Source organism: Kogia breviceps, chromosome 14 (assembly GCF_026419965.1).
Source record: "Kogia breviceps isolate mKogBre1 chromosome 14, mKogBre1 haplotype 1, whole genome shotgun sequence".
NCBI classification, from domain to species: Eukaryota; Metazoa; Chordata; class Mammalia; order Artiodactyla; family Physeteridae; genus Kogia; species Kogia breviceps.
The window spans coordinates 21,121,623-21,374,724 of record NC_081323.1 but is presented as its reverse complement, the minus strand read 5'-3'; the positions used below and the strand labels follow the sequence as shown (position 1 = coordinate 21,374,724).

General features: G+C 46.3%; 4 protein-coding genes, 1 non-coding gene and 1 pseudogene across 14 annotated transcripts; 2 read left to right on the top strand and 4 right to left on the bottom strand.

Annotated features, from left to right (window-relative positions):
• The first annotated feature begins 6,633 nt into the window (after positions 1-6,633).
• VSTM2L (V-set and transmembrane domain containing 2 like) lies at positions 6,634-40,284 on the top strand. The gene is made up of 4 exons (XM_059038927.2): positions 6,634-7,025; positions 27,597-27,766; positions 29,370-29,420; positions 38,891-40,284. The coding sequence occupies exons 1-4, from the start codon at positions 6,905-6,907 to the stop codon at positions 39,161-39,163; spliced, it is 615 nt and encodes a 204-aa protein (XP_058894910.1). The 5' UTR covers positions 6,634-6,904; the 3' UTR covers positions 39,164-40,284.
• Positions 40,285-55,318: 15,034 nt separating this feature from the next.
• On the bottom strand, positions 55,319-109,230 carry TTI1 (TELO2 interacting protein 1). Of its 6 annotated transcripts, none has more exons than XM_067013124.1 (9): positions 109,028-109,084; positions 95,635-97,977; positions 91,193-91,402; positions 88,121-88,269; positions 84,962-85,102; positions 82,216-82,420; positions 81,836-81,923; positions 57,950-58,049; positions 55,319-57,160 (listed from the first exon to the last, which is right to left on the bottom strand). In XM_067013124.1, the coding sequence occupies exons 2-9, from the start codon at positions 97,934-97,936 to the stop codon at positions 57,131-57,133; spliced, it is 3,225 nt and encodes a 1,074-aa protein (XP_066869225.1). In that variant the 5' UTR covers positions 97,937-97,977; positions 109,028-109,084; the 3' UTR covers positions 55,319-57,130. The 6 variants fall into 6 exon arrangements, with proteins under 6 accessions (XP_066869225.1, XP_066869226.1, XP_066869223.1 ...); XM_067013125.1 differs by having other exon boundaries at positions 57,052-57,187; XM_067013122.1 differs by lacking the exons at positions 55,319-57,160; positions 57,950-58,049; positions 109,028-109,084 and adding exons at positions 69,067-69,995; positions 109,156-109,230.
• Positions 58,347-59,199, bottom strand: LOC131741756 (small ribosomal subunit protein uS5 pseudogene; annotated as a pseudogene).
• LOC131741894 (small nucleolar RNA SNORA18) lies at positions 104,972-105,102 on the bottom strand. Its single transcript, XR_009331249.1, has one exon. It is a non-coding gene; the product is annotated as a small nucleolar RNA SNORA18 (small nucleolar RNA).
• On the top strand, positions 109,118-202,030 carry RPRD1B (regulation of nuclear pre-mRNA domain containing 1B). Of its 5 annotated transcripts, XM_067013127.1 has the most exons (8): positions 109,189-109,721; positions 115,901-116,030; positions 123,653-123,786; positions 132,943-133,055; positions 134,610-134,736; positions 141,327-141,502; positions 163,514-163,604; positions 164,109-166,755. In XM_067013127.1, the coding sequence occupies exons 1-8, from the start codon at positions 109,571-109,573 to the stop codon at positions 164,114-164,116; spliced, it is 930 nt and encodes a 309-aa protein (XP_066869228.1). In that variant the 5' UTR covers positions 109,189-109,570; the 3' UTR covers positions 164,117-166,755. The 5 variants fall into 5 exon arrangements, with proteins under 5 accessions (XP_058894908.1, XP_058894905.1, XP_066869228.1 ...); XM_059038922.2 differs by lacking the exon at positions 163,514-163,604 and having other exon boundaries at positions 109,144-109,721; XM_067013128.1 differs by lacking the exons at positions 163,514-163,604; positions 164,109-166,755 and adding an exon at positions 201,932-202,030.
• Positions 202,031-203,132: 1,102 nt separating this feature from the next.
• Positions 203,133-235,760, bottom strand: TGM2 (transglutaminase 2). Its single transcript, XM_059038921.2, has 13 exons — positions 235,617-235,760; positions 231,959-232,138; positions 226,926-227,168; positions 223,163-223,281; positions 220,450-220,578; positions 219,230-219,407; positions 216,575-216,710; positions 215,821-215,924; positions 213,762-214,004; positions 211,374-211,646; positions 206,883-207,043; positions 205,756-205,892; positions 203,133-205,015 (listed from the first exon to the last, which is right to left on the bottom strand). The coding sequence occupies exons 1-13, from the start codon at positions 235,624-235,626 to the stop codon at positions 204,865-204,867; spliced, it is 2,064 nt and encodes a 687-aa protein (XP_058894904.1). The 5' UTR covers positions 235,627-235,760; the 3' UTR covers positions 203,133-204,864.
• Between the last annotated feature and the right edge of the window lie 17,342 nt (positions 235,761-253,102).

The window sequence follows — 253,102 nt, the reverse complement described above, 5'->3', positions numbered from 1 at the left end:
AGAGACATGGCCTGACTGTAGAGGGCACTCACAGCTCCTGCCCAGCTTGTGGGAGAATGGATAAAAAAATCAGTCATCAGAGGAGAAGAGCATCCCAGACCTGGGTGGCAGAGGGTCACAGCTCAGCCCCCTGTGCTGCCCTGCACATGAGAGCTGGGGCAGGTGGCCTCCTCGCCCCAAGAGGTTGGCTGGACCCAATTCAAGGACCAGAAGAGGAGGAGCCCCTGTCCCCCCATTCTGTCGGGGTCCTTGCTGTGGCCCACTGGATCCCTGCATGAGGTATACCTGAGAGCTTGGTAAACCGGCAGATTCCCTGATATCTCCCCCAGCCATACTGGAAGAGACGCCCCAGGAGTAGGGCCTGGGAGTCTGCAGACACAACCAGCCTCCCCAGAGAGTCTGAAGTCCACTAACATCTCATAACTCTGTGTTTAGGCCAGCGGTTCTCAACCCCAGCTGTGCGCTGGGATCACCTGGGAAATTTCAAAAAAGCCTGATACCAGGCCTAGCCTCACCCAAATCAGTTGGGTCAGAATCTCTGAGGTGTGGTCTGAACATTATTATTTTTTTAAAGCCCCCTAAGTCATCCCAGTGTGCATTCAAAAGGGTACCCCAGACCCCAATCAACTCTAAAAGCCTCCAGATGAATGTTTGGAGAAAAAGGGAACTCATCGAGCTCAAAGAGGGGAAGTAACTTGCCCAAGGTCACACAGCAAGATGATGGCAAAGCCAGTCCCAGAACCCAGGCCTCTTTTCTGAGCCTGGGCCAATTTTTCTCCTGAGGCTGCATCTCCTTTTACAAACCAGAGCCCAGGCAGGCAATGCCCACAGTATTTCACTTTAATAATATTGGATCCTGGTACAGTCAGGGCCACCACAATGATGGGATGGGAGCCGTGATGGAGATTAGGAGAGCTGTAAGTCTTTTGCTTTATCCAAATTTGGGGCAGTAATTTAGGAAATTTAATTAAAGGGGGAGAAATGGGGACACCTCAAGCTCTTTGCCTCCTGTTATAATGAGTGAAATACACCAGGCTGTAAAAGGAAATGCTGTCTGAGACACAGCTCCGATGTTTTATTGCCAAGTTTTATTCGCTGATGTAAACATAATCGCTGGAAACCAGAGCTCTATTAATGCACATATTTTTACCCATCCAGGGCCCCGGCTGCCCCTTCTTCCCCTCTGGGTTTGCTCACCCCCTCCCAGGGTCAGCCTTAGTCCTTTCGGGACATGTCTCTGCTACGTCTGGATTTCCCCGCAGGTTTCATACCCTCCCATGACAGATAAGAGTTTAATAGAATTCCATTGCTCCTCTGAGCTCAATAATGCATTCTGGAAATTAGGCGGCTACATACTGAAGCCATTGTTCCCCCTTATAAATGGGCTCCCTCCAAGCCAGCGACCGTGGGGTCTCCGATAAGCTCTCATGAAGCCGCACTCCACATGTTATTGGTGTGTTAAAAGGGGCAACTCGGGGCTCAACTGCTCATTTGTAGGAGATGATACATTCAGGTAGTTTCTCCATGAATCAGGTAGCTTGGGTATTTCCCGCCTCTTGGCATTGATAGATGAGCAGAGAAGGGGGCCATTTAGACGGCGCTGTACAGCGCCCTGGCCCACATGGTGAATGATTCCCAATGCCTGGTTTAATTTATTTTTAAATGAAATCTGTTATTGATTCTGGATTAAAAGGACAAATCTTATGGCTGTTGCCACTGACAGAACCATGGTGCTCAAGTGACACCTCTCAAGGAGGAAAGGGAGGCTGGCCTCGCTGAGTCAAGGGGAGGCTGGGGACTCTGCAGGGAGCTTGGGTCAGAGGCAGGGGACAGTGCGAGATCCCCTGCTTGAGGGAAACTTTTAAAAGATCGTCTTTCCTGACTGAAATCTTTAACATGATGTTCACCTTCTGAGCCTCATTTGGGTCATGGAAATAACAGTGATATTTGCCTCTTGGCATCCACGTGACCACTATATGCTTGTTTAATGCCTCCAGGGACGGGAAGCTCACTATCTTCTAGAGCATTCCCAGAGTGAAATGAGTGACAACAGCCACCCGCCCTGGTGAATTCCTAGAGACTATTTCCTGGAAGAGTTTTCATTTACCTTGCGCCTCCACTAAGCTCTTAGCTTCCACAGTGTCTGCTGTTTGCAATTGGATCGCAAAGCAGAAAACGGGCAGAATTACACAGAGGAGAAATATGGACTGAGGATTCGTCCTTTCACATCCAGCTTTTGCCCTGCTTCCCTGTGCCATGTCGAACAGGTTACTTCATCTCTCTGAGCTTCAGTTTCCTTATGTGTAAAAGAAGGAAGGTAATAATAGCAGCCTTGCGCTTCCCTGGTGGCTCAGTGGTTAAGAATCCGCCTGCCAGTGCAGGGGACACGGGTTCGAGCCCTGGTCCGGGAAGATCCCACATGCCATGGAGCAACTAAGCCCGTGCACCACAACTACTGAGCCTGTGCTCTAGAGCCCACGAGCCACAACTACTGAGCCCATGAGGCACCTAGAGCCTGTGCTCCACAACAAGAGAAGCCGTAATGAGATGCCCATGTACCACAACGAAGAGTAGCCCCCGCTCGCTGCAACTAGAGAAAACACGCACACAGCAACGAAGATCCGATGCAGCCAGAAATAAAATAAATAAATAAAAATAATAAATAAAAAAACAATAGCTGCCTCAGGGGTTGTTGCGTGAATTATATGAGAGCATGGATGTAAATGTGATTCATAAACTGTAAAGTACATTTTAGGTTCTGTAAGAAATACAAATGGAACAGTATGGTATTTTGGGAGAGCCCTGAGCTGGGAGACAGAGGTCCTGGATCTAGTTCTGTCATGGTTGGCTCTGTGACTGAGGAATTCACTCATCCTCTCTGGGTCTTAGTTTCCTAAGCTGGGTGGGTCGAACTAGGTGTGCTTAGGTATTATGCCAAGGGCATCGGCCCTGGAGTCAAACATATCACGGCTCTACCACTGTCCTGTGAGACAGTGGGGAAGATACTTAACCTCTCTGAGCATCTGTTTACTTAGCTGTAAATAATAATAATAACAGTAATAATAATAGCCAACATGTATATGGCTATGTATTTACTGTGTATTACTATTTACTATGTGCCAGGCAATGTTCTAAGTGATTTCCATGTAGCAAGTCATTTAATCCTCACAATAATCTTGTGATGGAGGTATTATTATCTTTAGTTTACAGATAAGGAAGCTCAGGTGCAGAAAGGTTAAGTAACTTATCCAAGGTCACACAGCTAGCAGTTGGCAGGATTCAAAATGAGAGCCCATACTTATAACCACACTATTCTACCCTATACGGCTTGGTAGTTCTGAGGATTAAGTGGGATAAGTAAAGTTCTTAGCACAGCGCTGGGTAGACAGTAATGGGCCAACAGAGGTTCAGAGATTGGGAGAAGGCAGCAGGCATTTCTTCCTGTGGGGGATGCAGACTGGACCTTGGCCAATGGAAGACTCAGCTAGACAGAGGGGAAGGCATGCATGTGGAAGGGGAAGCACTGGGAAGGGTAAGGACGTGACAAAGCTAGGGCATGTTCAAGGAGAGAACATGGGGCGAATTTTGTCTGGTATGTGCAGGAAGTGAGGCTGGGATCTTGAATGCAGGCCAGAGACGTCAAGATTTCTGTGATAAACAAGGCCATTGGAGGATTTTGAGCAGAGCCGTTACAGCATGAGCCTTTTCAAACTCATTAAATCCCTGGAGGTCTGTCCTTGAAGGAACCTCAGCGGTTACAGGGTTTAACCCTGTCCCAGACTATGAGAAAAAAGGATTCCTGAAGGTCAGTCAGTGGGTTAGTGGCAGAGCTGCTGTCCCACCCTGACCTCGTTCCTCTGCAGCCCGCAAGCAGAGTCCCTTGTTTTCTCCCGTCTCTTCTAGTCTCCGATCTCTTCCTGTCCCCTTGCCTCTGCCCGCTTCCCTCCAATCTGAGGTTTAAGAGGAGAAAGCCCTGGGTTTGGGACCCATTTCTGCCATTACATTCTCCTGGAGAGACTTCAGCCTGGGATTGAAAGAATCCTGGGTTCCAGTCTTGGTGCTGTTATGTGATCATTTTTTTTTAAAGATTTATTTATTTTTTTAAATTTTTGGCTGTGTTGGGTCTTAGCTGCAGCATGGGGGACCTTTGTTGAGGCATGCGGGATCTTTGGTTGTGGCGTGCAGGCTTCTCTCTTGTTGTGGCATGCGGGCTTTCTCTCTCTAGTTGTCGTACGCAGGCTCCAGGGCGCGTGCGCTCTGTAGCTGTTGTACGTGGGTTCCAGAGCGTGTGGGCTCTGTAGTTTGCGGCGCGGGCTCTAGTTGAGGGAGGAGAGCTCAGTAGTTGTTGCAGGTGGCCTTAGTTGCCCTGCTGCATGTGGGATCTTAGTCCCCTGACCAGGGATCAAACCTGCGTCCCCGGTATTGTAAGGCAGATTCTTTACCACTAGACCACCAGGAAGTCCCTGCTATGTGTTCTTGAAGATTCTCAGTTTCTCCATCTTTATAGTGGGGACAATGAAGCCCATTTCACTGGGAGTGAGAGTCAAGCAAATTAATGATGAGGAAATACTTTTCGTAGGCCCAAGACAGCTGGTCAACCCAGGATAGCCTAAATACCACCTCTGAGTGGGAAGAAAGTGAGAAGTAAGTTAAACAGGCAATAAATAAATAAAAGGCCACTTCCTCCAGATAATATGGGCGGGAATGAGCTAGGACGGGGTTTTGTCCTTCCGCGGTGCTGAAGGCAGCACCGCGCCATCGGTACTGTGAGGGCTGTCAGTTGTGCAGAAACAGTATTTGTAAGTGCGCGACACTTCAGGGTGCTGAGCATAGTTTCAAATAAACTGTATTGTTGCTGGTGACCACAGGCCCCAACTGGTGTGCTGCCCGCCATACTATTGTAAAGGGGTGTGCGGGACAGAGTAAAGACGTGGGTGGAGGGGCGGAGGGAGAAGCTGTCTTTCGGGCTCTAATTTCATTCTCAAAGTTGGGGTTCTGTCCACAATGCTGGATCCACCTGTGTGTAGTCCGGAGACGGATGTGAGCCGTCTCAGGCGCTGACTCCCATTGGGGGAGGGGGGGCGAGGGAGGAAATCAGAAGGTCTGTCTTTGGTGCTGAACCTGCCCATCTAAGAGCCCGCGGAGGTGCGGTCGGTGATGTTGAAAAGATGGGTGTCCGTGGGGCTTCCCTTGTGGCACAGTGGTTGAGAATCCGCCTGCCAATGCAGGGAACATGGGTTCGAGCCCTGGTCCGGGAAGATCCCACATGCCACGGAGCAACTAAGCCCGTGCACCACAACTACTGAGCTTGTGCTGTAGAGCCCGTAAGCCACAACTACTGAAGGCTGCGCGCCTAGAGCCCGTGCTCCACAACGAGAGAAGCCACCGCAATGAGAAACCCGCGCACCGCAACAAAGAGTAGCCCCCTCTCGCCACAACTAGAGAAAGCCTGTGTGCAGCATCGAAGACCCAACACAGCCAAAAACAAATAAATAAATTTATTTAAAAAAAAAAAAGATGGGTGTCGGTGTTAACGCTGTCCTCCTCCGTGGTGCTGAAACAGCGGCAAAGCACAAGGGATGAGATCAGGAGGGACCCTGCCCGGGAATCAGGGACTTAGCCCCAGGCTCGCTGTGGGGCCTCAGAGAAGCTACTTCTCTGATTTAATGTGCTTAATCTTCTTTTAAATGGGGCCACAGTAGGTCCGCCTTGTGTCTGTACTGAAGGTCTGTCCCAGCAGCCCCAGTTAAGCAGTCGGAGAAGGAATCGGAGGATCTCGCTGGATTCCTGCTCTTGGGAATGAAAATGGCTTCATTCACCACCACCTCCTTCCCCCTCACCGCCCGCCCAACATTCCACTATGCCCATCTGTCCGAGGAAGGGAGCCCTACAGTCCAGAAGGGGGCGATCCAGTCCACTGTGCAGGGCCCAGCATCTCCAAGCTAGAAGGAGACCCAGCAACTAGCCTGCCTTACGCCCACTATTACAGACACGAAAACTGAGTCCCAGAGAGGGGAACAACAACAGTAATAACTATTGAGCTCCTGCCACGAGGGCGGCATTATGCTTAGCGCTTTACACACACGATTTTGTAAATCCTCACCAGGATGCCTGAAGGCAGCTATTATTCCCACTTCTCAGTTGAAGACCCTGAAGCTCAGACAGGGGTAGACACCCGGACACGATCACACTGGGAGCCAAAGGCTAAGGCAGACAGGTCTAACCAGGTCTCCTGTGCCTCAGCCCAGGTTCCCATCTTACCTCAACCTCACCTCCACCCCCACCCCCCCTGCCACGTGCCTCCCTGACCCCGGCACCGCCCTGCTAGCAAAGTTGAGGAGTCCCTCCTGAGCGCGCTGGGTCTGGCGGCTGGTCGGCTGGTTTTTCTCCTTTTCCCGATGGAGAGCATTTCTGTTTTTGAAGCCAGCGGTGTTATGCTTTGCAGGAACCGGGTCCCTGGGGTGGCTTCCTCCACCCCATCTCGCCCCGCCTCCTCTCTCCAGCGGGGGAAGTTGCGGGTACCGCTTTAAAAATCCCAGCCTGGGCAAAACTTTGATGATAAATCAAGCGACAGATCCCTCCGCCGCCGCCTCCTCTGGGCGGGCGGGAGGGAGTGGGAGGGAGGGGGTGCGGCGGCAGCGGCACCGAGCGAAGTGGCCTTCCGCGGAAGGGAAGAGTCCCGCAGTCGGAGGCGGCCGGCAGGGTGTGCGCTCGCTACCCGCGGCCGGGGCTGGGCCGGAGCCAGGCGAGGACTGGAGCAGGGGCCAGACCGGGTTCAGCGGGCGAGGGGCAGCAGCCGCAGCGGGGCAACCAGGCCGCATCGGGCAGGGGACGGCGGGCGTGGTGTCTGCGGTCTCCTGAGCCCCGATGTGAGGCGGCGGTGCCCCCGGCCCGAGCGCGCACCATGGGGGCCCCGCTCGGCGTGGCGCTGGGCGCCCTCCACTACCTGGCACTTTTCCTGCAACTCGGCGGCGCCACGCGGCCCGCCGGCCACGCGCCCTGGGACAACCACATCTCCGGCCACGGTGAGTTGGGTCGCCGCCCCCGCGGACTTCCACGCCAAACCCCACCCTGGGCCGCGCGCCTCCAACTTGGCCGTCCCCGGGCTCGAACCGGTGCTGCCGGTGGCGGGAGTCCCGGGGCGCCCCCTGCCGGGTCTATGGACCGGCCCTGGCTCCCTGGCCACCCCTGCGGAGGAAGGGGCACCCCCTATGCCCCTCTCGCGGAGGGCTCTCTCCTCCCACTCCCCCACACCCCCAATCGCTGCTATACACACACCTCCACGACCACACAGATATTGACAGCCACGGACACACAGCCACACTCACTGCTTTCTCACACTCACAACTCCTACCCTCACACATCTCCAGACACCGTCTCAAATACCCTTCTCACTCATATGCTCACTATACACACAGCAGGCTCTAGGGCTGGAGGACTCAGACCCTGCCAGCTGGCACCCAAGTGCACAACTCTTGCCTGCCCGCCTGCCTGCAGACACACTGGCATATACAAACACTTTGTGAACACAGTTTGCTCACCCACCACTCTCCGCCCATCTGCCTTTCCCCTTTGTGGGTTTAACCCCACAGCTGTCCTTGTCCCCTCCCTCTCCACACCTCCCCCACTGGGAAAGGTCCTGGGGGACAGAAGACCCCACCTCTTGAGAACTGGTAGCCTGGGCTGCAGCCACCCCTGTCAGGTGGGTGGCATCTTGGGGACGAAGGCTTGGTGGGAGCCCCTTGAAGACATTGGAATATAGTTGGCATTGTTGCTTCCAGCCAGAGGCATGGAAGGGGAAGAGGGAAGCCAGGAGCTTTTGTCTGCCTCTGGGGAGGGGGGAGACAGGAAGCCCCTGCCATCCTTCTATAGGGTACCCACCCATCCTCGTCTTTGACCCCGGAGGACTGAAAGGTGGGAAATCTCAACTCAGCCACTGTGAGAGCCGGGGAGCAAGAGAACATTCCCAGCACTGGTTGCCTGAGTGTCAGAAGCTCCATCTAGCTCCAGAGGAGCCCAAGTTGGCAGTAGAGTTGGATTGTCTGAAGCTGGCAGCCCTGGGGGCTCCCCCTGCCCCCATGAGCCAGGCTCCTTCTGGTATGGGGACCAGGGCATAGATGAAAATGGAGACCCTTTGTCCCTCCATCTCTTCCCTACAAAGGCTTCCAATCTGGTAGGAGAGGCTGCAGCACCAGTGCTGGGCACTGTATGCCCAGGGCTGGGGAGAGCTTTGCACAAATGGCAGAGAACTGGATAATTTATTCTGATGGAAAAGAGTGAGGGCCATGGTGGTAGGTAATCAGAGAAGGCTGCTGGGGCATGATGCATGAGTGGAATTGCTTCGGAAAGTAGGGGGCGCTTCCAAAGCCCTTCTCAGGGTCTCTGCTTTTGGGGAACCATGACTCCCTGCACCCTTCTTCCTTATCATGTTAAATAGAAACCGCTCTGTGTACCATTTACGCACCCTTCTTATCCTTCATCTAATTTCTACCGACCTGGCTGCAGTGGTGATAAATAGGGGAAGGCTTATTTTGATCCTTAGTTTACAGATGGAAAAATCAAGGCTCAGAGAGGTAAAGGGACTCGCCCAAGGTCACACAGTGAGTGAGTGGTTGAGCTGAGACTGGCCCCAGGGTCTGTTGGGCAAAGACACTGCTTTTTCCAGGACGTTCATCTCCCTGTCAGATTCCCTCCCATTCAAGGGAGACTGGGAATTCCTCCTTCCGCTCCCTTCCTGGCTCCGCTCAGTTCACTCAGTTCCTTGGCACAGTTGGAACTTACACTAGGAGGGTTTTCCAAGGAAGGGCTTTCCTGAGTTTGCAGTCCCGAGACATACAAGGACTGGGGCTCTGAGGTTCACCATCATCCTGTCCCTGGAGCACCAGACCCCTAGGATCTGGGTGCCACTCTGTCATTCCTGAGGCCCCAAGGTGACCCCCCACCATAGGAAAGCAGGGTTTGCCCTTTGTGTGGCAGTCTCCGCCTGCCCCCTGGTGCCAGGCGTGCTTAGGGCACAGCTCTGCCCCACTAGCTGTAACGTCCCTGCTGAACCCTGGGGAGGGCCAGCGAAGGCCCAGAGGAGGGGTTGGATGTCAAGGACACAGCACTGGCTGCGGGGGAACCTGGCTTCTCTTACTGACCCGCCATGCAGTTCTGGGCCAGCGAGTCTGGGCCAGCGAGCCCCCCTCTAGGGCTCGTTCTGTCCCTCAAGAAGCGAGGAGGCCACGCAGGGGCCAGACTGCCATCTCCCAACACTGCCAGGTTCAAAGCCACCAAGTAGTAGATGCCGAGGAGCCCCCAGTGCTGCCCCTCTGCCAGGCCAAACGCCCGAAACCACGGGAAGGGTTTGGAGCCACTCACTTAATCACAAAAAGAAACTGTTATTAATGATAGTGAGACACAGCGGATAAGTGGGTCATGTCTAATAGCCGTTTGTGTTCAGGAGGAGAATACCAATTTAATAAAAGCTATGTGTGCTGAAAAAGCCCAGAAATTGCTGTTTAGCAGATTGGAGCCTGATCATTTCATTATTCCTGGGCTCCGCGTGTCCTCAGCTGATTCAGGAAACGTGGCTGGGTTAGGCAGGTGTCTCTGCGTCTTGGGTAGGGGTAGGAGGCTGGAAGCGGTGGGTCCCGGACAGGAGTCCATTGACCCCAGCCGCCTGGTGGCTGCTCACCTCTCCAGCTCAGTCCCAGCCCAGCCCAGCCCAGCCGCCAGGCTAACGCCTTCCGCCTGCTCGCCCCGGGGCTTGTCACAGGGAAAGCCCGCGGTCAGATGGGTCCGCAAGGACATCTGTCTCGCTTCCCCTCTCCCTGCTACCTCCACTCAGTGCGCTTCGCAGAGGGCTTTTAAAGGCATGAGGAGTGAATGGGGAGTGAGTGGTACCTGCCTCTTAGGGAGACCTCAGGGAAGTGGGAGGCGGGGCTGGTGATGGTCAGTGTCTGTGCCCAGTAGGTATTCAATTAATGGCAGCTGTTTTGATTTTTCCTCATCAGACAGGGTTAGCTCATTGCCATGCGGTGGGAGGAAAGGGAGCTGACATTTATGAACTGCCTACTGTGTTGCAGGTGCTATCAAACCCCTTGCCAGTGTTAACTCACTAAGGCTGACATTACTCGTGCAAGGCTGGTGCTGGACATATGAGGAAACAGGTTAGAGAGGGCCAGTGACTTGCCCAAGGTCACTGAGTCTGTACAGAGAGCTGGGGAGCTGTGCCTGCACTGAAGGTGTGTCTGGCAGTTCTGCTCTGGGCCTGCCTCCTCTGGGACAGCCTTGAGGCAGGCTTGGCCAGTCGTGTGATGGGTCTCCTTCCTCTGCCCGGCTCTGCCCAAGGGACTCCCTTCCACTTCCGCAGAGAACTGGTAAGGCAGTGGGTTCCACCGGGAGGAGCCAGTAGCTCAGAAAGGTGATGGGATCTTGCTGAGGCCGCATGCAAGTTAGAAGCAGGAAGCTGAATTAGCTTCCTTCTCCAGGACTCTTTCTAGATCTTGTCCACGGCAGGCAGGATCTTGTCTTCTTTTTTTTTTGGCCGCATTGCACAGCATGTGGGGTCTTACTTTCCCCAGGCCAGGGATCAAACCCATGCCCCCCTGTGGTGGAAGCTCTGAGTCTTAACCACTGGACTGCCAGGGAAGTCCCCGGAAGGCAGGATCTTTATGAAGATCTCTGTGGACCTCTTGCATTGCAATCACCCAGGGAGTTCGTTAAAATGCAGATCCTGGGGTCCTCCCCAGACCCATTGGCCAAAATGCTTGTTGATGGGACCCTGGAATTTGCATTTTAATAAGCTCCCGAGATAATTACCAAGCAGCCTGGAGTCTGGGAGCCACTGCCTTAAGTATTCACTGCAACCTGATGAGACATGTAGGGATGGGAAATTGTCTGGTGCCAGGGGCTGCTGGATTGGTCTGGTTTTGCAAAGGAGGAAGAAGTCCAGGCTGGAACAGGTATGTGGACCCTCAGAGGAGCCCCAGGAAGCCTTACACTGCAGCAAACATCCATCCTCCCGCCCCTGCCCTGACACACACACAGACACACACACACACACACTCACACACACACACACTCACTCACACACACCCTAGGCCAGCACCTTCAATTATTAATAGACCCCGCTGCAGACAAAGATCCTGGCTTGGCCTGGCGCTTTGTCCATTGAGTGATTCACTGTCCTGAGGTTTTCTCTGTTGCCAGGAGGGAGCAGCAGGGCGCTGGGGGAGGGGGGCGGGGGCCGCTGGGCCATTTGGCAAACAGCCTATGCACTGAAAATGACTCTGGTTTTCTCGAGTTCCTTAACGAACCGTTGGTATCTCCCCATCAGTAAGCTGGCTAGTTTGGTGGCTGGGAGATGGAGAAAACTGAGTGCTGTCTTCTGAAGGTTATGATGTTGAAAATGTGTTCACCGTTGTCTCGGGTGTTGGTGATTATTCTATCAATTACACCTGTAAACACTCCGCCTTGGGCTGAGGGTTTCCCGGCCTCCGGTAGGGAATTGACCCTCGCAAGCGGTTTTCCCCAAGTCCTTCACACCAATTGCTTTTGACACTTTGCCTGTCAGCGGCTCCCTCAGCCTTTTCCCCAAGCAAGGGGAGCCACAGGCGGCCGGCAGGACGGGGGAATTTGGCTCACTGCCACCCTGACAGCAGGGGTGTTGGGGAAAGTCTCCTGTTGACCAACAAGTGGGGAGGGTCGGGGGTGCCAGGAGAGTGGCCCCTTCCCACCTGCCAGCCACCGAGGCAGGAGATAGAGCACTTGGAATGAATCACTAAGGCTCAGGCCAAGCCAGCAGGACCTCTGGGACCCTCTCCTTCTACCCATCTAACAGAGGGGAAGACCAAGGCCACGGGCAAGAGAGCGTGTGCCCAAATTGTCTGGGAGGTTAGTGTTTGGTTTTTGGGATCACCTGACCAAGCTCGATACAAAGAGAGTGAAAGGGCTTCCCTGGTGGCGCAGTAGTTGAGAGTCCGCCTGCCGATGCAGGGGACACGGGTTCGTGCCCCGGTCCGGGAAGATCCCACATGCCGCGGAACGGCTGGGCCGGTGAGCCATGGCCGCTGAGCCTGCGCGCATCCGGAGCCTGTGCTCTGCAACGGGAGAGGCCACAACAGTGAGAGGCCCGCGTACAGCAAAGAGAGTGAAAATTATACGCGAGCAAATGTTTATTGTCATGCCAGGGCCGTAAATGGCATTGTCTCATTGGATCCTCGTTAAGAATCCTAAGGCGAGGGGACTTTCCCTGGCCCGATGTTTTCATGAGGAAACTGAGACGTGGTGAGGTTAAAGGCTTGCCCGAGGTCACGCACCTAGCAACTGTTGGAGCCCAGGGGGGAGCCCAGAATGTGGCTCCAGGGCCCACGCTCACAGTGCCGTTGTGTCCCAGAGAGGCCCAAGGTCACGAGGCTTCCTGTGGTGGAAGGAGTGAGCGTGGTGACCTCCACATTCCATGCCCCAGCTGTGCAGCAGAAGACCTGGCAACCCCCAGACCAGGACCTTGCCTCAGTGACTTTCCAGCTTCTGTTGGAGGTTGAGAAAATCATACGCGTAAGGAGAGGAAGTACGAGGTGTGAACTGTGATGTTGGCACCCACGTGAGGGGGGGGTGTCAGAAAGAGGGGAAAGGGAGCATGAAGCAACCCCACCTCCTGGTGCTTGGCCATGACCTTGGACTTCAGGGACTGAACCAGCTGTTGAGGGGGTTATGGGAAGAGTGTCTCAGCCCCGAAGGGAATTTGGGGCCAGCTGGCTATACAGTGGCCGGCATATCTGGCCACTCCCACCACTCCCATTGTAATGACGGGGGTACGGGTCACATTCCCTTGTGTCCTGGTACCGTCCACAATGCCCAGCCTGGGGAGGTGGCAGGGAATGACTGAATGGGTGGCAAGGAGGATAAGGCAGAGGTCTAAGGTCTGAATTCTTCAACTTTTGCTCATTCCAAGTCAATATTGTTTTAAACATTCACGTAATTTTTAATTTCATTAGAAATCCATGTTATTAGTAGAAAAATCACAAAACTGGAACCCCTCCTCATCCTTACTGACCACAACAAGGACATCTGGGGCGGGTAAGGCTGATTTCACCTTGCAGTGGGTGGACTCAGACCCAGTCTCTTGGGGTGCATATGAGATGCTGCAGCCTTGAGGGTAATGGGGTCCCAGGATGTATCTTCTTCTCCCAGACCCCAGTGAGATTCTTCCAACAGGAAAAGGGGCAGTGGTCTCACTGGGGGAATAAATCCGCTCCTTTCCCAGCTGGTGACCCCGGGATCCCTCTGGTACCTGCCGCTGTGGAGAAGGGAAGTGGGGATGGGGGTGCAGAGGGGCTGCTGCTCCTTCGGGCCCCCCTGCCCACCGCTGTGTCCCCTCCCCTTTCTCGAAGGCAGCAGAGGACTCAGCTCCACAATACCCAGTTGAAACCCTTCTTTAAGAAGCCCTGGAGCCCTCAGCAAGATTGGGTCCTACCCGAGAGATGGTTTTAGGAAGAACGCAGACAAGCCTCTTACATTTTAATAGTTATGCATTTATTTTAATGTGGATTGGAAAAATATAACCAGCACATCAAAACTGTGATTTCACAGATATGATTGCTTAGGATGAGCCTAACGGGGATATTAAAACATAGTGGGTTAGTTTATAGAAAAACACAAACGACATACTAGTACGGGTGGTACCCAGGCCCATCTGTGTGCGGGGATGACTGGACTTGGGGGCTGCTGGCCTGCAGGCCACCCCCTCCCATCTCATACTCCATACTCCTCATACTGGGAGCTGCTGGCCTAACAGGGGCTGCTGCCATTTATTGGAAGCTTGATCATTCCTTCAACAAATATCAGTTGAGAACCTGCCATGGACCAGGCTCTTTTAGCCACTGGGGACATATCAGTGAAGAAGACAGTTAAGGCTCTTGCTCAGACAGCTAAACTTATAAGATACATATAAGTATAAATTGTGATGCGTTAGGAAGCAGGGATGATGTTCAGCCTGGAGAAGGGCACTCCCTCCTGGAGCAGTTAAGGTACCCGGTGGTGAGCTCCCCATCACAGAAGGTATGTAAGCTGGACCAGTTATTAGCTGGGGATGTCACGGGGGGATTCCTGCCTTCTTTCCCAAAGGAGCAAAGCCTGGGGAAGTGGGCAGAGAAGCCAGAACACAGTGGGCGGTTAATAAGGACGTGTCACCCAGCAGTTTAGTGGTGGGGCTGGGACAAGGGTGGACACAGCTCCGGACTCCGGGGATACCTGGTCCCACACAGGGGACGTGGTGGGAGTGGGGCCTTCGCTGCTCCCCATGTTGAGCGGTGGGGATAGTGACTCCTTTGTCATTTCAGCTCCCAGTTAAAGTGCCAGAATTGGGGCAGGGAATGGGACCTGGCTTTTTATCCACCCTCCCACTGCCTCCACCTTCTGGGTGGCTTGGCACGTCCCTGCCCCTCTCAATTTCCCCACCTGAACAGTGCCGAGTTCTCCTAAGCTCTAAGCATCTAGACTACCTCCATCGGTATCCTCCCAAGCGCTGTTCTTTGTCCTCCAACCAACAGGTGAGGACGGAGCCGACGGTGGCGTGGGATTCCGTCCAGCACATGGTGCTTAGCTCTCAGTGGCCTTTCGGGCTATGAACCAAAACGCTCATGGGGGATTTTCTCCGTGCCTGCCACTTCCCCCACTGCCTCTCATCTAATCCTCGCCCGCCCCGTGAGGAGGGCACTCCCACTCCCATTTTACAGATGAGGACACTGAGGCTTGGGGGATGATGCGATTTGCCTGAGGACACACAGATGTTGGATGGCAGAGCCAGGCCTGAGACCAGCCTGTGGCTCTTAACCCACTCACCTCTCCTCTCCCGGCTGCCAAACCGCCTGGGCTTGTGGGCAGGTGCTTTGTTCCGCAGCAGCGCCCTGGAATTCGTCAGATTCTCTCAGGGTCTGTGATGCCAAAATGCTGAGAAGGCCTGGTCTGGCTGAAAGAGCCCGGGGCTGACAGTCTAGGCTCCTGGATCCAAGTCCAGCATTGTCAGTGGGGAGCAGTGAGAGTATGGGCGTGCCTGCCTGAGTGTTCTGCTGGGGGGCTGCTGTTTTTGTCTGAGCCTGAGTCTAGAGTGAGTGTTCGGGTAGGGTATTTGCTCACGTGCAGTCAGAGGAGCTGTGGCAGTGGGGGAAGGGGCCTGGGAGGTCCTTTAGCGGATTGGCTTAAGGGGCCAGGCGGGTGCCCTCTGCCTTTGCATGAGTACCAGCCTCCCCAGCCCCCTCCAAGCTGGTGCCCTTGGGATGCGAGGCGTGGAGGCTCTGGGAACATCTGGAAGGTCAGAGCCGGAGCCGGGAGGGGGGCCCCGCTCAGAGCCATCAATTAGGGGGGCTGGCATTGCCCATCGGTGGCACATGCTCGCCTTCCCCTCTTCCTCCAGATCTCTCTCCGTGGGTTTGTCTCTCTCTCTCTCTCTCTCTTTCGATCTCTATCTCTGTTGTTCAATCTCTCTCCATCTTTCTTTGTCCCTTTCCCTGTGTCTGCTCTATCCCTCTCCCTCCCTCTTCTCATCTCTCCCACCTTGGTCCTCCCTTTCCCTCTGTCTCTCTGTAGACACACACACACACACACACACACACACACACACGTACGCTCCTCTCTTCAGGTGACATCTCAGGATTACACATACACAGATTCTGTGCATGATGATGACACCCACACAGAGCAGGCACCCAAGAAATGTTGGTTGAATGAATGAAGCGAATAAACGAGTGAATGACCGACCATGTAGGGAAGGTGCAAGGGACGCTGGACATTGTCTAGACTAGGGGTTCCTAATTTTTTGGGAGGTCGTGATCCTCTTGAGAGCTGGAATGTTGATGAAAACTGGATTGTTTCCTCAGAAAAATGCCACATGGTTTTGTCCAGCATCAGAGGGTTTGTTGAGGCCCCCAAAGCCCACCTGTGGTCCTCCAGGGAAGCAGCCTTCATTTCACTGGGGAGGTAACTGAGGTCCAGACAGGAGCCAGGGCTGGCCCTAGGACACCGGGCCGGTGTGCAGCAGAGCCGGGCTCTGGAGTCCTTCCCCCCACTCCCCCGCACAGTGCTGTCTTGTGATCTGGAAGAAGCTTCATTCACTTTCCTGGCAAGTCCTTGGTGAGTGTCTTCAGGGGGTGAGTATTGGAAGAGGTAATGGAGGACAGTCAACCAGAGGTGGAAGCCCAGGAAACAGGGCAGGTGAGCCATTGGAGGGAGGTCTCTGGAGGTTTCCAGTGACAGTGGTTGCTGTGTCCTGGTGCAGTCAGGGACGACTTCCTGGGGGAGGTGGACTCCTTTTCTGCCTGTATCCAGGGACCGTCAAGGCTGAGAGGAGACTGGTGGTCAGTAGGGAGCCTTGCCTGACTGCCTGGGTCTGGGAGGGGCTTCACTTGGAGAGTCGTGCGTGCGTATCCCGAAAAGCAGGCTGCAGCTGGAGGCACTGAGAACGGGCTGGGAAGCTTGGTTTTCATCCCCAGGGCAGGGGCAGCCCTGGAGGGTTTCTGAGTGGGGAAGGCCCAGGGAGTGGCTAGCGTTTGGGTGGGGATGGCCCTGTGAGTTGAAATGGGGGCTCAAACAGGACTTGGAGGCTGGAGGGGCTAACGGAGGAGGAGAGGCTGTTTGCGGGGGGCTGGGGGGCTGAGTTTCTGGGCTCATAGGATGATGGGGCTGGTCCAGGTGTCCAGGGAATGACGGGAATGTGGGCTCGAAAGGAGAGGGGAACCCGTGTGTGTGTGTGTGTGTGTGTGTGTGTGTGTGTGTGTGTGTGTGTGTGAAAGTACACTCGCTTCCTTTCTTGAACACCCAAGCTCCTCCCTCCTCAGAACCTTTCCCCCAGCGATTTTCTCCCCTTGGCAGGCTCTCTTCCTGCCTCCCCTGCCTTCTGGTTCTCTGCTTCACGTACGTCCTCAGAGAGGCCCGTGACCTCCTGTCAGAAGCTCGTCATGGTCACCCCAGCAGGCACCCCAGGCACCCATCAACACGCCCATCTTGACCAGGAGGAAACTGGGGCTTAGAGAGGTGTCTGGGGCCCCCCCACCTAGTTCAAAGCAAGGGAGCAGAGCCCAAACTTTGTTTTCTCCCAGCCTGGCATGTTAAGGGTGTCTCTGGGGTTGTGGGGGGGGTCTTAACTGAACCCCCCTTTCTCTGAAACCTCGGGCTTGGTTCCTGGCTGAGGGCAGGGAAGGCGGGAGCAGACAGCAGGGTGTCTGTTTTGCTTTGTGAGGTTTTAAAAAAATCATTTCCGACCTTCAAGGCGGCAGCAATTACGGCTGGCTCGCTGGGGAGCTGTTGGCTGCCTGTCATCGGCCTCAGGAAAGGGTCCCTAATGGAGGCCCGGCGGCCAGAGCACATGGTAGTGGAAATAGTGCTCAAAACAAAGCCACACTAATGGTCTCAGGCAGGCAGAGGAGAGGGAGGGGGAGGGCAGGCTGGCTGACAGCGGGGCCTCGGGGCAGGGGCCCTGAGACTCACCAGCTGGTCTCCTTATGTCCCCCAGAGACCCCCAGCAGTGGTCACTGGACTCCAGCTAGGTGCTGGCTGCCCCAAGCCCCATCCCAGCTCTGCTGCTTTCTGTTAAGTCCCCTTCCAAGCAGAGGGAACAGTAAGTTCAAAGGCCCTGGGGTAGGGCAGAACCCCTTCAACTAGGGCTTGTCTGGTGCTAGAATAGTCTTTGTGTTTAAAAGGCCAGGTCAGGCTAGTCTTCTAGGTGAGGAAAAGGGAGGTGGGAGCCTTGGGGAGGCAGGGGGTGGACCAAGACCCCCTGAGAGAGGCAGTGTGAATAGCAGCCTGATCATTGCCGTCATGATAACGCTCCATGGAGCCCACCATGTGCCAGACATTTACAGGTATGTGTGATCCTGTTGCGTGCCCACAATACCCATTCTACAGATGAGGAAACTGGTGCTCAGAGATTTGCCTACCTCGAGGAAGTGTAGTTGGGGTTCAAACCCAGGTCAGCTTGACTCCAGAGCCCACATGTTTACAGCTGCATTCTTGGATTTCTCAAACACAGTTGGGCAGGAGTAGGAGAGGCTGGGACGGGGGCAGGAACTAGGTCCCAAGTGGGGCCAGGTTTAACCCAGGCCAGGCCCTGGCGGGGAGGGTGTGGAGGAGGGGGCAGTATGGCCACTCTGCTCTCTGCCTCTGCCTGCTGGGCACCCCGAGAAGCTCTGCTCTGGAGCATCCCTGGGGGCTGCCTCGGTTTTACCTCTGTGGTTGGTCTGCACCTGGCTTTCAGATGCCCTTGTCTCTGCCTCTCCCATTCTGCTCTGTTCTGCATGGCCCTGGCCTCCCTGGCTCCACACTTGGTGCCTCCAGACATTGCTCGCTTTTCTCTCCTCTTCTCAGTGGATCTGGGGATTCTCCCTTCTGGGGTTCTGGGGTAACCACTCATACTATGGCTGATGCAATCTCCCTATGCTTCCTCCATTCGCCCCCTGTCTGCCTGTGACAGGCATTAGGGATGGGTATATGCCTGGGCTTCGAGATCAGACACTGTTGGGCTCAACTTCTGGCCCTCACTCAACTCTCAGAGCCTCACTAGCCATCGGTGCAATGGGCTTACCCCACCGGCTTTGCAGGATGTACAGGTGAGGATGAAAAGAAATGGTACCTGCACAGACATCAGGATGCCTATTTGCCTTCTCCCGTCCCTGGATGTCCCCCCCTGTCCCTGCCTCCCTGCACATCCCCACAGTTGCCTTTCTCCCTCCCAAACCCTTTCATCCCCTGTGGCCCAGATATGTGGGAAGAGGAGGCAGGAATTCCACTGGGGAAACCTGCTCAGCTCCCACAATCCTGCAAGTGCCAGAATATTTTCACTCTCCTTAAATCTCCCTAGATTTGTAATTCCACTGCTGTCTCCTTCAATATGCGCTGGTGGCCTTGGGAGGCACTCTGCCCCCGGCCTTAGGTGCCAGCACTGCCCACCTGGCTGTGTTGGGGCTGCCTGGCAGGGGACCTGGGCAAGTCCCCACCTTCTCTGTGCCTCAGTTTCCTCATCTGTAAGAAGACGAGGGTGATAGTGGCTGCTTCCCAGGTTGTGTTGGGGATTCAGTGAGATATTTTATTAAAGAAACACCTCTACAAAATGGAGTGAAATCTGATATACGCTACAATGTGGATGAACCTCGAAAACATTATGTTAAGTGAAAAAAGCCAGTCCCCAAAGATCACATATTCTATTATTCCATGTATGTGAAATATCCAGGATAGGCAAATCTAGAGAAACAGAATGCAGATTGGTGCTTGCCAGAGGCTGGGGGAAGGGGGAGTGACTGCTTAGTGGGTAAAGAGTTTCCTTTTGGGGAGATGAAAATGTCTGGGGACTAGATAGAGGTGGTGGTTGCACAACATTGTGACTGCACTAAATGCCACTGACTTGCACACTTTAAAATGGTTATTTTTATGTTATGTGAATTTACTTCAATTACAACTAAATGAATAAATAAATGAAAAGGAAGCATCTTTATAATCACATACTTGGTGTCAGGCAGTCATTTTATAAATGTTAACGCATTTAATCGTTACAACAGCCTTATGAGGTGGTGGTTATTATTATCCCCATTTTAGAGATGAGGAAGCTGAGGCACAGCGTCTCCAGGCACTTAGCACATAGTCAGTGCTCAAAAGTGTTAGCTATTTTAATTGTTATTGGGCGGGTCATCAGCCAGGGCTGGGCAGGGGCCCCACCTGGGTGAATGTGCTTGTGTGTCCCTAGAACTCAGCAGTGAGTGGGCGTTGAGGCCATATTGTGTCCCGAACACTGAAACACAGGCTCTTCACCTGCGTGAGTTCATTTAATCCTCAAGATAAGCCTTTAAGCAATGACACATGTGGGAACCGAAGCCCAGAGAAGCGCAGCAACTTACGCGAAGCCACACAGCAAGTCAGGGTGGAGCCGCAACTCGCATCTGCATCTGTAAATCCTGGGCTTCACCCTCCCCCAGCCCCTCTCTTTCCTCTTGGTCCCCTGCCCCTTTTGCCGATACATCAACACTCCAGTGTGCAGAGCATGGTCTGAGGAGCCTGAGGCTGCAGAGGTGAAGGCAGCTTCTGATTGGATCGGATGGAGGCCCTTGACGAGGTGTTCTCCCCATGCAGGAGAGTAAACAGCTCCCAACCAAGGACAGTATTTCTTTGATGTCTCCTATTTCATTCAAAATGCATGAATTCTGTATTCTATGCCATAATATATTCATGTTTGTTTTAATACAAAAACAATGCTCTTTCCCCATTTCGGGGAAGAGAAACCAATGCCTCAGCAAGTCAGTTCCCTGGTTTGAGCAGCACAGCACAGAAGGGAGCCCTCCATTCATTTCTTTGGTCATTCGTTCTACTAGCATGCATTCGGGCCTCCTCATTCCTGAAATGGGTGTCAGTCCCCCCCCCCCCACCATGCGCAAGGCACGTGGAAACTTACAGCGAATCAGACAGGATGCTGCCGGGTATAGGTGAGTGGCAGGAAAGGCTTCCAGGTCTATGGGCCAGAGTGAGCAAGGCCTTGGAGGTGCCAGCTAAAGGTGAATCGTGGGACTGGGCCAGCGGCCAAGGAAACCAGAGCTGGTGACAGTGGTGGCGGTGGTTGCCCACTGGTGCCCACTGGCGTCAGCTGGACCTGCATCCCAGGCCCTTCTGATCAAGAAGAAAGTTTCTGCTCAGTGCTGCTCTGAATTTAATGGATAACTCTCGCCAATCTCCCCTGTTAATGAGAGGAATGGGGACTGAGGCTCGAAGCCTTCAGCAGGCAACCTGCCCTGGCTAGAATTTACGAACGCTGTTTGGTTTTCGTAGTGTTTATTTTTACTGTTACCCTCTCTTTATGGCAAGTGATGCTGATTTTCCATTTATGGCAGTAATAAAAGTCTCCTTTTAAGCTGAATTTATTTAGTAAAAGGGGAAAGATGCTTTCGAAAATAAATAGTAAGTAAATGATAGTGCAGGTGGTACCGGGATCCTGCAGAAATGGTAAAGGTGGTCCCCCAAAGGTTGGACTTGGGAAACTCTATTTCTGGTATGCCTTTTCCTGTCCTGAGCACCCCCAGCTGTGCAAACCCCGTCCGTGTTTAAGTCCAATCACGTCCCCACTTCCCAGCAGCCTGAATCTCCAGGCAGACATGAGGCTGCCCTTTCCTCTCTTAGCACGTGCACCTCCATCCAGAGCTTCTGCATGCAGTTGTTCCCTGCACATCTCTGTGCGCTATGATTCATGGCTCTGTGAGTGGTGCACACCCTGAGCAACTGTACATGCCGATCCAGGCTCAGTCCCAGCTGTTGTCCAGACTGTTCTGTGTGTTTGTCACTCCTGCAGAATGTGGGCCCCTTGAGAGTCAGGGCCTGGCCTAAGCATCTTAGGAAGCCCAGCACAGGGCCTAGCTCAGGGTACGAGTCCATGAAATTTGATCTCTTTCATTCCTTCTGCAGGGAGCAGTTGAGCCCCTGCTGCATGCCCAGCTCACCATCTTCCCAATAAGGCATACTGCAGCTCCTCGAGCTTTTGTACAAAATGCATTCCCTGTCACTTCTTGAGAAGAGGAAACTTGTCCACTGCGAGATGAAGCAGCCTTCATTGACTCACACCTCAATCCCTATTGCTGCAGGCCGCCTGCCAGAAGCTGGGGGCTGCCCAGGAGGAAACAAAGAGAACCCTCAGGTGCCTCCCCTGGGTCCATCCCAGGGCGGATGCCCTGCACCCATCCCTTCCAGCCTTCTCATTCCCTGGAGGCTTTTTCACCCCACTTATTTAGGTTTTCCTCTTATGGACATTTTACATCCCCTGATTTCAGGAGCTGTATGAGACTTGCCTGTGAGCTGGGGCTTCCTTGTAAACACTCCCTCTGCAGCCCTTTTCCCTATTCTGCCTCCCAGCTGGGAGTTCTGGGGGCTGCAGGCCTTCCTGACCCTGTGTCACACACCCTTTTGGCCCCGGCACCCTGCTGAGCTGGGTACAGAGCAGCCTTTCTGGAAATGGCCCTCAGAGAGTCACACTTTTTATTTTTTAATTTTTAAATTTAATTTAATTTTTAAAACAGAATGTATTTATTTTATTTTTGGCTGCATCGGGTCTTCGTTGCTGCGTGCGGGCTTTCTCTAGTTGTGGCGAGCAGGGGCTACTCTTCGTTGAAGGCTTCTCATTGCGGTGGCTTCCCTTGTTGTGGAGCACGGGCTCTAGGCGTGTGGGCTCAGTAGTTGTGGCATGCGGGCTCTAGAGTGCAGGCTCAGTAGTTGTGGCGCACGGGCTTAGTTGCTCCGGGGCATGTGGGATCTTCCCGGTCCAGGGCTCAAACACGTGTCCCCTGCATTGGCAGGCGGATTCTTAACCACTGCGCCACCAGGGAAGCCCTATTGATACTATTCTTATGTTCATACTGTCTTCTAAATTGAGTGTGGACCTAACTGCACAGCCATCTCAGTTTGGACTAGCTGTGTTTCAACTCTCCATAGCCACATGTGGCTCAGGACCACCATATTGGACAGCTCAGATTTAGTGGAAAGTTGCCTTGTGGTACAGATCCCTGAAAACATACCGCTGCAAGGCTGGGAAGCCACGGGAGGTGTTTTTTTAAAAATTGTGGTAAAATATGCATAATGTAAATTTCACTATTTTAACTATTTTTCAGCGTACAGTTCAGTGGCATCAAGTATAATCAGGTTGCTGTGCTGCCATCACCACTATTCACATCTGGGAATGTTTCATCATCCCAAAGTGTAACTCTGTACCCATTAAACAATGACTCCCCCATCCTCCCTCTTCCAGCCCCGACATCCTGCTTTCTGTCTCTGTGAGTCTGACTATTTTAGGAACCTCATGGAATCATCCAGTATTTATCCTTTTGTGCCTGGATTATTTCACTTAGCCAAGTGTCCTCAGGGTCCATGCATGTTGGAGCGTGTGTCAGAATCTCCTTGCTTTTTTTTTAAGACTGAATAATATTCCACTGGATGGAGGGACCACATTTTGCTTATCCATTCATCATTGGAGGTTGTGAGTAAGCAGTGACTCAGTATGTCCTGGCAAGAGATGGGGCCTGAGATAGGGATGTCCAAGGGGCCCTTGGGGCCACACTGGTTCTCGCTGCTCTGCCCGCTTTGTCTCTCTCTAGCTCCAGTCCTGCCTTGGTTCCCCTGACTAGAAGATGTCCCTACCACCAGTCCCCAAGGGGAATCCTGCTGTCACTCTGGCAAAGACGTATGGGTGGGCTAGGGTCCAGTCCCTGCAGGCTTCCTGGACCAGAGGGTCTGGGATGGGGAACCTGAGCTCAGAGATGGAGGGAGGTGAGGGCTGAGCTGGGGTCACCTTGGCTGACGAGCCCCCCAGGACCTGTGTGAATCCGCCTGGCTTGGCGGGGGGATGACTGTTGGGAGCAAATGAGGAAGGAGAGGAGGTACAGGACTGATGGATGAGAGGCCTTGTGGTCCAGGTGTGAGTGAAATACAGATGTTGCATCCACCGTATAATCTGATGAGGCTACAGAGAAGCATCTTTAAAAATCTTTCTGGTGATGGAAGAATTTGGAGCTAGAAGGTGAGAGAAGGAAGGGAGTGCTATTTGGTGAGCACCTACTATGTGCTGCTGGGCATGAGGCATATGTTGCCTTGTATAACCCTCTCCCTGTCCTCTCATTCCAAAAATAGAAATAATTTTTTGATATCTTGGGTTAAATAAAATAAATGATTAAAATTAATTTCATCTGTTTTAAAAAATTGTTACTTTTAAAAATACGGCTATAGAACATTTAAAATGCCGTATGTGTCTTGCTGCGTGGCTTGCATTTGGTGTCTATTGGACTGTGCCCTCTAGAGGACAGTTATTGGGATCCGGGTTGGGCGATAAGGGCTGTGTGTTGGGGGTGAGAGGGCCTGAAGCCTGACCTTGCTGACCCCTGGCTGCTGAGCAGCCCCAGGCCAGATACTGCCCGCTCTGAACCTCATTTTCTGCATCAGGAAGAAGAGCTGGTGGGCCAGGGTCAGGGTTTTTCAGTCAGCTGGGGAGCTTGTGGGCAGGGGGAGGCTGAGTGAGGGTGGATGGAGGCTGGCCCTTCCCCGGGTCACCCTCATGGAAACCCCACCCGAGGACATCCCATCTCTGCCCTTCCTTCCACCCATGAGACCCAGATGCACCACTTCCCATCCTCCTGTCGGACAGATGTGCTTCCCCCACTCAGCCATCTCTGGGAGGAGAAGGGCCGTGGCTGTCACGCAGGCCCAGGCTCCAGGGCTGGCTCCGCTCTTCCTAGCTCTGTGATCCTGGGATGAGCAAACCCCCCACCCCCCAGTAGCTCTGGACCCCCTTTCTCCATTTGCAGGAGGGAGAAGTGTGGCTACTTTCTGATTCCCGTGGCTCAGGCAGTGGTGCCTGGGGAGGGTCACAGCTGTGTCCCTCCCACTGTCTCTCGGTCAGCAGGGTCACACCGCTGGTTACCTCGGATCCAACTAGGGGGCCTCACCACTCTCCTCCTTCCCCTGTTTGCAAAGGGTGCTGGGTGGGCAGGGGCCTGGGTCAAAGCCGAATCCAGCTGTCCCAGGATCGGGGGGCCAATGGCTCGCTCTGATCACCTCACAGTCCTCCTGGTGGCTCGGTCCTCGGCGGCCCCCTTCAGTCCTGCTCGAGTTGGCAAGTCAGCATCAGAGCAGGCATGGAGGGCTGGGCCTGGGACTCTGGGACAGGGCCCCTCCTGCCTGTGGATGCTGGCTCCACCACTGACCAGCCAGCTCTGCTCATTTGTTTATCCAAAAAGTATCTATTGAGCACCTACTATGTGCCAAGCTGGGGAAATATCAGTAGACAAGACAGGCACCACCCCTGCCTCCTGGAAGGGAAAGCAGACCATAAACATAAATAAAATAAGTATATTAGCTGTGCTGTCCGATACAGTAGCCGTTACCTACAAGTGGCCATCTACATTTAAGTTTAAATGAATTTAAATGGAATAAAATTTAAAATTCAGTCCCTCATTCACACTGGTCATATTTCAGATGCTCAATAGACACATGTGGCTGGTGGCTACTGTATTAGCTCAGATATAGAACATTTTCCTTGTCACAGAAGGTTCTAGTGGACACAGCACTATTAGTATGTGGGAAGGGAAGAAGGATTTGAAGCACTGGGTCTCAGGGCAAAAGGGATGCAGGGTTTTTTGTTTTTTGTTTTTTAATACAAATTCAATTTTGCAATTTTCTTTTCATTTAAAAAATTTTTATTTATTTGTTTATTTTGGCTGTGCAGCTTGTGGGATCTTATTTCCCTGACCAGGGATCGAACCCAGGCCCTGGCAGTGAATGCACCTGAGTCCTAACCACTGGACTGCCAGGGAATTTCCAGGGATGCAGTTTTAAGTGAGGTGGTCAGGGTAGGCCTTGCTGAGGAGGTGACATCTGAGCAGAGTCCTGAAGCAGGGGAAGGAGGGAGCCATGTGAGAATCTGGGGGAAGAGCCTTCTAGGCGGAGGGAACAGCACGCGCAAAGGCCCTGAGGTAGGATCTCAGCTGGAATGTTGGAGGAGCAGCAAGGAGGCCATCGTGTCAGGAATGGAATGAGCAAGTGGAAAAAGTAGCTTGAGGACAGAAGAGACAGGGATTGATTTGTGTTTTGCCCAATTACCTCTGGCTGCCGTGTTGAAAATAAATTGTCGCGGAGGGGGCAGAGAGGTCAGTGAGGAGGCTCCCCCACTGTTACGGGTGAGAGGTGGTGACGGCTGGCCCAGCGTGGGGCAGTCGGAGTGGGCAGAGGGACCAGATTCAGATGTTCTGGAGGCAGAACCCATGGGATTCCCCAGAGACCGAAAGGGGGTGTAAGAGGAAGAATGAGGGAGGCAAGGGCAACTCTACAGTTTGGGGCCTGGGCACCTGGAAGGCAGAGGCGGGTGGGCGGGTACCTTCCTCCAGGAGCCAGCTGCCCACTGGGAATAAGGACAGGCCCAGCTCTCAGCTGACTGCACACCACACCTGGCTTGTGTTCAGTAACTCCAACAACACCCATTCTTATTAAATGGGCCTTGTTATGCAACAGCGGCCAGTCCCTCCCAAACCTCAGAGGATGTGGGCAGACTGAACCCATGACCGTGGAGGTCAGGGATGTCACAGACTTTCTCTTAGCCCAGAGACTCGTTGCTGGAGTCAGGCTCCACTTGGAAACCCTGTGTGCAGAGCAGAAAAAGCAACTTATCCATCCTGATCCTCCCAAAGCCCTTGGGATTATGGGGAGGGGGTGGAGGGAGGTGGCCCCAGAGCAGGACCCCCGCCCCCAGTCAGACTCTGTCCTCCTCCTGCCCTGAGCTGAGTGGTGCCTTGAGGGACCACCGGGGCTGCAAGGTGGGCTTGTCTGCCCGCTGGGTCGGGGTGTCTGGCGGGCTGCAGCAGCAAGGTGGGCACGGGACGGGGGCACTGATGGATGCAGCATTCCCTGGGTGACCTGCCTGTTGCCACGTGTCTTTCCAGGGTGACAAAATCTCTCCTGAGAAGAGAAAAGGATTCTAATTACCTCTCAGGACAGTATTTGTTTGGAGAGACCAGAGACAGAACATATGGTGGGGAGCGGTGCTGGGCCGCACTGAGCCGGGATTTGTTTTCTCTTACCTGCCAGCGTGGTGGGCATGGCAGTGGGTGGGGCTCCTGCTGGGTCCCAGGAACCGCCTGCTCTGGGATTTGGTGGGAGAGCTGGACCCTGCTGGAGGGATGGGAGGCACATGTGTCTCCCACCGCCTCCTGGGGCTCTTGAGAGGATGGAGGATGTATCACCCGTTCGGGGCACCTGCGGGGTGCCGGGAGATGTGTAGCCACAGGAGAGCTGGCCCCTGTTCTCATGCAGCTTGCACAGGCAGTACAGGCAGTGAACCGATGCAAGACGGTGACCATTCCCCAGGCAGTTGGGAGGTGGGGGGTTGAGGGGAACCTACCCAGGTGGCCAGGGAAGGCCTCTCTGAGGGGGCCAAGTTTCAGCTGAACTTTGAGTGACTTGCTGGACGAAGAGGGACCAGGGGAAGAACATTCCAGGCATTGGGAACAGCGAGGGCAAAAGTGAGGTGAGAAAGTGAGGCATGTTCGCAGGACAGAATGGAGACCAGGGGGAGGTGGGCAGGGCTTGCCCCCCAACCTGGTGCAGAGGGGACCCGAGGAAGCGTTCCGAGGGGGTCGGGGCGGTAGGTCTGATTTGGTTTTGCAAAGACGGTGCCGAACGCTGTGCCCTGGGGCGGGGAACAACCCAGGATGGGGGCAACTGGAGAAATCGGGGAAGAACTGATGAAAATGGCAGCTTCCTCCCTGGCCTCCTCGCTCACACCTTCCATCCGAGCAAGCCCTCCTCGGATCCATCGCTCCCTTCTCGAGAATCTGGTGCCCGCAGGCTCCGGGATCACGGCCCAGCTGTGGGAAGCCTTCGGGGCCCCGGGCCTACGCCTTCATCCCCAGGTCTGGCCAGCTGCCGCCGCACAGGCCTCTGCGCAGCCTCGCGGAGCTTGTCCAGGTGCCCCACCTGCAGCCAGGCCACCCCCGCCCGCAGGCCCGGCCGCTCCCTCTCTCTCCGCTCCAGCCCCCGAACCAGCCCCGGGCCGCCGGCCCCGCTGTTTCCTGAGCCCCGGCCACTCCTCCCCCGGTTTCTCCGCACAGCCCTGTTCACAGAGACGCCCCACGACATGACGGCGCGGACGGGCGAGGACGTGGAGATGGCCTGCTCCTTCCGCGGCAGCGGCTCCCCCTCCTACTCGCTGGAGATCCAGTGGTGGTACTTGCGGAGCCACAGGGACTGGACGGACAAGCAGGGATGGGCCTCGAACCAGGTACCGCCCCTGGGGAGACTTCCGAGTGGGGCTGGGAGAGCCCTGGCCCACCCGCCCCCGGGGAGGAGTGTGTCTCTGCCCCTCATCTCCTCGGAGGGGCGTGGGTCCCAGCTACGTTCGTCCTCTGAAGCCCCCAGCTGTCTCCTTCCCTTGTTCCCAGAAGGAGGCCTGTTTGTGGGGAGGGGCAGGGGGCGGAGCCAGGCTGAGCACTTGGGATGGGCCCGGTAAGAAGGGCCTTCCGAGGAGTAGAGTCCCTCCCTTCGTGTACAGGTGGGGAAGCAGGCCATAGGGACAGAAGCTGTCACACACACGTGTACATGCATGCCTTTCCGCATACGTGCAGGCACACGAGGCAGCCCAGGCACGGCACACACATTCACCTCTGCACTCGTACGCGCTCCCACGCACACACTGTGCCAGCCTGTGGCGGGGAGCGGGGGAGGGGATGGCGGGGTGCAGACGCTATTGGTGTCCCCGCCCACGTGCCCGGTAAGCACCAGCCCCTGCCACCAGCCCCGCTGCCGACCCCTGCAACACTGCCTGAGGGTTTTCTCTGGACAACAGAACCTGCTGGCCAGCAAGGCAGGCTGGAGGAGCGCCCCATCAATGACTGACGGGAGTTGGAGGGTAAATACCCCAGCTCCCTTGCTCCTCAGTTGGGATAACTGAAGAGCATCGTACTCCCTTTCCCCCAGGTGCCCAGTGGGAGTAAGTTCCAGTTGCCCAGGGTGGTAACTGGCTTGATGACATACCCATTATTGACTTCCTTTCCTCTTTTGTCTCACTCACTCATTCCTCTCCTTATGTTTCCTGGGATCACCTACCAAATAAACCACTTGCACCTGAATCTTTGTCTCAGGGTCTGCTTCTGGGGGAAGAAACTAAGACACTCTCATTCTTACGCTTGTGTATATGTAAATATTATGCAAACACATATGTATCTGCTCACCTGTTCACTTACGAACACTTACACGACACACCTTCATATGCACACGTGGGCATGCTCACACGTTCTTGCATGTTTCAAGAAATGGCCTCTGACATATTCACAAATATATAGTAAACTCATCTAGCTCCTGGAGGTGTCAACTCCCCAGCACACAGGCTCGGAGCACTCCAGTGGTCAGAGAAAGCCCTTAGGCAAAGAGTTGCAGCCTTTGTAGTTGGACGCCTCTGGGGGCAGCTTGCAGGGGGATAGTACGTGGGCAGGGCTCCGACAGCGTCTGCTGCAAACACTCCTGAAAACACAACACATTCACGGATAGAGAGATGCAAGTGTACAGACAGACACTCCTACAGACACACCAAGCCCGAATCACATTTTTGCCTGTTCACACGTACCCTCCCTGTATATCTCTAAATACCCTACATATCAGAATGTGTAGCACATGCGCAGTCAGTTTTATAGGCACCTCCTTTATCTTCCTTTGCTCTGACTCACCTCCATCCCCTGAGTGGACATAGAGCTGAAGGACCCCAACCTCTGGACCCGTAGTCCCCAGAGCGTCACTTGCGGTCACGAGAATCTTAGCCATTGCTCGTATCCCCACCCAGTGATCCTAACACATTGTCTCTGTTTTCTCCACCCTCCTGCTCCCAACAGCTAAAAGCATCTCAGCAGGAAGACGCAGGGAAGGACGCCACCAAAATAAGTGTGAGTTTTGGTAATGACTTCTCACAAGGGCTCTAACGGAAGACACAGCTGTAATTTAAAAAAAAAAAAAAAAAAAAATCCAGTTCAGCAGGGAGCTTGGGCAAGAAGATGGAGGAGAAGGAAAAAAGAAGGGGGAAAAATTGGCCTGGCTCTGTTTTTTAAAAGCCAGAAATTTTTCAAGTTCATTGAATGACAGGCACAGACAAATGACAGGGGGAGAGAAGACGCATTCTCTCCTGTCGGGGCCAAGGCTGTGTGCGTCCCTGAGGCTTCATGTCTGTCTCAGCAGCATTTTTTATTTGGGGAACCAACAGGGTATAATGAGACTGAGCCAGCTTTTTTTGGCCCATCACGAATGACTGCTGTGGCATCTCATGGTCACTTGGGTCATCTGGCTCTGGACGTGAGGTGGGACAGGGGAACTACAGCTGAAGGATTTCAAGACTGGCTGGGCCTTCTAATGCATTGACTCATTTTATTGTTGCTCCATCTCTGTGGGGAAAGGCAAGCTTTCACCCATTTTACAGGTGGGGCAGTTGAGGCTTAGAGGGGTCAAAGCCTTGCTGGAGGTTGTGACTTGGCTGAGCTGCCTCCAGCTTTTTGTCTCCAGGCTATGCTGGAGCCCAGTGAGGTGGGGCACTCAGGGATTGACAGTTTTTGTAGAGGAGGGTACCCAAAGCAGGGCCTGGAGGAGGCAGGCAGGATTGAGAAAAGAGACTGTGTAGAGGGGACCGGCCTGGTGACACATGTGGCCATGGGACCAGGTTGGGTTTGTGCACGGGGCATGTGGTCAGCCTGGCAGGAGGTTATTTATTTATTTAATTTATTTATTTTTGGCTGCGTTGGGTCTTAGTTGCTGCACGCGGGCTTTCTCTAGTTGCCGTGAGCGGGTGTGGGCTTCTCATTACGGTGGCTTCTCTTGTTGCGGAGCATGGGCTCTGGGCGTGCGGGCTTCAGTAGTTGTGGCACGCGAACTCAGTAGTCATGGCTCGTGGGCTCTAGAGCGCAGGCTCAGTAGTTGTGGCGCATGGGCTTAGTTGCTCCGTGGCATGTGGGATCTTCCCGGACCAGGGCTTGAACCTGTGTCCCCTGCATTGGCAGGTGGATTCTCAACCACTGCGCCACCAGGGAAGCCCCTGGCAGGAGGTTAGAAGTCCACTGGACACATACTCAGAAGATGCAGGTGCCCGCCGGGGTATGAATGTGCATGTGTGGGAGTGACCTCCAAAATCACTCTTTTCTGTTGCTCCTTCTGAAGTCCTTCAAGGACCTGCGAGGGAGCTCGGGACCCCAAGGCCAGTTAGATGCAGAGGAGCTCCCTGAGCAGAAGTCACAGTGTAAAGAGTGCATTGGGAGGCATGAGGTGCTGTGCCAGGCACTGGAGGTGGCAGAACGGAGGCAGGGAGTCCAGGAGGGAGGCTCCCACAGAAGCTCAAGCAGGAGGTAGGCAGATGACAGACAAGGGCCTTCAAGCATCATTTGTGCAGTCTGCCCCGGGGCCTTTCTGAGCTGCGATCTGGAACTTTGAGCCATTTCCAGCTCAGAGCAGCTGCTGGTCCAACCCTCTCTAAATCCGTAGCCCCACACCCTAACCCTCACCCTCTGCCAAGGGCACACCCATACGTAATACCCTATTTCTTGCCCAAACACCCATCAGTTAAGCCCAGGAAGGTAGAAATCTGTGTGTGTATCAATATACCCCATTCACGGCAACTCTCTCGCCGATGATTTTGTTTGGGGTTTAAGGAGCATCTCAGGCAAAAGAGAGAATCATCTGACTTAGAGGATTAGAATTCAAGGCTGTTGGGCCCCACGTGAGGGGAATGTGAAGGTGCTAACTAGTTAAATAAAATAAATGTGCTCAGCATGATTGTGCAATGCCCCCCACCCCATCCTAGCCCCGGCGGTTCTTGCACCAGCTGGGGCTCTGGGACTCTGGTTAGGAAACCCACAGACAAGCACAGACCCAGTTCCTTGTGCAGACAGCATCTTGCACGTGACCGTTCTTAAATACACAGGTGCGCAGTTAGTGGACACCTGTAAGCGGAGGCACACCCCGGTTTCCTGCAGCTTAGGAGAAGGCTCAGACTTTTCTCTGCAGGCTTCGAGGTTCTGCACAATTTGCTCTGCTCACCCTCTGGGCTCTCTCATCTTGCTTGACCCGCTCACACCGCCCTCTTCCACCCGCTGCCTTCCAGCCTCCCATTCCTTCCACCTCTGGGCCTTTGCACAGGCCAGTCCCTCTGCCCAGCAAACTGTTCCTCTCTCTTCCTTCAGAGCTCAGCTCAGCAAGCCTCCCTGGACCCTGGAACTCAGCCGGCACCCCTCCCTTCTCCCTGCTGGCTGCATTTCTGTCTGCACTTATCCATCCATGCTTGTGAGCATTTGTTTCAGGCCTGTCTTACCCGGAGACAGTGGGGCTGGGACTGCGCTTGCCTGATAGACTGTTACCTTTCCAGAGCCTGACACAGTGCCTGGCAGGTAGTTAGTGCTCAATAAATATTTATCAAGTGACTGTCACACATACCCCCACACCCCCAGGCCAATGGCAGTGTAAAGCCAGACACAGATTTTGATAAACAGACGTGCCAACACGATGTGCCTCATGCCTGTGCATGGATGTGTACAGGGGACGTGCAGCTGTGAAGGCGCTTGTGTGAAACTATGGGACCTGGGGACCGCAGGCCCTGTATCTGTAGGAGCTAGATGAGCCAGGCAGGAATTCCGGCCCCATAGTCTCATGTCACCTAAAAATCCCGAGTTCCATGGAATAATCTCCCAATTTTTAACTGTTGGGACCTAATTTGATTTTTTTTTTTTTTTTTCTAATTTGATTTTTGAAAAACTGTGAAAGCCAAACAGCTCAGTCTCCCCACCGGTAGCATCAGCACCTGAGGGGCCTCGGGTTCAGAGGAGGGAAGTACAGTGAGTTTCTGGGAGTTTGGTGGCGGCAGGGCTCCGTGATGGGCTCTGTAACCCATCGGGGCCGCCATGGTGGCCCTGGGAAGGTTGAGATATGGCAGTGCTGAGTGCGGGGGTGGTACAGTGAGGACACAGTGGAGCCAGCCCTGAAGGTCACAGGACCTGAGTCCTGGTCCAGCTCTGCCAGCTCCCTGGGCCTCTCTTTCCCCCCTTTCACTGCTGTCTAATGAATATATGAAAACACTTTGGCAACTGTACGGTCCTCTGGATTTGGTCGTGTGAATGACCGTAGTTACTAGAGTGGAAACTTAATATGAGTATTCGAATCACGTGACTCCTATTCCTAGCATGTGTGGAGCGGGGAAAGGAGGCCCAGCTTCGCTACAGGAAATGGGAGGGAATGAAAAGAGCTCAGAATCTCATAGGGAGATCATTTATATGAGAGGACAGGCATCTGTGATGATGATGATGATGACCATAATAATAGTAATAATAAAGCAGCTAACATTTATTGAGTGCCCGCCATATGTCAGGAACCATGAGTACTTTACATGAATTATCTCATTTAACTTGGGACCTGGGAAAGGACCCCCTGGCCTTAAAAATATCTCCCTTGGGAGCTTGTATATGCTGAGGGTTCTACCATCAGGGCCTTATTCCTGTGGCTCAGGTAAATTCTGCTATGTCCATTTTCAAGTTCTGGAAACTTTTCTTTTGACCTAACTGAAGTTCTGTCTTTTGGAATTTAGGTTAATTTCCCCTTAACCAGTTTTGCAAGTTGAGATGGCCCCCGACTTCCTAATTGCAAAATAAGGTGAAATTCTCCACACACCTTCTTTCCCAGGGGGCTTACCTGCCTTCATTACTGTTAGTTCCTCCTTTGGTCTAACCAAAGTCATTTGTGCTGTAGATTCAGTTCATGTAACCTGTTTCAGTCCAAAATAGCCGTGGGCAGCCTGGGTCCCCATATACGTGTGGCCTCGTGCTCCAGCCCACTTATCCTAAGCCCCGCCTCCTCTCCAGCTAAGCCCTAAAAGCCAGGTACATCCAAAGTGGCCTCAGGAAGCATACTGCAGCCCCCTGTCCCCAAATCTCCATAAATGGTTAAAAGGCAGCTTCATTGGTCAGATCCACCAAGTGGCCCTATAGGTCAAGCCCCCGTTTACCCCGCTTGGCTGCCCCACAGGTATGATACACATATGGATACCGCATCTTTTCTGGTGTGGGGGATGGGCGCTGTGACCACTGGAGCAGCACATGAGGTCTGTATCCTTCACTAAGGATTAACAGGCCAAGCGGCGGGTCATGGTGTATTATGACTTTGTTTTCTGCAGTAGACGTTTCTATATTTTCTTGAAATTCCTGCCGTGATCCACAATATACAAAGGGCATGGAACTCTGAAGTCTGAAACGGAGGCAAGATTCATGTGGAGTCAAAAATCACTCCATCCGGGCTTCCCTGGCGGGGCAGTGGTTGAGAGTCCGCCTGCCGATGCAGGGGACGCGGGTTCGTGCCCCGGTCCGGGAAGACCCCACATGCCGCGGGGCGGCTGGGCCCGTGAGCCATGGCCGCTGAGCCTGCGCGTCCGGAGCCTGTGCTCCACGGCGGGCCGCAGCAGTGAGAGGCCCGCATACCAAAAAAAAAAAAAAAAATCACTCCATCCATCTTGGAAATCCCTTGAGACATCCATAGAGCAGCCTGCCTTTGGCTGGGACTGAAGAGATTACTCTGTGAAGGCCGTGGTCACACACTCCCAGTCCCTGCTCTCACGGTACTCCCAGGCAGTGTGGGGGATGGATGTTAATCCAATAATCCCTCGTGATAAAAAGTAAAATTACAACTGTGACCATCAAAATGAGAAGGAGCGCAGCCAGTAACAGAGGACCTGACCTAGTCTGGTGGGTCTGGAGGGCTTCCTGGAGGAGGTGGAGTGAGGTGAAGTGAGCACTGAAGTGTAGAGAGGTTGACTAGGAGTAGGGGGAACTTCTCTGGCTGTGTGTGTTGGAGGAACTGCAGGAGGCTGTTGTGGCTGAGGGGAAGGTGGGGATCAGACCCCAAAGGTACCCCCAGCAGCCACTGCTGGGAGCCATCAAAGGAAGCGTTCTAAGTTGGGGGCGTTTTGGGAAGATCTGTCTGGCTGTCATGGGAGGACGGATTGAAAGGAGCCAGAGTGGCTCTGGGGAGACCCTGCAGGAGACCCTGCAATGTCCTGGCCAGTGCCCGGGGATCTGGATTCTGGAGAGAAGGGGAGGGGGCCCAGTGATGTTTCGAGGGAAGATCAGTGGCATTCAGAGATGGATTGTGCCAGAGTGAGAAAGGAGCAGTGTGGATGATGACTTGGGAGGGTCTAGCTGGAATGGGTGAAGGCTTCCGGGGCCCAGATTTGGGGAGACTCTGGGTTGGGTTCTGGACATGCCGAGGGGCTGGTGGCCAGGTGTTGCTGATGGAGGCACGGGAGTAGCAGAGCCTAGGGCAAGCCCTGGCCTGGGGCAGGGACCCACTGACCCCTCTTCTCCACCCAGCACCTTCCCGGGGCCACCATGTCCCTCTTAGGCTGAGGCCTCGTGGAGGAAAGGGCTGGCACCATGGATGCAAATTAGCATCACCCATTCTTCCTGGCTCGGCTCGGGAGAAAGATCCCAGCCTGCCCACCTGATGGTGTGTGGGCTCCTGCCGCGTCCAGAAGGGCCTGGGCCATGGGCAAGCAGGGAGGAGGCTGAGCTTGGTCCTGGTGTGGGCTGGCCTTGCCTCTTTCAGCATAATTAGGTACTTAATTGCACTGCTAATGCCTGTCGATGCCTGTGCCCAGGTGATTATGATTTACAGCCAGGCTGCCGCCTGGGGGGTCTCTTCCCCTCGTAGCCTCTCCGGCTGTGTTGGAGGCCTGGGCTGCGGGATTCTTCTGCCCAGTCTGTGAATGTTGAAATCCCACAGGCTACTCCACCACCCACAAGAAGCCTGGGTAGGATGATGGGCCCCCTCCCGCAGGAGATGCTTCTGAGGAGGGACTGGGCTCCCCCAAGACATGGAGGGCTGGGGGCCTATGGAAATGACGGGGGAGGGGGTAGAAAGACCTGTGGTTTACTGGTTCCGGGAGGCTCCCCAGAGATGTGGTTAAGGCCTGGTCTCTGTCACCAGCTGGGTGGCCTTGGGCGAATCACTTCACCTCTCCGAGCCTCCGTTTTCTGACCAGTACAGTGGGTATCCCAGCAGCGCCTACATCACGGGGTTATTATGAGGTTTAAATAAGGTTGAGACTATTTACTGCATCATTTCACAGGGATCAAGCGCTCCATAAACACTAGCTACCAGCAATACCGTTACTGTTGTTACCGTTTTTTAGCATTTGCCTTCTCCGGATGGTGCTTAAAGACACAGACCCCTGGGGCTGGGAGGGAGCAGCCTCTGATGTGTGGCCTCTCCCTTCGTCCTGTTGGAAACCAGCTCCCTGGGGTGCTCGGTTGCGGGTGTGAGGTCTGGGTTTTCCGTTAGACCTGGAGCCCGCGTGGATGTGGCTGGGGTCTGGCTGATTCATAGCTGTATCCCCAGCGCCCAGCTCGGAGTGGGCGCTCGCTAATCGTCAGCTGGATGGCTGGATGGATCTAGCCCAAGAAAACCGAGGCCAGGGTGCTGGTGACTTGTCAGGGTCAGAGTCAGCCTCCCAGCACCGTCTGCTGTGCTCCCTGTCTCCCTCCTCCTCCCTGAGGGGGGAGGCCACACAGGGGCGACAGGGCAGGAGAGAGCTGGTGCCCAGGCCTTGGCCTCTGGGCCGGGGCTGGGCGGAGGGGTGGGCTGGGCTCGGTGCTCCCTCCCTAGCGCTGCTCCCAGCCTTCACATTATTACTCCATTAGCGCCTTGTAGGGTTGACAAATGAAGGATAATTAATATCCGTGAGGGAAACAGATGTTGAGGTAATTCGCTCCCCGCTGCGCATTTGCAGCAGTGTCTCCTGACTCTCCTGAGAGCTTGGCAGGGCCTCAGGACCTCTCCGTGCCCTTGGCCAGAGGTGATGGAATCAGCAGGGCTGATGGCCTCCAGCTGGGCCCAGCCCCGGTACCCGGAAAGGAGGGGTCCCCTGCCCAGGGGGGCAGCTGGAAGAGTCTCCTGCCGCTTGGGGAAGGTGGGAAGTTCTGCCTCTGTCCCACCTCTTGCCTCCTGCTGTGCTGTAAGCCCACGCTTTCCTGCTTGGTGGGGGAAAGGCAGGAAGGCTCAGAATAAGGGAGGACGGGCCAGGCTCCTTGTGGCTGCCCACTGCTCTCTATCCTTCTGGAGCCTGGGAAACCCCCCTTGGCCCTGCCAGCTCTGCGTGACCCTCTGTGGGCCTCTGTCATGCCTTTGGAGGGTTAGAGTGCATGGACTCAGGCCGCGGGTCGGTTCCCCGCTCCGCCGTTCACTGACTCAGTGCCCATGGGAAAGTCACTTCTTTCAGAGCCGTAGCTTCACCAGCTGTAAAGTGGGTAGGAGCATATATACACGACCTAAAATCAAAACGCGTAATATCTGGGTACCACTTCACTTGGAGAAAGAAGGAGCTAGAGTGAGGCCATTCATTTAACAAATGTTTTTATCATTATTATTGGCAGGGTACCAGGCTCTGCGATGATCACTGAGATGAACAAAATAGGTATCACCCCTGCCCTCGTGGAGTTGATAGTTTAGCCAGAGAGAGAAACAAAAATCAAGTAAACAAAATGGTTCTCAAATTGTGATGGCTGTTAGGAAAGAAACAGACAGGGAGATGTGATCGAAGGCTTTTTGGAGGAGGTGATGTTTGAAAATGAATGGGAGTCAAGGAGACAGCACCCAGGCAGGGAGACCAGAAGGCTGTGAGGCCAGAAGGAGCTTGGCATCTGGGAGGAAGGGGCCAGGGAAGCCAGAGCAGATTAGTGGGGTGATTAGCAGTCATGTGTGTGAGTGCCCGGCTGCACAGTGAATGCACTCCCTCAGAGAGCGTCGTCTTCCTCACCCTGGCCTCCTCACTGCAAGGGTGATCGGCAGGGGTGTCCTCCTCCAGAATTTGGCGTGTGGCAAGAACAGGCAGGCTGGTTGTCTGTCCCCATTGCCCCCCCCGCCAAGGGGAGAGGGACCAGATGGGCTCAGAACTGGGGCCACAGGTCTGAATCCCACTCAGCTCCATCCTGGCCCTGGCGAGCCTGCAGTGCCAACTGGTGGTGAGATCATTGGGCACGGGGGCCGTGGCTGGCGGCTGGGGACTTTTCTCCCCTGTTCTGTGTAGGTGGGGCAGGGGCTACAGGAGGTGGGGCAAGGCTCCTTTTGGTTGTAAGAAATAAGGGGACAAGGAAGGATGGAAGCCCCCTCCCATTACCACCCCCCCACTCTATAGGCCCGACTGCTCTCTTTTTTTCCAGCTTTTTATTTTGAATTGCAGACTCATAGAAAGTTGCAAAAAGAGATCACAGAGTCCCCTGTCTCCTTCACCCAGCTTCCCCAATGATTTATCTTACATGACTGTCCTTTTCTTTCTTAATTGAAAAAAACTCACACTAGCTTTATGTTTATGGCAGATTTATTCGTAAGAGCTGTAATCTGAAAACTACCCAAATGTCCATCAACAGGTGACTGGATAAACAGATTGTGGTATATCCGTATGATAGAATACTGCACTGCAATAAAAAAGAACAAACTGAGCCATGCAACGTGAAGGAATCTGACTGATGTTATGTTGTGTGAAAGAAGCCACACACGGAGGAGTTCAAGAACAGGGAAAACTAATCTATGGTGATAGAAATCAGACTAGTGGGTAACCCCTCGGGGGTGAGTATTGACAAGGAGGGGCCACAAGGGTGCGCTCCAGAGGGTTCTAAGTGTCCCATGCCTTGCTCTGGATGGTGGTCACACCGGTGTACATGCGAGTAAAATTTCATTAAGCTGTGTGTGCCTTACTCTATATAAATTATATTTTAATTTTAAGTAAAAAGTTTAAAACTATATCAAATAGATAAACAAGCAAAAAGCCAAAGTACAAAGACAGATGTCACACTCTTGCTCCCCTCCAACTGAACAGTTGTCAGCATCCTGATATATCTGTGATCAGCATTTATTTATTTGTTTGTTTGTTTGTTTGAGAAACAAAGCTAAGAATTCACTTTGCAGTCTACCCCAGGTCCTCGGCCCTTCCCTGGGCTCCACTCCAGAAACAACCATGGCTGTGAGGCCACTGTGTTCCCTCCCATCTGTTTTCAAACTTGCACACACACAAGTCACCAAAACCGGTGTAGGGTATTTTCCCGTGTTTCTTTCCAGAAATGGCATCACACTGTATATAGGAGTTTTGCAATGAGATCTTGTCACTTCCTGCGTGTCCCTGAGCTCTAACGCGCCTAGTTCTAGCTCATTCTTTTGAACTGCTGTGCAATAGTCCACTGAGTGAACTGACTACTGCCTATTTATCTGATCTGTTGATGGCCATTGAGGTTGCTTCTACTCTTTTGCTGTTAACTCCGCGTGCCCTCGTGGGAGTGTCTCTGGGGCCCCATCCACGGAGTGGGCTCCCGTAGCCAGGTCACCGTCTCTCTGTCGCCCCCAGGTGGTCAAGGTGGTGGGCAGCAACATCTCCCACAAGCTGCGCCTGTCGCGGGTGAAGCCCACGGACGAAGGCATCTACGAGTGCCGTGTCATTGACTTCAGCGACGGCAAGGCCCGGCACCACAAGGTCAAGGCCTACCTGCGGGTGCAGCCGGGAGAGAACTCCGTCCTGCACCTGCCCGAGGCCCCGCCCGCAGCGCCCGCCCCGCCGCCCCCCAAGCCCGGCAAGGAACTGCGGAAGCGCTCGGTGGATGAGGAGGCCTGCAGCCTCTAGACTGATGCCCAGCCCGCCGCCGGCCCGCCCTGCGCCCCTACGGCTGTACCGAGTGCATGAGGAGCCGCTGGACCGCTGGGGATGGGACTGCCCGGGTCCAGCTGCCCTCCCCATCCCGAGACCGCCCGTGGCCCCCACGTCGGCCCTCCTCCCACCACCCCTTGGCTCAGCATGTAAGGCCCGCCCGACCCTTCCCCTTCAGACCCTCCCCGTGACCTGGCTCAGAGACGGTGGCCCGGGGCACCGAGGGGACAGCCGCCCCAGAACGCTGGGGTGGGGCACCAGGCCGGGGCCGAGCTGCCCCCTTCCGTCACCAGCTTCAGTAGATTCCAGTGTTTCGCTTTGCTTGCTTGTCCGCCATCCCGTCCCAAGCCGGGGCCTCCGAGCCTCACTCCCCCGAGCCTCACTCCCCGCCTCCTTCTGACCATCCCCTGCTTGGACCTGGAGGTGTGGACAGTGACCCCTCCCCAAATTTGGACTTGAATCTTCTGAGCAGAACTGGGGCCTCTCCTCTGGCAAAGAACTGGGAGCAGAGACCCCAGGAGAGCTGTGGCCAGTTGGCAGGTGGCTCACAGGGGCCCTGGGAGGAGAGGGAGACCCCACTGTCTCCAAGTGGGTCCTTCATGTTCAGCCTCCTTATACCAAGAAACAGCTCCCTGCCTGCCCCGGGGCAGGAATCTGCCCCTTCACATGGCAAGTCGGAAGGAGGGCCTTTCCTCTCTGACCCCACGGCCTCATGCAGAGTTCTGCACCAGCAGGACCCCTTCGAGGGGCTTCGAGGCTCTCCAGGAGCCCCCCTCTTCCAGCTCCTAATGTCCCAGCCGCCTCCCAGAGCCCATGCCGAACCCACCCAAGGGCCTGGGGCTGTTGGGAGCCGAGGGCCCCCCAATACCAATCCCCTCACAATCCCTGATCAGGGGGCACCCACCCCCTGGTGATTTGTAAATATTTCTATTGGGCCCAACATCCCTTCAGAACTGGCTCAAACCTCTGGCCGCACCTCAGCGATGGAGTCGGGGGACGTGGGAGAGGCTTTGCCTAGGGGTGTGTGGGTTACCCTGTACACATGATCCAGTCCGTGACTACCAGCCAACCTGAATAAAGCGGTTTAAAAAAGCCTCTGGGCAGTGTCTTTCTGGGGCATTTGTATCTGGCAGCAGTGCCACTGGAGAGGGGCAGGTGGGAAGATGCCTCACCCAGCATCTTCTCGCTCCTGCTCTGTGCCCCCCAAGCACAGAAGAAGCACTGGAGGGGTCACACGAAGTCAAAGGAAAACCAGCCTTTGTCCAGCGCCAATCCAATTACCAGGCACTTGAATTATTCTCCGATTTTGAGATAACTACACATACAGAAGAGAGCATAAAATATGTGCACACTGTTCTGTGAATAAATAAATTATAAAGCAAGTAGGGGTGAGCTACAAGCTTATCAAGCAGCACCCCATAACTGAACCCTCTGCCCAGCCCATGTCTTCCAGATCAGCCCCCTCCTCCCTCTTAGAGGTCACCACCACCCTGATTTTTAAGGTCATCCCATTCTCAATGTTCTTTGTACACGTTTACTACCTGTATGTATATCATCTTAATATAGTTGAGTTTTGTCTACATTTTTTGAACTTTATATGCATGGAATCACACCATACCTATTCCTTAACGCACTGCTCTATTTGTGAGGTTCATCCATGTTGTTTCATGTGTCTGTAATTTGTCCATTTTTATTACTGCATGACTGTCTACAACTTATCAACTTATTTATCCATTATACTGTTGACAAAAATTTGTGGTCCCATCTGGGTGCACGATAATTAACAGCACTGCCCCAAGCATTTGAGCACGAGGGTGGACTGGCTAAGTTGGAGGTTTAGGCACTGCACTTTAGGGGTCTCGTTTTCTCCCCAGGTATCACCATCCCCACACTACAGTTGAAGAAATGCGCTCAGAGAGGTTAAGTGGCTCACCCAAGGTCACACAGCTATCGAACCCTGCTCTGCTGCTCCCATCATGCCCTGGGCTCTGGACTTCCCCTGGCTCATCCCAGCCTAGAGTCCCACCTGCCATGGTCCTGCTGAGAATCTGCCTGAGGGCTTGTCAGTCAAGCCTTGGTAGCCACTATGGCTAGCTGGCACCTCCTTTGTGCATCTACAGAAATCACGAGCATCACCCACACTGAGCCTGGGGCATCTGCCTGTCCCTGAGCTCCCCTGCCAGCCAGACTGAGCGAGCCTCCCTCAAGGGCAGGGACCGGGAACTGTTGAAATGATGACTGACATTGGCTGAGCACTAAGTGTGCCCCAGGCACTGTGCTGACCGCCACAGCAGCCCCAAAGGGAGGCATGTATCCTCAGTTTTGAGATGAGGAAACAAGCTCAGAGAAGAGTGGGTTGGAGGCTGGCTGGCTGGCTGGATGAGGACATGGATAAACCAGGCTATGAAGCAGGCAGGGCTCTGGGCCAGTTGCAGTATCCTTGGGCTGGATGGTCTATGACCTGTGGTACTTTCAGGCCAGCAGCCAGTCTTAATTCCATGAACATGGTCCCTTCTAGAAATGCCCAAGTGCAAGGCAGATCCTGAAAAGCCCAGGTCCCTCTGGGAAGGTCTGGTGGGTACAGGCTCATGCTAGAGTGATAATAATACTTACAGGTCTTGAGCACCTCCTATGAACTAGTGAAAGACTTTCCACAGGAAATCCTGAGGATCCACAGGATCTCATTTCACCCTCCCAAGGGCTCGTGTCTCATCTCCAGTCCCCTCCCCCTTTAGAGGGGTCCCCACCTCCTTGGAGGGATTTTTCTTGCCCTATTGGGAATGCAGCTCAGGGAAAAGAACAGCGTCTGGGTTAGAATCCTGCCTCTGCACACCCTTGTTTCAGGACCCCGGGCAAAGCTCTTCACCTCTCTGAGCCTCAGTTTCCTTTTCTGTAAAATGGGAATGCTCCCAGGGAAATGCAAATCAAAATCATAAAGAAATACTATTTTGCACACACTCAGATGGCAAGAATCAAAAAGACAGAGAATAACAAGTGTTGGCAAAGATGTGGAGAAATTGGAACCCTCATACACTGCTGGTAGGATTATAAAGTGATGCAGCTTCTTGGGAAAACAGTCTGGAAGTTTCTCAGAATGTTAAACAGAGTCACCATATGACCCAGCAATTCTGCCCCTAGGTATATACCCAAGAGAACTGAAAACATATGTCCACACAAAAACTTGTACATGAATACTCACTCATAGCAGTGTTATTCATAAATAACAGCCCCAAAGTGGAAACAACCCAAATATCCATCAACTGATGAATGGATGAATAAAATGTGGTGTGTCCAGACAGTGGAATATTATTTGACAATAAAAAAGAATGAAGTACTGATAACATGCTATACCGTGCATTATTCTAAGTGATAATCAAAACATTATTCTAAGTGAAAGAAGCCAGATGCAAAAGGTTATGTATTGTAGGATTCCATTTATATGAAATGTCTAGAGGAGAAAAAAAATCTATAGAAACAGAAAGCATGGGATTTCCCTGGTGGTGCAGTGGTTAAGAATCTGCCTGCCAATGCAGGGGACGTGGGTTCGAGCCCTGGTCCGGGAAGATCCCACATGCCACGGAGCAACTAAGCCTGTGCACCACAACTACTGAGCCCACGTGCCACAACTACTGAAGCCCGCATGCCTAGAGCCTGTGCTCTGCAACAAGAGAAGCCACCGCAATGAGAAGACCGTGCACCACAACGAAGAGTAGCAGCCAAAAATAAATAAAAAATTTTAAAAAGACCCCGCCCCCTTTAAAAAAAAGAAAGCAGACTGGTGGTTGCCAGGGCTGGGGGAAAGGAAAATGGGGATTGACTACTAGCGGGTATGGGGTTCTTTTCGGGGTGATGGAAATGTTCTAAAATGGATCAGGGGTGTTCTAAAATTGATTTACACAACCTATAAATAAACAAAAAAACCAATGTAGTGTTAATATAGTACATTTTACATGGGTGAATTGAATGGCCACAACAGTGAGAGGCCCGCGTACCGCAAAAAATAATAATAATAATAATAATACCTTTTATAAAAGTGGGTGGTTTTTTTTTCACTTAACCACATGCCACATATAGACCTATCTCATTTTTGCTGCTAACTGGAGAGCATTTCAGCAGAGGATGCACCACAATTACCCTCCCCACTTGCCTTCTGATGGACATTTAAGTTATTTCTAATGATTTGCTATTACAGGTAATGATTATCTGAGTATGGTTCTATGAACAGCTTGGCACTCTTGGGGTATTTCAGAGTGTGTGGGAAATCCTTAAACGTGGAATTGCTAGCACCAGATATTCTATCAAATTGCTCTCCTCAAGCAACTTTCACTATCTTAAAAAAATTTTTTTTCGAATAAGTTAATGTTAAAAGTTCAAAAGAGTATTTATAGAGAATTAAATTCTGTTCCCACCCATCCACCATTTCCCAATTCTTCCAGGAGACAATTACCATTAGGAAGTTCTTAACTCTCCTTCCCGTTTGTGTGTGTGTGTGTGTGTGTGTGTGTGTGTGTGTGTGTGTGTGTGTGTGTGTGTTTGTATGTGTTTAAATACCCAGATGATAGGGTGATATACACAGTTCTGCATCTTGCTTTTTCCACCTAACAATCTACCTTGGCGATGGTTCCACATTTTTATTGGCTGTAGAATAGCCCGTTATATGGATGAACCATGATTTATGTAGCCAGTCCCCTAGTGATGAACACTGAGGTTGTTTTCAATCTTGTGCTATCATAAACAATGTTTATTGTGAATTTCCTAGAGTATAAGTCTGCGCATACATGTGCAAATATGTCTGTAGGATAAATATTTAGCAGTTAGAATTGCTGAGTCAAAGAGTTTGTGCATTTTTAATTTGGGTAAATATTGCGAAATTGATCTCCACAGAAGTTGGACCAACTTACACTCCTGCAAGCTGTGTTTGTGAGAGAGCGACCTGTTTCCTGATTCCCCCACTCTCATGTTTTGATCCTGGTCAATCTGTTGGCTAAAATGGGATCTCATGGTGGTTTCAATTTGCACTTTTCTTATGAGTGACACTGAGCATCGTTTTGCTTATTTAAGAACTATGGGGACTTCCCTGGTGGCGCAGTGGTCGAGCATCCGCCTGCCAATGCAGGGGACACGGGTTCGAACCCTGATCCGGAAAGATCCCACATGCCACGGAGCAACTAAGCCCATGCACAACTACTGAGCCTGTGCTCTCTAGAGCCTGTGAGCCACAACGACTGAAACCTGCACACCACAACTACTGAAGCCCATTTGCCTAGAGCCCAAGCTCCACAAGAGAAGCCACCACAGTGAGAAGCCCGTGCACCGCCAAATGAAGAGTAGTCCCCGCTCGCTGCAACTAGAGAAAGCCCACATGCAGCAACAAAGACCAAATGCAGCCTAAATAAATAAACAAACAAAACAAAATAAAACAAGAAAAAGAACTATGTGTACTCCCTTTTCTGTGAACTGACAGCTCATAATCTTTGCCCATTTTTCTATTGGTTTATTGGTTGTCATCTTATTGATTTGTAGGAGCTCTTTGTGAGATGAATTGAAATATTTTTCTCAGTCTTTTGTTTGTCATTTGGCTTTGTTTTTGGTGTTTTTTTTCTCCCAAGTAAATTTTTAAAAATTGTTAAGTATTTTATATCTATTAATCTGTTATTTTATCATTTCTGTATTATGTTTCATTTCTATAAATGTAAATTTTACCCTTCAGGGATTTAAATTGCTTCAAAGTATGAGATAAGGTTCCCATTTTATTTTTTTCTAGATGGCTATTGCTTATCTCAACATTATTTTTCCTCCACTGATTTGAAATGTCATCATTATCATATTGCAAACTTCCACATATATATGGACCACTTCTCAACTTTCTTTTCTACCCCCCCAATTCATGGGTCAGTACTATACTGTTTCAATTGTTATGGCTTTATAACATATTTCAGCATATTCTAAGGCTGTTTTCTACTTCCCTTTCTGTTTAATTTTTGTTTCTAGAACTTGCCTGGATTCTTCTTTGCTTTTCCATGTGAACTTTAGAATCAACTTCTCTAGTTAAAAAGAATTTGATTGTTATTGTAGTTGGGATCAGTAAAACTCATAAATTAACATAGCCAGAACTTACATTTTATGACAATGCCTTCCTATTGTAACTCAACACTCCCCTCTCTGATAATGCCCTCTCATTTTGTCTGAGACTTATTTTGTGTGCTTCTAAAAAGAGTACTTAAAATATAACGGATTTTTGAATGAATAGAAGGATTATATATGGACTGATATGTGTAATACATGTGAAATACAAAAGATGTTAATTGGAGAATCTAGGTGGTGGATATATGGGTGTTCTCCGTATAATTATTTAAACTTTTATATATGTTTTAAAATTTTTATAATAAGATGTTGAGGGAGAAGAGAGAATTTAGATGTTTCCTTCCTATAGACTTTGCATTTTAAAAAATTAATTCCAAAACACTTGTGTTGCTGCTATTGTGATGTAATCTTTTCTTCTGTATGTCTTCTAACTAGATGCAGCTTGCATAAACATGAGTGCTATTAGTTTCTGTATTTTAACTTTTGTATCCAGCCACCTTATTGAATTTTTATTGCTTATAATAGTTTTTCATCTGATTAATGATCTCCCCAAGTAAGATTATCTTTCTCATTTCTTTCCGATCTATATAAGCTTTATTTTTCTTTCTCTTGTCTAACAGCATTGGCCAGTTCCTCCAAGATAATGTTAAATTACGGAACTCATAGAGGACATCTTTGCCTCGCTTTTTAGCTTTAATGTGAATGCTTCTCATGTTTCCAATGCTGCCTTTTGAAAATACATCTGGAGTCTCCTGTGAATGATTTAGGAGACTCAAGTCTTATTGATGAGACACCCAAACACTTCAATGTGAATGCCCATTTCAAGCTGGCACCATTCAAGCCAGGTTCCAGGAATATGCCCACCCCACTCCTTAAAAAAAAAAAGGGAAAAAATGACTGGACCATCAGGTGCAGCTCTGCAAACCAACGGGTATGGCATTTAGAGGGTGGACTTTGGGGTCTGATAGACACGGGTTCAAATCTCAGCTCTGCCACTTCTGAGTTATGTGGTGTGAGGGCCACCTCCCTTCCCTGAACCTCAAGTGTCTTTGGGGAATTGAAGGGGACACTGTGAAATCAGCATCTAGCACACTGAGGCTGTTCTCATTCACCAGCGTGGGGGGGGCCAGGGCCTGGGACTCTGCATTGCTAACACAAGAAAGTTTGTAAGCTGGTAGGATATCACATGTGCATAGCAAGTAGTCTGAAAAGACATCCATTAAGCTGAGAGCTGTGGTCACTTCTACGGAGTGGGATAGAAGGGATATATTCCAGTAGTCTGAATATTTGTAAAGGGCAAGTTTTACATCTGTACCTTGAAATGCATACAAATGTTTAAAGAAAACCAACCAAGAAACAAAAGTAAATAAAACGGGGGTGGGGGCAGTATGTAAGATGCCAAGGTTGGCAGGAATCCTAGTATGTCTGAGTCCCCTTGACAAGGTCTCTTCCTCCAGTGATGAGAAGTGTTCTCCCTCTGAAGGAAGCCCTTGCTGACCCTACAGGGAGCAGACCCTGGAGTCAAGTTCACCCCACTCCTCCTCTACCGTACTCTCCCACCCTCTTCACACTCTTACTTCTTTTTTTGCTTGAGTTAGTCCTGATTTAGCTTAGATATCCACACTCCTTTGAAGCCACTTGTCTCAGTAAAGACCTGCCCACTCCCAGACTCAGTATGTGAATCTCAATTAATCTATGCTAAGACCACCCCTACCAAGGGTCTGTGGATGGAATGCATGGGATTCACAATCTCGCATTGGGAAAAAAGAAAAAAAACAACAACTATGTCTTTCTTTTCATTAAGCGCCAACTGAAATTTATCATTTCCTTCTATTATGAATGTAAGCAACAAACCACAGTATCATTAGCAGTAACTTGTGACTTTGTCACCAATGGAAATCACAAATATTTTCATATCACAAAACAGTTATTACAGGTATCTCAGAACATTGTTTACCTTTATTACTACTTAAAAATTATGGTTGCTATTAGATCTGCCGGTAGATTTTGTTATTTAGTGCACTAATAAAGAAGCAAGTTTATTCCTATATCGCTTAAAAAATATTTTTTTTGATATAGTTGGTTTCTTTTGTAATCCGGTCATTTTATTCTATGCAATTAAATAGAGTATTCTGGGAAGGGGTCCCTAGGTTTCACCAGACTGCCAAAGGGGCCCATGGCACAGAAAAGGTGAATAAACCCTGGTCTAAACCAATGCTGGCAATTCCATTATCCAAGCTGGAGACTACTTAGGAAGTGTCATGTGACCTAGTGTGTCACATTCACAATGAGATGCAACGGGACATCTGTTGGAGGGAGAGTGGAGTCCCTCTTGGGAAAGGTTTCTTAAGAGGAGACACAAGGAAGTCATACTTTCTTCCTCTGCTTCTTAGTGTCTGAGCATGTGAGCTGGGAATTTCTTCCACCATTGGGCAGCCATGTGAAGAGCAGCTGATCCACTTGAGATGCAGAAAAGACTGATGGGAGAAGCCTGGGTTTTTGAGGATGTGGCTGATCTGGTGAATTAGCCAGATAGGAACCTCCCTATGTCTAGACTCCTGTTATCAATCAATAAATTCCTTAAGATTTAGGCCGTTGGGTCAGTTTTCTTTTACTTGCAGACAAGAGCACTTTCTCTAATCCACCATGCTATTTTTGTTCCCCCATGTTTTCCACACTTGGTCCTAACAATCAGTGGGGTGACATGGAAAAGAAGTCAGCTCCTTGTTCCATCTGAGTCTTATGACTGGTCAGCTCTTCTTTCCTCGAGGCTGAACATATTCAGGTCCTTCAACTGGACTCATGTGAAATGGTTTTGAGACCTTTTGCTACCACTAACACATATGTCTATCCAGATCACTGGTTCTCAAGCTTTAGCATGCATCAGAATCATGCTAATGTTTGTTAGCATAGGTGGTTTTTAAAATAAATTTATTTATTTTATTTTTAAATTTATTTTTGGCTGCGTTGGGTCTTTGTTGCTGCACGCGGTCTTTCTCTAGTTGCGGCGAGCGGGGGTTACTCTTCGTTGCGGTGTGTGGGTTTCTCATTGTGGTGACTTCTCTTGTTGAGGAGCACGGGCTCTAGGCACGCGAGCTTCAGTAGTTGTGGCTCGCGGGCTCTAGAGCGCAGGCTCAGTAGTTGTGGCGCACGGGCTTAGTTGCTCCGTGGCATGTGGGATCTTCCCGGACCAGGGCTTGCAGGTGGATTCTTAACCACTGTGCCACCAGGGAAACCCCAGCATTAAGTTGTTAAAACACAAATTTCTAGGTCCCACTCCTGGAGTTTCAGATTTATTGGGGCTGGAGTGGATCCCAATAATTTGCATTTTCTAACAAATTCCCAGATGTTGATGCTGCTGCACTTGGGGACCACAGTTTGAGAACCACTGGTCTAGGTCCGTATAAAAATGTGGTTTTCAAAAATGAAACCACTACTCAAGGCGGGGGTCTGGCTAGTGCTAAGCAGAGCAGAACTATTACCTCCCTCAATACCAATAGCATGCTCTTATTATTGCAGCCCAAATTACATTCTGCTTTTTCATACTGTTGAACTCTATGTCACCAAGACTCTGAAACCTGTATCACACATCTGGCTCCCAAACTCTCTCCTTGTTCTTTGTTGAGTGCCTATTGTGTGCCAAGCGCTTTAAGGAATTATCACATTTAATTCTCACGACAACCCTTGAAAAGGGCAGCTATTTCTCTGGGGGAGGCTGATGCCCAGAGAAATAAAGAAAAACAATTCCCAGGTAAATAAATGAGGGACCCAGGATTTGAGCCTGGGTTATAGAACTCTACAATTAAGAACTCTCCTCCGTCTTCACAGCATCAATTAATCAGCTGCCCTTTGGGGCCCAAGACAAATTTACCTAATTGTGCCTCATCTAGCTCATTTCTCTTTCTTGTCTACAAGGTCATCTAATGTGATTTCTGTCAAATGCCCCAGGTTTCTTGAGTATCTCCTTCACCCACAACTCAGCCCTTACACTGCCCTCACTGCTGCCCTGAAGAGAAGGAGGTTAAGTTTGCTGAGTTGCATTTAGAGCCATATGAGTTTAGCCTCTGAAAGTGTTAACTGTGGGCACATTTTAATAAAGGCTATTTTCTAGGCTACAGCTACATAAATGTTCCAATTTAATGTGCAAATGTACCACAAGTTATTTAGGATGTGCTGGGCCTTTATTGTTCTAGTTGCCGTTATGTTGATTTAGTCCAGAGCTTTATAGTTAATAATTTAGTAGACAACCTTATTTTTTAATCTCCCTTTGTCCTCATGCCTCACCCTTTTTTACATTAAGGGACTTAGGCCTGTATGAAGATTCAGTTTAATGAACGATCAATCCTTGAATAAGTGTAGTGGCAAAAGGACTCCCTTGAAATCTAGGAAAAGCTTTAGGTTCATGAGTTTTCACCTTCTTGATGGGATTCTTGGTTTCATCATAAATATCATGACTCAGTTTATCCCTAGTAGTCCTTTTTGTTTTATATTCTGCTTTGCCCAATATTAACATCGTTAGATGAGTTTTCTTTGGTTAGTATTTGCCTGGTATATCTTTTTCTATTTTTAACATTTCTGTGTCATTGTCTTAGGTATATCTCTTATACACAGCTTATGCTGAATTTTGATTTTTAAAAAATCTTATCTTATAGTCTGTCTTTAATAGGTAGGTTTAACCCACTTACATTTCTTGTGATCATTGATTTTTTTGGACTTATTTTCTACCATCTTATTTTGAGTGTAAGTTTCTGTGTGTTTTCTATTATCATGAGATTTGTTTTTTGGGGGGAGCACATATGGTTATTTTTTTTCTTCTTTTTTAACTTTTGATGGATAGCATTCTTTAGCACCCCATCCTTTTTCCTCCCCACTGATTTAAAAGCTGTGTATCACATTTCTTTTAGTGTTTTCACTTTAATTTGGGACAACACTAAACGCACCAACATTCGAATTATAGGGGTCCCAGAAGAAGAAGAGGAAAAGAAAGGGTCTGAGAAATTATTTGAAGAGATTATAGTTGAAAACGTCCCTAACATGGGAAAGGAAATAGTAACCCAATTCCAGGAAGCACAGAGAGTCCCATAAAGGATAAACCCTAGGAAAAACACACCAAGACACATATTAATCAAACTAACAAAAATTAAATTCAAAGAAAAAATATTAAAAGCAGCAAGGGAAAAACAAAAAGTAACATACAAAGGAATACCTATAAGGTTATCAGCGATTTTTCAGTGGAAACTCTGCAGGCCAGAAGGGAGTGGCAGGATATAATTAAAGTGATGAAAGAGAAAAACCTACAACCAAGATTACCCAGCAAGGATCTCATTCAGATTCGATGGACAAGTCCAAAGCTTTTCAGACAAGCAAAAGCTAAGAGAATTCAGCACCACCAAACCAGCTTTACAACAAATGCTAAAGAAACTTCTCTAAGCGGGAAACACAAGAGAAGAAAAAGACCCACAAAAACAAACCCAAAACAATTAAGAAAATAGTAATAGGAACATACATATCGATAATAACCCTGAATGTAAATGGATTAAATGCCCCAACCAAAAGACACAGATGGGCTGAATGCATACAAAAATAAGACCCATATATATGCTGGCTACAAGAGACTCACTTCAGACCTAGGGACACATACAGACTGAAAGTGAGGGGATGGAAAAAGATATTACATGCAAATGGAAATCAAAAGAAAGCTGGAGTAGCAATAAAATATTCTCAGATAAAATAGACTTTAAAATAAAGTCTGTTACAAGAGAAGGAGGGACACTACATAATGATCAAAGGATCAATCCAAGAAGAAGATATAACAATTCTAAATGTTTATGTACCCAACATAGGAGCACCTCAGTACATAAGGCAAATGCTAACCATGAAAGGAGAAATCGACAGTAACACAAGAATAGTAGGGGACTTTAACACCCCACTTACACCAATGGACAGATCATCCAAACAGAAAATAAATAAGGAAACACAAACTTTAAATGACACAAAGGACCAGATAGATCTAATTGATATTTATAGAACATTCCACCCAAAAAGTGGCAGAATACACTTTCTTCTCAAGTGCGCAAGGAACATTCTCCAGGATAGATCACATCTTGGGTCACAAATCAAGCCTCGGAAAATTTAAGAAAATTGAAATTGTATCAAGCATCTTTTCTGACCACAACACTATGAGACTGGAAATCAATTACAGGAAAAAAACTGTTAAAAACACAAATACATGGAGGCTAAACAGTGAGCTACTAAATAATCAAGAGATCACTGAAGAAATCAAAGAAGAAATAAAAAAATACATAGAAAAAAATGACAATGGGCTTCCCTGGTGGCGCAGTGGTTGAGAGTCCGCCTGCCGATGCAGGAGACACGGGTTCGTGCCCTGGTCCGGGAAGATCCCACATGCCGCGGAGCAACTAGGCCCATGAGCCATGGCCGCTGAGCCTGTGCGTCCGGAGCCTGTGCTCCGCAACGGGAGAGGCCACAACAGTGAGAGGCCCGCATACCGAAAAAAAAAAAAAAAAAAAAAAAAAAAAAAAAAAAAAAAAAAAAAAAAAAGACAATGAAAACATGATGACCCAAAAACTATAGGATGCAGCAAAAGCAGTTCTAAGAGGGAAGTTTACAGCAATACAATCTCACCTCAAGAAACAAGAAAAATCTCAAATAAACAATCTAACCCTACACTTAAAACAACTAGAGAAAGAAGAACAAAGAAAACCCAAAGTCAGTAGAAGAAAAGAAATCATAAAGATCAGAGCAGAAATAAATGAAATAGAAATGAAAACAATAGCAAAGATCAATAAAACTAAAATCTGGTTCTTTGAGAAGGTAAACAAAAATGATAAACCCTTAGCCAGGCTCATCAAGAAAAAAAGGATGCAAATCAATAAAATTAGAAATGAAAAAGGAGAAATCACATCTGACACTGCAGAAATACAAAGGATTATGAGACTACTACAAACAATTATATGCCAATAAAATGGACAGCCATGAGAAATGGACAAATTCTTGGAAAGGTACAATTTTCCAAGACTGAACCAGGAAGAATTAGAAAATATAAACAGACCTATCACAAGTAATGAAATTGAAACCATAATTGAAAATCTTCCAACAAACAAAAGTCCAGGACCAGATGGTTTCACAGGCAAATTCTATCAAACATTTAGAGAAGAGCTAACACCAATCCTTCTCAAACTCTTCCAAAAAATTGCAGAGGGAGAAACACTCCTAAATTCATTCTATGAAGTCACCATCACCCTGATACCAAAACCAGAAAAAGGTATCACAAAAAAGGAAAATTATAGACCAGTATCACTGATGAACATAGATGCAAAAATCCTGAACAAAATACTAGCAAACAGAATCCAACAGCACCTTAAAAGGATCATACACCATGATCAAGTGGGATTTATCTCAGGGATGCAAGGATTCTTCAATATATGCAAATCAATCAATGTGATACACCACAGTAACAAATTAAGGAATAAAAACCATATGATCATCTCAATAGGTGCAGAAAAAGCTTTTGACAAAATTCAACACCAATCTATGATAAAAACTCTCTAGAAAATAGGCATAGAGGGAATCTACCTCAACATAATAATGGCCATATATGACAAACCCACAGCAAGCATCATACTTAATGGTGAAAAACTGAAAGCATTTCCACTAAGATCAGGAACAAGACAAGGATGTCCACTCTCACCACTCTTATTCAACACAGTTTTGGAAGTCCTAGCCACGGCAATCAGAGAACAAAAAGAAATGAAAGGAATAAAAATTGGAAAAGAAGAAGTAAAACTGTCACTGTTTTCTGATGACATGATACTATACATAGAAAATCCTGAAGATGCTACCAGAAAACTACTAGAATTAATGAATTTGGTAAGGTTGCAGGACACAAAATTAATGCACAGAAATCTCTGGCATTCCTACACACCACCAATGAAAAATCAGAAAGAGAAATTAAGGAAACACTCCCATTTACCATTGCAACAAAAAGAATAAAATACCTAGGAATAAACCTGCCTAAGGAGGCAAAAGACTTGTACTCAGAAAACTATAAAACACTGATGAAAGAAATCAAAGATGACATAAACAGATGGAGAAATATACCATGTTCTTGGACTGGAAGAATCAATATTGTGAAAAATGACTATACTGCTCAAAGCAATCTAAAGATTCAATGCAATCCCTATCAAACTACCTATGGCATTCTTCACAGAATTAGAACAAAAAATTTTACAATTCGTATGGAAATGCAAAAGACCCCAAATAGCCAAAGCAATCTTGAGAAAGAAAAATGGAGTTGGAGGAATCAGGCTCCCCAACTTCAAACTATACCACAAAGTTGCAGTAATCAAGACAGTATGGTACTGGCACAAAAACAGAAATATAGATCAATGGTATGAGATAGAATGCCCAGAGATAAACCCATGCACATATGGGCACCTAATTTATGACAAAGGAGGCAAGAATATACGATGGAGAGAAGACAGCCTCTTCAATAATTGGTGCTGGGAAAACTGGACAGCTACATGTAAAAGAATGAAATTAGAACACTACCTAACACCATACACAAAAATAAACTCAAAATGGACTTGAGACCTAAATGTAAGACCAGACACTATAAAACTCTTAGAGGAAAACATATGAAAACCCCCCTTTGACATAAACCACAGCAAGATCTTTTTTGACCCACCTCCTAGAGTAACGGAAATAACAAGAAAAATAAACAAATGGGACTTAATTAAACTTAAAAGCTTTTGCACAGCAAAGGAAACTATAAACAAGACAAAAAGATAACCCTCAGAATGGGAGAAAGTAACTGCCAATAAAACAACAGACAAAGGATTAATCTCCAAAATATACAAACAGCTCATGGAGCTCAATATCAAAAAAACAAAAAATCCAGTTAAAAAATGGGTGGACAACCTAAATAGACATTTCACCAAGGAAGACATACAGATAGCCAAGAGGCACATGAAAAGATGGTCAACATCACTAATTATTAGAGAAATGCAAATCAAAACTACAATGAGGTATCACCTCACACCAGTTAGAATGGGCATCATCAGAAAATCTACAAACAACAAATGCTGGAGAGGATGTGGAGAAAAGGGAACCCTCTTGCACTGTTGGTGGGAATGTAAATTGATACAAGCACTATGGAAAACAGTATAGAGGTTCCTTAAAAAACTAAAAATAGAATTGCCATATGACCCAGCTATCCCACTACTGGGCATATACCCTGAGAAAACCATAATTCAAACCGAGACATGTACCACAATGTTCATTGCAGCACTATTTACAATAGCCAGGACATGGAACCAACCTAAATGTCCAACAACAGATGAATGGGTAAAGAAGATGTGGCACATATATACAATGGAGTATTACTCAGCCATAAAAAGAAACAAAATTGAGTTATTTGTAGTGAGGTGGATGGACTTAGAGTCTGTCATACAGAGTGAAGTAAGTCAGAAAGAAAAAAATAAATACCGTATGCTAACACATATATATGGAATCTAAAAAAAAAAAATGATACCGATGAACTTAGTTGCAGGGCAGGAATAAAGAGATAGACATAAATTTTTAAAAATACTTGAAAAATTATTGAATAAAAATATTTCAAGCTAAAAAAGAAAGAGATAGACAGAAAATGGACTTGAGGATCTGGGGTGGGAGGGCGAAGCTGGGGCGAAGGGAGAGTAGCATCGACATACATACACTACCGAATGTAAAATAGTCGGCTGGTGGGAAGCAGCAGCATAGCAGGGAGATTGGCTCAGTGCTTTGTGATAACCTGGAGGGATAGGGAGGATGGGAGGGAGGCTCAAGAGGGAGGGGATATGGGTACATGTGTATGCATATGGCTGATTTGCTTTCTTGTCCAACAGAAACTAACACAGTACTGTGAAGTAATTATACTCCAATCAAGATGTATTAAAAAATTTTTTTGATGGAAAAAAACAATTTATCTATTGTTGCAGTGTATAAACGGAGGTTATTTTTCCTCACTAGTTCATGGATGGTGTGGTTAAGTTTTCTTACATCATTTTTATGAGGTATATATAATTAATACACAATAAAAGCATCCACTTAAAGTGGATAACTTGATATAGACATACAATCACCATTATGTGATAAACATATGCAGTCATATAATCACATTACAATCAAGAAAAGAACACTTTCATCAACCCCCAAACTTCCTCTGTACCCCTTTGCTATCAATTCCCTTCCCCAAACTCCAGCTCCAGGTAACCAGTGATCCACTTTTATAGATTAGTTTTGCCTTCCTAGAATTTCATATAAATTGAATCAGACAGTGTATACTCTTTTGTGGTTGGTTTCTCTCACCAAGTGTAGTGATTTTGAGATTTATCCATGTTGCGTATACCAGTACTTCATTCATTTGTACTGTTGAGTAGTATTCTGTTGTATGGATATATCACAATTTGTTTATCCATCCTTCTACTGATGGACATTGGGGTCGTTTCTAGTTAGGGCTATTATGTGTAACTCTGCCATGAACATTCATACACAAATCTTTGTGTGGACATGTTTTCATTTCTCTTGGGTAAATATCTAAGAGCAGGATTTCTGGGCAGTATGGTAAATGTATGTTCAACTTTATAAGGAACTTCCAAACTGTTTTTCAAAGTGGCTACACCATTTTGCATTCCCATCTGCATGTATGAGAGTTCTGGTTGAGGAGCAGGTTATTTTTAAAGTATGAGCTCAATGCCATATTCACTGGAGGTGACTGTAAAAACACTTTAGAAGGTACACTGAGCTATAAAATGTCAGGAATGGCAATGAAGGCTCTGTGAGGGCACAAACTTTTAGTGCCCTGTGTACTGCTGAGTCCCCAATGCCTCGCACAGGTCTTGGCTCATGGCATGCACTCAATAACTGAATCAATGAATAAAGATTTGTCCCTGACAGACATTACCAGCTTTTAAAGTTTGGGTCAAAGTTTGGACCTACTGCATCCTATTTGAGCAAAGGAAGTTTTTTGGAGCCCTGTTTTCCCCTTCCCTAAATTTCACAAGACCCTTGTTTTGAACTAGTTGGCATTTCTACCCCATTTCTATGAGATCTACCATCCCTTTAGCCAGGCTTCTCTTCAAAGCCCGAGATGATCACTCTACCCTCCAGCACTGCGTCTGCATTGCAGCCAGGGGGAAGGAGGAAAAGGGAGAGAAGCGCACACACCCTCTCTTTGAGGATACTTGCTTGAAGTTGAAGATCATTTCTGCTTATCTATCATGGGCCAGAACTTAAGCCATATGGCCACGTGGCAAGGGAGATGGGAAAGTGTGACCTTTATTCCGACCAGCTGTGTGCCTAGATAAATAGCGGTTCTTTTACTTAGGAGAAGAGGAGGTTAGGTACTGATGACTTCTAGCAGGGCCTACCCTGAGCCTGCCTTTGTCCTGAATGCTAGGCACTAGTTCAATATACTGTATTAGTCAAAAAATATGTTTATTCCTCAACTCCAGGGAGAACTTTTTGATTCACTACACAAAAGGATGCCACACTGGTGGGTAAGGAGGTGTCTCAGTCAGTGCTTCCAGGCCTCATCCCCTGCCACCAGACCAGCCACTGTGGCTTCTCCATCAAGGTTTTCTGATCCAGCTACAGGGGGTGGGTAGGGAGCAGTTGAAGGAGGGTGCATTCAGAGAAGGGGGAGTTAATAATGGAATCTGTAGACAGGCCCACACTGTTGGCCACCCTGGGACCCAAGTGTCTGCCTTCTGGTGACCTACCTGAGGAAGCTCTGACGGGCCCAATGGCTGAGCTGGATGCAGAGAGCTGGGTCCACTCAGCTGCCCTTACCGTGGTCCATCAGGCTTGGTGTCCAGGAAACTTAGCAGCCTACAGAGGGTAGGGTATATCCCAGAGCTGTGTGTCCAATACAGTAGCCATTAGCCCCATGTATTTATCTCAATCTAAACTAATAAAATAAAATATTCAGTTTCCCAGTTGTACCAGCCACATTTCAAGTGTTTAGTAGACACCGGTGGCTAGTGGCCACCATAATGGATAGCGCAGACATAAAACACTTCCATCCCTGAAGAAAGTTCTATTGGACAGTGCTGCCCCAGAGGAGAGACATCTCAGGTGGAATTATAGAGGCAAAGTACTAAGAAAGAGGCAGGTGATGGGTCTGATCTACACTGTGCCAGGCAGACCCAAGCTGGGCCACCATGGTCCATGGGCCCCACGCTCTGTGAGGGAAGCAAATTAGAGAGAGGAAGGTGTCCAGGCAAGGGTGCAGAGGGGGCTGGAAACGTATCTGTGTCTTGTTTAAAGGATGTTTTAGTATGGGTTCCTCCAGAAGCAGATGCTGGGACAAAGGTTTAATGGCAAGTAATTTTCTGGGGAGGTGATTCCAGAAAGTACCAGAAGGGGTGTGAGGAAATGAGACAGGGAAAGTGTGAGTGGTCAGGCAAGCATCCACTGTGAGCAAGCGGGGCTCCATCCTACCAGGGAGCTCTGGGAGCCAGTGTAGAGCACGTACTTCAAAGTCATCCCAAGGGCTTGGGGAGCTGTGGTTTTTTTATACATTAACTTCTACTAGTCATTGGCTGAAGGCTGCTCCCAGGGTGTTAATTTGCTAAGACTTCTGGTCTGCTAAGTATGGAGACAGAAGGCCTTCCTTACCTGTGGAAAGTCCTCAGGCAAAGAGATGCAAACATGGGACAGCTGGAAGTTGGCTGGAGCAGACTGAGGCAGTAAGACCTGAAGGATATGGGCTGGGCACCTGGAAAAGACCAACATCCTTAACCCCCAGCCTCATCTCTCTCTCTCTCTCTCTCTCTCTCTCTCTCTCTCTCTCTCTCTCTCTCTCTCTCTCACACACACACACACACACACACATACACACACACACACACACTCCTTGTGTATCTCTCATCATGCTGGCCTTTTCCTTTTCCTCAGACTCACCCTGCTCCCTCCCACCACAGGACCTTTGCATATGCCGCTCTGGGAATGTCTGAAGCACTCTTCGACTCTTTCCCATCCCTTTTCATCTAGTCAAGTCCTACTTATTCTTTTTTTTTTTTTTAGCTTCATTCACTTTGTTTTTCTTACAGAAAACTATGTGGTGGCTACAGCTGGAGCCCGGGTCCTCTGCACGGAAACTCTGGTGTGGGTCTTTACAAGATGGTCAGTGAATTCCTGATACGGAGACTTGGTGAACACTGTCTCTTTCCAGAGATCAGGAGTGAGATAACTGTAGGTCTTGGAAATGGCATCAAAAGTGGCCTTGGCGAAGTTGCCCAGCGTGGCAGTGCAGCCCCTGGCAGAGGTGTAGCAGTCATCGATTCCAGCCATCATCAGTAGCTTCTCGGGCACAGGGGCTGAGATGATGCCAGTGCTCCTGGGGGCAGGGATGAGGCGCACCAGCACAGAGCCACAGCGGCCAGTCACCTTGCAAGGGATGGTATGGGGCTTGCCGATCTTGTTCCCCCAGTAGCCTCGTCGCACGGGGACGATGGAGAGCTTGGCCAGAATGATGGCCCCACGGATGGCAGTGGCTACCTCCTTAGAGCACTTCACACCCAAACCAACATGTCTGTTGTAATCCCCGCCTTGAACCTGGTCCGCTGGCCAGCACGGGTCTGCTTTTGCACAGGTCTGATCTTCAAAACCTCGTCCTTGAGAGATGCCCCCAAGAAAAAGTCAATGATCTCAGATTCCTTGATGGGCAAAGAAAAGAGATAGATCTCCTCCAGGGACTTGATCTTCATGTCCTTGACCAAGAGGCCCAGCTTGGTGACGGGGAGCCACTCCTTGTCCTCGGCCTTGCCTCCGCGAGCTCCGTGGCCTCGGCCCCAGCCCCAGCCCCGGCCCCGGACGCCGCTGCCGAAGCCTCCGCGGAAGCCACCACGGCCTCCCATGCCAGGGCCCTCGGGGCCTCCGCAACACCGTCATCATCTGCCATTTGGTGTTTTTACGAAAAAAAAAAAAAAAAAAAGCCTACTTATTCTTCAGATCTTGGCTCAGATGTCCCTTTCTCTAGGTAGCCTTCTCTGAGGGACACCCCACCCCCACCCCAGGACAAGAACAAGTCCTGTTGCACACCATCCCAGCTGCCTGTCCTGTAAGTGCGTCATTATATATTCGCGAGGTTAGTTGATTACCACTGTCTTCCAATCAGACTGTAATGAGGGGATCTTGCTTGTCTTATTCACAGTGACACATAGTAGGTCCTCAAGAATATATGTGGGGTGAACGAATGAAAAATGAGTGAATGAATGACTGAATTCCAGTCCGAATGACTAGAACTCCCAGTATCCAGAGAGAATTTACTAGCTTAAGACCCCAGGAAGAGGAAGAGGCTAATTAGCAATTCATTAGGATCTGTTCTCACTTCTGTAGTCAATGCTAATCACTTGTTTGTTTAAAACAGGAAGTTCTGCACTCATTAAAGCCATTAGTAACTGAAAACGTTTCTCAGGGAAGTCTGGCCTCCCACACTAGAGGGTAAATTCTAGGGCTGCACCCCGTTCCCCCCCACCACCCCCCCGCGCCCCCGCCCCGGACTTTGTATAGACTTCACAGAAGTCAGGAAAGCAGGTGCTGGCGAGCAGTAATTACCCTGGGAGAGGACTTGAGTCCTCCTTCACGGTGGGACCTTAGGAACCTGCTTCTCCAGCCCTCTGAGCTCAGTTTCTGCCCCTGTACAATGGGCACATTGTATCTCATGGCTAATTGTGAAGATTAGAGGGAGCTGTGGCGCCAGGAGCGTCGGCTCACACCTTGGTGTTATCCTCCCTGATGGCCGGTAGAGGGTCTATTTTGAGAACATAGCTACCCGACTGTCCTGAACTCTTTCCTTCTAGTTAACAACCAGGCTCCTCTCGCCTCCTAAGCAGCCCAGCTTAGAGGCTCACAGGCCATGATGTGCTCACCCTGGCCTTGAATGAGCTCATTTAGTTCGCACAGCAAATCCATTATTAGCTGCATTTGCAGATGTGAAAACTGAGGCTTGCAGAGCAGAGGCGCTGGCACGTGGACTTTTCTCCTCCCCATGCCGGGCTGTCTCCTCCAGGAAGACGCCTCTGCCTCAAGGTAGACTGGGCTCCCCCCAGTCTGTTCTTCATCAGGTGTGTCTGCTGGTCCTGGGTCCTACTCATCCTCCTGTTCCCAAGGACCTGATGCTCTGCAGAAATGGAACATCTCCCTGGGTCCGGGCATTAACTACATACGAGCCTCAGTGCTGCTTTTCCTGCATTAAATCACTGAGTCCTCACCAAAATTCTACAGGCTGAGCTACTATTATTACCCCCAATTTACAGATGAGGAAACGGACGTGTCAGAGGTCACAGGGCTGGAAAGTACATAAATGGCCAAGGCAGGCTGCCTTCGGAGCCCGTGCACTTCACCCCACAGAGGACTGTTCTGCCCTCGCAACAGGCCTCAGGAACGGTGGAGAGGAGGGCTTGGGGGTAGCCTGGCAAGGGCGAGCTCAGCCCTCCATTTAGTCAGAGCCCCGCAGAAAAGTCACAGAGAATAACTTCCCTGGTGCAATGCTATCACCCCATTCCTTAGGCGCCTACTGAGTGCCCACTGGTAGTAGAGTTGTGTCTGCCTTTGGGTATCGAACAGATCAGCCTCCCTTCCCGAAGTTTCATCCTTTTGTTCAGCCTTATTGTTTACTGTTCCCACCTCCCATTCACATGGAGTCAAACACCATACGTGCTGTTGCCTCTTTCCCAGAGGGGATCCTTCCCTTTGCGTCCGAGGGGCAAATACTGCAAAGCCAGTTTGGACAGCCTCTCTTCCATGAAGCCTCCCAGTTTCCTTTCAGTTCTACCTCTGGGCCGCCACTCATACCTCTAAGGTATCATCCTCACCATGATGACCAACTCCTACAGAGCACTGCCCAGGGGCTAGGCCCTGAGTCTAGCACTTTATTCTCACCACGCTCTCAGGGAGGTATTATTTTTATTCCCATTTTGTCAAAGCTCGGAGCAATGAGGAGACTTGCCCAAGGCAGCAGGGTCAGAAGTGAAACCCAGGCTGTCTGTGTCCAGAGGCCATGCTCTTAACTGCTGCTCCCAACCTCCTCCCAATCCAAACTTTATTGCTGCCTTCTCATGATGATTGTTTTGTTTAGCTCTCCCCTGAGCCTGGCCCCTAGGAGACAGAATTTATGTCTTTTTGTCACTGGGCCTGGCACATAAAAAGCCTCGGAAAATGCTTGTTGAACTGAAATGAAGTTTCCAACCTGAAGATTCTGAATTCTGTTGCATAAACCTGATGTAACTGATCATGTAACTCATCATTTGATGTTGGCAGCCTCAGGTTTGAATCCTATCTTTGTCCTTTATTTGGTGCCTTTGGGCCCGTCACTGGGCAGCTGAGAGGAAGGCACAAGCCACAGCCTTGTCCAAGGTGCTGAAGATGCAGTCACGGATGCAACCCCTCCACGAGGGAAAAGGCTGCAAGCTGGACAGAGTCTCACTGAGGGCTGGGGCAGAGGGCACTGTGCAATGCCCTGAGAGCAGTGAGTGTGAGCCCTAAATTCTGTCTGGGCAGTCAGGAGAGCCTCTGAGGCTCGACCTGCTTCTCTTGGGGTTCTGAGGGCTCAGATGAGCTGGGGCACGGATGGGAGATGGCTTTTCTGCATGCACAAGGGGCTGTGGGGTGGCTGTCTGTACAGCACACAACCCATCCCCTGAAGGGATCCTCTCTAAGATCACTTTTCTTATTTGGCTTAAGCAATACCTCCTCTCCCCCCAGCCTGTTTCCCCTTGAGAAATGCACAGCACAGGAGAGGGAGCCCAGATGATGTTAGACTCCTATCACCAAAATGGGAGTTTACGATAGAGTTATAGACTCACAAATGTCTTATATTTTAATAATAACTTTTTTGTGAGTGAATAAGTTACACATGTATATGATTTAAAAATGTGAAGAGTAAAGGGAATTCCCTGGTGGTCCAGTGGTTGGGACTCAGCACTTTCACTGCTGAGGGCCTGGGTTTGATCCCTGGTTGGGGAACTAAGATCCCACAAGCCATGTGGCATGGCCCCAAAAAAAAAAAAAAAAAAAAAGTGAAGAGTATAAAGGGTACAATGTGAAAATATTTCTCATCACTAATCCTGCTACCCTTCCTAGAGGCTGTCACTTGAGTGTTCTTTAAGAAAATTCCACACATAAAGTACCCCTGTCCCTCATAAATAGTATCATTGTTCTGCTTGCCTTCTTCTTTAATAATATAGCTTGGAGATATACACAGAGAACCAGCTCTTTCTTTTTAAAGGCTACTTGGCACATTACACGTTAGTAAGACACTTATTTAGCCAAGACTCTCTGGATGGACTTCTAGGTTGTTTCCAAACTTTGATTAATGCAAACACTGCTTCGATGAACTCTTTGCATGTGGACAAGGAAATTCCTAAAAGCGGGACTGCCGAGTCAAAGAGTACGTGCATTTAAAATTCTGATAGCCATTGTTGGTTTATTCATTTTATTATATGGATGGACCATATAGTTTTTTTAACCAGTCCATCCCTCCCTCCCCCCATCCCTCCCCAACCCATTCTCCTGCTTTCTTTTTAATTCCATATTTACTTTTAGGAAATAGATAACATTTCATGACTTTTGATGTACCATTTGTTCAGTATTGTTCACTAGAATTTCTCTTTTGGGGGGGGGAGCAAGTGGGTGTTTCAGTCTCTTTTGGATGGATGTTTAAGTCCTATGATTAGGTTACTTCCTATCTTTTGCTTCCAGTCTCTTGAGATATTCATGTAAAGCATTAGGCATAATGCCTGATACATACGAGGCATTTAGTATTTGTGAGTTTCTGTAAATCAGGAACAACCTCGCGGTGACTTGCCTGTGCATGTACTCCTTTGTGCACGTGTGAGTATTAAATTCTTAGAGGCAGAATTGCTGGTCAAAAGGGGTGTACGTTTAAATTTAGGAGATATGGTCAAACTGACCTCCAGGGAGCTTGTGCCAACTTACATACCCGTTTCCCCCAATACTTTGCCAACACTTTATTATTCAATCGCAGTTTAGGAGGTGGAGCAATTTTGGAGCCCAACAGTTTCAGACCCTAGCAGACAGGGAAACTGAGGCCCTGGGGAGGGGGACGGACTGCCCAAGGTCACCTGTGAACGGTGGCACAGTAAGATTCCCATTTCTGGCCTCTCCATCCTCTTCTAGGGGACTGAGCAGTGTCTAGGGTGGAATGTGTGAGAGCACCAGGTGGGGTCCATGAGGTAAGAAAGGATGTGAAAATGGGGTGGAGGGGAGGTGGGGTGCACCAAGGTCTGGGTCCACTGCACACCTTTGCCTTGGGAAATGTAACATGTTTTATTTCTTGTTATTTTATTATTATTATTTTTTGGCTGCGCCGTGAGGCATGCGGGATCTTAGTTCCCTGACCCCGGATCGAACCCGTGCCCCCTGCGGTGGAAGCGCGGAGTCTTAACCACTGGACCACCAGGGAAGTCCCATGTTTTATTTCTTGAAGAAACTTCTGACTCTTCTCCGTTACTTCTCCCTATCTCCACTCCCACCCTATCCCCCAGCATCTTTTCCCTTGGAAACAGCCTCAGAGATTCTGAAAGCAGTTTTTCCTTACTTCAGAGCCTGCCTGTGTGGGAGGAAGCTGAGGACGTGAGGGTACTGACTGAGAGAGCAGGTTGAGACCCAGGAGCCATTGTGCGAAAAGAATGGAAAATTATATAAGGAGGGAAAACGGAAGGGGGTGGTGGAAGCAGCCATTCATCAGTGCTTTTTAACCCTTTCCTGCTGCAAAAGCGGGCAGCCCCAGATGCAGGGAGATGGCTGCAGCGAGAGACACGCTTTCACAAATGGCTTGTGCCTAAGGCTTTGAAGGGTGGGGGGCACCACTCCCTCCTCGCCCTTTGCAGGCCGGCTTTGTACTCTGGGTAGAAGTGTCAGAAAAGGTAGAACAGCTCCTAATCTAGGAGATGATTCCTCTGGGAAATCAGGCTGCTTTTCAAGTGTAATTTGAAAAGTCGCTGCCTCCAAACTTCATTGTGGTGGGTGGAGGCAGGGGGGGGAGAGGGAAGAATGCCATTTATAAAGCAATCAATGCTTCGACAGAGGCAGCCACCACTCAGAATTATTTTCTGAAATGTGGCCTCTCTTCCTTACTCTGGAGGAAAGGCAACACGGGCACTTTGCTTCCAATCAAGCCCGACACAGAGGCTGGGGTAAGTCACACAAAGGGAGAGGAACCCTGCCCTGTTCATCACAGCTGGAGCTGCAGAAAATCATTTCCAGGGCTTCTCAACTCTTCCGAACGAGCTGAAGGAAGCCTCATCAGAGGTTCCATTCATCTCACTTCTTACTTTTAAACTTTAAAGCACATATTTATGCGCCTCAAGTTGCCCATGAACCATGGTGTGTCAAACAGTTTGGGGTTGATGGAAGAGGTACATTTTCTAGTCCTGGGACTTTCAGAAACACAGTTTCATCACCAGGCTCTCTCCCTTCCAATTTCTCTTGTATGCTGCCACGAGATGCATATTCCGAAAACGCTTTCAGTGCATTACTCACCCATTCAAGAACTGTCCAAGACCTCCCCTCTTGATCTCTTAAGTCTGGGAACCCCAGGTTGACAGTCAAGGCCCTTCGTACATGTGGCCTCAGCGACCACAACCTTCTCACACCCACCATCCCTAGACCACCAAGCCACCCTTGTCACCCGCCACAAATATGGGGTGGTGAGCGCCTGTCATTTTGGCCCCTCTGCACCCTGCAACTCTTCTCCTGGTAACCGAATGCAGGGCTTCCTTTTGGGGGAAAGCACCGCACCCCAGTTCCCTCTCCATATGGTTTGGGTGAGCTGACCTCACCTGCCTCCAGGCCTGCTCATGAGAATGTAGATGCAGGCTTGGCAAACTAAGGTCCCAGAGCCAAAAAAAAAAAAAAAAAAAAAAAAAAAAATGGCCCCCAGTGTCTTTTGAAAGACTCCTGAGCTAATAATTTTTACATTTGTAAAAGGTTGTAAAAAAAATCAAAGATGCCATAGAGAACCTATGCCCACAAAACCTAAAATATTTGCCATCTGGCCCTTTACAGAGAAAGTTTGCCGACACCTGCTTGAATGCACAATGCTTGGTTTGGGGCTGGGTGACGGAGGGGTTGAGCTCAGGAGAGCAAGTCCTAGGACTTGAGCTGGAGCCGTCAGAGGGACGTGCCCACTCTCCTTTGTTCAGCAGAAAGAACGTAAGTCTGGAACTCCTGGTGGCCATCTTCGACACTTTACAGAAAGAGGCTGCTGGAGAAGGAAGGCAACACTGGGGGAAGCAGAATCAAAAGACAGACTGGCTGTGGGACCTGGAGCCAGCTGGGCCGGTTGGTCGTGCGAGCCCAGACATTTCTTTCAACTCGAGCCAGTCTGAGTTGGGTCTCCTGTCAGTTGCAAGGGAAGGAGTTATGATGAGTACAGATACTGGCGGGTATGGCCGATGCATTTGGGCATGTTATTACCTTGTCTGGAATGCCCTTTATCCTCTTTGCCTGCCAGAAAGTCTGCTTGTCTTGCCAGGATCTTTTTTTTTTTTTTAGTTTATTTATTTTATTTTATTTTTGGCTGCCTTGAGTCTTCGTTGCTGCGCGCAGGCTTTTCTCTGGTTGCAGTGAGCGCGGGCTACTCTTCGTTGCGGTGCATGGGCTTCTCATTGTGGTGGGTTCTCTTGTTGTGGAGCACGGGCTCTAGGTGCGTGGGTTTCAGTAGTTGTGGCACGTGGGCTCAGTAGTTGTGGCTCACAGGTTCTAGAGCGCAGGCTCAGTAGCTTTGTTGCTCTGGGGCATGTGGGATCTTCCCGGACCAGGGCTTGAACCCGTGTCCCCTGCATTGGCAGGAGGATTCTTAACCACTGCGCCACCAGGGAAGCCCTCTTGCCAGCATTTTATCCCCCGCCCGGCCCTCCCCTCCACGTCCCCGCCCCCACCCCCCGCGGCTGTGGTCCTCTGTAGTTACTGGGTAGTTGTTCTGAGACATAACCATCTACTTCCTCAGCTATAATTGTCTTGGAAGAGTAGGTATTACATCCCTAACAGAGCCACGAGCAATGGGGTGGTGATGGGGGAAGGAAAGCATGTTGTCGAGCCCCCGGGCACTAGCTAAACACCATAAACACTACAGCACTTATTCCCCCTGAAGCAGCCGTCAAAAGAGGGGGAGGCAGCAGCTCCATTTTAGAGATGGGAAAATGAAGTGAAGTGACTCACCGAGGTCACACAGTTACTAAGAGGAAGAGACAGAAATCAACCCCAGCTCTGATGAACTCTACATCCATGTTCTCTCCACAGTATGGTGCCCCCTGAGGGCCACATCCAGCTCTACACTTCCCTGAATCCTCCAGGAGCCTCCACTGCCTGCAGATCAGACCTCAAACATCTCAACCCGAAATGCAAGGCCTTTCAGTATCTGCTGGTTAATCCCTCCCCGACCCGTCTCCAGCCACACTGATACTGAGTACACAGGGTGCACCCCGAATGAGAGAAAAAACCCTCACTGCACCAGCAAGTTTTAACAGGGGAAACGATCACTTTGCAAAGCCTATATTAACAAAGACTAGATTGAGTCAGCTGGACGGCTTCAATATTAAAGTTGCCTGAATATAATAATAACCAGAGAGGCACTCTAATTAGTTTTCTTTTTTTTTTTTTTTTTAATCAAGTGCAACAATCTGCCTGCAGGAATCTGAGAGCGACTCGACTCGAGATGTCTTAACTCTTTGAGGAAGGGGTGAGTTCTTGGAACATCACGGCAAGTCCTCCCATGCAGATGATCTCCTGGAGGGCTTCCCCAGAGCGAGAGTTTTGTTACAGCACAGGGTGGGTGTGCATTCCCCCCCCCGCCCCCACTTCTCAGCACACCATCACGGCCTGCCACACCCAGGCACCGGGGGAAGGAAGGCAGGCTGCTTTAATCTCCCTGGGAGCTAGGTCACGCTCGACAAGTCACGCCATCTCTCTGACCTGTTTTTTCATTTGTCAGGACCTAGAGATTGAATTAGTCTATCATTTTGTGTCCCCAGTGGAATTAGGAACAATGCTCTGTGAATCCTCCTACAATCCCCTCAACTAGAGGGCATTTCCTCCCTTTCCCAAAGGAAATCATCCCAGACTTTTAAAACTGGAAGAGAGTTGAGTGATTCTCTCTCTCAGGACTTCTTAACTTGGAGCTCCTCTGGGGTCATAGGTGAAGTCTCTGAAATTGTACCCAGAATTTTGGGAGGTCAGCTAAGCAGACCCAGCGGGAGGTGGGGATGGTGCATGACGGTAGGCTTGGAGGATGCAGCGCCCTTCTGGGAGTGACAGGGGAGGAGGAATGTTTCGGGGGAGTGGGTCCTCAGATCTCATCCGATTCCCGGAAGAGTGCAGAATCCTCAAAGCTTAAGAACTCTCTCTCTGGCCCATTCCCTCCACTTTACAGGTGGGAGAACTGAAGGCCAAAGGTGGGTGGTGATGGCTCACTGACAGAGCCAGACCAGAAGCCAGCTGGACATCCCATTGCAGGGAAGGTCCTAAAAGGAAAGGAGTGGGGCCTCTCTGGAACTGGCTGGGGACCCTTGGCTCCAATAAGTCCCCATGCCAACCATCTTGTTTTTTTGTTTGTTTGTTTTTTTTTTTTTTTAGAGCTTGGGGATTATCTGTGTCACTGGAGGAGTTATATAGATAGTGCCTCACCATGCATCTAGGGAGGCAGCATTCATCATTCTCGAATGTGCATCTTTCAGCATGGGTGAGTGTGTGCACGTGGCTGAGTACCTGAATTTACATAATCTGTGGGTTTTAAGTCTCCCAGCTAGAAAAATCAAGTGTTTATCCTGCCTTTTCTACACAAACTCCCTCAAGGTTACCACCCGGTTGATGAAGGCACAAAGGCTCTAGCTACAAGCAAGCCTGCAAGGCGGGGCTGGAACAGCGCTGCTCTGCAATCCCTAATGAACGGGAGGGTCCAGGTGAGGCTCACCAATGGCTGCCAACTTCACAAGAAGAGATCAGACATCATGCACCTCCTGACGGAAGTAAATAATACCACCCATGGAGGAGTGCAGCCAAAAAGCAAAAACAAAAAAATCAAACCCGATCAAGCCTCTTGCTCTGCCTCCTCATTTATAGGTAACACAGGTGACAGGAGCAGCCCATGAAATGACCCCCCACGGGGATGCAATCAGTAAAGCCAGCCTGTGGGAAATGCTGCAGGATAAATGACCTTGTTTCCTCAACAAAAAACTTCCCGGGAAAAGAAAAGAGAGGTGGAGGGAGAATCTAGAAAGTAAAAGAGATTTATTAAGGGACATATCGATAAGGGCAATGTACATACCTTATTTGCATCCTGACTCAAACACACAGGACCACTGTTAAATTTTTTAGGTGTGATAATGCTATTCTGGCTGTACTTTACTTAAAAAAAAAAAAAAAAAAAGAAGTCTGGATATGACAGCTGGAGTTTGCTTAAAAATCATCCAGGGCCCGGGTGTGGTGTGGAGGTAACTGGGAAGGCACAGGATGAAGCAGGGCTGGCCACGTGCTGGTGACTGGGTGCAGCTGGCTTATGGGCACATGGGGCTTCAGAGTACCATTATCCCTGATGGAAAGTTAGAAAATACTTAAAAGGTATCCAAAAAAACTGTCATGAGTGTTTGCCTTTGGAGAGGGAAACTAGATGTCTGGGAAACGAGGATGGGGAGACTGACTTTTCATTATTTTGTACTGCTTGGATTGTATACCATGACTTTGTATTACCCACTCATGAACATAAACTCAGTTTGTTTTTTTTTTTTTTTGGCCTTCCCTTGCGGCACGCGGGATCTTAGTTCCCTGACCAGGGATCAGACCCAGGCTCTCAGCAGTGACAGCGCAGAGTCTTAACCACTGGACCACCAGGGAATTCACCATAAACTCATTTTTAAAAAATCACCCAATTTAAATAACAAACTTCAAAGTGAGTTCTTGATCAGAGTGAGTTCTTGATCGTACTTTTCATCCAAGAAGTGCCTTTTTTTCATTTTCTTCCAAAGAACAGGTTAGGTTCTTATCTCGTTCCTTGAGGAGGGGGAGGTGTGTGAGTCCACGCTGCAGGCCGGTGATCTGAAAACTCTCCAATGTGTCATACTTCCACGTGGTCCTCAGGCGCCGAGGTCACACACGATGGGTAGTACAGGCCTCCGCCCCACGTGTCCTCAAGCTCTTGGGTGTGGGTGGGTGCGTGGGGCGGCCTGTGAGGCAGCTAGGGCCGCAGAGATGGTAAGCTAAGGAGTTAAGCCCTTAGAGCTGCCAGACAATGTCATTTGAAAATACCAGGTATGAAATAGAAGTAACAGTCAGCTGCTTTCCTTCAATCCAATTTCTAAGCAGTGTGATTGATCAACTTATAAATCGACTGGCTGTCTAATCCACCTTGGCAAGAAGTCTTCTCTGAGGCCGATGCCACCGCCCTCGGCCAGGGTGGGGTGGGCCCCACACCCTCGGCAAGCTCCGCGGGGGGGACCTCCTCTGGGGGGAGGGGCGGGGTCACTGCAGCTCCTGGAGCAGGCGGAGCACGTTGGCTGCATATGGGCTCTGCTGCCCAGTGGCCCCCCGCAGCTGCACCGGGTGGAGGCTGGGGTGGGGAGGTGTGAACTCCCGCGGGCAGTAAAGTTCATTCAGGAGGAGCCAGGTGGAGTCCGGGTCTACCTTCATCAGGTGGAGGAAAAGGCTGTGGAGAGAGGGAGAAGGAGAGCGAGGGCGCGAGGGAGGGCTGCCGGGGGGCCCTACCCGAGGCTGCTTAGCGGGCTCTTGGAGAAAAAAATGATAATCGCATCACTCTGCAGCGCAGAACAAAGCCCACTTTCGTGCCTAATACAGGGCCATTAGGATGGTCCCAAAGCCTAACAGAAGGAGAGGCAAAGAGCTTTATATCCGTTGACACAGAGAAAAGGAAAGTAGTCAGTCTGAGCAGAACAATATTGACATCAAACAAGCTCTTGGCAAAGAAACCGGCTAAATTCTGGGCTATAAAACAGTTCTCAGAAGGAAGAAAATGGATAGGGCCCACCCCTTATTACAGAGTCCACTTGGCTCACAGGACCAGCCCCAGTGCAGGGACTCCCTCTCCTGCTTGGGGAGCCTGGGCAAACCCTTAACTCCTGAGTCTCAGGTTCTTATCTCTGACCCTCCAGCACGCCGCTGAACTCAGTAGTTGGCCCATTTCTGGCCCCTGAGAGCCATGGATTCTCGGTGGTCTGGATCCCATAGAGGGATCAGATGCAGTTATTCTCCCATGGCAGGGTCAGCTGAGCCTGGCTCTGGGACCTTTAGCAGAGGCAGAGCACCGGTGCCCTATACACGACACAAACACAGCTGAAGGGCCGGGGCCACGCGGCACCAGACACCCACCACGGGTGAGGTTCTTTATGTTGGTCTGAACCGTGGGGTCACGACCCTTTGCCTCGTATCTGCTCACATCCCATTTCTGAACGATGCCCAGGCCACTGTGCCGGGTAATCCAAGTGTAGACTTCCTATATCTGGCTGACTCAGCGATCTGGAGTCTGGTTTTTCAGTCTCTGGAAGGATGAGGCCCTCCCTTAGCTGGGCGGCTCTCTCTCAGCCACCCTGCCCATCTCAGCTCACGTATCACCCGTGCAGAGAGGGTGGCCTTCCTGACCATGTCGCCTAGGTGGTTGCCCCTTATTTTTCTCTCTCAGGACACCCTCCCCAGCGTTTATCAATTGCCTGTTTATTGACCATCTCCCATCTCCCTTCTTCACAGCACAAGCCCCTGAGGGCAGGGACCATGTCTGTTTGGTTCACTGCTGTATCTCAGGCACTTAGCACGGCACATGGTTAGCACTCAACCAGTACTTTCGAACAGGTTTCATGATTAATAAAGGACTTATTATGCTGCACACTAATGACTTCAGATGGCATCCCTCTTTGAAATAGTTATATTCTGTAAAATGATCTAAAGGAGAGGTCAACTGCTCACTACCAAGGAAGGACCAAGTATGTTACTAACAGGAGTCACGTTACAGATGTCACTAGCTGTATGGCTTGCCTCCGTCTCAGTTTCCTCATTTCTAAAACTGGGGATGTACTTCACCCAGGGTTCTGCTGGGGTTAAATGAGAAAACACAGATCCAGCCCTACACAGGGCCTCCCACATGCGATCCCTGTCTACCAACTAACAGCGGATAGAATCTATTTGATGGATCACATTTTATTTTTGATGGCCATTCCTAGGAGCCTCTCCCGTACTGCTGGGCATCAGATAGGAATGTAAATGCTTGCTAAACAGAGCTAAATTCTGGTTTTTAATTTTGTTAATCTAAAAAGCCTATGCCATCAGGGGATTTGGGTTTTACTTCGGTGAAGCCACTTTTGCTTTCTTCCTTGGGTTTAACAGACATATGCTAAGGAGGCAAGGGAGACAGGTGGAGGGGGCACTTTGACACATTTTCTAGCCTGTTTTGTGCCCGAACAATTTAAGTTTTCTTTACTCAGGATAAGCTTGAGTTTATAACCTCAGCGGTGGTTGCTGGAGAAGTGATTAGAATATTCTAATTCATCGTTTCCACTTCACCGCAGAAAGGAGATGGGGCCTGCGTGGGAGACAATTTTTGTTTAAAAACAAAAATATCTTTGATAATTAGAGTGGCAAGGGAAATTATGAAAAAAATGCACCAAAAACGGGAAGCAGATTTCTATTTACATGTGACACAGTTGACAGTTTTCCCTGGTGCCAAAGACTGTTAGAATGCAAATGGTTTCATTTGATTTTTTTTTTCCCCTTCAAGAACTGGAACAAGCTACAGCATGGGTGCACTCTCAGCTTCAAGGAGTATTTTGATCTGGGCGACACCCAGCAAAGTGGTGCCGTGGCCCAGTTCAGTCACAGCTCTGCTCTGACTTACACGGCATGGAAACGTTGCAGTGTTCATTTTTGGTCTCCTTTTTAACTTACTAAATGCGGGTGCTGTACTCGTTGGCAGGAAAGGAAAAGGAAGGAAGCCGCTCTCTTTGCCCTTCGAGATCCCTAAATAAAATGCCAACAGGGAGGCAAAGGAAAAATCGTGTGCAAAGTTCATCTTCTTTTAGTAACCTAGCGCCATACTCTTGGAAGAATTATTTTGGGTTTCACTTCTGAGCACTTAAAGAGCTAAAAGCTTAAAGAGGTAGAATCCCCAGAATGGCAGGTGGCAACACAAGTTTCTTCCCCACCTCTGTGGCTGGGAGCAAATTATTTTGCCTTTGTGAACCTGTTTCCTCCTTCTCCAAAGGAAAATAATCACACCTGCCCCACCCTCCTCACAGGTTTGTTCTGAGGCTCTAAGGAGATGAGGTGCAGGAAAACACTTTGAAGTGTATAATGAAAACACTGTTCCTTCCAGAAAGAGTGTGTGTGTGTTTAAGGAATAATTATCACTACCAACCCTGGCAGCACAGCCATACCATGGAAAATTCTCAGATGCTCTGAAAAGGGCAGAACATTTGTCTTTTGTTTCAGTCATAATTTCTTTCATACTGACTTGGTAGGGGTCCCGATTCTCAGCCACTGGGGTTGTAATTTTGTCCATTACTTTCAGGAAGAAACGAATGTAATATTCTTTGCCCTCTGCATGCCTGAGGTCAGGAGCAAATGCCGTGCCATGCAACCGGGTGTCTGGCAGGCATAGCTGCGCTCTTGCTTGGCAAAAGGCATGCAACCCGCTGAACTCTAAACACTGACAAATTCTGAACCTGGACCCCTGGTTCACTCTGAGGCCCTGGGAGCTGAGCCTGAGACCCAGGAGGTCTTGTCTGAGTACTCAGCGGCCCAGCTTTTCCCCAAACTCCAGTATTGCTTTGTCCTGGGACCGGTTCCTGTCCTTCCTGAGCTGGGGAGAGGGGCTCCCAGACAATGAAGGGAAGAAGGCTGAAGACCTCTAAAGCATCCTTTTTTTCTTTTTTTTTTAAAACATCTTTATTTGAGTATAACTGTTTTACAATAGTGTGTTAGTTTCTCCTTTACAACAAAGTGAATCAGTTATACATATACATATGTTCCCATATCTCTTCCCTCTTGCGTCACCCTCCCTCCCACCCTCCCTATCCCTAAAGCATCCTTTTGCATAATCAAAAGACAAAAGACAAAGAGGAGACCTCTTGCTTTGAAGTGACAGGAGTAACTGCCTGGAAAATGTTCCTAACGCACCTTGAGACCTGGCCGAGATGGCCGTTGAACACGCCAAGTGGCCGACTCCATCTTTTTTCAAACCCAAAGAGAAACACTTTTAAAAAAATATATGTACACCATTTAACTCCTGAACAAAAATTTCTTTCTCTTTCCCCCAGGCCCAAATCAGTGGCTCCAGGGAGCACAGTTATCAAGAGATTATCTGGTCCCCAGAGTTTCGGGAGGCACTCAGCTGTGCCTCCTGCCTCCGAGTGTCCTGAGGCGAGTGATTATCTCTCAATAACCTGTAGGGCCGTGTAGCTTAAATGATAACTTGACTTTAAAAAATTTAGAACTCGCCGTTAGGCAGTTTCTAAGCAACCTCTGTTTCCATGGCAAAGAAACCTGGTGTTTATACTGATTTTTCACTTAAAATGCGGTTTTATTGAATTTCACTTCATGCAGGCAGCCATTTCCCTGCACTTCAGCCCTATCTACAATTGAAGGGTATCAGTAAGTACCTAATAAACTCCAGACACCAAACCAATAGAAGCGACTCATTCCTTTGTGATCAATATCAGGTGCTCCCAGTGACAAAGCTGGGGGTGAGGTCGCCTGGGGAGCTGGGAAATGTGCCGCTAGAATCTGGTTGGCCCTCTCTGCGTGGTTCACCAAATGTTTACTAGCACCTGGTCCAGCCCAGGCACTGCGTCAGGTGCATGGGACACAAAGACGGATGGACAAAGGCTCTGGCCTCAGGGCTCCCTGTCTGGTGGGGAGGACAGGCTGACCACAGAAGCCCATGATGCAGTGTGAAGAGGGCCAGGCTCAAGTCACGGGTGGGCCGGAGCCAGGGAAGGATTCCTGAGGTGCGGACATGGCAAGTCACTTCTCTGTACGTCAATCAGATCGGTTCTAACCCCCTTCCAGCTCCAACACTCCCAGCAGTTCTCAAGCATAGGGCCTGGATCATGGGCCCTTTCACCCCAAATGCAGCAAAAGGACACCCCTCTGTTGAAGATGCAAATATTACAGAGTATGTCCTCACCATCTTGGGTTAGACAACACCTGCTCAAGGGGAGCTCTAGAAAACCGCTAGCCAATCGAGGCCCAGCAAAGCTAAATAAACTTAACTGAAATTCAGAGCTCCCAGCTCTCCTGGGTGACAGGCTATTCTTTCTCTGTCAATTACTCGCTTGAGGGATCTGCTGTTCCTTGTCTCTTTCTGGATTTATAAAATGCTCTCACGAGCTGTCTGCATAAATGTCGGTGGTAAAGAACTTGCGGCTTTGTGATGTTTATTTATTTATTTATTTGGGGGCATCTGAAGAAGTTGTTCAGGGTGTCTCCTTAGGGACACGACACAGGCTATCTCTACGTGGGCACGACTAAATGCAATCGGAGGGTAAGCTCACTTGTTGGAAAGCAGGCACACCTGCAAAGTTAGTTTGGCTTCCCTGTTATTCCCTTTCTGGCAGAACAGCCTCCACACTCCTTTTTTCTCTGGCTATCTCTTCTGCCGTGACTCCATACATGATGATGCTACAAATGAGGCTGTGTGTTTCCTTTTAAATAAACGGATGCTCAGGGTGTCGACGTGTCCGAGCCAGCAAGCAATGGGGCGATGCTTTCATACTCAGTAATTGACTCTAATGGGTCTCGGTTCATCGGTTAACCAGTATTTCAAGCCTGTCCTTTCTTGCTATTCAATTTAGCTATCTTCCCCTGCACGCGGGCCGTTTTTTTGTTTCTAAATGTTGGAAATGGAGGATTATGACTTGAAGCAACAATTTACTCTCCAAATAAATACTACCAATTACCTCTGCAGCTATACATACTCATTCAACTTAACTCTATTTACCTGTTCACAGTCATTCATCTACCGATCGCCAATCCACACACTCACACAGAGGCCGATATTAAAAATATTTAAATGCAACGGGGACAGGGTTTAAAACCATAAATACCAATGGAAGCTTACGATGATAATCGAGTCCCTAAAGTACCACAAGACAAAGTACCATAGATGCTGTGGGATGACTCCATTGCTTTGTGCATATTTAAAAAGATATGGCACTGAGAGGCCCAATCTGTTACTGACAATTCAAACATAAGCCAGAACCAAGGAGGGTTTAAATCCCACTGGGGCAGAATCTAAAAGCAGCCCTTTCCATCTGGCCAGCTCTCCCCGCTCCAGGCCCCACTGTCGGCCTAGATCGCATGATGACAACACAGCCGGGCGCAGACTTCAGAGTGGCCCCGGCCGTCTGCGCTCTCAGGCTGCATGCCGTGATTCCTGGTCCTCCCCGGAAGACTCACACCCTTGCAGATCAAGACATCTTCGCGGCAGCCTACCTGTTTTGCGCCCCCCTGCCCGCCACCCCCGAACTGTTTTCCTGTAACCCACGCTCTGGCACTAAGCCAGCAGCCTCCACTGATGGAGCCATCAGAAAGAGCTCTAGGAAATGTACTTCTGTATTTACTGCAAGGACATTAGGAATAATCGGTCACAATGGTACCTAGTGTTCTTCTAAGATGACCCACGGGGAAATTTTCTCAGGGTTCAGCACCAGGGGAATTCCAGAGGTGTGCTTCCTTCTAAAAGCTTTCTTTTCTTATTTCCGTAATGACTGGAATTTGTGCAGCAGCTGCGTTTCCCTCTTTGCCTTGTCTGTTAGGAGGCCCAGAGCCAGGCTGCAGGCTCATCTCTAGCAAAGGTGAAGAGTTCAAAGCCTGCATTTTATATATGAACCTCAACCCTGGCTTCACCTTGTTCTCCCTCTTATTATTTTTTCCTTAAAAAATGTCTTCACTTCTTATTTACCTTGCTGCATACACTTAAGTTTATAAGATGCTTTAGGACTTTTTTGGAATAAGGGGGAAGTTTAAATACTGATAACAACTATTATTGATTGACTTTTTAACTCTGGGCTGACATTTTGTGCTAAAGACTAATATACATGACTTTACTGAATCTTTGTGACAATTTTATTAGGTGGAAAAAAATAGATATGCTTATTCTAGTCTTGTAGATGAGGAAACCGAGACTTCGAGAAGGAAATTCATTTGCCCAAGGGTATACCACTACTGAACAGCGACGTAAGGCCAACTCTACCTTGGTCTTCACCTTAGAACTCTCAACACAGTACATGGCTAATAAGAGACTCTAAAGCATCTTTTAAATAAATACACATATAATAAGACAATTGAGGCCATGTCCTTGGCTACTTTACTTGGTACTGAGATCATCAACATTCACTCCTGCCTCCCCTGCAAAGGGATGAAACGACCACCCTGTGGTCGGCCAAGGCTTCCGATATTTGAAATCTACTTTGTGCACGTGGTCCACCTACCAGGCTCGATCTCCCATCAAGAGCATCGTGGTTCCTGACCCAGTATGGCATATACAAGTGCATGTACGCCCCACACTCGGCTTTCCAACTGGGTGGTGAAATGGATGACCCTGGCAGATTATCAATCACATGACAACACCAGGAAGCAGGGGAAGGACTGGCTGCATTTGATTTAAGTAGCACAGAGGTCCCTGCCTTCAGATCTGAAACCCAGCAACCCACTTTGTTTGTAATCTGCATGGCAGATGTCTCATCTTTGACACCAGGAATTCATGCCTATATATGCACAGAGAACAGCTTCAGATCTGAGTGTATTTTTAGAACAATGAGCCTTGAAGAGAAAAGCAGCAATGCCTGTCAAAAGATGGATAATGGGAAAGCTAACTACTTGGGTCTGGATTTGTCAACTATTAATCAAATGTCAAAAGGGAAAACATTAGGCGTGCCCTCATTTCCATAGGAAACAGCTTTGCAGCCCAAGCTCAGACAAACTGCCCACACCATTTAAGGGGATGAGCTACTAATTTCAAGCTCAGCTGAACTACTGGATCACCTCTGTGGCTCCTGATCCATTCAAATATAATAGGCCCATGTGTGAGAGGAGTTGGGGCTCTGACAGGGATGAAATGAAAGAGCCTCTGCCAGTCTGAGTTCCTCCAGGGTTTGAAGGCAGCGGCTGCATTTTTGATGGGCTGGGATCCTACTGCTAGAAAGAAAGCGGGGAAGTCGGTGAGTAAAAGAACCTTCAAACTCCTGGTCCTGGCTTCTCATGCAAAAGGCGGTAGGGGGAGGTAGAACAATTAACATGAAAAAGATCCTTCTGAGATGAAAACCCTAGTTTAGATTTCAGTCAAGATGAAGCAGGCTTCCAACAAGAAATACCATGTGTATATGTGTACCTGTAACATATACACAACACATTATATATTTGGCAAATTTATATATCTCCCATAAGGGTGTGTATACACACATAAATAAAACTCCAGAATGGAAACACCATGAGGGCAGAGGCCTCCTCTCTCCTGCTCCCCTCTATTTTCAGTGCCTAAAACAGTGCCGGGCACACAGCAGCTCCTCAGCCAATCAGCAGAATGAATGAGAGCTGAGCGTACTCTCTTACATATTAATGCTATTCATCTGCATGATGGTTCTGGAGGAAGGTGTTATCACCACACCCAGTTTACAGAGGAAGGAAATGAGGTGCAAGGAAATGAAGTCATTTGCTCAAGGTCACAGAGCCAGCAAGATGTGAACCTAGGTTTGTCCACCTCCAAGACTGGTGCCCTTTGCCCGTACATACAATGGCTAAGCGAGGAAGATGGGAGGGCCCTCTCCCTTCCCCACCACACACATCAAGAACCACAGCATCCAGCATCTGTACAACCAGGAGGTGCAGCAGGCTGGTCACTACTTGCTGGCACCCTGCATCCCCACCTGGGTTCTGGGGTTGACAGGTGGAGGTAGGACTGGGGGGTAGAAACCACGTGGCCTAAGAGCATTGTTGGGCATGGACTTCAACTTTAAAAAAATAGATATTGCCTAGTTTTGTTCCATTTAGCCCCAGGGTGGAAGACTGACTGATTTATGCACAAGAGAGGGAGCCTCAGAGGCTGCTCAGAGAGAGGCCCAAGGAGTGTGGTTTTAATGGAGTTGAGTTGAATCAGGCTGAGAGCATGTACTGGTTGGAAGGAAAAACACAGAAATTTGGGGAATGTGCTCTCATCTCAAATTCCTTTCATATGCAGGAAGGAAGAGCTCCGTGGCCAGGAAGGCACAGAACTGTGGAGGCCCACTGCATGCTGGGAGGTATCTCAGAGGCTTCTAGGGCCACTGGAGAATTTATCAGTTAAGTCGGCCAAGGCTGAGATGCGGGCATGGCTGATATAACCTGTTATTTTGTAATCCAGTGCTTATTCTCAGGGACTCGGCCTTATTTGCAGCTCATGATATGCTGACCCCTCTTCCCATACCCCAAATATGGTTTTCTCATTTGTTATCCAGTGAAGTCATTTAACTAGGTGGACTTTGGGGGAGTTGGTATTTTTTCTTGCATGGCCAGTGCACAGTGACACCTGGTGGTAACAAATGGCAAGGTTATACCCTGCTCTCACCCCCCACCCCCAACCAAATTGCAAGATTTATGTCCCTCCTTACAAGGCACATTTGCTAGATAAAAGCATTAAACTGGAATGGCATCTCTGTTCTTAGCATTTACAGCCTTGGTTATATCAACCACCCTCTGATCAATTTCCATTTCTAGAGTTTACAGCCTGGATGTAAAAGCATGCCACAAAGGCTCTATTTAATACGACAAATTAAAAAAGCAAACACAGGCTTGGTCATTCTTTGGAGCCAGGAGAAGCAAACAGGAGGAAGGAAAAATCCAACTGTAATGCACACAAAGAGGAACTTACACGGCGCTGCCGAGTTCGCCTCCATTCCAACGTGAGGGAGGCTGCCCTGCAGAGGTCCCCACCGCCACCTGCCAGATCTACAGACACAGCTGCTCATCCACATCTCTGAGAATGCAGGAGGCCTCAGAGCAGCCACCTGCCCTCACAGGTTTCCTCACCAGCCCCGCCCGATCCAAAGCCAGCCGGTCAGCTGCCCAGTGTCGGAAAGTCACTACTTCTGAGGGAGCTGGAGCGTCTCTGGGCGTCTCTGGCTTTCACTAGTTCTTTTGAATAAGGAGCTGAAGCTTGAGTTTTTGTGACCCTCTGGCTACAGATCTCCCCCTTGGGCCCTGGCAAAGACCACACAGCCTTCTCTTCTCCCCCGAGTGGGTGGAGGTGTCACTGACAGCTGTGTGGGAAACACTTTGAAGGGCATGTGTGGAAGCGGGGGGCTGGGGTGGAGGCTCCTGCAGGGGATTAGGTAAGAGATGAGGGTGACCTGGCCTCCCCTGGCAGCTTGGAGGTGAAGAGAAGCAATTTGAAGAGAGATTTCACAAGTTAGGTAGACAGGCTTCACTTCTGGAATGGTTGTGGGATGTGATGGAAAGAGAAGAATTCAGGACAAACAACCGGATGGATGTGCGGCCATTTGCTGAGCTGGGAACTCTGTCTCACTCAGGGGACCTCGTTCATTAGTTCCCGGAGGTCTGACTGTTTTCATACTAATCGGCCCACCCATCTCCCTCTCTTTGCTCTGTAATGAGACTTGCAAAGAGACCAGATTTCCTATTGTCTCACACGGCTTCTCCCATTTAGAGAGCTTATTAATTTCTGAATCGAGATGCCAAATCAGCTCCTGATCAAGGACAACACAGGTATTTTTTCCCCTGACTTCAAAATAAGTTTGCAGATGATGTGTACGTAAAGCAGTCACCCTTGCACTTCCTCCCCGCCCGGCCCCGTCAGAGGGAGGTCACCTCACTCAACCTCAAGTGGAACAAAGAGGCACCGCAGTCTGGCCTCTGGCTGCAATCTCCTCCCCAAGGCACCAGGAATTCCAACTTAAGAGTCAGAAAGGTCCAATTCGGGTTTAACTGCTTTCAGTAGCAAATAAAGAAAATTAGAAATGAAAAGATAATGAATTGTGAATATTAGCTTGTTTGATGGGTCTAAACTTGAAGGATGGGTATGGGGCGGGTGTAGGAAGCGTAGAATGGGACAGGGAATGAGAAAACCAGATCTTTGGGACTCTCGGCTGTAACAGGCACCCAGAAGAATTTGTTTCAAGAGGATTCATCATGTTTGTGAGTTGTACTTTAAATCATAGCACAATTAGCTTCAGGAACACTGCCTGGAGGAGGACTATTTTCATCCCAAGTTGGTTCTTTAAGGAATAAGAATGTCTGGGGTCAAGAAGCTCTTTGGGATGCACCCCTGTGCTTGAGAAACCATGACGGATTCTGGGCCTAGGGGATGTGACAGGAAAGGGACAGAAAGAAAAAACGGAACTGGGGAAATCAAGAGCAGAAAACTGCAAAGGATAATAAATCAATTCAAGAGATATTTCCATCGCTCCAAGAGAGTGCAAGGTTTATAAGGAAGCAAGTTGGCTTTCCTCATTTCACAGACAGAGCAGCCTTTCAGCCCTTCAGGGAGTAAGATGACGCCTACCCCTCCAAGGAAGATCAGGGACACGTTTCCAGAAGCTGATGAAGTGGGAAGGACTGTTTCTTTGCCCGGGGAGGTGGAGCTGCAGTGCCCAGAGCGGCAGGTAGTGCCAGGCCAGACAGGCCGGCTTTTGCCCCAGCTGCAGACGTCCAGGGATGGCAGTTCCAGGGCACACCACCACAGGCTGATCCTGGCTAGAAGGAGAGCTGGGGAAAGGGGGTCAGGGTACATTTTGGGTCTCAAGTCTGGGGAATGCTCCTGTGCTCAGAGTTTTAGCTTTTGATAAATAGTCTTTAGGACTCTAGGAACCAGAAATAGCTTCTCCTGTTAGAGGTGGTACAGCTACTCTCTAATAAGCAAAACTCTTAGAAATTAGAATCACATAATTTCAGAGTTGAAAAGGTCCTTTAAATCACTAGTCCAGTGGTTTTGAACGTTTCTTGGTTCACAGACTCCTATTATAATCGGATGAATGATGTGGAATCTGTCTAGAAACAGATACGTACATGTCTGCTTGCACACACACAATTCTGCATACAATTTGTGAGGGTTCACGGCACCTGACACCCATTAAGACGCGCTGTGGAGCCAAGGTTTGCTAGATCAATAACCCAGTGCTTTCACCTTGTGGATGAGGAAGCTGAGAGAGAGGTGCCAGGGTCACCTGGTCACCAGAAGAGTAGGGCCTAGAAGCCGATCACCCTCTGACCAGGAGAGTACTTTGTCCCCTACAAGACACCACCTTTCTGCTTTTTGCCCCTTTGGAATTGTTGCTGATGCTGCAGCAGCGGAAAAGGTTACTTTCAAAGAGAAATGTGTCTAGTAAAAATACCATCTCTAGATGTTGGCACAGTTAAAGAAATCATCTTAACGTGGCAAGAAGAGAGAGAAGAGAAAAGAACAGAGATGCCTCAGCTCTGCTCCCCATTAGCAAATCATCTATAATTTAGGACAAACGTAAAGAGATGCGGGTGATCAAGCAGACGTACCTCCTGGCAGCCTCTTGTAATTTCACGGGCTGTTTGGCACTGAGGTAAATCAAGCAGGCATCAGCTACTTTATTCAGGTCACCCTCACCTGCAGAGAGGAAAAACAAAACAAGCGTCGGCCCTCAGGCTTCAGTGGGGATGAGCAGGTACCAACTGCTATGTGATGAAACTGGAACAGCAAGGCAAGATGCTGGGGGCTCTGTACTCCATCCCTAAGTCAAAAAACACAGCAAGGTAAATGGATAAATGAGGCCAAAGTGAGATGGAAGGATGTGCACAGGACAGGAGATGACAGGGGCACGGCTAAGTGAGGAGGGCAAGGGTGGGGGTGAGACAGAGTGTGCAGTGTGTGTGTCCAGGTGAGACTGGCTGGTACCTACCTAGGTCCAGTCTCTCACAGAGGGGGCCTAGGCCCTGCAAGACGGCCAGCTGCAACTTGAAGGCCAGCGTGTGGAAGTAAACTGGTCCAGCCCTGGCACTGATGGGAGCCTGGCTGACTAAAGAGCCAGCCAGCTTTGGCAGGACATCTTTGCAGAACCGGCTCCTTAGAAAATCGCCACACTTGCCTCCCAGGGTACGCAAAACCTGTGGAAACAGAACCCCAACCCGGTGACTGAACGTTGCCAAGGCAGCGAGAGTGCTAAAAGAATGTTTGCTAATTCAATTTCATCTAGGTCTCTGCTTGAAAAAGAAAAATAGAATTATTGCTGTTAATTCCTTGCCCACGGTTTGTGATTCTGACAGTTATGAATTCGGAGGTCTCTGCTCCCAAGGCATAGCTGCTTCTATCCATAAATACAGATTACATGGAGAATAACTCAAAGGAATCTTGGGTTGGATGAATTGTATGGTTAATACCTGGATTTCCCTCCCTTTTTTGTTAATAATAATAAAAAAAAGAGCTTAAAGCAGTTCACATAGATCATCTCTTGAATTTTCCTAACATCCCTTGAGGAAAGACTTGTGCTTTTAACTCTAGCTAGCTGAACAAACATAAACAGGTCCAGTAGCTGAGGCCCAGCTCCGCTGCTGCCACGGGCAGGCATCAAAAAGGGCAGTGGCTGGCTGAGGTCCTTGGCTGGGTCAGGGCAGGGTCCCCCGTGGGCAGAGCTGAGTCAGAGTTCCTTCTGTTCCACGGCACAATCTCTTATGTGTATCACCCTCATTCCATCTTTCACGACAGGCGGTCTCTTTGCATGTCTTGTTTTAAACCTTCTCAAGCAGAACATATTGAAACGTTTTGGCCCACTGCACAAGACTGAGTATACACGATAATAAGAATTTCTTTAAAAATTGGTAAGCAAGGGACTTCCCTGGTGGCGCAGTAGTTAAGAATCCGCCTGCCAGTGCAGGGGACACAGGTTCGATCCCTGGTCCGGGAAGATCCCACATGCCACGGAGTGACTAAGCCCGTGTTCCACAACTACCGAGCCTGCGCTCTAGAGCCTGTGAGCCACAACTACTGAGCCCGCGAGCCATAACTACTGAAGCCCATGTGTCTAGAGCCTGTGCTTCTCAACAAGAGAAGCCACAGCAATGAGTAGCCTCCGCTCGCTGCAACTAGAGAAAGCCCGCGCACAGCAATGAAGACCCAACACAGCCAAAAATAAATAAGTTAAATAAATAAATTAACAAAAAAAATTGGTAAGCAAGGCACATCCAGGACAGAGAACATTTACCGACTTTGTAGAGAACAAGGCACTTATTTCAGGGCCCTCAGCAGGACTGCACAAGGCCTTACAGACCTCAAGGGTCACTAAGGGGTCTGGGAGTGGAAAAGCAGCCTCAGTTACAGTGCACGTATATTTATATTTTTTCATTTTTCTATACTTGCTGTCATTTCAGATAACCCATTAATTTTCATAAAGTAAAACGGCACATCTGAGTGACTTAGCAAGACCGCCCTCCTCCTCTCCCCAACCTCCCTCCTTCCCTCTCCCCCCACCACCCACATGTGCATGTGCGTGTTTGTGATTTTGCTTTGGAAAAAAATATTAACAATTTTGTATGTTTTAAATGTAAGCCTGCATTTTGGTCCAGTATATGCTGAAGAATCTTACAGAAACAAAATACTTTAGCCAAGTATATTAGTTGCATTCCTGGCTTCATTTTATATCCTATGCATCTTTTTTCTTTGCCTCATCTTGCTCACCCACTTCTAATTTACGTTAGCTTGCAATGGTAAATGTAGCTCTGTAACTTGCCTTAAGTGCTTTTTAGAACAAGGAAGGATATAAATAAGCCAAAATATGTGTGCTAATATAAGCCAAACTAAGTCAGGGAGAATAATACCTTACATACACAGAGGGCTTTTAACTTTTCAAAGCATTTCACCAAATAGTCCCACTTTATCCTTGACAACATCTATGAGAGAGGTGGGACAGGTGGTCATGGGTTTTGTCCAGAGTCGCTCAGCTGGACAGAGGATGCCCATTGCTAGAACCTAATCAGTCTTCATCTTGACTCTTGTGCCGTGCACAGAACATGGGCATAAACTCAGATTCAGGTGCTATCACTTCCTAGCTGTGTGATCTTGAGAAAGTTCCTTAACATTCTGGGCTTGTTTCCTCCTCTGTCAAAAATGCGGATACCAGTATCTTCCTTATACGGTTGTTGTACGGAGATGAACTCATGTGTGAAGTGCCAAGCATGCTGCCCGGCACAGAGGAGGTGCTCAATGAATACTGGTGGCCCTTTTCAGCTTCTAGTTCTCTCTGCTTCAAATTCAAAAGGAAACTGACTTTATTTTCTTCTTTGTGCTTTTCTTTTCTTTTTTTTTTTGGTGGTATGCGGGCCTCTCACTGTTGTGGCCTCTCCCATTGCGGAGCGCAGGCTCCGGACACACAGGCTCAGCGGCCATGGCTCACGAGCCCAGCCGCTCCGCGGCACGTGGGATCTTCCCAGACCGGGGCACGAACCCGTGTCCCCTGCATCGGCAGGCGGATTCTCAACCACTGCGCCACCAGGGAAGCCCTTTTGTGCTTTTCTTATTTGCCTATACTTTCTTCAAGGTGTAGTAGGTCACAATCGGATAAAAAGAGAACTACCCCCAAAAGACACCACTAAGCTCTGTGCTCACTTCCCTCCATCCCCATGACTGATGGCGGTGGGGCATCAGTGAAGTACCTTGAAGGCTCTGAGCACTGCCAGGGGGTCATCATTTGTGAGTCGGTGCACGAGTGAGGGCCATGCCCGATGAGCCAAGGGAAGGAGCTGGTTCTTGTGGGACTGCAGGACAACCACACACAGATCCAGCACATCCAAAACCTGCAAGAAAAGAGGACAGCATTTCAGCAGATAGTAAAGGCTTGAAACCAAATACCTGGGATGAAGTCACCCTTTTAAAAGAGTAAAACTTAGAAACTCATGAGTCAAGGAAATATTTACGAGTCCTGACTACATGCCAAGCACTGGCTAGGTACTGGGTGGGGGGCACACAGGGACAAAATACTTGTGTTTCCTTTCCTTGGCTTATGGTCAACTGGGGAAAGACTTCAGATAACACTGAAATAACGGGATGAATGAGTACCAATTGTGAAAAGTACAAGGACGGAAAGTCAAGGGGGAAATGCAAGACACTAAAGGGAGGGATCTACACCATACAAACTGTTGGGAGGGCTTCTCTGAGGAAGTAACTTCTATAAGGAGGCATAAAGGATGAGGAGGAGCTAGTCACATAAAGAGTGGAAGAGTGTTCCTAGAACTGGAAACAGTAACGAGGAAGACCCAGAGGAGGGAGAGCTTGCAGTGCTCAGAAAACTAAAGCAGGGCAGCGCGAAGCGTGACAGAGGAGGGGTAAGATGGGGCTGGACCTCCAAGACGTCACATTAAGACTTTTAAATTTTGTACTAAATGCGGTGGGGAGCTGTGGAAATGTTCAGGCACGTGCTATGATACAACTCATGTTTTTAAAAGGTCACTCTGGCTGCTGAGTGGAGAAGGGACTTGAAGTGGGGAGTGAGAAGAAGTGAGGAGGCCCTTGAGGGAGCCACAGCGCGTGTCCACGTGGGAGGCGGGGAGTTATGCGGCTACATGGTCGTGGCCGAGGCAGAGAAGTGAAGGGTTTGAGATCTGTTTTGGAGACGAAATGGCTTAAATTGCTGAAGGACTCGCCCTTGGGGAGATGAAGAGAGATATCAAAAAGAGCTGCTTGGGTTCAGGCTTAGCAAATGAATAGACGCAGGTGCAGCTTAATGAGATAGGAACAAAGGAGGAGGAGGAAACCAGAAGGGTGGGTGAGATCAAGTTCTGTTACCTCTAAATGGAGAGGTCAGGTAGACAGCTGGGACACAGGTCAATCTCAGAAGAAAGGCCTGGGGTAGACTAGATGTAAATTGGGGTTTTTACCTTCCCTGAGAATACGTGTCCTGATCTCTATGTCTCAAAGCTCACCGAAGGCAGATGACCCGCTCAGTGTCACAGGCAGTGGTCACCACGATAACCAAGTGCAGGCTTCCCTCCCACACAGATGGGCCAGCCTGCCCAGAGCAGGAGAAGGTACACGTCTGAGTCAGGAAGACAGAGTGAGGTCTGCAGTAAACCCTTATTGGATGACTACTATGTGCTGGTCACATGGAGACTGAACAGAAACAAAGCACAAAACAGGCCCTGCCCTTGAGGGCTGAACAGTTAGGCAGGGGAATAAGAGAAACCTCAGGAGAGCAGAGTAGTACAGTGGAAATGGCTTTGGTATCGCTGACTGGCTTTGGATTTGAGTTCTGTCACTAACTGGGTAAGTTACATCATACTTCAGTGAATCATTCCCCTTCTGCCTGGAATGTTCTTGCCCCTCCGTTTGCCCCTGCTGGGCTGGCTCCTTCTCAGCCTTTAAGTCTGGACTTAAACGTTATCACCCGACAACTGGTCTAAATCAGAACGTAGCTCCCTCTTATTCAACAGGGTTTGGTAGAGTAGGTTCCCAAAGTGTGTTTACTACATGGGTGAATTTTCTATCATAGAACCTTCTTATTACCTTCATAGCATTTCCTCCACATATATGTATTTGTGTATTGCCCCTTTCCCCTCGAGAGATAAGAAGTTCCATGAAGACACGGATCATGTCTGCTTCGTCTCCTTCTATATACCCTCTGCCTGACCCTACAGCAGTCCTCAATAAGCATTTAGTGAATAAGCGAATAAGTGAATGAGTGTATATGCCATGTCTGATGCTAACTGTTTCATATTTATAGTCAAGGACCCAGTGAGGTAGGTACCATCATTTTCATTTTACAGATAAAGAAGGTGATGCTCAAGAAGGTGAACTGACTTACTCCAGGTGGCTTGGCTAGTGAAGGGCAGAGCCCTTCCTCCAGAGCGAGTTCCATAGCCATGGAACTCGGGTATGCAGATCTGACTCCAGTGCTGATGCTCTCAATAGCTACAGTGTATATATGCTGCTACAAAGCCTCCAGAAGAGGGAAGACACTTTACTAATGTATCAACCAGACACTACCAACAAAAGGCTCCTGAAGAGTGCCTCCTGAGTGGAAAAACCGGCAACGCTAAGAAGTAACTCTGGGAAGACTAAACAAATTCCACAAAACCCAGATGCTGAGTGAGGCAATCTGTGGGTCAGGGTTTCCCAGCCCACCACCCATGACCAGGGTAAAGTGCCCTCATCACTATCAGTAATGCACGGAGGCGGCTGTTTCTCACTCCCGTTTGGGGGTAGGGAGGAATGGGTCAGACTGTGCTTTCCTTTGGGTGTAAGATCTGCCCCCAGGTGATTCTGAAAGCTGTGCCCCCCATGCTCACCCCACCCCACTGTCCTGTTATCGGAGTCACTACTGTACAGTTTAAGTCTTTGCTGATGGGGAGGCTGCTTGGGAAACTGCTAGCAAACAAGGATGTAATATTAAGAGAAGTGTTAGTGCCAGCCCTAGGATGAAAATGGAAACAGAAACAGAGACAAGGGCTAGCGTCAGGCTTGGACGAATGACCAACTTCAAAATATTTAAACCTGTGTCCCCACATTAAGTCAGCTCAGAAAGTGATATCCTTTCCAAATCATATGACTTTTTCCCCCTTGGAGATGCAATAACGCTCCAAAACTTTGTGGTTTTTAATTCTACCAAGGGGACTCAGATCCCTTTTGGCCTCTGGGCTGATACGGAAAGACCTAAGACTGGCATCCCACAGATAAATTCCTCCTGATGCCTTCTCTTGGCCACTGCACATGCACTGGGAGATAAGTGGGGGCTCCTTGCTCATCCATGTACTCATTGCCAACAGACCAAACCTCAGTCCCGCAGCTCTGGGAATGCAGGGAAAGGGCCGCACACTGACCTTCAAGCGGATTTTCAGATTTTTGTCTGACATCAAGTGGATGCAGCGCTCCATCACGTCCGTGGCTATCTGGATTTGCACTGGCAGTGGTGGCTGCATACTGGGATCAGTGTCATTCTCATCCACTTCGGGAGGGTCTGACTGCTCCTCTGGAAAAAAAGCATAAGTGGGGGCAGTGTTTTACAAGAGATGCCCCACCCCAACTTGATCTCCCAACTTCAGATCAGGAGTCAGACTTACAAGGGAAAATGTCTAGGAACTGATCCCAAGGAAACCATGTAAAATTTGGGTCAAGCTATGAGTCAAGATATTCACCAAAGCATTACTTGTAACAGCTAAAAACTGGGGCAAAACCTTCCATGTCCACTCAAGGGGGTACGGTTATATAAACCATGGTATATCCATACAATGAATGGCACATTATGAGGGCCTGAAAATTTGCATTTACCAAGGGCTTTAATGACAAGGGAAAATGCTTATGAAATAACATTGTGTTAAAAAGAGAAAAGCAGGATACGAAATTCCATACACAGTGTGAGCACTATTATATAAAGTTTTATATAAAGACAGGAGGAAGTTTAAAATATTAACAGAGACGGGGTCATGAGTTAATGGATGATTTTTATTTTTTCCCTATATCCTTAGTCTTTTATAAGTTGCCATTAATAAATATTTAAAATAAAAACATAAGAGGGCAAGGTTCTAATTCGGAGCCCCGAGGCTGGCAGTTCCCTGGCTGGCCTCTTGCCCTTTACTCTCTTTCCTTTCCTTTTGGTTCATCTTTTGACTAAAGAGGGTACATGTCTGTCTTCTCTACCAGCCTGTAAGATCTTCTGAGGGCCAAGATGAAGCCTTACACATCTTGGTATGAGGGACAACACCAGGGCAACCTGGTGCAATATACAGGGGTGGGGTTTGGTCAGAGGACCAAAGTCTTGACTCCACATCCTATTAGCAACTCCTCTCATCCCACGTCACCTCATTTGAAAAAAAGGGATAAAGCATGTATACCTCATCTGCTTGCTGAGAGAGTTAAATGAGATGAATGTCACCAGCTATTATCATTTTTTTCATTGCCTGGAGTGCTGCATTGCATGAGATAGGTGTAAGTTTGTAAATTAAAACAACAAAAAGACTTGAGAGTTGCATGAAACTCTGGCCAAAATTCCTCCCCTGAAGGTTTTCCTCTATCTGCTTATAGCCTCCAGTCTCCCCACACCCTCAATGCCAGCTGTGCTCATTTACACTGAGCTAAGCATTGCTCCTCTAACTTTCTGCCATTTCAGTTTCCTCTGCTGGAAAAACAGAACCTGACAGTAGAGTCCACACCTGTCTCTAACAGACGCTGAAAAGATAAATGAAAATGCGTTTGTAGAATGCTTGGATTTCTTGGAGGAAGGGACCTCAGATACACAAGGTGCTCTTACTGTGGTTAAAACAAAAAACCCATGTCAAACCAACATCAATCCAAACATTCCTTATAATGCCAAGTGTGTGGTGTGTACTTGATGAACGATAATTATAAGAATGATAAGGCTGTGCTTTTCTTTCTAGAGGAGGATTTGTTGTTTGCAATTCACCTACTGCGAAATGTTATCTGAGGGATGTGGATTTTTGCTATTGGAAGAAAGATTTGATTCATTCAGTCTGCTCCTAGCGAACATCAGCTAGAACCAGAAGATCCTAATCATGAAAGAATGGATTCAGTGACAATGCTAGAATTTCAAACAAGAATGGCAAATCTGGATTACGAGGGATCAAGATGCCTCTTCTTCACGGTTTCTAGGCTTGAGCAAGGGGTGCAGTTTACGAGAAGGATTGGGTTGGCTCAAGAAACAAAACTGAGAAGAAAAAGCCTGATAGATTTCTGATTAGAAAATTCTGTTCTTGGGGAGAATAACAACTCAACTCTGCATAGATCATTATTTGGGCCTTGTGATGCTTCCCTGCTATTTAGAAGGAATTTGTTGCAGTTAGTTGCATTGAACTACTATTTCCTGTTATCCTGGAGGTATTGGCTTCAGTTCACCAGAGTCTTGGAGTAGAGTGCCAAAAATAAAAAAAATAAAAAAATAAAGAAAGAAGTCTGCTCTATTCTAACCTAACAAACTAATTTGGGACTCAGTTTGATTTAGGATAGTTCTGAGACCACCAAGCTCATTATGACTTGGCATTTTATATTTGCAGAGGAGATTCTAATAATTTATTAATCCTTCCGTGACCTGAAGCTCCAGATTGAGCTTGTGAATAAAACAATAGGCCAGCGCTTCAACTAGCCTGAACTCCCTTCTCCTTTGTCACATAAATTGGTAAGAAAAACACTGGAATCTACTACCAATAAATAAAATAAATGGACAAAGCATATGAAAAGATAATGGGCATTAGAAAAAACTGTTAGGAAAGATGCATACAGAACGATGTTCAACCTTTCTAGCAATCAAAGAAATGCAAAGTAAAATAACGAGAACCATTCTAACTTAGCAAGAAGTAAAACTGGTAATAGTCAATGTTGGCAAGCTTGTGGTGAAACCAGTATTAATCCTGAACTGCAGAAGAGAAGGTGTAAATTGCCACAACCTTTCTGAAAGACAATTTGGCAAGCATAACATGATGTTCATATCCCTGACCTAGAAATCCCACTTCTGAGATTTATACAGAAATATGCAAAAAGAAGGAAAAGGTCACGTGCATAGAATCATGCACTGCAGCACTGTTTATTAGACTGAAAAGCTAGAAGCAACCTAAACTTCCCACAGGGGAATGTATACTTAGTGGCAGCTATTAAAACATTAATTATGAAAATTCCACAGCAACACGAAGAGTTCCTTATTATATAACTAAATGCAAAAAGGGTAATGCATTTAAACTATGGCTGCAACCAAACAAAAACAGGTTTGCAATAGAAAAGGATGGAAAAAGACTACACACAAAGTGAGAATGCTTACGTTAGCATGGCGGGGTTATTTGTGACCCTTCTTATTTCCAAACTTTCTATCATGATGTTTCATTGTTTTTACAATAATCTGCTTCCAAAAGTAAAAAACAGCTGAGGCCAAAATAAGTAATAGTTACCTTCTTCATTATCAAAATCCAAGACATTTCCATCTGCTACATCCTTTTCCTTGAGGTAGTTCAGCACAAACTGTTCAATGTCTTCAGCTGTTGTGGTATTTTCAAGTCCTTTCTCAAGACTTGCTGGTCTTTGGCTCAAATGACTTCCCTCTTCCACTACACTTTGCTCTTGGAGTTGCCCGAGATGACCTGTGTCTGGGAACCACTGGGCTATAAATAAAGTGTTATAATGATCACCTTGGTCATTGACAACAGGCATTAGTACTTTCTAAGTAGAATAAGCTCTCTGCCATGGCCTGCATGGTGCCCACAGGATCCAGTCCCTACCTGTCTCTAACCTCCTCTTCTAACCACTCCCGGCTGCCTGTTCACCGACCATCTTCTGGTTCCTCCAATGTGCTAGGTAACCTCCTGCCTTAGAACCTTTGCACATGCTGTTCTTACTATCTGGAATACTTTAACCTCCTATGTAACATGTGGTTAATTCCAACTCACTTTTCATGTTTCAATACAAATATACATTGCCTAGTAAAGCCATCCCTTGACACCGCCCCCCCCCCCCCCACCAATCTAACTTAGGTCTTTTATACACTGTCTTATACAGCACCATGTTTTCTTTCAACTCATCACAATTTGTAATTACTGTATTTACTTTGTATGTATTGTTTAGTGTCTGAATCTCCCATTAGACACCCTGTTCCATTGATCCCCACTGGAAAGCCAATATGCCCAGCATGGAGTGGGTGCTTAAAATATATGCTGAATGAATAAATATGCTAGACTGGAGGAGAGCTACCAGTGACAAAATTCTGAATGCAGGATACGCTGCTCATTAGCGGAAGAGAGGCTCCGCATATCCTTGAGAACGGACACAGTCTCACATAGGTATTTGATATAAAATGCTTCAGAAGGCTGGCATTTTCTCTCCAAAGCTTTTCCTTTTTTAGTGATGCTCCAATACTTCTGATGTGTCACCGCAGAATAAGCCTTAAACATTACAGAACCAGTGGTTTTCATACTGTGTCTTGAGGAGCCCTAGGGCTCTGCAGAAATGTCTCAGGGTCACAACAGGGAGGGCACCCAAAGACAGCAGGTTAAAGTGTGGGAACAGGGTTTCTATGCCTTCTTTCACCAGCCCTGCTCTAATTTGAATTCTTTTTGTATACTGGGGTCCCCCAGGGCTTCATTTCAAAAAAGCCTCTTAATACTTAAAGAATGAATCAACAAGAAAACCCTACAGCCTGAATTTTTGCCCTCCTTTTGCAGACAGCAGGGGAGAAGTCTCTGATGACCTTTAGCACCTGCTAATCTCTTTTCTATCAAGGAGCATCTGCACAGAGCCACAGCAACAGCAGATGGGCTACGCCAGGGCCAGGCAACTGGGAGCAGCAGAGAGCAAATGCTGGACGTGAGAGCCTTCGGTACAGTACCTGGAGGTTCCTACATGAAGGGATCAATTATGCCATTTTTCAGTGCCCAGACATAAATCTGTCCTTAATGTACTCTGAGGGGCTGCATTCCCAATGGGTTAAAGCCAGGGCCCAGCATTTACACTGCTAAAAGTAAACATGCTGCAAAGATTATTTTCTAGATTTAAGGCTAGTGCCAGACATTAAGAAGTCTTTGCTCACAAATGGCTTTTAAACATATGAAAAGCAGCTCGACCTCACTCTTAATGCAAATTAAACTATAATAAGGTGCACTTTTTCTCCTACTGGATTAGCAAAGATCAAAAAGCTAGGTAATATACAGCGTGGGTGAGGGGGTGGCAAAATTGGCGCTCTCTTACATTGCTGATGGGTGTTTAAATTGGTGCAACCTCTTCACGGAGCAATTTGAAACTCTTTATCTCTCTATCACAGATTTAAATGTAATACCCTCTAAGCCAGCAACTGTCTTAGGAATATACTCTACTGGTATACTGAGACATGTCCAAAAAGACCTACAGAGAGTACACTGCAGCATTTTGGGGGTGGCGGGGGCAAAAGACTGGAAACAACCAAAATGTCCACCAAGAAAGGGCTGCTTAAATTATGGTGCAGCCACACAAGAGAACATTATATGTGTCCAGAAAAACACGGCCTTGTATGTGTGGATGTGGCACGATCTCCGAGTGCTGAGGTATGTGGTATGGATGCTTTCTCATTTTCAAAGCTACCCAATTTTTTTGTTGTTATGAATAATCAGTGAATCAGTAGTTGGTGCTAAGCAGTAATTTAACTGATGGTTCTTGCCTTCACTGTGGAACCTAATGCTTTTTTGTCAATGCCTGTGAAACACTGTGTATGTGGTAACTCAATTTCCTAAAAGACATACTGGGTTCTTTTAAAACCTTTTGGAAGTTCTCTGAGACCACACTTCCACTCCCATCTTAAAAGAGTTACCATCATCAGTTAGACAATTCGAATGACAAGAGGAAACGCCAGCACACAGTGCTACTTTGATTTGTGTGGGACTGATCCACTCCCCACAGTACGGCTTACCATTCAAAATGCAAGTGTAGTCTGGGTTATTTCAAAACGTTCAGAAAAGCTATCCCCACTTTTGCTGCTTTTCCTAGGATGCTCTCAAGTCAAGCTTAACCATCCTCATTTTCCTCTCTGCAGTTTAAAGAAAAGGTGCTACACAGGATTCCTCTTTAGAGATGACCAAAGACACTGGCAATCCAAGGCAATTCAATTTTCATGGCCCAAATGGAGATATCTCCTGAGAGGATATATTTAATAGGCCTTTTGTTAATATATTTTTTAAAACTCAAACTGACATGTAGTAGAGTTCCTCAAAACACTAAGTATGGAAGCCACTCAGTCTAAAATCTATAAGCAGTAAGCCAGTCTTAGAGGAGTATTTCCATGTTCTCCTTGGTCACCACTGCCATCCCAGTGACTAGTCCAGCACACAGGCTTCCAAGAGGTTGCAAAATACAACCCCCACTCCTTCCCTTGGTCTACAAGGCCCAGTGGGATTCATCCTCACCCATCCTTCCAATTTCATCTTGTGTCACTGTCTCCACAATGATCTCTTCTCCATTCTCCGAAGACCCCAAGCCCTTTCTTCCCTCCAGGCCTTTGCACCTGCTGTTCCCTTTGCCTGAATGTTCTTAAAAACCATAAAAAGGATATGACAGCTCCATACGTACTGATGGGCCCTTCTCACACTTCAGGTCTCAGCTCTAATACTGTTTCCTCAGAAAGAAGTGCCATGATCAAGTCCCCTGACCACTCTGCTACTGTCCTGTTACTCTCTTGCAGTAGCAGGAAAGCTCCTTGAGTTTATTCATCTTGTTCGCTGCTGAATCCTGACTACTTAGCACAGTGTCTAACATACAGCAGGTAATCTTTACTAAATGAATAAAAGAATATGTACACTGCATGTGAACATTCATGAATGAATGAATGAACACTGGAAGTGGTATCAGCTACAGGGCAGAGGACTGTCCCTGTTTAGTCACCTTCCTTGAGAAACTTTCTTACATGGTCTTAGCTTTTTCAGCTGACAAAATGAGGTCAGTGACCTTTCCACCTACTTTGGCGGCTATTAGAAGTACTGAAATAAATACTGGAGGTATGCTCTTTGGATAAAAGGAACTCATGTATATAGCTCATATATATATATATATATATATATATATATATATATATTTAGTGTTTTTTTTTTCATTCTAAGATTGACTATCCTTTGAAGGGATTCTCTTTCTTATAGTCCAAAACTTTGCCATTTTAATGGTGGGTAACACCTCCAACAGACACCCAACAGGGTGAAAGGGAAGTAGAGAAATTCAAACCACCTCATACAATTAAAAGGTTAAAAGAAAGTTTCGAGACCTGCTCTGTCCAACATAGCAGTCACTAGCTAGCTACATGTGGCTATTTAAATAAAAATAAAAAATTCAGTTCCTCAGCTGTACTAGCCACATGTAGTTATTGTATTGGACAGAACAGATATAGAACAGTTCCATCATCATAGAAAGTTCTATTGGACAGTACTGTTCTAGATTATCTGTGGACTGAATAATTCACATTAGTCCTGTTCTCCATTAGCATAGATACTGCTAACTCTAAATATTGTCAGAAGCAGTCCGGTATATTGAAAAGAACAAAATTGTCATAAATCCTGACTTTCCTCCTTATTAATTGTGTGACCTTGGCTAAGTAGGAGCTCACTGAGCCTTAGTTTTCCTTACCTGCAAAATAAAAATGTTTACGTTTAGTCTGCAGGGTTTATGTCCCTGGGACAGATCAGGGGTTCAATAGATGGTAGAGATTATTAAAAGTATAAAAACATAAGCAATGGAACTCTACCGTAACATGTGGGACCAGACAGACACCTATTCAAATAACGTCCTCCATAGAATAACCCCCCAAAAAAGAAAAAAACAGTTAGGCAAACAAGGATACTAGTCCTTCCCTCCAATCAGCATTAAAAAAGGGCTCTCAATGTACCTAATGCTGCCAGCAGGGCATGCAGTACACTGACAAAGGAAGTTATTCTCTTATCATAAAATTGGTCCAGGGTAGCCAAGACATCTTGAACCACATCTGCCACCAAAGGGAGCAGGCTAGCATCCGAGTTCTGTAGCATGACTTCCAAGACCTTCGGGGTATGCGGGTGGAGAGACAGATGACGCAGATTTAAAGAGATACCATTTACCAAATAGTCTGAATTCTGACTGATTAGCTGCTGCAGGGAGTCGTAGCCACAAGCCTGGCAAATGTCCATCATGGCACTGATGGCCGCCTGACTGATAAGCAGGTTTTGGTCTCCAGCTTTCTCCAGGACTGGATAGAGGGCTGACATCAAGAGCAAACGGAAGTCTTTCCCTAGTGCATGTGCAAAGTGGCCAATCCCTTCTAACTGGATGCATATTTGCCAGATGTTGCTGTTCATGGAGCAGATTGTGGGACTTGGCTTTGAGAAGGTGGGAGAAGAGGTGGCCTGGCAGGTGTGTGCCCCAGATGTGAGGGCCTGAAGGCCTGACTGCATCATTGTCAGCTCCTCTCCCACTTCTTCAGCTTCCAGGCAAGTGACCAAATACCAGTTTTCTTGGCTCGTGTATTCGTCAAGTATGGAAGTCACGATCTCCCTCAGTTCCTCTGGGTTTGTTTTAATGTGTTTTTCATGAAGGTTCTCTACCCCTAACCCAGCAGCCCCTACAACCAGTTCATTAAGGATCATGGCGGCCTGCTTCCGGTAAACCACAGACTCGTGGTACAGTTCCATAAAGGGATCCACGAGCAAGTAGAGGTTCCCATAGAAACCAAGGAGCTGACAAATCTGCCTCAAGAGCAGGAAAACCCTCTCGTCAGTGAAGAAGCGGAAATATCTCCTCTGCATTTGAGCCCATGGCCGTGAGGCTGAAGTCTCTGGAGAAGTGCTCAGATGCTCAGACTTCCAATGCCGCTCTTCAACAATTTTGATGTCGGCCACGTCTAATTCCAGAACTTGGATAAGCGCTTTGGAAAGACGCTGGAGATGGGCCACAGAGTTGAGGACAAAGTTCACTTTGGGGCCCAAGAGTTTCAGGTACCCGAGTAACAAGGAGAGAGTAGAGAATCTGCCCTGATCGTCTTGGGAGTTCATCAGGCGGGGAAGGGACGTGGCAAGGGAGTGCAGGTTTTCTGACAAGATGTCAGCAAAGGCTCTGCTGCCCACCACGACTCTCTCATCTGCAAAACGTCTCAGAATTTTATTGCATTGCGCTTGGACGTCAGGACTCTCGTCATTTACCAGACTCACCAGAGCCTTCAGAAGGGGACCAGCCGATTCGACCAGTGACTGACTGCACTTCAAGAGAAGGGCCTCGACAAAGTCTATCAGTTCCAGCCTCACCTTCCAGTGTGGGTGAACTGAAACGCACTCAATTATCTTTTTAATAAGGACAGTCAACCTGTCGCCGGTATTTTTTACCCAACTGGCTTCCCTGTGAACCAACAGCTCCGCTACTCTGTGCTCCACGGCAGGCTTTGCTCGGACCTCTGAGACTCTTCTGAGCTGTTCATCAGCCATAATGAAGCTCACTGTCTTGTAAAAGACCTTTAGGGAAGACACGACAACGCTGTGCCCTTGTTTAAAGTCTCCTGTGATGATCCTGGTCAGTGTAGTTGAGAGGCCAGGTAAAAAAGAAGCAAACAAATCCCCCAGCTGCTTTTGCTCAAGTTCATCCAAGGACCTTGGATGGTCTTGACACTCACATTGAAAGAGTAGAACCTGTAAACATTTTAAGGCAGCCATTTTAATTTGTTTTGATTTCTCCTGTTCTGCTAGGCCTAACAGTAAAGATACAGCAAATCCTAAACGAGGCAGAATGGAGGGCTCATAAATAGTCAGAATGATGTCCCCATAAGCCGAGTGCATTAACGCACTGAGGCCCTGGATCACGGCCAATTTCAACTCCTCTGACACAGCTGCAGGTTTCTGGGAGTTGGGTGAATACAGGCAAGCAGAGAGTTCCGAAAAGAGTTCCTGGAGAAGTTCTTGTTCCTTCACACACGTTGAAGAGAGGACAAGGGTGATGCATTCCACCACACTCTGGATCAAGTGCTCTCTTTTGGGGCCCGGGGTCTTCAGGGTAAATCGCAAAGGGAAGAGGATGTACTGCTGAAGTTCCTGAAGGGCAGAGTCACTCACGACTTGTAACTGTGCCTGCAGACGCTCCACATTCTCCACTGTCTGGGTCTTCGTGAGCTGAACACAGATGGGACGCAAGACGCCAAAGGCCTCCTCTGGAGTATCAAAAACCGCCATTGTGCAACACGCTTCCTCTCACTGAGGAAACACCCTGCAGGCTGGAGGGAGGAGACTTTTCAGTAAAGAAGGCCAAGCTCAAAGCAAATACAAAGTGAACTTGCACTCATTCATTCAACAGACATTCAGTGGGGGCTTACGTACCAGTCACTCCACATGGTGCTAGGGGAGCAATGGAACAGAAAAGAGCCAGTTCCTAGTCTTAGGGCGCTCCCAGTCCAGGGAGGGAAGCAGATGTACAGTTACAACACAGTCTCTTAAGAATTAGGCTAGGCCTGTGCTTATGGTCCTACATGAGTGTAGAAGACATATGCGTCAGAACACTCAGAAAGCCAGGGTGGGTTTCACAGGAAGAAAATGCTTGAGCCAAGACTCAAGGGAGGAATGAATTGGAACCTGTGGGCTATTCTAAGGGGTATGGATTTTAACCTGTGGTACAGATGGAGAGCCACTGAAGGTTTTGTCTTTTTTTTTTTTTTTTTTTCCTGTTGCGGAGCAAGGCTCTGGACACGCAGGGCCCAGCCGCTCCGCGGCATGTGGGATCTTCCCGGACCGGGGCACGAACCCGTGTCCCCTGCATCGGCAGGCGGACTCTCAACCACTGTGCCACCAGGGAAGCCCAGGTTTTGTCTTTTTTAACTTGAGGTATTATATGCATAGAGTGAAAGGCACTAGTCTTAACATAACAACTCAGTGAATTTTAATGTACGCAGAGACTCAAAGAACCACTACCCAAAATAAGATATATAATATTTCCAGCACCCTGGCAGGCTCCCTCATGCCCCTTTGCAATCAATTCCTATTTCCCCTGCCCGGAGGTAACCATTACTCTGACTTTTATCAGCCTGGACTAATTTTGCCTGTTCTTGTCATGGAGAGATTTCAAGCAAAGGGTGATAGGAACAACTTTATGCATTGAAAAGACCCCCGGCAGCCAGTAATACAGGAGAAGACTCAGAGCTGGGTGAGACTGAAAGCAAAACAAAATGAAAGGGAGTGCCCAGAGAAATGGGAAAACCAGGAGCGCACACAATCACAGAGACCACGGGAGAAGAGAGATTTGAGCAGGATGGAGAGGTGGATGGCAGGCAGGCAGTGAAAGGAGACAGGTTTATAGGTAAGTGAAGGAGCTGAGCGACTTTACACATGGGCTATCAGCCCGTGACTTTGCATTTCCCCTCACGGAGAAGAGGCTCTTTTCTCTGTGAGGGGAAATGCAAAGTCATGGACTGATAATGAATAAGAAGGCGGGTAAACAGAGGGCTTGAGGAGAGAAATAAAATTCTCAAATATTCCCTTTGGGGAAGCAGAGCATGCTGGGAAGACACAAAAGTGTGGCCCAAGGGTACTGAGGACTGAGTTGAAGCTGGAGACCATTAAACATGCACAACTGTAAAACGCTGGTACTGGATGGAGGCTTAGAGATCACCTAGTCTGGTGGCATCTCCTTCTCTCTCTCGCTCTCTCTTTCTCTCTCTCTGTCTCAGCTCTATTTTCTGGGGGCTTCTGAACAGATGATGACAAGAAAGTGTCCCCTGCTTCTCGCTGTCCCCAGTAGTGCTGGCAGGCAAGTGGTGCCTGGTGGGTGTGGGCAAGACCTGCTCAGTCCAGAGACAGAGCTGGTGCTGGATCTCCTCCATGGGTCAGGAGAGGGCTCCAGGGCAACAATCAGGCTCTCATACCCTGGACAGAGTCTGGTCCACAGAACTCCATGAGAGGAAGGGCAATGCTGGTCTGTGAGGTTCCTTGGGAGGATATCTCTTGGTCTCTGTGACCCTCAAAAAGCCAGGGAAGGGAAGAAGCTCAAATCTTCCCTATTCCAGACTAGCAAAATGCCAGGTGTTGAGGCCAGAAAGCTGCGCCAGGGCCTACTGACACCCTATCAGCTTACACACTGATGACCCAGAGGCTACTGTGCCACCCCTTGCCCAAGGTACTAATAGCTAGAACAACAGAAGCAAAGGAAGTAACCACTTAATGGGACCCAACAGTTAGGCGCAGGAAATGTAAACAGAGCACCCTTGAGGTGGTGAACCTTAGTTTAACAGAAATGCCAAAGGATACAGACAAGAATATGAAAAATAATAAGACCAATAAGAAAATTCAATTACAAGGCAAAAGATATTTCTTAGAATTTAAAAACATGTCTTTCCACACTAAAAAAGCTCAATTGATTAAAAAAAAAAAAAAGGCGGTTAATTGCTGAGATCCAATTAGTGGCTGGGAAGATCAAGTAGAGCTATCTTAAAACTCGGAGCAAAAATACAAAGAGATGGAAAATGTGAGACTTGGAGGACAGATCTGGGAGAACCCACATATAAATAGCTGGGAATTCTGGAAGGAAAAAAAGGAACAGATGGAGGAGCTAAAACTAATAAATAACTGAAACATTTCCCTGAGCTGCAAAAGGATTTATCTGGAGATTGAAAAGACTGAAGGATACACACCTAGTCAAATTGTGGTAAAATTCCTGTACACTGAAAGATAAAGGGAAAAAAAAATCACATATGCCTTCAGGAAGAAACAACAAATAACTTATAAAGGAAAAAGACCAGCTTTGGACTTCTCATTTGCAATAGAAGACAGTGGAAGAGCATATATTGACTGCAAATAAAGGATTGTGGCCCCCAAACTCTACTTACAGCAAAGATATTCAGCTGTCAGGGTGAAAGAGCCATATGCAAGGATTCAGAGAGGGTAGCACCACATGCCCTACCAGAGGACTCCATTCAAACAAGAAGTGACTCGAAACAGACCTAAAATGGGAAGATGAATGAAGAAGGAAATGTTGCTGAGTAACTTTTTTTTTCTTTTAGCATGGAAAACTTTCTTCAAATAAAACGTTTAAGTGGAAGCCCAGCACATAGAACAGATAAAATCAGAGGGTCTGGTTAAAGCTGGGGTGAAGGCGATGGCTGGGGGCTCTGCATCTCTCTTATTTATCTCAGGAGTTTCAAGACAATAACCTGGGGTCCCCTGAACTATGTTCTCACATTATATGACAAAAACTGTAACAGAGCAAGTGAAGTGAGAACACAACCTGTCCCAAACTGAACTTATCTGCTGTCTTCTGTATTCCCTTTGTGATCTATGGTCCTCACCTGGGCTAGACGCCTTAGCCTCTCTGCTTTCTTTCACCTCCCTCTTAATTCCACTGTTCCCTTAAATTTCATCAGTTCTACCCCTTCAACATCTTTCAAAGCTGTTGATGATGATAATCATCTATTTGATATTGGACTGACCGTAATGGTTTCTTCTCTGGCCACCCTTGGCTTGTGTGCTTGCCCTTCTTGAATCCATATTTCACACTGACATGTAAGTAATTTTTTTAAAACAAAAATCTGGATCACTCTTTTCCATGTTTAAAATCCTTCACCTGCTCTTTGTAGCCTGCCTAAAGTACAAACACCTTTTTACCATGGCATACAGGGCCCTGCAACATCAGGGCCCTGCCTGTCTCATCAACCTCATTTCACACTGCTTCACCCCTTGAACTTGAAACTGCAACCATGTGAAATTATAAAACCTGCAATTTCCTAAACAGGTAGTGCTATTTCATATTCTCCTCCTTTCTCCTACCACTGTACATACTGTTATTACAGTATTTAGCATGTTGGATTATTTTGTATATGCCTGTTTTACCTACTTTATGGGCAATCCTACACCTAGAACCTACAAGGGCATCTGGCATATGATAAGCACTCAGAAACATCTGTACAGATTCTCCTTTCAAGTTGGATATAGTAGAGTATGGCAGGCCAATACTCCAGGTGACAACTAGAGAAGCCAGATAAATTACAAAAACCATTTCTTAAGGCATCAAATAGTTGCAGAAGCATCGAAGACCAGATGAACTAATACTCTACTGAAGGATGAAAGTTTACAGTGAGTCAACAATCAATAGTTGGGTTTTTTTGTTTGTTTGTTTGTTTTCCATTTGCTGATCTTGGACATGGCACACGATTACGAAGAGGCCCAGGCTGAGGGCTGTCACTGAGGAAAAAGAAACCACGATGCTTTTAATGTAGTCATATAGTACTGGAGTCCTATATGCAAAACCATAGTCTTCAGGGATCTCAAAATACATGACTTCTGAGAGAAGGCTGTTGCTGGGGGACAAATGGCTGAGAAATGTCCAAACAAATGAAAGAGATCAACCCACCGATTCAAGAAGCTCAGCAAAGCCCAAGTTGACAACACAAAGAGAAATACACACAGACACATCATAGTCAAACTGCTGAAAAACCAAAAGTATGGAGAAATAGGTCCCCCCACCCCTGCCTTATCCTGCCAGAGTGGTTTCAGAGGAAGCCAACTAAAAAGAAGACTTCTATAAGGTCCAGAGTCTTAGAACATAATACAAAAATGTCCAGTCAAAAATCATTCACCATACCCAAGAACCAGGAAGATCTCCAAATGAATAAAAAAAGAAAAATCAATCAATATACGTTAACACTAAGATGACAGAGACATTAGAATTATCTGACAAAGTTATTAAAGCAGCTGTGATGAAAATGCTTCAATAAGCAATTATGAACTTGTTTAAAACAAAAGAACAGAAAACCTCAGCAAAGAAATAGAAGATACAAACAGAAATTTTAGAACTGAAAAATTCAATAACAAATAAGCTCAGCAGATGGGCTCAACAGGAGAATGGAGGGGACAAAGGAAAGAATCTGTAACATGGAAGACAGAATAAGAGAAATTACTCAATCTGAACAACAAAGAGAAAACAGACTGAAAAGAGGCTCAGGGACCTATGTGACTATAACAAATGATTTAAGCATCACAGAATGAGAGAAGAAAAAGGGCAGGGTTGAAAAAGTACTCAAAGCACTGAAAGCTCCCCAAATTTGGCAAGAGACATAAATCTATATACTCAATAAGCTGAGTGAAACTTAAACAGGATTACCCCAAAGAAATTTGCACCAATTATAATTATAATTAAAATTTATGAAAACAAACGACAAAAAATCTTGAAAGCAGCCACAGAAAAACGATACCTTGCCTATACAGGAAAAACTATTTGAATGACACTGGATTTTTCCTCAGAAACCATGTAGGCCAGAGGAAGCAACACAATAATTTTCAGGTGCTGAAAAAAAAAAAAAAAACCCCGTCAAAACAGAATCCTATACCCAGCAAAAATGTCCATGAGAAAAAAAAAAAAAGAACTGGAAAGATATCCTCAGATGAAGGAAAACTAAGAGAATTTGTCACCAGCACGCCTACTCTAAAAGAATGGCTAAAGGAAATTCTCTAAACAAAAAGGAAACATTAAAAAAAAAAAAATCTTGGAACATCAAGAGGAAGAAAGAACATGGTAAATAAAAATATGTATAAATACAATAGGTTTTTCTTATTCTTTTAAATTTTCTAAATTGTGTTTGACAGTTAAAGCAAAAATTATAACACTGACTGATGTGATTCTAAATGTATCTAGAGGAAATATTTAAGACAAATATAAACAGGAAAGGGTAAAGAGACATAAAGGAAGTAAGGTAAACATACTTCACTAGACCTGTCAAAAATAAGTTATATACACATAATATGATACCTAGAAGAACCACTAAAATGTTTATACAAAGAGATACACTCAGAAACACTATAGATAAATTGAATGGAATTCTAAAAAATGTTCAAGTAAAGGAAGTCTGGAGAAAAAAAGAAAATGGAGAAACAAAAAAACAACAGAAAACAAAAGAATTAAATTTCAGACTTAACCTCTAACATATTAATAATTATATTAAATGTAAAATGTCTAAATACACCAATAAAAAAGACTGTCAGAGTTGGTTAAAAAATATGACTTAACTATATGCTGTTTACCAGAAACTCACTTCAAACATAATGATATAGTCAGGTTGAAAGTAAAAAGATGGAAAAAGATATTGTCATGTAAACATTAATCAAAGGAAAGCAAGACTAGCTATATTAATATCAGATAAAGTAGACTTCAGAGCAAAAAAATTACCAGAGACAAAGAAGGACATTATATAATGATTAAAGGGTAAATCTATGAAGAAGACATAGTAATCTTAAGTGTGTATGCACAAAACAGACACAAAATGTGTGAAGCAAAAATGGATAAAACTGAAAGGAAAAGTACAGGTGGTCACCACAAGTATAGGTGGTGACTTCAACATTCCTCTCTCAACAACTGATAGAACAATAGCAATTATAACACAAGAGTTCAACTACACCAAACAACATTTACATAATTGACATTTACAGAATAGTACGACAGTAGGATATATTCTTTTCTTTAACTTTTTTTTTTTTTTTTTTGGTGGTACGCGGGCCTCTCACTGCTGTGGCCTCTCCCTTTGCGGAGCACAGGCTTCGGACGCGCAGGCTCAGCGGCCATGGCTCACGGGCCCAGCCGCTCCGCGGCATGTGGGATCTTCCCGGACCAGGGCACGAACCTGTGTCCCCTGCATCCGCAGGCGGATTCTCAACCACTGCGCCACCAGGGAAGCCCTAACGTTTTTTTTAATTATGTGTAACACAAAGTTATTTAAGTCAATAAATTTTTAAGGAATTTCACATGTTCTGATTCTTTCCACTGCCAATCACCTTAGCTCCTCCAAACTCATAATCTTCAAGATAAAATAGCCCTTTCAAAAAGAAGTTATCATGTGAGTCAGCCCACAGTTCTTTTAGTTAGGCTTCTTTGATCTCCAATGAAATATGGACACACTGCAAAATTCCCCACCTGTAATCTCTGGGATCCAATTTCCTCAAGCGATTTACTTTAGGACCCTAGAAATTATTAAATATAGCAGGTACGTTCCTATTTATCCCTTCATCTTTTCTAATACTGAAAAGCCTTGTTCTATCCAAATTTTACTCATGAGCATGTTTAGGGTCAGGAGATGGATCTGCCTGGTTCTGAATTTGACACCCTCTAAAAATGTATTAGGTTCAAATCATATTCACTCCTAAGCCATCACACCCTAGAACAGTACAGATCATTGGGATATGCCAATACCTAAGATAAAAAGTTTGTTAGGTTTTTCATAGTTTACTTGGCAGCTCTGTCTTGTAGTTCTTTCCCACAGATCTAACAGGTAGTTCTATGAGTAAAGGAAACCACACAATTAATCTATGAGGCATTTCCAACGATGTAGGTTTACAGAAAAAGCCCCATCGGGATAGACCTCAACTATTCTTTTCAAGTGTCCACAGAACACACACCAAGATAGACCATATCCTGGACCACAAAATAAACCTCAACAAATTTAAAAGAACTAAAATCACGCAGTGTGTTCCCCAACCACGATGGAATCAAACTAGAAATTATTAATAGAGAGAGAACAGGAAAATCTTCACACACTTGGAAATTAAGCAACACATTTCTAAATAATTCATGGATCAAGGAGGAAATGTCACGGGAAATTTTTAAAAATACATGGAAATGAGTGAAAATAAAAGTTCAACATATCGGGCTTCCCTGGTGGCGCAGTGGTTGAGAGTCCGCCTGCCGATGCAGGGGACGCGGGTTCGTGCCCCGGTCCGGGAAGATCCCACATGCCGCGGAGCGACTGGGCCCGTGAGCCATGGTCGCTGCGCCTGCGCGTCCGGAGCCTGTGCTCCGCAACGGGAGAGGCCACAGCAGTGAGAGGCCCGCGTACCACAAAAAAAAAAAAAAAAAAAAAAAAAAGTTCAACATATCAAAATTTGTAAGACATAGGTACAGCCATGCTGAAAGGGAAATTTATAGTACTAAATATATATATTAGAAAAGAGGAAAGCGCTTAAATGAATATCAATAATCTAAACTCCCACAGTAAGAACCTAGAAAAAGACAAATCAAATAATATAAAATAAAGCAAAATAAATCCAAAGCAAGCAGAAGGAATAAATAATAAAAGTCAGAGCAGGAATTGAAGTTTAAAACAAAAAACAATAGAGAAAATCAATGAACCAAAGAAATGGTTCTTTAGAGATCAATAAAATTGACTTCTAACTAGACTGATGGGGGTGGGGGGTGGGGGGAGGGAGAGGGAGAGAGAGAGGAATTACCAATACCAGTACTACAGACTGCAGATATCAAAGGATAATACAGGAATACCACAAATAATTTTATACACATAAATTTGACAGATGAAATGGCAAATTTCTCAAAAAACACAAACTACCACAATTCACACAATCTGAAATAGATTACTGAACAGCCTTATAAGGAAACTGAATTTATTGTTTAAAGACTCCCAAAATCAAAAAAAAAAAGAAAGAAGAAATCTTCAGGCCCAGATGGTTTCACTGCAGACTTCTACCAAGCATTTAAAGAAAATTAACACCGATTCTACACAATCTTCTAGAAATGAAAGAAGAAACACTTTCCAATCTATTTTATGAAGCTAGTATTAATTACCCTGATACCAAAATTCAATAAAGATAATATAAAAAAAATTTTAAACTGCAGACCAATTTCCCTCATGATTATAGACGCCAAAATCTCAAACAAAATATGAGGAAATATAATTTAGCAGTATGTAAAAAGAATTACACACCATGACAAAGTAGGACTAAATTCCAGGGGTGTAAGGCTGCCTCAATATTTGAAAATCAATCACTGTTATTAATATTAACAGGCTAAAGAAGATAAATCACATGATTATATCATCCTCATCTTTTTGACCTCTAAATGTTGAAATGTCCTAGGACTTAGTCACTGGGCCCTTTTTCTTTCTATACCTATTCCCCCTTATGACTCCCACATTTATACCTCTACCCCAGATCTCTCCCTTGAACTCCAGACCCATAAACCCAATTGCCTATGAGATACCTCTACTTGGACAGGCATTTCCAATTAGACACATACAAATCTAAACTCCTGCTCTTACTACCCAAACCAGCTCTTCCCACAATTCAGTACATACGTGCAAAACTCCATTCTTATGGTTGCTTAGGCTAAACCCTTAGGGCCATATAAGCTCTTGCTTCTTTTATACCTCATATCTATGCTGTCAGTAAATCCTGTGATCTCTTCCTCTAAAATATCCCCAGAATCTGACCCTTTCTCACTACCTCCACCCTGGTCTGAGCCTTCCTTTCACCTGGGTTATCACAACAGCAGCTGAACTGGCCCTCCTGCTCCTACCCTTGCACCCTTACTGTCTATTTTCTACTTAATAGCCACATGCTCCTCTTCTGTTCAAAATGGTCCAATGGACTCTTGTTTCATTCCGAGTAATATCCAAAGTCCTTACTATTGCCTATAGTTCCCCACATGATATGGTCGCTGGCAACTTTTCTAAGCTCATTTCTAGGCTTCTGGTTCACATCACTTGAGCTGTCCTCCTTTCTGGTCCTTGAAAATGCCAACAATGGTCTGAACTTAGGACTCTGCACTTGGTTCTCCCTCTGCCTGGAACATTCACCACATAGCATAGGGCTTGTTCTCTCATTTCTCTGAAGGCTCTGATCAAATGTCACCATATCAGTGAGGCCTTCTCTGACCAGTATATATAATACACACCTATCTGCCCATACGTGCATTCCTCATACCTCTTACCCTCTTTTATTTTTATTCAAGGCATTTATAACTTTCGGGCTCATTTTACACACATGTTTATCTTCCCCTGTAGAAGGTAAGTTTCCAAGGACATGGATTCTGTCTGTTTGCCTAGAATAGTGCTTCAGACATAGGTTCTCAAAAATAATCGGCTGAATGAATCAATCAACCACTGGCTCGGGAGTGAAGAATTTGGGATAAGATAACCTTGATTTGATTCCTGGTTCTGTCATTTCTTGTGTCCAAGTGACATTGATTACTCAACCATGTTTAACGTTTTCTCATCTGTCAAATAGTGATAATAACCCGTACCCCACAGGATTGTTGTAAGGATTAAATAAAAGAATGTTCGTAATGTGCTTAATACACAGTGACTTGGTATAAAAGTGCTCAGTATATAACACTGTTACTTCATACAGAAAGATGGCCTAGATTTGGACTCAAAGGCCCTAGGTTATAATTATGATTAGATATTGACTGTGATTTTAGGCTATTCACCTATTTTATATTAATTCACTCAGTCAGCTACGAATAAGGTGCTGGGGTAAAAAAGATAGATAAAGTAGAGTCCCTTCCCTCTAACCTTAGTTATCTGATCTTGGGTAGATCACCGAAGCTCCCTCAGCCTCAGTTTCCTCATTTGCCAAATGGGAATAACATAATACCTATTGCATAGCTTTGCTGTATTAAATGAGTCACTATATGAAAACACAGTGTCTAGCCCATAGCAGCAGCTCGTTATGTTGGCTATGATTATGATGATTCCATTCTGAAGGAGGAGTAAAAGCACCTAAGCAAACAACAGCGCAGTATGAGCAAAAACAGGCATGAACTAGTACAGTGCTTCCTAACTGGAATCTGCCCACAACTGGTCAGTTCCACTATGATCAGGACATTTAAAAATTCTACTGTGTCTACAGTAACCTAACTCCCTACCACCACCCCACAGCAGTTAGAAGAACAAATTTCTCTGCTGATGTGATAATTGGAACTTAAAACTTTTTAAAAATAGTTAAAGGATAGAGTCTCAAATAGTGTTTCTTAAAGGAGGTCAACGAACCCATTGACTTCCTTACCCCACCCCCCAACAAAGTTAACATGTATTACTTAAATTTGAGCAATAGTCAAATGAACCCCCAGAAGGCAGGCTGTAATTCCCTGAATACAACAACCAAATAAGAGCCGGGAGCACAAGCGTGTGTTTGACGGCGGTGCTGTCACAGACTAAACATCGGAACTGGCCACTAAAGGTGGTCCCGGGGGCCTAGTGGGAGCCCACCGCGTGAGAAGGGGGGGCGTCATCTTTGGAAAAAGAAAAGCAAGAGCTAAGGCATGGAGGCGTGAAAAGTGCACGTGGGTGGCTTGGGAGAACCAAAAAAAGCGTTTTGTGGGGGGCGGCCAGAGAGCAGGACACGTACGGAGAAAGAGTGCTGCTGGGGCCTGCCAGGTGAGGGAGAAAGGTCCCATTCCATTCCCAGGTCATGATCTCTCAGCCTCAGCATCCCCTCAGGATTCCCCTCTAAGGGATCGCGGTTGCTGTCTCCCTCTCGTTCGCGCCACTCTTCCCTTACCTCGTCTTCCAGCCTTTCCCTCACTCTCCCACCTCCTCCGCCGCGCCGGAAGTGACGCGTAACTCGCGCGCCGCACCGCGCCAGAAAGGTTCTGCGGGAGCAGGAGAAAGGGTTCCGGTGATACTCACTGCGCCGGCGTGCGGGCGCGAGCGGTCAAAGCGCCTTCCGGAGGCCGCCGAAGTGCGCCTTTTTCCCTGTCTGCCGCTTTCGGAGTGCTCCGAGCGAGATTTAAAGAGGCCTTCGACACCGGAGGGGTGTTTTTCTACACTCTTACTCCCCCTGGTGCCACTCCACTCCGGCCCTTGCCCTTTGACCCTGCTCTCGCGGCGGGGTGAGAGGTCGGTGGCCATCTTGTGGCGGCGGCGCGGGCTGCTGTTACTGCGGAGACCCATCCCCTCCCCCTCTTGCCCCCCCCCCCCCAGACGTCTGTCAGTCATAAAGAGTCCCGCAGGCCGCCAGGTGAGGTCCCGGCCTCGTGCCGCCGCTATCCCCGCCGCACTGGGCGGCCCAGGCCGATCCCTGCTGGGCCTCACCGCTGCCACCATGTCCTCCTTCTCCGAGTCGGCGCTGGAGAAGAAGCTCTCAGAGCTGAGCAACTCTCAGCAGAGCGTGCAGACCCTCTCCTTGTGGCTCATCCACCACCGCAAGCACGCGGGACCCATCGTCTCGGTGTGGCATCGTGAGCTCCGCAAAGGTAAACACTCCCTCTACCCCCATGGGTCCTCCTCCTGGGTAGCCCTCTCCCGCACCCCCTCCCGAGGCCCCTCTAGCTTCTTAGCTGAGCCTGGTTTTCCAGGCCTGGGCCTCTGATTGATTGCGCTTCTGAGGTTGGAGACAGTGTTATCCCCATTTCTCGGAGAAGGAAACCGAGGCCTGGGAAGGTTTAAGGTACTTGTCTGAGGTTCCACTGACCGGGGCTCAGGACTCCCAGTTAACCCAGCCGCTTTCCTCTCCGGCTCCTCCTGACACTTGTGACCATTATTCTCTCGGCAGCGTTGAGTGCATGGCGGAGGGTACAGGCCTTAGCCTGTTGTGTGCCAGGCGGTTGCTGGGCATTCGGAGTAAGATTACCTAGATCGAGCCCTGGCTCAGCCACTTGCTAGCTGAGTGATATCGGGCAAGTTTCTTCTCTCTAAGCCTCTGTTTTCTCATCTGTCAAAAGGGGACAAGGGTAACTGCCACTTACAGAGCCTTTATTCTGTGCCAGTCACTGTGCTAGGACCTTATGTATATCCTCGCACTTAGTCCTCAGCACTGCCCTGGGAAGTGGGTACAGTCACTGCCATTGCAGAGAAGTCAAGGGGCCACACCACCTAGACCTTGCCTCTCAGGTTCCTCTTCTCATGCACCTCCCTCTTCTTGGTTCTAGACCCTGCTCAGCATCTGGCAGCCATTGATTGAGCTCAGCCTGTTGTGTGCCAGGCACTGGGTTGGGAGCTTGATAGCATGTTGGCTCCAGAGGCCAAGTGCCTCTGGAGCCTGACTTTGCCATTTACTGAGCCCCCACAGCTTCACCTGTCTTTCCCTCAGTTTCCTGATCTGTAAAATAGAGATAATGATAACTGATATTTACTGTGCCTTTGTTCTGTGCCAAGTGCAGTACTGATCTTACATACATTGTCATTTTTTACAGTCTCAGAGTTCTGTGAAGTAGGAACTCAGCAGATGAGGAAAAAACGGAGGCTTAAACAACTTGGGGTGAAGAGTAAACAGGATAATCAGCATGAACATCTAGCATGGTGTCAGGCAGAGTGTAGGCACTGGATAAATAATGGTGAGGTGGGATACTGATTACTCATTGTGGGGCATGTTCTTTGCCTCAAATTGCTTACAGTCTGCTGGGGAAACATGGGCACCTACACAGCTATCTGATACCCCAGTGAGCTTCATAGCAGAAAGCTGAGCAAATGAAGCTTAGTGCTGTTTTGGACAGCCTGTATGTGGTAGGCCCTTTATAGCATAGGAAGTAACTCTACATGTGTTCTTTGCTATCTGTGAGGTCAGGATGTAACTCTGTTTTACAGATGAGGAAACTGAAGTGGCTAAGTGGTATTTTCAAGGCCTTAGAACCAGTGAGGCTCGGACTACATCAGACTGGCAGACACCAAAATCCAGGATTCTTTCAGGAGACCCGGTTCTGGTCCTCTGGCAGAGACCCCCCGCCCCCCAAATATCATGTGCTGTACTGAGATGGGGGTCCCCTCAGCCCTCAGGGTAGTTGGGGGATAGAGCCTGGGCCTCCCAGAGCCCCATTCATATACCCCACTGTGCCATTCAGATATTATTTCTGTCATCTGAGATGTGGCAGAAAAATTCGAATTGCTTTCTACAGGATCCTATCTGGTAGGATCTCAGAGGCACGTCAAAATCCACCTCAGATGTCACTTTTGTTAAGCCATCTTGATTCCCCACCTCACCCTATTTGAGATACAGAAAATAAAGAGTACTTTCGTTTATGAAGCTCCTTTAACCCTAATCTCATATGATGAAACCTTAAGTTGTAAGTAGGTCAGCATTATTATCCCCATTTTATAGATGAGAAGATAAAGATATGAAGAGATGAAGTGCTTTGTTAAAGAGTGTACAGCTGGGACATTAGCCCAGAGCTCCGAGACGCCGAAACTTGTTTTCAGGTACCCGGTGCATCAGTGCACTTAATAAGTGAAGGTGATCATCTTACTCCAACCAAACCCGTAGTGCTTTTATTTATTAGAATTAATCTGCATTTATTTCATTCTTACTAGTTATGTCTCTTTCACTGGATTATGTTTTGAGGGAGAAACTAGATCTTCTAGTTGTCCGTAATGTACACACCATTTAGCATGGTGCCTGTTAACACATTTAAAAAATAGTTTAGGGCTTCCCTGGTGGCGCAGTGGTTGAGAGTCCGCCTGCTGATGTAGGGGACACGGGTTCGTGCCCGGGTCCGGGAGGATCCCACGTGCCGCGGAGCGGCTGGGCCTGTGGGCCGTGGCTGCTGGGCCTGCGCGTCCGGAGCCTGTGCTCCGCAGTGGGAGAGGCCACAGCAGTGAGAGGCCCGTGTACCGCAAAAAAAAAAAAAAAGTTTAGGAGTTAAATTGTGGTCTCTTGACATCATTTCATGGCTGAGTAAAAGGCTCCAAGCGGCACTGTCTAATAGAGCTTTCTGTGATGAGAGAAATGTTTTATATCTGTGCTGTGCAACAAGGTAGCCTCTTGCCATGAGTGCTTGAAATGTGCGACTAAGGAAGTAAACTTTCAAATAAATACAATTGAAAATTCAGTTTCTGAGTTTTGTTAGCTACAAATCAGGTGTTCAGTAGCCACATGTGCTAAGTGGCTATCATACTGGACAGTGCAGAAATAGAGGATGCTCTTCCAAGCATCAGTGTACAGTTTCCTAATAGCCAGCCTTCCTTCATGTATTGAAAATGCCCCTGCACTAAAGTGGAAAAACATTTTGTGCCCTAATGTTAGAATTGACTAGCCCTTTAGGTTCTAGCCCACCCTGAATCTTTAAAAATGGACATTTCTATCTATAGTCAAGTCATTTCCTTAAGACATTCACAAACCATCTCTGTTTTGCCTCCGAATATTTATGACTTTAAAAGTTTTCTTTTTCCTGCTTAAATACTACTTATTCATGTTGTGTTATTTTCTTTCCATTCCCTAGGAATAATTCTTAATTTATTCCTTTGGGCTCAGTTCTAGGTAGAACTTCTCCATTTCTTTTTGGAGCAGTTTGGTGTAAAATACCCTAAGATGAACATTTTTTAGTAATGCTTTTGTACCTTACATTTGTACTACTACTACGTTTAGTAGTGCAGATAAATAAGCCTTTTTTTTAAAAAAAAAATTACTTTCTCTAGATGTTAAAACGAGCCAAACAAGTGAAAAATTTTGGTCAGCCAGTTATTTAAACTTTGCTCAATAACTATTTCAACCAATTTGGAAAGAATCCATACTGACATATTGGAAAGACATCTGAACAAGTGAGTTAGTTACCACCCAGGGCTGGAGTAGAGGGTGTGTGTGTCGTGTGTATTGTGACCATGTGTGTTCAAAGTGTTCTAGGGCTTTGTGGGTTTTTGTTGTTGTTTGTTTTGGCCGCACTGCGCGGCTTGTGGGATCTTAGTTCCCTGACCAGGGATCGAACCCCGGCCCCTCAGAAGTGAGAGCGAGGAGTCCTAACCACTGGACCTCCAGGGAATTCCCTCTAGGGCTTTGTTATATTACTTTTACACACATGGTGCTCATGTTGATTATTCAGGATGCTGGATGTGGAGGGATAAAGTTTTATCCTAATTTCCCATTGCTAAGTTTGAGGGTGATGAGAATTAATTGGCATTGCAGATAGTGAAACCCTTGGCTATCTTAGCTATCATATTTGTAATACTGCAAAATGTATCAGGTCTTGAATGGCCAAATTGACGTTTTACAGTATGGATTCTGGGTTTTTTAACATAAAGTATATTAGTCCGATTTGCTTTGTAGAAGTTCTGTTTTACTTTTTTCTTTTTAAATATTTATTTATCTTTGGTTGCGTTGGGTCTTTGTTGCTGCGTGTGGGCTTTTCTCTAGTTGTGGTGAGTGGGGACTACTCTTCGTTGCGGTGCGCGTGCTTCTTCTTACTGTGGTGGCTTCCCTTGTTGCGGAGCACAGTCTCTAGGTGCGTGGGCTTCAGTAGTTGTGGCTCGCATCCTCAGTATTCGTGGTGCACGGGCTTAGTTGCTCCACGGCATGTGGGATCTTCCTGGACCAAGCTTCCAACCTGTGTCCCCTGCATTGGCAGGCGGATTCTTAACCGCTGCCTTACCAGGGAAGCCCTCTTTTACTTTTTTTTTTTTTTTTTTTTTTTTGCCATAAGCGGGCCTCTCACTGTTGTGGTCTCTCCCGTTGCGGAGCACAGGCTCCAGACGCGCAGGCTCAGCGGCCATGGCTCACGGGCCTAGCCGCTCCGCGGCATGTGGGATCTTCCCGGACTGGGGCACGAACCTGTGTCCCCTGCATCGGCAGGAGGACTCTCAACCACTGCACCACCAGGGAAGCCCTCTTTTACTTTTAAATCTAACTTTCATGGCGTTATAAACTTGGTAGTTTAACTTGCTGCAACATCCTAGAACAAGATTTGCTTTAAAAAAAAAAAGCTTTTTGCTGTAATCATACCTTTGTAGCAACAGTGGGTTATTGAAACTATTGACACTTTTTGTTCTGTTTTTGAATAATAGAACAGTTAAAGATAACTCCAGGTTTTCAATATTTTCATCAGTTGGCCATCTAAACTAGGTTATTATCAGAAGGTTAGTACATTTCAGGATATCCATATTTAATTTTATAAGCACTTTCAGTCATCAGTTTCAACTATAGCATGCTTTAAAAGTCTTGTTTTTAACTTGAGTTATTCTCCTGTGGCTACATTTTAAAATGCAGATCTTGAGCCTGCTGTGTCAGAATTTATACATGCTGTGTGCATTTCAAAAGAAACAAATGGTTTCTGAGAGCAGTGGAGTAAGGACTAGTAATTCAGGTGTAAAGGTTGACATAGGACTTGCTTGAGTCTTTTGGGCACTTTGGCATTGGAGAAAACTTAATGTTTTGAACTATCTGATTGTGTTATTATTTATTTCTTTTAAAAGAAAACTGGGACCAAAAATGGTAGTGATATAACTTTACGGTTGAAAAGTTATGTGCGTAGAAGCCAGGAAATTCAGTAATGTTCCCCCAAGCAACTGTAACTCAGACATATTGCGTGAGGTTTTTATGGTTTAATGCATGCTACCATATAGAGTAATAGGAAATACTACCTTTAGTAGGTATAAGAGAGAAGAATTATATTTTTTGTGGGAGCCATAATTTTGCATATCCAGATTTCAGACATGTGTAAATTTTCAGTGATCATGTAGCATTAACGTATATTTGTATTTTGAGATAAATATCCATTGGTGCATCTAGAGATTCCTCTGGATTGTAGAGTTGATATCATTGACTGATTATGGTTATTGGAATGTTTCAAAATAAATTCTTGGTCTAGGAGCATAAATTACAAGTATCTTTTAAAATTGAAACTTAACTCAGTCTTTCATTCTGTGGTATTTGATAATTAACAGTGAGTAAGAAATGCTCATCTTTGCAATTTAATAAATGAAAACCTTGGTTTTAACATGTCTTCTGGAGATGTATTGACAGCTTATCCTTTAGGAATTGACTGGAGAATATTGACTGCTTATCCTTTAGGAATTTTCTTTGGATTATCTTAATTTTTACTGCCAATTAATTACCCTGACTAAAATAACACAGAAATTAAGATGGTGTATTCCTTTTTTTTGAAAAACAATTTTATTGAACTATAATTCACATTCCACACAAGTCACTCTTTTAGAATATACAATTCAATCGTTTTTATTTTATTTTATTTTATTTATTTATTTTTGCGGTACACGGGCCTCTCTCACTGTTGTGGCCTCTCCCACTGCGAAGCGCAGGCTCAGTGGCCATGACTCAGGGGCCTGGCTGCTCCGCGGCATGTGGGATCTTCCCGGACTGGGGCAAGAACCTGTGTCCCCTGCATTGGCAGGCGGATTCTCAACCACTGCACCACCAGGGAAGCCCCAATTCAGTGGTTTTTAGTATGTTCGCAGTTATGCACCTATCACCACAGTCAATTAAGATGGCTGGCGTATTCTTGTTTTTTATTTTTTTCAAAATTGTATTCTCAATCCTGTTTTACTAGATACCTCCAGGAGTCCCTTAAATTGTTTTTTCAAACATAGCAGTCTTGACCTTAAGTAGATAATGCTTGTCTTAGTGTTCTTTAGGAGTAGCTTAGGGCAAAAGAATTGTGGATTGAGAATTTCCTTGGTGTAAGCTAAATTATCTTCTTTTCTTTTTTTCCAGCCAAATCAAATAGAAAGCTTACTTTTCTGTACTTAGCCAATGATGTCATTCAAAACAGTAAAAGGAAAGGACCTGAATTCACTAGAGAATTTGAATCTGTCCTTGTGGATGCTTTTTCTCACGTTGCCAGGTATGTTTTCTGGTTTTTTGTTCTGTTTTGTTTTTGAATGCATTACCTTTTCCTTTTTGTTCTATCTTTTTTGTGTGTGATAGCCTTTGTAACTTGACAACTTCATACTTTAAAGAGAGGTACTTTATAGAGAGTTGCAGAGGCCAAATTGTGGTTTTATATTTTGCCTGAACCCTTGAGAACTATCTCAGACAAGTAAATATGTTGATGCATTGAAGGGACTCAGTCTAGCACTTGAAGCACATCTTTTCTCCCAGATGTATTCACTATTGAATTCACTTCTTGAATATGGTACTTTCCTTGGTTTGGCTGAGTTGTCTCATTGGCATATGGTCAAAAAACAAAGCTAAATAGTACAAGGGAACTTTCCAGTAACAAAACCTTAATAGCAAGAAATTAGTTGCTGTGCCTTTGTTTTTACTTACTTCTAGATGTCTACATGTCTAACTTACTAAAAATAGTAGTCATTACTGTACCTGCAAAGATAGTAATTATTAGTGTGGAAAGTAGATATTTGCTCTGTCATATTAAGTGTGTGCCACTATTGTGTTTTATGACAGAGGACGGGGGTGGGTAGAGCATACTTATAGCTGATATCACGGAAACTGTACATTTAATTAAAAGTTTTACAAATCACTTTTATTTATTTAAAAACAAGCTTTTTGGTAGATATAAGTTAGTTGCCTAGGAGGAACAAAAACTATTTTTCACTAGAATATTAATAAGTAAGCAAATCAAACAAAACATCTTTGCCAAAGGAAACTGGGAAGGGTGAGAAGGAGACTAGTGGGTTAAACGAAAATTGTTCTAAGGTCTAGAGTGTAAGTGAAAGATCTTAAGTGTGAAAGTAAGTCTGGCATTCCGTGAAAGATTTGGAAAGTTTGAAGGAGTGAAATGAGAACTCCAAAAGATTTTTAAGAAATGACATCTAGCTTTGTAGAGATGGATAAAAGATTTTTGTTAGTCAACTGGCTTTTTTTTTTTTTTGAACATGGATACTGAAGAAGCAGAATGTTTGGGAACTTGAAAAAATAGAGTCGTCATAACAGAGAATAAGCTTAGAACAGACTACTAGAGTAGCCCTCTGAAATTGGAGACAGGCATTTTCCTGTTTTGAGGAGATTCAATTCAGTTTCCTAGACGTTGGCTGTAGGTCTGCCTCCAACACTGAGTGGCCTTGGATGTGTTATGTAGCTTTTTGAGCCCACATTTCCAGGTTAGTTAGAAGGGAATCTCACCACCTGTCTCATTAGAGTTTTGAGGCTAAAGTAAAACAGCAATGCTCAATCCACAGTCTTTGCCCATTCATGGGAATATACTATATTATAAACTATGTGAAGAGAAAGACTGTTTCTTTTTTGTTCTTTCCTGTATTCCAAACACCTAATAGAGTATTTGGCACAGAGCTACTGGTTTTGTACCTTCGGGAATACCATTTATATAGTCTTGATATGAATGGTGTCCCAGGAGCTGAGCAACATTGTGGTCTGCCCTGGCACAGAGTAGGGATTCAGTAAGTAGTTGTTGAATAAGTTAATAAATTTAGGGTATAAGAAATTGACTAAAGTAATTCCCTATAGGGATAGTAAACATAACATTTTTCCTTAAAAATTGAACAGTAATCATAAGCTGCTCCCAAATCAGAAAAGTGTAAGTAGAAAAGCAGGTGGGAGACGGAATGAGCAATACCAGGATTAAAAATTTTTCTACTTGTTATCATCTTAAAACCTATCTAGGAGGCATTGTAAAAATGTCTTGGCAAATTCTGTGGCATTATGGGGAAAATAGACCTGATCCTTTTTTTTTTTTTTTTGTGCTAGGCGGGCCTCTCACTGTTGTGGCCTCTCCCGTTGCGGAGCACAGGCTCCGGACGCGCAGGCTCAGCGGCCATGGCTCACGGGCCCAGCCACTCCGCGGCATGCGGGATCCTCCTGGACCGGGGCACGAACCCGTGTCCCCTGCATCGGCAGGCGGGTTCCCAACCAATGCGCCACCAGGGAAGCCCAGACCTGATCCTTTTAAATAAAAAAAGATAGCTCTATTACCTTTCTTTTTTGCATTCTTCTAGTTCTTTTAAGGTCCCGTTCAGGTATTATATTCAAGGTCCCCATGTCTCTAAGCTCCCTCCCCACCCCCACCCCCACCCCCATTATTAGAATAGAAAGTCCAGCCATACCACTTCAGTCCTGATGCACCTTATCGACAGTAAGAAGTGCTGTCTGTACAGTTTTTCTGTGGCCAATTGATGAACAAAGATAGTGGACCTGTTAATATTGACTAAAATTGATTAGGAATCTCTTTATGATAATTTCCTACCTCCTCCCTCAAACCCCCTACCCCCTAAGAAAGAAACAACAAACCTCTCAAGTCAGAGAAAGCTGCCAAGGTCATAGGGTAGATTTAATTTGAATAGCAGTTTAAGTAACCAGACTTTAAACTTATTTTCCACACAAATGCCTTCTTGTTTTCTTCTCAGTTTGGAGATAGTTGTGCACTTAATCTTTCCTTCAAGATGTATTTAAGTGCCTTCTTTGTGCAAAGTACTGATCCAGACACTAGGGGGGCAAGCAGTGAACAAGGCAGGCAAGGACAAAATGAATAAGATACTTTTGGAGAGTGATAATATGGACATAATAAAATAGAATGACATTCTTGAGTGGGATCTTTTCTAGTGTGGTGAAGGAACGCCTCTCTAAGGAAGTGACATTTGAGGTAATCATGCGAAATAGGAACAGCTATTAAAAAGAACCTAAGGTACAAATAATCTTGGCATGTTAAGAGGATCAGAATGAAGGCCATTGTGGTTAGAACACAAGGAACAGAGGGAAAGTCACATCCAGGTGAGATCAGAGAGGCAGGCAGGTGACAGTCACATATGCCTTGTAAGCCTTGGGAGAGAGTTAGGATTTTGTTCCAATGGGATGTCAGTGAGGAGTTTTAAGCAGGGGAATGATATATTCCAAATGCCTTGTTCAGAGATCCTTCCAGCTTGGGGTGGAGAATGGATTATAAAGGCCAAGGGAGAGGCAGGGACATGAAGTCGAGGGTGTTGCTCTAGTGTAGGCTAGAGATGACATTGGCTAGGACTCAGGAGCATTGAGGAGATAATAGCTTCCACTTGTTGAATGTTTACTTTGTTTACTTCATGGGTAGATTTGTGCCCCCCCCCCCATGTAAAACTGATAGGATTAGTGGGAGCTTGGTAGTGAGGGAAAAGAGAAATCAAAGATTATTTCAAGGTTTTTGACATGAGTATGTGGATGGCTGATGGTGCTGTTTACCGAGGTGGAGATTGAGGTAAAGATATGGTAGAGGAAATCAAGAGTTTTGTTTTGGCCATGTTAAGTTTGAGATGGCTAATAGATATTCCAAAGGGTGATGCCATATAGGTGGATGGATGAAACAGTCTTGAAGCTCAGTAGGAAATTGATTTCTGGAGACATAAATTTGGAATTATCACCATATACATGTCTGTACATTTCCTGTTATAACAGTCATGGGTGCCCAAGACCACTTCCAGGTTTGGTGACTTGCTAGGAGGACTCACAGGACTTCTGTATAGTTGTGTTCCTGGCTATGATTTATTACAGTGAAAGGATATAAAGCAAGATTAGCAAAGGGAAAAGGTGCAAGGGATGAAGTCCAGAGGAGACGAGGCATAAGCTTCCAAGAGTCCTTTCATAGTGGAGTCACACAAGACATACTTAATTCCTCCCCCTTTGAACTGTGGCAACACATGTGAAGTGTTTTCTACCTGAGAAGCCCATTGGAGATGTAGTACCTAGGGATTTTATTAGGGTTGGTCACAGGCACTCTGCCAAAATTCTAGGCTCCCAGAAGGAAAGTAGGTGTTCAGCATAAACCATACTGTTTGTGTAAACAGTTGAAGCACAGTAAACCACCCTTATCAGTTAGGAAATGATGGGAACACTTCTGAAATCCAGGTTCTGAGATGCCAGTCAAGGGCCAACCTCGTGAGCAGGCCTACAGGGCAGCAGTCTCAGGCCTGCTATGTTAACTCTTTTCTGTACAATTGCAAAGGACTGTTTCTGCTCTACCTTTACATGAGGTGCTGTTGGAAGTGCTGAGGATACTTAGAAAGAATTTATGCCCTGAGTAGGCCTGCCATAGGCCTACTGTGTATGGGATAAGAGAAAAGTACACAAATGGTATACCAAGGCAGTGCCATTAGAGCTGCAGAGGAAGAAAAGGCCCCCACGCTGGCTTGGCAGGCCCTCTGGTATCCAGCTGACACTTAAAGCAGCAGTCCTACGTGTGTTTAACACATACTGTTCACTTTTTAGATCATATTTTCAGTGGTTGAATTTATAAATATTTAGAATTAAGATACTAAGTTGTGTTCTGCAAAATAAGTTACATATATACTTATTTATCATCTTTCAGTTTATTCATTCATAAGTGGCAAAGATTTTTTTTTGTTTTTTCACTTAAAGATTTCTCAAGTTAGAATGGAGTTAGTACAACTTGAAAAGATAGCTCCTTGTGTCATAAAATGACTTTTTTGCTTTGGTTGTATCCAATTTCAGGTGCTAAAGTGACTACCACTTCATTGGAGCTACTTAGGGCAAAACCTCATCAGTAAAAAGATTTCTTGACGGTAGTGTCTATATCTTTAGACCTTAGCTGGGAAAACTTTGAGTTACTGTAGTGCTCAAAGAATTAACCTATCATGGTTAATTATGTTCACTAATTACAGTAGAGCGCCCTTTAGCTGTAGCCTTTAGTGGTGAAAGCCTTTTGAAAATCTTTTGGTTACAACAGGTTTGAGCATCAGTATCCACTATACAGTAGTGTGACTGTAGCTGTACTCACTATCAGTCTTAATCAAGCCCCAAATAGCCCCAGGAATGGTGGATGGTGGTTGGATGGGTGTTGCGCCCCTCCCAACCCTTTTAACTAAATCCTTTATAAGAATTTGTTTTCATGATTGGTTTCTCTTTTGAGAGAATTTGCAGAGAACAGATTTTATGTTAAAAGTACCAACCAGTTAAGTTCTGATTAGTTGTGATTTTGTTAGAGTAATTATAATGACTTTATTTTTCTAAAGCCTGCATTTGATCACATTAGGGACTTCCCATTGCCTTCAGCATAAAGGCCACATGTTTAGTATGGCATTTAGGGTCCTCTATAATCTAATTCCACTGTATCCCTCCAGATTCTTCTGCTGTTTCCACACACTCCTCTCCCCCCCCCGCCCCGGAATTACTCAGAACCTTTTGCTCTTCACCTTGTTCTGTTTTGGGGATTCCATTCAAGCGAGAGGAGAAAGCTTGAGCATAGGCACATGTACCAGTGGCAGCAAGTGCTGAGTAGAAAATACTTACTGTTGAGTGTTGCTAGAACATGAAGCCTCAGGTAGGCTGTGAAGAGGTGAGGGGCTGCTGGGTCAAGAGCCCAGAGGTCAGGACCTATGCCTTGTTCTTTGTATTCCAAGCACAGTATTTCATAAACCTTAATGTGCAGATGAATGCTTAATTGATGTCTGACATGAATGACCTCGATGTGGTAAAATGGTCGTTGAAAGTTAACTAATTGTATGGCCCACTGAAACCTTTCTAACATTTTTCAAAAAAAACCATTGCAATTAAATATTTATTGTGCTTGTTCTAGGGCATATAGCAGTGGGGGAAAAAGACAAATCCCTGCCCTTGTGGAAATCACATTCAAATGGAAAGAGAATATAAACAACAGGGAAACTGTATATATAGCACATCAGAAGATAAATTGTGTGGACAAAAATTAAGTAGTAGGGAGTATAATTTTAAGTAGGGAGATTAGGAAAGGATTCACTGAAAAGGTGCTGTGTGAATATACACACCTGAAGGAGGAGAGCAAAGGAGACTTGCCTGACCTGAGCCTTGGTTCCAAGCTAAGTGCAAAGGTCCTACACTTTATGGTATGAGGGCCAGGGAGCTGTTGAGGAGGGAGGGGAGAGTGAGGATAGGTCAGGTCAGAGAAATAATGGGCTGGGCTGAGAAGGGCTTTGTAGGGTTCATTAAGACTTTCACTTTTATTCTGAGGGAGACCAGGAAGAACCATTGGAAGTTTTGAGCAAAGGAGCAACATGATCTACCTTAACACAACAGTTAGGATTGGATTTTTAAAACTTGAGAGTAGATGGTTGGAGGACAGGGTGGAAGCAGGGAGACTAATAATGAGGCTGTTGCAGTAATCAGACAAGAGATGATAGTGGCTTGGATCAGGCTGAGAGCAGAGAAAGAGGTGAGAAGTAATTTGTTTCTAGATGTATTTTGAAGATGGAGTAGAGATGTTTTCATTATAAATATCAAGGTCATATCTTTAAGTTTTATAAATATCAGTGGAATTTCTTTTCCCCATTTTCCCCCTCACCCTGACCTCTGACTTAAAAAAAAAGCTTTATCAATAGAATAATTAATTTGTATGTATCCCGATTTAGTTAGTACTTTAACCCCCAGTTTAGTTAAATTTGCTGCTAATAATTCATAAGTAATACAATCTGACCAGATTAGGCTGAAAACTCAGCTCATCTTGAGTGTTAACATAAGTTTTTGAAAAGTGCCGTTAGGGCTGGGGGTGGGTGAAATTCCCATCTGAGTTGAATTTTATATGGTTTCTTCTTGAGGTTCCTACTAAAGATACTGACTTAGATACTAAGATGTCAGGGTAACCCTTCTTGTTTATAGTTCCTCAGTGTAAGGTCATTGACGTCTAGACAGCCTCACAGAACAGAACAATTCATAGCAACACAGTACATGGTGAGGGAATTTGTTTTCCTTCCGGAAAGGCTTCCGCCATGCTTCCTCTTGCCATCTGACACTTGATGGTAAACAACTGTTTCACCCTGAGCGCGAGTTATGGTCATCTCACTGAAAAATAAGAGAGAGACGTTTTAAGAGAGTAATATGTCAGGAAAAAAACTAGCTTCTTTCATTGAGATATAAATTACAAAGGACTGTATTATGCTCGGTGTGTTCTCAGATTATCTGCTAGACACCTTTGTGTGAATCTGGAATACAGACCTAGCCTGGAATTAAAATAATTATGAGGTAGTGAGTTTAAAGTTGAGATCAGTCTTGACATATATGTGTGTACGATTGTATTTATACATATTTAAAGGTGTTGGTGTGTTAGCATTGATGAGTTATGAATATCTTCCCCACTTTAAACATTTGGTTTTAATCATTTTTTTCCTGTCCTTAAAAATTTTGGCCTGCTTTAATTTCCAGCAGTATATCTGGCACTAGATTTCAGTGAATGCCTTGTAAAAAGCAAGCTGTCACAATTGATATGATTGATTTTTGATAATTCTCTGTCAGTAAAAATCAGCCTTTGGCTTTTTGCCCTATTTGCCCCATCTTTCAAAGAGGATAAAAGACACAGATTAATTCTGTAACATAATCCCTCTCTCTTCCCTACACACCGCAGGAAGAATGTAGTTTCTGGTCAAGTTTTGAATATCCATTAAGTACAGTATGTACCTTACTCTTCCTTCTGTTTTTAAATATGTAAATCATTTAGTCAGTTGCTGGTTTTTGTTCCTTTTTTTTAAAAGTAAATCTGTCCTAATTAAAAGCAAAAAATCTTAAGCTTATATATATCTTTTCATCTTTTCTGGGCAGAGAGGCAGATGAAGGCTGTAAAAAACCTTTAGAAAGATTGCTGAACATCTGGCAAGAAAGAAGTGTGTATGGCGGCGAGTTCATACAGCAGCTGAAGCTGTCTATGGAGGACTCCAAGAGCCCTCCCCCCAAAGGTAGAAACATCACCACATGTTTACAGCTCTTGGTCTTTGCCTACTTTCGAATCACATATGAAAAGCTGCAGTGGGGGTTGCTGTGAACCACCAGCGATTATATGATTCTTCAGAGAGAGATGATCATAAACGATGGTGAGAATTTATGTAGTGCTTGCAGTGTGTAAGCCTGGTTCTAGTATTCATGCTATTCATCATCTCATATCCTACCTTTTGATCTGTATTCTCCTTGGCACGCTTATGCCTTTCAGAGACTTTCCTTGCACAAGGAAAAGGAACAACAAAATTGTTCAGAGTTATGGCAAACTAAGAAGTACTCTGGGCTAAGATTTTGTCCGAGCCTTGCTGCTAACTATCATAGGATCTTGGATAAGTCCTTCAGCCCTTTTGGAACTTGGTTTCATTAAATATTGATGTGGTTTGGGGACATACTTTTGATGGTTGCCAGCTGCTGTCTAAAATTTGTTTTGGTCCTTATTGAACCCAGAATATTCTGAGATAGTGTGTTCATGTATGTGTGTGAATTTTACCAAGTCCTTCTTAAAAGCTATGTTATTTTTTCTTTTAAAGAGGAGTAAGATCAAATGTTATTTGGTTCTTTGGCTTCCAGTTAGTTGTGACTTAATTCTAGCTGGCATGGTATGTTTCGAAGCTACAGATCTGATCTGACTGTACACATGCTCGTTGCCTGGAGGATCAAGTCCAAATACTAACATAGTATTTAGGACCCTTTATAATGTGAACTACTCTACTTTTCCAGATTCTTCTCCAATTTTCTCACATATACCATATTCTTTGGCCATACCTAGCAATTTCCCCTCTGGATGCTCTGTTGGTACCCCTTCCTTTGCATCTGCTGTTACCTTTGCCTAAAATGTCCTTCTGCCCCTTTTGTGTGGTGAACTTATTCTTTAAGAATGCTACTCACATTCTGACATCTTTGCTAGCTTGTCTGGGCACATGTAACCAATTCCCTCCATCTTCCTCTGGGACTTTGTACATGCCTCTGCAATAGAACTTAGCCACAATTAGCATATGTGATAATATCATTCATTCAGCAACTCTTTTTATTGTATACCTTTCATGATCTCTTCCAGGTCTGAGTTTATATGCGTTTTAAGGTGGAGTAACTTTCCTGTGAAACTAGAGGTTTAGAGGCTTTCTAAGAATGACTTAAGTGCTTTCAGTGTGCAGGTCATTGTTGTTTTACTTGGAATTGATAGAAATTGGGATTGGATTGGATTCTGGCAGTGTTTGTGTTGTGTCCTTTGGAAGTATTCTACATAGTGTTCGGGAATTATCCAGCATTCTTTTCTCTCCTCTGACTTGAAGTCCATTGGTAAACAGTGCTGATTTTTTCCAAAACACCTTTGGGCAAGTAGGAGAGCTCTGAAAGATGATGTTTGAAGCTAAGTGTTGAATTTCAATTAAACAAGCATTTGCCAAGCATATGCTTTGAGTAAATAGCTATGCTAGACAGTATAGGAAAGAGCAAGAGAGGAGTGAGAAATTGTTTTGCACTCAGGGAGCAGTCAGACAAATTGGGGAATTTGTGGCAGTGCTAGATTTGAAAATAGCTCCATTGGGTTTCTGATTTTTTTTCTGATTTTTTTTTTTTTTTTGAGTGTCTAGACATTAACAGCAATAGAGGCAGTATTCCTCTAATGTAGTTTGTAAAGATGAAAACACATATCAAAAAGTTCCAATGTGTTTGTCTCAGCTAACTCACTCTGTCTTCTCACTGTCTTCTTTGGACCTGAGTTATCAGAATATTTTACACAATCCTTTCAAAATATTGATGAGTTTTCCAGAAGCTTATTTCCAAATTTAAATAGTCCTTTTACATTTCAACCTTAATTCAAGGCTAATTCTTTGTCTTCAGACAACTTTACAGAGTTTACTTTTAGAATAAAAATGTTCCTGTGGAGCTGACATTTCTAATGTTGGAGAACGTGTGAGCTTAGGAATTTTGTTTTAGAACTGGAGTTTTCTTGAGTTTGTGTACCTGTAATTTAAAATCTGTGGGGTTTTTTTCTTTCTTTTTTCAATGTCAGGTATAAGACCCAGTGATTCTAAAGTTGTCTCTGTATTCTTGGGAATACTCATGCTGTTGCTTGACTGAGTGGAACTTCAGTCCCATGTAAATCACACTGTATCCTATAGTTGTAGGCTTTAGAAAGGAAAGGTAGATACAAAGGAAATAGCATTTATTGAGCCACCTATTCAGTACCAGCCCCTCTGCTGGCTGCTTTTCATGTTAATTTATTTTAGATCCTTACAACTGCTCTGTGTACTAGGTATTATTTTCATATTTCAGATGAAGATATTAAGACTCGCAAGGGTACAGTAATTTTGTCCAGGTAGATATAATTGATAAGTAGAGAATTCAAATCCAGGTCTATATAACTTAAAAGCCTGTGTTCTTCACACCATAATTTTTCCTTGAAAGAACATGGATTCAATAGACTTGAATGAGGGTATGAATTCATGAGCAGGTCACACAACTTTCTTGGACCTTAGTATAGTTAGTTTAGCTATTCAGAGCAAGGGTTTGAAATCAGACTTGCAGAGTATGAATCCAAGCTCTGTCACTTCCAAGCTGTGTGACCTTGGGCATGGCATTTGACCTCTCTGAGCCTCAGGTTCTCACTGTACAGTATGGCTATTATTATGGCTTGTAATAATACCTCATAGGGTTGTGTGCAGATTACTTGAGATAATGAATGTAAGATGTTATTAATGTGATCATATGATTTCTATTTGGTACCCCCTCCCAGTTCTAATATCTAATATTCTGAGTTTCTAAATACAAACCAATAGCAAAAGTAGGAGGAGTCATGTTAGTATGTTCAGTCCCCCAGATTTTGTGCAAGGCTGGAGAGCATGGTGGTTAAGAGCACAAGCTCTAGGCCCAGCTTCCCAGGTTCAGGTCTGGACCTGGCCATTCAGTTCAGTGAGGTGACATAGATAGAGTGCTTTCAGAACTGTGCCTCAAGTCTCAGCCCTTTGTTGCACATCTTTTTCTCTCTACAAGTAAAGGTAAATGTGCTTTTTAAAAAAAACTCCCTAAAAAGAAAAAGAAAATTTAAAAAACTCCCTTATTTTGCAGGGAGGGGACAAAGAATGAGGGAGCTGTTGGAAACTGTATTTCCTGATTGTTTTTTCATTATAAAAGTAATATAGAGGGCTTCCCTGGTGGCGCAGTGGTTGAGAATCCGCCTGCCGATGCAGGAGACACGGGTTCGTGCCCTGGTCCGGGAAGATCCCACATGCCGCGGAGCAACTAAACCCGTGAGCCATGGCCGCTAGGCCTGCGCGTTCGGAGCCTGTGCTCCGCAACGGGAGAGGCCACAACAGTGAGAGGCCCGCATACCGCAAAAAAAAAAAAAAAAAAGTAATATAGAAATGGAAATAAAAACAAAAGTAAACAAATGGGACCTAATGAATCTTAAAGCTTTAGCAGAGCAAAGGAAAACATAAACAAGATGAAAAGACAACCCTCAGAATGGGAGAAAATATTTGCAAATGAAGCAGCTGATAAAAGATTAACCTCCAAAATTTACAAGCAGCTCATGCAGCTCAATATAAAAAAAACAACCCAATCCAAAAATGGGCAGAAGACCTAAACAGACATTTCTCCAAAGAAGATACACAGATTGCCAACAAACACATGAAAAGATGCTCAACCTCACTAATCATTAGAGAAATGCAAATCAAAACTACAATGAGGTATCACCTCACACCTGTCAGAATGGCCATCATCAAAAAATCTACAAACAATAAATGCTGGAGAGGGTGTGGAGAAAAGGGAACCCTCTTGCACTGTTATTGGGAATGTAAATTGATACAGCCACTATGGAGAACAGTATGGAGGTTCCTTAAAAAACTAAAAATAGCACTACCATACAATCCAGCAATCCCACTACTGGGCATATACCCCGAGAAAACCATAATTCAAAAAGAGTCATGTACCACAGTGTTCCTTGCAGCTCTATTGACAATAGCCAGGACATGGAAGCACCTAAGTGTCCATTGACAGATGAATGGATAAAGAAGATGTGGAACACATATACAATGGAATATTACTCAGCCATAAAAAGAAATGAAACTGAGTTGTTTTTTTTTAAAAGAGTCTCTATTTTAAAAAATATTGATTTATTTATTTTTGACTGTGTTGGGTCTTCGTTTCTGTGCAAAGGCTTTCTCTAGTTGCGTGAAGCGGGGGCAACTCTTCATCAGGGTGCGCGGGGCTCTCTCTGGCGCAGCCTCTCGTTGCGGAACACAGGCTCTGTGATTGTGGCTCACTAGCCTAGTTGTTACGCGGCATGTGGGATCTTCCCAGACCAGGGCTCGAACCCACGTCCCCTGCATTGGCAAGCGGACTCTCAACCACTGCGCCACCAGGGAAGCCCGAAACTGAGTTATTTGTAGTGAGGTGGATGGACCTAGCGACTGTTATACAGAGTGAAATAAGTCAGAACGAGTAAAACAAATACCATATGCTAACACATATATATGGAATCTTAAAAAAAAAAAAAAAAGGTTCAGAAGAACCTAGGGGCAAGACAGGAATAAAGACGCAGACGTAGAGAATGGACTTAAGGACACAGGGAATGGGAAGGGTAAGCTGGGATGAAGTGAGAGAGTGGCATGGACATATATACACTACCAAATGTAAAATAGATAGCTAGTGGGAAGCAGCTGCACAGCACAGGGAGATCAGCTCGGTGCTTTGTGACCACCTAGAGGGATGGGATAGGGAGGGTGGGAGGGAGATGCAAGAGGGAGGAGATATGGGGATATATGTATATCCCCATATTTGTTATAAAGCAGAAACTAACACACCATTGTAAAGCAATTATACTCCAATGAAGATGTTATTTTAAAAAGTAATATAAAATCTGTGGGGGGGGTTCTCTTTTTTCAATCCTAGAAATTTCAAGTGGATTATTTAGAATGATCCAGCTTTACGGGTAGATGACTGCATTTTGTAATGTGATTTGGGATCCTTCAGGCTAACTTTTTGCCTTAAAATTAGTTTCACAGTCTGCCATAGTGTCTGAAATTCTATCACAGGTCTCTAAGAGGCATACCATAAACCCTTAGGTAACCAGATTACTTGAAGGTTAGCTAGTACAAGGTCCCGTGAAGACACAGGGATGTGTTGAAGGATAGAACAGAAAGTATGCAATAAGGACAGAAGGATTTTGGCCCCTGTAGTGTTTGCCCTGCCTATAAACAGAGTGGTTGAGAAAGTGAAAAAAGGAGTAAGTGTATCACCTGTGGTCAGAGCCGAATTGATAGCGGACGGTGCCTGATCTGAAGTTCAGACACAGGAACAGGACTGGCAGATTTCCTGGGTCATTTTAATGGTTGTCTGACTCGATTGAGAATACTGGGCCTTCTCGCTGCTAATTCTGTACACATGAGCAGGGGAGAGTCTGGTTTGTGTAAAGGGAAGCAGGGATAGTCATTTCCGGCACAGCACTAGGGCTTTGCAGTCGCTATGCTTCCTCTGCCTTCAAGAAGTTTCAGACTCAGGTGTGTTGACACTTTCCTGGGTATTATAGCGATGTAAAGGAATAAGACACTTGCTGTTTCGATCGGAGAGGTGAGGCCTGTGCCTGCCAGTTGCCACGCAAAGTGGCAAGGGCCCAGCGCTTTCAAGAGAGGCCCCGATGCTGTGGGGGCTGGAGGGAGAGGATGACCGTTGGAAGGGAGTGCTCAAGGTGGTTCTGCTGTTACCATCACCAAGGACACTTTGAACTTAGGTGGCCTTTTCAGGGTTTTGAGTAGAGGCATGATGGGGTGAGAGCTCAGCTCTAGGAAGATGGTGTAGTCTAAGTTGCAAGAGTGACTAGAAGAGGCAGAGAGCCCAGCTGGGACAGCGGTCTGGACAAGGCATGCGAAAGGACAGGTGGCTGATAAGAGGCTTTGGGAAGGAGCAGAAAGAGGATGTAAGGAAGAATTCCTCACAATTTTGGAATCTGCTAGAAGTTGGAACTTTGGGAAAGATTCCACTGTCCTCCAAGGCATTGTACCTGGAAGATGGGGCCAGTGGCAGTGTTCATAATGGTAATAGGTAGCTCAGGAAAGGAGGAGCCCTGTGGGGGAAATGATGAATAATTTATTTCCAGTAGGTTCTCTAGTGGAGATATGAGAGAACTGGAAAAGTAGGATGATAACGGTTACCTCCTGTTATACCCTCTTCCATCAGTATGGCGAAGGACAGAAATGGCCCTAAAATTGTCATCAGTTTGATTTTGGTTTTGCATTGCTGGAAGTGAGTGGCAGCATGAAGTGGTAAAAAGAACTCCGGATTAGGAGACAGAAGACTTTTGCTGTCTGACCCAGACTTAGACTAATGAGCTCTCTGGCTTTGGACACACCACAGCCGGTGGGCCTTGACATTCTCATGAAAAATGAGGTGGGGAGCAGTGGGGAAAGCAAATACATAGGTCTGCCTAAGGCCTTCCAGTGCCAAAATCCAGTGATTCTGAGTGTCCTGAGATGTTCAGTGATGTGTAGTTTTTATATATAATAATTTCTGTATGAGAGTTGGAAAACTGAAGGATTCAAGTTTTATTTTTTTTTCTACCTTCTTTAGTGTTTAACAATTATTTATTGAGCATTCTTCTAGGTGTTTGGAAGTGAACAGAACAATACTGTAAATTTTGTTTTTTTGCTCTTATGCTTACATTCTCTAGTGGCTAGTCATCAAACATGGCCACTTTGATGCTGTAATGGCTAAATGTTTACACGGGTCATACCACACACTACACATTAATTAGGCAGCCACTGTATGCAAAGTACTGTTAGATATTTCATATGCAGATTATATCCTTACAGATTTTCTGTTTGGAAAATAACAGACGTCCTTGCTTTGCATAGGAGTGCAGGACTGTAAAAATGACTGTTCAAGCTGAAACCGTACAGAGTGATCTTAATAATCAATGGGAAAAATTACAATTATTCTGTGACTTAAAATTTTTTTACCAAAGAATTAAAAACTCACTGTTGATTACAATTGTATAGGAAAACAAAAAAATAGTAAAATTAAGACTTATTTAGCGTGCTGTAACATAAATTAGAAACATTGTGAGTTGAAGTGTTTATTTCTCTCTAACAAACTTATCAAGAGCGGTTTGAACAAAGCTTGTTTCATCTTTTCCGTTTTTGTCATACTCCTTCCGAAATTTGGATCAGCTTCCAACATTTTATCCTTTGTGCTTTCAGTGTTGTGAAGTATCTCAGAGTTCCTTTAAAGTGAAGTTTTTTGTCAGCATCGCTTCCTCTGGGACATTGTCATCCTTTTCATCACAGCCACATTCTTCATTTATGTTGAAGAGTTGGCCTTCACTAAATTCCTCTGGCTGCGGATCCGGTGTCTCTAGAAGAGCATGGCAGTGCCGGCATCCCCACAGCCAGCTGTTTCTTCTACAGCCCCATTTGTGTTCCATGCGAACTTCATTTCCAGCGTAAACTTTCGTTTTAGTTTCTTTGCTGCTCTTTGATCTTTGTCAGTCAGTTCCCTGTTTTGATTATTTAGTTTTTAAAATGTCACGTGGATTTTGTCACTGGGAGACTAACAACCCAACTAAACACTTTGTTACAGTCTGTGTGTGAACTGAGTAACGGAGGTGCAGTAACCAGTTACTGACCTTGGGAGAAGTGATGCAGTCACTAATCATGATGCATTTCTATTATTTATGTAGTGATTTGTGGACTAAAGTTAGCAGCAAGGGTTTGTTGTTTATGCAATTACACAGAGTAAATATGCCATGGTAACTGAAATTTGAACTCTGTTGTTGGGGGAATAGTGTCATTTAACCAAACTGTGGTAATAAGTCTGTGCATAATAGAATAGTGTAAAGACAGGACTGCCAGTAATGCAAATGCTGCTGTTTCTCTTCTTTAGCAGAACAAACAAAAACATGAAGAAAAAATAAAATCCACGATATTGACTTGGCTTTCACATCAAACATAGCCTGGTCAGTTAATAGTAAGGTTGAGAACAGGAACTACATCCTGGGTTCCAGAAGAAAATGTTGAATCAAGCAGGAAGTGTACATGATTCTGTTTATATCTCACAGAGTTCTGAGGCAGGTGCATGGTGACCCTCATTTGACAGATGAGATGGAAATTGTGTGATGCTAAGTAAGTTGAATTCAGTGGAAAGAGCACAGATTTTGAAATCATACCATTACATGAGTTATTTAGCCTCTCTGGATCTTTATTTTCTCACCTTTAAAGTGGAGATACTATTGTACATCTTAGAATTGTTGGAAGGATCAAATGTAAAGAAGCTATTGCAGTGCCTGGCACATGTTAGGCATCCAATAGTTTCTTTACTTTCCAAACCTGAATTTCTTATTTATGTCCCTCAGTTGTTTGGCATTTATTTTGTATTGTCCAATTTAATGCAAAAGGAATAATTTTGGAATTAACACATCTATCATAACAATTTAAAAGCACGTGGTATGGATAATTAAAAAATGTAAACTGTTAGCCTCAGAAGTGGTTAATTTTAAAATGGTGACTTATGTAATTTCTCTCAGTAATATGTCATAATGCTCAGTAATGGTTATTTTAAATTTTAAGGTAAAACTAGGTTTGTTTTGTTCTTAAAGGGATAGTTTAAAGGATGTTTGTTTTTAGAGCTTTTGGCACAATTTTATTGATGGGTCTCTCTCTACTGTTTATTTTCTGAAGTGACCCTGGAAAGTGTAAAGTATCTCATTTTGTACACGGTATATTCCCTACAAACCCTTGCACACAACAGCTTGCTTCATTACACATTACATTTTCTGATGAAGTTTCTTACCTTCTTACTTCTGTTAACTTTTTTTTTTTTAAGATAATGACTTTTTAAATGAAATGTGTTAGTTTGGTAAATTTCACTTTTAGATGTTTTTTTCCAGTAGTATTTTTCCAGTGAGTCAATCTGAGATGATAGACTGAGGCCATTTTGACTCTTTTCAGTAACATAGGGGATGACCACCAATTGAAAATAAGTGGCTTAAAGGTTTATGTTAAACCATCTCTGGAAATGTACACCCCTTCTACCCTTTCTTACTTGCGACCCATTGTGCATAGTTTTTGACTCTTACCTGTACAGGCTGTGGTGATGCAAATTTGTCACTTTTTTTCTTCTAGCAACAGAGGAGAAGAAATCTCTAAAGCGAACTTTTCAGCAGATACAAGAGGAGGAGGATGACGACTACCCTGGAAGCTACTCTCCCCAAGATCCTTCTGCAGGACCCCTCTTGGTATGTCTTGACCCCCAGAGAGTAGGGCAGAGTGGCTTGAAGTGACCTCTAGTTGAAGATTCTGGCCACAGGGTGGCGCCAGGGACCAATAGTATGGAATCACCAGAGGGCAGCTCTTGGCACTGGGTGCAAGATCCACCTAATGAAGCTTGCTGGACAGCAGGCTTGATTTTGTCTTTGCAAACCCTGAATCTGGGATGGATTTGTAAGAGTGTTTGGATTTGGGTTTTGTCACTCCTAGAAATTGAAACTCTTCTTTAAAAAAATAGACTGTTGTAAAGGAGTAGATAATGGTACAAAGGCATTCAAAAGTCCTCTACCATGGCTTGTCTCCAATAGCATGGTTGTTTCTTAAAAGTGAACAACATATTAGTTTGTAAGGACAGTCTGTGTAGCAGTAGCAAATTTACTACACTATAACCTATTTAAATATTAAAACAGGGAGCTAGCATTTATTGAATTTTTAGCCGTGTATCTGCTTTGTTTGACCCTTTGTGTAAGTTAGTTCATGAACTAACTGGTTGGTTTTAGCTGTTTGTTTATGTAGTTATTCATTTACAGTCAAAGAAAGTGAGGCTCAAGGAGACAGATTAAGTAAACTTGCCCAGTGTTTTAATTGAATCTGGGTCTGACTGACTTCAGAGCTCTTTTCACTGAGTTGCACTGCCTCTCATTTTGCCTAAAACAGCTTTATTTTATTACACATGGGTGTGTTTAAGGCTTGTGTAAATAGGAAGCATGTCTGATTTGTGTTATGTTAAAATGTTGAATTAGTCCGGGGGTCAGATGAAAGCAGTGTTAGGCCATATATCTTTGCATTTAAAAACTTTCAAGAGAACAGCCTGAATTACCAACTTTCAGGATAACCTGACTACCATCTACATGGTAGCCTTAGGGTCATTATGGACTAGCTAACCTGTTGGCGTTGTATGTTTCCTGACAACTAAAAAAAAACCCTTTCTGGTATACACAGAAGATGCATTCTTGGTTTGCTCTTCTTGGTTTTCTTCCCTCTTTGTTTGTAACTAATGAGCTTGACACATTTAATTTTGGGAGTGACTGCCAAAATCAAAGATGTCATCTTTGTGATATTCATTTTGTAGAGCAAATTCAAGAAAGAATTGAAGTAGGTAGTGTCATTTCATTTAATCAGTCAACACACAAATTGCTAAGCATTTGACATGTGTACTTTTATTCTAAACTAGAGGCCATTCTGTACTAGCGATCATGCCTCCTTTGAAACTAAACAGTATGAACCAGACTCCATTTTCTTAAGTTGCCAAAAACATGTTCTTTAAAAAAATTTTTTCACAGTTATGTAGAATTTCATTTGTGTTCTACCATGGACTTAGAAAAATTATGTACATTCTCTTAGAATTTGTATCATTGATTTCAGTGTACACTCTGGGATAAGAACAATGATTTTCTTTTAATGTCAGGGATGATCATATTTAGAATTTGCCTCCACCTCGTTTAACTCCAGATAAGTTTCTTTAAACCCCATATCTTCATATGTCTTAATGGATAGTGTTGTTTTGTGTTTTCATTGTACAGACTGAGGAACTAATCAAAGCTTTACAGGACCTAGAAAATGCTGCATCAGGGGATGCTACTGTCCGACAGAAAATTGCTTCTTTACCCCAGGAAGTGCAAGATGTTTCTCTTTTGGAAAAAATAACAGGTAAGAAGGTAGTTTGGGTGAAAGATGAGGGGAGGGAGACATATCTCCAGTGCATCAAACCCCAAGACATGCTTATGTCTGCAAATACAGACCTTCCACATGGTGTTGGGTTCTCTGTCATCTTGGGATTTGCAAACATAACTCACATGCTGAACAAAGAAGCTGCTGGAATAGTCCGAGCTTGAATAGTGACTAGGAATTATTGCAGAAATGCTAGCATGCCACAGCCTGTGGTACTCAGTACAAGTAAAGTCTTTTGAAACCACAGCAAATTATGTGTGCGGGGGGCAGACGTGGGGAAGGCATTAAACTCATGAACCTTTCCAAAAAGATAAATTGTGATTCAGTGCTGTGACTTCTACACTGTACACTGACATACCCCATAGGTGATAGTGCCTTCAGTGCCAGGAACCCCAGGTTTGTATTATTAGTCATGTCATTTTGCCCTCTTGATGATCACCCCCAATTAAACAGGGAGGGGCAGATGGCATTCTTCCTGCTTTATGCATGGGCAGTTGAGAGGAAGGAGTGAAGTGCGAACTCATGTAGAGTGTGCTCTGTGCCAGGTGCTTCTGCCAGCCTAGGCTGCAGAGCCTGTGTTCTTTCCGTTACAAAAGCTTGGACCTTTTGTTCCACTCTCGTCCGAGGGCCACCATTTTCTCCTTCCAGTCCCTTACCTTGGCTGCTTCACTCACTTCCTCCATATCCATTTAAAGGAAATCAAGGTTACTCCTGAAGTACTTCCTTCACTCAACAGACATTTGAGGCACCCCATGTGGCATCTGCTCTAGGGGCCGCACCCACATCCCGTCACAGGTTAAGTGCCCCAAAGGAAAGGAAAGCAGAGGTGTGGGGGTGGAGACGCTGTTCCAGAAGTGCCCAGGGAGGTCTTCCTGATGCGATGGGCTTTGATCAGAGGCCCCCCGATGAAGAAGCAGGCTGTTAGGAGACCTAAGGGAAGGCAGTGCCCCCCAGGTGGAGGGAGCGGGAAGACCTTCAGGCAGGAGTGCGCTTAGTTGGAGAAGACAACACGGAGGCCTCTTGGGCTCGCTGTCTCTGCTGCCACCATCCCTCACCCCAACGACTAAACCCACCAGATTTAACAGCCTGTTGATCCTTCCACCTTTTCCCAGCCTTTACTCCCCTCATGGCCTCCTTTTCTTCATTACTCAGCTTGGAGTCGTTACACTTAAAAGTCTTTATAATCACTCTTCTCACACACACCCTCAGTCCCTTTTGCTCTTTTTTCCCTTCACTCTAGCCTCCTGGCAAAAACCCAACTTTTCTCCTGGTTAAATCCAACTTTGTTGTTACAAGGACCACCTCATTTATTCTTACTGTCAGAATCGCAATCTGTAAAATTGGAAGCAAATTAATATAAAACTAGCAGTGTATATAATTTCATTTGTTTTCACTGACTTAAAGGATTTATGTGGCTTTTAAAAATTATTTATTTATTTTGATTTTTAATTACGGTGAAATACACCTAACAAAATTCACTGTGGTAACCACTCGTAAGTGTGCCACTCAGAAGTGTTAAGTACATTCACGTTGTATAACCAATTTCAAGAACTCTCTTCATCTTGCAGAACTGAAGCTCTATACCATTAAATAACTCATTTCCCCCACCCCCAGCTCCTGGCGGTCACCATTCACAACTGAATGTGGCTGGGCAAAACAAACAAACACTGGCTGACTTTTCTTCCTATTTCTGTGGATGAGCGTGCTGTTTTCTAAAGCAGCCCCTCTGCCTGTTAGACCTATTCCTTCTCACCTACTCAAGAACACTGCTCCAACAATTCTCCCCTTTTCTCCTGCATCTCCAGTTTTTTTTTTCCCCTTTACTGGGTCATTCTCCATAGCATAAAAACATGTATTTTTTTTTTTTTTTTTTTTTTTGTGGTACGCGGGCCTCTCACTGTTGTGGCCTCTCCCGTTGCGGAGCACAGGCTCCGGATGCACAGGCTCAGCAGCCATGGCTCACGGGCCCAGCTGCTCCGCGGTATGTGGGATCTTCCCGGACCGGGGCACGAACCCGTGTCCCCTGCATCGGCAGGCGGATTCTCAACCACTGCGCCACCAGGGAAGCCCAAAAACATGTATTTTTTTTCCCATTTGGGAAAAATTTTTTTCTTGACCCATATCTTCCTCCAACTACCATCTCATTTCTCTGTTCTTTATAGCAAAACATTCTAATATAGATGGCCAATGCTCATCTGTCTCCCTCCGTGCCCCGCCCGCCTGCCCCGTTCTCTTTTGGTTCCACTTCACTGACTCTGCTCTTATTAGTGTTGCTGATGACTTCCATATTGCTAAAATTCAGTGGTGAATTTTTTGCCCAATCTTAACTTGATCTCAGTAGCATTTGGCCCAGTTGATCATTTCTTCTTCCTGAAAATACTTTCTCACTTGGTGTGGTAGACAGAATAATGATCCGCCAAAATGTCCATGTCCTAATCCTCAGAACCTGTGAATGTATTATCTTATATAGGAAAAGGGACTTTGGGGATGTTATTGAGTTAAGGATCTTGAGGTGGGGAGATTATCCTGGGTTAGTCAAGTGGGCCCGGTCCTTATAAGAGGGAGGTAGGAGGGCAAGAGTCAGAGGTGTTGTGACTCTGGAAGCAGAAGTTGGAGAGATGCATTTTGAAGATGGGAGGAAGGGGCCATGATAATGAATATTAAGACAATCCATTTATGTTGTTTTTAAGCCACCAGGTTTGTGGTGATACGTTAGAGCAGCGGGAGGAAGCTGGGGCCGCATATTCTCCTAGCATTCCTCCTCTCTCTCTGATTGTGTCTTTTCAGTCTTCTTTGCTGGCTTCTTCCCTTCTCCTTCACCTCTTAATTTTGAGTAATTAGCCATCTTTCCTAGTTAGTTTCACTGACAGTTCCTCTCATTCTGTTTGATGACTTTAACAATTTTTATGCTAATGATCCCTTAATTTATATCTCTAGTGTTGACCTCTCCCTTGAACTTGAGACCCATATATCCAGCCTCTTGCTCAGTGTTACTATTTGGATAGCTCGAAAGACATTTCAGATTTGACCTGTCCGAAACCAGACTTCTCATTTTCCCTCCAAAATGTCTCTCACGGTCTTTTCCATCTCAGTAGATGACCCCCTCATAATTCCTGTTGATCTGGGCTACAACTTGTATCTGACTCCTTGTTACCACCTCCGCTGCTGCCACCTGGTGTGAGTCGCCACCTTCACTTCAATTATCACAGTAGCCTTCTATCTGCTCTCCTTGCTGCCTGCTTGTCCCCCGTCATCTTTCTGTCATCAACGTAGTAACCAGAGTGATCTGCTAAAATGGAAGTTGGATCATGTTCCCCCTCTGCTCAGAACACTCTAGTCATATGGGTTCCTTGCTAGGCACTTTCCCCTCTAAAGGCCTTTGTAGTTGGCTGTTTCCTCTACCTGGAATGATCTTCCTCAGATAGTCACGTGGCTTGTTCTCTCACTACCTCCAGCCCTTGGTTTCTGTATCACCTCAGTGAAGCCTACCCTGGCTACCTTTTTTTTTCCTTTGGCTGCATTGGGTCTTTGTTGCTGTGCACAGGCTTTCTCTAGTTGCAGCGAGTGGGGGCTACTCTTTGTTGTGGTGTGTGGGCTTCCATTGTGGTGGCTTCTCTTGTTGTGGAGCTCAGGCTCTAGGCGCGCGGGCTTCAGTAGTTGCAGCATGCGGGCTCAGTAGTTGTGGTGCGCGGGCTTTGGTAGTTGCAGTGGGTGGGCTCAGTAGTTGCGGTGCACAGGCTTTGGTAGTTGTGGCGTGCAGGCTCAGTAGTTGTGGCTCGCAGGCTCTAGAGCTCAGGCTCAGTAGTTGCAGTGCCTGGGCTTAGTTGCTCCGTGGCATGTGGGATCGTCCTGGACCAGGGATCGAACCCGTGTCCCCTGCATTGGCAGGCAGATTCTTAACCACTGCGCCACCAGGGAAGTCCCTGGCTACCTTATTTTAAATTGCCTTTCTCCCTCTGAATGCCCATTTTTCCTCCTTTGCCTTATTTTTCTGTAGAGTTCTTATCTTCAGCTGGTAAATAACTAAAATATAGTGTATTATTTATTTCTCTTCCTCCCTGAGATTGTAAACTTGCAGGCAGAGAGTTTTTGTCCTTTGTGTTACCTGTTGTCTCAGAGCCTAGAACAGTGTTGGACACACAGTAGGAGCCCACATATTTGTCAGGCTAATTGGAAGATTTGGAGTATAAAATTTGATTGGAGTGAGTTTAGTGACAGCAGTAGGGAAGGAGGTGGGTACCAGGAGGATAGACAGCTCTCTTGAGAAGTTCTGCTTTAAGAGGATCAGGGATGTGGAGCAATAGCTAGAGAGTGACACACAGTCAGAAGACAGAGCAGCGTGTGTGTGTGCTGGTGGGGTGCTTCCAGAGGGAGAGAAGTTGATGAGGCATGGGGAACTGCAGGGGACAGACCCAGAAACTGGACTCTTGGAGTAAGCAGGAGGAGGTGGGATGCCCATGCACAAGTGAAGGGCTGGCCAAAAGAGGCACACAGCCCTCATCTTTGTGGCTGGGAGGGCAGAGCGTGTGAGGACAGGCACAGGTAAGTTCTTCGAAGTGAGCATCTCGCTGCTACGTTTTGGCTGCATGTTCTTCTATAGCTCATAAAACTATTACAGGTTCTTTTTCTGGTTTGTAATTATTTGTGTGAATGAATTATTTCCTTTGTACACTTCTTGGAGTGTAAAAGAATTGGTTTTGTTTATTTATTTATTTTAATCTCAAAAATTAGTGTTTTCCTTGCCCTTTTCTGCCGCAGGCACTTACACAGTTTAATGAATTAACCATTACAAAAAATAGCTAAGCAGTGACAAAGCTAAAGCAGCCTAACCGCCCCAGCAACTTACTCCCAGACCGCACCACCAATCTAGAAGAGTGTCACTGTCTGCTTCACCCTCAGCAGCTGAGAATGTCTCCTTCCTTTGTGTTCTCTTTGGCTCAGTCCTCCTCCACCAAGAACATACTGTTGTTTCCCTGTCCCCGAGGAGCATAGAAGTACCTGATCTTTGATATCAGGCCTAATTTGGAATCCCTCAACAGTCCATCTTCCAGTATTCACATAGAGAAGGCATCTAAAAGTCAGGCAGACTGTTTGCCAGAGAAACTGTGTTGGAATTCTTAAATCCCAGTTAATGTATGACAATGCTGAGGTTTCTCACCTTGATGACCTGTATTCATAGGAAGCACCGGATCTGTATCACTGTAACTCACTTTGAGTTAGTCCCATGGAACTGCTGGAGTCTCTAGTGCTTTGTTTCAAAGCACCGATCTCTCTCGATCCTTTAAGTCCTTTTAAAAATGAGGTATACCTACTTAAAAATTTTAATCTCACCATACCCACACGTAATTAATTACATCACTTCTTTGAAATACAAATAGTCCTTTGTCTTTTCTTATTTCCTAATGTTGAGCCTTGTTCACCCCTTCTTTTCAAGGATACGCTTTCTTATAATTTGATTCTTCCGCACAGTTTTTTCCCCAAACAATGAGTTGCAACCCATTAATTGGACCTCAAATCAGTCTGATAGATAATGACCATTTTTTTTTTTTTAATGGGTTAGAAGATAGAACACCCTGCACATACTAAGGAAAGTATTGTTTTATGAAACTTCTGTTTCTTTTATTTTTGTGTATTTATATAAAGTATATTTCTTAGCGTGGGTCACATTCAAAAGCAATGGAAAGCTTCCTATTAGACCCTGTATTTTGTTGAATAGAAGAAGAGGTTTAAGGCTTACATAGTTTAAGAAGTAGAATCCTATAGGTCCATTTTATAGATGTGGTTTTGAGTCCCAGCTCCTCAGCAAAGAACCTGCTATTGAACCTGTCACTTTTATTGTCTTAGTTTCCACACCCAAGAAATGAGTGCTTGCTTTTGTATTTCAGAGGGATATGCAAAGAATATTTAATGAAATAATATGAATAAAAGCACCTTTGAAATTCTCAGAGGCAGGGAAATATTATATCACAAATGACCTTAAATATCTCTTTCTGTTTATTTCTAGAGCTTTTGTCACTATAGATATCTATATAGATATAGATAGATATTTATTCATTTATTTTTACTTTCCTTTTTTTTTTTTTTTTTGCGGTATGCGGGCCTCTCACTGTTGTGGCCTCTGCGGCTGCGGAGCACAGGCTCCAGACGCGCAGGCTCAGCGGCCATGGCTCACGGGCCCAGCCGCTCTGCGGCATGTGGGATCTTCCCGGACGGGGGCACGAACCTGCATCCCCTGCATCGGCAGGCGGACTCTCATCCACCGCGCCACCAGGGAAGCCCTATTTATTTTTATTTATTCATTTTTTGGTAGAGGCATTTAGAAATCATTTACCGGATTCCCCTCTTTGTACAATTGCCTCACTTCAGGTAATTCAGAAATGTCCCGTCTTGTTGACAGGAGTGAATACCTTTGGATTTCTCTGTCAGCCAGTCCATTGTTTGTCTACAGGTTCTGGCCTGTTCTTGGACTTGAATGTTAGGGGAGAAACTAACCTCCCCCAGAAATGTTTGCAATTATGCCTGTGTCATTGTATATTGTCTCTCTTTTTTTTGGTCTCATTTGTACTTAGACAAAGAGGCAGCTGAACGTCTTTCAAAAACAGTAGATGAAGCATGTCTGTTACTAGCCGAATATAACGGGCGCCTGGCGGCAGAACTGGAAGACCGACGCCAGCTGGCTCGGATGTTGGTGGAGTACACCCAGAACCAGAAGGATGTTTTGTCAGAAAAGGAGAAAAAACTAGAAGTGAGTACATTGCAAGGCAGACCCAAACTTCCCAAGTTTCCCGTCCTGCAGCCCACATTAGGAGGTTTTTATTATGCCTTAAATAACACGGTTTTTTTTTCCTTTTAAAAAAATTCATGAGATGAGAACATCCATCAGATTTTTTAAAAATTAATTAATTAATTTATTTATTTTTGGCTGCATTGCATCTTTGTTGCTGCGTGCGGGCTTTCTCTAGTTGTGGCGAGCAGGCGCTACTCTTCATTGTAGTGCGCGGACTTCTCATTGTGGTGGCTTCTCTTGTTGTGGAGCACAGGCTTTAGGCACACGGGCTTTCAGTAGTTGTGGCTTGCGGGCTCTAGAGCACAGGCTCAGTAGTTGTGGCGCACGGGCTTAGCTGCTCTGCAGCATGTGGGATCTTCCCGGACCAGGGCTCGAACCTGTGTCCCCTGCATTGGCAGGCAGATTCTTAACCACTGCGCCAGTAGGTAAGTCCCTATCAGATATTGTAATTATCTGAACCTGGTTAAAAATCAAAGTCATGTTTTTATATGTCCAGGAAAGAACAAACGGGAATGCAGAAAACAAACAATGAACCCTTAAATAACAGCATTTAGGGTACTACTGTTGCTTTAGTTTGAACTCATATTAAAAAAAGCACAATTGTAGGGCTTCCCCGGTGGCGCAGTGGTTGAGAATCCGCCTGCCAGTGCAGGGGACACGGGTTCGAGCCCTGGTCTGGAAAGATCCTGCTTGCCGCAGAGCAGCTAAGCCTGTGCTCCAAAACTACTGAGCCTGTGCTCTAGAGCCCACAAGCCACAACACCTGAAGCCCGTGCACCTAGAGCCGGTGCTCTGCAACAAGGGAAGCCACCGCAATGAGAAGCCCACGCACCGCATCGAAGAGTAGCCCCCGCTCGCCACAACTAGAGAAAGCCCGCGCTCAGCAACAAAGATCCAATGCAGCCAAAAAATAAAAATAAAAAAGTATATTGAGGTACAGGAAGAATAGGCATTCAGTAAAACCAAAGAATGTTTGTTTGGTAATATTTGGGAAATGCTTGAAATTTTCTTTCTTTTAGGTTATACTGAGATTTATTTCCAGCTTGTATACTTGCTAAGGCCAATAAGTAGTGTGCCTCTAAGCTCTGTCTGCAGTCTGTTCTAAAATTCCACGTAAACATAATAATATTTATGGAGCCCAGTTCTCATACTGTTGAGAAGGAACTAATTTCTATCCTGAGCTGACATTGTCTGAGTGCCCTTGGAGAAGGCCTTCAGAACTAGTTTCTCTAGTTTGTGTTTGTCTGGCTTCTTAATTAAATACATGGTGGCTTATCCTCAGTCCTTTGAGATAACTGAACCAGCACTGTGGACATTTAAGAACTTCTCCTTGCTTCCAGCTGCTAGGCTTCCTTTTCAGGAGTGTCTGCCCTTCTTTTTCTCAAAGAGACGTGGAGAAGAGTTGCAGCCAGTGGTTTGGGAACGGAAGACAGTTTTGAGTTGGAGAATCAGTCACTTACTACAAGAAACAGAGTAGATTGGGGAGGGAGGGGATAGTCCCCCTTCCCTAGCCCTGTACTTAAGAAACACATTCTCTGGCACAGAGGGAGGGAAAAATGAGCTAGCCCTGTGGCTGACATGATTGTGTTCGCCTTTCAACACAGTCACCTGACTTGTGCGGGGAAACGAAGGATGGGCGCTCTTTACCATGTTGTTACGTGCAGTGACTGCAGGAGCTGTGCTGGGTAGTAGTGGTGGAAATTTCATATTCCTAGCCAGCTTGAAAGTGGAAGATGGGAAACGGCTATAAAAATAGTATGGCTTAGATTTAGAAATCAACACTGACCAGAAATCCTAAAGAGAGTTTCACAGGCAGTACCAGACGGTCATTTATCTGAAATGCTCATCTTTCACTGAGGAAGCATTTTCAGCACTGTGCCCTGGGACTAATAAGAGAGTGTAATTAATGATTCTGGTTGTAAGTCACCATGCCATCTGTTGAACTGCCCCTTGGCAACACATTAAGGGCTTTCTCTGATCTGTCAGACATTGATTATCATGAGCAGCTGCTGTTGGGTGGAACGTGGCACGCTACCATAGAGGACAGAGTCTTTGAGAAGGAGATTGGGTTGGTAGCATGAATTAACTCTTTGTACGTCTCCCTTCCTCATAGTTGCACTTTCCTCCCTGTATTTCTTGGGGGATCATTCTGGTTTCTGTAGAACCAGGGGTTTGCCAGATGCCACAAGAGGTCATTAAGGCAGAGAGATGCATCAGAGATTTGAGTGTGTTTTGTTGCTTTCCAGCACAAATTTCTTTACTCATCTGGGTATTGGAATTCCATTGCTTTAAGAATCAGAACAGCTATGTCCCACCACTGGAAAGTACAGATTCTGAACTGCCAGTTCTTATTCCAAACCATGTCTCTCAGCCACATGAGCAAAACTGTTCATCGTAAAAGTGGAGCTAAATTTGCTACATTTAAAAAAACAAACTACTAGATATAACATAAGATGTTGAAAAGATGGTTTTAGTTCTTTCTTAATCCATGTTTGCTAAAAATATGAAAGGTTTGCTCCCTAGAATCTGAGATTTTTCTCTCATATCCCATAAAAGACTGGTCTTAATTCCATTATATCCTTATGGTGACGATAAAACTTGCTAATAAGTATGTGCCACTTGAAAGATGCATTATTGCTATGAATTCATATAAATCTTCCAAAAGTCTCTTATTAATGAGGACAGTAAATAAAGTTACCTACTTTTTTAACATTTATTTTTTTTTAATACTGCTAATCCTTGTTTTAAAACTGCCACATCATGAAGTCTGCTTTTATTTTTTAATCTTAGCTGTCGATGTAGAATATGGAATTCTTAGAACTCTGGAAATGTAATTATTTGCTTGAGAGGCTCTTTTCTTCCCAAAGTTCTAATTTGTTAACACGTAAGGTTTTTTTCTTCAAGTTTATATCTTCCTTACATAATAATCATACCTTTTTATTCTTTCACTTGAGAATTTTATGTTAGATTTTTCAGTGGCTTCTAAAGTTTGGGATAGGGAATGTAATGATTTGGAGCCGGGGATGATTCAGACCCTGGGATGTAGAAGACAGAGTTATGGCTCACAGAGAGATTGTGTTTCTGCCCTCAAGGAAATCATATTCTTGAGTAAACAGCATGGGTGAACATAAAACCAAACTGAGGGATTGTACATAATATAGATCAAGGAGACAATTGGCAAATGTGATTGTGGTTTAAGGTTAAGTCCAAACTTCCTCGCGGGCACTAAAGCCTTTTCGTAAAAGGAAGTAGCAGTTGAAGAAGGGAAATATATTTATAAATGGAGAGCAGCCAGACTGGAGCAGACAGATTTATTTATGAAAGGAGACAAAGACAGAAGGTATGGGAGCGGGGTGCCAGAGCCCTCCTGTGGGAATTAGGCTCCATACTCTTTCAAGGGCTGCTTATTCAGCCATGAAGTCAACAAAGCCCATGCCAGGCAGGAGATAATCGGAGAGGAGCATGATGTATACTCACCCCTCAGTGAGCTGCCACTCTAGTGTGGGAAAAGCAGCGGAAAAGGAGTTAAATAAAGCAGAATGTGAGACATGTTCTAAGTAAGGAGACTATCCTAACTCACTGTGTCTAAGTTAAAATAGACCAAGGAAAAATGAATATGTTAATTGTTTAACATGAATTTGCTCCAAAGTTTATTTAAAATATAAGAGAATTATAAAATGCACAGGCAGTTTTTGAACAACATACTGCCTTCAGTAGGTCTTCCAAAGTTCATTAGAATATGTGCTCTTTGGCTGCTCTTACAGTGTCAGGAACATAATTGTTCCTCAGTAAATATTTGTTCTGTGAGTGGAATTCATCACCTGATGAAACCTTATTTCATAAAGAAGAAGATTTTCTAGGTTGCATTAAAAAATTAATTCTTGGTTGTAAAGAATATATCAGTAAAGAAAGGTGAGTATTTGATGGAAACTGTGGGTTTCCTCCTTTGTGTTGCTTTTCTTTTTTTTCCTTGAAGTAGAATCATGATTCATTTTGAGACGATTTTTTTTTTTTTAACCTTTTTTTTCTGCTTTTCCTTTTGGGTGTTATGGTAGACATTGGCCTTAAACTCCAGGCAGGGTTAGAAGGAGAGCTGCTTAATATTTGTCATGCTTTTGTCATGAACATGAGGAAACACAGAAATGGGAAAGAAGGCATTTAGAAGGAAGCACAAACAGCAGCCCCGAAGTGAGGATAAGGAATCTGGAGGATACAGAAGAAGGTGAATTCAAAAAGGAAAAGGCCAAAGGTACCAGAAAAACCTCTAAACTTCAGTTCTTGGAGCAAAAGGATGGTTTGTTTCTGGGTGACAGAGGTGACCATTACCCCAAGTGACTGCTAAAAGCTTACAAGCCATAGAGTAGGACAGACAAAGTTCCCATCTTGTCAGTTTGGAGAAAGTATGATGTGGTGTGTTCTGTGTGACTGATCAGGGCATGTGAAAAGCAGAGAGAGAGAGAGAGAGAGAAGGAAATCTATTTGTACAAACGTTGAAGAAAACAAATCAAAAGGGGGAAAGTACCCCAAATTTTACCACCTTAACACATCAGTTGCTTTCTTTTACATCATGGTGTTTGACTAGCAGTGCTCTAGAACTGAAAGGAGACAGTTCTGTGATACACATGCCACTTGGTACACACACAGACTATATGCCACACAGGGAAGAGCTCTGGGGAGATGTGTTCCTATCTGCAGATTTTTTTAAAAAATATTTCTCATGCATTTTTTTAACATCTTTATTGGAGTATAATTGCTTTACAATGGTGTGTTAGTTTCTGCTTTACAACACAGTGAATCAGTTATACACATACATATGTTCCCATATCTCTTCCCTCTTGCATCTCCCTCCCTCCCACCCTTGCTATCCCGCCCCTCTAGGTGGTCACAAACCACCGAGAGCTGATCTCCCTGTGCTATGCAGCTGCTTTCCACTAGCTATCTGTTTATCTGTTTTACATTTGGTAGTGTATATATGTCCATGCCACTCTCTCACTTTGTCACAGCTTACCCTTCCCCCTCCCCATATCCTCAAGTCCATGCTCTAGTAGGTCTGTGTTTTATTCCCATCCTACCCCTAGGCTCTTCATGACATTTTTTTTTTTCTTAGATTCCATATATATGTGTTAGCGTATGGTATTTGTTTTTCTCCTTCTGACTTACTTCACTCTGTATGACAGACTCCAGGTCCATCCACCTCACTACAGATAACTCAGTTTCATTTCTTTTTATGACTGAGTAATATTCCATTGTATATATGTGCCACATCTTCTTTATCCATTGCAGATTTTTTTTAATTGAGGTGAAATGTATAGAACATAAAAGTAATAACCATTTTTAAGTGTATGCATTTCAGTGGCGTTCAGTACATTCATAGTATTATGCAACCACCACCTATATCGAGTTCCAAAACATTTCACATTCTGTCATACCAAAAGAAAACCCTGTACCCATTAACGAGTCATTCCCTATGCGCCCCCTTCTCCCAGCCCCTGGCAACCGCCAGCCTGCTTTCTATCCCCATGGATTTGCCAATGCTGTATATTTCATATAATTGTGCCTGGCTTCTTTCACTTAGCATATTTTTTAGGTTCATCCATGTTGTAGCATGTATCAGTACTTCATTTCTTTTTATGGCTGAATTGTCCATTGTATAGATACGAAAAAATGTCTACCCATTAATTTGTTGATGGACATTTGGATTGTTTCTGCATCTTGGCCATTATGAATAATGGTGCTGTAAACAGTTGTATACAAGTTTTTGTGGGGACATACGTTTTATTTCTCTTGGGTATATGTATAACTAGGAATAGAATTGCTGGGTCATAAGATGAATTCTATGTTTAACTTTTTGAGGAACCACCAAAACTGTTTCCCATAGCAACTGTACCATTTTACATTCCCATTAGCAGTGTATGAGGGTTCCAGTTTCTCCACATCCTCGTCAGCACTTGATAACTGTCTGTCCTTTTTAAATTGTAGCCATCCTAGTGGATGTGAAGCGATATCTTGTGGTTTTGATTTGCATTTCCCTGACGACTAATGGGGATGAGCATCTTAGCATGTGCTTGTTGGCCATTTGTGTATCTTTTTTTTTTTTTTTTTTTTTTTGGTACGCAGGCCTCTCACTGTTGTGGGCTCTCCCGTTGCGGAGCACAGGCTCCAGACGCGCAGGCTCAGCAGCCATGGCTCACGGGCCCAGCCGCTCCACGGCATGTGGGATCTTTGCAGACCGGGGCACGAACCCATGTCCCCTGCATTGGCAGGCGGACTCCCAACCACTGCGCCACCAGGGAAGCCCTGTGTATCTTATTTTTGAGCAGTGTTTATTCAAGGCCTGTGCCCATGTTTGAATTGGGTTGTTTGTTCTTGAATTGTAAGAGTTCTTTGTATGTTCTGGATATTAAACTCTTGCCAGATAAATGCTTTGCAGGTATTTTCTCCCATTTTATAAGTTGTCTTTTCACTTTCTTCATAATGCCCTTTGAAGTAGTAAGTTTTTAATTTTGGTGAGTTCTACTGTGTTTTTTCTTGTGTTGTTTGTGTTTTGGTGTCACATTTAAGAATCCATTGGCAAATCCCGAATCATGAAGATTTACTCCTGTGTTTTCTTCTAGGGGTTTTGTAGTTTTAGCTTTTACATTTGGGTCGTTGAGTTAATTTTGGTATATGACATGAGGTGGAGCAGGGGGTCGTGAGTGCAACTTCATTGTCTGCATATAGATACCTAGTTGCCCCAGCACCATTTGTTGTCCCCTACTGAATACTTGGAACTTTTGTAAAAAATCGGCTGGCCATAGATGTATGGGTTTATTTCTGGACTGTCTGTTCTATTCCACTGATCTGTGTGTCTGTCCTATGCCGGTATCACAACTATTTTGATCACTGTAGCTTCATAGTAAGTTTTAAGATCAGAAAATGTGAGTCCTCAACTTTGTTGTTGTTTTTCAATATTGTTTGGCTGTTTGGGGCCTGTTGCAATTCTGTGTGAATTTGAAGATCAACTTTTCCATTTCTGCAAGAAAGGCTGTTGGAGTTTTAATAGGAATTGTATTGAATCTGGAGATTGCTTTGGGCACTATTGCCATTTTAACAATCTTAAGCCTTCTAATCCATGAACGTGAGATGTCTTCCCAATTTTTAGGTATGCTTTAATTTCTGCTGCAGAATTTTAAAAGAGATGCTGGAGTATCACTTACTGATGCATTTGATATTACAAAGACCCTGTTTAGGTGCCCTCGGTATCAGGGACCACAGTAGAAGACAGTGTGCACCTCCTTTCAGAAGGCATGCATATGTATGCGTGTGCGCTCAACAAAGTCACCTGGGCATGGTCAATGACAGCCAGCTTCACTCTGCAAAGTAAAGGCCTGGATGTCTAAGTAAGGTCGTTAACAGGATTACTGAGCTGGACAGAACCTTAGAGATTGTATAGTCCAGCTTCTGAATTGGTAAAGAAACTCAGACCCAGAGTTAGCCCAGACCAGGAATACAATTCAAAGCAGACATCTTGTGATTTTTATTGGGTTTGTGTTTTTGCTTGTTTATTATGGTTTTTTAAATTAATTAATTAATTTCATAAGGTCAGGTCAAAGCAGAAAGACACTATGCAGAAGAGTAGCCAGAGTTGATCATTTCATCAATCCCAAGAATCTTGTTTCAGAGACATGACATCTTAGGTACGGGGATTAAAATGGGTGCATGAAGGCATTCTAAAGTGGCCCTCGAGAAAACCTTTCTGAATTTGAGAGAGCCCATTTTGCCACAAACGTTCTGAGTACCCTCCTGCTATCACTGTGCATGCTCTTGCTCTAAGAAGAAGGGAGAAATTGGTTCATAGAATTTGGGCCTGCCGCTCTTTCCCCAGCTTGGCTCCTCCCCCTCAGCTGTAATAAATACTCGGGAGCACAGCTTTCTACTTCAGGCAACACAGCTGGGAAGGGGGAGACGGCCCAGAATCCAGCACTGTCTTGTGATTTCTTCATGTATCTGTTTGTAATTTGGTTATAACAGACTTAAGAAAGTCTTTTACTGTAGCTGAGGGGAGCTAAACCAAACTGCTGGCCGTCTGTTGTTTTTGGCAGCATCCTCCAGCTCCCTGCCGGGAGCAGGTGGTTAGAAGTGTTCATTCCTGTAATGGGATAGGCAGTAGGTGGAGATAGAGAGCTCCCTTTTTGTCAGCTTTGGAGTAAATTCTCCCCTTTCCTCGTGGTGATGAAAGCCAGTATCTCATCGTCCATTATAGTGAGAGCAGATGGGAGCAGGTGATCTGATCCTCATTTTATAATCGGAGTAGGTTTTTGTTTGGTTTTTTGGTTTTAAAAAAATTTTTGGCCACACTGTGTGGCATGCGGAATCTTAGTTCCCTGACCGGGGATTGAACCCGTGCCCCCTGCAGTGGAAGCTTGCAGTCCTAACCACTGGACCAGCAGGGAATTCCCTAATCCTCACTTTAGATGAGAAGACAAAGCTCAGCATTTATATGAGCAGTTCAGAGTCACAGAGGAAGTCAATGAGGGCCAGAACCCCAGTCTCCTGAAACCTGACTCCAGTGATCATCTACTGTGTTCCCCTGGGAACTGAGAGGCCCTGCCTGGTCGCCCACTAAGCAGTCCTCTACACTCACTGCCCTTCCTCAGCGTGTCATTCTTTCCTCCCTAGACTAGCAGTGCTGTCAGCACCACGAGCTGTAGTCGTTGAGGCAGGTCAGTCTGCTCACATGGGTCAAGTGATCACGGGGGTTGTACTCGTATCCTTCCCCACACGGCAGGCCTTGGCTTGCTTACTGCTTTTTCATCCCTTTGATGTGGGACCCTTTTTTTTTTTTTTTTTTTTTTAATAGGTTTCCCTCCACTAGGTGGGGACTTTTCTTGAGTTGTGTGATTCTGTGAGTAATTTGGAGTTTGGAGGCAGTCTTTAGTCCTTGGATTCCTTCCATTCATTTTAGGTGCTGATTATAGCTCAGGCCAGATTTGCAGCTGGAACTTTTTTTTTTTTCTTTTGCGGTACACCAGCCTCTCACTGTTGGGGCCCCTCCCGCTGCGGAGCACAGGCTCCGGACACGCAGGCCCAGCGGCCATGGCTCACGGGCCCAGCCGCTCCGCGGCATGTGAGATCCTCCCGGACCGGGGCACGAACCCGTGTCCCCTGAATCGGCAGGCGGACTCTCAACCACTGTGCCAACAGGAAAGCCCTGCAGCTGGAACTTTTATCTGCCGGTGTGTGTGCTTAGGTGTGTGTGTGTGTTCTTTCTGTATTAATCTCTTGTCACTCCAGGGGGGAAAATGCCCCATATAATGAACTTCACTTACTTGGTGACTTAAGGGCATGGTTCACTGACGTTTGAAACTTTACACTGAAAAAAGTGATGTGATTTCAAAACTCTCCCGGCTGGAATTCCATACTTTTTCTTTTTTTTAAGATTTTTTTTTTGGTGTGGACCAATTTTAAAGTCTTTATTGAATTTGTTACAGTATTGCTTCTGTTTTATGTTTGGGTTTTTTTTTGCTGCGAAGCATGTGGCATCTTAGCTCCCTGACCAGGGATCAAACCCACACCCCCTGCATTGGAAGGTGAAGTTTTAACCACTGGACCACCAGGGAAGTCCCTGGAATTCCATACTTTTAGCCACAGTGTTGTTTTTGTATTTATAATTCAACTTTTTTGTGTGTGTGTGGTACGTGGGCCTCTCACTGCTGTGGCCTCTCCTGTTGCGGAGCACAGGCTCCAGACGCACAGACTCAGCGGCCATGGCCCACAGGCCCAGCAGCCCTGTGGCACGTGGGATCCTCCCGGACCGGGGCACGAACCCACGTCCCCCGCATCGGCAGGCGGACTCTCAACCATTGCGCCACCAGGGAAGCCCTATAGTTCAACTTTTGATGAATCCTCCTCCTTCCTGAAACAGCTCCACTGAGTTTTAGCTGGTGTATGTAGCACTAATTTTTCATATTTATTTATAAAGTGCATATACATATTGAGTCAAAACAGCATCCGGGCCCCATGTCACTGCTGGTCTGTGAAAACATTCATTCTTATTCAACCAATATTCAGTTCTTTCTCTTTTCTTTTTTTCTGATTATAAAAGAAGCACATCATAGGAAACGTAGAAAAATTGAGTATAAAGAAAAAAATCATAATCTCACGACCCAGAGATAACTACTTTTAGTTTCGGTATATTTCGTTTATTTTTTTCCTCCTATTTTAAAATTAAAATAATCATAATGTCATGCTTTTTAAAACTTTATGTGATCATTTTCCCTTATTGACAAAAACTTTATAAACATTTTAAATGGCTGCTTGAATATCTGGTTGGATATTCAATGATTATTTTTATTGTACTGTTTCTCCCCCCCCCCCCCCACTTTGGGCTTTTAGTCTGGATTATTTCCTTCCTATAAATTTCTAAAAATTGATTCTGTATGTGTGCAGATGTCTGCTTGTCTCTAAGTACCCTGCAGGTCATATGCATTTCAAGGTCTTTGCCACCAGTAGGCATTTCTGTCTTAAGGGTTCTTGATCTTTTTCAAAGCATCTTAGGCAGTTTAGAACTTTATAGACAGACAGATAGAAGATATATATATGTATAATATTTGTATATATATCCACAAGTTAAGAATTAATCTTCGTTTTATGAAAGAATGAACATTGAATAGTTTAACTAGACAAATAGGGCTCTCTTCTAGGTTTTATCTGTTCACATTTGAAACAGCGGTGGGAAAATAGCAATTCTTCTTATAGTATTGACTTGAGTGAGTATAACTTTGAGAGCAGAGTTCAGATTACAGAAATTTGAGCTCTTGTGTCTAGGTGTCTATTTGACCCAATGGGTACATGTTATTTTGAGCAAAGATCTATTTTAGTCTTTATGAATGTTCCTACTCCTGTTAAGGTGGGCCTTCTACTCCCACTTAAAGTTGTGATTTTTTTTTTTTTGGTACGTGGGCCTCTCACTGTTGTGGCCTCTCCGTTTGTGGAGCACAGGCTCCGGACGCACAGACTCAGCGGCCATGGCTCACAGGCCCAGCCGCTCCGCGGCATGTGGGATCTTCCCGGACCGGGGCACGAACCCGCGTCCCCTGCATCGGCAGGCGGACTCTCAACCACTGCGCCACCAGGGAAGCCCCAAGTTGTGATTTTTGAAGAAAGTAAAATTGGATTGTGGCATACTCTGCAATCTTCTAAGTTATATCTCTGACTTTGTTTCCTTATAAAATGTAGGACTTGAAATAAGGTCAGAAAGAGTCTTTTTCCATGATTCGGGCAAAAATGTGCATGCTTATAATGAGTCAACCTGAAACCTTTACCAAGTCCCTGAGGTACATACAGCATGCTTCATGTAAAGAAGTGATAGTACCAACCAAATGTCATTATGGCTCTGCCAGCCTCCTTATTTGTTCTCTTCCTTATTCAGGTTCTTTCAGCATCTTTAGGAAAAAGTGTGGACCACTCTCTTGCTTCTTCTAGTCATTAGGTACTTGAGAATTTTAAGCAGAGTTACTTTGCAAATTTCAACTCAGCAAAAATTTGCCAGCAGCCTTCTAAGCATTCTTGGGGTTTGGTTAGGGATTATATATAGACACATCCCACTTTTTCTTCATGATGTCTGGTATGATGTATTTGGTGCTTTTCCGAGTCCTTTTATTTTGCCCATAGTGGTTCTGCTCCATGGGACATAAACTCACTAGGAGTTATTCCCAGAAAGATACCATTTGCCCCAGTTTGGATTTAGTGATGAGGACCTAAAGTGCCCATTCCAGGCTCTTTCTGACTTTCTCTACTGTGGCCAGTGGTCTTTGCAGCCTCTTGTTTTTGGCATGGTTTTTCATTTATAAAATAACAATTTTACCCTCACCTGGGGCATACAGGTTCCAATACTTGTCTAACCTAAGTTGTTAGTGTTTGCCTTTCTTTATCCCACAGGATCTTTAGGGCCAAGTTAGTTTCCTTTCTGTGGAAGAAGTCTCCAGTAGGCTGGCTGAAGGGGTCCTTCTCAGCACATGTAGCATGCTTTGTCTCTCTAATATTTTTTTTTAAAATCACATTCACACAAGCACACCCCTGCACCACTACCACTATCCCTTTGTAACTTCGTGTCTCTCCTTGCTGCCTCTGCTTACCGCATTGCAGCTTAGTAGGCGTATCTCCATTTCTGTCTTTAGAATCTTCCACCAGTAGTCTAATCTCAAAAGCCAAAAGATACTTTTCAGTCTCTGTCTCTCATCTCTTTTTCTCTTTTTGGCCCTCTCTATAGCATTTTATACTGTTTAATAATTTTTATATGTGTTTTCCTTCTCTGGTTTCTGTATCCCACCTTCTGCTGGTTCTAGGACTTTTGTCCTTTAATCAGCTTTTCTCCATCATTGCCCTGTAAATATGGGTTTTCCTTTAGCTTTTTTCTTATTCCAGACTTTTCCTTGAGTGACATAAAGTGGCTTCGGCTACCACCTTTGTGCTGATGGCTTAAATCTAAATCTTTACTTTACCTAGACCCTTCCTTGTACTTAAGAACCATTTATCTTATTTTCACAGACACTTCTTAATATGGTCAAAACGCACCATCTCTTCCCTTCCAACCTTTCCTTTCCTCCTCTTCCCCTCTCTTGGAGAAGACCATTGCCATTCATCAAAACCAGACAGTGGACCTCACCCAGTGTTTCTCCCCCTATTTTTCCCACCTCCCACGTCAGTCATTTCACCCCCCTCATGTCCCAGTCTCTCCCTCAGCTCCTCTGCCAGACCAAGCCATTGTGGTCTTAGTCTCCTCAGGTTTTCTTGAATTTGTCCCCCTTCTCTTCATCTCTGTCTCCACCTCTACCACCTTAGTTCAGGCTGTCACCATGTCTCACGTGGTCGCCTGCAGTGGCCTGGTTACCGATCCATTTGCATTTGTTCTTATGCCCTGTGATCCGTTCATTGCATGGCACCCTGTTTTCAGCATGCAGCTCTGGGCATGTCATTCTCTGCTTAAACATTTAAATGGCTCCCCATTTCTCCTAGAATATAGGCCCAAATCCTCACATGTGGCCGTCCCCCCACCCCACCCCAGGACTTGGCCCCTCCTGACCTCATCAGCCATATCTCTTGCCGTGTTCCATTGCATTTTGTCTGTGCCGGCCTTCTTTTGTCTCTGGCTTCATATGTGCTGTTCCCTCTGCCTAGAACACTCTCTCCCTCCTTTACCTTCCCACTGGTTACCCTTACCTGGTTGATCCCCATTCATCGTTTATATCCCAAGTCAAACAGTATTTCCTGGAAACCCCATCTCCACCCACTAAAGCCAGGTCTCTCCCCGCTGCCACCCCCCGTATATGCTGTTGTAGCTCCCTGTCATTTTCCTTTAGAGCACCACGTAATTTGTCATTCTGTTTAGGGATTATTTGGTGATTCTCTGACCAGATCATAAAATCCTGGCTGTATTGTCATTCTTTCATCCCCAACCCTATCCTGATGCTTGGCTCAGTGTCTGACCTCAGGTGGCACATATGGTTGCAGTTCGGTTCATCTCCAGGTGCGGTCAGAGGATATCTTCAATGGGGACTCCTTCTGGTTGAGGACGTTCCTACGAGATTTAGGTTTTACTCCTGAGACAAATTCTTTTTCTCGTTCAGCTTTTAGATTTGATAGGGTTGGACTGTAGTGCCACCTAATTAAAAGTTCTGTGACCTTTTTCCCCTCGTCTTGGAGGTCATGGGCCTTTTCATTTTCTCAAGCCAGCTTCTAGTAAATGTGTTACATTTTCAGGTCATACTCACATGGTTTGTGGGAGGGAGGATTTTGTATCCCATTAATAATTCTCTTTTTCTTCAATTCTGTACATCTTTAACATATAAATCAGGAAGATTAAATATTACTTATAAAATAATAAACATGGGGGGGTGATTGTTCTTTTCCCCTCTCAGATCTGCTCATTGACATTGAACAGTTTAACACGTGCTTGGTCTCATTCAGAACTCACCATCACCCCAGGATATAGGCATTATTTCCATTCCCATCTTAGGAGGATGCTAAGCCCAGTAAGGTAAAGTCACATGTCATACCACAGACAAGAGGTAGAGTAGGATCTGAACCTTGGATTCTCTGACTCTGAGTTTTTTCTGTTCTGCCACAGAGACCTCCCTCCACTCCCTCAGTCTTTTGGAGGAGCTAAGAAGTACATTTTCTTCCTTTTTTTGCTAATGGGAAGGAATTGATGTTGTTTTTATTGCTTATAGAGAGAGCTGTATCCAAATACTGTGCAGTAACCTACAGGCTAGCCTACACTGCTTAAAATTATTTTGTGTGAAAAATGTCCTTTTCCTTTCTACCCTTTGCTTCTCATCTGCCTTCTAGGAGTGCTTGACTCCACCAGTATTAGGCTCAAAAGGAGAAACAGGTGAAAAGTTGGCACCTTCGATGCTGGCACAGCATCGATAACCTGGTTCTTTATTAAAATAGTCATTAAGGAAGTCAGTTTGTGGGGGCTTTATTTGCATAAAACTTGCATTTTTGAAGGTTAACTTTTAAAGAAAGAATTAATTATAAATAATTCTTCCTGTACATTAGTATTTTGGTTTTATCTGGTTTTGTATGAGGGATCCATTGCATAAATGGTGGAAGCATTTTTGAAGGACCCAGGTCATTTAAAAATAAGTCTCTTTTTAAAGCACTTTTATGGACATCTGTTAAATTGTAAATTATAGCTTTATGATTACTTTAAGGCTTGAAAATTTGCCCAGTCCTAAAATTGATTTTATTTTTGTTAGTTTCATTTTTATTAGTTTAGTTATGTATATACAGTGACTTTTCATTCTTCTTCCCTTGCTTTTGCAATTCCCTATCAGAAGGGGGTTTTTGTTGGGTTGTAGAAGCTCCCTTAAACCTTTTGTGTAGAGGGTCCTCTGGGGAGAAGGAAATACCCTGAAAACACTCTGTGGTATGATTTCAGGTTTAAGAAGCCTGTTTCCACTTGATTCCTCCAATGGATGATTGGATTGCTCTGAGAATACTCCTAATTGTGGTTATTTTGTCATTTTCCCTTCTGGGAAGTACTCTGTGTGTTCTGTTGAAATGGGGTGGGGGTGAAGGATTTCCTCCTCTGCCCCTCTTGAGCTTTTGTGGCTGGACTAAGAATAAAATTGACAGAAGGCAGATTAAGAGGAGAAAAACAAATTTTAATCATGTGCTTGGAAATCTCATAAAAATGGGACCTAAGAAGTAACCAGAGAAGGCAGCTTTTATACTTTTTAGACAAACAATAAATTTGTGAGGAATTGACAGCACAAAGAAACTTAGGCTTTGGGTACTTAATTAAAAAAGACTCTAAACAGCATTTAAGCTTGGGGTAGTAAATTAAAGAAGTAAAGTAACAAGGTTTGTTTATACAGGCTTCTCCTCTCTGAATTCCTTGTCTCTGACAGTGTTTCCTTCTACCTCCAGATGCAGAGTGAACCTTTCACTTGAGAGATTTATTTCTCGCTTTTCAGGGAGACAGGAGGGTCAGTCTTTTTTTTTTTTTTTTTCCTTATATCAGCGGCTTCTTAAGCAGCTTCAGTTCAAAATAATCAGTATGCCATGGTGGCATATTTTGGGGCAGCCCACTCTGAGCCCCAACAATACCTTTATTACTGATTTTAGTAATGGAGCCGCGAGGCGCTGAATACTGGGATCGGAGCCACGACTTCCTCTTTTACCTGTATCTTGCATTTTACTCAGCAGCTCCAGCCCTGCTGTGACACCCCATGATGTATCATTTTGAGGTGTCTCCGCTGCCACTAAGTCATATGGAGCATGGAGCTGGGTGAGAGAGAGGTGCAAGTCAGTGATGGGCTTTCAACGTTCCCGTGTAGATCCTTGAAGAAAAATTAAAAACAGCATTCTTATTTTCAGTCCAAAGATCTATAGGTTGTATTTTCCCTTAAAAAAATGAATGAAAGAAAGAGAAATTAATTAACTAATTGGGATTTAAGTAGAAGCTGTGACTTCTACGTGTAGATCCTGTGAGCCTTAGTGGCAAGAGGTGAGCCTCCTGGCAGGACGAGGGGGCTGAGTGGGCAGTTAAGTAATCTTAGGGCAAGGATCAGCTTCCCCTTTCTGCCTGGCTCTCTCTACCCTTCAGGCGATGAAGCCATTCTTTGACTTTGAAGCCGTTCTCTGAACAAGGCCCTTCATAAACTTCTTCATGCATAATAACCCTTTATGATTCTTAATTGGAAGTAGCCAAGCAGTGGGTGATTTTTTATATACCGTATGTCCTATAGCACAACAGGGCGAGATAAAGGAACACATGAGTCTTGTTACTGGAAATCTTTTCAAACCAAGCCCCTGCCTGTGGTGTTATTTCTAACATAATATTTGTTACGTAAATACTTCTTAGCAAGAAAAAAGTAACAGTGTTTACATTTTGATCGGTATCTCTTAACATGAGTTGCTAGAGGAGATGCCTCTAATTTTGTTTGTTTTGAAAATGAAATTCCTGTGGAAAGGTCACTGTGATGTCGGACCCTGTCATTTCTAACCATCTTATCCCCAAGCTCATCTGCAGCATGTCAGATTTGGCTTACCGCTCTAACAAAAAAAGGCAAGGAATGTGTCACCCTTGCTTCCTTCAGCCAGTTGTCTTGGTACTACTCCATGCTGGACTGTGTTCCCACAGAGTCAGCTGGATCCCTAGGAAGCAGGGGGATGTTGGACACATTTTCTCCCTCTGGTTTGAAGAGCCTGTGAGGCAAGATTCCAGAGCTTTGTCAGGACCATAAATCCTCGGCATTATCTTAGAACTACGCGTTGGGCCTTTACCTTCTATGTTTTAAACATTTCTTGGCAGTCAGATAAACCCAGACAATTCCTCACAGGTGCCTGCTTTCCCCTCCACCTCCTCTCCTCAAGGATCCTGAAACAGGGCAGTTGTAACAGCAAATCTGGTGCAACTCCTGCCTGTTTCATGGCTCCCCATGGCCTCTCTAGGGTGGCGTGGGGTTTGCTGCAGTAGGTGCCTGTAGAAGAACGGAGGATTCAGCTCAACCCATCACCTCTGCCACCACCCCAGTATAAATTATGCATGAGCAGGGAAGGAAAAGCAACAGCTGCCTGGGTTTGCCTTGTCTTTTCTTGCTTAAGGTAGGTAGTGGAGGAAGAGGCAAGTGTCTGAAGACAAGAGTACGAAAAAGAGCCGTGTGAAGTGTGGGTGAAGGTGAATTAGCTGGTAGGGAGAGAAGACTGATGAGCAGGAGTGGTGCAGCGGCGTCATCTGCTGTTGTAAATGGTACAGGGCTTGATCTCGAATTCCTGTACCAGGCAGGGGAGCATGAGCCTTCGGTTAAAGGCTAAGTCCTCTGTTACAAGTGTAAGGTATTTTAAACAAGGAGCATGTGACCACCTTGCCACGTCATTTGTCTGAATGGTACTTGGTGTGCTGAAGAGACTGGGGGATGCAGCGCACTTAAATGAGTCAAACGAACTTGAATGGGTCTCATCACTTTGAAGTTGGTTTTCATGGTATCATGAAAGGAAGCCTGGATTTCTGCTGAGCCCAGGAGTTGTTGAGGGCATGGTTTGGAACCTTGTAGCAGCAGAGCTTGTGGACCGCAGTTGTCAGAAGGCAGGCTAGTGGGTTGAGAAAAAAGATTCTTGGATTCTCCTGAGGTCTGTTCCCTTTGCCCGTCCAGAACCTAAGAGAATAACTGGAAAGGCAGCTATCAAGGGAGTGCCGTGACCCGACCGGCAGACTCTTCACAGGGACCACCGGGGAACTCCCTGTTTTAATAGTTTTAAAAGCAGTCTTTACCTGTATTTAGATATTTAGAGTATATATCTAGTCACTCTTGCTGATACATTTTAACCTCTTGTCCGATTGGTCATTTTTTTTGAAGGCTATTTTTTAGAACAGTTTTAGGTTCACAGCAAAATTAAGATGAAGGTACAAAGATTTCCCATATACTCCCTATCTGTCCCCAGGTAAGTATAGTCTCCCAACTATCAACATTCTCCAGGTGTGGGATATTTGTTACTCTTGATGAACCTACACTGACACACTAGAATCACCTAAAGTCAGTAGTTCACATTAGGGTTCACATTGGTGTTGTACATTCTGTGGGTTTGGACAAATGTATAATTTATCATTACAGTATTTTCACTACCCTAAAAGTCATCTCTGCTCCACCTGTTCATCCCTGCCTACTTCCCTCCAACCTTTGTCTCCATGATTTTGCCTTTTCCAGAATGTCATATAGTTGGATTCATAACAGTAGTTAGCCTTTTCAGATTGGCTTCTTTCACTAAATGATATGCATTTAAGGTTTCTCCATGTCTTTTCATGGCTTGATAGCTCGTTTCTTTTTAGTGCTGAATAATATGCTGTTGTTTGGATGTACCAAAGTTTATTTATCCATTCACCTACTTAAGGACATCTTCGTTGATTCCAACTTTTGGAAGTTAGGAATAAGGCTGTTATGAACATTCGCATGCGGGTATTTGTGTGGGCATAGATATTCATCTCCTTTGGGTAAATACCAACAAGCGTGATTGCTGGATCATATGGTAAGAGTATGTTTAGTTTTGTAAGAAGCCACCAAATTGTCTTCCAAAGTGGCTGTACCATTTTGCATTCCCACCAGCAATGTATTTGAGAGTTCCTCTTGCTCCACAACCTAACCAACATGTGGTGTTGTCGGTGTTCTGTGCTTTGGCTATTCTAATAGGTGTGGGGTGGTATCTCAACAGTGTTTTAATTTGCATGTCCCTGACGACATGTGATGTCTTTCACAAACATTTTCTCCCAGTCTCTGGCTTGTCTTTTCATTCTCTTGATAGTCTTCTGCAGAGTTGAAATTTTTCATTTTAATGAAGTCCAGCTTGTCAGTTCTTTCATGGATCATGCCATTGGTGTCGTATGTAAAAAGTCATCACCAAACCAAAGACCATTTAGATTTTCTTCTGTGTTACCTTCTAGGAGTTTTATAGTTTTGTGTTTTACTTTTAGGTCTCTGATTCATTTTGAGTTAGTTTTTGTAAAGGATGTAAGATTTGTGTCTAGATCTGGTTTTTTGCATGTGGATGTCCAGTTGTTGAAAATACTATCTTTTCTCCACTGTATTGGCCTTTGCTCCTTTGTCAAAGATTAGTTGATTATATGGGTCTATTTCTGGGCTCTCTACTCTGTTGCATTGATCTGTTTGTTTATTCTTTTGCCAGTATTGCGTTGTTTGGATTACCACAGCTTAAAGTAAGTCTTAGAGTCAGGTAGTTTCTAACTTTGTTCTTCTTTTTTAACATTGTGTTGGCTATTCAGAATCTTTTGCCTCGCCATATAAACTTTAGAATTAGTTTGTCTGTAGCTACAAAATAACTTGCTGTGGTTTTGTTGGGATTGCCTTGGATCTGTAAATCAAGTTGGGAAGAACAGACATCCTAATAGTATTGAGTATTCCTATCCATGAACATGGAATATCTCTCCATTTATTTACTTCTGTGTTCAGTCATCAGAATTTTGTACTTTTCCTCCTATAGATCTTATACATATTTTGTTAGATTTATACTTAAATATTTCATTGTTTGGGGGCTAATGTAAAGGTAATTGGGTTTTAATTTCAAATTCCACTAGTTCATCGCTGGTATATATAGGAAAGCAACTGACTTTTATATATTAACCTTGTATCTTGCAACTCTATGTTTTTTAATCCTTTTCAGTGAATCCCACTTTCATCCTTTCTCTAGTGATGCCCTCCTCCTAGGCTCATGCAACTGCTCTTAAAATAGAAATCCCTATGGGAAGAGAACAAGAAGAAATGCCCATGGCACAAGGAGGTATGAGCATGATCCATCCACTTTCAGAGTGGCCTGAAGAGAGGACTTTAATATGGAACATATTTCCTTTTATTAAAATGAAGTTTCTGTGGTGATATCTAGAATATAATAGCAGCCTAAGCATGATGAGATACCTCTCCACTCTCCTAATCAGGAATAAATGGGATTTTTTTTTTTAAGATTGCCTCAGAAGAGAGTTATTTGAACTTAAGGTAGTGTGGGGGTGTTATCAGATCAATTACCTTTCCTGTTTCAAAAAAATATTTATTATTTATTTATTTAGGCTGTACCAGGTCTTAGTTGCAGCATGTGGACTTCTTAGTTGCGGCATGCATGCGGGATCTAGTTCCCCGACCAGGGATCAAACCCAGGCCCCCTGCATTCGGAGCGCAAGAGTCTTCCCACTGGACTGCCAGGGAAGTCCCAGCCACCTTTCCTTTTGACTTCAGGTGGACTTGCTAAATTAGTCTAAGGATTACCCAACAGTGAGGACCCTTGGATTCTGATCTCAGGTCAGCTCACTAGAGACTCAGTGATTTGCAAACTGTTCTTGAGGAATTCCTTCAACTGAAGTGCTCTGTAGCTACCAAGACTGGATGGCTCTGAGTTGAGGTGGCTTTCATTTGTCAGCTTTGGTCAGAGGATTTGGGCAGGGAGCAAGTTACTATTCAGTAACCAGTTTACCTTTTTTGTACCTAGAATTCAGGAGAAGTTAAATAAATGAATCCATGTCCAGTAATAGAGAATTGGTCTTCTCTGTTAATTTCCTGTGAAGTCTGTGAAACCAAAGAAGAAAACTATTTGTGGAGGGAAGGACAGAGAACCTTCACATTTTAGGTCCTCAGATTTGAAAGTAGTTTTCAGTTTCAAGAATGAAAGGTGATTACTTTATTTGGTGCGCTTGTGCATGATATTATCTTTTATATATTGTTAATTCATTGGTCAACTGTGTAGACACGTACTGTTTACGGGGCACTGCTGGGCATAGTGGATGCTGGGTGAAGCATATAGGTCTGGTCCTAGCCTCCTGACGCTTACTAGTTTGATGGAGGGGTCACTATCAATAATGAACGTAAGTTATTATTTTAGTTGTATTAAGTCTACGAAGGTAAAAAATGGGGTGCCAGGAGAGCTTACTTTCTTAACCTGTCCCTTGTCTGTTCGTTTGATGGCTTGTGTGAGCAGCTTTCATTTCAGGTGGAAGGCTGACCGCCACCAGTCATGTAGGGGTGGAGCCTCCCCGCCCATTTCCCCATTCCCCTCTTCCACTCCTTGCTTGGAATTTGTCTTTACAACTCAAAGTAAGTGTTGTTCATTTAACCTTTTTCCTGTCTTATCACTCTTCCTAGGAGTGCTTAAGCTTATGCCCTCAAACCCTTTGCCTCTCTAAGTGTGCATAGGTGTCTGGCATGAAGGAATCTGGAACTTGAAGAAAAACCTGACGGGCGGTCCCGTTCCTTCAGTTTTCAGATAAAGAAGGATGACGGAAAGGAGGGAACATGGCCAGAGTCACACAGAAACTAAAAGAGCCAGAACTAAACCCAGGGCTTTGCGTCTCAGCCCAGTGCTTTCTGTTACCTTCCTGCAGGAGACGCTTTAGTCACCAAGGGCCCAGCCTCAGGAACCTCCTTATCTTTGCAGAAACACCAAGTAGGGTGACACAGTTAGAGGGAAAAAGTCAAGCCCCGAAGGGGTTGTAAACCACAGATCTCACATGGCCCGGAGTTGTTACTCCATACAGATTTACCAAGAAGACCTTTTAGCTGGGAGCCGAGGAAAGAAAACAGTATATTCAGTTCCTGTCATCAGGGGAGTCATATTTTAGGGGAACATAGAAGCCTTGTATGTATGGAGAGAGTACCTAAGAGCAGTCTGTTAGGGGCGCAGTGCACAGGAAGGCCAGTGGAGATGGGGACCAGTGTCTTGGATAAGGAGGAAAGATTTTTCTAGAGCAGTGGGACTCAGCAAGTAGGCGAAGGAGTGGGGTCGGGACTTTGCCAGGACCAGGAGAGGAGAGAGATCCCTTCAGTCTTGAGGGGAATCCTGAACAAACGGCCTGTGTAAGCTCTGGCATGTGCATGGGGGGTTGGGAAGTTGTAAGAAGTAACATTTGGGCAGGAGCTAATTTTAGAAGACCTTGCTGCTGGGAACAGTCATGGAGATAGTGCCCTGCCATGCTTCCCTTTCTCAGAGGAGTGACTTGAAAGCTGGGCTTCTGGAAGATAAGTCTGTTCAGGGGAGTCTACTAGAAGGCGTCAGCCGGGCCTTGCTGCAGTTCTCAGGTATGGAACAAGGAAGTCCTGGACACAGGCGGTGGCAGTGGGAATTTTGAGCTTCTGTGGTAGTCCTTGTCTACGAAGATAATAACTCTGGGTTAATCTAAATTTAACACACAAGATATAGCTTTATAGTGGTTTTCCTAGCCATGTCTAGGTGGAGTTTTCAAAATGATTGTAAAGCTTAGGCTTTATTTTATTTTATAAAGTATTCTGAAATAAGAACCAAAAACACTGCAAGTACAATACATCACTTTTTACTTCCAAATCTCAAGTGCTTAGTTGAATACCATTTCATTCACTGTTGCCAGTATTGAACTCTTGAGCTTTCCTTTTTTTATTTAAAGTTTTGCCTTTTGAGAGTTTGAATGAATGTTTAGCTCAATGGGGGAGGGGCTGTCTGGTGAGGAGCACACAGAGCAAGAAGGTGAGAGTATCTGTATCTGCCCTTTAAACCTGACCATCAGCACACACAGACTTAACTGCATTGTGTTCTCTTTGTCTCCTTAGGAATATAAACAGAAGCTTGCTCGGGTAACCCAGGTCCGCAAGGAACTCAAGTCCCATATTCAGAGCTTGCCAGACCTCTCGTTGCTACCCAACGTCACAGGGGGCTTGGCCCCTCTGCCCTCTGCTGGTGACCTGTTTTCAACTGACTAAGGCAGGTGTCATGCCCCAGGCTCCCATCTGTACCAGCAGAAAGAAGAGGGCAAGTCATGGTTGGAAATAACCTAGTAGCCCCTGGTTCTATCCCTCTTTCTGCTCGGCCCCCCCAGCCTCAAGAAAGAACCGCAGGGTCTGATTCTCCTCTCCAGCCTCTCCTGTTGAGCACAATTGAGGACAGTGGCGAATGGAATCCAGTTTAGATTTATATTTGGAAAACATACAAACTCACTTCATGTTCCTATGCCCCTGTTGGTTTCCCATTCTTAGCTCTCTCTTTATACCCAAGAAATTATGAAAATCATGTGTAGAAGAATCTTGTCTCACGACAGCATTGTGTCATGAAAGCAGCTTCTCCTTTCTGAGTTGGGCTTGTTCAAGTTCACTTGAACTTCCACTGAGGGACTCAATTCTGGAGTCGTTGGCTTTCCTGGCTGCCATCCACCCCAGAGACTGGAGGCACAACGGTTGAGCAGCTTTGCCATAAAGAGTTTGCCAAATCTCGGATCCTCCCTTACTGTGACTTCTAGCAATGCGTAGTCAAAGGTTAGGTGCATTTGTGAGCAGACTAGAGGATCTAGCAATAAGATTCAAAGCTGATCTGGGACATCAAGTCATAGTTCAGAGAACGACTAACAGGGATCACAAGCATGAATTAAAAAATAAGTTATTTGCTTTAGGTTCCTCTCCATCAACCTTCCCAGGCTGCACTTATCAAGGGCGCCACCCACTGTTAGAGAGCACGTTCCTAGAAACATGATCTTTGCCCCAGTTGGTTGTGAAGGCGGTTGTTAGAAATGGCACTGTGGGCCCCCAAAGCTAAAGGCATTCTGGGAGTCCAGGCTCTGGGTGGGTGTTGCTTTGACCCTTTCTTTTGGGGAGCCGGGCACACACTAACATTTATTTCACTGCGTGGGCACATGTCCACAGCATGGTGACTAAACTTGAAAATCTCCCCTGCAAATATGACACTCTGTGCATGCTTGTCTGTCCTTCAGTTCACACCACTGCACGTGTCCTTGTGCCCCTAGGAGGAGGAGTACTTTATGTCAGATGTTACTGAATAGCTCATCTCGGGAAGGGGGAAAGTGAGGGATATTAATTGGGGGTCTTAATTCCATTATCATGCTAGCTGACATTATGACTATATAATGTAGTTAGAGAGGATTGTTACTGCTTTTAGTAAAGGTTAGGCCTGCTGACTGTAAGTCATGCTAATTTGGCAGGCTAATTTTTGACATTGGAAAGGGCAGAAAACAATTTGCCCCAATAGTGTAATAGGAATTATAGCCCAGAGGCTGAAATCTAAAAGCTATAAAAAGGAATTCAGTGGAGGGGGCTTCAGAATCTCCATTATTTTGAGTTGCTCTTTTCAGGATTACCAAAAAGCCAATCACATGTAATTTTACATGTTCAGTGTGTTAGAACATAATGTCTGTTTTTAAAAGTGTAACAGGCTTCCCTTCAAGAAGCTTTCCTGCCTGCCATGAAGTGAAAATGATAAAAAGTCATAGCAGGTATGCAGTTTAACTCTGTAGAACCTAGTAGCATTTAAGCTCTTTTTCAGATTGAATACGGTCTGTGTGTTGTTTGCATATTGACACTGCCTGTTGTACTGTCATTATTAAATTAATGAGTCTATATATAAAGTTTTTCTCCCAGAGGCCATAGGGCAGTAAATGACTTTACTAAAATTGAAAAATAAATTCCAGTCTTTGCTGTTTCTGCATATAAGCCCCCTCTCCACGTGGTGTGCTGCTTTAGTCCCGCAGATGAGCTTGCTTCTGAACAGACCCATCTTGCACAAACTCTGTGCTTTCTTCCACCAAGGAAGCCAAGTCTTACCGGCCACAAACCAGCCAAAAAGGTGGAGTAGATATCTGCTCTCATCAGCTAGATGAAAATGTTATAACGTAATGGGTTTTGCCCACTGCTCTGTTTTATCTGATTGAGTCTTTGACTAGAAATTGGTGCATAATGATTACAGCAAGAGCAAGAAATGAAACTGTAGCAATTATGTAAATGAATGTGTTGGCCTCTTAACACCTGTTACTAGTGGACTTCCTGTAAGGAAGTTAGTTCTGTTTTTTTTTGTTTTTCAAGGAAATGCTTTTGTTTTTTAACTCTTAATTCTCCCACATCCTCCCCAGGAGTGCTTTTTACTTCATTTGTTTAATTTAAATGAACCTTTCTCCTTGTATGTGTGAGGTGATCTGGCAGGGCAGGGTGGGTGGATTTTGTTCTCTGTTCTCCTATACTTAGGGCATCCATCGGCCTCCAGGACCTTTCCTTTAGGTCTTCTTCCTCAGAAAGTCTTCAATCTTCCCTTATTTTTTGTTCTTTTTTTTTTCTTAAAGAGTATTTTTAAAGCTTAAATTTGTATATTAATTTAGGACTTTATTTAGAAGTATAGGCTGCCATTGGCGGTAGCAGTATATTCTGAAATGTCTCATAGATATATATTTTTGAATAAAGATGGTGTTGTTGAACGACATTGTGTAATGTTTCTTTTCCCTCCCCTGTTAGGGAACACCCAAAGCTTTGTTTGTAATCAGTGGGTAATTAGTAATCATCAATAGAGATTGTGCTGTCTCTGCAGAGTCTTGTCTCTTAGGAGTTTTTGTGACTTTTGAGTAGCCCATAGATACTCAGCACTTAGATAGTATTTTTTGGTTCTTTCCAGGGGGTTAATTAGCTTTAATTAGCCAATTCACACAGTACACAGGCGAGATACCATCATAGTTTTATCTTCATTGTACAGAAGTGGGATTGATGGAGAGAGGTTAAATGACTCTTTCCCTAGTACCACGCGGTCTCCGACAGATGAAAACTTGGAAGTTCTTTGATTTCAGCACTTCTGTTCATACCACTAGGCCTCCTAAGAGAGATTTGATTTTGGCAGTACGGTGAAAACCACTCTGAACAGTAAAATAAACATGTGAGATAATTGCAAACCCAAGTGGTATGTCTTTTAAAAACATTTTTGGTTGGTTTCTTTTCATTTTTAAATCCAGTGAGAGCATATTGACTATTATTGGTTAAAACTCAAAATAACAAAAAATGGTTTGAAATACTTTCCCTTGAAGCAACTGATATGTTTCGAAGGATGATTTTAACCTTTCTTATTGGGTGAGGGCAGCATTTACCAAAAGAAGTACAGTTACCAGTTTATTCTGTTTATCTCACGACGCAAAAAAACTGCTGTAGGGGCTTCCCTGGTGGCGCAGTGGTTGAGAGTCCGCTTGCCGTTGCAGGGGACACGGGTTCGTGCCCTGGTCCGGGAGGATCCCACATGCCACGGAGCGGCTGGGCCCATATGAGCCATGGCCGGTGGGCCTGCGCGTCCGGAGCCTGTGCTCCGCGATGGGAGAGGCCACAACGGTGAGAGGCCCGCGTACCTCAAAAAAAAAGAAAGAAACAAAACAAAACAAAACTGCTGTAGCCCTGGTCCTTCAAGGCTAAATGCAACCCAAGGTGAAGATCAGATTTGGAAGTTGAGACTATGCATTAACCAAGTTCTGTCTTAAAATATAAAGGTTGAATGTAATATGTGAATCTCGGGAGACAAGATCTCCTTCAGGAGACAAGATCTCTTCTTCTCCCAGGTTTCATGGCCTAGTTAATGTCTTCACTCCTGCCTATAAATAGTAAGTCCATAATTCCTCTGGTTTAATTAGCACTTCAGGCTACAAAATGTGACTCTGAGGTCCTCAGAGCTGAGGATGAAACTGACTACCCAAGAGTTCATGAATCTGTCAGAATGCTTAACCTCTGTGATTAGAGCCATTAGCAGTGTGACCTTCCTAGGCAAGGTGCTTTTTTCCTCTCTGGGCCTCAGTTTTCTTATCTTTGAAGTGTATTGGACTAAATTGTTTCTGGACACCCGCCGGCCCTAAAGCATATGATTGTTGTCTTGCAGGAGAAGAATGCAGGACTGAAGTCTGAGAATCCTGGATGACATTTGCTGGGTTCTCAATAGTATTTGATAGATAGAGTAATAATATCATTGTGCTGTATACGCCTATTTTTTTAAAAGTTTACATGGAATCCTGGAGACTAGGAAGATGAGAGTAAACACAGTAGTTCACTGTCTGGGGACAAACAGTCTGCATTTGGTTTATTTGAGATCTTTAAGAAAAAGCCACCCTCCAACCTGGTTTGCTATCTTGCTTTCTCTTAAGATCATTCATCTAGCTAAACTCATTTCTCATCGCCACCTCTTGGGATTTTCCATTTAAAAATCATTTTTCCACTCTGAGGCACAGATTCAATTAAGAATCCTTTATTCTCCTGTACAGTATATTAGGACTCGCACAGCTTTATCTAGTGTTGGAAGCCCAGTTTGTTCAATTTGTTAAGACTCTGAGACAGTTATTTTACATTAAGAATTCACTTCTACCCCTGGTTTGAGAAATCTTAAAATTAACAGGATGCATTAGAATTTACCTAATACTTTTTACAAGTAAGAGGCAGCTGTAGCAAATGATAACCCCCATCTTCTGATCTCCTCTCACTGTGATGACCTTCGGCAAGTCCCTCAGCCTTTCAGGACCTCAGCTGCTGCTTAAAGGAGATGAGTGAGGTTGACTAACCGATGAAGTCCTTTCCAGATCTAAAGTTCTGTGACTAGGCTTTCAGAATACTTCTTCCTCTTGAGAATCTTATTAATAATACCTCACTCTGTAGATTTTTAAAAGCCAGTTATCTGTATGAACTTCATGAAATCGATAAGGTAGTTATAAGCATACCTATTAATAACTTTAAATGAGATGTTTGTAAAAAGGACCTAGTACAATGTCAGGGACAGAGTAGGGGCTCAATAGTAGCTGTTACTACATTCAAGTGATTGTAGTTATTTAAATGCACATGTAACAAGAGGTTAAAATAGATGTTTTTTGCAAGGCAGCAATAGATACCACATAAGTATACCACATGCTGTATTTATAATGAAGATGGTCGAAAACCTGTAGCCCTCTTAAACCCTCTCACCCACATCAAGGATATAAAAGAAGAGTTAAGAGTTGAAGAAGGAGAATTTTTGGTGGGGATCTCTTTGAAGAGAGCCATTTGTGTGTTTGGAGCCTCCTCAGCAAGAGTAATGGGTGCCAGGTGCCCCTCACCTCAAGGCTAGGGAAAAGGGCCTCACTGGAGCTTAATGTGCATCCCCTGTAGGGCGACAATCTGATAGACTATACAGACCCCAGCCGGGAGAAATCGAAAGGATGAGATACCAGTGGCCGGCTGGGTGCTTTGATGATGGAGCAAAGGAGAGGTGGCAGAGGTGGGTGCAGCCTCCACTCCCAGAGCTTGTTGGGCTGGGGATGTGTCTCTGCCTCCCAAAGACCAGATGTGGGCTGCGTGCAAGAGAACTGGCACGCGGTCATCTCAGAGCCTGAGCAAGGGGCGAGGGTTTCCTCCAGGAGATGAACTTCCAACTCGCGGAGCTGATGAAGGATCAAAAAGCAGAGTCATGGGGGAAGTCGTCACCCGTGAGGGCTCCCTGGGGGCATAAAGATGGCATGACAGGGAGAGAGGAGAGGACGGATGAGCCACCCTGAGGAGCGTTGGAGGAGCCCACGTGAGAGAGACAGTTAAACTCTTGCCAAGTCAGTGCCCAGTCACCACAAAGCCTCAACTAAGGATGTTTTCTTGCTTTGCCTTCATTTCCTCACTCCCACGGCCCTACCCCTGGAGGGTCAGAAACCTTAATACACAAAGAAGGCCTCACTTCCCTGATGCTGGCTTGTTTGTGGTCTGCAGCAGGCCCAGAGAAGGCCTCAACTTCAAATGATAAGCCATTTTGATTATAATGGAATTGGATGTTTAAGTTTCTGAACTGAGACTGTTTTGCATCTTAAATGTGACTACAGGATGATATGATGATGATGATGTAAGATTGACTAGAGAAGTTGTAGTCGCCTGATTTTCTTCTAGAGCTAAGGGATACGCTAGTCCCACAAGTTGGATTTCACGAGACGGTAGGAGACAAAAAGTTGCTTTGTGATTGTAATTCCACAAGCCTACTTGTTTATCGCAATGGTTACACGTATTTATTTTATGACCTTTAATTCTTTTTTTTTAATTTTTAAATTTTATTTTTGACTGCTTTGGGTCTTTGTTGCTGCGCACGGGTTTTCTGTAGTTGCGGCGAGCGGGCGCTCCTCTTTGTTGCTGTGCTCAGGCTTCTCATTGCGATGGCTTCTCTTTTTGGGGAGCACTGGCTCTAGCTTCAGTAGTTGTGGCACATAGGCTCAGTAGTTGTGACTCGCGGGCTCTAGAGCACAGGCTCAGTAGTTGTGGTGCACAGGCTTAGTTGCTCCGTGGCATGTGGGATCTTCCCAGACCAGGGCTCGAACCCACGTCCCCTGCATTGGCAGGCGGATTCCTAACCACTGCGCCACCAGGAAAACCCGACCTTTAATTCTTGATTCATTGTTTTATTTTTGTTATCTTAAAAAGTTCCATTTCCACATCTTCAATTTGTTTCTTAATTAGTAAGTTCAAGAATTATCCTTTTCTGTGTATTTGAACACTTTTTTTTTTTTTTTTTTTTTTTTGCGATACGGAGGCCTCTCACTCCTGTGGCTTCTCCCATTGCGGAGCACAGGCTCTGGACACTCAGGCTCTGGCCGTGCAGGCTCTGCGGCCATGGCTCACGGGCCTAGCTGCTCCAGGGCATGAACCCGTGTCCCCTGCATCGGCAGGTGGACTCTCAGCCACTGCGCCACCAGGAAAGCCCTGAACACTTTTTAAAATTGTAGTAAAATGCACAATACAGATTAACCATTTTAGCCATTTTAAAAGTGTACGATTCATTGGTATTTAATACATTCACGATGTTGTGCAACCATCACAACCTAGTTTTAGAATATCTTCTTCCCCTCAAAAGGAAACCCCATAGTCATTAAGCAGTCACTCCTCTCAACCCCTGGCAACCACTAATTTGCTTTTTCTCTTTGTGAAATTGCCTATTCTGGATATTTAATATAAATGGAATTTTATAACGTGTGATCTTTGCGCCTGGCTTTGTCCATTCACCATAGTGTTTTCAACATTCATTCATGTTATAGCATTTATCAGAATTTTATTTTTTTAATGGTTGAACAATATTCCATTGTATGGATATCCATCAATATTTATCAGTCAGTTGATGGACATTTGAGTTGTTTTTATCTTCTGTTGTCAATAGTGTTGCTATGAATATTCTTGTACAAATTTTTGTTTGAACACCTGTTTTCAATTCTTTTAGATACATACCTTGGAGTGGAAATCCTGGGTCATATGATAACTCTGTGTTTAACTATTTGAGGAACCACCAAATGATTTTCCACAATGGCTGCACCATTTACATTTCCATCAGCAATGGATGAGAGTTCCAATTTCTCCACATCCTTGCTGTATTAGGGTTTTCCAGAGAAATAGAATCAATAGGATATTGATATATGTAGGTAGATAGGTAGTTAGGTAGGTAGGTAGATAGATAGATAGATAGGGATTTATTTTAAGGAATTTGCTCACACAGTTGTGGAGGCTTAGTAAGTCCAAAATCTGCAGGGTAGGCCAGCACCTGGAGACCCAAGAAAGAGGTGCAGTTTGAGTTCAAAGACAGTCTGCTGGCATAATTCCTTCTTGCTCAAGGGGAGATGTCAGTCTTTGTTTTATTAAGACCTCTGATGGGTTACCCACATTGTGGAAGGTAATCTGATTTTCTCAAAAGTTCATCATTTAAATGTTAATCTCATCCTAAAAACACCACAGAAACATCCAAAATAATGTTTGACCAAATATAGGGGCACCGTGGCCCAGCCACATAAAATTAACCATCACATTTGCCAACACTTGTTATTTTCCATTTCTAAAATTATAGCTGTGTTGGTGTCCTAGGGCTCCATAAGAAAGTACCACAAACTGGGTAGCTTAAAACAGCTAATTCATTGTCTCACAGTTCTGGAGGCTAGAAATCCAAAATCAAGGTGTTCACAGGGCCATGCTCCCTCCAAGTCACTAGGGGAGGATCCTTCCTTGTCTCCTTCAGTTTCTGGTAGCCCCAGGCATTCCTTGGCTTGTGGTAACATGACTCTAATCTCTGACTCCATCTTCACATGGCCATCTTCCCTCTGTGCCTTTGTCCTAATTTCCCCCTTTTATAAGTAAACCAGTCCTATTAGATTGAGGCCCACCTTAATCACCTCATCTTAACTTGATTACATCTATAAAGTCCTTATTTCCCAATAAGATCAAAGTCTCAGATACCAGGGGTTAGTACTTCAACATATTTTGCAGGTGAGGGAACACAATTCAATCCATTACAATAGCTATCCTAGTGGGTATGAAGTGCCCTCTTGTGGGTTTGATTTGCATTTTCCTAATGACTAATGACATTGTGCTTCTTTTCATGTGCTTAATGTTCTTTGTATATCTTTGGAGAAATGTCTGTTCAGGTCCTTTGCCCATTTTTGAATTGGGTTGTCTCTGTTGTTGAGTTGTAAGAGTTCTTTATATATTTTGGATACTAGACTGTTATCAGATACATGGTTTGCAGATATTTTCTCCTATCTTGTAGGTGTCTTTTCACTCTCTTGATAGTGTCCTTTGATGTATATAAGTTTTAAATTTTGATGAAGTCTGATCTATTTTTTCTTGTGCTGTTTGTGCTTTTGGTGTTATATCTAAGTACACACTGCAGATCCAAGGTCATGAAAGTTTACTCCTATGTTTTCTTCTAGGATTTTACACTTTTAGCTCTTATATTTAGGTCATTGGTGCATTTTTTAGTTAGTTTTTGTGTACGGTGTGAGGTAAGAGTTAACTTCATTCTTGCTTATGGATATTCGGTTATCTCACCCAGTACCATTTGTTGAAGAGATTATATTTTCCCCTTGAGTGGACTTGGCACCCTTGTCAAAATCTTGAAAACACTTTAAAAAGTGAATTTACAGGTTAAGTAATGGGTTGTGTCTTGAGCAATTCGAGTTAACCTTGAAGAACTTTTCCTAGTTCAACTTTTCATAAAATCTTGACAGAGCCTAACTTCCTGGTAGAATTGTGAAACTCAAAAATATTCATGAACTAACTCCCAACACAATTTTCTTTTCTTTTCTTTCTTTTTTTTTTTTTTTTTTTTTTTCCGGTATGCGGGCCTCTCACTGTTGTGGCCTCTCCCGTTGCAGAGCACAGGCTCCGGACGCACAGGCTCAGCGGCCATGGCTCACGGGGCTAGCCGCTCCGTGGCATGTGGGATCTTCCCAGACCGGGGCACAAACCCGTGTCCCATGCATCGGCAGGCGGACTCTCAACCACTGCACCACCAGGGAAGCCCTCCAACACAATTTTCGTAAACTGTCTCTAACAACTTTTTAAAAAAATATTATTTATTTTTAAAATTTTATTTTTTTATACAGCAGGTTCTTATTGGTTATCTATTTTATACATATAAGTGTGTATATGTCAATCCCAGTCTCCCAATTCATCCCACCACCACCACCCTGCCACTTTCCCCCCTTGGTGTCCATACATTTGTTCTCTACATTTGTGTCTATATTTCTGCCTTGCAAACCAGTTCATCTGTCTAACAACTTTTAATGAAGTCACCATCTATTAGTTAAATGATATTTTAAAGTATAAGTCAATGGTGAAAACAACTAGGATAGAGATTTTCAGTTCCACCCATGAAGGATTAAGTGCTGTGGGAATTGCCTTCCACCATAAACAACTAGAAAAGCAGACAAAATATATGAGACAAACGTTTTCAGACGTTGGACATCAGGAAACATTGGGACATCTCAGGGCTGTGACTCCCTGAGAGAAGGAAAACACACAGGAAGAGGTGGATTGCCCATCTTACTCCTTTAGGAATTTTCCAGTCTTCACAGAGATGGGGAACCAGATGCCCACTGTATCACTGAACAGGAAGATGGGTCAGAGTTCAGGAAAACTGAGGCAGCTAAAATTTACATGGAGAAATAACAGAGAGAAGGTAGCTTCATAGAGGCAGAGCTCAGAAGATCCACAGAGGGCTCCTTGACCCTTAGGTAAGTTCTGATCAGGACATTTGTGGGATGAAACTCCATGCCACCAGAGAAAGAAAAAACAGAAAGCAGTAATTCCCAGGGCCAAGTAATTCCCAGGGCTCACATAGATCTGGGAATAGTTGAAGTTTCTGCTAGCCAGAGAAGAGACATTGTAATACACAGTGTTGGACAGAATCCGGAAAAGGTCATGCCTTTGTGGTGGGGCTAAAGTAGTCCTCAAGTAAAGGTTGCTTTTAGCCTGCCATAAAGCAAGCTCAGTATTAATCCTCAAACTGATCTGCAAGTAACTGCTTGGCAGAACAAAGTCCAGCACTGTTTAAAGAAATACAGCAAAACGCAACACTCAATGTAAAGTTTATTATGTTTGGCACAAAAAGAATCACCAAAGTAGCAGAAAAATATGATCAGAACCAAGAGAAAAATAATTCAACAGATCCAAAATGACACAGGTGATAGAATTAGCTGACAAAGATTTTAAACAGATATTATTAACATTATAAATACTCAAGGATATATAAAGGAAAACATGAACATAATGAGGAAAGACATAGAATGTATTTTTAAAAAATCCAAATCAAATTTTTGGAGATGATACATAGACTATCTGAAATTAAAATAAACTGAATGGGATTAACAGCAGAAGAAATTAGACCCTGCAGAAGAAAAGATCAGTGAAATTAAAGACACAGAAATAGATATTATTCAAAATGAAGCACAAAGGGAAAATACTGGAAAAGGAATGAAAAGAGTAGCCTGTGAAACAATACCAACTGTCAGAAATACATACCAGAAGGAGAGGAAAGAGAGAAAGAGACAAAATATATTTGAAGAAATAATGGCCATTCCCCAAATATGATAAAAATGATAAAGGGGCATAGGTCCAAGAAACTCAGTAGTTCTCAATAAGAACAAACATGAAAAAAACCTACATCCTAAGACACATCATAGTGAAATTGCTAAACCACTGATAATGAATAAGAAAAAACATATACCAAGGAACAAAGATCAGAGTAGCAGCAGACTTCTCATCATAAACTATGCAAACCAGAAAGGAATGGCATGACACCTTTAAAGTGTTGAAAGGGGGGGGAAATGTAGAATTCTGTATTTAGCAAAAATGTCCTTAAAAAATGGGTGGGGGTGTGGCCAAGATGGCAGAGTAGGAAGACCCTGAACTCACCTCCTCCCACAGGCATGCCAAAATTATAACTGTTTAGAGAGCAACAATCTACGAGAACAACTTGGAGGCTAGCAAGGCTTTCTTGCTAGCAAGGCTAGCAAGAAAAGATTTTCCACAACTAACGACATTAACTACAACAAGATGGGTAGGAGGGGTGAAGATACAGTAAAGCCAGGATCCACACACCCAGGTAGGTGACCCACATTTGAGAGCATAATCACAACTGCAGAGGTTCTTCCCAAGGAGCGAGAGGTCTGAGCCCCACATCAGGCTACCCAGCCTAGGGGTCCTGCACTGAGAAGATACGCCCTAGAACATTGACTTTGAAGGCCAGTAGGCTTGCATACAGGAGAGCTGGAGAGCTGTGGGAAATAGAGAGTTGGCTCTTAAATGGCACTCACAAAATCTGACACGTTCCAGGTCCCAGTGCAGAGGCAGTAATTTGAAAGGAGGCTGGATCAGACCTTCATGCTGACTTTAGAGACCCTCCTGGAAAGGCAGGAGGTAATTGGGATTCTCCTTGGGCACACAGACACTGGAGGCAGCCATCTGGGGGAGCTTGTTCTACCATGAGGACACTGGTGGTGGCAAGCATCACTTTGCAGTCTTCTCTCTAACCCATTAGTGCCAGGGTTTTACCCACCCACCAGCAGACCAGCACCAGTCCCAGGACCCCCCAAACCAAGCAGTCAGCTGCCCCAGGACCCAACCCTGCCCAGCAGTGGACCAGCAGCCACTGCACAAGGCAAGGCCTGGCAGCCAACCAGACCAGGGCCCAGCACCCCGCTACAAGCACACCCATAGTAGTAGGCCCTGTTACAATAAAAGGGCCCATGCCGCCCACATAGGGGACACCCCTAGAGCATACAGCTCTCGTGACCAGAGGGGAGTGTGATGCTGGGCCCCATAGGACATCTTCTACATAAGGCTGCTTCTTCAAGATAAGGAAACATAACCAACCTATGTAATATACAGAAATAAACACAGGCAAAATGAGAAGACATAGGAATATGTTCCAGATGAAGGAGCAAGACAAAACTCCAGAAGAACTAAGTGAAGTGGAGATAATCAGTTTACGCCCTAAAGAGTTCAAAGTAATGATCATAACGACACTCAACAAACTCAGGAGAAGAATGAATGAATATGTGAGAAGATTAATGAAGAGTGCGAAAATATAAAGAACTAAATAGGGCTGAAGAATACAATAACTGAAATTTTAAAATACACTAGAAGGAAGCAACAGTAGATTAGATGATACAGAGGAACAGAGCAGCGAACTGGAAGACACAGTGAAATTACCCAAGCTGAACAGAACAAAGAAAAAAATAATTTAAAACAATGAAGATAGTTTAAGAGACCTCTGGGTCAACATCAAGCATATTAACATTTCCATTACAGGGGACCCAGAAAGAGAAGGAGGGTTGCTATTTGAAGAGATAATAGCTGAAAATTTTTTTAACCTAGGAAAGGTAACAGACATCTAGGTCCAGGAAGCACAGAAAGTCCCAACTAGATGAACCCAAAAAGGTCCACACCAAGACACATTATTATTAAACTGGTAAAAAAAGAAAGACAGAGAATCTTAAAAGCAGCAAGAGAAAAGCAACCAGTTACATAGAAAGGAACTCCCATTAGACTATCAGCTGACTTTTCAGCAAAACCTTTGCAGGTCAAAAGGGAATAGCATGATATATTTAATGAAAGGAAAAAACCTACAACCAAGAATACTCTACCCAGCAAGACTAATATTTAGATTTGAAAGAGAGATCAGGAGTTTCACAGGGACTTCCCTGGTGGTCCAGTGGTAAAGAATATGCCTTCCAATGCAGGGGATATGGGTTCGATCCCTGGTCGGGGAACTAAGATCCCACATGCCACAGGGCAACTAAGCCCGTGCACCACAACTGTTGAGCTTGTGCACCTCAATGAGAGAGCCCACATGCCGCAAACTACAGATCCCACATGCTCTGGAGCCCATGCTCTACAACTACAGAGCCCATGTGCCCTGGAGCCTGCATGCCACAACTAGAGAGAGAAAACCACACACCACAACTAGAGAGAAGCCTGCACACCACAATTAGAGAGAAGTCTGAGCGCTGCAACAAAGAGACTGCATGCCAAAATGAAAGATTGTGCATGCCTCAACAAAGATCCTGTGTGCTACAACTAAGACCTGACGCAGCCAAAAAAATAAAGAAAATAAATATTTTTTAAAAGTTTCACAGTTAAGCAAAAGCTAAAATAGTTCAGCACTAGCTTTACAAGAAATGTTAAAAGGACTTCTCTAAGCAGAAAAGACTACAACTAGATATATGAAAATTATAAAAGGAAAAATCTTATTGGTAAAGGCAAACATACAGTAAAGGTAGTAGATCAATCACTTATAAAGCTAGCAGGGGTCTTCCCTGGTGGCACAGTGGTTGAGAGTCCACCTGCCGATGCAGGGGACACGGGTTCGTGCCCCAGTCCAGGAAGATACCACATGCTGCGGAGCAGCTAGGCCTGTGAGCCATGGCTGCTGAGCCTGCATGTCTGGAGCCTGTGCTCTGCAACGGGAGAGGCCACAACAGTGAGAGGCCTGCATACCGCAAAAAAAAAAAAAAAAAAAAAAAACTAGGAGGAAGATTAAAAAAAAGTAGTATCTATATCCACAATAAGTAAGGGATAAACAAAACATAAAGATGTAAAATATGATGTCAAAAACATTAAATATGGATAGGAGGAATAAAAATGCTTGGTTGTTAGAATGTGTTGAACTTAAGAGATCATCAGCTTAAAATAATCATATTTATATAGTTATATATGAATCTCATGGTAACCACAAACCAAAAATCTATAATATGCACACCAAAAAAAGAGAAAGGAATTCAAACACAACACTAAAGATAGTCATCAAATCACAAGGGAAGACAACAAAAGAAGAAAAAAGGAACTACAAAAACAACCATAAAACAATAAACAAAATGGCAATAAGTACATACCTATCAATAATTACTATAAATGTAAATGGACTAAATGCTCCATGAAAGACAGAGTGGCTGAATGGATTAAAAAAAACAAGACCCATGTATATGCTGCCTACAAAGACTCACTTTAGATCTAAAGACACACACAGACTGAAAGTGAGGGGATGGTAAATGAATTCCATTCAGATGGAAACTAAAAGAAAGCTGGGGTAGCAATGATTAGATAAAATAGACTTCAAAACAAAGACTAACAAGAGACAAGGAAGGACATTACCTAATGATAAAGGGATCAATCCAACAAAAAGATATAACAATTTAAAATATATATTCACCCACCAGAGGATCACCTAAATACATATGGCAAATAGTGACTATAAAGGGAGAAATTTATAGTAACACAATAATAGAAGGGGACTTTAAACACCCCACTTACATCAATGGACAGATCACCCAGATAGAAAATCAGTAAGAAAACACTGGCCTTGACCAACACATTAGACCAGATTAGCTTAGTAGATATCTTATAGAACATTTTGTCCAAAAGCAGCAAAGTACACATTCTTTTCAAGTGCACATAGAACATTCTTCAGGATAGATCACATGCTGTACCACAAAACAAGTCTCAATAAATTTAAAGATTGAAATCATATCAAGCATCTTTGTTGACCATGATGGTATGAGATGAGAAATAAAATACAAGGAAAAGAAAACTACATAAAACACAAACACATGGTGGCTAAACAGTATGCTACTAAACAAGCAATGGATTGTTAAAGAAATCAAAGAGGAAATTTTTCAAAAACCTGAGCAGGAGAAGGTGTGTGTGAACAATTTGGTGAAAAGAGGTTAATACCCAAAATATATAACTCATATCAAAAAAACAACCCTATTTTTTTTTAATGGGCAGAGGAAAAAAAAAGGACAGAGCACCTGAATAGAACTTTTTTTCCAAAGAAGACACACAAATGGCCAACAGACACATGAAAAGATGCTCAACATCACTAATCATCAGGAAAACGCAAATCAAACCACGATGAGATATTACCTCATACCTGTCAGAATGGCTATCAGCAAAAATACAAGCAATAACAAGTACTGGTGAGGATGTGGAGAAAAAGGGAAACTTCATGCACTGTTGGTGGGAATGTAAATTGGTACAGCTACTATGAAAAACAGTGTGGAGAGTCTTCAAAAAATTAAAAATAGAACTGCCATATGATCCAGCAGTTCCACTTCTGGGTATTTTTCTGAAGAAAACAAAAACACTAATTCTAAAAGAAACATGTGCCCCTATGTTCATTGCAGCATTATTTACAATAGCCAAGATATGGAAGCAACCTAAGTGCCCATCAACAGATGAATGGATAAAGAAGATGTGGTGTATATACACAATGGAATATTACTCAGCTATAAAAAAGAATGAAATCTTGCCATTTGTGACAGACAGCATGGGTGGACCTAGAGGGTATTATGCTAAGTGAAATAAGTCAGAGAAAGACAAATACCATATGATTTCACTATACGTGGAATCTAAAAAACAAACTGAACAAACATAACAAAACAGAAACAGACTCACAGACACAGAGGTCAAACTGGTGGTTGCCAGGGGGGATAGTGTGGAATGAAATAGGTGAGGGAGATTAAGAGGTATAAACTTCCAATTATAAAATAAATAAGTCATGGGATGTAATGTTTAGCATAGGGAATATAGTCAATAATATTGGAATAACTTTGTATGGTGACAGATGTTAACTAGACTTCTTGTGATCACTTTGTAATGTATAAAAATATTGAATCACGATATTGTACCCCTGAAACTAATTTAATATTGTTTTGACCCCTGAAGCTAATTTAATATTGTAAGTCAATTTTACTTTAATTTTAAAAGAGAGAAAAAAATGAAGATGAAAGAAAAATGTTTTCAAAGCAACAAAAGCTGAAGTAATTCATCACCAGTAGACCTGAACAATAAGAAGTGGTAAAGGAACTTTTTCAGACTGAAGAAGAATGATACCAAGATAGAAATCTGGATCTACACAAAGGAATGGAGAGCACTGAAAATAACTCCATGGGGAAGTATATAATTTTTTTTTATAATTTAAATGTCTTTAAAAGATAATTGAGGGCTTCCCTGGTGGCGCAGTGGTTGAGAGTCCACCTGCCAATGCAGGGGACGCGGGTACGTGCCCCGATCCGGGAGGATCCCACGTGCCGCGGAGCAGCTGGGCCCGTGAGCCATGGCCGCTGGGCCTGCGCGTCCGGAGCCTGTGCTCCGCAACGGGAGAGACCACGGCGGTGAGAGGCCCGCGTACTGCAAAAAAAAAGAAAAGATAATTGAGGGACTTCCCTGGTGGTCCAGTGGTTAAGACTTTGCCTTCCAGTGCATGGGTGTGGGTTCAATCCCTGGTCAGGGAGCTAAGATCCCACATGCCTTGCGGCCAAAAAACCAAAACGCAAAACAGAAGCAATATTGTAACAATTTCAATAAAGTCTTTAAAAATGGTCCACATCAAAAAGAAAATCTTAAAAGGTAATTGTTTAAACAAAAATAATAATGTACTTAGAGTTTTATAACATACAAGAAAGCAAAATATATGACAACAAAATCATAAAGTCAGAAGGGGGAGAAATGGAAGTATTATTATAAGGATCTTACAGTATTCGTGATATGTTATAATGTCACTTGAGAGTAGAATGTGATAAGGTAAAAATATACACTAAAAAGTCTAAAACAACTATGAAAATAACAAACAGCTGTAGCTAATAAGTGAACAGAGGAGATGCAATGAAATCATAAAAATTATTTTCAATTATTCCAAAAGAAGGCAGAAAAAGGAAAAAATGGAGCAAAGAATAGATGAGACATATAGAAAACAAATAGCAAGATGATATGCTAAAATCTGATCATATCAGTAATCACATTAAATGTCTAAATACCTCAATTAAAAGGCAGAGATAGTAAGAAATTTAAGGTGCATGGTTTCAGGTGTCAGAGTCACCAAGTAAGACACAGCTCACATAGGCACTGGATGGAATGATGCTTTACTCACAGAAGAAAGCAAGACCTGCTCACTGGTTCCCCATGGTCAGCGGGTCCTGTCCTGCAGCTGACACAGGAAGATGGTCTGCATGCGCCCCTCTTGTGCTGCAGGAGGAGGACCCTGTCCCCTCTCCCCAGGAACAGATATAAGCAGTGGGGTTGGCCAGATGCCACTTAAGCAGAACAAAGACATATACATCAAACCTGTTAGCAGGGGAAGGATATTTGCATACAAGGTGATATGCCCAGCACTAGCTGTGAGGGCTCCTTACCTTCCTATTAGGAAATGTTTCAGGCCCCAGGAACACGTTCATGCAACTGTGCAAGAGTCAACAGGCTGTGTATGACCACCTTTCCCAACATATTTACTATCTGATCCTTTACAAAAGTCTGCCCATCTCTGGATTCATGTAATACGTACTTCAGCCCAACAAGAGACCACGATGACTGCTGAATTATTGGGGTATGAATTAATGAGGTCTCCATGTATTTCCTAACGTGCACTTCCAAAATATCAGATGCTTAGGTTAATTAGTTTTCGTCTCCCTGGACCAGGAACCCACTGGGTAATTGAGGACTGTTAGATATGCATGTGGGCTCAAAGCCAGGTTAGAATGCATTTCACTTCCCTGGGTAGGATCTTTGTGATGTTGCTCCCCGAGGATTCCCCTTCAATTAAATCTGATGAGTCCACTTGGCATGCTCTAGGCTAGAGCAAAGAGCCCTGAACTTGGAACCCAGGTGAAGTCCCAACTCCATCACTGCAGAATGGAGTGACTTAAGACAAGTCACTTCACATCTCAGGTTGAGGCTGACTTATCAGGGAGACATAGTATTTCCAGATCTCTCTGGAGATCTTCATTCCCATGCTTAACATGAACAACTGCACAGAGAGGCAGCCCAGGGAGGTTACGGGCACCAGCTCCAGACTCCAGTGATCTGAGTTTGAGTCCCAGTCTCCCCACTTTTAAAATTTTATTTTATTTTATTTATTTATTTATGGCTGCGTTGGGTCTTCATTGCTACGCAAAGGCTTTCTCTAGTCGCAGCGAGTGGGGGCCACTCTTCAATGCAGTGCACGGGCTTCTCATTGTGGTAGCTCCTCTTGTTGTGGAGCACGGGCTCGAGGCGTGCGGGGTCAGTAGCCGTGGCTTGCGGGCTCTAGAGCACAGGTTCAGTAGTTGTGGCGCGCACCAGCTTAGTTGCTCCTCGGCATGTGGGATCTTCCTGGACCAGGGCTTGAACCCGTGTCCCCTGCATTGGAAGGTGGATTCTTAACCACTGCGCCACCAGGGAAGCCCCCCAGTCTTCCCACTTCACTGGTACTTTGGCTGAGTGACTTTACTTCCCTGTGTTTTGGTTTCATCATCTGTACACCAGGGATGACAATAATAGACTCGTAACTCTGAGGGTTATGGGGATTTAATGAATATTGCTAAAGTAAGCTGAGCTACATGAGTATTTGTTAAATAAATAAAAGCTGTTTACTGATGTGGAACAGTCCGTGCAAACTCTGGGCATGTGAGCCTGGGATGTGGTACAGCTGGACTCAGCCGTTCTTCTCTGGAAGCCATAGAGCAAGAACTGTGTCCTTTTAAAGTCACAGCTGTTGTGAAAAGATGCTGAAAAAGGGGCGCTGGCCAATTGCAGGACAGTAGCTAGGCCTCAAAATCAAGACCTCCCAGGAAGGATGACTTGGAACAGTTTAGCCTACAGATCAGAGGGCAAATATGGTGGTGCTCAATGTACGTAGATAAAGGCAGGCATAAAAATGGTTCTTATTTTGAGGATAAAAGTGGGGACAGGAGTTGGACGTTTCAGTGGGGACAGCTTCTGACCCATTATCAGGAAGACATTGCCCCACCAAGGCTGGCTGACCCTTTGTGTCTGGGGTGCTGTAGGGAACTTCTCAACTAAGGTAGAGAGTCAGATGAGATGAAACATACAAGGGCTCTCCCATATCGAATAGTCCTGGACTCTAATATTTCTGTTGGCTTTGAGATTTGACTGCTGATACGTGTGGTAGGAATGCAGCCATTGCTTGTAAAGTTCCAAAATTTGAAGCTTGCCAAGAACTCTCTAAGAGTGTCTGCCCAGATTCCCTGGGCCACCTCCTCATGGAGTGTTCAGCGGCCTGACATTACTCTAAACCTCCCCCACCTCCATGGGTTATGAAACACGGGTTGGTGGTGACAGCTCCTGGCAAGGTCATAGAAAGGCAATTTATCTGAGTGCTGTCATTGCTCAAGAACCTGAAGACAGACCTCCAAACCCTCTTTTGATATCGGCACTGGTTGCCTTCAAAACTTCCAAAGGGCCATCCAGACTTGACCCCTAGTTTGCCCAGAATGCAATGGCATCTGGATTTCATTTCGATGGCTTGACAGTCTATGAAGTCATTTCCAAGAGGGGCCTTCTTATCTGCCTCATCCAAAACAACATGTTCAGTCCTGATTCTGAGGTAATTAAAGTTCATTAGGCTTTGAAAGTACATTACAGCATGACCTGTTATACATGAATTCAGATCGTCCATGGTTCAAATCAAGCTCTCCCTCCCCACCACCATCTACATGGCCAACCACTTAACAGACTGGAAGCAAACTCCCTGGAGGCAGCAAACAGTGCCTATGTGACCCCTTAGCTGGGTAATAGTTACAGAGGGGATTCGCAAATCTCAATAGAACAGGGGCTGCAAACTCAATTGCCTTCAGGACCTGGGGAGGCAATAGAAAGGAGGCAATTTGGCCAGCTGTGGACAGGCGAATGTGTGACAACCGCTGTGTAGTTCAGCCAAGTGTCGCACGCTGGAAGGGAAGGGAAGATCAGTATTACCAGACTGTCTGATTTTTCTAAGAGAATGTGGAATCCTGGATTTGCATGTAGAAATAGTTTTTTAATGTTGGCAACTAATTTGAATACCAGTTTGGAATTTTGTTTTTTTGGAATATCAGTTTGTTCTTGGAATGCCAATTTGTTGTGGAATGCCATACTGTCACTTTTGCACGTAGAAAGTTACTCTGTGCTGAGGACCTGTGACAGGAGTTTGCACAGCTGACCACAGTCTGAAGAAGGCCACACCCCTGTTCGAAGAAGAATCTGTTAGCCTCAGATCAGAGCCTGCAAGTACCTTCAAGTTAATCCAGTCCGACTACTTACAGCCTGCTGTAGAGACAGGAGCACTGGACAGAGAGTGGAGAGCCTGGGTTCTGGTCCCAGCCCTGTCACTGATTCCCTGTGTGACCTTGGGAAAGTCTCTGTCCTACTCTGGGCTCGGTTTCCCCTTCTGGAATTGGCCCAGAATATCTCAGTTCCCTGCCAACTCAGATGGTCTAGAGCTCCGTTTGAGAGGAACCCCAAATTGAGAATCCACAAAAACAGGGCTTGTTCTTAATTTGGGGTGAAATGGCTATTTTCAAGACCGGTTGTGCATCTTTGGAACCAGTAGCTCCAGAGCTAAGAAAAGAATTTACTGGAAAGGAGGCTTTGCCAGCAGCTTCTGGAGTTTTTGTGCCAAGATCTTAGGGCTGATGGAGGTGATCTGTTAGCATTCGTCAAGTGCCAATGGTGAAGTTAAGTGGGGCTTATGACAGATGGGAAATGGCAGGTGAGGGGGTCACACAGAGGCCTGGCTTCTTGTCCTTTTCTCAGTCACTCTGCATCCCGGGAAGTCCTTCTCTGTCTCTGGGTTTCAGTTTCCTCTGAGGAAATTGTCTGGCTGGTTTCTGAGCCCCCTTTGAGCCCTGGAGTTCTGTGATTCTAACAAATTATGTTTCAGAGTTATAGTTTTATCATCTTCCCTAGGACTTTAATTTTTTTTTAAATTCAACAGGTGTTTCTTAAGCACCCCCTGGTGATAGGCAGTATGGATGCAGCTAGCAAAACCAGATACAATCCCTGTCCTCATGGCACTTAGAGTCTTGGGGGGAGACCGACAGCGACCAATCAGATAAAGGCACAGTGGGCCCGGCAAAGTGCTATGACCAGAGGATGAGCTTTCAACAGGTCACGTGAACCTGGGTTGTGGCATCTTCCAGAGCTCATGGCCCCCGGTTTGCCGTGTTGAGAGTCCAGAGGGAGGTGCCGAGGGGCTACCCCAATCCCCAGAGACCACCAATAATCGCAGACAACATGTGTGCAGCACCTTCTGGATGATGAGCCCTTACATTTACCATCTCGTTTAATCCTCACAATAACCTTGCGAAAGTAGGAAGGCCTATTAGCCCCATTTTGCAGGTGAGAAAACCAAGGCTCAAGGTCAGGTAGCTAGAGAGCGCAGTACTGACCCAGGTCTGCATGCTTATGTGCTCTACCTCCTGGGCCCCTCTGGTGAGGATTGTGGATTTGGTGGCTGAGTGGTATGGGGGAGCTGCTTTGGGGGATAAGGTGGCAAAGCTGAGAAGTCCAGGCCCTCCATCCCTGCTCCAGTGAAAGCAGCTCTACTGTTCATGTTGTGCCTTTAAGGGACTATGTTAAATTTCACTTGAAAAAGTTACAAAAACCAAACCAAACCAAACCAGATGGCATGTTGTTTCAGAGTGTGTTGCCTGAACTGAGAAAGTCCCAGTCCCAAGGCCCCACTTAGTGACCTGGGGAGCTAATAATAGGTCCTACCTCATGGGGACTCATGGGGGATTCCATGAATCAAGCCCGTAAAGCCTTAGCACGGTGCTGGGCACCGAGTAAATACTCAGTGGGGTGCTATTTGCAAGGCAAGATTTGCCTTTATCAAAGGGGTCTGTGGTATTGGAAAAAAACCATGACTCTAGGCAGCGGGAAGACTTTGAAGGCTTTGAACAGGGTGAATCCACTCAAGTTTGTACTTGTGGAGAAGCCCCTAGGCCGGCACCTACGGTCATCAGGGGGGAGCTATTCCGTTTGCCACAGAACTTGAACTTGGTAGATAAGTCTGGTGGGGCTGGGGGCGGGGGCAGGAGGCAGGGCAACAGAAATGCTGTTGTGGGTTTTCTCTGAAAGGAAAGCCTAGGAGAGGGAAGTGGACAGCGATAAGATTAAGGATTGTTACAACATGTTCTGGAGCCGTAAATCCTGGTTTATTTTACCCACTTACCAGAAGGATTAAGTTGATTGTGAGAGGAACCAGAAGAAAGGAGAGAGGCTGCCTCCCAGGGAAAAGTGTGAGAAGAGCTGAGGTCCAGCCTGGGGAGAACCAGCCTCTCGCTCTGAGCCCAGTTTCTTTCTCCAGCACCCCTGGACGCAGCCCATCCTGTCCCTGCTTGAACCCTTCCAGTGATGGGAGGCTCACTCACACACAGGGTAACCTGTACCGACAGGTTTATCTCTGAACGTTCAGAAGACCTTCTTGTCCCCCAAGTGCAGATCTTCCCCCCCGGTAGCTTCTTTCAATAATTCAGTGGGTGATTATATGGAAACATTTTTAATATGTTTATTTTGAATCCAATAAAAATGCTAAATTTGGGGGGCTTCCCTGGTGGCGCAGTGGTTGAGAATCCGCCTGCCGATGCAGGGGACGCGGGTTCGTGCCCCGGTCCGGGAAGATCCCATCATGCCGCGGAGCGGCTGGGCCCGTGAGCCATGGCCGCTGCGCCTGCGCGTCCGGAGCCTGTGCTCCGCAACGGGAGAGGCCACAGTGGTGAGAGGCCCGCATACCGAAAAAAAAAAAAAAAAAGCTAAATTTTCTTGTTAATTTAGATAACATAGTTGTAGATCATTTGGGGTTTCTGTATGCATACTAATTATAGCACCTTTGAAAGATGACTGTTACTTCTTTTCCAAATCTTACATCTTTTATTTCTTTTTCTCGCCTCACTGCACTGGATAAGACTGCCAGTAAAATGTTGAATAAAATGGGTGCAGTGGGCATCCTTGACGTCCTGATCTCAAAAGGAAAAGCTTGCAATATTTTACCATTAATTATGGTAGCCACAGACATAATCTTTAGCAAATTATGGCAATTCCCTTCTGTGCATAATGTCGTAGATTATCATTTTTTTAGTTTTAAAATCATGACTAAATATTAATTTTTTATCAAATGGTTCTCTGGTGTAGTTCTTGTCCTTTAATCAGTGTATGTGCTGAATTGTATGAATAGATTTTCTATTGTTAAATCAACCTTGTGGTCCTGGGATTAGCCCACTTTTGTGGTATCCTTTTATATAGTGATTTTTGTGGCTAACACTTTATTAAGAATTCTTCATTTATATTTACGAGTAAAATTGGCCTGTAACTTTCTTTTCTTGCTGTATCCTTTTGCTGTTTTGGTAGGCAGGTTATGTTAATCTCATAAAATGAATTGGGGATTATTTACTGTTTTTCTATTCTCTAGAAAACTAAAATTGTTTCTTCTTTGAATGTTGGTTAGAACTGGCCAGTGAAACCATCTAGACTTAAAGTTTTCTTAATGAAAGGGATTTTCAGTGTTCTTAATTATTAGAGGGTTCTCTATGTTTTCTATTTTGTCTTGAGTCAAAATTGGTATATTACACCTTTCCAGGTTGTCCATTTCATTTAAACTTTCAAATGTATTGACTCAAAGTTGTTCAGAGTACCCTCTTTTTTCTTTAATGCTGGCAGCCTCTGTAGTGATGTCCCACTTTTTATTCCTAATATTGTTTTTTTGGTGCCAGTTCTGTTTTTCTCTAGACCAGTTTCTTTCAGGGGTCTATCAATTTTACTACCTTTTCAAAGAACTGTCTTTTGGCTCTGTTTTAATCTTTGCTTTCTTATTTTATTATTTTCTGTTCATGCCTTTATTATTTACTTCTTCCTACTTTTATTGGATTTGTCTTGACATTCCTTTTTTTTTTTTTTTGGCTGCATTCCATCTTAATTGCTGCGTGCAGGCTTTTCTCTAGGCTTTTCTCTTCATTGCAGCTCACGGGCTTCTCATTATGGTGGTTTTGCCCGTTGTGGAGCACGGGCTCTAGCCGTGGGGGCTTCAGTAGTTGTGGCTCATGGGCTCTAGAGCGCAGGCTTAATAGTTGTGGCACACGGGCTTAGTTGCTCTGTGGCATGTGGGATCTTCCCAGACCAGGGATCGAACCCGTGTCCCCTGCATTGGCAGGCAGATTCCCAACCATTGCACCACCAGGGAAGTCCCATGCCTTGACATTCTTTTTACAACTTCTTGGAGTCGATGTTTATTTTATCAATTTTCAGCTTCTTTTCTTCTCTGAAATATGTATCTAAGACTATAAATTTCCCTCTATGTACTGATTTACCTACACTCACAAATTTTTATATGAATTAATTTGCTATCAGTTCATTCAAAATATTTTCTGGCTTCCTTTATCAGTTCTTCTTTAACCCATAGGTTATTTAGAAGTGTATTAAAATTTTTCCTAGCATATGGAAATTTCTAATTATCTCTTATTATTGATTTATACCTTAGTTATAAGAAATAGCTGGTTAGCTAACATGCTCTATATGATTTGGGTTCTTTGAAATTTGGTGAGACTGGCTTTATAGCCCAGGCTATAGTCAAATTTTGTAAATTGTCTTATGTGTCTGAAAATAAGGTGTTGGACACAGAGTTATCTATGTATGTCTATTAGGTCAAGTTTTTTCACTGTTTTGTTCAAATCCTCTGAGCAGAGACTATAGATTCTCACTCCTGCCTGGTTTTCCTCTCTTTTCCGGAGACATAGGCAGACTACACTTCTCAGTATACTTAGAGATGGGAGAGAATGTGTGACCAGTTCTAGCTAAAGAGATGTGAATGAAAATGATATGTGTAACTTCTGGGCCAAGGCAATTAAGAACCAGTGTGCTTCCTCCACACTTTCTCTTCTTTAGAAGCATGTGTGGGAACCACAGAGTGAGATGGCAGAAGCACGTGATGAGAGCAGACTGGATCTCTGGGTCACTCCTTGGAGGAGAACTGTCCTGAGAATTGCCTGACTTCACTGGACTCTGTGTGACTGACAAATACACCTTTGTTGTACCAAGCCACTGAGACTTTGGAGTTTTTTGTTACTGAGGCATAACCTATCCCTATCTGATAAATACATCTTTTATATCCATACTGACTTGTCTCCATGTTCTGTCAAATACTGAGAGAGATGTATTGAATTATCATTCTATCAATTTTTGTTTTGTATGTTTTGAAACTATGTCATTAGGTGTATATAAAATTAAAATAGTTATATATTCTTATAAATTAAAACATTTACCATTATACAGCAGCCTTCTTATCTCTAGTTATACTTTTTTTTTTTGCGGTACGCGGGCCTCTCACTGTCGTGGCCTTTCCCGTTGCAGAGCACAGGCTCCGGATGCGCAGGCTCAGCGGCCATGGCTCACGGGCCTAGCCGCTCCGCGGCATGTGGGATCTTCTCGCACCGGGGCACGAACCCGTGTCCCCTGCGTCAGTAGGCGGACTCTCAACCACTGCGCCACCAGGGAAGCCCCTCTAGTTATACTTTTAATGATAGTCTCTTTTATTTTATGTTAATATAGTCACACCACCATTCTTTTGTAAGTTATATTTTATTACAGCCTTTTACTCTCAATCTTTATATATCTTTATGTTTCCTGTATGCTGCTTGTAAACCACATATAGTTGGATTTTTCAAATCCAGGCTATACAGTGATCTTTTTATTTTAACTGGAGCATTTAGTCTTTTGATATTTAATATAATTATTGGTGTATATCAGTGTAAATCCACTCGCTTATTTTGTGTTTTCTCTTCATCTTACCCTTTCTATGTTATTTTTCTATTCTTTTTGGCTATTCTGAATTGATTATTTTTTAATTCTATTTCCCTTCTCCACCAGCTTGGAGATTATACATTTTTTCTATTTTTTAAATGTTGTCCTTGAAATTACAGCATGAATATTTAAATTTATATAATCAGTACCTTTTATCTTTTCCCAGCCACTGCAATGCTACTTTGACATATATGCCATAGTTTTCATTTATTATAATTCTATCACATACTAAAGAAAGAAAGAAATTCTACCAGACATTAATATTATTGTTTATAGTTAATGTTCAAATAGACCTGCAGATGTATTTATCAGTTTCTTTGCTCTTCATTTCTACTTTTATCTCAAGCCTTCCATCAGGTTTAATTTTCCTTTTACACAAAGTATATCCTTTAGAATTTTCTTTAATGAGGTTCTATGAGCAGAAGGTTCTGATTTTGTTTGTCTGAAAATGCCTTTATTTAAACCTTGTTCTTGAAGTACATTTTGGTGGGTATAGAATTTTATTTAGGTAGCTATTTTGGCCCATCAAAGATAGCATTTCAGGGCTTCCCTGGTGGCGCAGTGGTTGAGAGTCCGCCTGCCGATGCAGGAGACACGGGTTCGTGCCCTGGTCCGGGAAGATCCCACATGCCGCGGAGCAACTAAGCCCGTGAGCCATGGCCGCTAGGCCTGCGCGTCCGGAGCCTGTGCTCCGCAACGGGAGAGGCCGCACAGTGAGAGGCCCGCGTACCGCAAAAAAAAAAAAAAAAAAAAAAAAAAAAAAAAGATAGCATTTCACCATTACCTGGCTTCCATTGTTGCTATTTAGAAGTCAGCATCACCTGTCATTCTTTTGAAGGTAATTTATTTTATTCTCTAGATGCTCCTTAGATTTTTCTCTTTGTCTTTGATGTTCTTCAGCTTTACTATTATGTATTTAGACGTGGATTTATCCTTATTATCTCGCTTGGGGTTTGTTGGGATTCTTGAATTTGGGGATTATTAGCTTTCATCTGTTTTGGAAACTTCTCAGTCATTATCTCTTCAATTATTGTGTCTCTGCCTCTTTTTCTCTCTTACATCCTTCTGAAACTCTTAATAAACGTATTTTAGATTTTCTCGCCCTGTCTTCAATGCCTTCCCAATTCTCTTTCATGTTTTACATCTATCTATTTCTCTGTGGTATATTCTGGATCATTTATCTTCTGCTTCACTAATTCTTCAGTTCTGTCTAATCTGCTATCAAGCTCAATCACTGAGTATTAAGTTTCAGTTATTAATAGTTTTCATTTCTAGAAGTTCTGTTTGGTTCTCTTTTAATTCTTCTAGGCACCATTTATGATTTCCTGTACCATGCAAATATTTGCAAGATCGTACTCCTTCCTTCTTGCTGTTCCCTATCTGGATTGCAAATCCTCACTTATCCCTACCCACCTCCAGGTGTGGAGGTAAGTCTCGCCTCCTTTCAAAAACCTTGGCTGACAGTTACGATGGAATTAAAGCCACATTCATCATTTAATCATTTTTTGTTTACTCAACAAAAACACCTACCAAGTGCTAGGCAATTTCTATGGGGGATACAATGATGCATCAGGCCTGGAACCTGCCATTGAGAATCTGTGTCCTGGGAGGAAGCTGGTATGAGAAAAAGGCAAGGTAGAATGAAACTACCTACCTTCCTTGAATGCCTTCTGTGTGCCAGTCACTTGGCGGGGTTCTGAGCACACAGAAGGGAACAAGATACAATCTCCTCCCCCCAAAAGGTTACAATGTAGTAGCAGATATGAAATGAGGTCTTAAATAATCATGTGAAATGTAATAAGTGCTAGACACATGATGGATGCCTTGTAAATTATCTCTGAGTGAATGATGTGAGTTAATGTGGCAATTCAGAGGAGAGAGAAATTACTTCTGATGGGAATGGATCAAGCAAATCTTTGTAATGACATTTGAGTTGGGCCTTAACAATCAGCTATTTTGGGGGCATTCAGATAGCAAGGAGAAGGTAAGGGCAATCCAGGTATTGCATGAAAAAAGGCATGGAGTATCTTTTTATTTTTAAACAGCTTTATTGAGATATAATTTACATACCATAAAGTTCATCTATGTAAAGTGTACAATTCAGTAGTTTTAAGTATATTTGAGTTGTGCAACCAACATCATAATATAATTTTATAACAATTTTCATCATCCCCAGAAGAAAATAATTAGCAGTCACTCCCTATCCTCTTGACCCCACCGTTCCCCATCCCCTGACTCTAGGCAACCACTCATCTATTTTCTGTCTATTTGTCTATTCTGGATGTGTCATATAGAATGGAATCATAGACTATATGGTCTTTTCATTTAAGATAGTGTTTTCGGGTTTCATCATGTTGTAGCATGTATCAGCACTCTATTCCTTTTTTTTTTTTTTCAAATGTTGTGGGTAGGAGTTTATTAATTAATTAATTAATTTTTGCTGTGTTGGGTCTTCGTTTCTGTGTGAGGGCTTTCTCTAGTTGTGGTAAGCGGGGGCCACTCTTCATCGTGGTGCGCGGGCCTCTCACTATCGTGGCCTTTCGGAGCACAGGCTCCAGACGCTCAGGCTCAGTAATTGTGGCTCACAGGCCTAGTTGCTCCGCAGCATGTGGGATCTTCCCAGACCAGGGCTCGAACCCATGTCCCCTGCATTAGCAGGCAGATTCTCAACCACTGTGCCACCAGGGAAGCCCCTCTATTCCTTTTTATTGCTGGATAATATTCCATTGTATGGATATACCACATTTTATTTACCCACTCATGAGTTGGTGAACATTTAGGTTGTTTCTACTTTGTGGGGTGGGTGGGAGTTGTTTCTACTTTTAAGCTACTCTGAATAATGCTGCTATGAGTATTCATGTTCGACTTTTTAGGTGGACATATGGTTTTTTTCTCTAATTCCACTAGGAATGGAATTGATGAATCAAATGGTAACTCTATGTTTAACCTTCTGGGGAACCATCAAACAGCTTTCCAAAGCAGCTGCACCATTTTATGTTTCCAGCAGCAGTGTATGAGTGTTCCAACTTTTCCACATCCTCACCCACAGTTATTATCCATTTACTGATTATAGGCATCTGGTTGCTCTGAAGTGGCATCTCTTTGTGGCTTTAACCTTCATTTCTTAATGTCTAATAATGTTGAATATCTTTTCATTTGTTTATTAGCATCTGTATATCTTTTTTGGAGAAATGTCTCTCCAAGTCCTTTGCCTATTTTTAAATGTGATTATATGACTTTTTATTAATGAGTTGTAAGAGTTCTTTATATATTCTGGGTACTAGACTCTTATCAGATAGATGATTTCAAATATATTCCCCATCCTGTGTGTTGCCTTTTCACTTCTGGATGGTATCCTTTGAAACACAAAAGTTTTAAATGTTTATAAAGTCCAATTTATCAACCTTCTCTTTTTTTTTTTTTTTTTTTTGTGGTACACGGGCCTCTCACTGTTGTGGCCTCTCCCTTTGCGGAGCACAGGCTCCGGATGCACAGGCTCAGCGGCCACGGCTCACGGGCCCAGCCGCTCCGCGGTATGTGGGATCTTCCCAGACCGGGGCACGAACCCGTGTCCCCTGCATCGGCAGGCGGACTCTCAACCACTGCGCCACCAGGGAAGCCCTCAACCTTCTCTTTTATCACTTGTGCTTTTAGTGGTGTGTCAATTGTTCTATTTTTCAACCTGGATGCTGCTTTCATGGCTGGGTTCAGTTTATGATTTGTGGACTTTTCTGCACATGTACTTAAGGCTTTTTGTTAAGGGGTGATAATAATTGCAGCTTCTTCCCCTGGGTCATTGTGGGGACCGAATGGGCAAATGCCTGCACAGTGCTTGGCACAGCATCTGGCTCCCCTCAGTGCTAATACACGGCAACTGTTATTGTTCTTTTATTGTTAAAATCTAGCTCTGCCCCTGATTGAGTGGGTGATCTTGGCCCCAAATCACTTCACCTCATCAGACCTCACTTTCCTCATCTGTAAAATGGGTTAGTACTACCCACTTCACCAGGGCCACCAGGTGCCTCAATGATACAAGATACAACATCATCGAGCTTCAAATCTGCCCCAAGGACGCCCTCACGAAGGTTTGAGTCAATAAAACAAGGAAGAGGGGAAAAAAAAAACCAGTCATGACTGAGGAGAGACAAATTGTCAGCGCTGTGAGCATCTGGGTGGCTGCCAAGAGCTGGCTGTGGGCCCCTCAGAGTTTCCATGAGCAGAGCTGGCCGGGCCTGGGAAGGAATGAAGGGGGAGTTGGCTGACAGAGAGTTGGCTTCCATGTGGAGCTGGGTGTACCAGGCTTGGGCAGGGCTGGAGCTTGAGCCTGGCTGGGCAGGGGGCAAGGAAGCTCATTCTGGAATGATCAGAGACCAACCTCCCTCTCCTCCTCAGCCCCCCATACTGGCTGACCCTGTTCTATTTCAGTCTCCCTGTCTTTGCCCAAAATATCCTCCCCAGTCACCTCCACCTCCTCCGCCCCTGTCTTGCCTTTGAGGTCCCACCCAGGAAGAATTCTCTGCCCTTCCCCCCTCACTGGGCATCTCTGCAGCCCCTCCCAAGCCTCCTCTCTGCTACCCTGGCGTTATCACTCCCTCCCTGGGGTGGCTGGAGGGAGCTTCCTAAAGCATCAAGGAGATCGTATCACCTGCTGCTCACAACGGTCCAGTGGGAACCACTGCATGGTAATAAATTCCAAACCCTTCTCTGGTCTCAAGGTCAAGTCAAGGTTTCAAGGGGCTTGAAGCTTATACCATTGGAGAGAGAAGCATTCATTAAAGTACAACATGCATATAGAAAAACATACGTCATAAGCGTATGGCTGGATGAATTCCCCCAAATTGGACACACCCATGTAAACTGGCCCCCAGCTCAACAATCAGCCCAGAATCAGCGCCCCAGATGCCTCCCTGGTGCCCCTTTCCAGTTACTAACCATTCCCTAAAGGCAACCACTATCTGACTTCTCACATCATAGATGAGTTTTGCCTGGGGTTGAACTTCATATGAATAAAGTCATTCAGTGTACCGTGCATCTGGCATCTTTCCTTAACATGCTTGTGAGATTCAACTAAGTTGTTGCACATAGGTGTCATTTATTTTTTTTCTCATTCTTTCTTGTAGTGTTACTTTGAACGACTATACCAATTTATATATCCATTCTGCTAGTGTAGGACTTTTTGGCTGTTTTCAGCTTTGGGATATTATGAATAAAAAAAAGAAAAAGACTGGTAGGAACATTCTTGCACATGTCTTTCAGAGAATATATGGACTCATTTCTGTTGGGTAAACATCCATGAGTGGAATTGCTGCCTCATAAAGATAAATGATTGTACATTTAGAAAATATGGCAAATAGTTTTCCAAAGTGGTCATAACTATTTACATTCCCCTCACAGTCACATAGGAAAGTTCTTATTTTCCATATCTTCACCAACAATTCAAATTTTTTTTTTCTTTTGCTTTGTATTTTAACCATTCTGGTGAGCAGGCTGTGTTATCACATCATGGATTTAGTTTTAATTTGGGGCGGGGGGACCATCTTTAATAAAAAGAATATAAGATAAAATTACAAATATAAAATTGAGTACAAAAGTGATTATTTATGAAGAATGTGAAAAGAAATCATAATAAATTGCTGGAGACTTGCTAGTTTCAGATTCCCTTCTTCTGGGCATTTTTCAAGCTATTTCCCAGAAATGTTTACGTTGAAATGCTTCCTGATGGCAATCTGGCTCCCCTCCCTGCCTGCAATACTCCACAGCTGCCTAGGATCTTTGTGTGAACAAGGCCCCACACAAGTGAGGGTCCCAGAACCTAGAGCATCAGCTTTCTGGGAAATGGCCTCTGCCCCCACCCCCACCCCCACCCCCCACCCCCAAACCTGCCCCCAACCCTTCCCTGGGCTGGCTCCTCCTCCCTAGGGTTTCGGCTTCCACATCATCTTCTCAGAAGGCTTTCCCTGACCTCCTTGTCGAAGAAGACCCTCTTTTTTTGTAAGTCCACGTCACAAGACAGCTGACAACAGAGTAGGAGGTTAGGAGCAGTTGCTGTGAACCCAGCCTGCCTGGTTGGCATCCTAGCTTCCTTGTTTTCTAGCTGTGTGACCTTGGACATGTCATGTAACCTCTCTGGGCCTCAGTTTCCTCACCCACAGAGTGGAGAAGGTAATACTAGCTCCCACCTCACAGAGTGTCATGAGGACCCAGCAAGTTCATGCATGTGATGCATTTAAAAGGGTGCTTGGGGCTTCCCTGGTGGCGCAGTGGTTGAGAGTCCGCCTGCTGATGCAGGGGACATGTGTTCGTGTCCCGGTCTGGGAAGATCCCACATGCCGCGGAGCGGCTGGGCCCATGAGCCATGGCTGCTGAGCCTGCGCGTCTGGAGCCTGTGCTCCGCAACGGGAGAGGCCACAACAGTGAGAGGCCCGCGTACCACAAAAAAAATAAAAAATAAAAAAATAAAAGGGTGCTTGGCACCCTTGCTCTTATGATTGTGCTGACGGCCCCATTATCCTGAGCCTTAGTCTTTTTTTCTGACACATCTCACTTCACACTGGTGATCTGCTTGAATGCTCTGTAGGACAGGCCTGCCATGGTGACCACTGTATCCCCAGGGCCTAGTGCAGCACCTGGCCCACGGTCAGGGCAAAAAAAGATGTTGTTGAATGAATGAATCTCCTCTGTGTATCTCAAATCCATTCCGATGACTCCAAGACAGCCACACCCCGGTCCAGGCCACCTCATCCTTTCCCTTCAGGCAGCAGCCACCTCTGCTGACCCCATAGCTGTCACTGGTTAAATAAATGAGCCTCAGTTGCTTGCCTTGATCTTGCCTTTCTCAGACATGGCTGGAGTTCCTGTTGGCTTCCATCTCTACAGCCCTTTACAGTTTGTAAGGCCTGTTCCCATCATAATCACATCCCTGGGTTGGGTGACAGGGCAGTAATTGAGAGCTCCAGTGCGACAAAGGCCTGGAGAGGGAAAGTGGCTTCCTCAAAGTCACACAGCAAGGGGGCGGGGGTGCTTCCCTGGTGGCGCAGTGGTTGAGAGTCCGCCTGCTGATGCAGGGGACGCGGGTTTGTGCCCCGGTCCTGGAAGATCCCACATGCCGCGGAGCAACTAAGCCCGTGAGCCATGGCCACTGGGCCTGCGTGTCTGGAGCCTGTGCTCCACAAAGGGAGAGGCCACAACAGTGAGAGGCCCGCATACCGCAAAAAAAAAAAAAAAAAAGAGAGAGAGAGAGAGAGGGGAGATGGGACATAGGCCCACGACTCCTGGGGAGGGATTGCCCACACTTTGTCGGAGGCCCTCTCTCATCCCTTTTGGAGAGCACCTCAGGCTGAGCACATAGTAGGCTCTTAGGCTTGTTCCAGACAAGTGGAAAGAGGAAAGTCCTTGGGTTCAGCCTTGGATCTGGGACCATGGACCTGCCCCTGCCCCATCTGTGCCTGTTTCCGCATCTGTAAATGGGCTTCACTTACCAAGTGAAGGCGGATCCCTGTCTCACCTGGTCTGGCTGGCATTTCTCCTTGGTCTCTGTATGTTTACTCCAGATGACTTTGGAATGAGCTGACGTGGAGTTGGGAACTGACTACGGGCCTAGAGAGAAACTGGGATTTCCACTGCGCCTCTGGTATCCTTGACATGGAGCAGTGGCTGAAAGCCATGTTTGGAAAAACATCTCTTCTCCCTTTTTTTTTTTTTTTTTTTTTTTTTTCGTGGTACGCGGGCCTCTCACTGTTGTGGCCTCTCCGGTTGCGGAGCACAGGCTCCGGACGCGCAGGCCCAGCGGCCACGGCCCCACGGGCCCAGCCGCTCCGCGGCATGTGGGATCTTCCCGGACCGGGGCACGAACCCGTGTCCCCTGCATCGGCAGGCGGACTCTCAACCACTGCGCCACCAGGGAAGCCCTCTTCTCCCATTTTTAAAGGGTGTTGAGGAAACGTTGCACTTTTGACCAGAGTGCAAAGATCTCAGGAACGATTAGGGGTTTACTAGCCCTGGGGGACCCCAGACTCCACAGGCTGGGCCAGGAGCCTCTGTGGTCATGGACATGATGCCCCCATCAGTGGCGTTTCAGCACTCCTCTGCTACTACTCTCTCCTCTCCCCTGTGACAGCAGGGCCAACTAAGGCCCAGAGAAGGGAAGAGCTTTACCCAAGGTCACCAGCACACCCAGGCAGACCTCCTGCTCTGAATCAAGTCAGATTCTGTGGCTCAGCCTTCTCCTTTTTCCCCCTGTTCATTATTAATTATTTTTAAACAGCTTTATTGAGATATAGTACATATACCTTGCAACTTACCCTTTTAAAGTGTACAATTCAATGGCTTTTAGTATGCAATTGTGCATCTATCATTACAATCAATTTTAGAACATTTTCATTACCCCAGAAAGTAACCCCATGCTTTTTAGCTGTCACCCCCTCCCCAGTGCCTCCAGCCCCCCAGCCCCAGACAGTCACTAATCTACTTTCAATCTCCATACATTTGCCTCTTCCGGACATTTCATATAAATGAACTCATACAAATGTGGTCTTTCGTGACTGGCTTCTTTTCACTGATTATAATGTTTTCAGGGTCCATCTATGGTGGAGCATGTATCACATTCCATTTTCTTGCCAAATAATATTCCATTGTATGGATATGCCACATTTTATTTATCCATTCGTTGACTGGTGGACATTTGGTTTGTTTCCACTTTTTGGCTATTATGAATAATGCTGCCGTGAACATTTACATACAACTTTTTTTGTGGTTATATGTTCTCAGTTCTCTTGGGTTTATACTTAGGAATGGAAATGCTGGGTCATACGGTAACTATGTTTATGAGCCCAGGCTTTTAGCTCTGGCTTTCTCAGACCTTGGGAGGTGCTGGTGGGAGACTTGTTACTCCCATTGGCCAGGGTCTGTGGATCAAGTCTCCACCCCACTTTGTACTTAATTTTAGAAACTTCAAGTACTATGTTTTTTGAACTTGACACATTTTCACAGGCTGAATGTACTTGTTTACCTAGCACCCAGATGTAAAAAATCAAAGCCTTCCCAGTGGCCCCAAAGCCCCCTCGTGCTTCTGTCCAGTCTTTTCCCGGCCATGGAAAACAGGACCCCAACTTCTAACACCACAGATGAGTTCATGAGCTTTGTCCTAGTGAAATTTTGTGGATCATGGTCTTTCATGTCTGCCTCTCTTGCTCGACTTCAGGTCGTTAGAGATCCTGCGTCCTCAAGGCTGTATGCACCACCTTTTTTGTCATTCCTTCTGCTTTTAATGGAACCCTTTGGACTTTGCATCTTGAAACAAAGCACAGGGCTTCACGATCTCATGGGCGTGCATCTCTGTGTGTGTGCTCAGGCCTGTCAGGGAGGGAAGTGGGGAGGCTGGGAAAGTGTACGTGATGACCTAGTCCTGGCCCCAAGGCACATGTGCCTCTAGGAGGCCCCTACCTGGCCCTCCCACTTAAGCCTCTCCTCTTGGACTCTGTCAAAATTCTGTTATTCTGGGTTTGACTTGAGGCCAAGGGGTGGAGCTGGCAGGCATCCCAGGTAAACAAGAGCAGCTGAAAAGGAGAGGGACTTTTAGGGGTGGAAAGATAGACCTGATCAGACCTCCATTCCACAAGGGCTTTTGTGGAGGCCTGTGCCCCGTGCACCCTAGCACTTGGTGGGAAGGGAGGGTTCCAGTAGAAATCGGGCCTCCTCTAGGCTAGGCCGTGCCCTGGGGAAGGAAGGCTGCCTGGGTTCAAGTCTCCCCACTCTGCACCTTACCAGCTGTAAAATGGGGGGAAAAACTGGATAGGATTGTTTCAGGAGTGAATAACTCAGTGCATATAAATGTTGCTGATCTGGAGGAAAGCTGGCTGTTATGGTTAGAATGTGCCAGGAGCCAGCTGAATATTTTATGGGCACTGTTATATTGAACTTACACGCCAGTCATGGAAGTAGACACCAAATCATCCCCATTCGACAGATGAGGAAGCAGAGGCACAGAGAGGTTGAGAACCTGCCTGAAGCCACACTGTGAACCCGTGGCAGCGCCAGGATTTGATCCCAGGTCTGTTTGGCTCCAGAATCCAGGCCCCTGACACCCGGGCTATGAGCCGAGCTTTGGTGTGGGCCCAGTAGCTCTGAGCCGCTGTGGAGCTGTGCCCAGCACTGTTGTGTAGGGCCCCAGACTCAACCCTTGCCTCTGGTTTGTGGAGAAGGAGCTCAGGCTCTTTCCCCTGTCTCTAATGGGCCCACGTGACCAGCAAAGCCTTCCTCCTTCCTGGGTTCCTGGCTAGTGAGCTCTCAGGGGTGGGGCAGGCCTAGGCAGTGGTCAGGAGGGGCCTCCCAATCTGTCCAGCATTGGCAGACCTGGCCGAGGCAGCCCTGTCTCTCTTTAGGGGGCGAGGCAGTCAGGCCTGGGAGCTAGAGTTGGCAGTACTGCGTCCAATTGGTGACCCCCTTGTGTGAGGTGTGCCCTGACTCTGCTCTTGGGGTGCTCCAGAGCATGGGCCAGGCACATCAGCAGCTGGTCCTAATCCAGGCTAACCTGAGTGTTGTAAAGGGCTCTCTACCATATGCCAAGGGGAACAGAGCTTGAAGCAGTTGGCTGCAGTCCAGGAAGCCTTCACAGAGGAGGTCTCTCTGGAGCAGGGTTTTGAAAGCTGAGCTCCTTAGATGGAGATGATCGGAAGGGTGTTCTTACAAAGGGAGCAGCCATAGGTATAGGCTACTCAGCTCCATGCTCCCCAACCCTTGCCTTGCCATCTCTGTTTCTCAGGGGCTGGAAGCCTGAAAATATTTGCCAGAGCCCCTCGCCAGCTATTTCTGGTGCGGATCTGCCAGTGGGGAGAAGGCAGGAGCCTCTGGCTCCTACCAGGGCTGACTTCAGCAGGATTTGTAGATTCGGCAGCTCTGTTGGTTCCAGAGCTGGAGTGACAGTGACTCCAACAGCTGGGTGGTGGGGACCGGCTCCTGGGCTCCTGAGCGTCCTGGTTGGCAGCTGCTTCCCGATTTCTGGGTACCACTCCTTCACCCTCTGCTCTTCCAGCACCTCAGATGTTTTTGGAGTCAGTTTCCCTTGTAAACTCCCTCTCCACCTGAAATAGCCGAGTGTTTTCTATTTTCTTGCTGGTCACTAATTGATAAAATGCTCAGGCCGTCAAGGCCAGACCCAGGTGTAGTTTTTAAGGAACAGAAGGATTTAGCACCCCGAAAGTGTGATGTCATGCTTTGAGTTTGATTTGTTTTTTGCGTGCATGTCAGATGTTTTAACATGGGTTCCCTGAAAGCAGAGACTGTCTTCCATCATCTATTTAATCAACAAACATTGATTAGTGCTTCATTGGTGGGGAATGAAATGAATGACCAAATCCCCACACTTCTGGAAACAGTCTAGACCTGGAACCATTCAACTGAAACTGAGTCCGCTGAAACTGAGTTCCCCTGCTGAGTTTATGATTCTATCTTTCTCTGTCCAAAACTTTATTCACTTTCTTGTCCCACCCCTGTTCTGCTAAGGATTGAAGAGTATCAACGAAAAGAGAGGATTGAAACCAAGCAGGACCTTGTGGGGACTTGCCAGGTACAGAAGTCCCTCCGTGTCCCCTGTTTCTTATTTGTTAAAAAAAAAAAAAAAAAAAGGCTTTAGTCTCCTAGGCCTTCCCTGAGTTCCAAAGAGCAGATTCAAGCAGTTAATGATGAGGACCATAGAGTCACAGGACTCCCAGTTCCTCCTGAAAGGATATAGATAACGATCTGATGCATATCTTTGGGTTGTTCTGTAGAAACTAAGAACACCCCAGGTGGAGGATGGCAGCTACATGCTGACCACAAGCACGTACCCCAGATGGTTGGAACCAGAAGGTTGAGATTCCTGAAACATCACCTGTTACCTCACCACCAACCAATCAGAAGAAGGTCCACAAGCTGATCACGCATCCTGCGACCATATCCCCTCACACTGTCTTTCCCCTGAAAGCCATTGGGGAGTTAGGTCTTTTGAACATGAGCTGCCCTTTCTCCTTGCTTGGAGTCCTGCAAATAAAACCTTACATTGCTGCAAACGCCCACTGTCAGAGTTTGGCTTTCTGTGCGGCAGGCACATGAGCCCTTGCTCGGTAACACAATGTAGTAGCCAGTAGCCACCTGCAGCCGTGGAGCACTTGAAATGCAGCTAGTTCGAATTGAAACGGGCTGTCAGTGTAAAATACACACCACATTAAAAGACTTTGTAGGAAAATTAAGAATGTAAAATATCTCATTCATAATTTTTATGTTGATTATGTGTTGCAATACAATATTTTAGACATATTAGTTTAAATAAAATGCATTATTAAAATGTATTTTACCTGTTTCTTTTTCTCTTTTTAATATGGCCACTAGAAAATTTAAATTACCTATATGGCTTGCATTTGTGGCTCACGTTATATTTCTACTGGACAGCACTGGTCTTATGGGAGCTGAGTTGAAACACATCGATCCAGCATTTATTAGTGTCTGTTTAAGAGATTTTCGGTCTCTGCCCTTGGGGACTTCAGACAGGATGGGGAGGGGGACAGGTATATCAACATGGAACTAAAAGTCACTGTGATAAATGTTTGAGTTGTCCATGTTCCAGGGTTCTGAGAAGAAATCTGGGTAGGCTTCACAGAAGAGGTGACTTTAGTGTTAAGCATTATAAGATGAATAGGAGTTCACAAGCTGGGTAAGGAAGAAGAGGGGCACTCCAAGCTAAGAGGTTGACAAGTGCACAGGATGTTAGAAGAGATACAGGGAGTTCATTCTGGTCTGAACATGGTTTGTTTGGAGAAGGGGCTGGAGATGGAGCTGGACAGTTGTAGAGCATTGAATGCCAGTGAAGTTTAGATCTGAGGGAGGCGCTGAGGCTAGGGAAAGGCTCTTAGGCAGGAAGTGTCTGGTCCAGATGTTAAGTGAGCTCACCCACCCACCCTCCTCAAAAGCATGCAGCAAACAGACCAGACCTGGTTTGAATGTGAAAAATAAACTCTTTTATTTCAGTACTTGCTCTTTGTGGCTCAAAAGCACATCTACTGCTTGCTTGGAACCTAAAAGTATTTATAAAACCATAGAGAAATAGAGCGATATTTATATAGAACATATATATTTCAGCTCAAGTGCTTCTTCCTGTGCAAAGCAGAAAGTTCTAAGTGCATCAGCGTGACTTTCTCCAAATCCCTCTCTGGGATTTGGGGGACTCTGGAGGCTTTGACCCCACTCCAGATACAGAATTCTCCCCGCTTCCCTCTTCCAGGCTGAGGGAGGCCCAGTCACATGGAGAGAGCGAGGGGTAAAGTCAGAGATGGCAACTTGTGGGGTCCCTGAGCTCAGTCAGGGGCAAGGGCTCTGTTCCAGGGCCCTGGCTCTTCAAAGAGTGGGTGGCTGAGATGCCAGCCTTGTTGGTGTGTGACCAGCACAGGCAGCTAAGGCTCTTGTGAAGTCTATGCATTGTGGTGGGTGTGATCATGGGTAGGACAGGGGCCTCCGGGGCTCTTTTCCCCTAGAACTGGGCTCTGAAGGAAGATGCCTGGGCACAGGTGGGGGGCTCAGACAGGGCTCTGGGCAGGAAGGTGGTTATGGTCATGGTCTCATTCTCCGAAACGTCCTGGCCTGTGACCTAAGGGTCTGTGAAGCCAGGGAGTAAGATTCAATGTCACTGGCAAGGCTGAGTCATGTAAGGCACCAGAAGTGCAGAGCTGAAGGGGCCTTGGAGATGAGCTGGTTCAACCACTCTGACCGATGAGCAGACTGTGGCCCAGAGAGGGGAAGGCAGTGGCTGGCCAGACTTGGGGCTCAAACCCAGGGCTCTAACCCCTCCAATTTCCTCCTCACCTCCTCATCCTAACTGGATCCTTTTTAATCAGGCCCCAAATGGCCTCTCTGACAGTCAGGTCAGGGCTGGTGTGGTGAACGGGGCCCTGGACTCAGAGTCAGAAGGCCTGGCTCCATTCCTGCATCTTCATATTAAGCAGCCTTGCAAATATTCAGCGGTGCAGGGCCGGCCACCTCCCTTCTCCTCATCGAGAAAGCGGCTCCCACTCTGCAGTTTCCCATGGCAGTTAAATGGGTCAGTGGCCGTGTGAGCCCAGGAAGCACTTAGTAGGTGACTCACAATTGCGCGGTGCGGGGGTACTATTGGGCCGGGGCTGCTGGGATGTGGGAGGAGCTTGGGTCTGGACTATTCCTGGGATCCTCCCGATCTGCACCTGCTCAGGCTCTGCCAATGGCCCCTGGGGCCTGGGCACAATCTGGGGAAGGGGTTCAGGACACCCTAGGGAGCTGAGTTCCTTGATCTGGTCACTGGGCACACTTTTTCTCACCTGCTCCCAGGGAAGGGGCTCTGGAGTTGATCAAACAATATGGCGGGTGGTCAGTGGCTTTCCAAATGGCATCTGGGCTGGGAAGGGAGGCTGGAGTCCCTCCTCCCCGGCCCACCACCACCGCCCAGTCAGCCGAGATCAGGGCTCCTACTGTGGAGGCACAAAACATTCCTCACAGGTGAGGGAGGTGGGGAGCCCGGCTCACGGGCACCTGATGGGCCGGAAGTACATTCGATTCCAAAGACCCCCCCATAGGCAGCCCACCCTGCCCTGGGGTCTGGGGCCCAAGAAGGGGCAAATTTTGCTCATTAGCTTGGGATAAAGATTGGGGTCAAGCTGGGGGCCCTCGGCTGGCTCAGGTGGGGCTGGCACGGGGGCCCTTAGGAGGTGTTAACAATGACGTTCCTGAAGCCCTTCACGGCCTTCAGCCTGTCGCTCTCGAAGTTCACCACCAGCTTGTGGACACCCGCGTTCAGGGGCAGCAGGTCCACCCTCACCTTGACTTCCTTCCCCGCCTCCACGGGGTCCGGGCTGGGAGAGAGAGAGAAAGAGGGTGAGATCAGGACCCTGGCCTGGTCCCCACAATGGGGACAGGCCAGGATGACACGTGACTACTGAGCTCTTAGCCCAGAAACTCCATGGATGTATATAGCTTTGTGCCAACAGAATAAAATGGGTCCCGCTCACCACTCTCCGAAGGCCTGGGCCATCTGCCCTCCTATGTGTAGAGGGGCTGATGTGTGTGTGTGTGTGTGTGTGTGTGTGTGTGTGTGAGTGTGTGTACATGAAAGTGGATGGTGTGCTTAGGGGTAAGAGTGTGGACACTCATGTGACCACATGCATGAAAATGCATTGAGCTGTACATACGTGACTTGTATGCTTTACTCTATGTAAATGACATTACAATGAAAAAGTGAAAAAGAAGAAGTGTGTATGCTCGTAAGTGTACGTACATACAAATATGTATCCGTGAGGGTACACCACACAGGCACGTGTGTACACCTGTGTGTATGTGAGGACTCGGGTGTCCCGAGGTGGCTGCTTAGTGAATGTGTACCTGTTAAGGTTTGTGAACACATGTGCACAGAACGCAGCTAACGTGTGGGTATTTGGGCGTAGACACGGGGGAATATTAGGCAGGTGTGTGGGTGGGTGTGTGGGGAGGGAGAAGAGGGGTTACGGGTCGGGGTTCAGTGCCGGAGGGTGCCCTTCCCCCCGCAGCATCTGCCCTCTGCTCCCAGGCCCCCAGGGCTGCAGGGACCAGCACTTACATTTCCACGGTCTTCTGCTCCTTGGTCAGGCCTGCCCCCTCCACGGTGAAGGTGCAGCCTGACAGCGGCACGGGGAGCGGGTTCCACAGGGACACCTCAGCCACCAGCTTGCGATTCTGCTTGGGCTCTCCCAGGATCTAGAGGAGGCATGGGGCAGATGTCAGGGGCAGCACGGAGGGAGAGCAGCCCACAGCCCCTCAAGGGCATGCAGGGTCCCAACTGGGCCATCTCCATCCTTGCTGCAGTTTGGCCCAATGTCTGCCCGGCTCCGCCGCTAACATTCCTCTCCTCATCTGGAAAACACAGATGATGACACCTGCCCAGGCCTCCTTCATGGAGCTGAAGTGAGGCTCCACGCAACCCTCAGAATGTGTAAAATGCCTCCCTCATTCTAGGGTCTAGGGTGGAAAGATCAGAGTCTTTGGAGCCAGGCTGATCTCTGCCCCTCTCTCACTGTGTGACCTTGGCAAAGTTACTACCCTCTCTGAGCCTTGGTTTCTTCATAGGAGAGAAATGCCTGACTGCAGGGTTCTCATGAGGATGAACTGAGCTAATATGCGCAAAGCTCCTAGCAGACTGTCTGGCACAGTGCTCACCCCCTCCTGCTCTGCTCTTTACCATTTATTTGTAACTGCAGCGTTTGGGGATCTGGGGCTGTGACTCCTGCAAGTGAATCACTATGCTGACCATGAAGTTGGTGATAAGAATAGTCAGTTTTTATTGAGCCCTCATAATGTGCTGGGTATGGTTCTATGTGCTTCCTGTAGATGCACATTTAATCCTTACAACACCCATTTTATAGATGAATAAATAGACTCCAGAGTCAGTGCCGTTAACAACACATCCCTTCCTGCCCCACCAGGGCCCCAGGACCTGAGAATCTAGCATTAGTAGTTTAGCTTTTAAGGGTCCATGAGTCTGAGATCCCTAAGTGCCATGATCCTACTACTCTGGGATATTAGGATTAATTCCTAGAGGCTGTGAGTCCCAAATTCTTTCCGCTTCATGATGCTTTTCTTTGATGAACCTAGGATCTGAGGAACCTGGGGCATCAGAGATCTTGAGGTTGCAGGGAGGGAGGTGCATGCACGTGTGGGGACCTGTCCGGGGACCCAGCCAGCCCTTACCCGGATCTTGATTTCTGGATTCTCCAGATAGATGTCCCTCTCAGCCAGCAGGTAGCTGTTGGCAGCTGGCTCGACGAAAAGGCCCCGCACCTTGATGAGGTTGGACTCGGTCAGGCAGTCACAATACTTTTCGTAGAGGATTCGAAGGGGAATGCTCTTCTCTGCAGGAGGGGAGAGGGGAGAGCACTCATGACATCTGAATCGTGGCCCCCGCCTCTCCTATGGCATCTCCACAAGGCACAGAGAGGGCAAGGAATGAACTTGAGGTCACACAGCTGGTGAATGGATGGGCATGTCCCAGCACTTACCCTCACCTGCCCTGGCTCCAAGGCTCCCAGGGAGGAAGTGGGGAGGGGAGGCTTGGACTTTCATCCTGCCTCTGCCCTTCACTAACTGGGGATGCTGGGCAGGTCACTCCACCTCTCAGGACCTCCATTTCCCCCCATGAGGTCGGTAGAATTGTACCGACCTCATGATGTAGAGGTTTGTAGAGAATTGTACCGACCTCAGATGAAGAAACACTTCTGCCAGTAAGTGTTCAGATCAGGAGAGCTGGCCCTGCTTGGCCACTGTCTGGCTGTGTGAACCTGGGAAGATGACCTCCCCTCTCTGTTTCTCCTCTGTTCCCTCTCTGTTCCCTGGGACATCTGGCATCCGCTGGGCAGAGCTAAGACCAGAGGTCATTTCAGAGCAAAAGCCACACCAGTGATAGGGGTGAGAAAGAAGCCGGCAGGGCCAACCCTTCCCACTGCAGAGAAGCAAAGTGTGGACTGCAGCCCCATTTCTCTGACAAGAATACTGAAGCCTTAGGGCACCAGGGGCCAGCTTACAGGAGGCAGGAAGGAGCAGTGAAAAGGGCACAGGACTGATTCTCCACAGGCCCTGCTTGTTCACTCGGTCGCAGGGAACCTTGGGAAAAACCCCTTCTGCTCCTTGGGCTTCCCCCCATCAAACAACAATGTTGGAGGGATGGTCTTGGGCTCCATGGAGCCCAGCCAGCCTCTCCTCACTGTCCCAGTGCCATGATGATGATGGGGAATGCTGTTTCTTCTTTTTCTGCCATCTGTCCCCTCCGCCCCTTACTAGACCAGCGTTTCCCAAATTCCGGCCATTCATGTGATTTTTCACATGTCTGAGTAACTCCTCATTAAACAATTTTTCTTTCAGTCCCCTCGCTTTCCACTTTTTAACCTTTTTTGCTTCGGGAACCTTTTCATCATTATTTGCAGAAAACCTGTCTCATTTACCATAAGTAGAAGGAAGCTGGTAAAAACAAACACCAGCAAACAAAGCCATATTTATTCAATTCGGGCCGATATTCTCATCTGCTGAGGGCTCTGAGTTTGAGACCTGAGCTTACTGTTAAAGAGGGAGGTTAGCAAGGGTCTGGGGTGCCCGGGCCAGTGAGCACCCGCTGGGAGGTCATCTCTAGGGCCGGGAAGGCCCGAGCAGACAGTCACCTTCTCTCTGCATGAGTCAAGGTCCAGGTCCTGGCTGGGCACACTGGTGTTCCCCATCCCACTCTCTGGAAAATGTGTGGCCAGCCCTCTAGTCACTCATTCCTGGGGTGGATCTGCCCCAGCCTCTGCTCAGATGATGTGGGGGGAAAAAAAAACCAAAGCTTCTGCCAAAAAGGAGTGAAAATTCCTGGGTCAGGACCTGGTGGAGGAGAGTGGAAACTCTGACCAGCTCCACAGGAAAGAAGGAAACCATTGTCCTCCAGGAACATGGAGGAGGTGGCCCCAGCTGTTAACTTTTCCAGGAGACTTAGGTCAGGGTGGGGCTAGACCTTTGAGAACGGCTGTCTACAGATCAGGGGCCTTGGCCTTGGCTTCGGGCCAGATGCTGGCTGAAAGAGGGAAACGTTTGCGGTTAGTGTCTACTCATTCCTTAGATGATTCCTTTGATCATCACAGAGATCAGGCTGCCTGCATTCCTCATGACCCACCTGGAGGGGTGAGGGTATCCAGAGAGAGAGAAAGGGTGGGTGGCAGGAAGGGAGAGAGCAAGGAGGCAGGGTGGGGGACAGCTGGATTCAGTTCAGCTGTCCTAGGCCTGGCTTCCCGTCCGCTAGTACATGGAAATCCCCCAGATCTTATCATCAAAGAATAACCAGCAACTCAGCCAAAGTTCAGGGTCTCACGGGGTGGAAGAATCACTCTCAGTTTGACTTTGGCCTTGGAGGCCTCAATAGGGCATCCTGGCCTAGCCCCACCTGAGGGCAACACGCAGGACCACTGCTCTCCTCTGCCCTCTCCCGACAGGCTGTGCCCCTCAGAGGTCTCCATAGCAGGAGGGACCCCTCCGCTTTGAACACAACCCCTTGGAAGAAACACTGGCGGCTGTGGCTGAAGCAGAAGAATGCTGCGAAGGGCCTGAGGGTATCTGGGAGGCAAAGGGTGACTCAACAGCAGCCTGGGTGGAAGTTATTCTGGCATCCCTGGCTCAGGTTGCAGTTCACCTTATGATACACATTCCAGGAAAGACACTTCCTCCCTTTGAAGCGGTTCTGAGCGTGAGGAAGAACTGACACGTGTGCGTTCACACAAAGAGGCTGGAAGGGCTCTTCAAAGACGAACCAGCCTTTGCACAAATAGGGAACCCGGGGCCTGGAATGGAGAAGAGAAATACCCAGGAGGCCACAGCCTGTGGGCAGAATTGCAGGAACTAGGACCTCGGTATCCCGACCACCCCGCACACCTGTAGGGATGGAGCCCTGCCCCTGACTCGGGGCCTGGATGTGGAGATGAGAGCTGAGTCCTCTGCATACCAGCAAGGTTGGCAGTGACTCAGGAAGCACTGAGCCCGGCCCTGAGACCATTGCCTGGCACAGCAGGATTCAGGAAAGATGCTTTTCAGCCTCCCCACACCTGTTGGCACTTGCTCAGCGAAGAATGAAGAGCCCCGCCGTGTTCAGGCACCATTATACACTTTCCAGATCTTTCCTGAACACACATCTCCTTCGCAGCCCATGATGGATGAGTGTGACTCGAGGCTCAAGGTTATACATCTAGAAGGTGGGAGAGGTTCTTCCCTGGTGGTCCAGTGGTTAAGACTCCGAGCTCCCAATGCAGGGGGCACAGGTTGGATCCCTGGTCGGGGAACTAAGATCCAACACGCCACATGGTGCGGCCAAAATTAATAATAATAATAATAACGGAAGGTGGGAGAGGCCAGATTCAAAGCCAAGTCTGGCCTCCGAACACGTCTTTTAGCAGCATAAGTGTTGGGGCCCCAGCCCTGGTGCCACGTGGCTCTGCCCCTAGAGTTTGCCGTTGCTCAGGGACCCTGACAGAGGGTCTGCTCTGTCCTGGCGTGTGGCTCCAGGGTGCCTGAGGTGGGCCTGAGATAGAGGCCCCAGGGTTGACGGATGTTCTACTCAGATCATGCTGACCCCAGGTCCTCTCCCAACTCGAAGACCCCCCTGCCCTCCCCATGCCCACAGGCTCCAAGTGCAGGAACGGAGAATGGGTTGCTGGGGGGGATAGGGGACTGGGCTCCATGCTGCCTCCCTAAGTGACCTCGGCAGCCGCAACCCCTCTTAAGGTCTCCAGCTTAATTTTAGGGAGATAACCAGTAGTGGTGACAAAGCCAGCAGTGAAAGGGATCAAGGGGACGATGACTGTGCAGGCGTCCGACCAAGAAGCCAGAGCGACAGAGGCTCTGCCCAGGGTTGAGGGCTGGGTGAGCTACTGACATCATTTCAGCCCCAAACAGGGAAGGGGATCTGCTCCCAGGGAGGCTGGGCCAGGCACTGGAGCCATGGAAGAGGAGAAGATCAGGGCTTTTCCTTTCCTATCACTGTTAGGGCCACACTGTCCAGTACGGCAGCTTCCGGCCACATGCGGCTGTTTAAGTGAAGTTAAAACTTTAGTCCCAAAATTACACCATCCACACTGCAAGCCCACAATAGCCACATGGAGCTAGTAGCCACCGCACTGGACAACGCAGATACAGGACATCCTTATATCACAGAAAGTTCTCTGGGTAGTGCTGGTCTTGAATCTCTTCTCTCTGAGCCTGAGAACCTCCAGAGAAACAGGAGAGGTTTTCAAAGGGGCTCTGGGGAAAGGCACCTGTAGTGTGAGTTGCTGGAGACGGAGGAAAGGAATTTGCTGGAAGGGGCAGCAGAGAGTCTGGGAAAGCAGTCAGGGGTCATGCCAAGATGAGATGTAACAAAATAGAATAGCTGCTACGAGTACAGGTTCAAGTCTCCATCCTGTCACTTCCTGTGTGGCCTTGGGAAAGTTACTTAACCTCTCTGTGCTCAGTCTTCTCATCTGGAAAATGGGGCCATAAAAGAATCCACCTCCTACTTTTGTTATAAGAAGGAACTGGGTTGCTATTTATAAAGTGCCGAGGACAGGGCCTGACCCACAGTGAGGGCGATGGGAGTGTCTGTGAGGTAGATGGCATACGTTCAGCTCTCAGGGCACGACCTATCATGTCATCAGGGTGGTCAACAGCTGCTCCAGGAACACAGGGCCTTACCAGAGAAGGACTCCAGGGAAAAGTTGAGCAGGTCCTTGGTGCCACACTCGGGTCCCAGGATCCCATTGTAGCTGACGGTGCGGGCACAGAGCAGGAGGCAGCCACTGTGGTCCTTGGCAGTGTTGTTGGTGATGTGGGCAAAGACGTCAAAGTCGCTGCCCCTGTTCATGCCCTGGCCCACACGGATCCGCATGGCCACCCCTGTCTCCTCTTTAATAGCCAGTTTGTTCTGGTGGTTGGCCCTTGTGAAGGCTTCCCTCTCCTCTGAGGACCCTGTGGGGACAGGGAAGAGAGCTTCATCACAGCTGGAAGGGGGATCAATGAGGAGGAGGCTGGGAGCAGGGCAAGCTGGCTTCTCAGAGTCCTGGGGACTCAGTGCACCCCTGAGGGAGCCCCTTCTTTACCTTACTGTGCCAGGAGGAGGAAAGAGTATTTTATTTACTTTCCACAAGTGAACTCCTATACATCCCTCAAGACCCATCTCCAAATGACCCCTCTTCCAGGACACCTTCTCTGACTACTCCTTTCCCAGGATGAGAGCCACAATGTCTTTTGGAGTTTCATAGCTGCCTATTGCCTGTCATGGTGTTTTGGCCCACCAGGTTTTTTTTCTGTTCATATGCTTACACTCTCAAGCCTCTTGAGGACTAAGACTGTGTTTTACTTAATCTTAAGTCATGCCCAATGCCTACAACAGTGTTTGGTGCCTAGTAGGCACTGATACAATGAGAACTTTCTCACGTCTAAGCATTTGCACAGGAACCACTTCTACCTGAAATCCTTTCCCTCCCTTCTCTACCTGTTGAGCTTTCCAGCAGGAATGACTGCCCCCTGCTTTATATTCCATTTACTTCTCCCAATGTGCCTTCTATTTTTGTCCCCAGTGTTGTTGGGTACATATTTATTTCTTCTATCAAATCATCAGCTCTAGACCTTCCAGAGGCCAGGGAAAGCATCTTCTCCTTCTGTTTTAGTCCTTCCCACTAGAGCACGGCCACTTAATAGCGAATCCCCAGTCAGCCCTGGAGAGTCAACGGGGGTCAGATAAAGGCTGTGGTTTCTTAGTCACTACTATAAACCCTACTGTGCTTGGCACACCGTAGATGCTTAGAAAATATCTGTCTATTGAATTGGCCATTGGATGTGCTCAAATCCAATTTCTAAAATAAACCACATCTTTTTCCCACTACTGATTTAATATTAGTAGCAGAAAGAAGCTTCATCTTTGTGTCTGATTGAACCCATCTTATTATCTTTAAGTTTCTTTTGGTCCATTTCTCTTTAAACCTTTCCAATCTACCTTCAGGCCCACTTCTTCACCTGTGTGTGAAATGCTAAAACAATTAACACTACAGAGTTCCAGGAACTTCTCTTCCAAGGCCCCTCTGGACTTCCAAGCCTCTTCAGCACAAATACTTTGCAAACACAGACCTACTAGAGCATGGACTTGAGGATATGGGGAGGGGGAAGGGTAAGTTGTGACGAAGTGAGAGAGTGGCATGGACATATATACACTACCAAACATAGGGTGGATAGCTAGTGGGAAGCAGCTGCATGGCACAGGGAGATCAGCTAGGTGGTTTGTGACTACCTAGAGGGGTGGGATAGGGAGGATGGGAGGGAGGGAGACACAAGAGGGAAGAGATATGGGAACATATGTATATGTATAACTGATTCACTTTGTTGTAAAGCAGAAACTAACACACCATTGTAAAGCAATTATACTCCAATAAAGATGTTAAAAAAAATAAAAAGATGGAGGGACCTCCCTGGTGGTCCAGTGGTTAAGACTCCGTGCTCCCAATGCAAGGGGCCCAGCTTCGATCCCTGGTCAGGGAACTAGATCCCTCATGCTGCAACTAAAGATCCCGCATGCCACAACTAAAGATCACACATGCCGCAGCTAAGACCCAGTGCAGCCAAATAAATAAATAAAGATTAAAAAAATAAAAAGCATGGAATTGACCATCTATTGTTGGAGCTCCCACCACTAATAAGCTCTGTTAAACAACATGGACATCGTGATTTTTCTGTTAAGATGCAAGCCTCTCTTGTATAACAGCCATCCCTTTCAGTTTTATTGGGTCAAACCAACAAAGAAAGTGAGGCTTAAAAAACCAAATAAAATCTTTCTGTGGAATATAGAATTCTTTTTCTAAATGAATAATCCTTTACCACTGTCCCCCTGCTCCCAGTGTGTTTGTCAAGTTTGCACCTGATTCTAAGGAATTTCTTGAAATGGAGAGTAACCTACAGATCATTGTTGTTTGCAAGCTGCCAGAAAACACACACACACACACACACACACACACACACACACACACACGCCCTCTGGGCTGGTAAACAAGCTGCTTATCTGCAGGGCAGTGATGCACCTAGGGCCCCTACCCTCCGGGTACTTGTAGGTGTGGGTAATGTCCTCCCGCTCATCTCTGCCCACGCTCTTTGTGCTGATCTTCTGCCCCACGACCAGGGAGTGGTTGATGGACTTGTGCATGGACCCATCATCCTGCCGGATCCAGTCCACGACGTCGGCGTTGACCTCAGCAAAGACGAAAGGGGCATCGTACTTGGTGCTCAGGTCGCCCACCTTGATGGCACGAACGGGAACCGGGCCACAGCAGTATGTCCCTGGTTGGGAGGAGGAGGAGGGTAAGATGAGCCTGGGCTGAGGGGAGGGTGGTACCTCCAAATCTTCCACAATTCAACCACATGTAGCCGAAAACCTAGAGACCATAGAGCCTTTGACTCAGGGATTCCATTTCTAAGAAGGCAGCATCAGGTAAGAATTAAGAATTCCAGGGGAGGGAGTTCCTTGGTAGGCTTAGTGGTTAGGACTCTGTGCTTTCACTGCCGGGGCCCTGGGGTTCAACCCCTGGTTGGGAAACTGAGATCTTACAAGGCATGCAACAAGACAAAAAAAAAAAAAAAAAAAAAAGAATTCCAGGGGACCCTGGAACCCAGCTTCTGGGGTTCAAATCTCAGCTCAGTCTCTTATTAGCTGTGTGACCTTGGAGAAGTCACTTAACTTCTCTGAGTCCTGGCGTCACGTGGGGATATTTGTACCTACCTAATAAGGACTGGCAAACACTTATCGCTATGTGTTTGATAAAGAGAAATGTATCCCAAGGCACTTAAGGAAATGAGGGAGCCGACAGTAGGCAATACTTTACAAGGGTGTGTGTCTGCCTGGTTTCCTGCCCAGACTGAGAGTAGAAGTCAGTGTCCGACACTGACTCAGGGAGTGTGTGCTGACGAAATGAACAAGAGAGCTCAATGCTTATCTGGGTGTGGTTTACCACTGCCTCAAACTGGTCACAAATTTAAATGTTGAGGACTAGAGGCTTGGTAGCTATATTACAGTGCGTCCATTTGACGGAACGTGGTAACATTAAATTAAAATTAAAATCACAGAAAACTATCTGATAGCGAAATGCTAATGATATATGCAGAAGTGACAGGGCCAGGATGAAAGGCCATGTGCAGGAAGAGTTCTTAACCTGGGGTCCATGGAACCCCCAAGGCGCAGCAAATAGAATTCAGGAGTTCATAAACTTGGATGGGAAAAAATTACATCATTATTTTCACTTCCTTCGACTGTGAAAGAAGACCAAAAACCACAGTCTTTGGTGCACTTATGACTTGTCACTCATAAGAACCACAGATATTTTTATATCTCTTTATAGTTGTTACAGATAACTGGAAATATAGATTATGTTCATCTCTACCACGAAATTATGGAACTTATTGATTCTACTAATAAATCTTTTTATATAAAGCATATATTACTATATCACAAATTTATTTTAAAAATTTTGATGACTATATTGCAATGTAATTGAACCCTAGGTGTTATAGTGTGTGTATTTAAAATATTATTCTGAGGAAGGATTCATTTGAAATTATTGGAAGCTGTGTGTGAATGTTAATGAAATTTCTTGGGGGGAAGAGGACAAAGATGCTATTTGACTTTTTTTGTGTGTGCTTCTCCATATTTTCTGTTTTCCACGATGTGCATGAATTACTTTTCAAATTATAAAAGAGGTGTTTTGGGCTTCCCTGGTGGTGCAGTGGTTGGGAGTCCGCCTGCCGATGCAGGGGACACGGGTTCGTGCCCCGGTCCGGGAAGATCCCACATGCCGCGGAGCAGCTGGGCCCGTGAGCCATGGCCGCTGAGCCTGCGCGTCTGGAGCCTGTGCTCCGCAACGAGAGAGGCCACAACAGTGAGAGGCCCGCGTACCGCAAAAAAAAAAAAAAAAAAAAAAAAAAGAGGTGTTTTATAAAATATCAGTGAGGTCCCCCAACACTCAATGTTCTTTGGAGTCAGCCAGACCTGGGTTAGCATCCAAGCTCTGCCCCTCTCCAGCTGAGGAGCCCCTCTGCTGGGTGGGTCCCCTCCAGCCTCTGTTTCTTCATCTCGGTAATGGGGCCACACCTGCCTACCCACCTTCGCTCTTCTCCTGGGGCGTGGGGTCCAGGGCCTGCCACCCCTCGTATCCCGGCTGCAGGTCAGGCCTGGTCATCCACGACTCCACCCAGCAGTGGAAGTTCCTGTTGGAGAAACAAAACAGAACATGGACCAGGACTCTCACGCAGATGTTCACGGTCACCTCCTGCGGACTGTCCACACTTGCTTTGTCCTAAGCTGACCCCAGAACATCCCCTCCCACACTTTGCTCTTCCTCTGGGGGCCCCAGTCGGGTGCGCCCTCCTACCCTAGGAGTCCTCAATCCCTCTCCCCTCCTCCTTTCCCCTCTCAGTGGCTCTGCAAGCCCAGCTGACCGGATCTCCTAATTTCTCTACACTTCCTTCTTTTTCAGCTCACAGGCTCTGCCTGGATTCAGACCCACCCCCCCCACCCACCTGGACCACAGCCCCACCCCCTGCTTCCAATCTGTCCCCACAGTCATCAGCAACACCCCTCTCCAGTCTGAAGCCTTTGGAATCAAGACCAGACCCCCAGCCTGGCAGAGCAGACCGGACGGTGCGTTCTCCCTGACGCCCGTTCATGCTCCCTTGGCTGACTTTCCTTCCTCTTGGCCTTTGCTCCTGCTGTCCCCCTCCCAGAGCCTCTCCAAGGGCCACTTCCTTTTGTCCAAATACTGTTCAACTTTTAAACCCAGTTCAAATGTGACCTCCTCTGAGAAATCGCCCGCAGTTTCCTCTCCAGGAGATCCTTCCCACTGGGCGTCCCCCCTCACCAGATCATCTCGCTCTTGTCACTCTGGATCTCCCCAAACTCGTTGCGGAAGTACTCGATGAGCAGGTTGCTGTTCTGGTCGTGGGCCGAGTTATAGTTGGTCACGGCACGGGTGGGAACGCCGAGGCACCGCAGCACTGGGTCGGGGGACACAGTGGAGAGAGCTTAGGGGATGAGCTGAGGCCCCAGAGACATCTGCTCTGCTTGGGCCTCCACGTGCCCACCTGTACCCCAGGGAGCACTGCACACTGGTAAGGGTGTGCCATCCCCTTGCCCGGACAATGGCACCCACCTTGCTGGTTGCCCCGTGTCCACTCTTTCCCTTTCACATCACAGCTAACAAAAGACTCTAAATGCAAAGCTGACATTAACAGTCCTCTGCTAAACCCTCAATGGCTCCCCACAGCCCTCAAGGTCAAGGCCAGACCTCCACCACAGCCCTTGCCCTGCACTGTCTGGCCCCTGACCACCTCCTGCACACTTTGCTCCAGCCACACTGGCCTCGCTGCTCCTCCAGCACTCCATGCTGCCAACAGCCCCAGGACATTGGCATATGCTGTTCCCTGGGCCAGGAAGGCCACCCGGCCGGGTTTAGATTGCCCCATCTTTTGCATTCATAGCAAAACTGGGGATTCATCATCATTCTCAATATACACATGTGTGAGGGATTCTCTAATTTGTCCTCTGAGGGCAGTGAGCAAGCTGTCTTATTTTATATCCCCAGAGCCCCGCACAGGCCTGGCACAGACTAATTTGACAAATGGGATGAAAGAGAGGGTGAAGTAGAAAGAAAAGGAGGAAGGGGAGGAATGACAGAGATTCAGAGTGAGGAGTGAACAGCGGGGCAAGCAGAAGAGGGAACAAAGGTCAGAAGCCCTTCTGTTCCAGCCTCAGCTGCTTCAGGCTGTGTGGCCTGAGGCCAGTCCCTTCACCTCTCTGGGCCTTGTTTCCTCCTCTCTAGCCCAGGGTTCAGGTGCACTGGGACTCCATCATGGACCAGGAGGGCCTGCATTTGTGCCTCAGCACAGTTTACAGAGAGCCCGGAGTAACTGGGAAAGGGACTGGTGTTGGAATGATAGGTGACAAAGAGGCAGGATGTCAAGTGGCATCTATAGACCGCAGAGGAGGGACGAAGACCCCAGGTACGAATCCTGCCCAAATGGTGATGCTAGGTGCTCCTGACAGAGGGAATTATGGGTGTTTTTCCTCCTTCATTTTTTTATGTTACTTTTTATGTAAAATGTAAAAGTAACATACTCTCAGGGTAAGGTAAAGAAAGTACCATCTAAAAAATGAAGTGAAACAGGGCTTCCCTGGTGGCGCAGTGGTTGAGAGTCCACCTGCCAATGCAGGGGACACGGGTTCATGCCCCGGTCCGGGAAGATCCCACATGTCGCGGAGCGGCTGGGCCCGTGAGCCATGGCCGCTGAGCCTGTGCGTCCGGAGCCTGTGCTCCGCAATGGGAGAGGCCACAACAGTGAGAGGCCCGCAAACCGCAAAAAAAAAAAAAAAAAAAGAAGTGAAACAGAAAGGCCTACTAAATATAATCTGAAGGACCTTTGATTTACTTTTAGTTTTGATTGAGGTTGAATCTCTGAGACGGGGGAGGGGCAAGGCTGTGACCTTTGCCCTGTGCCCACCGTCAACCAGGGCAAGAGCTTCCCCATGGCCCTGGATTCTGGCCAGGAGACGTGAGGGCCCTGGAAGGAGGAAGGAAGGAGCAGCTGTGACCCTTCACCTCTTGCCTGGTTCCTGTGCCCTTCAACTTGGGTAGAGTCTGGACGCTCTGCTGCCCGTGGCGAGGGCTGATGTCCCAACCCCCAGGCCTTGCCCCACCATGTGACAGGCTTCAGAGTACAGACCTGAGGCTTGGGGAGGCCTGTCCCCGCTGCCCAGGGAGCAAGGCTCCACTCCTGTCCCAGGGATGGTGTCCCGGGAGGCCTCATCATCACAGTCTAAGGCCAGGAGGCTGTGCCAGAGGCAGGCCCATCTCGTTCCAAGCCTGGCTGTGCTGCTCACCAGCTGTGCCACCTTGGCCAAGCCACTTCTCCTCTGAGCCTCCGTTTCCTCCTCTAAGAGGAGCTAATAATAGCAGCTTGTAATGATGATTCAGAGAGGAACGGGTATGGGCAGGCTGGCCAAACAGAAAAGTGTGTCACCGTGGCCATCACTGCAAATGTCCATCCAATCACTGTCAGCCGGCTTATGGACACAGAGAAAATGCCCCAGGATCCAGCTGAGGAATCCCAGCTGCCCCGGAAACCCACAAACCCCACCTAACTTGAACCAGAGACTGTGCTAAGTGACATCTCCCTGGGTCCTAAGAGCTCCCTGGGGCTTGGGGCAGTTACTGCTGTCTCCATTTTACACGTGAGGAAACTGAGGCTTGGAGACACCAGTTCTCTTGCCCAAGTCCTCCCAGGGGTCAGAGGCAGAGAGCTGGGATTCAACCCGGGCAGTCCGTCTCGAGTCCCTGGGCCGATCCACCATTCGGCTCCCTGCAGAAACCCCGTGACCACAGGGGTCAGATGCCCCCTTATTTGACCAAATCTCCCTGGCTCCGTTACACATCAGGCCTGGGAGAAGGCTGCAGGGACCCGGGCTCACAGAAGCCAAGGGCGGTTCCAGGCCCTCTCACATCCCGTGCGCCGCTCACCAGTGCAAGCCACAGCAGCAAAGACCCAGCACTGGCCATACTTGACGCGCCGGCAGCCGTTATTCTTCCAGCGACGCAGGATGTCCACGCTGCCGATCCAGAACATGGGGCTGATGCCATCCCCGTAGCTGTTGTCCCAGCGTCCCAGCAGCACGCCCTGGTCATCATTGCAGTTGACCTGCAACCAGCGATAGCATCAGAGGGACCAAGCCTGGGGAAAGGGTGACGGCTGCACTCGGATGGGCATGAGTTCAGCACATGAAAAGGCAGGGAAGGGCGTTCCAGGTTGAAGGAACAGCAGGTGCAAAGATCCCAAGGTGTGACAGACCTGGGAGGTTAGAGATGGCTGGCGCCAGAGAGAGAAGCAGGAGGGAGGAGGTAGAGAGGGCTCAAGGTCGTGAGGGTGATGCTGGAGACGTGAATTTGTCCACGGGGTGGCAGGGGAGTGACACGGCGTGATCTGAGTTTTACAAAGACCCCCTCTGGCCCCTGCCCAGATTGTGTCATTTGCCCCCAGACTCCCAGAACCTCGAGAATAAAATGAAGCCTCCTGGCCGTGGCCCTGAGGCCTGCACCGTCTGGCCCCGCCCCCTCTGCAGCCCACCTGCACCCGGCCCTCCTGCATGTGCTCTGCTCCAGCCATACTGGCCCCCCTTTTGCTCCTCAAACCTGCCACAGCCGTCCCTCCTCAGGGAGCCTTTGCATAAGCTGTCCCCTCAGCCTGGGATGCTCTTGTCCTCCCAGTTACTACGTCAACTCGGGACTCATCACTCAGGGAGGTCCCCCAACCCCTTGCTGGGGTTAGGCCCTGTGTTCAGACACTGTCACACATCTGGCCCCTCTGGCGAGTGCGTCGTAACTTACGACTGTGAGCTCATGTGACACTGCGGTTCCGCCTGTCTCCTCCCCCACACACCCTAGAACGGAAGCTCTATGAAGTTAGACACCATTCATGTCTTACACCTGCTTTTCCCTGGTGCCTAGGATGTGGGTGGCACTTGACGAACAGTTGCTGGATGAGTGAGTGAATGAATGAATGAATGGATTGCTTTGAGGGACCACATGGCATTACCCGCCTCTGTACCTCGTCTCTCCAAATACAAGGTCTCCTAGCTGGGGCTCACCCATCTCCTGGGTCCCCCCACCGTGCCCAGCACGGGGCCTGGCCTCCATCATCACAGGAAGGGAGGGCCCCTGGGGCGGGCCTGCTACTCACTCACCATGGCGCTCACCACCCGGCCCACGTAGACTGGACTGCTGCGGCGGGAGCAGTCGCGGCCAGCATCCCTCAGGAACTTGGGGTTGATGTCCAAGAGCATCAGGCAGATGTCCAGGATCCCATCTTCAAACTGTGTCAGAGGAAACAAGGGGAGGATGAGGGAGCTGAGAAGTCCCCTCCTCTGGGAAGCCTGCCTTGAAGTCCAGCAGCTGTGGGAACCCTCTGCTGTGTCTCACACCCCAGATCGGAGGCTCGGAGGCTGGGGCTGGGTCTGTCACATCTCTGTGGTGCCAGCTTTTCCTGGCCCAGGAAATGGGGGGTGAGGCGGGACAATGACTGAATGTGTGAGAAAGGGGGAGGGGGTGTGACTCTATCCAGGCTGGGGGGTCCTGGGAACTTGGAGTAGAGCCCAGAGTGAAAAGCTCAGCGTCCCTGGAGCTTCCCTCCCCTCCGAGTCACCTCAGGCCCAGCCACTGCACTCCCCCACCGCCAAGTCTTCACTTCCCTGAAGCCTGACTCACCCTGCAGAGCTGATGAGCCTCCCCTCCTTCCCCATCTCATCACCACACACCGTTCGGATTGGAACCAAAGTATAGACTAAAGATGTAAATCTAACCTCATCACTCCTGTTTCCACTGCACCCAGAGTAAAATCTAGACTTTTCCCTGTGGCCTGCAAGGTCCATTAAGATCTGTATCCCATAGAGAACAAACGTATGGACACCAATTGGGGCAAAGTGGCCGCAGGGGCGGAGGAAGGGAGGTGGTGGTGGGATGACTTGGGAGATTGGGACTGACATATATACACTAATGTGTATAAAATCGATAACTAATAAGAACCTGCCGTATAAAAAATAAATAAAATAAAATGCAAAAAAATAAAAGATCTGTGTCCCACCCCATCTTTGACCTCATCTCTCACCGCTCTCACCCATACTCATTTTGCTCCAGGTTCACTGCCTCATGACCTTTGTACTTGCTATTTCCTTTGCTTGGAATGCTCTTCCTGCCTCTCTCTGTGTGATGCACACCTTCTCATCCTTGCAACTCAGATGTTATGTTTATCTAAATCTCTCCTTGTCACCTTCCATCGGACCACCCATCTGTCATGTTCAAGGGCTCTCCTGTCTGCCCCCTGCTCCCCGTCTCTGTGGTCTTGTCCCAAACCAGGCCTTAGCACAGGTCTCCCTCCATGACACAGGATAGCCCTCCCTGGCTTGAACCATTCATTTTGTGGCTCCCTATTGACATCAGCCTGACATTCAGGGTTGTTCACAACCTGAACACTGCTGACTTCTCCCACGTCATCTCCTGGGGCCCCTTCTCATATAAATGCTCCCCAAACTGTAACATACTTCTTAGGTACAACATAAACTTTCCCACCTCTGAACTTCAGTTCATGCTGTTCCGTTTGCTTGGAATAGCAGGCACCCACCTCTTCCAAAGCTCAGCTCAAACGCTGCCTACTTCAGGAACTGCCTGATTCCTTTCCTTCCTTTAGGTCTTATCATCCTGGTTAGTGATGACTTCCGGAAGTTTGCAAGGCCATGTCCCACAGCCCCGCACAACTTGGACACAGACCAGGAACTCGGAAAATGAAAGGGAGGAGTTGGCTTTGTTCTGTTTCTCAGGGGGTAATACAGAGCCCTGGGAAATAAGAGCCAATTCATTTTTGGATGTACTTTATGCATCACAGTCATATCACCATTTCATTTACATCCCACAGAGGGCTACAGGGTTTCTGCAGTTATTTGGAGGCAGATAGTTTTGCAATTATTATCCCCAATATTCAGAAGAGGAAACTGAGGCCAGAGCCCCAGAATACCAGGAGGTTGAAGGGCAAGGGGTGTGATGGTTCTTGCTTTATGTGTTTTCTCAGCAATATCTCGAGAATTTTTATGGGGCTGGACAGCAGAGGAAATAAGAGCATTGATTTGGAGAACCAGCCCAGGCTGGCCTGCAGAAAGAGAAGGAATCACATGGTACAGTGATGAGCCAACCAGCTGAGATCAGCCAAGCCCAGCCTAGATAGCCATGTCCTGGTTGGCCCATAGATTTATGAGAAATAATGAACGATTGTTTCTTCAAGCCTCCAAGTTTTGGACTTGTTTGTCAGTCAGAAGTAGCTAGTGATTCTCAAAGTATCACTGGATCAATAGCAACAGCATCACCTGAGAACTTGTTAAAATTTCAAATTCTCAGCCCACACCCAGACCTACTGTATCAGAAACTAGGGATGGGACCCAGGAACCTGTGTTTTAACCCATTTTTTTTAGGAGATTCTGACATATATTCGAGTTTGTGAACCACTGATCTACATAACGGTTTAAAGCCCCTCTCAGCACATGCCTAGCATATCGTAAGCTTTCTCCAGTTGCTGCCCATTATTTTGACATATGGCCTTGAATGTTCCCCTTCTCCCTCATGGAGCACCTGCCAGCCCCACAACTCTCAAAGGGCCTCCTATTCCTTCCCACCTTGAATCCAGAGCTGCTGCTCCCACAGTGGATAGGGCCACCCCTTGCTGTGTGACCTCAGGCTTGGCCTGGGCCCTCTCTGAGCCTCTAGCCATTTCAGGGCCCTTGAATCTTTGACAGCATGGCGTGGGTGACTCAGACCTGCTCACACTTCTGACTTTGATTCTGACTGTCTCAGACTCAGGACCCAGCATACAGTGGGCCTAAGATGGTTGGGAGGGGCAAGGTGTGGCCCTACCTGCCCAAAATTCCAAGGTATGCTCTTGATGAACCTGGCTGAGCCCTGGTAGATGAAGCCCTGTTGGTTGAGGACGTACTCCCGCCGCTCCTCATCTGAGTCCAGGTACACAGCGTCCGCTGTGGGTGAAAAGGAAAGGGGCTCAACTCTAGGTCTGGAAAGGCCCAGGTTCCCCACAGACATGGCAGCCGGGGTGCCAACTCCCCAGGGATAGGTCAGTTTCTCAGAGGCCTTTCTCTCTTTTAATCAGAAAAAGTAATCATTAATTAATAATCCCATATCAGTGAGATAAGGTATTATCAGTAACAACAATGTCTGTGTTTTATCCAATACTTGCCACATGCCAGGACCCATGATAAATGTATGACATATATTAACGTGTTTAATCTCTACAAAAGCCCCATGTGGACGGGATCCCTGGAAGCCCCATTTTACAGATGGCAAAACTGAGGTTCAAGAATATATTACAGATGGAAAAACAGATGCCAAAACAAGAGACAGAGGCGCACTCGCTGGGCCATGAGTCAGGAACCCCCTAGCTCTGAGTGAGACTAGCTCTGCTGTGTGACCCTGGGCAGGTCACTTCTTCTGCCACCTGACTGTGTTCCTTAAGAGTAAAATGTGATCCCAGATCTGAAAGGTGCTTTGCAAGCTAAAGCCCTGAGCCAGTGCGAGGAAGAAGCATCATTCAGGTGGAGAGGAAGCCGAGAAAGGGTCACTGCAGTTCAGGGGAGGAGGGTCCTTGTCCAGCTTGGAGGTCAGCTGGCATCTGAAGGTTGCCTGGATGACACTCTAAGCAGAGGACCAGAGAGAGCAGAGGTGCGCCTGCTGGAAAACGCAGGGCACTTAGTTCCCTGTGGCTAGCGAGACAACAGAAAAGGGCCTGGGGCGGTGGGGCCAGATGACAGGAAGGCAAAGGTTAGCCTGGGCTTTCTAATCCTCACTTCACAAGTGAAGAAATTGAGGCTGGGAAGGGGAAATCCAGAGCCATGGTATGACTTTGGTCGGCTATGGGCATTTTTGCCTCCGTGGGCTCCTTCCTCCACAAAAAAATAGAAAAACAAAAATATATTTTATGACTGCATTGGTATAATGATGAACATATTAAAATTATATGTTAAAACACATTCTCTGGCCTGAACATTCATTTTGTTTCTTCTGATTTTAAAAGAAATTAACACATGGGTCCCTAAAAGTATGGCAGGCCCAGGCAGCATGCCTACTGAAATCAGCTTAGGGAAAGATGTCCAGTGCCTGGGATGCAGCTGCCGGGCCCCTCAGACCCCTGGGCTCCTCTACAGCGACCAGCAACCTTACAGCTTGGAGGAAGCACGTGTGAAAGTGGCTAGGTGCCTTTTGCATCCTGCCCTGTGGCTCTGAAGATTGCGCAATCAACATCAGCCTTCAGATAAATGAACTATGTCACTGTAAATCAGCAGGCAGCATGGGAGGAAGAATTTGAGAGAAGGAAAAGCCCACGGTACTTCCTCATCCAGTGAAAGTGTCAGCACATGTTGAATTGTCCCCACCGCCCCCACCGCAGCCCAGGAACCGTGACTATAATGTCCCCACTCAGGTCTCTAGCTGGTAAAGGTGGAGGTCTTGGGGTCGCTAGATCCCAATCCTGACCGTGTTGGAGCTCAGCGACGGGAGGCCCCCAGGTCACGGGCAGATCCCCCCTCCCTACAGAGGGAGAGCAGTTTCCTCCCCCAGCGCGCCCACCCTCACTGAGCCCAACTTCCTGCCTCCGTATCACCAGTTCCCGGCCTGGGATGTGGGTCCCTTTAGTCACTGTGCTGCTTGGCTGACTGTCAGCCCAACCCTCTGGGCAGGGAGGAAGCCAGGCCACAGGAAGGGGACATCCCCCAGACCCTCACTCCCCATTCCCTGAACTCTGAAACCCCACGGTGTTGGGGTCGGGGAGGGGCACTGCCATGTTCCTGCCCTGCGGGCAGGGTTGCCAACTGGCTGTAAGTTCACATTGACTAGAATCAAAACGAGTGGACAGTGGGTCCAGCAAGGCCGCTTCTGTCCTGAGAAGCCATTCCGTGTGGCCACAGGGCATGTGATCAAGGGTGATCCTCCCTCTTATAAGCCACAGGGGACCAACTCATGCTTGTGGGTGGGAGCCAGACTGATGAACCATCCACCCGGCAAGACCCAGGGCATTCCCAGCTCTTAAAAAGGATGAGCAGATGTCTGCAGACTGATGCGGAAAGAGCCTCAAGATGTACAGTAGAGGGAGAAAAAAACCAACCCAAGTTGTAGGCTGATGTATATGGTAAGGTTCTTTTATGTTTAAGAAAGATGGGGAAACCCATAATGCAGTGAGGTCTTGTACAACATGATGAATATAATTAACACTGCTGTATGTTACATATAAAAGTTCTTAAGAGAATAAATCCTAAAAGTTCTCAACACCAGGAAAAATTTTTTTCTATTTCTTTAATTTTGTATCTATATGAGATGATGGATGTTCATTAAACTTGTGATAATCATTTCACGATATACGTAAGTCAGATCATTATGCTGTACACCTTAAGCTTATACAGTGCTGTATGTCAATTATATCTCAATAAAACTGGAAGAAAAAAAAAAAACCACAGCGACGTCTCCAGGCACATACATTGGAATCTGAGGAGATAACCCCCCCCAAAGACATCTAATAATGGTGTTTCCCAAGGAAGAGAGTCAACGGGGTGTGGTCTCTCTGTAGTGCTTGAAGCTTTTATAAAGAGGGTGTCCTCGTGTCTTACTGTTATAATTAGAAATAAAAGCCAAAGTATGTAAAAGAGAAAATTAAAAAATCTTTCTGTTCAAGTAAAATGCCCCCAAATGGAGAAAAACTAAAGAAAGAAAGAAAGCAGTGGCCTAGTAAGAAGCTGGTTGTCTTGATGCTGGAGAGGCCAGAATTTCTGCCCTGGGCCCAGGCTTTGAGGAAGGACAGCCCATTCCCAGGCTGGGCCCGACCACAAGGTCCCTCTCTCTGCTGGGCTACGTAGGAGCAGGAAGGAAAGAGAGCCCACTGTCTTGTAAGTCACATGCGGAAACTGAGGCCTGGGAAGGCCTGTTGGTGCGCCCCTGTCTCCTCCCATCTGCTCGAGATAGACTCAGCCCTCTCCCTGACTCTCTAGTTTTGTCCAGCATCTCCCACTTGCTTCTTGAAGGGCCTGCCTAAAACCACTTATCTCTGAGCCTCAGTTTACTGTCTGTAAAACGAGGATGCTAACCTCTCCCCCTGGGGGGTGTTGACAGCCATCTTTGTAAAAGTGTATAAGGAGGCACTGAGGTGACCAAACCGCTCCTGCCCACCTCTCCCGGGTACCCCGCCCCTCCACCTCCCTGTTTCCCTTCCCCAAGCCAGTCTGGTGGGATTTAAAACAGAGCCCCACGAGACAGAACCAGGCATAAAGCCGCGGCCCTGGGCAGCCCTTTCCTGAACGGGGCTTCTGAACCCGGGCCACCTCCAGGCCCAGCTCACAGTGCCAGGGCCTCAGACATGGGGTGAGATCCCTTGGGGGCTATGTAGGCTGGGGCAAGTCATTTTGCCTCCGCGAGCCTGTCTCCTCCTCTGTAAATGGGAATAATGAGTTCTGACATCACAAGGTCTTTGGGAGGCTGGAGCACGGAACGGTATAGAGGACGCCTCACTCAATTCAACTGGATGTCTCTTCCGCCCCATCCCCCCACCCTCAGTGGTTCCCATGGGTGGGTCCAGCCCTGCACATCTCCCCACCCCGCCCGCAGATGAAGCGCAGCTCACCTGGGCACCAGGCATTGAAGAGCAGGGTGAAGTGACCCAGCACGAAGCTGGAGCCCTGGTAGCCAGTGGAGGCCTCCAGGCTGAGGCGGTACAGGCCAATGGGGGAGCTGGCTGGGGTGCAGAGCTGCAGCGACAGGGCACTGTTCTGCTGGTCCACCACCGTGGCCACCCAGGCTCCCTCCTCCACAGCATTGGACAGCCCGAAGCGGGCCTTGGTCCCGGCATCCTTGCTGGGGGCTGGGCCTGTAGAAGGAGAAAGCAGGGGCCGTGAGCCAGGGGTGGTGAGGGAGGGTGAGTGCCAGCGCTGGCAGGAGCAGAGCACATGTCTGGGGTCCCCTGGGCCTGGGTTTGAGGCCTAGTTCTGTCACTGACCACTGAGGGAACTTTGGGGACAAGTTTCATCTCTCTGAGCCTCAGCTTCTTCATCTGTAAAATGGGGATCAGACCCCAAAATGTGCAGGATGGTTTTGTGGGTATACATGAAAAGCTGCAGGCACACAGCACGTCCTCAATCTCCTGGAAGATTCCTCCTGGCAGAGGGTGCCTGGGACAGGGTCACAGTCACATTGTTCTGGACTGGTGTGACTTTGGGGAAGACCATTCTCTTCACTGGGCTCCGTTTGCCCGTCTGTAACATGGACAGGAATTAGGCATGATACTCCCCGAAGGTCCTCCTCTCCTGCCTAAATCCTTTAACTTTCAGAAAAAGAAGCCGAGACTCTGAGTAGAGTGGGACCTTGGTCCTCTGATGTCCCCAGTGGGGCCTGTCTGAAAGCCTGCTTGCTCTTGGCTAGCGGAAGGTGCTGGCCAATGCAGGTCTAGGTGTCTATCTCCCAAGGGCCCCTCCAACTTTTTGCCTCTGTACCTCCATAGGCAGCCACGAAGAGCCAGAACTATCCCTCACCTCCCTACAGCTTTTTACACTTTACAAAGCACCTTGGCATTTCCTGTTTCTCCCAAGACCCCTTGTACAGGAGGGAAAACTGAGGCTCAGAGAGAAGGGCTCTCCCAAGAACATCCCAGGGGTCTGTGGCAAAGCTAACATCTGAGCCCACATCTCTAGGCCCTGGGCTGCCCCCACGGTGCCTCTCATTCTCAAAAGGGATGCTCCCTAGTGGGGGTTTCCGGGCTCAGTGTGGTGAGAGCCTGCCTTGAACTGGCTCTTTTTCAGGTGGAGGGCAGGGCCTAGCCCATGCAGGCAGGTCTGAGTCATGGGGAGGGTGAGGGGTGCTGGTCACTCTTTCTGGACTTGGGAGGCAGAGAGAAGAAACAAAAACCTTCTCTGCCTGGTTGGGCGGCTGCTTGGGAGTGTTTCTGTTGATTCTTGCATCTCCCTCCCTGCAGCTCTGCCCCCCCACTACTGACAATATGGGGGCCTGCTCACTGAGGGGCTACCTGCCAGCCCCACCCACTCCCAGGCCCAAATATAACTATGAACTAACAGGCATGACACAGGCCTCTAGGGCTCTGTCTGAGTGCCAGGAGCCAGCTGTAAGCCTTTAAATGCTCCCTGTCTTCCAGAGCCAGTACTTAGGGGAGAAATTGGGCAGCACTGGGGCCTGAGAGCCAGCCTAGGTCTGGATCCACCACTTAGACCCGGAGTGCTGTGTGACCTGGGCTAAGTCACCACGCCTCTCTGATCTGCGATTTTCTCATCAAAAAAGAAAACAGGCTTAGACTACATGCCTGGAAAGGTTCGACTCCAGGTCTGAAACTGGCTCTGTGACTTTGGACAAGCTATTTAGCTTCTCTGTGCCTCAGTCTCCTTACCTGTAAAATGGGGTCAATTGCAGTACCTCCTCATAAGGTCATTGTGAGGCTCAAAGAAGGTGACGCTTGTAAAGCACATTGCAAGGTGTCTGGCACATAGAAAGTGCTCAATAAATAATAGTTATTATTTATTATTGTCACTACCACCTTCTAACGCTGTTTAGAGGAACGAGTGAGAGTTTAAAGCAGTGACTAGCACATAGTAATTATGCAGTAAATATGAGCTATCCCCAGTGTCATCCAAAGAGACCATTACAAATCAGAATTCTCAGGCCAAATAACAGATTTTGAGACTGAAGTGGAATGCAGCAATTGTCTAGTTCAATTGAATCACTTCACAGATACAGAAACTGAGACCGAAAGGGGTAAAGCTGGGGTGACTATAAGTCCCAGTTTCCCCAGAATAGTCCCATTTTATGCCTGTGGTCCCAGCATAATTCTTTTTTTTTTTAAACATCTTTATTGGAGTATAGTTGCTTTACTGGTGTGTTAGTTTCTGCTTTATAACAAAGTGAATCAGCTATACATATACATATATCCGCATATCTCCTCCCTCTCCCAGCATAATTCTTAATGGCACTCCTTTCATTCTCAGAAAAGACTCTGTTTGGATGATCAATGATCTGGTCTCCATGGTAACGGCCTGGGCCAGGTACCATAGCCACCATCACTATTGATACACCACCCTCGGGGACAGGCCAGGAAACACATTTCCCTTTCTCTCTGTCTCACGGCAGCTGTGTACATACACGCACTTACACACCCCTTTCTTCTGAGGGGTCCCGGTGGATGGGATGAGGACGGGCTGTCCCCCGGCCCCACTGCTGCTCACATAAACTGGCTTAGAAAACTCCTTGGCTGCGGTTCCACATGGTACTCTTTGTGGGGCTAGAGGGCACCGTAGAGACCCCCCTGGGTAAATGACCCTGGAGACCTGAGGGGTCCTGGCCACTACCCCGACCATGGCAGTGAGGGACTGGGTGGGGTGGATGAAGGGAACCTTCCAGAGTCAAGCCTTCTATTAGCTGCATAAGGGTTCTTTTCACTGCTTCAGGCTGACCTCACTCTCACCCGACCCACCTTCCCAAACCTGGCCCGCCTTGGGGGGAAGTAGAGCTTTATTCCTTAACAAGGATGGTGCTCGTATGCTGTGGTCTGTACCCCACAGCAGAGCCTGTCCGGCCTCGAACTGTCAGGGTGAAATGCATGGCATCTGGGCATGGGTGGGGTCAGGTCACACACCCCATTTGCTGAGTGACTTTCGCCAGCTGTCTCCCCTCTCTGGGCCTCAGTTTCCCTTAAGAGGTAGGACAGGCTGATCATAAGCTAGAATGTTCCAACACTAGGGCAGGGTGCCCAGGCCAGGCCCCGGGTCGGGGGCTGACCAAAGCCAGGCCTCAAGGCAGAAGGCCTCGCTTCCTGGTATTGTTTCTCAGCTTCCCCAGCCCACAGGAGGGTCTTGGTATCTCAGACAGGGAGGCCGAGTGCACCCAGAGATACAGTGCCTTCTGTGGCTGCCCCGGGGCCTGTGGACGTTACCAGGGCATGTTGGCTATGGTTTGAGATAAGTTGGCAGAGACTGGAGAACAGAGATTAGTTGTTGGGGGGCAAGAAGGTCAGATACCTGCCTCCCCCGTGGCCCCAACCCTGAACTTGGGGCCTCGTGACCCAGTGTCAGGCTGCCTAGACAAATGGAGAAGAAGAAGAAAGAAATTCAAACACCTTGAAAGTGAAAGAAGGAAAAAAAGATGGGAAATACCCAAGTTGGCAGTTCATCGACCGTCCATTTCACAGAGCAATAAACTGAGGCCGGCAGGCACTTGTGGTGAACAAGTAAATGTCCCTGCTCTCAGATCACATCAATGAAAAGCCTCAACTCTGGGGTCAGGGTTTCAATCCTGCTGTGTCCCCAACTTACTGTGTGATCTGGGCAAGTAACTTGACCTTTCTGAGCCTCAGAGCTCTCATCTGTAAAATGGGTGCTAGTTACGCTTCCAGAACAGAAGGATTCAGGATGAGTATGCATACACCATAGATGTGATTTTCATCAAGCCAAGCCTGACACTTCTCAGGGCACCACACCCAGCTCTTAACTGCCATGGATTCAGCCTTCCACTTTACAGAGGGGGAAACTGAGGCTGGAAAGATCAGAGACTTGCAGGAGGCCCCTCAGATTTATTGGAAGAAGCCCAAGGATGCTGGATATGTGTGTGGGGGGGTGTCCTGGCTAGTAGGTGTGTTACTGCCAGAAGGGAAGGGGGAGGGAGGAAAGGGATGAAGGGGATATCCGTGGCCGGTCTGCAGGAGCTATGATAAGCTTTAGCAAACGGCCTCCCAGGTAGTATAGGCCTCAGCCCGCTTGCTCTCTGGCCTCAGAGACCTCAGAAAGAGCTAGAGCTCACCTTTCCCACGCTTGGGCCAGAGTCCCAGCCAGGCGGCCCCTCTCTGACCTCAAGGGAGTGGTTCCCATCAGAAGTCAAACCCAGGGATTTGGCATTTAAGGCCACTTTCCTGGGAATAGCAAAGAAGACTAGATACTGGGCATCTGGGGATGGGGTGGTTGGGGCCTCAATGTCCCTTCATCCATCACTGGAGTCCCTGGAGCAAGACCAGCAAACAGCTGCTAACATGTGGAGAGCACTCCCTCATGTCAGACCCTTCTCACCTAACGACCTTCCACCAGGAGTGCTTTACCTCAGAGAGGCTAAGCAACTAGCCCAGGGTCACACAGAGGGTAGGCAGTCTGCTCCACACCAGAACCCAGGTCTGTCTGTCCAGCTCCTGAGTCTGAGGCAGCCTCCCAAGGCTTAGAGAAAGAACTAGGGGAACATAAAACTGCCCACTCAGAGGGCTGGAGCCAGCTGGGGTTCTCTCCACCAACCAGACCCCCTTTGGGCCTGATCCCAGTGGCTTCATCAGGTTGTGTGGGTTTGCAGGGGTGGCTGTTGATAAGAATTGGGAAGTTGTTCTGATGTGGGAAAAGGCAGGCTGGACCTTGATGGACCCGTGTGGCGGCAAACCTCCCCCTCCACCCTGGTGACAACAGGTTGTCAGGAACCCAGGCGTCCAGAAGCACAGACTTATCTACAAGACTGAGTGGCCCGCGGAGACATTTCTGCACTCTCTGGCCTCAGTTCCCTCATCTGTAAAATGGGGTATGACTGCTGGGAATTTCTCAGGGGGTGAAGAGGAACGGCGTCACCTGTCCAATGGTCAGGGGACAACGAAATCACAGAACAGGGAGGTGCAGGCGTGGGACTCACCGGTTACAGCACAGAAGGTGAGGCTGTCCACGCCGGCCTCGTAGTTTCGGCCCTCGAAGTGCAGCGTCAGCCGGAAGGGCTGGCCCCGTCGCACCACCAGCTTCTCCCTGCACAGCTCAGCTGTGTGGTGGTCACGGCCATTGGCCTCCAGCTCCAGGTCACACCTCTCCAGAACAAGATCTGTGGAGACAGTGAGGGGTTTGAGCCGTGGTTCCATCCCTCAGCCAGCTGTGAGCCCTGAGCTCCCTGGACGTTAGGGGTTCAGGGTGCCCCCGGGAGCCAGCCTTCCCAATCCCTACCCGCCCTGTCACCCCAGGGGCTAACTGGGCCTGAATCTCACCAACTCTTTTTTTTTGGCTGTGCTGCACGGTTTTCAGGATCTTAGTTCCCCGACCAGGGATCGAACCTGGGCCCGCTGCAGTGGAAGCCAGGAGTCCTAACCACTGGACTGACGGGGAATTCCTTCCCCAGCTCTTTTTTTTCTTTTTTTTTTTAACATCCTTATTGGAGTATAATTGCTTTACTATGGTGTGTTAGTTTCTGCTGTATAACAAAGTGAATCAGCTATACATATACATATATCCCCATATCTCCTCCCTCTTGCGCCTCCCTCCCACGCTCCCTATCCCACCCCTCTAGGTGGTCACACAGCACCGAGCTGATCTCCCTGTGCCATGCGGCTGCTTCCCACTAGCTATCCACCCTATGTTTGGTAGTGTATATATGTCCATGCCACTCTCTCACTTCGTCACAGCTTACCCTTCCCCCTCCCCATATCCCCAAGTCCATGCTCTATCACAGGTTGCGCACACTGCGACAAGTGGGGAAGGCTTTGCACCTCCCAGCCGTGGGCCCTCAGGCAACTCAGCTTTTCTGGGCCTCACTTTTCCCCATGTGTCCACAGGTGGGGACAGCAGGACCCACCTAACAGGGCTGTGGTGAGCCATTTAGCCCGGTGCCTGGCTCAAAATAAATGCCTACTAAACACGAGCTAGTCTATTGTGATTGGAGGGCTCTTTTGGTAAAAAGGGGGGTGGTATTCGGTATCGATTAATTACACGGGCTTTGCCTTTTAGGTTCAATTTCCAATTCCCAGAAAATACAGAGGACTGAGGAAGATGTAAACACAGAACCAGGAAGCAATCAACAAAATTCATACTCTGGGAAACTATAGGTAATCAGTTTCTTTAACCAATAAATTGCAAAAAAAAAAAAAGACAAGACAAGAAAAAAAAGTTGAAGGGATAACCTATAGACTAAGAGAAACCTAAAACACATTACAACCCACTGTGCTGTGTGACCCTTATTTGGATTTTGATTTTAAAAACTATTTATTACATGCATGAGGCAATTAGAAATTTGAATACTGATGTATAATGGTGATATTAAGGAATTTTTAATTTGTTTATGTCTAAAAAGGAGTCCTTATTCTTTGGAGAGATATATTGAAATATTTACGGATGAAATGATGTGATGCCTGGGATTTGTTTCCAAATAATGGGTTGTGGGGTGTGAGCGCAGGAGGCAACAGTAGCCATAAGTTGGTGGTAGCTGGGACCAGGTGACGAGAACATAGGCATTTATTCTACTGTTCTCTCTACTTTTATGTATGTTCAATATTCTCCATAAGAAAAAATTTTTTTCAATGACAGAGGTTTTGGAGTCTTCTGGACCTGAGTTTCAGTTCTGCTGTGCCGCTGTGTGATCCTGGGGAAGGTGTCTCTCCATCTCTGTGCCTCCTTTTCTGAAGCATCAAAGGGCTGCTGTGAGGTCTAGCAGAGGACACCGTTTCCCTGGGGCCGAGCCCAGGGCAAAAGTTTGATATGTGAAAGTTCTCTTTTCCCATATTTTCAGAGGGAGCTGAAGACCAGGGAGGGATTGGGGTGATGGGAGAGTGAGGGTCAAATCTCATAAAACTTGGCAAAACTCAATCTGACCTAATCAAGGTCAAGATTAGGGGGACCGTAGGGTGAGAGGAGCGGGCAAGGGAGATGCTCAGAATTATGAGACCCTTAAGAGTATGTGGTCCGACTGAGGCCCAGGGGCAGCGATTTGCCAAAGTCACCCAGCAAGTGGGTCCTTCCACAGGGACATACATGCAGGTCTCCTCCCTCCCGCCATGGAATATCCCCCAAATGAGGCACAAACAAATTGTCCAGTAACTGCCGAAGCCTTTGACATGGATTATCTCCACTTAAACCTCACAACTACCCACCTACACAGCTACTATCACGAGTTTCACTTTGTAGACAGAGACATTACACGGCCCCAGGTCTCATGGCAAGCACAGGCTGAAGCTTTGGGGTTTGAATCCAGGGCTGTAGACTCGGGAGCCCGCACTAGTAACAACCTCACTCACAGCTCAGAATTTGTGGTCCATTCCCCCTGCCCCCCTCCACTCCTCCCATCCCCGCCCATTTCCTGTGTTGTTTCAAGCCTAGGAGGAGACCTGGGGGAAGTTGAGGCCCCTGCAATCACAGCAAGAGAGACCTCCGCTAGCCACAAGGAAGAACTTCCTGCTGGCCTGCTGGGGTGAAGAAACACTGTTTTGGGAAACTTCAACTCCAGAGAGCTTAAGCAAGAAAGAGGCCGCTGTTGTCCCCCTAGGAGACCTTAGAGAGATGGTCAGTCCCTGGTCTGGGGCAGATGCAGCGCTTTCTCACTCTATTGTCTGAAGAAAGATTTCCAGAAATCATGCCCAGCTCTAGAGGTGCAGAAACACTGGGGTCTAGGATCTTAGGATTTCTGCACTGAGAAAGAACCCGAGGTCTTCCAGGCCACCGGGACCCCTGTAGGAAGTGGCCACTCTGGCAATGGGGCAGGGGGCTCATCATAATTGGCATCTCCATAGTCCCCCAGGTCTACTGAGCCCCACTCTTGGGGACAGGGTGGGAAACTGCATGGGGCACAAGTGGCCACCCAGGTGACGCATCGCAGCCAGCCCTGAGCTGGCTTTCGATCGCATGTGTTGGGGAGCTGGGTCCCAGAGAGGGACAAAGATGGCCCGAGATCACACAGCAGGTCGGGCACGTCAGTGGTTCCTCTGTCCATGTTTTACAGGAGGGGAAACTGAGACCCAACCAGTGGCCAAGGACTAGGGTCGCAGAACTTGAGGGCAGGGAGGGACTTAGGAGAGCAAGTCTGCTCTCAGGCCTCTCCCCCATAGGATGCTGGGAGCTCCTCTCTGGCCCCCGAGGCCAAGGAGACAGCCAGGCTTGGGTTACGCACCCCCACGGACTAACTAAAACTAAGTACCTGAGTCCAGGCCAGCACCCTCTGTACAGCTTCACGCCTGGCATGCAGTAGGAAGCCAGCTCCCACTAACTGACGGAGGACAAGTGACAATGGTCTGCTAACACAGTACTTTACCATTCATAACACGCCTTCGTGTTCCATTGCCTCATCTGATCCAGGAATGCAGAGGTTAATGAGTATGCCCTGGGGATGGGGAAGCTGAGGCCCCAAGCAGAGCCAGGGCTGGGAGCCAGGCACCTCTCACCCAGCCCAGCCCACCTGTTGCGCTCCAAACTGGGGACTTACGGATTGAGCCCAGCCCGGTCCTGATCCCCACTGCACCGGTGGGGCCACAGAGACCAGGTAAGGATGGCTGGACCCGGGGCCTCTGAGCGGTCGCAGCGGCGCTGACCCTGATACTCACCCTCGGCCATGGTCGGGTGGTCGCTGTGCTCCTCAGACCGGTGGCAGGACTCTCAAGTGAAGACCACTAGCGACAGGCAATGCAGAGGCTGAGACCGACGGTGAACTTATAGCCCGCTTAGGGGCGGGCTAGGGGCGGGGCCTCGCGGGAAGGCGGGGACCTGGCGGGGAGGCGGTGCCCTGTCTGGGTGCCACGCTCCTCTCCACCAGCCGGCTGGGGCGCACCCGGGGTTCAGGAGACGAGGGAGGAAGTGAAGGTTGGGCAAGGGCGCCCCCTGGGGAAACAGCGCAGGGCTGGGACGGCAGCCACGGGGACACACAGACACACCTGGATACACAGAGTCAGATCCTGGGTAACAGAGACACCTGGATAACAGAAACACACACACAGATACAGACACGCAATTGCACCAGGACACACAGGCATACTTGGATACACAGACATGGACCCGCAGTCAGGTCAGACCCGGGATCAAGAAGACACACAAACGGTCAGATAAAGATACATATGGAGCAGACACAGACACACAAGCAGGGACGTAGGGTTGTGGACGCACAGAGACACAGACACACTGTGACAGATATGGCAAATAAACCTGGACACACAGAGACGGTGATGTGGACAGAAAATCAGATTAAAATCAGAGACATGCCTGTACATAGCTACAGCCAGACACACACGGACAGGTACCCACCAAGAACCACACACAAATAAGCAGGTGTCCGGATGCACCCAGCTCACAGACACACAGACCACACACCAACAGAGGTGGACACAAAATCAGATTGGGGCACTTATAGACACACAAAGGTGCAGATACTGGGAGACGGACACACAGACAGACATGGCCTCATGTACAGACATGCAGACACACCCACAAAGACAGACACAACATACCTGTCTCTGTCGCAAAATCCAGAGACATCCCTCTATCTCATCCATCCCTCTATCCACCTAATCGTCCATCCATCTAATCATTCATTCATACATCTACTCACCCATCCATCCATCCATCTATCCATCCATCCACTTACCCCTCCCCCACTCCCTCCCTCTACTGATGATGTTCCTTCAGGTCCAGCCTGTGCCAGAAGGAAACAAAGCCAACATCCCAGGGACTCAACCTCTGACCTCTCACTCCTAGCACCCTAGGGGGTGGGGGGATCACCCATTCTTCTCCCTCTGGTCCCCCAGCCTCCTATCGTTCTTAGCCACCACAAGTCCTGAACAGGGAGGGTCCTTGGAAAGGCAGGAGCCTGTGAGCCTCCTCCAGCCCCTTTTCCAGCATAAGTTCCATATCTCTTGATGGCTTTAGGCTACAAAATTGGCCCCAGTTTCCATTCTTGTGTGACACAGTGCAGGGAACAAACCTGTGTTGTTTTAGTAGATGTGTGTCCCTGAGTCAAGTGGACCCTGCCTGAGGTCTTAGTAAACAAACTTACAACAGTTTTGGGCCCTGCTGACCCATAAAATAGCCTAATGGGTGAACCCTGTCATTGCCCCATCTTATAGATTGTTGTAGAAACTGTTCCCTACAGCTAGCGAGAGCTCAAAGGAAGGAGTGGGGTGCACAAACATCAGTCAAGAAGCCAGGATTTGTGGGCTTCCCTGGTGGCGCAGTGGTTTAGAATCCACCTGCCGATGCAGGGGACACGGGTTCGTGCCCCGGTCCGGGAAGATCCCACATGCCGCAGAGCGGCTGGGCCCGTGAGCCATGGCCGCTGAGCCTGCGCGTCCGGAGCCTGTGCTCCGCAAGGGGAGAGGCCACAGCAGCGAGAGGCCCGTGTACCGCAAAAAAAAAAAGAGAGAGAATTCTTCCCTCACAGGCCTGGAGTTAGACTCAACCATAATGACTGAGTTTGGGCACCTAGTACATAGTGATCACTAAATAACTGGGGCCTTTGAGTTTTGGAGCAAAAATGCCATGTGTCCCAGAACGTGGCTCTGAGAGTAGAGGCCTCAAAGAGAAACAGGAGGCCCGGGGAAAGTCAGGCTCTGCAGAAGGAAGGCTGCAGGCTCAGCGTTTGTACAAGAATCGGACCTGCCCCACATGAAACGATGGGTTTTGCCTTTGTCCATTCTTTTCCGTTTGGAAATGACATTTCTTCTCCACTTGGCACTAATCTCCCTGTATCACCCCCACCTGGGAGCTCCCTGGAGGGCAGGAATACACTGGAAGCGTTTTTACCCATCAGGTTGTTCCTGGTGCCCTGCATGGGGCTTGGTACAGAGCCCCAGACCTGTCCCTGACCATGTCAGCTGCCGCCTCTTCCTTCCTCTCCCTGTTTCTATAGAACTATGACCACATAAGTGATTCAAGCTCTTGAGCCAACCCAGGGCAGTCTGAATCAGAACTGGCTTCCAAGAAGTGACAGATAGGGCTTCCCAGGTGACGTAGTGGTTGGGAGTCTGTCTGCTGATGCAGGAGACACGGGTTCATGTTCCGGTCCAGGAAGATCCCACATGCCGTGGAGCGGCTCTCCCGTGAGCCATGGCCGCTGAGCCTGGGCGTCCGGAGCCTGTGCTCCACAATGGTAGAGGCCACAAGGCCCGTGTACCACAAAAAAAAAAAAAAAAAAAAAAAAAAAGAAGTGACAGGTAAAGACCAGACCACAGGCTGAGCCCAAAGACCTGGATTCCAGGCCTGGTGACCAGGGTGCCCTTGCCTCACTCTGGGCCACAGTTTTCCCATCTGCTCAGAGGGGTTGGGAAACCCTGCCTTGTCTTACCTCACTGTGCAAGTAAAAATTCAAAATCGTTTTACTGAGGGGGAAACTGAGGCCCAGGGAGGGTGGTTGTGAGCTCAAGGTCCCCAGACAGTGCAGGAGGTGACCCTTCATCACCCCTTACAGGGGAAGTGCAGGGCAGGATACAGCTGAGGTCATTCTTGACTCTGTGATCCTGGGTAAATTACTAGACCTGTCCAAACCTCAATCTCCTCATCTATAAAGCAGGTATAATAAGAATCACCACTTCTGGGAATTAGAGATAATGACTGCAGTGGGGGGCACATAGTAAGTGCTCAGTAAATGTCACCTAAAACTTTTTATGATGACGTCATCAAGAGTCAAGGCTCCCCTTCCCCCACAAAAGGGAGATTCTGACGTGTGTAGGTGAAGTAGGTTGCAAACAAGGTAGAATATTTGCACATTCTACACTATTGGGGGGTTTCTTAGAAGAACTCCCTGCCTCGTAAGTAAGTCTTGGACCCAGGACCACTGATTGATGCCTGAACTCCCCCATTCAAGGGATCAGTCCTTCATCCCATAAGGATTTCCAGGCCTTGAGGTGGAGACAAAGGTGAATTTTTAGAACTTTGGAATAACCCATTACCAGTCAGATATGCTGTTTAAATCTCACAATATGACTTTAGTTGTTTATTAAATGGGGAAACTGGGGCTCAGAGAGGTGAAGTGACTTGCCCGAGGTTACACAGTCAGTAAGTCGGGGCATGGAACTTGGGCTTGGTTCAAAAGCCGGAGCTGGCTCTTCCAGGGTTCAGAGATCAGCCCTATCCCGCACCCCCAACCCCATTCCTGCCCACCCAAGGATGGGGTCTCTGGGGCCTGGGGCCTGTCTAATCTTAACAGCTCTTGGCAAGTGAGGCCTCCAAGAGCAGTGGCCCATGCTTTTGACCCATGGTGTCTGGTGTACTGTAGACGATCAATAAATGTCTGTGGCATGAGAGAGGGAGGCATGAGTCAGAGTAAAAGGAAGAATGGAAAGAAGGAAGGAAGGGAAGAAAAAGAAAAGGATTAAGGTTCAGAGAGGTTGGGGAAACTGCCTGAGGTTACAGCACAGCTGGGCTCCCAAGCCCTGGCTGGGTTCAGCTATTCCCTAAGGACAAGGGACCCCCAGACCAGAGATGGCCCTGGATGGCTGAGTTGGGAGGGGAGGGAGGGCTGGGCGGTAGTGGGTGGGACAGTAATAAGGACATGGTCTCAGCTTTTCTACCATTTGGTGACTAATGGCAAATGAGCAGCGTCTAGCACGAAACCCAGGGAGGTCAGGGCCAGAATCCCCTGAGGTGGGAGGGGCTGAGGTAGGGGTGTGAGAAAAGGGGACTTAGGGAAAATGTCAAGGGGCAGGCATGACATTTTAGGCCCTTTGAGAGGAAGTATGGTGGGTGGCCTCTCCGAGGCAGGACCTGGGTGTGTGTCCCAGGCTGTGGGGAGCTGAGAGCAGGGCACCTGACTGGGGAGGGCCCTCCCAATGTGTCCATTCTGCAAGTGGAAAAACTGACCTGGCCATGGTGTCCTCAGCTCCACCCTTACAATGTGCCCCCCTCCCAACTCCTTGCCCCCAGCATAGGGGCTCAGCCCCAACTCTGCCACTTAAGTTCTAGGCACCATGAGTACTTTAGTTCATTTCTCTGAAACTTCAGTTTCTGTTTCTGTAAAAGCAGAAATCACAATCCAGCCCTCCTGGGGCTGATGTGAGAATGAGAGGAGTTATGGAGCCAAAGGGAGCCTTCTGAGAAGTGATCTGAGCTTGTCCCTCTCCTTCTGAAACCCCTGGGGGAAAGTATGAACTCTTCAGCCTGGCTTTGGAGGCCCTGCAGCTCTGGCTCAGCTTACCCTCCAATCGCATCTCCCATATTTGTATCCTCCAGCCTCACCAGACACACTACCGGCCCCCAAATGCACCCTGCAATTATCTACCTCCAAGCCTTTGCTCAAGGCGTGCTGTCTGAGATGCCCTCCCCCCTTCACCTATCAAAATTTCACCCAGGCTTTATGCCCCTCCAAAGGCCACCTCCTCCTAGAGCAGGATTTCCCTTCCCTCATGCCCAGTACCTGCAGGACACAGTCACAGTCTGTGTTGTATAAGGACCAATGTGTGTGTGTGTGTGTATGTGTGTCTGTCTGTCTGTCTGTCTCCCACTGCTCACCTGCCTGCTCAATAAATGTCTGTTGAATGAATAAGTGACCTGCGGCAGAGAGAGAGAAACAGAGAGAGACAGAGAGAGAGAGAGACTTGTTCAAGCTTGGGCCAGACTCAGGGGGTTACCGCAGAGCCTTGGTTGGCAGGACTTGTGGTGCCTGTGGCAGGGCCAGGGGCCAGGGCACGGTGCTGGGGCATCTTTCAATTCTTGTTGCCTCCACCAGAGATGACAGGTGTGGGCCCAACTTACTCTCCAGTCATATCTCCTGCAATCTCAGGAGTAGGCAGACCCACTGCTGAGCCTCAGAGAGGGCAAATAGCTTTCTCCAGATCACACAGCAAGTTAGGGCAGAGTCAGGGTGGGGCCTCCAAACACAAGAAAAACAAGTCCTGGCCTGGACCTCTACTCTCAATTTTGAGAAGGTAGAAAGCTGCCTTTATTTAACTTGGCAACGGGGCATTGCGTTGTCACTGGGAATGGGGTGAAACATGAGACTTGTACAATGGAACCACGGTGAGTTGGTGTGGCAGGGGCTGACATGGGGTCCGAGAGCACTAGTCTCCAACCCTGCTCTCCCTCTTACTGGCTGTGTGGCCTCAAGTCTTAAAAGGGACAACTCCCTTCCACCCCCAGCTCACTGGGCTCCGAGGAGGAGACCCAAAGACGTGAAAACCCCTCCCAAGGAGAGTAACTTGATTCTATTATTGTTGTCACCATTATGTGCTTACAGTTCTTAACTCTCCAGACACCCCTGGGGAATGGAGAGTTTTAGGATTTTTGGAGAGTGGAGTCCTGACCATTTCAGGCAGCAAGATTTGCTTTAATCATAGGAAAACCCACTTCAGACCCTTACTCACAACCAATTATCACTTACTTGGCATACAATCCTAGCAAAGATGTAACACCGTCTCGGAAGTGATAGCCCCTAAAGGTTAGACATTAAGACATTAGGACTGGAGAGAAGAAACACTAGAGGTGGGAAGTGCCAAGAAAGAGGGAGACGGCAGAAAAGCTGCACAAGCAGGCGCAGGGCCTCTGACATTGGTAAGGTCTAGGGCCATTTGGAGTTGGGTCAATAGTCCAGCCTCATGGGGCAATCATCAGCGGGCATGATAGTGACCCAGAGGCATCCTATGAGTAGAAGGGAATTTGTGCTCTGCCCACTGAGTCCCTGAGACACTTTTCACTCCCTCCCTGCTTCTTTTAGCAGCAGTGCAGTTCAGCTGCAAGGACACAGGTATGGGGGCTCAACACACCTGGGTTCAAAGCCAGCTCTACCATTTACTTTCCTGTGTGTGACCTTGGCTAAGTCAGAGCACTTCCAAGCCCCAGTTTCCTCATCTGTAAAATGGGTATGATAATAATCGTGCCTGCTTCTCAGGCTTTTTGTGAGGATTAACACCATGCCTGGTAGAGAATAAACACTCAAAAAAGGGTTATTTGACAATTTAAAAAAATGAAGTAGTGATGCATCTATAACATGGAGGAACTTCCAAACCATTATGCTCAGGAAAAGAAGCCAATCTAAGAAGACCACATATTCTGTGATTCCATTTATATGAAATGCAGACTAGGTAACTCCACAGAGACAGAAAGTAGATGAGTGGTTGTCAGGAACTGAAGGGAGGGGGGACGGAGAGTGACAGCTGATGGGCTTGGGGTTTCTTTGGGAGGGTGAGGAAAATGTTCTACCATTAGATTGTGGTGATGGTTGCACAAATATGTGAATATACTAAACACCATTGAATTGAACATTATAAATGGATGAATTTTATGGGGTGTAAATTATATCTCAACAACATGGTTTTTTAAAATGAAAGTGGATTTAAAAAACAAAACACAAGAATAAAGTTCTGAAAGCCTTTGCAAATATTGTCCCGTTTTCAAATTAAACTGAAGAGAAATACTTGCAAGTGTGCCCAAAGAGTCTGTAAAGGGAGGGTCTTTACATCATTATTCCTTTTGGCAAAAACTGGCCACAACCTAAGCGCCCAGCAAAGGGGGATGAATAAATAAGCCATGCCTGGGAATATTATATGGCAGTTAAAAACCAGAAGAAGTAGTCCTCTGTGTATGGACAATGAAAACAATTCCAAGTCATAATGTTGAGCAAAGAGAGTAAACCGCAGGGCATTACGTAGGTTATGATTCCACAAGACTGTTCATTTCCCATGAGAACAAATAAGTAAATATATGTAAAATATGTAAACAGAAGTATACAAAAGAAGGTTGGAAAAATTCTCTCCAAATTGCTGACAGTGATGGGAGGAGTAATGGGGCCATAATTAGGGGGTAGGTAGTGGTGGTTAAAGGTGGTTTCAGTATTTCCTGGAAGGTGGAAAATTTTTAAGAGGGGAAGTGTTTTTATGTATCCTTTGGTAATTAAAGATTAATTTTTCAAGAGAAAAAGAATAACCTGTTGAGTTTTTATAAAAATGGAAATACTCCAGAATAAAGAAATTCTGGCAAAGAAGGTAGAAAGAAATTCTGGCAAAGAAGGTAGAAAAATATAGATTGAGAAGAAAAAAAAAAAGAAAAGAAATCTGCCTGCTGCCCCCTTCCAAAAAAAAAAACCAAACAAAATCCACAATCAGCCCGTTAAAAAAAACACTTTTGTTAGTACTGGCACAATCTTACAAAACCAAACCCACAATCACAGCACGTGAGTAAAGAAGAAATTCACAAGTGTTCCCACATCTGAAATGCAGAATTTTGAGAATGGTACACTGAGTTTCTGTTTACTTCACAGTCCTGTTTATGTCTTTAAATGCTTCTGGAGCGCTTAATCCCAGTGAAATCCAAGAAAGTGCTTGAAAAATTTTTACTGTGTTAAAAGGAGGGTCAGAGAGGTGAAGTGACTAGCCCAAGGTCACACAGTTTAGAAGGGGCAGAGCGAGTGCTCTGAAGTCCATACCTGTAATCCATACTGCTGGAACTTCATGCCAGGGGAGCTAAGCCTTCGCATGGGGGCCTGGTTAAGCCCCCATGGCCATTTGGGGCTGTGAAGACATGGGGGATGAACCACTGGATTCTGTAGCATTACCCTGCATCTCCCCCACTTAGGCTAGGTCATCGGTTGTGTCTGCTTGACACACCCTGCTCAGTCAATAAGAATCAAACACTTTCTTTCATGGAAATAAATGACCGTCTAAGGCAGTGGCTGAGCTTGTCTAGCTAAATTGAACACTTGTGTGGCTGAACTGATCGTTGTTTCTCCCACCTGTTTGATGAGCCGCTCAAGAGATTGTCCGAACCCAGTGTTTGTAGGTCTGAAGCAGCTCTCAGCTTGACCCCATTAGTCTGAAACCCAACTTTCACGTCTGAGGGGAGTCTGCCGTCACCATGTCCCATCGTCACAGAAGATGCAAGTTTTAGTCTCATTCCTGCAAAGGCAGAGCTCAGTATCCAGGATAATAAACCCCAAGGCTACAGGCCTCTGCAGTTGATGGAGTCCTCTTTGGAGACACGGTTCATTTGCCTCTGGGTTAACTGCCCTTTTCTACAGGCTTGATGGAGTTGTCAATCAAATGGCCCTGCCCAACTCTAGTTAAGGTGGGCCTGGGACCCAAACTCAGCCAATCAGATGCTCTCCTGGGACTTTGAATCTTCTGGCTCTGACACAAGTTCTAAATGATGGTTAAAGTTTGCTGGTTCATTCCTAAAACGACTTCACTTTTTGTCTTTTCTGAAGCTAGGCTTTTAAGCTTTTGTTTGACATTTTTAAAAGTCAGATTTATTGAGTTATAATTTACATGCAATCCATTTCACCTTTTTGAGCATACAGTTCAATGAGCTGACAAACATATACTGTCCTGTTACTATATCACAATCGTGATATAGAACATTTCCATTCCCCCCCAAATTTTCCTCCTGCCCTTTTCCTGGCAATTCTCTCCCCACTTCCTCTGTCCCTGGCAACCGCTGATTTATTATTGTTCCTACTGTTTTGTCTTTTCCGATTGCCGTATGAATGGAATCATACCATAGATACCCTTTTGAGTCTGGCTTCTCTCACTTAGCATAATGCATTTGAGATTCATCCAGTTGTTGCAAGTATTGGCTGTACCTTCCTTTGTGCTGCTGAGTAGTAAATATTCCATTGAATGAATACATCACAGTTTATTTCTACATTAACCAGCTGAAGGACATTTGAGTTGTTCTGGGTGATTATAGATAGAGCTGCTATAAACATAGAGGTACAGCTCTTTGTGCAGACATATATTTTCATTTCTTTTGTGTAAATACCTGTAAGCCATTCCCATGCCCTTCCAAGTGATTTTTTGGGAAATTGTTAAGCTGCCCTGAGTCTGTGCCTGTTCATGTAACCAAAGACTGGAACAGACATTTCTCTTATTTAATTCTCCCAACGACTCTATAGGGTTTAGGGATCGTTGTCCTCATTTTATGGAGGAAATCGAGGCTCAGAGAGCCTAAATAACCTGCCCTGGACCACGGAGCAGAGACTTGAATCCAAATCAAAGTCATGAAGGGAGCCATAGCTGCCTTTCGAAATCACTGGTCACCTTGGTGGGAGGGGAAGAGCTTCATAACACAGGTTCTAACACCTATTGATTGATGGTTGGTAGAATAAATGCTTTACTCCTTTTCTCTGGCCTCAGTTTGCCCATTTGAGAAATGACAAGGTTGGACCAATAATGAATTTCTGATGCTCTAGATTCTGTGATTTTGACATGCTGTGACTAAGATGGTGTCGTCTGATAAACCATTCCTGGAAAATGGAGCTGGTGGGGGAGCGGACCCCAGCGCTCACCCCACAACAGCCACCCCAGATGGCTTCCTGAGCTTGCACCCCAGCTAGCTGACCCCCAGAAGAGCAATTTTCACTCTCTGCCTTTCTGGCCTGAGAAAACAAATACCTCTGTCACACTGGATTAGCATCACCCCTCTCGCTGAGAATCTTCTCATGGATGCAGTCCCCTCTCTTCGTCAGTATTTTCGGAACGTTCAGGTTTCTAAACAAGACCTGACAGGTTGAGTTCTTTTTTTTTTTTAAGCTTTTAAAAAGAAAATGAATCACCTTGTGCATGGTCCGGAGGCTCAAATTAGATTAACCCTGTCCTTTCCTAAGTGACAGTCAGGCCGTTGGCCTTGCTGGGGGGATGGAGATGTGGGAAGGGGGAAGTGGCTGATGCCTCATCTCAGATGAAGTCCTGCATGAAGACCCACCTTCTTCCCAGGTCCCCATTCTACCTGGGTGGTACCCCAGGCTTATCAGGAAGCCCAGAGGCAGAGTGATGGAGATCTTCCGGGTGCGATAGCTGCCCAACCTCATGCAAGTAACTTCATGTCTCTGCACCTCAATTTTCTCACCCAGATAATGGGTATAATGACAGTTCCAGCCTCCCAGACTTGAGAATAAATGCTCTATTGCATGGGATAGCATAGGTCACAACGAGAGCTACACCAGTGTTGGCTGTTTTAATGACTCATTATTATTTTCAAGGGCTTCAGGTGCCTCAATTCCATCTGTTCCTGCAAGTCAGCTCTGGGGTGTGGGTGAGAGGGGATGCTAGCATCTTGTGCACCTACTGTGTGCCAGCTCTGTGTGGAGAAGACTTATGCATGTTCTTGCTTTTCGTTGATTTGTTTGCAGTCCCAGCTGGCCCTACAAAGACCCTAAGTTGTCATCCTCTCCGGTAATTCTCTGTCTGCATGATGAATGGCTCCAGCCGCCAATTTCCAATGAGAAGAGTGAGGTTGAGGGCAGCAAGTTTGCCTGAGGTCATTGGATGGAAATTCTGGAGCTGGGCTGGACCCTGGGGTCTGTCGGGCGGTTTCACACTTGGTCTGCCCATTCCCTGTGGATCCCAGGATCCCAGCCCCATGTTTTTGTTTTTGTTTTTTGCCACGGCTTACAGCATGTGGGATCTTAGTTCCCTGATCAGGGATCGAACTCGCTCCCCCTGCATTAGGAGAGCGGAGTGCAGAGTCTTAACCACTGGGCCGCCAGGGAAGTTCCCCAGCCCTGCGTTCTGACACATCCCGCCAGCTGAACACAATGGACCACCTCCACACGCCACCGCCCACTCCCACTCTTTCTCAGCTGCCATCTGGCAGCCCTGGAAAAAGTGCATCTTTCCAGACCAGCAGCTCCAAGACCCGCTGGGACTGCCTTGCTGGAGCTCGCATTCATTGCAGTGCGCTGAGTAGCAAAAGCCAGCAGGACTTTGGCCTTCATTAACCCTCCCTCCCAGATTCACAGGGAGCAGCCAGCACCAGCTCAGCAGCTCAGCCACCTCCAATGGCTTTTGTTAAAGCCTTTCAGTGCCAGCCCCTCACCCGCCCGCCCACTCTGTGCATTTTACCGATGGGGAAACTGATGCACTTGCCCAGGACCAGGGATGCCCAGCTCTGAAACCCATGCTTTTTGCAAAATACCTTTCCCCTGTCAAGGGGCCAATTGCTCACTGGGGTGGGAGCAAGGATGTGGGGAGAGCAGAGAAGAGGCTGGTGTTACAGTCCAGGCAGGAGAGGATGGAGGCCCAGCCTAGGGAGGTGGTGGGGCCCTGTTCACACCTTGGTGCCTTTACCCTCTGTTCTTTGTGCTTGTCTAAACTTCACATCTACCCCAGGGTCACATGTCCCAACAATGGCTGCCACATCAACATCTACATGGCCATCATTTGCTAAGTGTTCGCTGTGTGTAGGGACCTGCGCTTTCCGTCCACCATCTCCATCCCCTTCCTGCTCACTCAGCTCCCGTCACGCTGGCCTCCCTGCCACTCCTTCAGCTTGCCAGGCGTGCTCCCAACTAAGAGCTTTTGCACTTGCTGTTCCCTCTGTCTAAGGTATTCTTCCCTGGTGTGGTGACCTGGGCACAATGTGGGTGATGAGAACGGTGTGATGTATCTGAATGGGGGGTGGTGATAAGCTTGGAGGAAATTCAATGAAAGAAGGGGTGAAGAGTTGGCCCTAACCCTAACCCCAACCCTGCATTAGATGTTGTAAGACCCTGGAGATTGCTTAACTCTCTTCTGTCTCAATTCCTCTTTAGTTCTTAAGTAAGCTGACAGCATCACTGCTGTCTCTGGCTCATCACAGCTTGTGGGGAGAGAAGAGGTCATGTCCTCAGAAGCCAACTGGTTCAGCCTTGTCATTTTATAGCTAAGGACACTGAGGCCCAGAGAGGGCTCTCTTTGTCTTGAAGCCCATAAACCATTAGTGACGAAGCTGTGGGGTTTTTTTAAAGTGATTACTTTACTTATGGGATACTTTATTTGTTGAACATTTATTGAGCACCTACTATGGGGTGAATCATGAATAAGACAGTTTCTGCTGTCAAGGAACTCTCAGGTCAGTGAGGGAAACAGGTTAGAAGATACTCACTGTGTAAACATTAATTCCCATGTACTGTGTTCAGGGCTGTGGTGGAGGAAAGCTTGGGGCTTCAGGGAACCCAGATGGGAGAGAGAGTCTCTCCATGTGGCAGATCAGGGCAGGCTTCATGGAAGAGGTAACACTTAATCTGGGTTTTGCAGTATAAATAGGAGTTTGTCAGGCAGATACCGTAAAGAGGAGCATTTCATGCAAAGGGACCTATCTGTGCATACAGGGGCAAAGTCATAGGGGTGAGGAAAAGTGTGGAGAATTAATGGAAAGGGGATGTCAAATGGAGTGGCTGGAGTTTAGGGGTACTTGGAAGGAATGTTAAGGCTGGAAAGCATGAAAGGGCCCAGACCACATGGAAGGGCCTTGAATTTCAGACTCAGTTTTGGCCAAAGGGAGCCATGAGAAAGCTTTTAAATGGGAGAGTGGTGTGGTTAGGGCTGAATTTGGGGAAGATAATGAGGTAATCATTAAACATGGAATTTTAGAGCTTAAATTGAGTGATTATCATGATCCCTGGGCCCTATTTTATTTATTTATTTTTTGGAATTTTGGATTTTTATTTTATTTTTTTATACAGCATGTTCTTATTAGTTATCCATTTTATACATATTAGTATGTATATGTCAATCCCAATCTCCCAATTCATCCCACAACCACGCGCCCCACACCACTTTCCCCCCTTGGTGTCCATATGTTTGTTCTCTACATCTGTGTCTCAATTTCTGCCCTGCAAACTGGTTCATCTGTGCCATTTTTCTAGGTTCCACATATATGCATTAATATATGATATTTGTTTTTCTCTTTCTGACTTACTTCATTCTGTATGACAGTCTCTAGATCCAACCACATCTCTACAAATGACCCAATTTCGTTCCTTTTTATGGCTGAGTAATATTCCATCGTAATATATGTACCACATCTTCTTTACCCATTTGCCTGTCGATGGGCATTTAGGTTGCTTCCATGACCTGGCTATTGTAAACAGTGTTGCAATGAACATTGGGGTGCATGTGTATTTTTGAATTATGGTTTTCTCTGGGTATATGCCTAATACTGGGATTACTGGGTCATATGGTAATTCTATGTTTAGTTTTTTAAGGAACCTCCATACTGTTCTCCATAGTGGCTGTATCAATTTATATTCTCACCAACAGTGCAAGAGGGTTCCCTTTTCTCCACACCCTCTCCAGCATTGTTTGTAGATTCTCTGATGATGGCCATTCTAACTGGTGTGAGGTGATATCTCACTGTAGTTTTGATTTGCACTTCTCTAATAATCAGTGATGCTGAGCAGCTTCTCATGTGCTTCTTGGTCATCTGTATGTCTTCTTTGGAGAAATGTCTATTTAGGTCTTCTGCCCATTTTTGGATTGGGTTGTTTGTTTTTTTTAATATTGAGCTGCATGAGCTGTTTATATATTTTGGAGATTAATCCTTTGTCTGTTGATTAGTTTGCAAATATTTTCTCCCATTCTGAGGGCTATCTTTTCGTCTTGTTTGTAGTTTCCTTTGTTTTGCAAAAGCTTTTAAGTTTTATTAGGTCCCATTTGTTTATTTTTGTTTTCATTTCCATTACTTTGGAGGTGAATCAAAAAAGATCTTGCTGTGACTTATGTTAAAGAGTGTTCTTCTGATGTTTTCCTCTAAGAGTTTTATAGTGTTCAGTCTTACATTTAGGTCTCTAAGCCATTTTGAGTTTATTTTTGTCTATGGTGTTAGGGAGTGTTCTAATTTCATTCTTTTACATGTAGCTGTCCAGTTTCCCCAGCACCACTTACTGAAGAGACTGTCTTTTCTCCATTGTATATCCTTGGCTCCTTTGTCATAAATTAGTTGACCATAGGTGCGTGGGTTTATCTCTGGGCTTTCTATCCTGTTCCATTGATCTATATTTCTGTTTTTGTGCCAGTACCATACTGTCTTGATTATTGTAGCTTTGTAGTATAGTCTGAAGACAGGAAGTCTGATTCCTCCAGCTTCTTTTCTTCCCTCAAGACTGCTTTGGCTATTCGGGGTCTTTTGTGTCTCGATAAAAATTTTAAGATTTTTTGTTCTAGTTCTGTAAAAAATGCCACTGGTAATTTGATAGGGATTGCATTGAATCTGTAGATTTGCTTTGGGTAGTATAGTCATTTTCACAATATTGATTCTTCCAATCCAAGAACATGGTATATCTCTCCATCTGTTGGCATCACCTTTAATTTCTTTCATCAGTGTCTTATAGTTTTCTGCATACAGGTCTTTTGTCTCCCTAGGTAGGTTTATTCCTAGGTATTTTATTATTTTTGTTACAGTGGTAATTGGGAGTGTTTCCTTAATCCTTCTTTCAGGTTTTTCATCATAAGTGTATAGGAATGCAAGAGATTTCTGTGCATTAATTTTGTATCCTGCAACATTACCAAATTCCTTGATGAGCTCTAGTAGTTTTCTGCTGGCATCGTTAGGTTTCTCTATGTAGAGTATCATGTCATCTGCAAACAGTGACAGTTTTACTTCTTCTTTTCCAATTTGTATTCCTTTTTATTTCTTTTTCTTCTCTGATTGCCGTGGCGAGGACTTCCAAAACTATGTTAAATAAGAGTGGTGAGAGTGGACATCTTGTCTTGTTCCTGATCTTAGACGAAATGCTTTCAGTTTTTCACCGTTGAGTTGATGTTTGCTGTGGGTTTGTCATATATGGCCTTTATTATGTTGAGGTAGGTTCCCTCTATGCCCACTTTCTGGAGAGTTTTTAGCAAAAATGGGTGTTGAATTTTGACAAAAGCTTTTTCTGCATCTATTGAGATGATCATATCGTTTTTCTTCTTCAGGTTGTTAATATGGTGTATCACATTGATTGATTTGCATATATTGAAGAATGCTTGCATCCTTGGGATAAATCCCACTTGATCATGGTGTATGATCCTTTTAATGTGTTGTTGGATTCTGTTTGTTAGTATCTTGTTGAGGATTTTTGCATCTCTATTCATCAGTGATATTGGTCTGTAATTTTGTTTTTTGTAGTATCTTTGTCTGGTTTCGGTGTCAGGGTGATGGTGACCTCATAGAATGAGTTTGAGAGTGTTCCTTCCTCTGCAATTTTGGGGAAGAGTTTGAGAAGGATGGGTGTTAGCTCTTCTCTAGATGTTTGATAGAATTTACCTGTGAAGCCATCTGGTCCTGGACTTTTGTTTGCTGGAAGATTTTTCATCAGAGTTTCAATTGCATTACTTGTGATTGGTCTGTTCATATTTTCTACTTCTTCCCGGTTCACTCTTGGAAGGTTATACCTTTCTAAGAGTTGTCCATTTCTTCCAGGTTGTCCATTTTATTGGCATAGAGTTGCTTGTAGTAGTCTCTTAGGATGCTTTGTATTTCTGTGGTGTCTGTTGTAACTTCTCCTTTTTCATTTCTAATTTTCTTGATTTGAGTCCTCTCCCTCTTTTTCTTGATGAGTCTGGCTACTGGTTTATCAATTTTGTTCATCTTCTCAAAGAACCAGCTTTTAGTTTTATTGATCTTTGCTATTGTTTTCTTTGTTTCTATTTCATTTATTTCTGCTCTGATCTTTATGATTTCTTTCCTCCTGCTAACTTTGGGTTTTGTTGTTTCTTCTTTCTCTAGTTCCTTTAGGTGTAAAGTTAGATTGTTTATTTGAGATTATTCTTGTTCCTTGAGGTAGGCTTGTATTGCTAAAATCTTCCCTATTACAGCTGCTTTTGCTGCATCCCTCCCAAAGATTTTGGATCATCGTGTTTTCATTGTAATTTGTCTCTAGGTATGTTTTGATTTCCTCTTTGATTTCTTTAGAGAACTCTTGGTTATTTAGTAACGTATTGTTTAGCCTCCATGTGTTTGTGTTTTTTACTTAAAAAAAATTATTATTATTATCTGTACATGGGCCTCTCACCGTTTGGGCCTCTGCCGTTGTGGAGCACATGCTCCAGACGCACAGGCTCAGTGGCCATGGCTCACGGGCCCAGCCGCTCCGCAGCATGTGGGATCTTCCCAGACCAGGGCATGAACCCGTGTCCCCTGCATCAGCAGGTGGACTCTCAACCACTGCGCCAGCAGGGAAGCCCTGTTTTTTACATTTTTTCCCTTGAATTGATTTCTAATCTCATATTGTTGTGGTTAGAAAAAATGCTTGATATGATTTCAATTTTCTTAAATTTACTGAGGCTTGATTTGTGAACCAAGATGTGATCTATCCTGGAGAATGTTCCATGCTCACTTGAGAATAAAGTGTAATCTGCTGTTTTTGGATGGAGTGTCCTATAAATATCAGTTAAATCTATCTGGCCTATTGTGTCATTTAAAGCTTGTGTTTCCTTATTACTTTTCTGTTTGGATGATCTGTCCATTGGTGTAAGTGAGGTGTTAAAGTTCCCCACTATTATTGTGTTACTGTCGATTTCCTCTTTTATAGCAGTTAGCAGTTGCCTTATGTATTGAGGTGCTCCTATGTTGGGTGCATATATATTTATAATTGTTATATCTTCTTCTTGGATTGATCCCTTGATCATTATGTAGTGTCCTTCCTTGTCTCTTGTAACATTCTTTATTTTAAAGTCTATTTTATCTGAGAGTATTTTATTGCTACTCCAGCTTTCTTTTGATTTCCATTTGCATGGAATATCTTTTTCCATCCCTTCATTTTCAGTCTGAATGTGTCCCTAGGTCTGAAGTGGGTCTCTTGTAGCCAGCATATATATGGGTCTTGTTTTTGTATCCATTCAGCAAGCCTGTGTCTTTTGGTTGGAGCATCTAATCCATTCACGTTTAAGGTAATTATCAATATATATGTTCCTATGACCATTTTCTTAATTGTTTTGGGTTTGTTTTTGTCAGTCCTTTTCTTCTCTTGTGTTTCCCACTTAGAGGAGTTCCTTTAGCATTTGTTGTAGAGCTGGTTTGGTGGTGCTGAATTCTCTTAGCTTTTGCTTGTCTGTAAAGCTTTTGATTCCTCCATCAAATCTGAATGAGATCCTTGCCGGATAGAGTACTCTTGGTTGTAGGTTCTTCCCTTTCATCACTTTAAGTATGTCATGCCACTCCCTTTTGGCTTGTAGAGTTTCTTCTGATAAATCAGCTGTTAATGTTATGGGAGTTCCCTTGTATGTTATTTGTCATTTTTCCCTTGCTGCTTTCAATAATTTTTCTTTGTCTTTAATTTTTGCTAATTTGATTAGTATGTGTCTCAGCATGTTTCTCCTTGGGTTTATCCTGCCTGGGACTCTCTGTGCTTTCTGCACTTGGGTAGCTATTTCCT

What these genes read in the sequence shown, in the direction of transcription:
- RPRD1B (XM_059038922.2), top strand. Translation starts at nt 109,571, where the DNA reads ATGTCCTCCTTCTCCGAGTCGGCGCTGGAGAAGAAGCTCTCAGAGCTG. An exon ending in GCTTTTTCTCACGTTGCCAG is followed by an intron (nt 116,031 to 123,652) that starts GTATGTTTTCTG and finishes TTTTCTGGGCAG; the next exon opens with AGAGGCAGATGAAGGCTGTA. An exon ending in AAAAGGAGAAAAAACTAGAA is followed by an intron (nt 141,503 to 164,108) that starts GTGAGTACATTG and finishes TTGTCTCCTTAG; the next exon opens with GAATATAAACAGAAGCTTGC.
- TTI1 (XM_067013122.1), bottom strand. Translation starts at nt 97,936, where the DNA reads ATGGCGGTTTTTGATACTCCAGAGGAGGCCTTTGGCGTCTTGCGTCCC. An exon ending in ATCTGAAAATCCGCTTGAAG is followed by an intron (nt 85,103 to 88,120) that starts GTCAGTGTGCGG and finishes CTTTTCTTGCAG; the next exon opens with GTTTTGGATGTGCTGGATCT. An exon ending in TTACAAGAGGCTGCCAGGAG is followed by an intron (nt 69,996 to 81,835) that starts GTACGTCTGCTT and finishes CTCTCTCCACAG; the next exon opens with CCTTTTCCTCCACCTGATGA.
- TGM2 (XM_059038921.2), bottom strand. An exon ending in CACCTACAAGTACCCGGAGG is followed by an intron (nt 211,647 to 213,761) that starts GTAGGGGCCCTA and finishes CTGTCCCCACAG; the next exon opens with GGTCCTCAGAGGAGAGGGAA. An exon ending in GAGCAGAAGACCGTGGAAAT is followed by an intron (nt 205,016 to 205,755) that starts GTAAGTGCTGGT and finishes TCTCTCTCCCAG; the next exon opens with CCCGGACCCCGTGGAGGCGG.
- VSTM2L (XM_059038927.2), top strand. Translation starts at nt 6,905, where the DNA reads ATGGGGGCCCCGCTCGGCGTGGCGCTGGGCGCCCTCCACTACCTGGCA. An exon ending in AGGGATGGGCCTCGAACCAG is followed by an intron (nt 27,767 to 29,369) that starts GTACCGCCCCTG and finishes TGCTCCCAACAG; the next exon opens with CTAAAAGCATCTCAGCAGGA. An exon ending in AGGACGCCACCAAAATAAGT is followed by an intron (nt 29,421 to 38,890) that starts GTGAGTTTTGGT and finishes TGTCGCCCCCAG; the next exon opens with GTGGTCAAGGTGGTGGGCAG.